This window comes from Erinaceus europaeus, chromosome 1, assembly GCF_950295315.1.
Source record: "Erinaceus europaeus chromosome 1, mEriEur2.1, whole genome shotgun sequence".
NCBI classification, from domain to species: domain Eukaryota; kingdom Metazoa; phylum Chordata; class Mammalia; order Eulipotyphla; family Erinaceidae; genus Erinaceus; species Erinaceus europaeus.
The window spans coordinates 30,066,541-30,279,032 of NC_080162.1; the positions used below are offsets into that span (position 1 = coordinate 30,066,541).

The 212,492-nt window shown below is 42.2% G+C and overlaps 3 protein-coding genes and 1 long non-coding RNA gene across 11 annotated transcripts; 2 read left to right on the forward strand and 2 right to left on the reverse strand.

Annotated features, from left to right (window-relative positions):
• Window positions 1-49,933: 49,933 nt before the first annotated feature.
• SAMD8 (sterile alpha motif domain containing 8) lies at window positions 49,934-112,674 on the reverse strand. 3 transcript variants are annotated; one of them, XM_007520363.3, is made up of 6 exons: window positions 112,464-112,674; window positions 73,762-74,357; window positions 71,973-72,068; window positions 65,829-65,946; window positions 55,925-56,075; window positions 49,934-55,544 (listed from the first exon to the last, which is right to left on the reverse strand). In XM_007520363.3, the coding sequence occupies exons 1-6, from the start codon at window positions 112,644-112,646 to the stop codon at window positions 55,240-55,242; spliced, it is 1,449 nt and encodes a 482-aa protein (XP_007520425.3). In that variant the 5' UTR covers window positions 112,647-112,674; the 3' UTR covers window positions 49,934-55,239. The 3 variants fall into 3 exon arrangements, with proteins under 3 accessions (XP_007520425.3, XP_016042418.1, XP_060027008.1); XM_016186932.2 differs by having other exon boundaries at window positions 112,408-112,655; XM_060171025.1 differs by lacking the exon at window positions 112,464-112,674 and adding an exon at window positions 83,398-83,514.
• Window positions 112,675-115,420: 2,746 nt separating this feature from the next.
• DUSP13A (dual specificity phosphatase 13A) lies at window positions 115,421-119,272 on the forward strand. The gene is made up of 3 exons (XM_007520362.2): window positions 115,421-115,608; window positions 116,353-116,570; window positions 119,073-119,272. The coding sequence occupies exons 1-3, from the start codon at window positions 115,460-115,462 to the stop codon at window positions 119,270-119,272; spliced, it is 567 nt and encodes a 188-aa protein (XP_007520424.1). The 5' UTR covers window positions 115,421-115,459.
• Window positions 117,181-119,152, reverse strand: LOC132532829 (uncharacterized). Its single transcript, XR_009544777.1, has 2 exons — window positions 119,013-119,152; window positions 117,181-117,590 (listed from the first exon to the last, which is right to left on the reverse strand). It is a non-coding gene; the product is annotated as an uncharacterized LOC132532829 (long non-coding RNA).
• DUSP29 (dual specificity phosphatase 29) lies at window positions 119,142-212,104 on the forward strand. Of its 6 annotated transcripts, XM_060171322.1 has the most exons (6): window positions 119,142-119,280; window positions 132,813-132,902; window positions 133,651-133,824; window positions 176,638-176,874; window positions 200,539-200,759; window positions 211,742-212,104. In XM_060171322.1, coding segments are annotated over exons 1-6 (969 nt in total). In that variant the 5' UTR covers window positions 119,142-119,278; the 3' UTR covers window positions 211,987-212,104. The 6 variants fall into 6 exon arrangements, with proteins under 6 accessions (XP_060027305.1, XP_060027409.1, XP_060027469.1 ...); XM_060171426.1 differs by lacking the exon at window positions 132,813-132,902 and having other exon boundaries at window positions 119,143-119,280; XM_060171486.1 differs by lacking the exons at window positions 119,142-119,280; window positions 132,813-132,902 and adding an exon at window positions 128,011-128,167.
• Window positions 212,105-212,492: the final 388 nt, after the last annotated feature.

Consider the following 212,492-nt stretch of genomic DNA (forward strand, 5'->3'; position numbering starts at 1 on the left):
CCTCTCTGTCTTCCCCTACTCTCTCCATTTCTCTATCCTATCCAACAACAACGACATCAATAATGATAATAACCACAACAATGGTAAAATAACCAGGGTAACAAAAAAAAGGGAGAAAAAGTGAAAGAAATCACAGCACTAAAAATTCCTGCAATGTATTATGCACATGGCAAAGCAGTGCACTAACCGAATGAGCTATTTCACCAGTTCCTATCTGAATTCTTGATGGCCATAAATGAATGCTATTTTGAGATATTTACCACTCAGTAAAGGAATATAAAATGACAGACAGGGTGGGAGTAGATGGCATATGGTTATGCAAAGAGACTTTCATGCCTGAAACTCCAAAGTCCCAGGTTCAATCCCCCAATGCCTCTCATCACCATAAAAACCAGAGTTGAGTGGTCCAGGAGGTGGCACAATGGATAAAGCATTGGACTCTCAAGCATGAGGTCCTGAGTTCAATCCCCAGCAGCACATGTACCAGAGTGATATCTGGTTCTTTCTCTCTCCTCCTATCTTTCTCATAAATAAATAAATAAATAAATAAGGACAGAGAGAGAGAGAGAGCTGAGCAGTGCTCTAGTTAAAAATAATAAATAAATAAAATAATATTAAATATTATTTAATAATAATAAAATAATATTAAATATTATTTAATATTAAAAATAAATAAAATAATATTAAAATAACTGACAGCTAATAGTGATAAGTCAAATTACCAATACTATGTGGCCTACTACCTACATTTCTATTAGGTCATGTTATTTCAAATGTTAGTAAAATTATCTTTACTCCTCACCCCAGTTTGCTATACCACCCAAACTCTCTCATAGACCCCTTGGGCATCTGTAGACCCTTTAGTTTAATGGGATGATAAATGCTGGGGCTGGCAGGCACATCAGCCATTAAGGTGCATACATTATGGTGCTCAAGAACTTAGCTTCAAGTCCAGAGAATGCCTGCAGGACAGAATAAAGAATAGTGGAGCAAAGCTGTGGTCTCTCTCTCTCTCTCTCTCTCCCCCTTCCTCCCCTTCTTACCCTTTACCAAAAAAAGGGGGGGATGACTACTAAAAGTGCTAGCGGAGACACAGAGCTCTGGTGGCAACAAACAAACAGTAAACCTTATCAGAAAGCTGTGAGTCAGAATTTAGGGAATGAATTTAAGGAGGTGGTCTAGGATGAGGCACGGTAAATAAGCTCTGGACTTTCAGGCATGAGTTCTTGGATTCAATCCTGGACATCAAATGTGTCAGAGTGATATTCTGGGGTGGGGGGGGAGGGAGAGGGAGAGGGAGAGGGAGGGAGAGAGAGAGAGAGAGAGAACACCAGGACATCACCCTGGCACATGCAATATCAGAGCTCAGACTTGGGAACTTGGGACCCCATGTTTGTGAATCCAATGCTGTAGTTGTATTCACAAGGTCACTACTTCCTGGAATGCAAAAAAACAAACTAGCAAAAACCACCAAACTTATATTGGGGGTGATCCTGGTCCAGCTGGGGCAACTGACATCTGAAGGGTGATTGACCCCTCTAACAAATCTGCTTCCAAAATGATTTCCTCATGCAGCTATTTATTTCTTTTCCTGTCATCAGAATTATCTACTGGGGCTCAGTGCCTGCATACCTATCACTTCCAGTAGTCCTTTATTTTTCTTTCTTTTTTAAAATTAAAAAATATATATTTATTATTGGATAGAGACAAAGAGAAATTGACAGGAGGGGGGGAGAGAGAGGGAGAGAGACAGAAAGATATGTGCATCTCTGATCCACCAAGTGGATCTCTCCCTCTACAGGTGGGGACCAGGGGCTTGAACCCACATCCTTGCGCACTGTAATGTGTGCACTTAATCAGGTGCACCACCACCTGGCACCAGTCATTTATTTTCTTTAGCTCCAAGTAGAGGGGGGTGGGGGGGACAGAGAAGGGGAGACACCTCAGTACTGCTCCATCATTTGTAAAGCATCCCCACTGCAGGTGCTCCTGTTTGGTGTCCCAGTGCTCAAGCTCAAGTCCTCGACATGGTAACATGTATGTTCTACCTGATGAGCCATGACGTACCAGTTCCCCTCACATGGCTCTTGAGGAGAGAACTCACTCAGCTCCTCACTATGTGGATCTGTTCATAGGGCTACTTAAGTGTCCTTATGACATGTCAGCTGGCTTCTCCCAGAGCAGACTACAATATCTTGTATGATCCAGCCTCAGAAATCACTGTGATGTTTGCCTTACTCTTTTTGCTGAAAATGAATTGTTAAAACTAGTCTACAGCCAGTGAAATATAGCTCACGTGGATAGTGTACTGCTTTGCAATGTGTGTGACCTGGGTTGCAGTCTGATCCCCACACACTGAAGGGAGCTACAATGCTGTGGTATCTTTCTACCTCTCTAGCTCTATGTCTCACTTTTTATATCTGGAAAGTCAGTCCAGAGTGGTGAATCCCAAAAGATTTAACAAACAAACAAAACAATATAGACTCAAAGGAAAAGTAATTAGGCCCCATCTTTGAGTTTCAAAGTATATATATAATCCTTGTGCCTACAGCCATTTATTTAACTCTGGGTTTGTATGATTTACATTTTTAATATTTATTTATTTATTCCCTTTTGTTGCCCTTGTTGTTTTATTGTTGTAGTTATTATTGATGTCGTTGTTGTTGGATAGGACAGAGAGAAATGGAGAGAGGCGGAGAAAACAGAGGGGGAGAGAAAGACACCTGCAGACCTGCTTCACCACTTGTTAAGTGATTCCCCTGCAGGTGGGGAGCTGGAGGCTTGAACCAGGATCCTTATGCCAGTCCTTACTTTGTACCACCTGCACTTAACCCACTGTGCTACAACCCAACTCCCTGATTTACATTTTAATGAATGATGGAAGTGTGGAGCAATTAGCCTGCAGATTCCTGAAAACAAGCAGTGCTCAGCCCACACCAGCTCAGCATTTGAAGAGGGAAAGTGTTGGTCAGCTTCAAATTCTGCTTCTAAGACCCCTTCTGTTACATTGCTTGAGGCTGTGGTCTATTTACATAATCATTTTTTTCATTGGCTTAATCCCCACTGGTTCCATGCGCTATTTTCCTTCTCCCCACCTCGTATCCTACTTCCTCTTCCTGACACTTTCGCCTCAGGAGACATAAAAGACAGGGCTTTCGAATGAAGAAAGATTAGAAGAGATTAGATTGTTGAACTGCATCCCTGCTCGTCAATAAAGATTGAACTGCATTCCCAGCTCAGCCATGAGTCCCTGGTCGTCTGTCTCCCGCCCGCGAAGCTAGACCCGTAAATGGTGCCCTGAATAGGGACTGGCAGGGAGGGTCTACCCCCACTAGAGAGATGGGGCACCTTGGAGCAAGAAGCCAAAGGGAGCTGGTGGCCTGAACCCCTGTCTGGCAGGAGTTGGGGGTGGGGGAAGTCAGTGTTCTGTGGACAGAGCCCACTGAGGGCTTTACCTGAGAACAGTGGGAACCTTTGGGATATAACTAAAATATGCCTTACTAGCTATCTACAAAATGGAGTACCCCCCAACTCTTCATCTGCACTATTCCAGCCTTTAGGTTCATGATTGTTCAAAAATTTGGCTTTGTATGTTAACTCTCTTTTCAGCCACCCTGTTCCAGATGCTAGCATATTGCTGACCAGACTTCCCTGGACAGACAACCCAACCAATGTGTCCTGGACCTCTGCTTCCCCAGAGCCCCACCCCACTAGGGAAAGAGAGAGACAGGCTGGGAGTATGGATCAACCTGTCAATGCCCATGTTCAGCAAGGAAGCAATTACAGAAGCCAGACCTTCCACCTTCTGCATCCCACAAGGACTTTGAGTCCATACTCCCAAAGGGTTAAAAGAGTAGGAAAGCTATCAGGGGAGGGGATGGGATTCAGAGATATGGTGGTGGGAATTATGTGGAGTTGTACCCCTCTTATCCTATGGTTTTGTCAATGTTTCCTTTTTATAAATTAAAAAAAAGAGGGGCAGGGGTAGACAGCATAATGGTTATGCAAAGAGACTCTCAAGTCCCAGGTTCAATCCCCTGCACCACCATAAGCCAGAGCTGAGTAGTGCTCTGGTAAAAAAAAAAAAAATATATATATATATATATATATATATATATAAATCATTTATTTTTTTTAAAAAGGAGATAGCATAATGTTATGCAAAAAGACTGTCATGCTTGAGGGTGTGAGGTCCAGGTTCAGTCTCCCTCACCACCAGAAACTGCCCTGAGCTCTGTTGAGAGAGAGAAGAAGAAGAAAAAGAGGAGGAGAAGAAGAAGGAGGAGGAGGAGGAGGAGGTCAGAGGGAAAGAAAGAAAAGAAATAGAGCATCACTGCTGCACACGTGATGCTGGGGACTGAGCTCAATGACCTAACAATTGAGAGCTCAGTGCTTAAGGACTGGGTGGTGGTGCACCCAGCTGACCACAGTTTACCATGTGTGAGGACCTGGGCTTGAGCCCCAGTTCCCAACCTGAAGCTTCACGAGTAGTAAAGCAGCTCTGCAGGTGTATATCTTTCTCTCTCTCCTCTTTCCTCCCTCTCATTTTTTCTCAATTGTCCTATCAAATAAAATAAAATAAATAAAGCTGCTGGGTGTGGTGGATTAATTGTGGAGGCACCAAGCCCTGGCAACAGTTCTGGTGGCAATCAAAAAAATTTAGGGGTGGGGGCAGATGGTGGAGCACCTAGTTGAGTGCACATGTTACAATGCACAAGGCCCCAGGTTATTTAAAATTTTTTTACTTACCATCTCTGGCTGATGGTGGTGTGGGGGATTGAACCTGGGACTTTAGAGCCTCAGGCAAGGGAGTCTCTTTGCATAACCTTTATTTTTAAAGATTTTTTTATTTATTAATGAGAAAGATAGAAGAAAGAACCAGACATCATTTTGGTACATATGCTGCCGGGGATTGAACTCAGGACCTCATGCTTGAGAGTCTAGTGTCTTGGCCACTGCGCCACCTCCCAGACCACTGCATAACCTTTGTATACCTATATACCCACTACCTGTTTTTATTTTTCAAATAAATTTATGTTTTTTAATATTTTATTTCTTCCCTTTTGTTGCCCTTGTTGTTTTATTGTTGTAATTGATGTCGTCGTTGTTGAATAGGACAGAGAGAAATGGAGAGAGGAGGGGAAGACAGAGAGGGGGAGAGAAAGATAGACACCTGCAGACCTGCTTCACCGCTTGTGAAGTAACTCCCCTGCAGGTAGGGAGCCGGCATCGAATGGAGATCCTTACTCCAGTCCTTGTGCTTTGCACCACGTGCACTTAGCCCGCTGCGCTACCGCCTGACTCCCTATAAATTTATTTATTTTAACAGAGTACTGCTCAGCTCTGGTATATTGGTGGTGTGGGGGTTTGAACCTGGAACTTTGAAGCCTCAGGCACAAGAGTCTCTTTGCATAACCATTATACTATCTACTCCCGCCCAAGTTAAGCTTTTCAGTAGAAAAAGTTGTGAACTTTTCCAAGTTTAAACACAATTCTTAGGGACTGGGTGGTGGTGCACATGTTACAATGTGTAAGGACCCGGGTTCAAGCCCCCAGTCCCTATCTGCAGGGGAAAAGTTTTGCGAGTGGTGAAGCAGGGCTGCAAGTGTCTCTCTGGCCCTTTACCTCTGTATGTCCCCTTACTTATGGATTTCTGGCTGTCTCTATCCAGTAAATAAACATAATAAAAAATTAAACACACACACACACTGCCTCACTAGTTTTCTAACTGGAATTCTGACCAAGACCACAGATTGTACTGAACAAGTAGTAGAGTCCAATTTAATATCAATTTTAACATCAGTTCAAAATCATTGCTCTAGAATATCAGTTAAAAGGAAATATGTGAATTTGAAAAACTTTCTTTTGAGGGGTGTTTATTATTAACAAGAATGAAAGAGGGAGAGAGAAAGCACCAGAAGATCTCCCTGGTACGGTCAATGCCAGGAAGCAAACTCAGGATGCCCTGCTCGACAGTCCAGTGCTTTACCTGTTCTGGGACTTTGGAGCCTTAGGCATGAGAGTCTCTTTGCAAAACCGTTATGATAGCTACCCTGCCCTCATTTATAGGTGTTTGTTTGTTTGTTTTGTTTTTAAATACAATTTCCTTCCTATTTCTCTGAAACAAAATTATGCAGGAAGGGCTTGAGAGGGCACTGGAGACTCAGCACAATGGTGAAGGAAAACATGTTTGGGTGGGAGTAGTGTTTAGACACCTACTATGGGGAGACAAATTGCATTCAGCAACCAGGAAGGTGCCGCAGTGGATAGAGCGTTAGCGTCTGTCTGTCTGTCTCTCTCTCTCTCTCTCTCTCTCCATCTCTTTTCTTTTCTTAGCTATTTATTGGATAGAGACAGCCAGAAGTTGAGAGGGAAAGGGGTGAGAGAGAGGAGAGAGACAGAAACACCTGCAATTCTGCTTCACTACTCACAAAGCTTTCCCCCTGCAGGTGGGATGGGGGGAGGGCTTGAAACCAGGTGTGTACGCTCAACCAGGTGCACCACCAGGTGGTCCCGTTAGAGCATTAGACTCTCAGACATAGTTCAATCCCCAGCATCACATAGACTAGAGTGATGCTCTAATTCTCGATCCTTCTATTTCTTTTTCTTTTTTTTTGTTTTTAAATATCTTTATTTATTTATTATTGCATAGAGACAGAGAGAAATTGAGAAGGGAGAGGTTTGATAGAGAGGGAGAGGATACAGACACTTGCAGCCCTGCTTCACCACTCGTGAAGCTTTCCCCCTGCAGGTGGGGACCAGGGACTTGAACCCAGGTCCTTGTGCATTGTGGTTTTTTGTTTTTGTTTTTTTATCCATTGCACCACTTCCCAGACCATGGCAGGAGAGTGTTGTCTTTTTTTTTTTTTAATTTTTTTTATTTAAGAGAGGATTAATTAACAAATCCATAGGGTAGGAGGGGTACAACTCCACACAATTCCCACCGCCCAATCTCCATATCCCACCCCCTACCCAGTAGCTTTCCCATTCTCTATCCCTCTGGGAGCATGGACCAGGGTCATTGAGGGTTACAGAAGGTGGAAGGTCTGGCTTCTGTAATGGCTTCCCCACTGAACATGGGCGTTGACTGGTCGGTCCATACTCCCAGTCTGCCTCTCTCTTTCCCTAGTAGGGTGGGTCTCTGGGGAAGCTGAGCTCCAGGACACATTGGTGGGGTCTTCAGTCCAGGGAAGCCTGGCTAGCATCCTGATGGCATCTGGAACCTGGTGACTGAAAAGAGAGTTAACATACAAAGCCAAACAAATTGTTGAGTAATCATGGACCCAAAGCTTGGAATAGTGGAGAGGAAGTGTTAGGGAGGATACTCACTGCAAACTCTAGTATACTTCTGCTTTCTTACTTTGGTGACATACTCCAAACTCAGTCAATTTCTGCTTTGCGTTTCTACTTCTTTTTTTTTTTTTTTTACATGCATAACATTCCCCAGATTCCCATTTAACAATACAACCCCCACTATTTCATTCATCATTTTTCATGGACCTGTATTCTCCCCACCCACCCACCCACCCCAGAGTCTTTTACTTTGGTGTAATACTCCAATTCCATTTCAGGTTCGACTTGTGTTTTCTTTTCTGATCTTGTTTTTCAACTTCGGCCTGAGAGTGAGATCATCCCATATTCATCCTTCTGTTTCTGACTTATTTCACTCAACATGATTTTTTCAAGGTCCATCCAAGATTGGCTGAAAACGGTGAAGTCACCATTTTTTACAGCTGAGTAGTATTCCATTGTGTATATATACCACAACTTGCTCAGCCACTCATCTGTTGTTGGATACCTGGGTTGCTTCCAGGTTTTGGCTATTACAAATTGTGCTGCCAAGAACATATGTGTACACAGATCTTTTTGGATGGATGTGTTGGGTTCCTTAGGATATATCCCCAGGAGGGGAATTGCAGGGTCATAGGGTAGGTCCATTTCTAGCCTTCTGAGAGTTCCCCAGACTGTTCTCCACAGAGGTTGGATCAATTGACATTCCCACCAACAGTGCAGGAGGGTTCCTTTGACCCCACACCCTTTCCAGCATTTGCTGCTGTTACCTTTTCTGATGTGTGACATTCTCACAGGAGTGAAGTGGTATCTCATTGTTGTCTTGATTTGCATCTCTGACAATCAGAGACTTGGAGCATTTTTTCATGTGTTTCTCGGCCTTTTGGATCTCTTCTGTGGTGAATATTCTGTCCAAGTCCTCCCCCCATTTTTGGATGGGGTTATTTGTTGTCTTGTTGTTGAGTCTGGTAAGCTCTTTATATATGTTGGTTATTAAACTCTTATCTGATGTATGGCATGTAAAGATCTTCTCCCATTCTGTGAGGGGTCTCTTGGTTTGAGTAGTGGTTTCTTTTGCTGTGAAGAAGCTTTTTAATTTGATGTAGTCCCATAGGTTTATGCTTGCCTTAGTCTTCCTTGTAATTGGATTCGTTTCATTGAAAATGTCTTTAAAATTTATGCAGAAAAAAGTTCTGCCAATATTTTCCTCTAAGTATCTGATAGTTTGTGATCTAACATCCAAGTCCTTAATCCACTTGGAATTTACTTTTGTATTTGGTGAAATACAGTGATTCAGTTTCATTCTTCTGCATGTTTCAACCCATTGTTTCCAACACCATTTGTTGAAGAGACTCTGCTTTCCCCATGTAATAGTCTGGGCCCCTTTGTCAAAGATTAGATGTCCATAGGTGTGGGGCCTCATTTCTGGGCTCTCAATTCCATTCCACTGGTCAGTGTGTCTGTTCATGTTCCAGTACCAAGCAATTTTGATGACAATGGCTCTATAATACAGTTTGAGATCTGGGAGTCTGATGCCTCCGGTTCTGTTCTTTTTTCTCCAGATTGTTTTGGCAATTCTAGGTCTTTTCTGGTTCCAGATAAACATTTGTAGCATTTTTTCTATTCTCCTAAAAAATGTGCTTGGGATCTTGATGGGGATAGCATTAAATTTGTAGATGGCTCTGGGTAATATATTCACTTTGATGATGTTAATTCTTCCAACCCAAGAACATGGAATATCTTTCCACTTCTTTGTGACTTTTTCAATTTCTTTGAGTAGTGAGTCATAATTTTCAGTATACAAGTCTTTCACTTCTTTGGTGAGGTTTACTCCTATTTTATTGCTTTTGTTGCTATAGAAAAAGGAACTGATTTCTGGATTACAATTTCTTCTAACTTAGTGTTTGCATAGAGGAATGCCACTGACTTTTGAATGTTAATTTTATAGCCTGACACATTACTGTATTGCCTGATGATTTCCAAAAGCTTCTTGCTGGATTCCTTAGGTTTTTCCATGTATACTATCATGTCATCTGCAAATAAGGAGAGTTTGACTTCTTCTCTTCCAATCTGTATGCCTTTAATTCCTTGCTCCTGCCTGATTGCTATGGCAAGAACTTCCAACACTATGTTGAATAGTAATGGTGATAGTGGGCAGCCCTGTCTAGTACCTGATCTGAGTGGAAATGCTTCCAGTTTTTCACCATTGAGTATGATGTTGGCTGTAGGTTTGCTATATAGACTCCACTATCTTCAGGAATTTTCCATCTATTCCCATTTTTTGTAGTGTTTTGATCATAAAGGGATGTTGTATTTTGTCAAAGGCTTTCTCTGCATCTATTGATATGACCATGTGGTTTTTGGTCTTGCTTTTGTTGATGTGGTGGATCACATTGATTGATTTACATATATTAAACCAACCTTGCATGCCTGGGATAAACCCCACTTGGTCATGATGAACAATCTTTTTAATATACTGCTGTATCCGGTTGGCTAGAATTTTGTTCAATATTTTCGCATCTATGTTCATCAGAGATATTGGTCTGTAGTTTTCTTTTTTGGTTGTGTCCCTGTCTGCTTTTGGTATCAGGGTGATGTTGGCTTCATAGAAGCTGGCAGGGAGTATTCCAGTGTCTTCAATCTTCTGGAAGACTTTTAAAAGTAGAGGTATTAGTTCTTCTTTGAAAGTTTTGTAGAATTCATTTGTAAAACCATCTGGTCCAGGACTTTTATTTTTGGGAAGATTTTTGATAACTGTTTCAATTTCATTGGCTGTAATGGGCCTGTTGATGTTATCCACTTCCTCTTTACTTAGTTTTGGAAGTTGGTAGGTATCTAGGAAATCATTCATTTCTTCCAGGTTCTCTAGCTTGGTGGCATATAGTTGTTCATAGAAGCCTTGCATGATGTGTTGAATTTCTGCAGTGTCTGTTGTGATATCTCCTCTTTCATTTACTATCCGATTTATTTGGGTCTTCTCCCTTTTTTGTTTTGTGAGTCTGGCTAAAGGTTTGTCGATTTTGTTTACTCTTTCGAAGAACCAACATTTACTTTCATTGATCTTTTGTATGGTTTTCCTATTCTCAATGTTATTTATTTCTGCCCTAACTTTAGTAATTTCTGTCCTTCTGGTTGCTTTAGGATTCCTTTGTTTTTCTTCTTCTAGGTCTTTGAGATGTGCAATCGGGCTGTTTATTTGTGCCTTTTCTTGTTTCCTAATGTGTGCTTGTATAGCTATGAACTTCCCTCTTAGGACTGCTTTAGCTGTGTCCCAAATGTTTTGATAGCTTGTGTCTTCATTTTCATTGAACTCTCGAAACATTTTGATTTCTTCCTTGATTTCCTCTTTGACCCAGAAGTTGTTAAGAAGTGTACTGTTGAGCTTCCACATTTTGGCACTGTTACTAATCTTTTGATGATTGTTAAGTGTTAGTTTAATTCCACTGTGGTCTGAGAAGATGCTTGGGATGATTTCAATGCTCTTGAATTGGCTGATGCTGTCTTTGTGGCCTAACATATGGTCTATCCTTGAGAATGACCCATGTGGATTTGAGTAAAATGTGTATTCCAGTTTCTTGGGATGAATGACTCTGAAAATGTCCAATAGTTCTAGTTTATCTATCTCTTCATTTAGCTCCCTTATGTCTTTACTGATTTTCTTCCTGGATGATCTGTCAAGTTGAGATAGTGGGGTGTTGAAGTCCCCTACTATGATTGTGTTACTGTTAATATATTGCTGTAGCTCTTTCAGTAGAAGTTTGATGTATTTAGATGGCTTCTCATTGGGTGCATAGATATTAATAATTGTTAAGTCCTCTTGATTGACTGATCCTCTGAGCATTAAGTAGTGTCCATTCCTATCTTTTTTAATCTTATCTATTTTAAAGTCTATCATGTCAGATATGAGAATAGCTGTTCCTGCCCTTTTTTGTGGGCCATTGGCTTGAATGATAGTTTTCCATCCTTTTACTTTAAGTCTGTGTTTGTCTTGTTGTGTTAGGTGAGTTTCCTGTAGACAACATATTGTTGGGTTGTGTTTTCTGATCCATCTTCCTACTCTGTGTCTTTTAATAGGTGAATTCAGGCCATTGACATTTATTGATATCAAAGATTGAAGATATTTTAACGCTATTCTTGTAGAGTTTTAGAGTGTTTTGATATATGTCCTATTTGTGGTGGTCTGGTTGTTTATAGGAGACCTTTCAGAACTTCTTTCAGGGCAGGCTTGGTGATGGTTGCTTCCTTCAACTGTTGCTTGTCTGAGAAGGTTTTGATACTTCCATCTAGTCTGAATGACAATCTAGCAGGATATAGTATTCTTGGCTCAAAGCCTTTCTCATTGAGCACTCGATAGATATATTGCCATTCTCTTCTGGCCTGTAGTGTTTGTATGGAGAAGTCTGCTGCTCATCTTATGGGTTTTCCTTTGTAGGTGACTCTTTGTTTTTCTCTTGCAGCCTTGAGGATCCTTTCTTTATCCTTATTCCTTTCCATTCTAAGTATGACATGTTTTGGTGTCTTTAGGTCTGGGTTAATTCTGTTTGGGACCCTCTGGGCTTCTTGAATCTTTATGTCTTTGGTGTTGTCTAGACTAGAGAAATTTTCAGCTATTATGGCCTGGAGAATGCTTTCTTCCTCTCCTTCTCTTTCTTCCTCTGGTAAGCCAATAATGCACATATTGTTTCTTTTGAAGTCATCCCATAGGACTCTGTTGTTGTTTTCAGCATCTCTTAATCTCTTTTTGAGATCTCTTACTTCTTTTTTAGTTGTCTCTAATTCATCCTCAATCTTGCTAATTCTGTCTTCAGCCTCATAGATTCTATTCTCTCTGCCCTCTACTGCTTTCTGGAGTTCATCTATTTTGTTGCCCTGCTCTGATACTGTTTTAGCTTGTTCAGCTAGTTGCCTTCTTAGCTCAGCGATTTCAGCTTTCAGCTCTCTAATAACCATGAGATAATTAGAATTTTCTTCCATATTCTCATTTGTTGTTCCTGCAGTTCTGATTACAATTTTTTCAAATTCTTTACTCACTCCTGTTATTATTTCCTTAGCTAATGTTTGGATGTTGAACTCGTTATTTTGTGCTTCACCCTCTGGAGGACTTTTAGCTGGACTCTTGTCCTGGTTCGAGTCTCCAATATTTTTTTTTGTTGTTTTAACCATTTTATATATTATGTTATGAGTTCCCTTTATTAGTACTTTTCAAATTATTGATCACTATTGCCTGGATTGACTTGTGTCTAAGTAATTTAATTAAAGGGTTTACCGTGGTGGAAGTTAACAGTTTTTTTTCAATCTCTGAGTTGGAGCTCAGTGGTATAAAAGCCTCTTTTTTTTTCTTCCCTGTAGGCTATGGGAGCCTGATGGCTTTTAAACTATCAATAGGCTTCTTAGCTTAATCACTGACTGCTGACCAAGAGATAAAGCAGGGTGTGGCAGAGATAATCCAGTGGTTATGCAAAGAGACTTTCACAGCCCCTCAGCTATGCCACCGAGGTATAGGTCTTCTCCTGAGTTTCCCGGTTAGATCTCTGTTCCCTTGTGTCCCTCCCTGTTGCTGCTCCAGATTCTGAGGGTAGTAGCAATGGAGACTCAGAGTTGCACTTGGTGAGTCTCTGGGGAGTCCTTTCCTCCCTTCAGCTGTCCCCTTGTTGTGGAGCAGACTGGAGGTGGTGTCTCCACTGATAAACTGCTGAATGTTAGCAGTCACTTAATCTCTCCTTAGGCCCCTCTCTCCTCTCTGTCACCAGCCACGCGTGTTTGTACTCACGGGTGATTTACTGGGTTCCTGTGGTCATTCTAGTCCTGTCTTGTTTCGGTCCGGGTGGTCTCCTTTGGTATTCCTAGTTGATCTGGGAGAGGAGAGGAGAGGAGAGAAAGCGATCTGCTGCTTGTAGCTCCGCCTCCGGAAGTCGAATTGGTCCTTGTGCATTGTAATGTGTGTACTTAACTAGGTGCGCCACTGCCTGGCCCCTGTATTTCTCATAAATAAATCTTTTTTTTTTTTCTTTCCTCCAGTGTTACTGCTGGGACTTGGTGCCTATGAATCCACTATTCCTGTGGTCATTTTTTCAATTGTTTTAGATAGGACAGAGAGAAACTGAGCGGGGAGGGGTAAATAGAGAGGAAAAGAGAAAGACAGACACCTGCAGACCTGCTTCACCGCTTATGAAGCAACCCCCCTGCAGGTGGGGAGTCGGGGACTCAAACCGGGATCCTTGCTTCATACTATGTGCACTTAGCCTGGTGCACCACCACCCGGGCCCCCTAAATAAATAAACTTTTGGGGGCCAGGCGGTAGCACAGCATGTTAAGCACACATGGCTCGAAGTGCAAGGATTCTGGTTCCAGCCCCTGGCTCCCCACCTGTGGGTGTGTATGTATGGGGGGCTTGCTTCATGGGCGGTAAAGCAGGTCTGCAGATGTCTATCTTTCTCTCCCCACTTTGTCTTCCCCTTCTCTTTCAATTTCTGTCTGTCCTATACAACAACAACAAAAGCAACAATATGGGCAACAAAATGGGAAAAATGGCCTCCAGGAGCAGTGGATTCATAGTGCAGGCACCAAGCTCCAGCAGTAACCGTGGAGGCAAATAAATAAATAAGCTTCTTTTAAAAAAAGAAGTTGTATTAAAAAATAGAAATTGTACTCATGACAATTGTCTTATGAATCACCCTTCCCTTAACAGTTGTCTTATAAATCACTTTTCCCCTAATAAAATTGCTTTTAAAATCCTAGGGCCAGGGAAATAGCATAATGATGATGCAAAAAAGACTTTCATGCCTGAGGGTCTAAAGTTCCAGGTTCACTCCTGGGTACTACATAAGCCTGAGTTGAGCAATGCTCTAGTTAAAATCTATCATGCCTTACCTTTTTTTTTTTTTTTTATTTTTTATTTTTTATTTAAGAAAGGATTAATTAACAAAACCATAGAGTAGGAGGGGTACAACTCCACACAATTCCCACCGCCCAATCTCCATATCCCACCCCCTTCCCCGATAGCTTTCCCATTCTCTATCCCTCTGGGAGCATGGACCCAGGGTCATTGAGGGTTGCAGAAGGTAGAAGGTCTGGCTTCTGTAATTGCTTCCTCGCTGAACATGGGCGTTGACTGGTCGGTCCATACTCCCAGTCTGCCTCTCTCTTTCCCTAGTAAGGATGGGTCTCTGGGGAAGCTGAGCTCCAGGACACATTGGTGGTGTCTTCAATCCAGGGAAGTCTGGCTGGCATCCTGATGATACCTGGAACCTGGTGACTGAAAAGAGAGTTAACATACAAAGCCAAACAAATTGGTGTGCAATCATGGACCCAAAGCTTGGAAAAGTGGAGAGGTAGTATTAGGGAGGTACTCACTGCAAACTCTAGTATACTTCTGCTTTCTTACTTTGGTGCCATACTCCAAACTCAGTCAATTTCTGCTTTGCGTTTCTACTTCTTCTTTTTTTTTTTTTTTTTACATGCATAACATTCCCCAGATTCCCATTTAGCAATACAACCCCCACTATTTAATTCATCATTTTTCATGGACCTGTATTCTCCCCACCCACCCACCCACCCCAGAGTCTTTTGCTTTGGTGTAATACTCCAATTCCATTTCAGGTTCGACTTGTGTTTTTTTTTTTCTAATCTTGTTTTTCAACTTCGGCCTGAGAGTGAGATCATCCCATATTCATCCTTCTGTTTCTGACTTATTTCACTCAACATGATTTTTTCAAGGTCCATCCAAGATCGGCTGAAAACGGTGAAGTCACCATTTTTTTACAGCTGAGTAGTATTCCATTGTGTATATATACCACAACTTGGTCAGCCACTCATCTGTTGTTGGACACCTGGGTTGCTTCCAGGTTTTGGCTATTACAAATTGTGCTGCCAAGAACATATGTGTACACAGATCTTTTTGGATGGATGTGTTGGGTTCCTTAGGATATATCCCCAGGAGGGGAATTGCAGGGTCATAGGGTAGGTCCATTTCTAGCCTTCTGAGAGTTCTCCAGACTGTTCTCCACAGAGGTTGGACCAAATGACATTCCCACCAGCAGTGTAGGAGGGTTCCTTTCACCCCACATCCTCTCCAGCATTTGCTGCTGTTACCTTTTCTGATGTGTGACATTCTCACAGGAGTGAAGTGATATCTCATTGTTGTCTCGATTTGCATTTCTCTGACAATCAGAGACTTGGAGCATTTTTTCATGTGTTTCTCGGCCTTTTGGATCTCTTCTGTGGTGAATATTCTGTCCAATTCCTCCCCCCATTTTTGGATGGGGTTATTTGTTGTCTTGTTGTTGAGTCTGGTAAGCTCCTTATATATGTTGGTTATTAAACTCTTATCTGATGTATGGCATGTAAAGATCTTCTCCCATTCTGTGAGGGGTCTCTTGATTTGGGTAGTGGTTTCTTTTGCTGTGAAGAAGCTTTTTAATTTGATGTAGTCCCATAGGTTTATACTTGCCTTAGTCTTCCTTGTAATTGGATTCGTTTCATTGAAAATGTCTTTAAAATTTATGCGGAAAAAAGTTCTTCCAATATTTTCCTCTAAGTATCTGATAGTTTCTGGTCTAACATCCAAGTCCTTGATCCACTTGGAATTTACTTTTGTATTTGGTGAAATACAGTGATTCAGCTTCATTCTTCTGCATGTTTCAACCCATTGTTTCCAACACCATTTGTTGAAGAGACTCTGCTTTCCCCATGTAATAGTCTGGGCCCCTTTGTCAAAGATTAGATGTCCATAGGTGTGGGGCCTCATTTCTGGGCTCTCAATTCTATTCCACTGGTCAGTGTGTCTGTTCATGTTCCAGTACCAAGCAGTTTTGATGACAATGGCCCTATAATACAGTTTGAGATCTGGCAGTGTGATGCCTCCGGTTCTGTTCTTTTTTCTCAAGATTGTTTTGGCAATTCTAGGTCTTTTCTGGTTCCAGATAAACATTTGTAGCATTTGTTCTATTCTCCTAAAAAATGTGCTTGGGATCTTGATGGGGATAGCATTAAATTTGTAGATGGCTCTGGGTAATATATTCATTTTGATGATGTTAATTCTTCCAACCCATGAGCATGGAATATCTTTCCACTTCTTTGTGTCTTTTTCAATTTCTTTGAGTAGTGACTCATAATTTTCAGTATACAAGTCTTTCACTTCTTTGGTTAGGTTTATTCCTAGATATTTTATTGTTTTTGTTGCTATAGAAAAAGGAACTGATTTCTGGATTTCAATTTCTTCTAACTTAGTGTTTGCATAGAGGAATGCCACTGACTTTTGAATGTTAATTTTATAGCCTGACACATTACTGTATTGCCTGATGATTTCCAAAAGCTTCTTGCTAGATTCCTTCGGTTTTTCCATGTATACTATCATGTCATCTGCAAATAAGGAGAGTTTGACTTCTTCTCTTCCAATCTGTATTCCTTTAATTCCTTGCTCCTGCCTGATTGCTATGGCAAGAACTTCCAACACTATGTTGAATAGTAATGGTGATAGTGGGCAGCCCTGTCTAGTACCTGATCTGAGGGGAAATGCTTCCAGTTTTTCACCATTGAGTATGATGTTGGCTGTAGGTTTGCTATATATAGACTCCACTATCTTCAGGAATTTTCCATCTATTCCTATTTTTTGTAGTGTTTTGATCATAAAGGGATGTTGTATTTTGTCAAAGGCTTTCTCTGCATCTATTGATATGACCATGTGGTTTTTGGTCTTGCTTTTGTTGATGTGGTGGATCACATTGATTGATTTACGTATATTAAACCAACCTTGCATGCCTGGGATAAACCTCACTTGATCATGATGAACAATCTTTTTGATATACTGCTGTATCCGGTTGGCTAGAATTTTGTTCAATATTTTCGCATCTATGTTCATCAGAGATATTGGTCTGTAGTTTTCTTTTTTGGTTGTGTCCCTGTCTGCTTTTGGTATCAGGGTGATGTTGGCTTCATAGAAGCTGGCAGGGAGTATTCCAGTGTCTTCAATCTTCTGGAAGACTTTTAAAAGTAGAGGTATTAGCTCTTCTTTGAAAGTTTTGTAGAATTCATTTGTAAAACCATCTGGTCCAGGACTTTTATTTTTGGGAAGATTTTTGATAACTGTTTCAATTTCATTAGCTGTGATGGGCCTGTTCATGTTGTCCACTTCCTCTTTACTTAGTTTTGGAAGTTGGTAGGTATCTAGGAAATCATTCATTTCTTCCAGGTTCTCTAACTTGGTGGCATATAGTTGTTCATAGAAGCCTCGCATGATATGTTGAATTTCTGCAGTGTCTGTTGTGATATCTCCTCTTTCATTTACTATCCGATTTATTTGGGTCTTCTCCCCTTTTTGTTTTGTGAGTCTGGCTAAAGGTTTGTCGATTTTGTTTACTCTTTCGAAGAACCAACATTTACTTTCATTGATCTTTTGTATGGTTTTCCTATTCTCAATGTTATTTATTTCTGCCCTAACTTTAGTAATTTCTGTCCTTCTGGTTGCTTTAGGGTTCCTTTGTTGTTCTTCTTCTAGGTCTTTGAGATGTGCAATCAGGCTGTTTATTTGTGCCTTTTCTTGTTTCCTAATGTGTGCTTGTATAGCTATGAACTTTCCTCTTAGGACTGCTTTAGCTGTGTCCCAAATATTTTGATAGCTTGTGTCTTCATTTTCATTGAACTCTCGAAACATTTTGATTTCTTCCTTGATTTCCTCTTTGACCCAGAAGTTGTTAAGAAGTGTACTGTTTAGCTTCCACATTTTGGCACTGTTACTAATCTTTTGTTGATTGTTAAGTGTTAGTTTAATTCCACTGTGGTCTGAGAAGATGCTTGGGATGATTTCAGTGCTCTTGAATAGGCTGATGCTGTCTTTGTGGCCTAACATATGGTCTATCCTTGAGAATGACCCATGTGGATTTGAGTAAAATGTGTATTCCAGTTTCTTGGGATGAATGACTCTGAAAATGTCCAATAGTTCTAGTTTATCTATCTCTTCATTTAGCTCCCTTATGTCTTTACTGATTTTCTTCCTGGATGATCTGTCAAGTTGAGATAGTGGGGTGTTGAAGTCCCCTACTATGATTGTGTTACTGTTAATATATTGCTGTAGCTCTTTCAGTAGAAGTTTGATGTATTTAGATGGCTTCTCATTGGGTGCATAGATATTAATAATTGTTAAGTCCTCTTGATTGACTGATCCTCTGAGCATTAAGTAGTGTCCATTCCTATCTTTTTTAATCTTATGTATTTTAAAGTCTATCATGTCAGATATGAGAATAGCTGTTCCTGCCCTTTTTTGTGGGCTATTGGCTTGTATGATAGTTTTCCATCCTTTCACTTTAAGTCTGTGTTTGTCTTGTTGCGTTAGGTGAGTTTCCTGTAGACAACATATTGTTGGGTTGTGTTTTCTGATCCATCTTCCTACTCTGTGTCTTTTAATAGGTGAATTCAGGCCATTGACATTTATTGATATCAAAGATTGAAGATATTTTAACGCCATTCTTGTAGAGTTTTAGAGTGTTTTGATATATGTTCTATTTGTGGTGGTCTGGTTGTTTATAGGAAACCTTTCAGAACTTCTTTCAAGGCAGGCTTGGTGATGGTTGCTTCCTTCAACTGTTGCTTGTCTGAGAAGGTTTTGATGCTTCCATCTAGTCTGAATGACAATCTAGCAGGATATAGTATTCTTGGCTGAAAGCCTTTCTCATTGAGCACTCGATAGATATCTTGCCATTCTCTTCTGGCCTGTAGTGTTTGTATGGAGAAGTCTGCTGCTAATCTTATGGGTTTTCCTTTGTAGGTGACTCTTTGTTTTTCTCTTGCAGCCTTGAGGATCCTTTCTTTATCCTTATTCCTTTCCAATCTAAGTATGACATGTCTTGGTGTCTTTAGGTCTGGGTTAATTCTGTTTGGGACCCTCTGGGCTTCTTGAATCTTTATGTCTTTGGTGTTGTCTAGACTAGAGAAATTTTCAGCTATTATGGCCTGGAGAACGCTTTCTTCCTCCCCTTCTCTTTCTTCCTCTGGTAAGCCAATAATGCACATATTGTTTCTTTTGAAGTCATCCCATAGGACTCTGTTGTTGTTTTCAGCATCTCTTAATCTCTTTTTGAGATCTCTTACTTCTTCTTTAGTTGTCTCTAATTCATCCTCAATCTTGCTAATTCTGTCTTCAGCCTCATTGATTCTATTCTCTCTGCCCTCTACTGCTTTCTGGAGTTCATCTATTTTGTTGCCCTGCTCTGATACTGTTTTAGCTTGTTCAGCTAGTTGCCTTCTTAGCTCAGCAATTTCAGCTTTCAGCTCTCTAATAACCATGAGATAATTAGAATTTTCTTCCATATTCTCATTTGTTGTTCCTGCAGTTCTGATTACAATTTTTTCAAATTCTTTACTCACTCCTGTTATTATTTCCTTAGCTAATGTTTGGATGTTGAACTCGTTGTTTTGTGCTTCGCCCTCTGGAGGACTTTTAGCTGTACTCTTGTCCTGGTTCGAGTCTCCATTATTTTTTCTTGTTGTTTTAACCATTTTATATAAGTTAACAGTTTTTTCAATCCCTGAGTTGGAGTTCAGTGGTGTAAAAGCCTTTTTTTTTTTTCCCCTGTAGGCTATGGTAGCCTGAGGGCTTTTAAACTATCAATAGGCTTCTTGGCTTAATCAATGACTCCTGACCAAGAGATAAAGTAGGGTGTGGCAGAGATAATCCAGTGGTTATGCAAAGAGACTTTCACAGCCCTTCAGCTATGCCACCGAGGTATAGGTCTTCTCCTGAGTTTCCCGGTTAGATCTCTGTGCCCTGGTGTCCCTCCCTGTTGCTGCTCCAGATTCTGAGGGTAGTAGCAATGGAGACTCAGAGTTGTACTTGGTGAGTCTCTGGGGAGTCCTTTCCTCCCTTCAGCTGTCCCCTTGTTGGTGGAGCAGACTGGAGGTGGTGTCTCCACTGACAGACTGTCGAACTGTTAGCAGTCACTTAATCTCTCCTTAGGCCCCTCTCTCCTCTCTGTCACCAGCCACGCGTGTTTGTACTCACGGGTGATTTACTGGGTTTCTGTGGTCATTCTAGTCCTATCTTGTTTCGGTCCGGGTGGTCTCCTTTGGTATTCCTAGTTGATCCGGGAGAGGAGAGGAGAGGAGAGAAAGCGATCTGCTGCTCGTAGCTCCACCTCCGGAAGTCGAATCTATCATGCCTTACCTATCAAACTATCCCTGCACCCACCTAGCCAATATCTGAGAAGGATGACACTAATAAACACAGTGCATATAACCATAGCTTACACATCTCAGGTACTCCTATTGTGCCAAACACTACTCCAAAACATACTGGACTTATAAGCATGAGGTCTTGAGTTTGATCACCAGCACTGTATGTGCCTGAGTGATACTCTGGTTCTCTACAATAAATAAATAAATACATCAATAAAATCCTGTAACAGCCATATGAAACAGGTGTTACGAGTTTAGATAGCTGATCCAGAATGCATAATTACTTGTGTAAATTGGTAGAGACAAAACTTAAACCAAACTGAGTCTGGAACACATGCTTTTTAAAAAAATTTTAAATATTTATTTATTCCCTTTTGTTGCTCTTGTTTTATTGTTGTAGCTATTGTTGTTGTTATTGATATCGTTGTTGTTGGATAGGACCAAGAAATGGAGAAAGGAGGGGAAGACAGAGAGGGGGAGAAAAGATAGACACCTGCAGACCTGCTTCACTGCTTGTGAAGCGACTCCCCAGCGAGTGGGGAGCCGGGGGCATGAACCGGGATCCTTACTCCGGTCCTTGCACTTTGCTCCACATGCGCTTAACTCGTTGCTACCGCCCAACTCCTGGAACACGTGCTTTTAATCCCCATTCATTTTACCTTCTCTCTCTCTCTCTCTCTTTTTTAAACATTTTGTTTATTAATGAGAAAGATAGGAGGAGAGAAAGAACCAGACATCTTTCTGGTACATGTGCTGCCAGGGATTGAGCTCAGGACCTCAAGCTTGAGAGTTCAATGCTTTATCCACTGTGCCACCTCCCAGACTACAGTTTTTACCTTCTCATTGTCAAAATCTTACAACCACTGAGGCTAACTTGTGTTATTTATGCAGCATTCAAAGCATTCAATGATTTGAGCTGTCCCTATCATAGGCCACATTCATTAACAGAGTTTTTCCTTCAAAAACTTACCCTACTAAGTCTGTGGTGAGGGCAAGGATCTTCATAATGAATGTAAACAGGGAAGAGGGAATATCACTTTTTTTCTTTTTTTTACCAGAGCACTGCTCAACTCTGGCTTATAGTGGTATGAGGGATTGAACCCGGGACTTGGGAGCCTCAGGAATGAAAGTCTCTTTGCATAACCATTATACTATACCTCCACCCTGGAAGCTGACTTATTCAAAGTCTGGTCACAGGGTCACCACTACCACTGTCTGGTGACTCACCTCCCACAGCTGGCTGCATCTATTATGTGGCTGTGTTGAATCTCTGTAGTTGGTGCGGGCAGCAATGTAGGGTGATGAGGGAGACTTCCAAGATCTGGAAAAGTTGCAGGGACAGATCAGCTAGCTGCCAGGACACTCAGCTAGGCAGTCAGAGGGACAATGGAACATTATTTCTGGCTATAGGAGGTTAGTCAGTTTGATATCAGGCTACCCACCATTCTTTCCATTAGTTTGAGTTCTAGATCTCTGGTTGGAAGGCTGGATTTCAAATAGCTCACAAGTTAAATATGGAGATTCGTGGCAATCCAAGGGTTGGTTTGGGTTGTAAGGACTGATTAGTGATAAGCTTTAAGAGTATTTTTTTTTCCTCCAGGGTTATCACTTGGACATGGTGCCTGCAATACGAATCCACTGCTCCTGGAGGCTATTTTCTCCCTTTTGTTGCCCTTGTTGTTTATCATTGTTACTGTTATTATTGTTATTGCTATCAGATAGGACAGAGAGAAATCAAGAGGGGAAGACCCCTTGCAGGTGGGGAGCTGGGGGCTCAAACCAGGATCCTTACATCAGTTATTGCGCTTAACCCACTACACTATCACCTGCCCCCTTTCTTTTTTTGTATTTATTTTCCCTTTTGTTGCCCTTATTGTTTTATTGTTGTTGTTGTTGATGTTGTCATTGTTGGATAGGACAGAGAGAAATGGAGAGAGGAGAGAAAGATAGACACCTCCAGACTTGCTTCACCACCTGTGAAGAGACTCCCCTGCAGGTGGGGAGCCGAGGGCTCGAACCGGGATCCTTACACCTTGCACCACATGAGCTTAACCCGTTGTGCTACTGCCCGACTCTCCCCTTCTTCTTCTCCTTCTCCTCCTCTTTTTTTTTTTTTTTTTAACCAGAGCACTGATCAGCTCTGGCTGGGGACTGAGAACCTAGGACTTTGGAGTCACAGGCATGATGGTCTCTTTGCATGACCAGTATACTATCCACCCCGGTCCTAAGGGTCTTCTCTTGCTCTACATACCATGCCAGCACAATTTTTTAAGATCTTCAAATTTTTAAATCATCTTTATTTATAATAGAGACAGCTAGAAATCAAGAGGGAAAGGAGTGGTAGAGAGAGAGAGAGAGAGAGAGAGAGAGACGGAGAACACCTGCAGCCCTGCTTCACCACTCATGAAACTTCCCCTATAGGTGGGGGCCAGGGGTTCGAACCCGAGAGCTAGTGCATAGCAACATGTGCATTCTACCATGTGCACCATAGCTCAGCCCCCTGAACACTTTTAAAAGTATTTTATTTATTTATTTTTATTTTTATTTTTGAGAGAGATGCAGAGAGAGAAAGACACAGTGAGAAACACCAGATCACTGCTCAGCTCTGGCTTATGGTGGTGCAGGGGATTGAACCTGGGACTTCGCAGCCTCATGCTTAAGAGTTTCTTTTTATAACCAGTATGCTATCTAACCTACCCACAATTTTTTTTTAATTAAAGGAAATGTAATCAAAGACTTGCATGCACATATATATATATATATATATATATACATATATATATATATATTGAAACATTGAAAAATATTTACCTCTTTTTTTAAATTTCTTTATTGGGGAATTAATGTTTTACATTCAACAGTAAATACAGTAGTTTGTACATGCATAACATTACCAAGTTTCCCATATAACAATACAACCCCCACTAGGTCCTCTGTCATCCTTCTTGGACCTGTATTCTCCCCCACCCACCCACCCCCACCCCAGAGTCTTTTACTTTGGTGCAATACACCAATTCCAGTTCAGGTTCTACTTGTGGTTTTTTTTTTTTTTCTGATCTTTTCAACTTCTGCCTAAGAGTGAGGTCATCCCATATTCATCCTTCTGTTTCTGACTTATTTCACTTAACATGAAATTTTCAAGGTCCATCCAAGATCGGCTAAAAACGGTGAAGTCACCATTTTTCACAGCTGAGTAGTATTCCATTGTGTATATATACCACAACTTGCTCAGCCACTCATCCGCTGTGGGACACCTGGGTTGCTTCCAGGTTTTGGCTATTACATATTGTGCTACTAAGAACATATGTGTACACAGATCTTTTTGGATGGATGTGTTGGGTTCCTTAGGATATATCCCCAGGAGGGGAATTGCAGGGTCATAGGGTAGGTCCATTTCTAGCCTTCTGAGAGTTCTCCAGACTGTTCTCCACAGAGGCTGGACCAATTGACATTCCCACCAGCAGTGCAGGAGGGTTCCTTTGACCCCACACCCTTTCCAGCATTTGCTGCTGTTACCTTTTCTGATGTATGACATTCTCACAGGAGTGAAGTGATATCTCATTGTTGTCTTGATTTGCATTTCTCTGACAATCAGAGACTTGGAGCATTTTTTCATGTGTTTCTCGGCCTTTTGGATCTCTTCTGTGGTGAATATTCTGTCCAAGTCCTCCCCCCATTTTTGGATGGGGTTATTTGTTGTCCTGTTGTTGAGTTTGGTGAACTCTTTATATATGTTTGTTATTAAACTCTTGTCTAATGTATGGCATGTAAAGATCTTCTCCCATTCTGTGAAGGGTCTCTTGGTTTGGGTAGTGGTTTCTTTTGCTGTGCAGAAGCTTTTTAATTTGATGTAGTCCCATAGGTTTATACTTGCCTAACTCTTCTTTGTAATTGGATTCGTTTCACTGAAGATGTCTTTAAAATTTATGCGGAAAAGAGTTCTGCCAATATTTTCCTCTAAGTATCTGATAGTTTGTGGTCTAACATCCAAGCCCTTGATCCACTTGGAATTTACTTGTGTTTGGTGAAATATAGTGGTTCAGTTTCATTCTTCTGCATGTTTCAACCCATTTTTTTCCAACACCATTTGTTGAAGAGACTCTGCTTTCCCCATGTAATAGTCTGGGCCTCTTTGTCAAAGATTAGATGTCCATAGGTGTAACACACATCTTTTTTTAATGTTTAAATTGGTTTGGAATCACAAAACAACTGAAACATGAGAATTGCTTTTTCACTAAAAGGATCATATGCACTCTTATGTTCTTAGTTGCAGTATTCACAGTAGCCAAGGGGCAGAAGCAGATTGGTGTGGAGGAAATGAGGCCAAATATAAATGTCCCCTGTAACATCTTGTTCATCATGCTAACTCCCCTCTTCAGAAGTCCCCTGGGGCTTGGTGGTAGCACACCTGGATGAGCACACATGTTAGAGTACACAAGGATCCAGGTTCGAGCCCCTGGTCCCCACATGCAGGGGGAGAGTTTCACAGGTGGTGAAGCAGGGCTGCAAGTGTCTCTAGGTCTCTCTACCTCTATCTCTTTTTTTAAAAATATTTATTTACTGGGGGCCAGGTGGTGGCACACCTGGTTGAGTGTGCATGTTACAATGCATATGGATCCGGGTTTGAGCCCCCAGTCTCCACCTGCAGGGGGAAAGCTTTGCAAGTGGTGAAGCAGGGGTGCAGGTGTCTCTCTTGTCTCTCTCCCCTCTATCTCTCCCTTCCCTCTCAATTTTTCACTGTCTCTATCCAATAAATAAATAAAAATAATTTTTAAAATTTATTTATTATTGGATAGAGACAGAGAAATTAAGAGGGAAGGGGAAAATCAAGCAGAGAGATACCTGCAGCACTGCTTCACCACTTGTGAAGCTTTCCTCTTGCAGGTGGGAACCAGAGACTTGAACCTGGATCCTTGTGCACTGTAATATGAGCAGTTAACCAGGTGTGCCACCAAACCTGGCCCCTCTCTACCTCTTTATATCTTTCCCTCCTCTCTCAATCTCTCTCTGTCTCTATCCAATAAATAAATAAAGATAATTTAAAAAGTTAAAAAAAATAACACTCCTATAAAGTGACCCATGCACCCGGTTAAATCCAGGGGAGTCTCCTAAAATAGGTCCCAAGCTTAACTCTGTAAACTAGCACAGGATTTTGTTTAGCACCAGTTACACAGGACATCATTTTATTTATAGGTAAGTATCTGTGACCAAATAGGTTTGGGAAATCTTGGGTTAGACCAAAGTTTTCCTCCCCCCCTTTTTTTTCAGTTATTGCTATTTTTTTCTTTATTGGGGGAATTAATTGTTGACAGTCAATAGTAAAATATAGTAGTTGGTACATGTGTAACATTTCTCAGTTTTCCATGTGACACTCTAACTCCTATCTAAGTCCTCTTCTACCATCATGTTCCAGGACTTGAACACTACTCTCCCCTAACCCCAGAGTCCTTTACTTTGGTGCAATACACCAGTTAACCACCCCCCCTTTTTTTCCCCCTTTTGTTGCCCTTGTTGTTTATTGTTGCTTTTTTTTTTCTTTTGTCTCCAAGTTTATCACTGGGGCTCGGTGCCTGTACCACAAATCCACTGCTCCAGAGGTTATTTTTTCCCCTTTTTGTTGCCCTTGTAGTTTATCGTTGTTGCTTTATTATTGTTGTCGTTGTTGGATAGGACAGAGAGAAATGGAGAGAGGAGGGGAAGACAGAGAGGGGAAGAGAAAGACGCCTGCAGACCTGCTTCACAACTTGTGAACCCCGCTGCAGGTGGGGGTGGGGGGGTGGGGCTCAAACAGGGATCTTTAACCTGGCCCTTGCGTTTGCGCCATGTGCCCTCAACCCGCTGCTACCGCCAGACCTTATTATCCATTTTTTTTTTAATTATTTTATTTAATTTGGATAGAGACAGAAAAAAGTTGAGAAGGGAGGGAGAGATAAGAGTCCTGTAGCACTATTTCACCACCTGGGAAGCCTCCCATTCTGTAAGTGGGAAACCTATTTCTTCAAACTATTATTCACAAATAAGTGATATTATGCATGATATGTCTCTGAAAGGAAAATAAAGTTCTATTTTTTTTTGTCTTCTTTTACAGACCACTGTGCAGCTCTGGCTTATGATGGTATAAGAGGTTAAACCGGGGGCTTGAGAGCCTCAAACATGAAAATCTTTTGTGTAACTGCTCTGCAGTTTCTTTCTTTTTTTTTTTTAATGATAGTTTTTTAAAATTTTGTTTTAATTATCTTTATTTATTGGATAGAGACAGCCCAAAATAGAGAGGGGAAAGGCTGATAGAGGAAGAGAGAGACAGAAACGCCTGCAACACTGCTTCATCACTTGCAAAGCTTTCCCCTGCAGGATGGGGGGGGGGTGACGACACACACTGGGGGTTCAAACCCAGGTCCTTGCACCTTGCATCAGGTGTGCTCAACCACATGTGCCACCACCCGGCCCCTGCAGATTCATTTTTTTTAAATTATTTATTAATGAGCGATACCACAGAGAGAATTAGAGAATTATCCAGCACGTGCAGCACCAGGTACTCAGGATCTCATGCTTTCAAGTCCTGCACTCTAATAAGGCAGCATCCCTGGTCGCTGTGATCTCAGTTTATTCAAGAAGGATCTGAAAGCCTCATGTTCCAAAGTGTTTTACAACAAATGCCATTCCCAACCAAATACCCCTGCGATCTAACCGATTCTTCCAGGCTTATCATGACTACCCTGCAGATGCACTGTTTAGATCTGGGGCTGTGAGGAGCACAGGACTCACTGTTTCAGCTGCTAAGCCCTTGGACAAGTGATCCATGCCTGCAACATGTGGGAATCCTCAGTCGGCAAAGACAAGCACACCCCTGTGACTTGACTGAAACTTTTTTTGAAAATGTGTTGCTGAGACTTCTTTCTATCCAATCTTCCTTCTTTTCTATGTTGAAATTTCAAACTTTTTCTGATCTCCTCTTCCTTTCCTTCAAAGACAGATTCCTCAATAAGTCTCTGGCATGGATCCACTAATTCTTTTTTTTTTTTAATTTATTTCTTTACTGGGGAATTAATGTTTTACATTCAACAGTAAATACAATAGTTTGTACATGCATAACATCCCCCAGTTTCCCATTTAACAATACAACCCCCACTATGTCATTCATCATCTTTCATGGACCTGTATTCTTACCACCCACCCACCCACCCCAGAGTCTTTTACTTTGGTGTAATACTCCAATTCCATTTCAGGTTCGACTTGTGTTTTCTTTTCTAATCTTGTTTTTCAACTTCGGCCTGAGAGTGAGATCATCCCATATTCATCCTTCTGTTTCTGACTTATTTCACTCAACATGATTTTTTCAAGGTCCATCCAAGATTGGCTGAAAACGGTGAAGTCACCATTTTTTACAGCTGAGTAGTATTCCATTGTGTATATATACCACAACTTACTCAGCCACTCATCCGTTGTGGGACACCTGGGTTGCTTCCAGGTTTTGGCTATTACAAATTGTGCTGCCAAGAACATATGTGTACACAGATCTTTTTGGATGGATGTGTTGGGTTCCTTAGGATATATCCCCAGGAGGGGAATTGCAGGGTCATAGGGTAGGTCCATTTCTAGCCTTCTGAGAGTTCTCCAGACTGTTCTCCACAGAGGCTGGACCAATTGACATTCCCACCAGCAGTGCAGGAGGGTTCCTTTGACCCCACACCCTTTCCAGCATTTGCTGCTGTTACCTTTTCTGATGTATGACATTCTCACAGGAGTGAAGTGATATCTCATTGTTGTCTTGATTTGCATTTCTCTGACAATTAGAGACCTGGAGCATTTTTTCATGTGTTTCTCGGCCTTTTGGATCTCTTCTGTGGTGAATATTCTGTCCAAGTCCTCCCCCCATTTTGGATGGGGTTATTTGTTGTCTTGTTGTTGAGTCTGGCAAGCTCTTTATATATGTTGGTTATTAAACTCTTATCTGATGTATGGCATGTAAAGATCTTCTCCCATTCTGTGAGGGGTCTCTTGATTTGGGTAGTGGTTTCTTTTGCTGTGAAGAAGCTTTTTAATTTGATGTAGTCCCATAGGTTTATACTTGCCTTAGTCTTCCTTATAATTGCATTTGTTTCATTGAAAATGTCTTTAAAATTTATGCAGAAAAAAGTTCTGCCAATATTTTCCTCTAAGTATCTGATAGTTTGTGATCTAACATCCAAGTCCTTAATCCACTTGGAATTTACTTTTGTATTTGGTGAAATACAGTGATTCAGTTTCATTCTTCTGCATGTTTCAACTTATTGTTTCCAACACCATTTGTTGAAGAGACTCTGCTTTCCCCATGTAATAGTCTGGGCCCCTTTGTCAAAGATTAGATGTCCATAGGTGTGGGGCCTCATTTCTGGGCTCTCAGTTCTATTCCACTTGTCAGTGTGTCTGTTCATGTTCCAGTACCAAGCAGTTTTGATGACAATGGCCCTATAATACAGTTTTAGATCTGGGAGTGTGATGCCTCCAGTTCTGTTCTTTTTTCTTAAGATTGTTTTGGCAATTCTAGATCTTTTCTGGTTCCAGATAAACATTTGTAGCATTTTTTCTATTCTCCTAAAAAATGTGCTTGGGATCTTGATGGGGATAGCATTAAATTTGTAGATGGCTCTGGGTAATATATTCATTTTGATGATGTTAATTCTTCCAATCCATGAACATGGAATATCTTTCCACTTCTTTGTGTCTTTTTCAATTTCTTTGAGTAGTGACTCATAATTTTCAGTATACAAGTCTTTCACTTCTTTGGTTAGGTTTACTCCTAGATATTTTATTGTTTTTGTTGCTATAGAAAAAGGAACTGATTTCTGGATTTCAATTTCTTCTAACTTAGTGTTTGCATAGAGGAATGCCACTGACTTTTGAATGTTAATTTTATAGCCTGATACATTACTGTATTGCCTGATGATTTCCAAAAGCTTCTTGCTGGATTCCTTAGGTTTTTCCATGTATACTATCATGTCATCTGCAAATAAGGAGAGTTTGACTTCTTCTCTTCCAATCTGTATCCCTTTAATTCCTTGCTCCTGCCTGATTGCTATGGCAAGAACTTCCAACACTATGTTGAATAGTAATGGTGATAGTGGGCAGCCCTGTCTAGTACCTGATCTGAGTGGAAATGCTTCCAGTTTTTCACCATTGAGTATGATGTTGGCTGTAGGTTTGCTATATAGACTCCACTATCTTCAGGAATTTTCCATCTATTCCCATTTTTTGTAGTGTTTTGATCATAAAGGGATGTTGTATTTTGTCAAAGGTTTTCTCTGCATCTATTGATATGACCATGTGGTTTTTGGTCTTGCTTTTGTTGATGTGGTGGATCACATTGATTGATTTACGTATATTAAACCAACCTTGCACGCCTGGGATAAACCCCACTTGGTCATGATGAACAATCTTTTTAATATACTGCTGTATCCGGTTGGCTAGAATTTTGTTCAATATTTTCGCATCTATGTTCATCAGAGATATTGGTCTGTAGTTTTCTTTTTTGGTTGTGTCCCTGTCTGCTTTTTGTATCAGGGTGATGTTGGCTTCATAGAAGCTGGCAGGGAGTATTCCAGTGTCTTCAATCTTCTGGAAGACTTTTAAAGTAGAGGTATTAGTTCTTCTTTGAAAGTTTTGTAGAATTCATTTGTAAAACCATCTGGTCCAGGACTTTTATTTTTGGGACGATTTTTGATAACTGTTTCAATTTCATTAGCTGTGATGGGCCTGTTCATGTTATACACTTCCTCTTTACTTAGTTTTGGAAGTTGGTAGGTATCTAGGAAATCATTCATTTCTTCCAGGTTCTCTAGCTTGGTGGCATATAGTTGTTCATAGAAGCCTCGCATGATGTGTTGAATTTCTGCAGTGTCTGTTGTGATATCTCCTCTTTCATTTACTATCCGATTTATTTGGGTCTTCTCCCTTTTTTGTTTTGTGAGTCTGGCTAAAGGTTTGTCGATTTTGTTTACTCTTTCGAAGAACCAACATTTACTTTCATTGATCTTTTGTATGGTTTTCCTATTCTCAATGTTATTTATTTCTGCCCTAACTTTAGTAATTTCTGTCCTTCTGGTTGCTTTAGGATTCCTTTGTTTTTCTTCTTCTAGGTCTTTGAGATGTGCAATCGGGCTGTTTATTTGTGCCTTTTCTTGTTTCCTAATGTGTGCTTGTATAGCTATGAACTTCCCTCTTAGGACTGCTTTAGCTGTGTCCCAAATATTTTGATAGCTTGTGTCTTCATTTTCATTGAACTCTCGAAACATTTTGATTTCTTCCTTGATTTCCTCTTTGACCCAGAAGTTGTTAAGAAGTGTACTGTTGAGCTTCCACATTTTGGGACTGTTACTAATCTTTTGTTGATTGTTAAGTGTTAGTTTAATTCCACTGTGGTCTGAGAAGATGCTTGGGATGATTTCAGTGCTCTTGAATAGGCTGATGCTGTCTTTGTGGCCTAACTTATGGTCTATCCTTGAGAATGACCCATGTGGATTTGAGTAAAATGTGTATTCCAGTTTCTTGGGATGAATGACTCTGAAAATGTCCAATAGTTCTAGTTTATCTATCTCTTCATTTAGCTCCCTTATGTCTTTACTGATTTTCTTCCTGGATGATCTGTCAAGTTGAGATAGTGAGGTGTTGAAGTCCCCTAGTATGATTGTTACTGTTAATATATTGCTGTAGCTCTTTCAGTAGAAGTTTGATGTATTTAGATGGCTTCTCATTGGGTGCATAGATATTAATAATTGTTAAGTCCTCTTGATTGACTGATCCTCTGAGCATTAAGTAGTGTCCATTCCTATCTTTTTTAATCTTATCTATTTTAAAGTCTATCATGTCAGATATGAGAATAGCTGTTCCTGCCCTTTTTTGTGGGCCATTGGCTTGAATGATAGTTTTCCATCCTTTTACTTTAAGTCTGTGTTTGTCTTGTTGTGTTAGGTGAGTTTCCTGTAGACAACATATTGTTGGGTTGTGTTTTCTGATCCATCTTCCTACTCTGTGTCTTTTAATAGGTGAATTCAGGCCATTGACATTTATTGATATCAAAGATTGAAGATATTTTAACGCTATTCTTGTAGAGTTTTAGAGTGTTTTGATATATGTCCTATTTGTGGTGGTCTGGTTGTTTATAGGAGACCTTTCAGAACTTCTTTCAGGGCAGGCTTGGTGATGGTTGCTTCCTTCAACTGTTGCTTGTCTGAGAAGGTTTTGATACTTCCATCTAGTCTGAATGACAATCTAGCAGGATATAGTATTCTTGGCTCAAAGCCTTTCTCATTGAGCACTCGATAGATATATTGCCATTCTCTTCTGGCCTGTAGTGTTTGTATGGAGAAGTCTGCTGCTCATCTTATGGGTTTTCCTTTGTAGGTGACTCTTTGTTTTTCTCTTGCAGCCTTGAGGATCCTTTCTTTATCCTTATTCCTTTCCATTCTAAGTATGACATGTTTTGGTGTCTTTAGGTCTGGGTTAATTCTGTTTGGGACCCTCTGGGCTTCTTGAATCTTTATGTCTTTGGTGTTGTCTAGACTAGAGAAATTTTCAGCTATTATGGCCTGGAGAATGCTTTCTTCCTCTCCTTCTCTTTCTTCCTCTGGTAAGCCAATAATGCACATATTGTTTCTTTTGAAGTCATCCCATAGGACTCTGTTGTTGTTTTCAGCATCTCTTAATCTCTTTTTGAGATCTCTTACTTCTTTTTTAGTTGTCTCTAATTCATCCTCAATCTTGCTAATTCTGTCTTCAGCCTCATAGATTCTATTCTCTCTGCCCTCTACTGCTTTCTGGAGTTCATCTATTTTGTTGCCCTGCTCTGATACTGTTTTAGCTTGTTCAGCTAGTTGCCTTCTTAGCTCAGCGATTTCAGCTTTCAGCTCTCTAATAACCATGAGATAATTAGAATTTTCTTCCATATTCTCATTTGTTGTTCCTGCAGTTCTGATTACAATTTTTTCAAATTCTTTACTCACTCCTGTTATTATTTCCTTAGCTAATGTTTGGATGTTGAACTCGTTGTTTTGTGCTTCACCCTCTGGAGGACTTTTAGCTGGACTCTTGTCCTGGTTCGAGTCCCCAATATTTTTTCTTGTTGTTTTAACCTTTTTATATATTATGTTATGAGTTCCCTTTATCAGTACTTTTCAAATTATTGATCACTATTGCCTGGATTGACTTGTGTCTAAGTAATTTAATTAAAGGGTTTACCGTGGTGGAAGTTAACAGTTTTTTTTTCAATCTCTGAGTTGGAGCTCAGTGGTATAAAAGCCTCTTTTTTTTCTTCCCTAGGCTATGGGAGCCTGAGGGCTTTTAAACTATCAATAGGCTTCTTAGCTTAATCACTGACTGCTGACCAAGAGATAAAGCAGGGTGTGGCAGAGATAATCCAGTGGTTATGCAAAGAGACTTTCACAGCCCCTCAGCTATGCCACCGAGGTATACGTCTTCTCCTGAGTTTCCCGGTTAGATCTCTGTTCCCTTGTGTCCCTCCCTGTTGCTGCTCCAGATTCTGAGGGTAGTAGCAATGGAGACTCAGAGTTGCACTTGGTGAGTCTCTGGGGAGTCCTTTCCTCCCTTCAGCTGTCCCCTTGTTGTGGAGCAGACTGGAGGTGGTGTCTCCACTGATAAACTGCTGAATGTTAGCAGTCACTTAATCTCTCCTTAGGCCCCTCTCTCCTCTCTGTCACCAGCCACACGTGTTTGTACTCACGGGTGATTTACTGGGTTCCTGTGGTCATTCTAGTCCTGTCTTGTTTCGGTCCGGGTGGTCTCCTTCGGTATTCCTAGTTGATCCAGGAGAGGAGAGGAGATGAGAGGAGAGGAGAGGAGAGGAGAGGAGAGGAGAGGAGAGGAGAGGAGAGGAGAGGAAGCGATCTGCTGCTCATAGCTCCGCCTCCAGAAGTCGAATCCTCATGGATCCACTAATTCTCTCTTGACATCTGCTGCTCCTTAGCAGTCTGTTGAGCCAGGGGGATAGCATAGGGGTTATGCAAAAGACTTTCATGCTAGGGACTCTGAGATCCCAGGTTTAATCCCTGGCATCACCATAAACCAAAGTGAGCAGTGCTCTTATAAATAAAGGTTTCTTTTTTTTTTTTTTTTTTTTACCAGAGCACTGCTCAGCTCTGGCTTATGGTGGTGCAGGGGACTGAACCTGGGACTTTGGAAAAAGGTCTCTTTTTTATTATTATCTTTATTTTATTTTTAAAAATATTTATTTATTCCCTTTTGTTGTTTTTATTGTTGTAGTCATTGATGTTGTCATTGTTGGATAAGATAGAGAGAAATGGAGAGAGGAGGGGAAGACAGAGAGGAGGAAACCTCCTTTAACACTGCTTTAACACTTGTGAAGCGACTCCCCTGCAGGTGGGGAGCTGGGGCTTGAACCATGATCCTTATGCCAGTTCTTGAGCTTTGCACCACGTGCGCTACCACCCGACTCCCTATTATTATCTTTATTTATTTTTGGATAAAGACAGTAAGAAATTGAGAGTGGAGGGGGAGATAGAGAGGGAGAGAGACATAGATACACCTGCAACCCTGCTTCACCACTCGTGAAGCTTTCCTTCCTGCATGTCGGGCTGTGCTGTGTTGGGGAGAGAGGAGATTGGAGCGGAGAGGGAACACAAATCTTTATTTACACAGGCACCTCAGAGTTGGGTGGGCACCTCAGAGTTGGGTGAGAGCACAGCGGTTCGGGCCACGTGGAGCTAGCAAAATGGCAGCCTTCCACTGTGCACAACAACCCTTCCCTGCTTCAGGTCACCGAGGTGAAAATCGGGCAGAGAGAGGCGGAAGCAGGAGGGCTTTATAGGGCAAAAAACCGGAAGGGGCAAGTCGGACGGAATTGGCCGGGGAAAGGGGGTGGAGAGGCAAAAGGCATGCTGGGAAGGTAGTCACTAGGAGGCTTCCACCTTCCCAGCGTCCTAGCAACTGTTGCAATGGTTTTAACTAAGCTAGCAATGGCCTGAGGGGATAACATGGTGGATATCTGTAAACAAAATGGTTTGTGGGCCCTGCCAATGTTCAACCACATCTGCACAATTTCCCAACACCTACAGGTGGGGGACCTGTTTGAACATGGGTCCTTGCACACTGTAATATGTGCACTTAACCAGGTGTGCCACTGCCTGGCCCCTTTAAAAGATTTCTAGCCTTCCCAGATCCTTTTTAGAGCCTCACATTAATTGTATGGCATCTGCCTTTTATGAGCTGCACTGAGAGGCCTCAGCTGTAGTAGGGTAGATCACTGGCTCTAGAAACCATTGACCCAGATGCAAATCTCATTCCTCCAGGTATTGGCCGTATAGTCTTAGGGAAGTTCCTCATCAAGCTGTAAAATAGGAAGTGAAATTACTACCTAGCAAAACCTTCAAGGATTAAACAAAAGGTTACATTTTTTTATTTGTTATTCCTTCCAGGATTTTCACTGGGGCTTCATTCCTGCATAATTCCACTGCTCCTGGCAGACTCCCTCCATATCCACCCCCACCCACCACAGCAGAAAGAGGGAGAGAGATACAAAGAGAGGAGGAGATACACTGCAACATTGTCCCACAGCTTGGGAAGCTTCTTCCTTACATGGTACTCCCATGTGGTGACTAGAGTTCAAACGCAGGTCCTCAAGCATGGCAATGTATATCAGCTACTGGGTGAGCTATCCCATGACTCCTTGAAAGATTAAATTTAAAGTTCTAAGTACACCACAGGTGCTCATAAACAGAGTTGATTATGATCCTTTATAGTCACTTTATAATCTTTATTTATTCTTTATTTATTTCCTTTTGTTGCCCTTGTTGTTTTATTGTTGTAGTTATTGTTGTTGTTGTTATTATTGATGTCGTCATTGTTGGATAAGGAAGAGAGAAATGGAGAGAGGAGGGCAAGACAGAGGGGGAGAGAGACAGACACCTGCAGACCTGCTTCACCACCTGTGAAGCGACTCCCCTGCAGATACAGGGGCTTGAATTGGGGTCCTTACATGGGTCCTTGTGCTTTGCGCCATCTGTGCTTAACCTGCTATGCTACCACCCTACTCCTTATTTATTTATTTTTTACCAGAGCACTGCTCAGCTTGGGCTTTTGGTGGTGTAGGGGATTGAACCTGCAACTTTGTGGAGCTTCAGGCATGAGAGTCTTTTTGCATAATCATTATGCTATCTACCCCTGCCCACTTTATAATCTTTTCTACATTTTATAGTCTTTTCTGCTTCCTACTATCAGATGGAGAGTAAACAGTGTAATCTTCATATTTAATTCCCCTTGCAGATCCTGTGGAATATGTCATATGCAGTGTGAATCAACAAATTGCTGTTGAGTACAAAAAAAACCAAAAGGTCTATATGCTGAAGGAAAAGGGAATTTCAGAGAAGAGGAACAAAAGAGTGATTTAAGAGATTCAGGCAGTGGTGGCACAGAAAACATATTTAAGATATATGCAAATAATATTTTCATAGTGTTTATATTTTTATTATTTTTACACACACACATATATATATATATGTGGGGGTGAAGAGGGAGAAAAACTAAGTGGGAAAGGAGAGATAGGGAAGGAGAAAGACAGTACCTGTCGTACTGCTTCACTGCTTGTGAAGATTTCTACCTTGTGGTCCAGGAGGTGGTATAGTGGATAAAGCATTGGACTCTCAAGCATGAGGTCCTAAGTTCAATTCCTGGCAGCACATGTACCAGAGTAATGTCTGGTTCTTTCTCTCTCTCCTCCTATCTTTCTCATTAATAAATAAATAAATTATTAAAAAAAAAAAAAGAAAAGATTTCTCCCTGCAGGTGGGGGCATTAGGCTTAAACCTGGGACTTTGTGCTTGGTAATAAGTGTGCTCTAATGGGAGTGCCACTACCCAGCCCCAATGTTTAATTTTAAAGACTGCTTTATTGTGGCCTGGGAGATGACATAATGGATAAAAAAGTGGACTCTCAAGCATGATCCTGAATTCAATCCCATGTCGGGTTTCCTCGAGGGACAGAGAAGAGACCAGGAACTTGTGGCAGAGCAGGAACGCAAATCTTTATTCACGTGGACACCCCAGAGTCAGGTATGAGCACAGTGGGTTTAGGCCACGTGGAGCTAGCAAATGGCTGCCTCCCACTATGCACACCAGCCCTTGTCCAGGTCGGGACGTGGAAGAGAAAAGAGAAAGAGAGAGCAGAAACAGGAGTGACTTTTATAGGAGAATTCCGGAAGTGGCAAGTTGGAAGGAATTGGCTCGGAAAGGGGGTGGAGAAAACAGGGCATTCTGGGAAGGTAGAAAGCTTCCATAGCAATGGCTGCTATAGTTTTTTAGCTCGAGGGAATGGGCGATACCCTGAGGGGGTAATGTGGTGACGGAGGAGTCATTTTTAAAACAAGGCAGAAGATTGATATGTAAATAATAATACTCAGATGGGAATATGGTGGTTTGTGGGTCCTGCCTAACTCAACCACATCTGTACAATATCCCAACAATCCCAATCATTGCATATGCTAGAGTGATGCTCTGGTTCTTTCTCCATCTCCCTTTCTCTTGTGTAAATAAAATAAATAAATATTTTTTCTCACCAGGATACCGCTCAGTTCTGACTTATTATGGTGACAGGGATTGAATATGGGAGCTCAGAAGCTCAGGCATGAAAATTTTTTGTTTAACCATTATGCTGTTTTTCCAGCCCAATAAAGAAATAATTAGATTGTAAAACATTAATTCCCCAATAAAGAAATTAAAAAAGAGAGATAATTAAGATTATCTATTAGTGAGAGAGAAAGAGAGATGTATATGCATATGTGTGAATCAGAGCATTACACTGGTATATGTAGTACGGGATTGACCTAGTAAACATCTATTTACAAATTTTGTACTATACTGCTGTGCTATCCCTCACCCTGGTTTTTATATAATATTAAAATATGGGAGTCGGGCGGTAGCGCAGTGGGTTAAGTGCACGTGGTGCCAAGCGCAAGAACCCACGTAAGGATCCCGGTTCAAGCCCCCGGCTCCCCACCTGCAGGATAGTTGCTTCACAGGCAGTGAAGCAGGTCTGTAGGTGTCTATCTTTCTCTCCCCCTCTCTGTCTTCCCCTCCTCTCTTCATTTCTCTCTGTCCTATCTAAGAACGACGACATCAATAACTACAACAATAAAACAAGGGCAACTAAAGGGAATGATATATATACATATATATACTATTTTCATTTACTTAGAAGTAACTGTTCTATGGTCTGGGAGGTAGCACAGTGGATAAAGTGTTGAACCCTCAAGCATGAGGTCTTGAGTTGTTTGATCCAAAGTAAATTATATGCCAGTGATGCTCTTGTCCTCTTTTTCTCTCTGTTTCCCATATATAAATCATTTAAGGAAAAGAAAATAATTGCCCCAAAGAGGGACAGGAAGGCCAGATGCATGCTCCAGTCCCCTGTGAAAATAACGTGAAAGAACAAATTTAATTTTTGGTTTTACATCTTGTCTATGAGAGAAACTAGTCCATCATGCCTACATATTTGATGACAGGCATCAAACCTGGAGCCTTACACAAACTAGACATGCACTCTCCCCACAGGGCCACTGCGCCAATCCTGGAAGGGCACTTTTAGCTGTGAAGACTTGTATCAATTTGAGTGCAAAGGGGGGAAAATGTGGAGCAAAAAATTGCAAGAATTAAAGCAAAGCACTATGGTAGTCAAAGGACACATCCAGTGAGACACCACCCAGTTCCCAAGATCTATTTAATTTGACACAGAGCATTTCACATGAGTGAACTTCCACCCTGGTACACACAGTACTGGAGACCAAACCTCTAGCATCCAAGTCCTGTACTCTAACGGCTAGGTCATTTCCAGCTAATTATTTGTATTTTAAATGGTTCTAAGGACAGGAAAAGTCACAAGGAGTGAGAGGTAAAGCCAAGAGTGTAAGAAAAATGTCAATTTTGAATCTAGTGTAAAGGACGCTACCCTAAGTCTAGGGAGATAAAAAAAAAAAAGCCTTTTAGACATGCGGGTGTTTTCCTTGAGAAGACAATGGCTACCTTTAAGTTTAGAAGCAGAGAAAAGATGAAGATATGAAAAAGGGAGTTCCATGGGGGTCGGGCGGAAGCGCAGCAGGTTAAGCGCACGCAGCGCAAAGCGCAAGGACCAGCGGAAGGATCCTGGTTGGAGCCCTCCGCTCCCCACCTGCAGGGGAGTCGCTTCACAGGTGGTGAAGCAGGTCTACTTATCTATCTTTCCCCCTCTCTGTCTTCCCCTCCTCTCTCCATTTCTCTCTGTCCTATCCAACAATGACGACATCAATAACAACAACAATAATAACTAAGACAATAAAACAAGGGTAACAAAAGTGAAAATAAATAATAATAAAAAAATTGTTTTAAAAAAGAAAGAAAAAGGGAGATCCTTAGTGGACTGAGCCCAGAAGCTAGTCCCTAGGGAGAGGGGGTTGGCAAAGGGAGTGCCACAGGTGGTCAAGATCTCAGTATCAATGTGTGAAGGCACCAGGCAGGAGAGGACACAAATGCACTGCATTATCTCCAGATGTTATTTATTCCTAATTGACTAGTGCCCAGGAAGGGAAAAACTTTCCTTCTTTTTTTTAAAAAAAAAATTTTATCATCTATTTATTTACTGGATAGAGACAGTCAGAAACAGAGAGGAAAGGGGGTGATAGGGTGACAGAGAGACACAACACTGCTTCACCACTCATAAAGCCCTCCTCATGCAGGTGGGAACTGGGAGCTCGAACCCAAGTCCTTGAATATTATAACATGTGGGGCAAACTTTGTCTCCCTTGTTCAAAAGACTAGAAACCCAACCTGTTTTCCCACCACCACCACCACCACAACACATACACTTTACGGCATCTGAGACCTATTATCAAGACCTCTCAAAGGGTAGAGCTACCTCCACTTTGCCAAGCTCTAGTCCAACCCAGTGCTTAATCCAAGAATTCCACTGGGTAGTACAAGTCAGGTACTTGACCCACTCATCAAGCACAGGCACAGAGTAACAGAATAGTGCTAAAGGCTAGACTTTCTCCATTCCTGGCTTGAAAAGAACCTCGATTCAATAGTTCTGACCAATGAGAACAAAAAGTGACCTCTGAGGTCACTTAGGATTCAGAATATCATCAACTGCTTTGTGAATTGTTTTATTTTATTTTATTGTCCCTGGATATCATGACAGAATGGGGTCAGCCTGACTGCCAGAGAAACAAGAGTTCAAGATGCAATGGAGAAAGAATGTAACTGAAAAGACTATCCACAACCGTGTAAAAGAAGTCCCAAGGAATCTATAAGAGAAGTTCTAGAAACAAGAAATAACTCTGGCAGTGTGACAGGTTAAGTGGTTAATGTCCAGGAGGTGTTGTACCCAGTTTAGCACACAAGTTATGTTGTTCAAGGACCTGGATTCAAGCTCCCAGTCCCCATCTTCAGGTGGAAGGCTTTACAAGCAGTGAAGCAGTGCTGCAGGTTCCTCTCTCTCTCCCTCTTGATTTCTCTGTCTCTATCCAATAAACAATAAATATTTTTAAAGTTGATATCCAAAAATAAAGTGCTTTTTTTTTTTTTTTTTGTTGAGGGCAAGGTCCTATGGGGGCCTACAAAGGGGTCTATTTTGTTGTTCCTGATAGAAATGACTGGTAACAATGGAGAGTGGGATTTATTTGAGTTCTAGGCCATTTTTTCTTTTCTTTCTTTTTTTTTTAATAGGACAGAAGGAATTGAGAAGGGAGGATTAGATAGACAGGAAGAGAGAAAGATAGACACCTGCACACCTGCTTCACCACTTGTGAAGCAGCCTACAGGTGGGGAGCCGGGGGCTCAAACTGGAATCCTTACACAGGTCCTTGAGCTTTGGACTATGTGCGCTTAACCCAGTGTGCCACTGCCCAGCCCCTTTGTCTCCCCAATAAAGTGCATTTCTACACACTGGTGATATATAATTGGAAACCAAAATTAAAAGATGGAAGAAGGAATAAAAAAGTTCAGTGAGATGCTTACACTAGTCGTTTTTATAAAGCTTCACAATTTACATAACACTTTCACTACTACCTAAGGGGAGAGGAAGGAACTAGGAAGCAATTGGGAACATGTACATTATTTCATCCCATTCTGAAATGCCAGTGGGGAGAGTGCCTCGGATCTGGATACTAAATGGCTCTAGAGGTAAATCTGATGACCTCTATAGAGAACAGATTTGACTGGAAATGTCATCATCACTTGGGAAGAAATGAAATTTCAGAGCTTGGTGGTGGCACACGTAGTTAAGTGCACACATAACCATGCACAAGGTCCTGGGTTCCAGCCCCTGGGGTCCCACCTACAAAGGTGGGGAAGATTCAGGAGCCATAAAGCAGTGTTTCAAGTGTCTCTCTTTTTCTCTCCTTGTCTTCCATTCTCTCTCAATTTCTTTCTGTTCTATCAAAGAAAAAGAAAGAAGGCTGGGAAGATAGCATGATGATTATGCAAAAGAACATTGATCCTCGAGACACCAAAGGTTCCAGGTTCAATCCCTAGCACCACCATAAGCTGAGCAGTGCTCTAGTAGAAAAAAACAAACGGGGCCAGGAGGTGGCACACACACATTACAGTGTGCAAGGATCTGAGTTCAAGTCCCTGGTCCCTACCTGCAGGGGGAAAGCTTCACAAGTGGTGAAGCAGGTCTGCAGGTCTCTCTCTCTTTCCCACTCTATTTTCCCCTTCCCTCACAATTTCTCTCTGTTTCTATTCATAATAAAGATAAAAATTTTTAAAAAGGAAGAAAATAACAAAGAAACAAGAGAATTCCTTTCTTCTAAATAGGATTCAGGAGGTAGGGTCTAGCAATGTGTTAGCAAGTCTGGTGAGTCTGGCATAGACATGTTTTCAAGACAGAAACCTCCATAGTTAACTATGTGCCTGGATGGCAAAGGCAGACATGCGAGTAGAGGTTTGTAGCACCCTCTGCTGGTATTAATTTATAGAGGCTGACATCTAAACCAAAAATGCTCTTAACTGCAATTTGCCAGTCTGTAGATACTGACTTATTGATTTACTTATTGGCACTGGGAGCTCATCTATATGTGATTCCACTGCTTCTTTGACTAATTTTTTTTTATTCAGCAAGAAAGACAAAGAGAGGTGGGAGGGACAATACTAGAGTTTCCCCTGGTGACATGGCAGGGAGCATGCCCTGCCTTGTGAGCTGTCTTTCTGGCCCATTCTGTAAATAAATAAATAAATAAATAAATAAATAAATAAATAAATAAATAAATATCACCATGCACAGGGACCCGGTTTCAAGCTCCCCACCTGCAGGGGGAACACTTCATGAGCAGTGATACAGGTCTGCAGGAGTCTATCTTTCTCTCCCTCTCAATTTCTCTATCCTGTCACCTAAAAATAGAAAGAAAAATGGCCACTAGGAGCAGTGGATTTGTTGTGCAGGTACTGAGTCCCAGCAATAACCCTGGTTGCAAAAGGTGGGGGGCAGGTGGTTAAATACACGTACACGCACGCACACGTGCACGCGCGCGCGCGCACACACACACACACACACACACACACACACACACACACACACTACAATGCACAAGGACCCCGGTTCAAGCCCCTGGTTCCCACCTGCAGGGGCAAAGCTTTATGAGTGGTGAAGCAGAGCTGCAGGTGTCTTTCCCCCTCCCTATCTCCCACTCCCCTCTCAATTTCTCGGTCTCTATCTGATAATAAATAAAAATAAATATGAAGACATGAGTAAATATTTAAAAATGAGAGAGGAAGAGAGAGAGAGAGAGAGAAACACAGCATCACTCCAGCATGAGTAGGACCAGGGACCAAACTTGGGACCTCATATATGTAAATGCTATGCTCTACCACTGAGCCATCTCCCTGGCCACCAGCCTGTTCTGTTCTCTCTTATCCACTGCTGCCTCTTCCGCCACAGTATTTCTGAGTTTAGAAATGAGCTCTTCAGTTCTGCTGCATTTTCATTTCTTGTGCACTCTTCACATTTCCAAGTTCCTAACAAAGGATTCAGAAAAACTTAATAAATCCCCCAACTGCCCCTCCTGGGGATGTATCCTAAGGAACCCAACACATCCATCCAAAAAGATCTGTGTACACATATGTTCTTGGCAGCACAATTTGTAATAGCCAAAACCTGGAAGCAACCCAGGTGTCCAGCAACAGATGAGTGGCTGAGCAAGTTGTGGTCTATATACACAATGGAATACTACTCAGCTGTAAAAAATGGTGACTTCACCGTTTTCAGCCGATCTTGGATGGACCTTGAAAAAATCATGTTGAGTGAAATAAGTCAGAATCAGAAGGATGAATACGGGATGATCTCACTCTCAGGCCGAAGTTGAAAAACAAGATTAGACAAGAAAACACAAGTCGAACCTGAAATGGAATTGGAGTATTACACCAAAGTAAAAGACTCTGGGGTGGGTAGGTGGGTGGGGAGAATACAGGTCCATGAAAAATGATGAATGAAATAGTGGGGGTTGTATTGTTAAATGGGAAACTGGGGAATGTTAGGCATGTAAAAAAAAAAAAAAAGAAGTAGAAACGCAAAGCAGAAATTGACTGAGTTTGGAGTATGGCACCAAAGTAAGAAAGCAGAAGTATACTAGAGTTTGCAGTGAGTACCTCCCTAACACTTCCTCTCCACTTTTGCAAACTTTGGGTCCATGATTGCTCAACAATTTGTTTGGCTTTGTATGTTAACTCTCTTTTCAGTCACCAGGTTCCAGGTGTCATCAGGATGCCGGCCAGACTTCCCTGGACTGAAGACCCCACCAATGTGTCCTGGAGCTCAGCTTCCCCAGAGACCCACCCTACTAGGGAAAGAGAGAGGCAGACTGGGAGTATGGACCGACCAGTCAACGCCCATGTTCAGCGGGGAAGCAATTACAGAAGCCAGACCTTCTACCTTCTGCAACCCTCAACGACCCTGGGTCCATGCTCCCAGAGGGCTAGAGAATGGGAAAGCTACTGGGGAGGGGGTTGGATATGGAGATTGGGCGGTGGGAATTGTGTGGAGTTGTACCCCTCCTACCCTATGGTTTTGTTAATTAATCCTTTCTTTAAAAAAATAATAAAATAAAAAATAAAAATAAAATAAATCTTTAAAAAAAAATCCCCCAATTGCTTCCCATGATACATAAAGAGAAATTGTTTGATTTTTAAAGACTTTATTTATTAATGAGAAAGATAGAAAGAACCAGATATCACTCTGGTACATGTGCTGCCAGGGAGTGAACACAGGATCTCATGCTTAAGAGTCTAATACTTTATCCACTGCACCACCTCTCAGACTACAAGGAAAACGGGTTTACTTTAAAGCTTGCATGATTGGAGCCCTAGCTACTTTTCTTAAATTCACTTGCAATCACTTTTTTTTTTTTTTTAAACCTGCGTATTGCTCAGCTTTGGCTGATGGTGGTGCAGGGGATTGATCCCAGGACTTTGTGGAGCCTCAGGCATGACAGTCTCTTTGCATAACCATTATGCAATCTATCCTATGCCTCACTTTTTTTTAAAGAAAGATTTTATTATCTGTAAGAGTGAGATAGTTTCATAAATTAAGAGAGCACTGCCATGAATTGAATTGGGAATCTTGGGCATGAAAGTCTAATGCTGGGGCCAGTTGGTATGTACATAGTTAAGTGACTACATTACAGTATGCAAGGACTTAGGTTCAATTCCAGGGTTCCCATCTGCAGGGGGGAACCTCATGATCAGTGAAGCAGTGCTGCTGATACCTCTTTCCACCTTCCCTCTCGATTTCTCAGTCTCTGTTCAAGAGTAATAAATAAGGTCTAATACAAGTTGAGCTATTACCCAGGCCCATTTCCAATCACCTTTCTCTAGCTCATTATTTTCAATTTATATATATTTGCCTCTAGGGTCTTTGCTGAGGTTCAGTGCCTGTACTACCATTGCTCCTAGAAGCCATTTTTCCATTGTTGTTGTTGGATAGGGCAGAGAGAAATCAAGAGAGGAGGGGAAGACAGAGAGAGGGAGAGAAAGAGAGACAGTGGTAGACCTGCTTTACCGCTTACGAAGTGACCCTCCTACAGGTGGGGAGCCAGGGGCTGGAACCGTGTTCTTGTACTTTGTACTATAGGCGCTTAAACCTTTGTGCTACCGCACGGCCCCGTTTTGCTCTATACTCTTAAAGGGAGAGACACCAAAGCACAGCTTCACTAGCCACAGAGGTAGTTTACTTGGTGCTATTCATGGGAGTCCCACCTGGTGGCATGGATCACACCCAGGGTCTCACACATGGTAAGTTATGTGCTTTACCTGCTGAGTTATATCCCAACCCCCACACCCATGCTTTTTCTTAATTTCCACGGTGCTGCACACACACATGTATTCACTAATGACTGTTTTCTTTCTTTCTCTTTTAAAAGGTTTTATTTATTAATGAGAAAGATAGAAGGAGAAAGAAAGAACCAGATATCACCCTGGTACATGTGCTGCTGGGACTTGAACTCAGGACCTCATGCTTGAGAGTTCAGTGCTTTATCCACTGAGCCTTCTCCCAGACTACTACTGTTTTCTTTTCAATTCATGCTGTTAATATTCCCATGTGGTACATTGGGGTTCAAATTCTATCACTATTCTTTTTTTTTAAAGTACAGTCACCTCCCCAGTGTTTTTATTTTATTTTATTTATTCCCTTTTGTTGCCCTTGTTGTTTTATTGTTGTAGTTATCATTGCTGTCGTTGTTGTTGGATAGGACAGAGAGAAATGGAGAGATGAGGGGAAGACAGAGAGGGGGAGAGAAAGATAGACACCTGCAAACCTGCTTCACCACTTGTGAAGCGACTTCCCTGCAGGTGGGGAGCGGGGCTCGAACTGGGATCCTTATGCCGGTGCTTGTGTCTATCACTATTCTTTTGCCTGTTTTCTTTCTTTCAGATGATTTTATTTATTTATTTATTTATTTATTTATTTATTAATGAGAAAGATAGGAGGAGAGAAAGAACCAGACATCACTCCAGTACATGTGCTCCCGGGAATTGAACTCAGGACCTCATGTTTGACAGTTCAATGCTTTATCCCTGTACCATCTCCCAGACCATACTTTACCTATTTAATTTAAAGACATTTATTTTTTAAAGACTTTTAAAAATTTATGTCTTTTTAAAAAATTTATTTATTTATTTTTGGACAGAGACAGAAAGAAATTGAGAGGAGGGGGGAGATAGAGAAGAAGAGAAACAGAGAGACACCTGCAGCCCTACTTCACCACTCGTGAAGCTTTCCCCCTGAAGGTGGGGGGCAGGGGATTGAACCCGGGTCCCTGTGCACTGTAATGTGTGCACTTAAGCAGGTACGCCACCACCTGCCCCTCCAAATTTATGTCTTTATTATTGGATAGAGACAGAAAGAAATTGAGAGGGGAAGAGGAGACAGAGAGACACAGCTCTGCTTCATACCATCTGTGAAGCTTTCCCCCTGCAGGTGAGGACCAGGGGCTTGAACCTGGACCCTTGCACACTGTAATGTGAGCACTTAACCAGGTGCTCCACTGCCTGGCCCCTAAATATTTATTTATTTATGAGAGAGAAACAGAGCATGACTTTAGCATTGAACTTGTACTTGAGAGTACAAAACTTTATCCATTGTGCTACCTCCTGGGCCCTTCTTTCATGTTTTCTTTGCGTGTTATGTTATAGCACTTTTGGCTGCTTAAAGAGCCAGTACATGTTAGTCAAAGTTAGTTTTTAAGATTTAACTTCTGACCTGGGGAGGGCAGCATAGTGATGATGCAAAAAAACTTTCATGCCTAAAGTTTGTTTTTTTTTAATTAGAGACAGAGAGAAATTGAGAGGGAAGATAGCGAGAGAGACAGAGAGATACGTTCAGCCCTGCTTCACTACCCATGAAGCTTTCCCCCTGCAGGTGGGGACCAGGGGCTCGAACCCAGGTCCTTGCACACTGTGATGTGAGTGCTTAACCAGGTGAGTCACCTTCTGGCCCCTGTGCTTTTTAAATATTATCTTTTGCTTTTGTGTATTTTATTATTCTCATAATTGAAGATACAGAAATAAATTGTGAGGGAAGGGAGAGAGAGGCCAAGAGACACCTGAGGCCTTGCCCCACAACTGGTGAAGCTTTACCCCTGCAGGGAGGGACAGGGGCTTGAACCCGAGTCCTTGGGTATGATTACCAGGTGTTTAGCCAGGTAGCCACTGCTTGGTCCCTCATGTATGAAACTTTTAAGTCTGAGCTTATAGGCAATGTGGTTAAAAATAATAAAATAATAATAATAATAACAACAATAAACTTCTAGGGGCAAGCCAGAATAAACACAATGGAGAAAAGTGGAGAAGCTCAGTAAAATGGTGTTGGGAAGAATTTAAACAGGACTTGGGCTTGTTTTGGGTGATTTTATGAAAAGTTCAAGAAAATAAGGGTGTTATTCTGAATTGGTGTTCTCAGAAAGTTGGAGACAATTCAATGTCTTATTTTTAAAAAATATTTTATTCATTCCCTTTTGTTACCCTTGTTGTTTTATTGTTTGTAGTTATTGATGGTGTCATTGCTGGATAGGACAGAGAGAAATGGAGAGAAGAGGGGAAGACAGAAAGGGGGAGAGAAAGACACCTGCAGACCTGTTTCACTGCTTGTGAAGCGACTCCTCTGCAGGTGGGGAGCCGGGGCTCGAACCAGGATCCTTATGCCGGTCCTTGCGCTTGGCGCCACATGCGCTTAACCTGCTGCGCTACCACCTGACTCCCTACAATGTCTTAATTTTTATAAAGTAGGCAAAGCAGTGGTTACTTGTACTAATCAGGACAAAGTTATATGATTATTATTATTTTTACCAAAGTAGTGCTCAGCTCTGGCTTATGGTGGTATAGGGGATTGAACCTGGGACTTTGGAGCTTTGGGCATGAGAGTCTCTGCATAACCATTATGGTATCTATTTGTTTCATGGTATTTGTAGGGTTGACTATGAGTGAGGATGGTCCATAACTATCAAGCACAATCTTCCTCTAATGCTGATTGGTCTGTATTGCACTATTCTTTCTACAGTTCATGAGAGGACAGCTAGGGACAGCTACATAAGAGTGGCTACAGCAATCATAAAGACAACTCAGTTATGGAACAAGTTCATATAGTCCAGAACCCATAGTAACAGTGTCCCAAATTCCCCATGGTTGTGGACTACTCATAACAATCATCTTCCCCTGATCTCACAGGATGAGGACATCCTCCTAGACCATCTGCAATAAACAAAAAATTTAAAGTATGTCCAGAAATTAGTAGCTATTTGCTTCCTTCCTCTCCTTCTCAACTTCATCTACAACCATTCAAATGCCCTCAGGAAGATCACTTATCTTTCTAGATTACAGAAAAGAAAGGAGGAAAAGCAACTCCAACTCTAAAGGAAGCAATCTGTGGTAGAACTTGGAACTCAAACAACACAACAAAATGAGCAAACATATAGGAAAAGGGTGGGGAGAAAGGATAGAGTGATATGACCGATGTTTGTGAAACAAAACCAATTTCTTTTTTTTGGAGTATTTTCTATATTTATTTATTACTTATTCCCTTTTGTTGCCCTTGTTGTTTTATTGTTGTAGTTATGATTGATGTCGTTTGTTGTTGAATAGGACAGAGAGAAATGGAGAGAGGAGGGGAAGAAGACAGAGGGGGGAGAGAAAGACAGACACCTGCAGACCTGCTTCACTGCTTGTGAAGCGACTCCCTTGCAGGTAGGGAGCCGGGGGCTCGAACCAGGATCTTTCCACTGGTCCTTGCACTTTGCGCCACGTGTGCTTAACCCTCTGCGCTACCACCGGACTCCCCCAAAGCCAATTTCTAAGACCTAGACAACAGAACAGAAACTCCAAGATATCAATATTTACTTTACCTTTGCTGGGACCTGAAGGAAACGTGTTGGGTGGGATGAGCCAGGAAGAGAGGGATGAATACTGAATGACTTCACATGCAGGTGGAACTTGGAAGACAAATTCAGAAAAGCAGAACCCAGGGTAAAATTATAACTAGGGTGGTATACTGCACCAAAGCAAGGGACTCTGGGGAGGGAATGGGATTGGGGAATTGTGGAAGAGGGGGCTTGGGGAGAGGTCCTTGACTGAAGTGGTGGCAAGAGTGTTTAGCAGATATTTGTTATGCAAGACTGGGAAACCATGTACATGTATAGATAAATGTGCTGTAAAATTCATTAGCCCCCCCCTAATAAAAAATAAAAAAAAAAGTGGGGCCAGGTGGTGGTGCAACTGGTTGAGCACACGTTACAATGAGCAAAGACCCAGGTTTGAGTCCCCGGTCCCCACCTGCAGGGGGAAAGCTTCACGAGTGGTGCAGGTGTTTCTCTGCCTCTCTATCCCCCACCCCCTTAATTTCTGGCTGTCTCTATCCAAAAAATAAATAAATATAATTTAAAAAACTTAAAAAAAACAAGGGGTCAGGTGGTAGCACAGCAGGTTAAGCACACATGGCACAAAGCGCAAGGACATGGGGGTCAATAGCATAATGTTTATGCAAAGAGACTTTCACGCTAGAGGTTCTAAAATCCCAGGTTCAATCCCCTGCATCACATTAAGCTAGAGTTGAGCAAAGCTCTGGTAGAGAAAAAAAAAAAATGCTGAGTATATTTCATGTTCATCTACCACAACTTTTTGTGGTCCACGAGGTGGCGCCTTGGTAAAGCTTTGGATTCTCAAGCATGAGGTGTCAAGTTTGATCCCTGGCAGCACATGTGCCAGAGTGATCTGGTTCTTTCTCTCTCCTCCTATCTTTCTCATAAATAAATAAAATCTTAAAGAAAAAAAAAAAGCACAATGACTGGCACAAGGATCCTGGTTTGAACCCTCGACTCCCCACCTGCAGAAGAGTTGCTTCACAAGCAGTGAAGCAGGTCTGCAGGTGTCTATCTTTCTCTTCCCCCTCTGTCTTTCCCTACTCTCTTGATTTCTCTCTGTCCTATTCAACAATGACAACAATAATAACTACAACAATAAAACAAGGGCAACAAAAAGGAATAAATAAATATTAAAAAATATATATATAATGGCCTCAGGCCTCACCCCTGAACTACATTACTAATGCAAAGATATTTAAATAAGAGTGGTCTGCGAGATGGCACAACAGAAAAGCACTGGACTCTCATGCATGAGGTCCTGAGTTCAATCGCTGGCAGCACACGTACTAGAGTAATGTCTGGTTCTTTCTCTTCTCCTGTCTTTCTCATTAACATATAAATAAAATCTTAAAAAAAAAAAAAAGACATTTAAGTGCAAGGACCGGTGTATCCCGGTTCAAGCCCCTGTCTCCCCTGTAGGGAGTCACTTCACAAGAGGTGAAGCAGGTCTACAGGTGTCTTTCTCTCCCCATCTGTCTTCCCTTCCTCTCTCCATTCTCTCTGTCCTATTCAACAACAATAACAGCAACAATAATAACTACAACAATAAAACAAGGGCAACAAAAAGGGAATAAAGAAAAGACATTTACAGAAGCGTACAATTCAACTTCGAATGTTTTATTTTTAGTGTTTTATAACATTTTAATACAACAAACATATAAAGTAATATATATTAGTTAAATCTGGATTTAATTTAGAATTAAGATATTTACTTATATACAATACTGTGCTTCAAGGTATGGCTACCACAAGAACTTTCACATCTTCGAGTAATACTAGATTCTTTGAGGATAGGGTGGCATTTAGGTAGACTTCTTAAAACAAAGCATGCCCATTTTTGTCCAAGCTAATTTGACTTTGACTTTCCCTACTAAGTACGTGCTTCTACTTCCTTCGTTTCATGTCAGAAAACCCATATATTCTCTGCATAGAAACTATTATTGAAAAGAAATGTTTTAAAGTTGACACCACTAACTGGTATCATTGCTTGACTATGATTAGACAACCCAGTAGTTCAGACTGAAATAACAATGAAATAACAATGAAATGAACAGCATTTCTTTCCCTCCCACATGAGGCAGAAAGTTTTATTTGGAATATACTGGATAAAAGGTCATTTGGTCAACTTAGATCACAGTCTAAAAACCAACTTTAGTGGTAGCTGAAATGTGGCTTATAGATGTCATGATAGTTACTGAACTTGCTGTAAAGTATCATATTTTAGTCACTTGAAGTTGAGGATCATTCATTGGGAGTGAGGGGTAGGTAAGGCGGAGAATTCCACTGTAAACTTAGTCATTTATAGTCACTCATGACAGAGAGGGGGAAATACACTTCAACCTCTCTCCTTTCTTCACTAACAATTCTTTTTTTTTAAATTATCTTTCTTTATTTGGATAGAGATGGGGTGACAGAGAGGGAGAGGGGGGGGGAGAGAGAGAGAGAGACACCTGCAACACTGCTTTACCACTTGTGAAGCTTTCCCCCTGCAGGTGGGGGCCGGGGGCTCAAAACCAGATCCTTGCACACTGTAACATGTGCACTCAACCAGGTGCGCCACCATCCGGCCCCTTCTTCACTAACAATTCTATTGACAGGTATATACAGATTATTTGTACCAGTTTTTTTTTTTTTTTACAAATACAAACTGCCTCAATTGCTAAACAGACTTGGCATTAAAACTGACATACTTCATTGCCTTTAAACTTATCTAAATGAAACCAATACTGTTTAAGAAAGCAAATGGACAATTCTAATGAAAGCTTTCTTAGCTCAAATGCCTGAACACCTTAAATAACTGACAACTGAGTATTACCATGGTATTTTTAACTAGAAATAACCGAAATCTACAAAAAGACTAGTAAATATTTATTAATCAAAGGGTCTAAAATAAGAATATGATTATCAAGCATTTTAAACTAGAATTCTTAAAAAAGTTTATATGAAATTAATGATTAAATTGCCTTTCACTAAATATAGTCAAGGAAGGTTAGTGTTATGAGTATGAGTCTGAATATATGAATAACACTTTCCAAACCAATGCCCTTAATACAGACGGTCTTATCTAAACTATAGAAGAATTTGGATCTCTGTTCTCCATTTACAAATCATAAAATCATTAGACTCACACGTAATTAAGACTCAGGCAGGTACAGAAGAGAAAAGGAAAGTACTTATAGTAGCAAAGGTACATTTATCAGCAGGCTCTTTTTTCTCTTGTGAACAGTCCACATTTACAATGGAAGTTGTATTTTTACCCTATCAATTCTCTTCAAAGCAAACTATGGAGAGGACTGCTCTGTTGAGAATTCTATTAACACAGCCAAAAGTTTTTCCCTAATTATTTGATGATAACAGCACATTTATCTTCTTTAAAATCTCTTATTCCTTACAAACTTTACCCTTCAGTAACACTACCCTGAATGAACTTAGAAAAGAAAGCAATATTGCTCTAGGAACATAGAAAATGGTTTTCAATTATGGGCTTTTAATATAATCATCAATTTTCATTCATAACCAAAAGCTCTCTTGGTTCCCTGTATATAATTAAAATTTAGCGTTTAATGAAAGAAGTTTCTCACATGTCTAAAACTGTAGAAACCTGTACAAGGTTAAAAGGACATGTGTATTAAAGGCATGCTGCTTCTATACCTGGGTACATCCCAAGTGTAAGTACTACTTTCACTATGGTTTAGTTTTTAAGCAGAAATACTAAAACAATTTCTGAAAATTTCTGGACAGTACAAAAAGTGACTAAAATATAGGTTTCATCTTTAAAAAAGAAAGACTTTTGTTGCAAAGTTTACAAGAAAAAGACTTGGAGATGACTGATTTATGTCAACACTGTTTTGTTATAGTTATAACAATAAATTATAAATAGAACTTGCCTTTTTCTCAAAACAGATTAAGAGGCTGAAAAGTTTTCTTCTTTTTGTTTACAATCCTCATTGCAGTATGCTATTATATACTCTCAATGTCAATAGCTCTGCATAGTTAGTTGCATTTTTGTTTTCTATTTTTTAATTGGAGAATAGAATCCTTATGAACAAAGAAAAGTAAGTAGCTCTTTACCCCTCCCCCCCCAACACTGCTCAGTTCTGGTTTATGGTGGTGCTGAGGTTGGAGATTGAATCTGGGAACTCAGAGCCTCAGGGAAGAAAAGTGTTTTCCATGCAGTTTCTCCAGCCCTATTTAACATCCTGAACTAATGTTGCCACAGATTTTTTCCAAAAGATCAGTATTAGCTAACTAGTAAATCTGGTTCTTTTAATTCATTTGAAAACAGTGGCAGTAAATATGTTTTAACCTCAAGGATCAAACTACTCTAACTGGCATAGGAAGCACACCTTCCCCCACCCCCTTCATGATTATGAAATTTCCTTAAGTGAGATGCTGGCATTTTTGTCCACAGTATGCAATAGAATCAACAACCTAAGATACTATAAGATTCTTTTTAAAAAAATATTTATTTATTCCCTTTTGTTGCCCTTGTTGTTTTATTGTTGTAGTTATTATTATTGTTGTTGCTATTGGATAGGACAGAGAGAAATGGAGAGAGGAGGGGAAGACAGAGAAGAAGAGAGAAAGACAGACACCTGCAGACCTGCTTCACCGCCTGTGAAGCGACTCCCCTGCAGGTGGGGAGCCGGGGGCTCAAACCAGGATCCTTACGCCAGTCCTTGAGCTTTGTGCCACGTGCGCTTAACCCGCTGTGCTACCGCCCAGCTCCCAATACTATAAGACTCTATGGCATAATAAAACTTGAACTGCCCTGTGCCACTTCTCAAATATAAAAGAAGCTCCAAATTGGGGCTACCCAAAACATGTTTTGCACAATAATACTTTTCTGCAACTCCATTAAGATTTCTCTATAGCTTACATTGGAGCTGGTAATATGAGTAAAAGTGCAAAAAATATATTATTTCACTTATATATGAAGCAAGCTTCTTCGAAGAGGCCTAATTTTATCTTAATTTTCTAGCACTTGTTCTAACTCCTTATCTTATAATAGAATGGAAAGAACCACACAATTATTATTCCAAGTGACTAATGTCATTGTTAGAGTTCAAATTCCAATTTTATAACCATTCTATTGTCATAACTATACAAAATCATTAAAATAAAGTGACAAATATCACAGAGATCAAAGTATTTAAAACATTTAGTGTTGTAAACAGCAATTAAATTATAACATTTCCTGGCTACCAAATTAAGACTAAAAATAAAATGTATATACACACCTGTATTTAAAAGTTAAAAAAAGGGGGGGGCAGAGGGTATATAGCATAATGGTATGCAAACGGACTCTCATGCCTGAGGCTCCAACGTCCCAGGTTCAATCCCCTGTACCACCATAAGCCAGAGCTGAACAGTGGTCTGGTAACAAAAAACAAAACAAAACAACTTTTTGTATACAAATATGGTTGTAACTACTTACTTCCAATGACTAAGAATGAGGAATTTAAAAACCCAAAAGTCATATTATGCCTGCAACCTGCTATAAATTTCATTTCCTCAGAAAGAGGAAAAATATGACCTGCCTGCACACCTGCCTGTTTAAAAACATAAGAACTTTAGCATCTGGTAACACTCCACTATTTTGCTCAAGATCAGTATCATTAAGAAAGCCTAACACGTGGTCCGGGAGATGGTGCAGTAGATAAAGCATTGTGCACTCAAGCATGAGGTCCTGAGTTTGATCCCCGGCAGCACATGTACCAGAGTGATGCTTGGTTCTTTCTCTCTTTCCTCCTATCTTTCTCATGAATAAATAAACAAAATCTTTAAAAAAAAAAAGAATTAAAAAAAAAGCCTAACACTGGGTATCATCAGTCTAACAACCATACCACAAAATTATTCCAAATACCTATTATCACTAAAATTAAGTCAATTTTACTTTATGGGTGCAGTCATTTTTCTATCATGAATACTTACTGGTTGTCATACTGAACACACAGAGCAAAATAGGAACTGCATCTTTTGTTAAAGTTTTGGTGAAAAATGCCAGCACTATATTTGCATTAATAAGGAGGCTGGTGGCTTTCCTCATGAGGACTTTGTCATCTTATTTGTAACCCTATTCATTCCCTTTCTTGTTCCAGGTGTCTTGATATGTTCGGTATACTTTTCTTTCTTTTTTTAATATTTACTCCCTTTTGTTGCCTTTGTTGTTTTATTGTTGTAGTTATTATTGTTGTTATTGATGTTGTTATTGGATAGGACAGAGAGAAATGGAGAGAGGAGGGGAAGACAGAGAGGGGGAGAGAAAGACAGACACCTGCAGACCTGCTTCACCAACTGTGAAGCAACTCCCCTGCAGGTGGGAAGCTGGGGGCTCGAACCAGTATACTTTTCTTAAAGATGGTTAGAAGGCAAAAATGACTTATTAGTAAAACAGATCACTTCTTACCACCCCCAAATATCATTGCATATATATGTATGACAGAGTTTAGTTCAAAGAACAAGTACGGCTCACTTGGTAGGGTTTTTTCCTGTTAAGATATTAAGTTTCAAAATTCATCATCATCATTATTTTTTAATAGAGTCCTCCTAGAAAAAGAAAAAAAAATCCTTCAACCAAGAAATTGCTTAAGTTGATCTGCTTCAGATCAGGAAGCAAATACTTAATAGGTAAGGGTAACTGCCTGACTTCAATCACAGCATTAAGTATACCTAAAGAGAGTGGGCAGAAAACACCGACTTAAGGATCTGTTCAAAGAGATAAATAAGACTCTAGTGTTTTCTTTCTTGCTTTCTATAATCACTACCTTGCTCAGAACAGGACACTCAGCGTGTAACCCCCAAAAGCAAGGTCTCCAGGAACATCGTAGGGGAGAAAGCAAAGTTATTCATTCTCGACAACTACTGTATATTTAATCACAAACTCATTACAAAGACAGTTTTTATCCAATCAGCCTTTTCATTATCGCTGGTTTTGAAAATGGCCAACAATATTCATTAGGTACTGTACCATTAACATTACATTCAAAGAAAGAAAACATGGGAAACCAAATCCTTGCTCTCCTGCTTTGTTGATATGCTCTGGTATTGGCGAGAGTGTGGTAGTACAAAAAGAGTCTTGTTGTGATATAAAAGGCAATAAACACATCAATGGAATAATGTTCATGGGCAGCCAAAATGAAGAAGATTCCAAAGAGGTTGAGAACCCAGGATAAAGTGTGCAAGAAATTCCAGCTTCTTGGTGTATCTGGGGAAAGGACAGAAAAATAATTTCATTCTCTCCAACACTTTTGAATCACAAGTTTCTTTGTGTTTGTGTGTGTGTGTGTGGGGGGGGGTTCGAGGGGTGGGGAGCTAGAGGGGTGGGGAGTTATGAGAGAGACAGAGAGAGAGAGAGAGACCCCCGAGACCAGGGCAAACCCAAGGCCTCATGTATGCAAAGTGTGCTTCCTCTCTACTGAACCACCTCCCCAGCCATATAACCATGCTGCTTAGGTCTGTTTCTCCCAGGCTTTATGGAATTTGACACCTTGGGGAGGAGGAGCATAATGGAGTTTGACACCATCCCCACAGACTCCCCTAGAATTAGTTATCTAATAGACATAGAAACACTAAAGAGATACTTACATTCAGTGACAAAGAAATTCAACATAGTTAGGACGACGGTGTGGCCACTGAACATGTAATCTCCACAAGTGTGAACTCCAGTTAGGGTCATACCAAAGCCACTCCAGATGGCAAAGGCCCGGTGCAGTTTTTCCCATACACTGCCATATATCTATGAAGAAAGTTATGAATTAGTGCTTCAAATGCTTAGGGAGGCGGTGTCTCTGGACATCCAGTCCCAATGATACTCAAATGCTGTGGCCTGGAATGTGGGTGCAGTGGGAGAACATAGGGCTTACAGACATGAGGTCTTGTGCTTAATTCCTGGCACTGCAGGTGCCAAAGTCCTGACTTTCTTCTTCTCTGTCATGAATAGATTTTTACGGGGCTCCAACTCTGACATGGGTAGACATGCATGGTTGTGTTCAAAAAGTTATTAGATGAAATATATGTAACACAAACTTCCAATTCTTTAATAATACAGTTGATTGCTTGACTATTTTTTAAAAATATTTATTTATTAGAGGGATAGAAGGAGAAAGACAAAGAACCAGATGTCACTCTGGCATATGGGCTGCCGGGGATCGAACTCAAGACCTCATCCTTGAGAGTTTTACACTTCATCCACTGTGTCACCCCCGGACCACACTTTTTTTCCCTCCTCCCACCCCAGAGTGGAGCCTCACTCCCCCAGTTCTTGCAGTGCTCACCCTCCCAGACCTTTTTTTCTTTTTTTTTTAACCAGAGCACTGTTCAGCTCTGACTTATGGTGGTACAGGGGGTGGGGATTGAACCTGGGACTTCGGAGCCTCAGGTATGAGAGTCTGTTTGCATAACCATTATGCTGTCTACCCCCTTGCTTGGCTATTTGTATTAGATTGAAGTAGGCTATTTATCTTTTTCTACCAGGGTCACATGTGGGGCTCAGTGCAAGCACAACTCTATGGTTCCCAGTGGCTACTCCTCCCCTCACTTTTGGACAGCGGGAGAGGGACAGACTGAGAGAGCTAAAGCAGAGTCTACAGCAGCCTTGTGAAGATAACCCATGGCAAATGCTCACATGTGGTAGCCCTAGGCTTCAGTTTGGGTCCCAGGGCCTTTATCAAGTGAGCCACCCACCTTCTGGCCCCCAGGCTTTGCTTTTATTTTATTATTATTTTTTAAATTTTATTTATTTATTATTAGACAGAGACAGAAAGAAACTGAGAGGGGAGCACACAGAGAAGGGGAGAGACAAAGAGACTCCTGCAGCCCTGCTTCACCACTCATGAAGCTTTGCCCCTGCAGGTGGGGGCCAGGGGTTTGAACCCAGGTACTTGTGCACCATAATGTGTGCACTAAACCAGGTGTGCCACCACCTGGTCCCATTTTTATTTTTTTAATATGTTCTTATTTATTTAGGGAGAAGACAGAAATTGAGAGGGATGGGGAAACAGGAGGAGTGAGACAGAGACACCCGCAGCACTGCTATCACCACTTATAAAGCTTCCCCCCTGCAGGTGCAGAGCAGGGGCTTGAACCTGGGTCCTGTGCACTGCAACATGTGCACCAGCACTGGCCCCACTGTAATATATATACATTCACCAGAGCACTGCTGAGCTCTGGGATATGGTGGCATGGGGGGTTGAACCTGGACTATGAAGCCTTAGGCATGAGAAGTGACTTGTGAAGTGACCCCTCTATAGGTGGGGAGTCGGGGGCTCGAACCAGAATCCTTGCACTGGTCCCTGCATTTCACACTATGGGCTTAACCTGGTGTGCTACTGCCCCATCCCATTTGTTTTATTTATTTTTAAAAAATCTTTACTATAAATCATAAAAAACGTATGTATCAGGCAGGGGTAGATAGCATAATGGTTACGCAAAGAGACTCTCATTCTTGAGGCTCCTAAGTCTCAGGTTAAACCCCCACACCACCATAAACCAGAGCTGAACAGTGTTCTGGTTATAAATCAACAACAACAACAAAACACATGTACCAACTGTAATCAGTGTAAACCACTAATCCCCTCAATTAAAAAAAAGAATGATAGAAACCAATGAGAACCATTTAATACTCATTCTCTCCTTTACACCATTAATATTTATCCAATCTCAAATGTATTTGTTTTTTAAAATATTTATTTTACACTTATAAGAGAGGAAGTGGGGAGGGATGGAGATGAAGGTGGGGAGGGAAGAGGAAAAGAGGGGGGAGGGGGAATGGAAGGGAGGGGGAGATAAAGTACTGTTACTCAGCTTTCACATTAGGGTAGTTCTAGGAGTTGAACCTAAGACTTTAGGCATGCAAGTCCTATGCTCTCTCCCCCACATTCTAAATCGTTTTATTAGGGGTGGGGAATAGTTTATAGTACAGTTGTTGATAAATGGGTACAATTTTTCATTTCTCTGTGATAGGTACACTTCATCTTAGGTCCTTCTCTTATCACGGTGCACTAGGTCTCCAATTCCTCTCTTGCCTGAACCCTTTGCTTTGGTGCTATAAGTCCTGTGTTCTTGATTTTATTTTATTTTATTTATTCCCTTCTGTTGCTCTTTTTTTGGTTGTTGTTATAGTGTTGTTGATGTCGTCGTTGTTGGGATAGGACAGAGAGAACTTGAGATAGGAGGGGAAGACAGAGAGGGGGAGAGAAAGATAGACACCTGCAGATCTGCTTCACTGCCTGTGAAGCGACTCCCCTGCAGGTGGGGAGCCAGGGGATTGAACCGGGATCCTTACGCCAGTCCTTTAGCTTTGCGCCAAGTGCGCTTAACCCGCTGTGCTACTGCCTGACTCCTGTGTTCTTGATTTTATCTCTTCAGCTCCCAATTTTTTATCTGAAGTGGCAATAAACTCAGCCCAAACCTTGCATTTCCCAGCATCCCTTGAAGCTAAGTGTGGCTACTAAGTTCTGTATAATAAGATATAAGTAAAAGTGGAAACAATTTCTTGGCAGATTACTTAGCTTGGAGGAGGTCTTTTCTACTCATTCTAGTCTAAAACTCAGGCATGTTAGTTGTCATCCTAGCAGCCTTCTTAGACCACAAAGTGCCCTTGAAGACATAAAACAAGTGTCAAATGCTATGGAAAGCAGAAAGACATGAGAATTACAGGTTTTTGATAACTCTCATAAAATTACAACACCTGACCTGAAATACCTATTTTTAGACTTCTCTTCTGAGAGAAAACAGTCATTGTCTGATTCTTAAACCACAGCTATAAAGGATTTCCTGTTATTAGTGCAAATCCCAATTCCAGTTCCCATAAAAATGTTATAAAAAGCAATCCATTTTAGATGGGGGAGACAGCCTATCTATCAACCTATTTCTCTGAGAAGAGACTCTCATGCCTGACACTCCAAAATCCCAGGTTCAGTGCCTAGCACCACCATAAGCCAGACCTGAGCAGTGCTCTGGTTTAAAATAATAATAATAATAATAATAAACTTAAAAAAACAGTTTGAGGCCTTAAGAGGTGGTTCAGTAAGAGAAATTGCTTTGCATGTGTGAGATCCTACCTGACCACCCAACTTCCTATGTTTAAATATTTATTTAATTTATGAGAGAGAGAAAAACAAGGGTATTACTCTGTTTATATATGGCATAAGACTCCAGAACCTCATGCGTATAAGGAATTTGTTCTACCTGGTGAGCCACTTTAGTGGCCCCAACTTTCTATTTTTAATGACTGTTGCAAATAATATAGGTCAGTAAGTGGGTTACATTACAGTTCAAAGCAATTAATACTATTTAGGGCAGATCTGAATAGATATGCCCATATATAACTAACTGATAATGAAAAACAGCCATTAAAGACAGACATAATAATTCAAAAGAATAAGATTTAATTAATTTTTTTAGCACGTTGTAACCTTGTGCATATATATTCTCCTCCTTAGTGACTAACCCACAGTTCCCTCAAATACAGAAAATTGTCTTTTCAGGGTAATAAGCATATATAAATACATATGATTTATTTATTTATTTATTTATTTCCTCTAGGGTCACTGCTGGGCTTGGTGCCTGCACTACGAATCCACTGGCCTTGTGGCCATTTTTTTGATTTTTGGGTAGGACAGAGAGAAATTAAGAGGGAAGAGAAAAATAGAGAGGGAAGGAGAGAGAAAGACACCTGAAGACTGACTTCAACACTTGTGAAGCGACCCCCTTGCAGGTGGGGAGATGGGGGCTTGAACCAGGATCTTTGTGCAGGTCCTTCCTTGCACTTCATATTATGTGGTGTACCTCCTGGCCCTCAGATTTTACTTATTAATGAGAAAGACAGGAGGAGAGAGAGAGAACCAGATTTCACTTTGGTACATGTGCTGCCAGGAATTGAATTCGGGACCTCAGGCTTGAGAGTCTAATGCCTTACCCACTGCACCACCTTCCAGACCACTTAGATTTCTCTTTATTTAATAATTAATGTAATCAGGGCATGGCAGTGGTACACCTGGTTAAGCACACACATTATAGTGCACAAGGACTTGGGTTCGAGCCCCTAGTCCCCACCTGTAGGGGGAAACCTTCACAAGTGGTAAAGCAGGGCTACAGTGTCTCTCTGCCTCTTTTCCTCTCTCTGTCTCCCCTTTCCGTCTCAATTTCTCTGTCTCTATCCAGTGACCAAAATAACTAAATAAATAAATACATAATCTTTGGAGGAGAGTGTTCTATCCTTACTTCATACCATGCACAAAAATAAATGGAATAAAGACATAATTTTTCATTAATCAGAATGACAGTGAATCAAAAGATTAATAGTAAATAGAGCTGGCAGTGGGGGAGAGGAAAATAATAATAATAATTATTATTATTACCTCCAGGGTTATCGCTTGGACTTGGTGCCATCACTACAAATCTAATGTTCCTGGAGGCCATTTTTACTTTTCCTTCCTTCCTTCCCTCCATCCTTCCCTATTTTCTTTCTTTCTTTCGTTTCTCTCCCCCCTCCTATTTTATTCAACAAGACAGAGAGAAATTGAGAGGGGAGGGGGCGGGGGGGTAGATGGCATAATGGTTATGCAAAGAGACTCTCATGCCTGAGGCTCCAAAGTTCCAAGTTCAATCCCCCCCACCACCATAAGCCAGAGCTGAGCAGTGCTCTGGTTTAAATAAAAAGATAAAAAAATAAAGAGGGGAGAGGGAGATAGGAAGAGAGAGAGACAGATACCTGCAGGCCTGCTTCACTGCTTATGAGCTTCCCTGCTGCAGGTGGGGGAGGAGGCTCAAACCTGGTTCCTTAAGCATTATAATATGTGCTTAACTGATGTACCACCACCCAGCATGCATATATATATATATGAAAAACTAGTCTTTTGTAATGGACATCTTAGTAATATGTATCACAATTAAAAGTAATTGTGATACAGAGAACCATTATTCTGGTACATGCAGAGTGCAAGCTGGTCCTTGCAAGCTAAGGACCTAATACAAGTCCAGCATCCTAACCACTGTACCACATCTTGGGCTGCTATGTTTCAAAATTTTTAATATGAATATTCTGATTCTTTATTTTTCACTTCCAGGAATTTATCTGTGTGTAAATGTATCAGGGTTTTTCTGTAGCTCTGTACATACAGGATTCTACTACTTCTGGGCATTTTGTTTTTTATTCTTTTTATTATTTTAGATAGAAATAGAGAGAAAAAGGTTACCAAAGCACTAGTCTGTGGAGCTCCCAATGGCTGCTGTAGTTTGAACTCAAGGATTTGTGTGAGCCTTATCATCTCCCAACACCCAGAAATTTTCTTTCTTTTCTTTCCCACCAGAGTTATCACTAAGGCTCAGTGCCTGCAGAATTCATCATTCCTGGCAGCCATTTTCTTTCCTCCCTTCCTTCCTTCCTTCCTTCCTTCCTTCCTTCCTTCCTTCCTTCCTTCCTTCCTCCCTCCCTCCCTCCCTCCCTCCCTTCCTTCCTTCCTTCCAGCTGCTAGTTGCCGGGCTAGCGTGAGGGCGTTTCTTCCCGGGCACGTGCTCTCTGGGTTGGAGAGAACTCGACTGGAGCAACACAGGAGAGAAACCAGGAACTTGGAGAAGTGGGAACGCAATGCGTCTTTATTGATCAGAGACCACGCTTATATACACGCTTTTATATATTTAGAACTGGAAGTGGCAAGTCGGAAAAGGAAATGGCTGGGAAAGGGGATGGAGAAAAGAAAGAGCGGGAAGGTAGAAAGCTTCCGTACAATGGTTGCTAGGGTTTTAACTGGCGAGATTGATGTACCCTACAGGCAGGGCAGGTCTCAAGGTAGAAAGAAGATAGATCAAAGGTGGGGATCTTTCAGGCAAAACAATGATAATGTAAATAGACCATAGTGTCAGCAATGGAGGACGGAGCAGGGGGGCTGCCCGACAGCTAGTGACGCTTCTCCCTTATTGGTAGGAAATGGGGGCTTGAACCGGGTTCTCCTCTATGGTAACGTGCTCTACCAGGTTAGCCTGACCTCTCCGATGATTTCTTTTGAGATAACTAAAGAAGCGAAAAAGTATAATTGTACAAGAGAGTTTATGATAGTTTTTTTATATAATATTTATTTACTCCCTTTTGTTTTATTGTTATAGTTACTGTTGTTACTGATGCTGTCATTGTTGAATAGGACAGAGAGAAATGGAGAGGAGGGGAAGACAGAGAGAGAGAAAGACAGACACCTGCAGATCTTCTTCACCACCTGTGAAGCAACTCTCCTGAAGGTGGGGAGCTGGGGGCAGGAACCATGATCCTTACACCGGCTTTGCGCCACATGTGCTTAACCCGCTGCGTTACCGCCTGACTCCCTATATAAAGAACTTTTATATCATAGTCTGGGAGGTGGCACAGTGGATAAGGCATTACATTAGACTCTCAAGCATGAGGTCCTGAGTTCTTTTTCTGGCAGCACATGTACGAGTTCTCCCCCCCATCTTTCTCATTAATTAATAAATAAAATCTTAAAGGAAGGAAAAGGAAAGAAGCACCTTGTTTAAAAACAAAAAACTTTTATGCCTGAGACTCTGAGGTTCCAGGCTCAGCCCCCGGCACTATGAGAAGCCAGAGCTGAGCAGAGTTCCGATAAAAATCAATCCATGGGGGCCAGGTAGTAGCACATCCTGGTTGAGCGCACATGTTACAGTGCACAAGGGCCTGGGTTCAAGCCCCTAGTCCCCACCTGCAGGGGGAAGCTTTGCGAGTGGTGAAGCAGGGCTGCAGGTGCCTGTCTCTTCTTCTCTTTCACCACCCCTCCCCTCTAGATTTCTGCCTGTCTCTATCCAATAAATAAAATGAAGATAATAAAAATTTAAAAAAATTCATCCATCCCTCAATCAATAATATAAAATGAACCTTTATAGAAACTATGTAAATTGAAAGTAAAAGCTCACATGATTTCCTTCCACCCCATCTATGAAAGACATTGTTCCATGACATCATCTCCCCAGACAGTAACTTGGATCCACCTGCATATCAGATTTCAGGCTTAGGCAAAAACAAACAAAAACAACAACACTAGTATAGCTACAGGCCCTTTGAAATATAATTAAAGTATGCCTGCTAGCTATCGACAAAATGGAGGCCCCCCCAACACTTCATCTGCACTGTTCCAGCCTTTAGGTCCATGATTGTTCAACAATTTGTTTGGCTTTGTATGTTAACCCTCTTTTCAGCCACCAGGTTCCGGATGCTGGCAGGATGCGACCAGACTTCCCTGGATAGACAGCCCCACCGATGTACTTTGGAGCTCCGCTTCCCCAGAGCCCTTCCCCACTAGGGAGGGAGAGAGACAGGTTGGGAGTATAGATCGACCTGTCAACACCCATGTTCAGCAGGGAAGCAATTGCAGAAGCTGGACCTTCAACCTTCTGCACCCCACAATGATCTTGGGTTCATACTCCCAGAGGGGTAAAGAATGGAAAAGCTATAAGGGGACAGGATGGGATGCGGACATCTGGTGGTAGGAATTGTGCTAAGCTGTACTCCTCTTATCCTATGGTTCTGTCAATGTTTCCTTTTTATAAATAAAAAATTTAAATTAAAAAAATAGTTTAAAAAAGAAGCTGTGTCATAACAACCATTAGAAATCACACTTTACATATAAGTATATATAGGCATTTTTAATTTTTCTTTTTTATTGAAGAAATGAATTATTCTCAAATTTCTACAAAACACTCTAACCTCCAGCCTAAGCACCCCCCACCCCCATTCTTTACTTTGGTGCAATTGTTTATTTTTTAATTGCCACCAGAGTTGTCACCAGGCTCAATGCCTGTACAGTGAACAAATCCACTTCTTCCAGGGGTTGTTCCCCACCCCTCATTTTCTATCTGCTTATTTATTTGATAGGACAAATAGAAACTGAGAGGGGAGAGGGATATAGACAGAGAATGAGACACCTGGATACCTGTTTCATCACTCATGAAGGCCCCCCCACCCCCCACAGTTGGGAAGCAGGAGCTCAAACCCGAGTCCTCATGCATGGTAATGGGTGTGCTTAACTGGGTGCCAGCACCTAGTTCATTTCTTTTATTTTTAATTACCACCACGGTTATCACTGAGGCTTGGTGCCAGCACTATGACTCTATTGCCTCTGGCAACTATCTTTTACTTTTTTCCCCCTTCATTTTCTCAATTTCTCTCTGTCCTATCAAATAAACAAAATATTAAAAAAAGTTAAAACAAATAAAAATCTAGGACTGAAGAGAGAACACAGTGTTTAAGTAAAGGACTTATATGCTTGAGACTCTGAAGTACAGGTTCACTCCTCAGCACCACCATAAACCAGAGCTGAGCAGTACAATAAGCAAGCAAGCACAAAAGCTTTTAAAAAACAGCATAATATTTTATCTAAAGTTATAAGTCAAAACAATTAATTCTGCAGAGTAAATATAAAGAAGGAGGGTGAGGAAATAGATTCTGACTTAAGATTTTTAACAAATTATTTCTAGATTAAGATATTGAAAATACCAAAAAGTAGGAGTCAGGAGGTAGTGCAGATGGTTAAGCGCACTTGGCGCAAAGCACAAGGACCGGTGTAAGGATCTTGGTCCAAGCCTCCAGCTCCCCACCTGCAGGGGAGTCGCTTTACAAGCAGTAAAGCAGGTCTGCAGGTATCTATCATTCTCTCCCCCTCTCTGTCTTCCCCTCCTCTCTCCATTTCTCTCTGTCCTATCCTACAACAATGACAACAATAATAACTACAGCAATAAAACAACATGGGTAACAAAAGGGAATAAATAAATCTTAAAAAAAAAGAAAGAAAATACAAAAAAAAGTACATTATAATATTAAAAGCAAGGTCAGTCCTATTTGTTTATCAACCAACCAAGAACAAGAGGAAGGAATGATAAAGAAGCAGCTGGGGAGGTGGCTTAGCAGGCAGAGTACAGGTTTTGTGTGTATGAAGCCCCCTGAATTGGTTCCCAGCACCATATGCCAGGGAGGTGCTCTAGTCTCTGCCTTATAATAAGTAAGTAGATAAATGTAAAGAATAATAACTGTAGGGAGTCGGGCTGTAGCGCAGCAGGTTAAGCGCAGGTGGCGCAAAGCATGAGGACCGGCATAAGGATCCCGGTTCGAACCCCGGCTCCCCACCTGCAGGGGAGTCGCTTCACAGGCGGTGAAGCAGGTCTGCAGGTGTCTGTCTTTCTCTCCCCCTCTCTGTCTTCCCCTCCTCTCTCCGTTTCTCTCTGTCCTATCCAACAACGATGACAACAACAATAATGACTACAACAATAAAACAACAAGGGCAACAAAAGGGAATAAATAAATAAAATAAAATATTTAAAAAAATCTTTAAAAAAAAAGAATAATAACTGTAGCACACGATCTTTAAAAAATAAACATTCTTTTCTTTTTTCACTAGGATACTGCTCAGCTCTGGCTTACAGTGATGCTGGGGATTGAACCTAGGACCGGAGCCTCAGGTATGGAAGTCTTTTTGCATAAAAATTATCCTATTTCCCATGTCCAGGCTACCTTTCCAGTACACTGCAGATGCTGTCCTGGCACGGAGAGGGAGGTCACAAACATGGTGAAGCAGCGAAGCAAGAATACAGTGCCCATCAGACTACAGAGCCTTCGCAGAAGGATTGACCTGTGAAAAGAGCAATGAAAAGAGAAGAAAGATCAGAAGAAAACAAAGCCAAACTCCCCAGGTTATCAAATGTTTTCTTTTTTAAGTCTTTTAAAAATATTTACTTATTTATTCCCTTTCATTGCCCTTGTTGTTTTATTGTTGTAGTTATTGTTGTTGGACAGGACAGAGAGAAATGGAGAGGAGGGGAAGACAGAGAGAGGGAGAGAAAGATAGACGCCTGCAGACCTGCTTTACCGCTTATGGAGTGACTCCCCTGCAGGTGGGGAGCCGGGGGCTCAAATCAGGATGCTTACGCTGGTCTTGTGCTTCACACCACATGCACTTAACCTGCTGCGCTACCACCTGACTCCCATAAAATGTTTTCTCAAAAGGAACATAGGCAGGTTTCAGACTTTTTTTTTTTTTTAAGATTTTATTTATTTATGAAAAGATAGGAGGAAGAACCAGACATAACTCTGGCACATGTGCTGCTGGGGATCGAACTCAGGACCTCATGCTTGAGAGTCCAAAGATTTATCACTGCGCCAGCTCCCAGACCACAGACTTTCTATGAAATATCAGAGACTACTGTCTTATGCAATTTTCACCAATGAGGGAAACATTCTATATATGCATTATCCAACAGGGCAACTATGTGCATGTCAAACATTATCACTTGAAATGTGAGTAATACAAGAATTTTAATTTGTTTCTTCTTCGTTAATTAAAATTACACAGCCAAGGTCCAGGCAGTGGTACACCTAGCTGAGCACACACGTTACTATGTGCAAGGACCTTGGTTCAAATCTGTCCCAGGTCCCACCTGCAAGGAAGAAGCTTCATGAGTGGTGAAGCAGTGTTGCAGGTATCTTTCTCCCTCTCTATCTCCTCCTCTCCTTTCAATTTCTCTGTCTTATAAAATAAAAACAGAAAACAAAAATAAATAGCCATGCCCAGGTTCAAGCCTGGCTCCTACTATACTGGGTAGTAGGTGATATAATATCTTTTCTTCTCTCTCTCTCTCTGTAAAGTCTCATAACAATGAAGAACCAGTAGTAACCACTTGTCTCCCCCACCAAAAGAAAGAAACAAACAAAGAAAGATGATAAACAAAGATAATAAATCACATAGCTATGTGTGGTTAGTATCTATCATGTTGGGCAGTGCAGATCTAAAAGCATTATTTGACTAATAAGAAAATGTGTCAAGGACTGGGTCGTGGTGCACCTGGTTGAGTGCACGTGTTATAGTGCTCAAGGACCTGGGTTTGAGCCCCCAGCCCCTACTCGCAGAGGGAAAGCTTTGCAGTGGTGAAGCAGGGCTGCAGGTGTCTCTCTTTTCTTTCTTTCTTTTTTAATATTTATTTTATTTATTTATTCCCTTTTGTTGCCCTTGTTGTTTTATTGTTGTAGTTATTGTTGTTGTCATTGTTGGATAGGACAGAGAGAAACGGAGAGAGGAGGGGAAGACAGAGAGGGGGAGAGAAAGATAGACACCTGCAGACCTGCTTCACCGCCTGTGAAGCGACTCCCCTGCAGGTGGGGAGCCGGGGTTCAAACCGGGATCCTTATGCCGGTCCTTGTGCTTTGCGCCACCTGCGCTTAACCTGCTGCGCTACAGCCTGACTCCCGTGTCTCTCTTTTCTTTCCCTATCTCCCCTACCCTCTCAATTTCTGGCTGTCTCTATCCAATAAATAAAGATAATTAAAAATAAAAATAAAAGAAAGAAAATATGTCAAGAGGGCTAGGAGATAGTCACCCAGTGTGGCACATGCTTTGCCATGCACAAAGACCAAGGTTCAGCCCCTGGTGGCCACACAGGAGCAGCTACATGGGGAAGTTCACAGTGGTGAAGTATGGTAACACTCTGTCCCCTTTTCTCCTATTCTCTGTCATATCCTCTTAAAAAATTAAAATAAGGAACAAAAAGAAAAGGAGAGAGAAGAAAAGAGTCTGTGGGGAGCAGAACTGTATTGTTGGTAGAGTCCAACAATAATCCCGGAGGAGAAATGTAAAGAAAATACAGCCAAAATAAAGGAATTGTACAAGGAAAACTAGTACCTTGTCTGATTCTTTGCTTAGTTTCAGACCTCTCAGTCATATGTTGCTCATAAAGCATTTATTCTTTTCTTTTTTTAAGATTTATTTATTTTTGTGGTTTTTAATTTTTAAAATTATTTTTATTTATTTGATAGAGATGGCCAGAAATTGAGAGGGAAGGGGGTGATAGGGAGGGAGAGAGAGAAACACCTGCAGCCCTGCTTCACCGCTAGTGAAGCTTTCCCTCTGCAGTTGGGGACCACGGGCTTAAACCTGTGTCCTTGTGCACTATAACATGTGCACTCAACCAGGTGTGCCACAACCTGGGTTATAAGATTTATAACCAAGATTTATTTATTTTTCACCAGAGCACTGCCTAGCTCTGGCTTATGGTTGTACAGGGGATTGAACCTGGGACTTTGGAGCCTCAGGCAGGAGTCTTTTGCATAACCATTATGCTATCTACCCCTGCCCACAAATTATTTATTTAATGAGAAATTAAGCATGTGATAGTAAGGATTTTTTGCTCATTAATTACATTGTAATTTGGTTATAATAGTAGCTAAGTTCTCCTAACTTAAATTTAAGATACAAAATATTATGTTAATAGTGTCACATTATATTAAATATGTCTCAAACAAAAATGTTGAGTAAGTCATCTGAGTATCCATGAACTTTGTTGTATTCAGTGAACTATGGTATTAATGTTTTAAATATCACAACTAAAACAGACCACAGAGAATATGCGTTATACATGTTCAGAAAGCCACCCCCCCAAAAAAAAGTAAGTATAAGATTAGGTTTGTTGATAACCTTTAGTGTGCACTAAGGTTAAATCCAGGAATTTGCATTTTAAACATTAGTATAAAGAACCAACTTTGAGAAACACTTTCTTTTTTTTAAAGCCTTTTAAATAAATTTTTAAATCTTTATTAATTGGATAGAGACAGCCAGAAATCAAGAGGGAAGGGGGTGGTAGAGAGGGAGAGAGACAGAGAGACACCTGCAGCACTGCTTCACCACTCGCAAAGCTTTCCCCTACAGGCGGGGACCAGGGAAAAACACTTTATTTGAATAATTTAAAAGCAAAATTTGCATTTTTACTAACCACTTTCATACTCTATTACACTTAAGATTTTCTTTCTTGATTTAAAAACTTATCAAATTTACATCTATGGCATGCTATGAATCAAAATTAAACCAGAAAGTAGTAGTGATAGCTGTATTTTTAAAACTATCTTTAACTTTAATTAATCCATAATTTAATATACTGCTGTAAAACTGGAGAGAATGAAGACCAATTTATATTACATCAAAAGTGTAATGAGCAATATAGTCATCGGCTTGCTGTTATGACCTATGTCTATCACTGTGGTTTACTTCAAGGTCTTCTGGGCAAGGAGAAAGAATACAAAAATTCAATCAAGTGACCTTTTTCCTCTTCACTGTCCAAAAATAATACAAAGCTGCTCCACAAACTTTATAACTTTTTTTTTCTACTTCACTACATCTATTTTTAAAAATTTAAATCAGGCTATTTCCCCCTCATTAAAGTGGAGGAGGAGCTTCTCATCCTTTTAGTTTAGTTATTGGGGGGGTATCTCCAAGTTTTCACCTCTCTGGGATGATTGTTGTTGTTGAACTTGGTCCAGAATGCTGGCTGGCCATTAATTTTTTTCTTTTTTAAATTGCCACCCGGGTTATTGCTGGGACTTAGTGCTAGCACTATGAATTCATGGTTCCTGGCAGTCTTTTTTTAAAAAGTTTTTTTATTATCTTTATTTATTTGTTGGATAGAGACTGCCAAAAATCAAGAGGGCCAGGGAGACAGAGACAGAGAGAAACCTGCAGCACTGCTTCACTGCTTGTGAAGTTTTTCCCCATGCAGGGGGGGGGGCCAGGGGCTCGAACCTGGGTCCTTGTGCACTATAACGGGCACTTAACCCGGTGCGCCAACACCCAGCCCCGTCTTTTTTTTTCTTTCAATTTTGTTGGATAGGACAGAGAAAAGGTGAGAGGAAAGATAGAGAGGGAGAGAAAAAGACACCTGCAGACCTTCTTCACCACTTGAAACTGGCCCCCCTTCAGGTGAGAGTGGGGTTTGAACCCAGGTCCTTCTGCATGGTAGTGTGTGTACTTATCTAGGTGCACCACCACCCAACCCCTCTCTGGGGTGATTTTCTCAGAGATAGAAGAAAATAACCCTAATACGAAAGCTTTCTTCACTGTGGTGGTGACCGAGCTTGAACCTTGGCTGCACACATGACAAAGCTACACATTATCTAAATGAATTAATTTTCTGGTTCCTTTTCTCTCAATGAAAATACAAAAAAAGTGGTTCAGGAGGTGGCACAGTGGGAAAGGCACTAGACCCTCAAGCATGAGGTCCCGAGTTCCATCCCTGGCAGCATGTGTACCAGAATGACGGCTGGCTCTTTCTCTCCTCCTATCTTTCTCATGAATAAATAAAGTCTTTTTTAAAAAATTCAAAAACAAACATTCTTGGTTGAAAAAGTATTTAGTTAGCAAATTTCTTTTTTATTTTAAATGTTTATTTATTTGTTTTTCCCTTTTGTTGCCCTTGTTTTTACTGTTTTAGTTATTTAGCAAATTTCTTTTTTTTTCTTTTTTCACTTTTTTTTTATTGGGGAATTAATGTTTTATATTCAACAGTAAGTACAATAGTTTGTACATGCATAACATTCCCCAGTTTATTTATTTGTTTTTCCCTTTTGTTGCTCTTGTTTTTATTGTTGTAGTTATTTAGCAAATTTCTTCTTTTTAAATTATTTTTATTTTATTTATTTTCCCTTTTGTTGCCCTTATTGTCTTTTTATTGTTGTTGTTATTGATGTCATCATTGTTGGATAGAACAGAGAGAAATGGAGAGAGGAGGGGAAGACAGAGAGAGGAAGAGAAAGATAAGACACCTGCAGACCTGCTTCACTACCTGTGAAGCGACTCCCCTTTAAGTGGGGAGCCTGGGGCTAGAACCAGGACCTTTATGCTGGTCCTTGTGCTTTGCGCCACGTGCGCCTAACCTGCTGCACTACCACTGGACCCCCTTTAGCAAATTTCTATACTATCTGAGCATGCTTTACAAAATTACCTTTTTTAAAAAAAATTTATTTAAATGGGCCTCTCCCTATTTATTCTCCCAGGGAACATTTTTTTCTAAACAAATGTTTAGAAAAAGACTGCCCTTGGGGAAGTTTCGATTCTTCTATAAAAAGTTTTATTTTTAATTTGTTTCCAAAGAAAGATAAATCTAGGGAGTCGGGCGGTAGCGCACCAGGTTAAGCGCACATGGCGCAAAGTGCAAGGACCAGCATAAGGATCCGAGTTCGAGCCCCCAGCTCCCCACCTGCAGGGGGGGGGGGGTCGCTTCACAGGCGGTGAAGCAGGTCTGCAGGTCTTTCTCTCCCCCTCTCTGTCTTCCCCTCCTCTCTCCATTTCTCTCTGTCCTATCCAACAACGAATGACATCAACAACAACAACCACAACAAGGCTACAAAACAAGGGCAACAAAGGGGGCAAAAAATGGCCTCCAGGAGCAGTGGATTCATGGTGCAGGCACTGAGCCCCAGCAATAACCCTGGAGGCGGAAGAATGAGAGAAAGAGAGAAAGAGAGAAAGAGAGAAAGAGAGAAAGAGAGAAAGAGAGAGAGAAAGAAAGAAAGAAAGAAAGAAAGAAAGAAAGGAAGGAAGAAAGGAAGAAAGAAAGAAAGATCTAGACTGTCAATGGTTAGCTCATGACTGATCATCCTTATCACTGCTCTTTCCCGGCAAAATATATTCTGAATGCTGCTATAAATGTAAGTATTGCCTTAGGTTGATTACTTTGTTGATCAAACCTAAAGCATTTTCCTATGTCAATGACTAAAACGTCACAAAGATTAGAGAAGGAAGTTAACAAGGGAACTACAAGTTAGAGAAAAGGCTTGATGACCTTTATACAAGGTTATCAAAATACTTTCAATCTTTCAATAGAATAAATGAGGTACCTGTGCTTGTGAAGAAGAAGAACCAGGAGCCAAATATAGCATAGAATCATTCCACATACTTCTGTCATAGCAAAGGCCCATGGGATTCGTGGAACACTGAAAAGAGAGAGAGAGAGATTTATTTATTGGGGGAGGGGGAACCAGAGCATGACTCTGGCACATGTGAAGTCACTGAGAGCCTCATGATAGAAAGAAAAGAGAGAAAGAGACAAAGAGACAAAGAGACAAAGCAGGCAGGCAGGCAGGCAAGCATACCGGTAGTCTTCATTAGGAAGGAAAGAAGGATGGAAGAAAGGTAAAGAGGGTGGGGACAGACAGCATAATGTTATACAAGGAGACTCATATCTAAGGCTCCAAAGTCCCAGGTTCAATACCCCATATCACCATAAGCCAGAGATGAACAGTACTCTGGTTAAAAAAGAGAAAAAGAGGGAGGGAGGGAGGGAGGGAGGGGGAGGGGAGAGATAGGAAGGAAAGGAAGAACAGAACATACCAGCAGTCTTTGTTAACGATTCTAAAAACTCCTTAAATCAACTTCTAATTCTCTTATATTATCTCAGAGATGCCTGGTGTTTCCCATTTTAAGAGTTTTTCCAGGGGCTGGGTGGTGGTGCAACTGGTTGAGCGCACATGTTATAATGCACAAGGACCCAGGTTCGAGTCCCCAGTCCCCACCTGCAGGGGGAAAGCTTCACAAGTGGTGAAGCAGTGCTGCAGGTGTCTGTCTCTCACCCTCTCTACCCCTCCCTTCCCTCTTGATTTCTGACTGTCTCTATCCAACAAATAAATAAATAAAGATATATATTTTTTTTTTAAAAAAAGAGTTTTTCTAGTACTCTATAGAAAAATAAACTCATCTCTTAGGCACTGTTAGTCTAGACTCCCAGTCTCACACCAGGTAAAAATTTTCATTATCATCACTCTTTTGTCTTCATTACATAGCTCCTCTTTTTTTTACTGTCCTCTTTGTGAAGTGCTCTGAGGTTAACTATCAAATGTACATTCAATATTTCACTTATTTTGATGCAAAATGCAAAATTTTCAAAGGTGCAATATACATATATATACATATATATGTATTTTTTTTCTGGATAGAATACGCTTAATGTTTATTAGACTGAACTTCTGTAATAGCCTCAGGGGCTACCAAAAAATGAAGGGCAGTTAAGGCCCAGATTGGTGTGACATTGTCATTATTTACATTTGCTTTGTATATGCTTCATTTCCTGCCTTGCTAATATGGCTACCGGCCATCTCTTCACATGGTTGTAAGTAGACCTGCCTCTAGAAGCAGCCCTATCTCCTTATAATTTTCTAAAAGTTCTTAGAAGTGTGCCAAACAAATTTTAGAGGCAGACACTGAAAATAATTAAGAGTCTTCCCATGTGAAAGTTATAGGGTAGTGGGGAAATGAGATCAGGAAGATAAGGAAGGAAGGCTAGACTGAGACACCAAAGTCCTGTGAGGAACAAAGCACGGAGCTTTGTGACCCAAGAAGTTGCAGTAGGTAAAGTGCTGGGCCCTCAAGCAAGAAGTTTAGGATTCAATCCCCAGCATCAGGTATGCCAGAGTGATGCTCTGTTTCTCTCTTTCATAAATAAATTTGTAGTGGATGGTACTGTAAAGAGCGAAACAAAAAGCATATGATTATGCAAAAGGCTCTCATGCCTGAGGCTCCAAGGTTACAGGTTCAATCCTCAACATCACCAGAGCTGAGCAGTGCTCTGGTCTCTCTTTTTGTATCTCTCTCTAAAATAAAATAATTTTTAATACAAAAACCAAAACTTACCTGTCTAAAAATATATCTGGGAGTGGTGGATAGGTCTGCATGTCAGGCACTCGCTCATGAACTATAACCATAATGAAAGATGTAAACCCAAATACTATAAAAACATATATACAGCTCAAGATGGTCTTCCAGTACTCTGGGTCCAATCTCCGAACAGAATGCTTGTTTTTACCGTTCATATACTGGTACTGATCAGAATTCAGATCAGTGATGACAGGTCCATCACAGTCATGCGAAAGCTCCCCATTACAGAGCCACTCTGCACTCTGAAGAGCACTGATGAAAGGGGTCATGGGACTCAATGGACTGTCGCTATTGTAACCCATTTCTTCTAAAACATCAATATGTATTTTCTGCAGTTTTCGGACTGATAGCATTAACCTTTTGATGTCCCCCAAGACTTTGATTTCCAGAGGAGGAGATCGGAGATCATATTCAGTCAATGTTAGCAAGGTGATCCCATCAAGTCGGTGTTTATTGCATAAAACGTCCACATATTCAAAAAAGCCTTCATCCTTCAACCAAACAGCTACATGCTTCGTAGTCCAACGGCGAATACAGAGTTGATTAGGACTGGCCATTTCCTCCTCCACTTTCTGTCCAGGGAAAATGAAACAAAACTTCAGTTTTTTTTTTTTTTTTTTTTTTTTACCAGAGCACTGCTCAGCTCTGGCTTATGGCGGTGTGGGGGATTGAACCCGAGACTTGAGAGCCTCAGGCATGAAAGGCATGAAAGTCTCTTTGCAAAACCATTATGCTATACCCCCACCCAAAACTTCAGTGTTTCTAACAACTCTTTTGAAGAGCAAATAAACGTAAGGATAGTCAATGACCAAATATATATAATTTATTCACTTATTATTGGATAGAGACAGAAAGAAATTGAGAGGAGATGGGGAGATAGGGAAAGAGACACCTGCAGCCCTGCTTCACCACTCATGAAGCTTTGTGGGGACCAGATGCTTGGACCTGGGTCCTTGCACACTGTAATGTGAGTGCTTAGCCAGGTGTACCACCACCTGGCTTCAAGACAACTAATTTCAAAAAACTCAGTCAATTATTCATTCAATATTTAAAAAAATGTTTTCTTTTTAATATTTATTTATTTTCCCTTTTGTTACCCTTATTGTTTTTCATTGTTGTTGTTATTGATGTCATCGCTGTTAGGATAGAGAGAAATGGAGAGAGATGGGGAAGACAGGATAGGGGGAGAGAAAGACAGACACCAGCAGACCTGCTTTACTGCCTGTGAAGCGACCCCCTTGCAGGTGGGGAGCTGGGGGCTCAAATTGGGATCCTTACTCTGGTCCTTGAGCTTCGCGCCAGGTGCACTTAACCCACTGTGCTACCGCCCGATTCCCCAATAATTCATTATTGGGAGAAAGAACTACAGTATCATTCTAGCATATGTGATGTTGGGAATTAAATTCAGGTCCTCATGAATGCAAACCCACCACTCTAGCCACTAAACCACCTCCTGGGCTGCAATCAAGCATATTTCTGCCAACTATATACAAAGTTTTCTCCGACAGATATAAAGCCTCTAATTTATTTCAAATATTTTTTAATTATTGAGAGGGACAGGAAGAGAGAGAGAAAGAACCAGACATCACTCTGGTATATGTGCTGCCAGAGATTGCAGGAGACTGAACTCAGGACCACATGCTTGCGAGTCCAATGCTTTATCCACTGTGCTACCTCCCGGACCACCAAAGCCTCTAATTTAGATAAAAATTTGAGTTTTTATCAGTTTTCATATATATTTTTAAGTGTTTTTTTTTTTACATATACTTATTTATTTTGGATAGAGAGAGAAATTAGGAGTGGGACTAGAGAAACACCTGCACCCCACTTTATGGTTTGTGGAGCTTCCCCCTGCAGGTGAGGAACAGAGGCTTGAACCTTGGTCCTTGTCTATGGGAGCATGTGCACTCAACTAGGTGCACTACCCCCTAGGTCTACACTTTCACTCTGGCATATGGCAGACCCAGGAACTGAACTTGGGATTAATTAGGGAGTCACTTCACAGGCGGTGAAGCAAGTCTGCAGGTGTCTTCCCCTCCTCTCTCCATTTCTCTCTGTCCTATCCAACAACAACGACATCAATAATAACAATAATAACTACAACAATAAAACAGCAAGGTTAACAAAAGAGAATAAATATTTTTTTAAAAAAGGAGTATTAATTACTCTTACCACTTATCAATATTCTTTTTTCATTTTAAAACTTTCAGTTATTTGGGCCACAATAGGAGGTTTATAAACCTTTTAAGATACAGGAGAAGGGAGTCAGGCTGTAGCACAGCAGGTTAAGTGCAGGTGGCCCAAAGCGCAAGGACTGGCGTTAAGGATCCTGGTTTGAGCCCTGGCTCCCCACCTGCAGGGGAGTCGTTTCACAGGCGGTGAAGCAGGTCTGCAGGTGTCTTTCTCTCCAACTCTCTCTCTTCCCCTCCTCTCTCCATTTCTCTCTGTCCTATCCAACAATGATGACAATAATAATAACTACAACAATAAAACAAGGACAACAAAAAGGGAATAAATAAGTAAGTATTTTTAAAAAGATACAGGAGAAATACAGATCTACATGGGGGAAGAAAAATAAAATCTACTTGTTTATAGACTTCATCAGCTATTAAAGCCCATGAGTTTCCTGACATTTTCCAGAACTTTATAGACTGTTAGGTCTTAAAGCCAGCCCCCCCTGCTCTGCTTACACAGTCATTGTTTTGCCTGAAAGATCCCCACCACATTATCCCCTCAGGGTATTGCCAATTCAGTTTAAACCATCACAACAGTTGTTAAGGACGGTTTCGCCTTCCCAGCATGCCTTCTGCCTCTCTCCACCCCTTTTCCTAGCCAATCCCCTCCTGACTTGCCACTGCCAGAATTCTCCTATAAAAGTTGCTCCTGTTTGCACTCTCTTTCTCTCTTTCCCTCTCTTTGTCTTCCGCATCCCCACCTGACCCGGAGAAGGGCTGGTGTGTATAGCAGGAGGTGGCCATTTTGCTAGCTTCACGTGGTGCAAACCGCTGTGCTCATACCCAACTCTTGGGCATCCCATGAATAAAGAATTGCGTTCTGCTTGCTCAGCCACGAGTTCCTGGTCTCTTCTCTCTCCCCTGCGACACAACCTGACAATAGACCGTAATTCCCTGAGATCATTTTTTAGAAAATTGCAGGCAAACTTTAAAGCATGAAGAAAGAAGAGGAAGAAGGAGGACGAGAAGTGATAAAGGAGAAGAAAAAGGGCCTTCAGGAACAGTGGATTCTTAGTGCAGAGGAGGAGGAAAGATGAAACAGTTCAATACAAATGTATTGTTTCGGGTTGTGGAGCATAATGGTTATGCAAGACTCTTATGCTTGAGGCTCTGAGGTCCTAGTTTCAATACCTAGTACCACCATAAGCCGGAGATGAGCAGTGATATGGTAAAGGAAAAGAAAGAAAGAAAGAGGAAAGAATGAAAGGAAGGAAGGAAGGAAGGAAGGAAGGAAGGAAGGAAGAAAGAAATATACTTATGGGGGCCAGATGGTGCACCCAGTTAAGTGCACATAATACCATTCACAAGGACCTGGTTTCAAGCCTCTGCTCTCCACCTGCAGGGTGAAGCAGGTCTGCAGATGTCTATCTTTCTCTCTCCTTACCTCCCCATCCCCCTCTCAATTTCTCTCTGTCCTGTCCAATAAAATAGGAAGAAAGGAAAAAATGCCTGCTGTGAAAGGTGGATTTGGCAGCGCTGACACTGAGCACCAACGATAACACTGGTGGCAGAGAGAGAGAGAGAAAGAGAGAGAGAGAGATTCTTTAAGTATTTAATAACTAAAAAGTAATCCTAGTTTTTGGAACAAAATCACATATTTCTAAATAGAACTGGTCAGTATTATCAATCCACAATAGCTTTCACAAATCGAGGGAGTTGGGTGGTGGCACACATAGCATGAAGTGCAAGGATCCCAGTTCCAGCCCCAGGCTCCCCACCTGCAGGAAGGCTGCTTCAGGAGTGGTGAAGCAGGTTTTCAGATGTCTTTCTCTCTCCCTCTCTCAATTTCTCTCTGTCCTAACCAATGAAGGAGAAGGAGAAGAAGAAGGAGAAAGAGGGGAGAGAGAGAGAAAGAAAAGGAAAGAGAGGAAAAGAAGAGGGGAGTCAGGTGGTAGCGCAGCGAGTTAAGCACACGTGGGCCAAAGCACAAGGACTGGCATAAGGATCCCAGTTAAATGCCCAGCTGGGACTCCACCTGCAGGGGAGTCGCTTCACAGGCGGTGAAGCAGGTCTGCAGGTGTCTGTCTTTCTCTCCCCTTCTCTGTCTTCTCCATCTCTCTCCATTTCTCTCTGTCCTATCAAACAACAACAATAACTACAACAACAATGAAAAACAACAAGGGTAACAAAAGGGAAAATAAATTAAAAAATAAAGAAAAGAGAAAAGAAGAAAAGAAAAGAAAAGAAAAGAAAAGAGAAAAATAGCCTGCAGGAGCAGTGGATTCTTAGTGCTGGCATGAAACCCCAGCAATAATCCTGAAGGCCAAAGAAAGAAAAAAGAAAACCAACACATTAACTAAAGTATGCTTAAAAATATTGTCTAATTCTTACATATTGTAGAAGACCTCACTCTTTTAAGTATATCATCACCATCCCAAAAGAACCAAGGAGTTAACATTCATATTACACATGGCATTTATACATATTGGCTTACATCATGCCCTATATAATACAGAAAATTCTACTGAAAATATGAGCTTGCTATGTTTTAGTTCACATATAAAGCCAGATGGCTTCATCCTACACATTACACACATATGTTTCGAAGGCACAAATCAAATGAATTACTTAGACCTTGAATATACAGTAAGAACATAATTTGCCTCCACACAAACACTACAGGCCAGAAGAGAATGGCAAGATATCTATCGAGTGCTCAATGAGAAAGGCTTTGAGCCAAGAATACTATATCCTGCTAGACTGTCATTCAGACTAGATGGAGGCATCAAAACCTTCTCAGACAAGCAACAGTTGAAGGAATCAATGATCACCAAGCCTGCCCTGAAAGAAGTTCTGAAAGGTCTTCTATAAACAGTCAGACCATCATAAATAGGACATATATCAGAACAGTCTAAAACTCTACAAGAATGGCATTAAAATATCTTCAATCTTTGATATCAATAAATGTCAATGGCCTGAATTTACCGATTAAAAGACACAGAGTAGGAAGATAGATCAGAAAATACAACCCAACAATATGTTGTCTACAGGAAACCCACCTAACTCAACAAGACAAACACAGACTTAAAGTGAAAAGATGGAAAACTATCATACAAGCCCATGTTCCACAAAAAAGGGCAGGAACAGCTATTCTCATATCTGACACGATAGACTTTAAAATAGATAAGATTAAAAAAGATAGGAATGGACACTACTTAATGCTCAGAGGATCAGTCAATCAAGAGGACTTAACAATTAACATCTATGCACCCAATGAGAAGCCATCAAAATACATCAAATGTCTGCTGAAAGAGCTACAGCAATATATTAACAGCAACACAGTCATAGTAGGGGACTTCAACACCCCACTCTCTCAACTTGACAGATCATCCAGGCAGAAAATCAATAAAGACATAAGGGAGCTAAATGAAGAGATAGATAAACTAGAACTATTGGACATTTTCAGAGTCATTCATCCCAAGAAACTAGAATACACATTTTACTCAAACCCACATGGGTCATTCTCAAGGATAGACCATATGTTAGGCCACAAAGACAGCATCAGCCAATTCAAGAGCACTGAAATCATCCCAAGCATCTTCTCAGACCACAGTGGAATTAAACTAACACTTAACAATCAACAAAAGATTAGTAATAGTGCCAAAATGTGGAAGCTCAACAGTACACTTTTTATTAATTTTTTTAAAATTTTATTTATTTGTTTATTCCCCTTTTGTTGCCCTTGTTGTTTTATTGTTGTAGTTATTATCGATGTCATTGTTGTTGGAAACAGTACACTTCTTAACAACCTCTGGGTCAAAGAGGAAATCAAGGAAGAAATCAAAGTGTTTCGAGAGTTCAATGAAAATGAAGACACAAGCTATCAAAATATTTGGGACACAGCTAAGGCAGTACTGAGAGGGAAGTTCATAGCTATACAAGCACACATTAGGAAACAAGAAAAAGCACAAATAAACAGCCTGATTGCACATCTTAAAGACCTAGAAGAACAACAACAAAGGAACCCTAAAGCAACCAGAAGGACACACTAAAGTTAGGGCAGAAATAAATAACATTGAGAATAAGAAAACCATACAAAAGATCAATGAAAGTAAATGTTGGTTCTTCAAAAGAGTAAACAAAATTGACAAACCTTTAGCCAGACTCACAAAACAAAAAAGGGAGAAGACCCAAATAAATCGGATAGTAAATGAAAGAGGAGATATCACAACAGACACCACAGAAATTCAAAATATCATGCGAGGCTTCTATGAACAACTATATGCCACCAAGCTAGAAAACCTGGAAGAAATGGATGATTTCCTAGATACCTACCAACTTCCAAAACTAAGTAAAGAGGAAGTGGATAACATAAACAGGCCCATCACAGCCAATGAAATTGAAACAGTTATCAAAAACCTCCCCAAAAATAAAAGTCCTAGACCAGATGGTTTTACAAATGAATTCTACAAAACCTTCAAAGAAGAACTAATACCTCTACTTTTAAAAGTTTTCCAGAAGATTGAAGACACTGGAATACTCCCTGCCAGCTTCGATGAAGCTAACATCACTGTGATACCAAAAGCAGACAGGGACACAACCAAAAAAGAAAACTACAGACCAATATCTCTGATGAACATAGATGCGAAAATACTGAACAAAATTCTAGCCAACCGGATACAGCAGTATAATAAAAAGATTGTTCATCATGACCAAGTGGGGTTTATCCCAGGCATGCAAGGTTGGTTTAATATACGTAAATCAATCAATGTGATCCACCACATCAACAAAAGCAAAACCACCTGATCATATCAATAGATGCAGAGAAAGCCTTTGACAAAATACAACATCCCTTTATGATCAAAACACTATAAAAAATGGGAATAGATGGAAAATTCCTGAAGATAGTGGAGTCTTTATATAGCAAAACTACAGCCAACATCATACTCAATGGTGAAAAACTGGAAGCATTTCCACTCAGATCAGGTACTAGACAGGGCTGCCCACTATCACCATTACTTTTCAACATAGTGTTGGAAGTTCTTGCCATAGCAATCAGGCAGGAGCAAGGAATTAAAGGCATACAGATTGGAAGAGAAGAAGTCAAACTCTCCCTATTTGCAGATGACACGATAGTATACACAGAAAAACCTAAGGAATCCAGCAAGAAGCTTTTGGAAATCATCAGGAAATACAGTAAGGTGTCAGGCTACAAAATTAACATTCAAAAGTCAGTGGCATTCCTCTATGCAAACACTAAGTTAGAAGAAATTGAAATCCAGAAATCAATTCCTTTTACTATAGCAACAAAAACAATAAAATATCTAGGAGTAAACCTAACCAAAGAAGTGAAAGACTTGTATACTGAAAATTATGAGTCACTACTCAAGGAAATTGAAAAAGACACAAAGAAGTGGAAAGATATTCCATGTTCATGGGTTGGAAGAATTAACATCATCAAAATGAATATATTACCCAGAGCCATCTACAAATTTAATGCTATCCCCATCAAGATCCCAAGCACATTTTATAGGAGAATAGAAAAAATGCTACAAATGTTTATCTGGAACCAGAAAAGACCTAGAATTGCCAAAACAATCTTGAGAAAAAAGAACAGAACCGGAGGCATCACACTTCCAGATCTCAAATTGTATTATAGGGCCGTTGTTATCAAAACTGCTTGGTACTGGAACATAACTAGACACACTGACCTGTGGAATAGAATTGAGAGCCCAGAAATGAGGCCCCACACGTATGGACATCTAATCTTTGACAAAGGGGCCCAGACTATTACATGGGGAAAGCAGAGTCTCTTCAACAAATGGTGTTGGAAACAATGGGTTGAAACTTGCAGAAGAATGAAACTGAATCACTGTATTTCACCAAATACAAAAGTAAATTCCAAGTGGATCAAGGACTTGGATGTTAGACCACAAACTATCAAATACTTAGAGGAAAATATTGGCAGAACTCTTTTCTGCATAAATTTTAAAGACATTTTCAATGAAACGAATCCAATTACAAAGAAGACTAAGGCAAGTATAATCCTATGGGACTACATCAAATTAAAAAGGTTCTTCACAGCAAAAGAAACCACTACCCAAACCAAGAGATCCCTCACAGAATGGGAGAAGATCTTTACATGCCATACATCAGATAAGAGTTTAATAACAAACATATATAAAGAGCTCACCAAACTCAACAATAAAACAACAAATAACCCCATCCAAAAATGGGGGGAGGACATGGACAGAATATTCACCACAGAAGAGATCCAAAAGGCCGACAAATACATGAAAAAATACTCCAAGTCTCTGACTGTCAGAGAAATGCAAATAAAGACAACAATGAGATACCACTTCACTCCTGTGAGAATGTCATACATCAGAAAAGGTAACAGCAGCAAATGCTGGAGAGGGTGTGGGGTCAAAGGAACCCTCTTACACTGCTGGTGGGAATGTAAATTGGTCCAACCTCTGTGGAGAACAGTCTGGAGAACTCTCAGAAGGCTAGAAATGGACCTACCCCATTACCCTGCAATTCCTCTCCTGGGGATATATCCTAAGGAACCCAACACATCCATCCAAAAAGATCTGTGTACACATATGTTTTTGGCAGCACAATTTGTAATAGCCAAAACCTGGAAGCAACCCAGGTGTCCAACAACAGATGAGTGGCTGAGCAAGTTGTGGTATATATACACAATGGAATACTACTCAGCTGTAAAAAATGGTGACTTCACCGTTTTTACCCGATCTTGGATGGACCTTGAAAAAATCATGTTGAGTGAAATAAGTCAGAAACAGAAGGATGAATATGGGATTCTCTCACTCTCAGGCAGAAGTTGAAAAACAAGATCAGAAAGAAAACACAAGTAGAACCTTAAATGGAATTGGCGTATCGCACTCAAGTAAAAGACTCTGGGGTGGGTGGGTGGGGACAATACAGGTCCAAGAAGGATTCAGAGTACCTAGTGGGGGTTGTATTGTTATATGGGAAACTAGGGAATGCTATACATGTACAAACTATTGTACTTACTGTTGAATGTAAAACATTAATTCCCCAATAAAAAAAAATCAGGAAAAAAATGAAATAAAATAAATAAGTAGGTAATGCGTCACCTGGTTAAATACACTGTGAAGAAAACAAATATAGTGCAGAGTGAGGTTAGGTAAGTAGCTCAACTGATAGAGCATCAGATCTGAACACTTGGGGTTCCTGGTTCCAGCCTCAGTATTGCATGTATAAGGAGTGCTTCAGCTGTTCTCTCTCTCTCCTCTCTATGTTTTAAATAAATTTTTTTATAAATATTTTTTAAAAAGAACATAATTTGCAATGACAATATAGCAGATTTGAGAAGTTCACTTAATACAGAACAAGGCTGGATTTGTCATTTTATTTCTATCCTGCTATCTCTTCCTTTTGTGTAACAGCTTACCGTCAATGGATTCCAAGTCACTCCCATTTTTGTAGCATTATTCTTTAGTAAAATTCGTCACTTACAATGTTCAAAATGATCCTGTCTTGCATGATCTTACACAACACACACACACACCTTTAGATCACTAGTGCATGACACCCTTAGTCAGATTAACAAGCAGGCTTTGATGCTGGCATCTTAGCTGCTAGAAATAGGATCATACAAGAAATCTTCCTGGAAGTCTTTGAGCCTACTGTGCCAATGCCCTGAAATCATGACATGTTTCACACTTGTGTTTCATCATGTCGTGGCATGCCTTTTAATTATATACTACAACACATAGTTAGAGGCCCATAAATAGCTAATACTGTGAGAATCTACATTAAGAGGTATATTAAAAGATGGCAAAGAGTTTAAGGGCCAATATCATATGTATGCTGTGCTACACACACATTGGAACTATTTTTTTTTTAAAGAAAAATTTAACAGAAACAGGTTTCACACAAATCCATAAAGTTAAAAGATTTGATTAGTAACTATTTAAGAACACTTTCAGTTTAAACTAATAATTAACATGAATATTAGCTAAAGGGATTTCTGTTTTTATATAAGATACACTGTGAGACCAGACTTGTCCTCATACATGAAACAAACCAAATATATGTACTGAAAAATTATGGGGGAGGGGTAGAGGAGGATACACCTGGTTAAGTGCACACATAATCATGCACAAGGACCTGGGTTCACGCCCCTACTTCCCACCTGCAGGGAGGAAGCTTCAAGAGCAGTGAGGCAGGTCTGCAGGTATCTATCTTTCTCTCTCCTTCTCTTTCTCCTCTCTCCTCTATATTTCTCTTTGTCCTATCCAATAAAGTAGAGGGGAGAAGAGAAAACTTACAAGGGAAGACAGTAGGCATCATACAACAAAGGAGATCCCTGAGAGGAAACCAGTCACAGCTTACTGCCTTTGAGAGCTTCCAGGCCATCAGAAGTCCAGGACAGAAATTTGGTGAGGCCTGGCAGACTCACTGAATTGAGAAGATGGAGCTGAGAATCTGGGGAAGTCAAAGCGATTCTGTTTATGCAGCAGAAAACTAGAGAGGACAGAGAATACTATGAACTAAATAATTTTAATGTCTATTCCCAGTTCAGATTTGAAATTCTAAATCCAATGTGATGGAATTAGAAAGTGATTAGATCATTAGGGCTCAGAAAGAATAAGATTAGTGTCTGTCTATTATAAAATAGATACCAAAGAGAGTTCTTTCAACCCTGTTATGTAAAGACAAAGCTTTGAATATCATCTATAAATCAAGAAGCAAGCCCTAGTCAGATTCCAATTCTATTAATGTTTTAATCTTGGACCCAACCTCCAGAACTGAGAGAGAAATGTGTGTTAAGTCACCCAGTCCGCAGCAGCTATGTTATAGCAGCCAAACAAACAAACAAACAAACAGAAAGATGTAACTTCAAAGCTCTGTAGAGCATGCCTCTAGAATATTCAGCTGAATGCTAATCAGTCTGTATCTGTATCCGTATCTATATCGATAGAAACCAAGTAAGACTAATGAAGAAAGAACCAGAAAACTTAGAGGGAACAGAGTCCAGTGCTCAAACAAGACCAGTGTAAGTACTAGCCATAATCGGCAGACTGAAAACAACAACAACCCCAACCCCTATATCTCATGATTCTTTGGTCACTGAATAAAGCACACAAAAAGGTCTTATAAAGTAGCATGGCAAAATTGATCCTAACAAAGTAATTCTTAGTGGGGCAATTTGGTCCTTCTAAAAACTTCACAACCTCTGGAGACAATTTTTGACTGTCACAACTGGGGAGAGGGGTCATCTTGAACAGGTGTTCAGAATAGTATTAAACATTGAATAGTGCAAAGCACCGTCCTTCATTACAGACTTATATGAATTAAAATGTGGTTTTATGAGAAGATCTGCCTTAGACTAAACATGTCTCTGGTTCAGCCAAACAACCTTAAAAAAAAATTCAAAAAGATCAGATCGGGAGTCAGGTAGTAGCACAGTGGGTTAAGCGCAGGTGGTGCAAAGTGCAAGGACCAGCGTAGGGATCCCAGTTCCATCCCTCTGCTCCCCACCTGCAGGGGAGTCGCTTCATAGGCGGTGAAGCAGGTCTGCAGGTGTCTTTCTCTCCCCCTCTCTGACTTCCCCATTTCTCTCCATTTCTCTCTGTCCTATCCAACAACAACAATAATAAACAACAAGGACAACAAAGGGGGAAAAAAATAGCCTCCAGGAAGGAGCAGTGGATTCACAGTGCAGGCACCAAGCCCCCCCCCCCCAAAAAAGATCAGATCATTAACTGTATCTCTCTCTCTCATACACACACAGGCTTGAGAATATTAAGAATAATAAAAGTATTTCACATTCAGCTGCTAAATATCACAATGTATGTATGACATCCAATGAAAGATTACCAAGCATATGATGTGGGAAAATACATATTGAATAGAACATTTAAAAAATGACATAGGTGATTAGCAGATAAAAAATTAATAGTTGTGAAAACTGTATTACATATATTTAAAAAGTTATAAAAATACCCAGTTAGACTTTTAGAGATGAAATTAACAACCACTACAAAAGGGGTGGGGCACTAAATGGGATTAAGAGACCAGAAATACAGAAAAGTAATAAAACCAAAGATATAAAAATAGGAGTGGGGGGAGATAGCATAACAGTTATGCAAAGAGACTCACATACCTGAGGCTTTAAAGTCCCAGGTTAAATCCCCTGCACCACCATAAGCCAGAGCTGAGCAGTGTTCTGGTTAAAAAAAAAAAAAAAAAAAAGGGTAATTGGTAATTCTGAGTTTCCCTTCCATGTTTCCTCTTTCCCTTTCTCCTCCCCTCCCCTCCTCACTTCTCTTTTCTCTTTCTTTCACATTGCTCATCTCTGGTAGTGTCAGTTACCACCAGGTATGAAAGTCTTTTGCATAACCATTATGTTATCGAAATAACTTTAATTTTTTTCCCTTAAAGACAGAGAAAGAGTGAAAGAAACCACAGCATGAACGTGGGTCACACATATAGCAAAGATCTAAGTGAGCTATTCCACAACCCCAAAGTAACTTTGAAAAAGGACAAACTGGGTCAGGCAGTGGCATATACTGCTGAGTGCACATTTTACCATGCTCATACTCAAGGACACAGGGTCAAATCCCCAGCTTCCAACCTGTTTGGGGGGGGGAGGCTTCACAAGCTGTGAAGCAGGTCTGCTTCTCTATCTCCCTTTCCCTCTCAATTTCTCTCTGTCATATCAAATTTTTAAAAAAGTTTTATTTAATTAAAAAAGGAAAAGGGGCTGCCCAGAATGGTGGATTCACTGTCCAGGCACCAAGCCCCAGTGTCCTGGGGAAAGAAAGGAAGGAAGGGAGGGAGAGAGAGAAAGGGAATAAAACTAGATAGCTATTTTTTAAGACATTTCAGAGTATTTCCCACTGTTGTTTAACAGACTACCATGAATTTAGTGACCAATTGTATTTCTTTTTTTATAAGATTTTACTTCCTAAGTAATCCAGACATTACTCATTAAGTTTAATTTTTTTGTTGCCACTACAGTTTTCACTGGGACTTAGTGCCTGTGCTATAAATCCAACATTCTCAGCAGTCTTTTTTCCTCTTTTCTATTTTTATTTGATAGGACACAGACTGAGAGGGAAGATAGAGAGGCAGAGAGAAGTGCTCCCCTTACAATTGGGAAGTGGGGCTTGAACTCGAGTCCCTGTACATGGTAACTCATGCATTCAACTGGGTGCACCACCACCCAGCACACACACACACACACACACACACACACACACACACACACCAATTATATTTCTTACCAAGTGTTCTCCTATTCTGAAAACCAACAGTTTCTCCTCTGTTGAATCCTCCTTATGCTGTACTCTGTAAGGATTTGTCTGATTAGGTCACATCCACTGAGGACAATCTCCTTTCCTTAGTCAACTGTGCCATATTATATAACCTAATCATGGAACTGATAGTCCATCTGATTTACAGGTCCCTCCTATTACACAAAGGTCAAAGAACCTCATTTTAGAACTTTTGTCTACCACTCTGACTCAGTAAAGATTAAGTGGGAATGACATAAAAATAAACAAATTAATGAAAAATAGTTTAGAAACAGAACTCTATATAGAAAGTTATGTAATAAAATCATATATATATGGTATGTGTGTGTTTATATGTAAATGTAACTCAGTAAAGACAGTTTGGCAGTGGAACTAATTGATCTCCATATGCAAAACACATACATGAATATCAAGGAGGAGGATCACAGACCTAACAAAATTTAAAACAATAAAACCCTGGAGAAAATCCTTCTAAGGTTAGGAACAGATATATTAAATATGACACCAAAATCAAAAGCTGCAAAAGACTAAATTAATAAATTTGGCTTCATCTGTGTAGGTAGAAAACTAGAAGGATGTTCATGGTGTAGGGGGTTGAACCGGGGACCCCAGAGCCTCAGGTATGAATTGTTTTTGCATAACCAATATATGCTAGCTTCCTTGCCCAAATTATTTGGTTTTTATAAAAATATATTTCTCTTCTTCCTTCTTTTCCTCTCTTTCTTTGCTCCCACTGGGATTTCACTGCTGTGGACTGACTAGATAGGAAGACATAAACAGAGGTACCACACAGCAAAGTTGCACCACGCTGCAGCACCCCCATGTGTATCAGAAGAGGCTCAAACTCAGATCACTAGCATGGCAGTGCAGCCACCTTACCAGATGAGATATTCCACTGCTCCCTTAGAAATACTTTTTAATTTATTCCCTTTAGTTGCCCTTATTGTTTTATTGTTGTAGTTATTATTATAGGTGTCATTGTTGTTGGACAGGAAAAAGAGAAATGGAGAGAGGAGGGGAAGAAAGAGAGGGGGAGAGAAAGACAGACAGCCGCAGACCTGCTTCACTGCTTGTGAAGCAACCTCTCTGCAGGTGGGGTGCCGGGGGCTTGAACCAGGATCCTCACGCTGGCCCTTGCGCTTTGCCATCTGCACTTAACCCGCTGCGCTACTGCCTGACTCCCAGAAATAAATTTTTATAATAAAAAGGCAAAATGAATAGAAGCAATAAGAATACCCTGAAGAACACTTTTAATATTTATTCATTCATTCATTCACTCCCTTTTGCTGCCCTTGTTTTTTATTATAGTTACTGTTGTTGTTGTTGGATAGACAGAGAGAAATGGAGAGAGGAGGGGAAGACAGAGGGGGGGAGAGAAAGACAGACACCTGCAGACCTGCTCCACCGCGGGCTCCAACTGAGATCCCTACGCTGGTCCTTGCGTTTTGCACCACGTACGCTTGCTTAACCTGCGGTGCTACTGCCCAACCCCGAATACAAAGTCTTCTTTTTTTTAATTTTCTTATCTTTATTTATTGGATCGAGACCATTGGAAATCAAGAGGGAAGGAGGTGGGAAAGAGGGAGAGAGGCAGAGAGACACCTGCAGACCTGCTTCACCACTCACAAAGCTTTCCTCCTGCAGGTGGGGATCAGGGGCTTGAACCTAGGTTCCTGAGCATTATAACATGTTAGGTGTGCCACCACCCAGCCCCCAAAGTCTTAAGCCACTTAAGCCACTTCCCCTCTCCTCTCCTCTCCTCTCCTCTCCTCTCCTCTCCTCTCCTCTCCTCTCCTCTCCTCTTTCTTTCTTTTAGCACTGTTCAGTTCTGACTTGTGGTGGTAATGGGGAACTGAACCTGGGATTTAGGAGCCTCAGACCCAAGTCTCTTTGCAAAATCATTACACTATCTCTCCACCCTTAATTCTTATTTACTAATAAATGCTTTTTCTCTCTGCAAATTTAGTTTGCAGTAATTAGAAATTTCAACTAAAAGCAAAGAGCTGAGTATATATGCTATAGAGTTCTTCATAGTTAATAAAATGTATCATAAGCTGATCATAAACATAAGTCTGATTAACATTAGCGTGACTACCCTTTAATGAGTCATTAATGTGTCCTGTTAGAGTGGATCAACTCTATTTACAATAACACAGTGACTCAGATGTTTTCTACATTAAACCTGCAAATATTGTATGTTAGATTTAATGAATTAATCATAATCAGCCCAAAACTGCAAAAGGAGATAATGACTTCCAAGAAATTCTGCACTGTTGAAACTATGTCTTGCCCCACCCTATTACTGTGACTGACCAGCTGCTGGACAATCTGGCCACCTTTAGAAATGATGATCTGATAAAAGGAATACTACCACCTGTAAGAGTCACCACTGACTTGGTGTTCATGACAAATGGTGTACTGACACTCTGATTCCCTTCCAATCTCCCTCTAGTTATTTCCCTTCCCTTGGGTATGTACCCAGCAGTGTAATTGCTGGATTATATTGATATATGATTACTTTTTTTTTCAGAGCTAGCCATGTCATTTTTTTTTCAAAGCACCAGCAATATTTTACATATCCAACAGCAATGCAAGTTCCCATTTTCCTACAGTCTAGTAAATACTTGCTATTTTCTGTTTGGTGCTTAATAATAGCCATCCTAATATTATATGTGGAATAAGGTATCTCATTATGGTTGATTTGATTTCTCTAATGACCAACCATGTTGAAGATTTTTTTTCCCCTTTTTTGTTACCCTTGTTGTTGTAGCCTTGCTGCGGTTATTACTGTCGCTGTTGATGTCATTCGTTGTTGGATAGGACAGGGAGAAATGGAGAGAGGAGAGGAAGGCACAGAGAGAGGGGGAGAGAAAGATAGACACCTGCAGACCTGCTTCACAGCCTGTGAAGCGACTCCCCTGCAAGTGGGGAGCCGGGGGCTCCAACCGGAATCCTTATGCTGGTCCTTGTGCTTTGCGCCACGGCGTGCGCCTGCCTAACTCACTGCGTTACTGCCCGACCCCCTGTTGAAGATTTTTTATGTGCTTACTGAGCACTTATGTATCTTCTTTAGGACCTAAGAGATGACTCAGCAGTAGAGCTTATTTATGTCTTGCATGCAGGAGGCCCTCCTTTTGATTTCTGACACAATATAACAACAAAGACAAAATTGAATATCATAAATGATAGAAACGTGTTTTGATCTCTGTCTCACTCCCACACGTTATTATTTTTTTTTCCCACACGTTATTAAAAGTAAATAAGCTGGGAGGCCAGCATATATTTTGCCCAGTATACTTTACACTTTATCATGTGCAGGAACCTGACTTCTAGCCCTGGAGTTACCACATGAGAGTACCAAGCAAAGGGGAATTTTTTTTTTTTAATATTTACTTATTTATTTTCCCTTTTGTTGCCCTTGTTGTTTAACATTGTTGTGGTTGTTGACGTCGTTGTTGTTGGACAGGACAGAGAGAAATGGAGAGAGGAGGGGAAGAAAGAGAGGGGGAGAGAAAGACAGATACCTGCAGACCTACTTCATCTCTTGTGAAGCGACTCCCCTGCAGGTGGGGAGCTAGGGGCTCGAACCGGGATCCTTAAGCCGGTCCTTGCGCTTTGCGCCACGCCATGCGTGCTTAATCCGCTGAGCCACCGCCCTACTCCTGCAAAGGGGAAATTTCATGATTGGTAGTTTCTTTTTCCCTCCCCTTCCCATCTCTCACTTTCTATCTAGGAAAAATAGGAAGGGGAAAAAAAATGTCTATTCAAGCCCACTAATTTATGAATCAGGCTTTGTTGTTGCGATGGTATGTTTTTAGAGTTCCATGCTTCCTTTTATTTTATTTTTTTACCAGAGCACTGCCTAGCCCTGGCTTTATGGTGGCACAGGGGATTGAACCTGGACCTTGCTTCCTAACCCAACTTTCTGACTAAAATAAAGGTAGCATTCCTCTGGCACCCTAGTTCAAATTTGTTTTAGAAATTATCGGAAGTCAGGCCGTAGCGCAGTGGGTTAAGCGCAGGTGGCGCAAAGCGCAAGGACCGGTGTAAAGCTCCCGGTTCGAGCCTCCCGCACCCCACCTGCACGGGGTTCCCTTCACAGGCGGTGAAGCGGGTCTGCAGGTGTCTTTCTCTCCCCCCTCTGTCTTCCCCTCCTCTCTCCATTTCTCTCTGTCCTATCCAACAACAACGACATCAATAATAACTATAATAATAAAACAACAAGGACAACAAAAGGGAATAAATAAATATTTAAAAAAAAAAAGAAATTATCCTGGGCAGCCAGCCTACTGCATAGTTTCTGTATCTTACAACTGAACCTTCACTGAATATATCAATACTTCATTCCTTCGGGTTGTGTGTAAGCCTCTGTCCCTTCTCTCCCTTCCCAGTGCCACTAGGGTTATTACTGGGGCTTGGCGTCTACAAAATAGTCCTCAGTAAAAATGACTAAATGAAAGTATAAAAAGAAAGTAGTAATCAAAATAATAACTCAGTTCCCTAATGTCTTCCCAAATTAGGATAATCAAAAATAATTTTAGAATGTCTATAATATCTAGAAAGAGATAATCTAGAAGGAATGCTCTAGCACCTTTTAGCCACATCCTTTCATAATTCTGAAATATCTATGACGATGACTTAATAACCAGATGTCACATGCAAAGTAAGTAATCAGAGCAAAGGAAAGTAGAAAATCTTTTTGTCTGGAGGCAAGGGGAGGGGCAGTGGGTGTCACCATGGGAGTTTCACTACTCCAGGAGAGGGCTAGGCTTGAATCTGGGTCATACATGGCATATTGTACTAGCCAACTGAGGTTTTGTTTGTTTGTTTGTTTGTTTGTTTGTTTTTAAACCAGGGCACAGTTCAGCTCTGGCTTCTGGTTGAGCTGGGGACTGAACCGGAGCCCTCATAGCCTCAGGCATAAAAGCTGTTGGCATACTCATTACACTATCTTCCCCAGCCCCCCAAAGCAGAGATTTAATCTTGACTCACAGAACATAATGTAACTGTGCCACACATGGAGTATCAGAAACAGGGAGTGTCTAGTAAAGGTCGTTCTCATGGCCTAGTTTCTTTCTCTCCCTCCCTCCCTCCTTCTCCCTTTTCTTCACTAGAAAATATAGAATATAAAAGCCAATTCTCAGGCAATTCCTTTATTTATGATCAAAGGAGGCTTTGTATACATAATGTTTCCCAATAATGCTTAAAGAAAATCTAAAATTTAAAAACATTTCCTGAGGGCTGGGGAGGTGACTCATCTGGAGAAACTGATGGAAGTGAGTGAAGCTGAATTTGATCCCTTTAGCTCCACATGGGAGCAGCAAGGAGAGCTCCAGGGGAGGTGGAACAGTACCTTGATCTTGCTCTCTCCTTATTTGTCTCTATCTCTTCACTGTCTCATTCTTTAAAAGACCAAAAAAAAAAAAAGTTGGATTGGGAGATGGTTCAGTGGTATGACACCCTGGATACAACCTGCTTAAGAAGTAAATAAATTGATAAATAAAATCTAGTTTCTACCACTGTTAATGCCCCATTTCAAAGCAACTAAATTAGCATCAATGTGGGATAGGAGCTATTTACATGTGTTTTTGTTAAAGTTTCCCCCAAGTGATTTTGAAACACAGTGAGGGTTTCAGAGCAATATGTTAGACCACCCTACCCAATTCTGCTTGTTCTTCTACTTTTGGCTTGAATACAATTTGTTCTTTGAGTATCTTCATCTTTTTATTATGTCTAATTTATAGTGAATAGTTGTCTCTCCTAGAATTTATAACACAATAGAATAAAATACATATGTATGGAAAACATATGTATGGAACTGCCTAAAAAAAAGGAATACCATATTCTGGGTCTGCCTGCAGATACATACTATTAAGGAAAATGGCATTAAAAAATAGAAATTTGGGGCCAGTGAATGTTCACCAGGTAGTACTTGTGCCTGGCCATGTGTCTGGCTCAAGTTTGAGACCTGGCACCAGCTGGTAATACCATAGCATTAGAGGAAGCCCTGCTACTATGGTACCTTTATGTTTATCTGAGTGAAAAAGCAGTCCCCATGTAGTGACTCTGAGCATGCATGAGGCCTAGACTCCACAAAAATTTAAAAATTAGAGTGAGAGCTCTGCTAAGGCTTAAGTGTTGAATTAGAGCTATCTCATGTATACAAGTTTTGTACTTGACTGGGAAAATTGTTTATTTTATTTTAAGATTTACTTATTTACTAACTAGGAGGAGGAAGAAACAGAGACTCACTCTGGCTTATATGATGGCAGGGATCAAACTGGACCACATGCTTATGTGTCAGGCGCTATACCCGCTGTGTCACCGCCAAGGCTATTATTTATTTCATATTAAAAATAACTGTTCTGTGACCACAGAATGCAAGCTCAGACCTAAAGGGATGCAGTGGTTACATAGGCTCCTGTGCTGAATATGGGCCCCAGATCAAATCGATGGTGCTTACAGTTAACAATAATTACATACCTTCCTCATATTTGGGAGCTACTCTCTTCCCTGATCCAGCTTTCTAGTCCTTTTTCCAACTATGACACCACCTCCCCAGATAATACCTTGGGTTCATCTGCATATCAGATGTCAAGCTCAGGCAAAACCTAGTAAAGTCATGGATCCCTTGGGATATACCTAAAATAGTCCTACTACCTTTCTCCAAAACAGAAACCCCAAAGCTTCATCTTCAATATTCTAGCCTTTAGGTTCATGATTAGTCAACAATTTGTTCTGCTTTACATCTTAATGCTTTTTTCAGCCACCAGGTTCCAGATGCTACCATGATGCCAGTCAGACTTCCTTGGGCAGAGGACCACACCATGTGTCCTGGAGCCCCACCTTCCCAGACCTCTGCCCCACTAGGGAAAGAGAAAGACTGACTGGGAGTATGGATTAACCTGCCAACACCCATGTTCAGCAGGGAAGCAATTACAGAAGCCAGACCTTCCACCTTCTGTATCCCATAATGATCCTGGGTCCATGCTCCCAGAGGGATAAAAATAGGAAAACTTTCAAGGGAGGGGATGAGATATGGAGCTCTGGTGGTGGGAACTGTATGGAATTGTACCCCTCTTATCCTATGGTCTTGTCAATATTTCCATCTTATTTTTATTATTTTTTAAAGATTTTATTTATTTATTAATGACACAGATAGGAGGAGAAAGAACCAGACATCACTCTGGCACACGCACTGCCGGGGATCAAACTCGGGACCTCATGCTTGAGAGTCCAAAGCTTTATCACTGTGCCACCTCCTGGACCACTCCATTTTATAAATTAAAAAAACAAAACAAAAACTATGACAAATGGTTTTTATACTGAAAAAAATTAATGAGATATGGTTATATACACACACACAGAAACTATTTAGTGCTCCAGGAAGTGACCCAGTGGATAAAGTAGTGGACTCTGGAGCACAGGGTCCTGAGTTCAATCCCCACCACTGTGTATATAAGAGCAATGCTTTGGTTCTCTTTCTCATCTCTCATTAATATATATATATGTTTTTTTAAATAATTGTTGTGGTCTGGGAGGTGGCATAGTGATAAAAGTTTATATATAATACATAAATTTAATACCCAGGAGACAGAGAATTTGCAATATTATTATGAGTAAGTTGTCAAGTTTATCTACAACTTACGTATTCATGATAAATTTAAGAATGAGGGAATCACAGCCAGAAAAGTAGCTCAGTGGAGTGGCTAGAGCACCAGACTCAGAGACATGGTATATGCCAGAGTGAATCTCTGGTTCTGTCTCTCTCAATCTACCTATCAGTCGTAAATCTTTAAAAAAAAAAAAAGGGGGGTGGGGGGGCAGGCGGCAGCGCAGTGGGTTAAATGCACATGGCACAAAGTGCAAGGACTGGCTTAAGGATCCCAGTTGGAGCCCCCAGCTCCCCACCTGTAGGGGGAGGGTCACTTCACAGGCAGTGAAGCAGGTCTGCAGGTGTCTTGTCTTCCCCTCCTCTCTCCATTTCTCTCTGTCCTATCCAATAACAATAACAGCTATAACAACAATAACAATAACAACAAAAAGGGCAACAAAATGGGGGAAAAAATGGCCTCCAGGAGCAGTGGATTTGTAGTGCAGGCACCAAGCCCCAGCAATAACCCTGGAGGCAAAAAAAAAAAAAAAAAAAGGAATGAGGAAATACATGAAATGGAATATACATTTCAATTATAAGTATTAAATCCTGCCATCTGCAACAACATGGATGGATCCAAAGGGTATAATGTTAAACAAAATAAACTGTGGTTAATAGAAAAAAATTCACAGATGAAAACAATAAATAAAGAAAACAATAATAAACTTTTGGACTAAAGTTTCATTAATGGAAGAGTAAGGCTGGGCACTGGAGGGGAGCATAACCAGGACAAAAGAGAAACAGATTCAGATTTTCAATGATGAACACCTGAAAGTTATATACTATTAGACTGTAACAAAAGCTTCAGCAAAAATATTTTAAATAAGTTATAGTTCACAGTGATAATTAGCAATCGGTTACATCAAATGCTTCCCCAAATACTTACACTGACATGTGGTCATATAAATAGCTGCATAAACTATTTTTTATAAAGCTCAATGTCAACACAGGATTTAAAAAAAATCCTGGGGGCTGGGCAGTAGCGCAGTGGGTTAAGTACACATGGCGTGAAGTGCAAGGACCAGCGTAAGGATCCGGGTTCGAGCCCATTTTCCCCACCTGCAGGGGGGTGGGCACTTGCTTCACAAGCAGTGAAGCAGGTCTGCAGGTGTCTATCTTTCTCTCCCCTCTCTGCCTTCCCCTCCTCTCTTGATATCTTTCTGTCCTATGCAACAATGACAACAACAAGGGTAACAAAATGGGAAAAATGGCCTCCAGGAGTAGTGGATTCATAGTGCAGGCATCGAGCCCTAGCGATAACCCTGGAGGCAAAACAAATCCTTAACAGGGGCAAGAAGATATCTTACTGCTTAATGCAAATGCTGTGCTATCCTAGAGGCTGGCACCATATGGGTGTACCATAAATGGTACTGGGGTAGCTCCCTGTCAAATAAAAATAAAGTAGAAAGAAAAAAATTTTAAAAAGGCTGTCAGGAGCTATTGTTTCATAATGCTGGTACTGAGCTCCAGTGATAACCCTGGTGGCAATACCTTAAAAAAGGGGGAGAGGGGTCATTTAAATAGTCACTCCTATTGTGGAACTTCACACTATCTGACAAGCATTTAGTATTTGATAACCACAGGGGAAAAATTCTTATAAGAGAGTGGAAAAATGTTATTTCTCACTAAGACACATTACAAATAGATATGAATATAATATTAATACATTTGATAATTATTAACCTATGTATGTGAAAGATAAGAAACAGCAGTGAGGCAATTAGCAAGACCAAGAAGTCTAGAGGAAGGCCTGATTACAAATCCAGTTCCATCACCCATTAACAGAGTGACTTTGGAAAATGACTTAACCTTTATACTTTAAGAGATCGAGATGATGAACAGAAACCAATCAGAAATACTAAACACACCTTACTCTGTAAAACTAGAATGGCAGAATTCTGATAAGAGAATTAGAAGTGACCTAAAACTTTGATCTAGCAAATATCTCAATTTGTAACCGAAGAAAGTAAAGTTAGAGAGTTGAATAAATTTTAAACAACTGTTCTGCAACAGAATCTGACAAAGTTCAGGAAGCATAGTAGCTAAGAGAACTGGCAGGTCAGCAGGATCACTCACCTGGATATCGAACCTACTTTGTCATATGCATAAACTCACATTCAAGTCTGGCTTCAACTGCACTGGAAGAAGCTTCACTGCTGTTATGCCTTTCCTTCTCTTCTCTGCCTTTATCTAAAAAAGCTGGCTCAGAGTGATGAAACCCTGGCAATAACAAACAAAACTAATTGGGGGAAAAAAACTCACCCTGGAATCAATTGCTTAGGTTTAAAAAGCAAGTTTATCATTCACTGCTATCTGACCTTGCAGAAGCTACTTAACTTCCTTGGACCACAGTGTTTTTTAATCTATAAAACAAGGGCAATCACAGTGTCTATTCTACAAGCTTGAAATACACGGAAAAGTGCATACAATGCATGTGTAACAATGTTTGCCACCATAAACAAACAAACAAACAAAACCCACTACAGTAAATGTAAGCTAACACTGCCATCACCAGTAATTCCTTTTGCTTCAAGGGCTGGATAAGGCTTGAAATTAATTAATTATTTATCATTGCATTGCTCAACTCTGGCTCACGATGGTGCAGGGAATTGAATTTAGGAACTTGGTAGTCCTAGGCATGAAAGTCTTTTTGTATAACCATTATATTATTTCCCCAGCCTGAAATTAAATCAAGACAATCATCAACTACTAGTTAAAGTGGAGCCCCCAAATCTTCATCTGCAATATTCTAGCCTTTAGGTTCATTAGTCAACAATTTGTTCTGCTTTACATCTTAATGCTTTTTTAGCCACCAGGTTCCAGATGCTACCATAATGCCAACCTGATTTCCTTAGGCAGAGGACCCCACCATGTGTCTTGGAGTCCCACCATCCCATAGCCCTGCCCCACTAGGGAAAGAGAGAGAGACAGGTTGGAGTATGGATCAACCTGCCAATGCCCATGTTCAGTGGAGAAACAATTATAGAAGCCAGACCTTCCACTTTCTGCACTCCACAATGATCCTGGGTCTATGCTCCCAGAGAGATAAAGAATAGGGAAGATATCAAGGGAGGGGGTAGGATATGGAGCTCTGGGGGTGGGTACTGTATGGAAATGTACCCCTCTTATCCTATGGTCTTGTCAATATTTCCATTTCATAAATAAAAAATAAATTTTAAAAACTAGTCTTAATAGTGAAACAGAGAGAGAGAGAACCAGAGAATCATTCTGATAATTGTGATACTGAGGATCAAACCTGGTAGTTTACACTTGAGTCCAACATCTTAACTCATTACATCAAGCTTCACAGCTCCAGAGTGACAAAAATATCTGACCTTTTAAAATACATACTTACTTATTATGAGAGAATATGGTGGGGGGTGGAACAGGGCACCACTCAGCTCTGGCAAAGAGATCCAGCATCATTCTGCATATGCAGTTGTCAGGAATTTTTTAAATTTATTTTTTATTTTTTAATCTTTATTTATTGGATAGATACTGACAGCCAGAAATCGAGAGAGAAGGGGGAAGATAGAGATGGAGACAGAAACAACTGCAGCACTGCTTCACCACTTGCAAAACTTTCCCCCTGTAGGTGGGGATTGGAGGCTCGAACCTGGGTCCTTGCACATTGTAACATATGCGCTCAACCAGGTGTGCCACCACCCAGCCCCCACTATCAGGAATTGAATTCAGAACATCATGTTATTGAGTCTTCCACTCTAGCTACTGTTCCACTGATTAACAAAATTAATCATCATCATCATCATCATCATTATTATTATTATTATTATTTGCTTTCAGGGTTATCACTGAGGCTCAGTGCCTGCACTATGAATCCACTGCTCTTGGAGGCTATTTTTCCCATTTTATTGCATTTTTGTTGTAGTTGTTATTGTTGTCATAGCTGTTGTTGTTGGATAGGGCAGAGAGAAATGGAGAGAGGAGAGGAAGACAGAGAGGAGAGAAAGACAGACACCTGCAGACCTGCTTCACTGCTTGCAAAGTGACCCCTGCAGGTGGGGAGCTGGGGGCTCGAACTGGGATCCTAAGCCGGCCCTTAACTTTGCGCCATATGCACTTAACCACTGTGCTACCGCCCAGTTCCCACAAAATTTCTTATTATTGATAAGTAAAATTACTTCTATGTTTTAGCAATTTGGGCAGGAAATTTGAAAACTTTCCGAAAGGAAAAGTTTATTTACTAATAGGCATCAATTAATAAAAAGACAGAAATCATCCCATTGGTCTTAATTACACAAACACACCAGAAACCAAATGACTTCTAGTTTCTCATTAGGCTATCTTTAGAATACAGGGGAACCATCAACAAAATTATATATATATGATTTTATTTATTTATGAATGAGAAAGATAAGAGAGAGAGAAAGAAGCAGACATCACTCTGGTAGATGTGCTGCCAGGGACCTCATGCTTGAGAATCCAGTGCTGTATCCACTATACCACCTCCCAGACCACAAATCTCTATATTCTTCTTTTTTTAAATATTTATTTATTTATTCTCTTTTGTTGCCCATTTTACTGTTTTAATTATTATTGTTGTTGTTATTGATGTCATCATTGTTGGATAGGACAGAGAGAAATGGAGAGAGGAGAGGAAGACAGAGAGAGAGAGAAAGATAGATACCTACAGAGCTGCTTCACTGCCTGTGAAGCGACTCCCCTGTTGGTGGGGAGCCGGGTGCTCGAACTGGGATCCTCACGCTGGTCCTTGCGTTTTGCAGCCACATGTGCTTAACCCACTGTGCTACTGCCCAACTCCCCTAATTCTACATTATATCCAGACTGCTTCAGCTCAATGAATAAGAACTGAAAACACTGCTCGGTTTATACTCACAATTATAATAAAAATAATTTTTTTACACAGTGATCAAAATTTAGTAAATCTGGTTCTTGACCTGGCTACATGACAGAACAAACATAAAGAAGCCACATATATAAAACTGACATCTTCAGCATAAGGATCCTGGTTCGAGCTCCCGGCTCCCCACCTGCAGGGGAGTCGCTTCACAGGCAGTAAAGCAGGTCTGCAGGTGTCTATCTTTCTCTGCCCCTCTCTGTCGTCCCCTCCTCTCTCCATTTCTCTCTGTCCCATCCAACAAAAGCAACAACAACAACAACAATAATAACCACAACAATGATAAAACAACAAGGGCAACAAAAGGGGAAAAAATGGTCTCCAGGAGCAGTGGATTCGTGGTGCAGGCGAGCCCCGGCAATAACCCTGGAGGCAAAATTAATTAATTAATTAATTAATTAAATAAAACTGACATCTTTTATTCTAAAAATGTACTTGTTTTTGAGATTGAGACAGACCAAGTAAGTAGAAAAACATAAAGACACCATAAAGTGTGTAATCAAATATTTACTACTTAGACCTAGACACCCCCTATCCTTAACCTCTACTTCACTTCCCTCAGTCACTTTATCTACAGAAAAATTAACTATATAAAAGAAAGTAAGGGATATCCTCTAATCTCTCCAGACAGCAATAGTATTAATGTCACCCCCTTGATAATCTTTAGAAGAAATATTGTATACAAAAGAAAGGGCAGGGGTAGATAGCATAATGGTTATGCAAAGAGCCTGGTTTAATCCCAAAGTCCCAGGTTTAATCCCCTGTACCACCACCAGCCAGAGCTGAGCAGTGCTCTGGTTAAAATAAATAAATAAATAAATAAAAATTAAAAATATTAAAAAATAAAAATTAAAAAAAGAAATACTGTATACAACTGGTGAAGATATATACTGGCAAAAGTATACATATCAACTAAAGAACAATTACTGTCCCTATGGCAACCTCTATTATTATCATCAAACAAGGAAAATGCAGTAAAACTTAAGGCTAACTTAGATCCCACTTAAACTCTAGGTCTATTCCCTCCCCAACTTGAGGCCAGATCCCATAAACCCAAAATCAGTTTGGATACACCAAATGACTCTCAAATGATTTAACAACTGGGAGAAAGTCTAATCTCATCAAGTAAAGAAAGGACTACAAATCTGGATAAGGGCAAGAGACTGACTCACTTTAATGGTGGCCTTTTGGGTCAATACTAGGCCACCCCATCATGTGGATTCCCTATTTGGGAATGATGATAGGCCTAGACCTCTAGTAAATCCCTTTCTCACATAGATTATGATGGGCCTAGACCTCTAGTAGATCCCTTTCTCACATAGATTATGATAGGCCTAGACCTCTAGTAGATCCCTTTCTCCACCATCACTGGTCACTTCCATCAGGAACAACATCATAAGCCCTCTGTGGGCCTCTACAGGACCTTGTCCTCAATGCAGAACAATGGTAGAAACTGCCCCACTCTCCAAAGGGCAGCTCTGTCAACATATTCTGCCACTCAAGGAAGACTGGTCCTGAAATGAGTGCAGCCTAGAATGTTCCTACACATGACCATGGAATGTAAGGTCAGCCCGACAGGGATGCAGAGGTTACACAGGCTCCTGTGCTAAATATGAATAGACATGGGCCCTAGGTCAGATCAATGGGGTAAAGGGTTAATGGTATCTATATACTTTCCTCGTGTTAGCCCACATCCAGCTTTCTAGCCCTATTCTCAACTCTGACATCATCTTCCCAGACCATATTTTTAGTCCACCTGCATGTTAGCTGTTGGGCTCAGGCAAAAATTAGTAAAATCATGGGCCCCTTGGAATATACCTAAAATAGACTTCCTAGCTTCTTTCCACATGAAGACTCTTAGTTCCACCTGCTCTATTCCTACCTTTGGGTTCCTGTTTGTTAAACATTTTGTCCTGCTTTATATCTTTTTTAAAAAATATTTATTCATTTATTTATTCTCTTTTGTTGCCCTTGTTGTTTTGCCTTGTTGTTGGCTAGGACAGAAAGAAATGGAGAGAGGAGGGGGAGAGAAAGATAGACACCTGCAGACCAGCTTCATCGCTTGTGAAGAGACTCCTCTGTGGGTGGGGAGCTGGGGGCTGGAACCGGGATCCTTACGCCAGTCACTGCTCTTGCGCCACCTGCACTTAACCTGCTGCGCTACCTCCTGACTCCCCACCAGCTTTATATCAGCCTTATATCAGCCACCAAGTTGCAGATGCAACTATGATTCCACCCAGACCTCCCTGGGCAGACAACCTCACCAATGTGTTTCAAAGTCACCTCTCTAGAGAGAGGAAGGAAGGAAGGAAGGAAGGAAGGAAGGAAGGAAGGAAGGAAGGAAGGAAGGAAGGAAAGGAGGGAGGATGGGAGGGAGAGAGGATGGAAGTAAGGAAGAAAGAGATAGAGGAAGGAAGGAAGGAAGGAAGGAAGGAAGGAAGGAAGGAAGGCAGGCAGGCAGGCAGGCAGGCAGGCAGGCAGGCAGGCTGGGGGCCGGGTGGTAGCACAACAGGTCAAGTGCACGTGGCACAAAGTGCAACGGTCAGCGTAAGGATCCTGGTCAAGCTCCTGGCTCCCCACCTGCAGGGGGGTCGTTTCACAAGAGGTTAAGCAGCTCTTTCAGCAGTGTCTTTCTCTCCCCCTCTCTTGATTTCTCTCTGCCTTATCCAACAACAACTATAGCAATAACAATAACAAGGGCAACAAAATGTGAAAAATGGCCTCCAGGAGCACTGGATTCATAGGGTAGGCACCGATCCCCAGTGACAATGCTGGAGGCAAAAGAAAAAGGAAAACAGTTTGAGGGTATGGATGGACCTGCCAACAGCCATGGTCAGCAAAGACGAAATTACAAAAGCCAGACTTTCCATCTTTTGTACCCCATAAAGAATTATGGTCCAGTGGTCCAGGAGGAGACGCAGTGGATAAAGCATTGGACTCTCAACCATGAGGTCCCAAGTTCAGTTCCTGGCAGCACATGTACCAGGGTGATATCTGGTTCTCTCTCTCTCTCTCTCTCCTATCTTTCTCTTGAATAAATAAATAAATTCTTAAAAAAAAAAAAAAAAGAGTCCTGGAACCTTAGGATAGGGCCCACTTTCCTGCATGCTGCTCTCAATTCAAATCAAATAATATTGCATCTGCCGATCACAACCTAATCAACGCAACGAGTGCCACCCCAGCATGCTTCACTTCAGACTGTGACCAGAGACTTCAGGTGTGGAATGACAACCCTTCAGCTTCATCACTCGGGTGAGACCTTTCCTTTCATAGTATTCTCTAATTCCATTCCAGGTGGTCCACTCCCCAATAAAGTCCCCAAACCTAGATATAGTCTAGGTCCCCTGAGATAGAGCATAGGCTCACATGTGCCCATACTAGGGAAAAATATATACCTGAAAGCTGAAGTACACAAGAGCATGCAGGGAATACCCCCCAACACTTCATCTTCACTATTCCAGTCTTTAGGTCCATGATTGTTCAACAATTTGTTTGGCTTTTTTTGTTAACTCTCTTTTCAGCCACCAGATTCCGGATGCGAGCAAGATGCTAACCAGACTTCCCTGGAGAGACGACCCCATCAATGTGTCCTGGAGCTCTGCTTCCCCAGAGCCCCACCCTACTAGGGAAAGAGAGAGGCAGACTGGGATTATGGATTGACCAGTCAATGCCCATGTTCAGCAGGGAAGCAATTACAGAAGCCAGACCTTCCACACTCTGCAACCCATAATGACCCTGGATCCATACTCCCAGAGAGAAAGAGAATGGGAAAGCTATCAGGGAGGGGATGGGATATGGAGATCGGGTTGTGGGAATTGTGCAGAACTGTACCCCTCTTATTCTATGGTTTTGTTAATGACTCCTTTCTTAAATAAAAATAAATAAATAAAAAAATAAAAGAATTATGGTCCATACTTCCAGAGGGATAAAGAATAGGGAAGTCTTCAATGGAGGGGATAAGACACAGAACTCTAGTGGTGGGAACTGTATGGAATTGTACCCCTGTTATCTTACAATCTTGTTAATCATTATTAAATCACTAATAAAAACTTAAAAGAGAAAGAGAGTGAGAGAGATACCGACCAAGACCAAAGCACTGCTCTGGCATTTGCAGTACAAGGAGACTAAACGTGGGATAAAAATCCTATGCTCCGGGAATCCAGCAGTAGCGCAGCGGGTTAAGTGCAGGGACCAGTGTAAGGATCCCAGTTCGAGTCCCGGGCTCCCCCCCTGCAGGGGCATCACTCCACAAGCAGTGAAGCAGGTCTGCAGGTGTCTGTCTTTCTCTCCCCCTCTCTGTCTTCCCCTCCTCTCTCCATTTCTCTCTGTCCAACAACAACATTAATAACAACAATAGTAACTACAACAATAAAACAAGGGCAACAAAAGAGAATAAATAAATACTTAAAAAAATCTTATGCTCCACCTTAATCTTACTGTATTTATTTAAACCAGAGTACTGCTCAGCTTTGATGTATTGTGATTCTGGGGATTGAACCTGGGACCCCTGGTGCCCAGGGATGACAGTCTATGGAGTAAACATGCTGTTTCCCCGGCCCCTATTATTGTAACATCATTTGTTTATTTTTGGTAGAATCAGAGCCTCACATATGACTTCACTGCTCTGGGTCACCTCTTGCATCCAGAACGGTCTACAGATATGTAGAGAGGCAGACTTCACCTAGAGGGAGAAGCCTCACAAGCGGCAAAGCAGTACGGCAGCCATCTTTCTCCCTACCCTTCCCCCTCCACTCTCAATTTCTCTCTGTTCTACCAAAACAAAAGACAAAAGGAAGAAACAGACACCAGGCACAGTGGGTTCATATGCAGACACAGGGCACAGGCAACAACTCGTGGGGGAGGAGAGAAGGACAGACGGGGTGGGGTGGCATAAAAATAGCACCAAAGCGGTCAGGGAGGGGGCGCAGTGGATAAAGCACTGGATTCTCTATCATGAGATTCCAACTTCAATCCCAGCAGCACACATATCTGGTGCTATCTGGTTCTTCCTCTCTCTCTCTCTTCCTCTCTGCATCATGAATAAATAAGTTCTAACCCTCTCTCTTTCCCTTTCCCACTTACTCTCCCTCCTTCTCTTAAAAGAAAAAAATTCTCTGGGAACAGTGGAGTCGTGCAGGCACACAGTCCTAGTATTTTTGAAAATAAAATTAAATACATTAAAAAAAAAAGGCACCAAAGCTTTCTCCACTGTCTAAACACCTCCCAGGTGGTGCCTACGCTCAAGTTTGGGTCATACTCTGATAGGTGAACTATCTCTCCTGCCCTCTATCTTATTCTTATCCCCTAAAGTTAGAATAAGTTCCATTTTTTTCTTAATTTTTTTGTTTTATTTACTTATTTATTATTGGATAGAGACAGAGAGAACTTGAGAGGGGAGGGAGAGGTAGAGAAAGACAGAGAAAGACACCTGCAGCCCTGCTTCACCACTCGTGAAGCTTTTCCCCTGCAGGTGGGGACCAGAGCTTAAACCTGGATTCTTGCACACTGTCATCTGGGTGCTTAACCAGTTGTGCCACCGCCTGGCCCAGAGTAAGTTCCAACTTTTATTCTAATCTAATCACTAAGCTAAACTAATACTGGCCAGGCTAACAGTATCACAAATTTTTACTTTTAACTACAGCCCCAAATCAAATCAACATAATGGAAAATGACTCAAGGCTTTAAATTACATTACATTCTTGTAAAAATATACTGGATTTGGACCCAAAATTTAGTGTATGGTTTTGGAAATCTGACTTTCATACTAATATGATATTGATGAAACTGACATTGAATTAATTTAAAGTCTTAAAGCAAAGTCAATTTGGAGGCATTTCCAATAGCTCAGCAATAGTTTGAATTTAAAAAAAAAAAGCCCTATATTTGCAGAATTCATGGTTCAATTTCTTCTCAAAAATTTTAAGAAACTAAATACATATATTTCTACCCTTTTTGTAACAATTTAAAATATTAACTAAATCCAAAATAAAAACTTCAATATATGGTCATTCCCACAACTAAACCAAGTTTTCCTAGTTCCTACATCCTAAGTTAACAGGCAAGATAAATTCAGTTATCACGTGGTCCAGGAGGTGGCACAGTGAAGCACTGGATTCTCAACCATGAGGTCCCAAGTTCAATACCCGGCACCACATGTACCAGAATGACGTTTGGTTCTTTCTCTCCTCCTCTCCTCCTACCTTTCTCACGAAAAAATAAATAAATTTAAAAAATTCAGATGTTACATTCTGTATTAAAGTGATATTACTTTGGGAGATCTGTATACCGAAAATTCATTTCAATAAAGTGGGGAACCGGGTGGTGGTGCACCTGGTTGAGTGTGCATGTTACAATGCACAAGGACCCCAGGTTCAAGTCCCTGGTCCCCCACCCTGTGGGTGGGGTGGGGGTAAGCTTCATGAGTAGTGAAGCAGTGCTGTAGGTGTCTCTGTCTCTCTCTCAGTATCTTCCCCTTTCCTCTCAATTTCTGAGTGTCTCTATCCAATAAATAAATAAAGATAATAGGGGGAGTCGGGCGGTGGCGCAGTGGGTTAAGCGCACGTGGCACAAAGCGCAGGGAACGGCGTAAAGATCCCGGTTCGAGTCCCCGGCTCCCCACCTGCAGGGGAGTCGCTTCACAGGCGGTGAAGCAGGTCTGCAGGTGTCTATCTTTCTCTCCCCTCTCTCTCTGTCTTCCCCTCCTCTCTCCATTTCTCTCTGTCCTATCCAACAACAAAAGCAACGTCAACAATGGCAATAATAACCGCAACGAGGCTGCAACAAATAGGGCAACAAAAAGGGGGAAAAATGGCCTCCAGGAGCAGTGGACTCATGGTGCAGGCACCGAGCCCAGCAATAAACCTGGAGGAAAAATAATAATAATAATAATAGGGAAAAAAAAGAGAGAGAGAGAGAAATGCTAACAATAGAAAAAGAAGAGGAAGCAGCAGCATAAAGTATAGACTCTGTAAAGTTAGGTTCAAGATCCAGTGTGGGAGGAGGGTGTCAAGAAGTGGCACTTCTGGTTGTATGCACATGTTACAGTGAGTAAGTACCCAGGTTCAAACCCTTGGTCCCCACCTGCAGGATGGAAGCTTCACAAGTGATGAAGCAGTAGTGCAGGTGTCTTTTTCTCTCCCTTTCCCCTCTCGATTTCTGTCTTGTCTCTCTATCCAGTAACTAATAAATAAACAAAACAAAAGATCCAGCTATAATAGTACTTGCATACCTGGGAGGTGGTATGCAGGGCCATTTAAATCATCAATCTGAGGCAATTTCGTATTTACATATTCAGAGAACAAATTACCAGGCAGTGACAGAGGCTGCACATAAACACTGAATTGTTCTCCAAGAGTGCCTGATCTGTACTCTCTTATTTTTAGTTAACTTTTTGATTTCTCAAAGCCAAGAGAACCAACCACAAGACCTCAAGAATCACTGTCCTGATACTGTGAGTCAAGCAGTTCTTTCTGCTCTTGCCTATTATCTCTCAATGTGTTACATCATATTCTTACAAGAAAAAAACAACCCAGCTTCTAAAGTTCCCAAAACTACATACAAGCAAAAAATTAAAAGTAAAGGTAAAGAATTCTGTAAATAAGTAACAATTTATGCAAATAAACACAAACATATGAGAAAGAAAAAAGTAGGTTCCCCCAATCTCTGCAAAGAGTGAAACATTTAATCCGGACAGGAGATAATGGTTTCTCTGCAACCTAAATTCACTAAAAGAATTACACTTAGCTCATACTGTCTTTTCCCACTGTTATCACAGTCTTTCTAAAGAGATTTTTCAGGGAATTTTGCAGAATATAGAATTATGCTTTTGTCTCACACAATGATCTGACGTCTAAAAAGACTCACAGCTACAGAAATTTTAAATTAAAAAGTAAATTCAACTGGCATGATCAATACTACCCTACAAAGAAAAGACTTCCATAAGCCCATCCTAGGCACACTATTAACTCCACATAAGGGCAGGTTGGAAGGGCATCCCGTTGAATGCACACATGACCTGGAGTGAGGACTTGAGATCAAGTCTCCAATCCCCACCTACAAGGGGGAAGCTTCATGAACAGTGGAGCAGTGCTATAAGTATCTGTTCCTTCTCTCTCTCTCCCTTCCCATCTCTGTTTCTCAACTACTTCCTATAAAAAATAGAATAAATTCTACATAATACATGAGGCTTGAATATAAAAATATTGAAAAATATCTAGTTAATAGTCTCCCTGGCCCCCAAAGCTAGGGTGTTGGGCTTCCCCACTCCCTATTTCTCTGTCTCTATCAGGATAGGAGAAGAAATGGCCACCAGAAGTAGTGAAGTCATTTTTGTAGGCACCAGGCCCTAGTGATAACCCTAGTGGGGGAAAAAAAAAGGTGGAGGAAGAAAAGGAATTTTGCTGACATCAAGACTGGGTTGGAGGAGGCAGTGTAATGGTTATGCAAATAGATTCTCATGCCTGAGACTCTAAGGCCCCAGGTTCAATCCCCCACACTATCATAAGCTAGAACTGAGCAGCACTCTGGTAAAGAAAAATAAATGAAATCAACACTGACTTATCAAAACACTCCTTCATGTTCTGCTACTGAAGTAATGTTTTTTCTTTTCCTTTCTGGAGTAACAGAGATTTCTGTCTTAGAGAAATTGCTGCTCAATAAAAACTGATTTTCTTTACAACTAAGTGACTGTGAGAATTGACACAGTGAAACAATGATAAAAAAATAGACATGTTGATACATTGATTTTGCAACAGCATCTAGTTCTGCAGTAACCTTAGAGAGTTCTACTACTTTGGTTTAACAAATATTTATTTATTTTATTTGATAGAACAGAGAGACATTTAGAGGGAAGGGGGGCAGAGAGGGAGAGAGATACAGAGAGACACTTACAACCCTGCTTTACAGCTAGTGAAGTTTTCCCCCAGCAGGTGAGGACCAGGGGTTTTAACCCAGGTCCTTGTGCACTGTAATGTGTGCACTTAACAAGGTGCGCCACCGCCTGGCCCCAACTTTAACAAATATTTACAAGGCTTCTTTTTCATTATAAAGACCAAGGAAGGATAAATAAAAACAAGTCATAATAATAATGTAATGCTGTGTAAACTTTAACAAAACATTATTTGCCTTATGTTAAATAAAGAAAAGGGGGCTAATCTTTTGATATTAGCTATAAGCAAAGCTAAGAATTGTTACAGAGCATTTTAAGATGTATCATAAAATCTATTAAGAGTTGGGAGTTGGTGCAATTCCCCTCCTGGGGATATATCCTAAGGAACCCAACACATCGATCCAAAAAGATCTGTGTACACATATGTTCTTGGCAGCACAATTTGTAATAGCCAAAACCTGGAAGCAACCCAGGTGTCCAACAACAGATGAGTGGCTGAGCAAGTTGTGGTATATATACACAATGGAATACTACTCAGCTGTAAAAAATGGTGACTTCACCGTTTTCAGCCGATCTTGGATGGACCTTGAAAAAATCATGTTGAGTGAAATAAGTCAGAAACAGAAGGATGAATATGGGATGATCTCACTCTCAGGCCGAAGTTGAAAAACAAGATTAGAAAACACAAGTCGAACCTGAAATGGAATTGGAGTATAGGTGGGTGGGTGGGTGGGGAGAATACAGGTCCATGAAAAATGATGAATGAAATAGTGGGGGTTGTATTGCTAAATGGGAATCTGGGGAATGTTATGCATGTAAAAAAAAAAAAGAAGTAGAAACGAAAAGCAGAAATTGACTGAGTTTGGAGTATGGCACCAAAGTAAGAAAGCAGAAGTATACTAGAGTTTGCATCACCAGGTTCCAGGTGTCATCAGGATGCCAGCCAGACTTCCCTGGATTGAAGACACCACCAATGTGTCCTGGAGCTCAGCTTCCCCAGAGACCCATCCTACTAGGGAAAGAGAGAGGCAGACTGGGAGTATGGACCGACCAGTCAACGCCCATGTTCAGCGAGGAAGCAATTACAGAAGCCAGACCTTCTACCTTCTGCAACCCTCAATGACCCTGGGTCCATGCTCCCAGAGGGATAGAGAATGGGAAAGCTATCAGGGGAGGGGGTGGGATATGGAGATTGGGCGGTGGGAATTGTGTGGAGTTGTACTCCTCCTACCCTATGGTTTTGTTAATCCTTTCTTTAATAAAAAAAAAAAAAAATAGTGCATGGTACATGCATACTATGTTTTTTTTTTCTTCCCTTCCACTTGATTCTCTGCTATCTGAAATCACATTCTGTCTCCACTCCTAAAGCTCAGTTCAACAAATTCTTCTGTTCAACATGCCAATAGAAGTATTTAACAAGTTAGTGGAGTATCATTCAATTGCACCGATATAATTCTAATTCAAGCAAAAAGGATATTAAGTGGCATTTGTATAGTGGGAATCATCTGTGTCAAAGAACTAAACATTTCAAAAGAATACTAATTCATTTCTGTTTGTTTCTCTCTGTCTAGGTTTGTGAGTACTAATGTCAGCCTCATTTCCCTACATATTATCTCCTTTTTATTTTTTTTTCAAGAACAGGTAGAAATAATATGTGGAATACCTACTGCCTATAAAAAAAAAAAAAAAAAGAGTTGGGAGTTGGACGGTAGCGCAGCGGGTTGAGCGCACGTGGTGCAAAGCGCTAAGGATCTGGGTTCAAGCCCCCGGCTCCCCACCTGCAGGGGAGTCGCTTCACAGGCGGTGAAGCAGGTCTGCAGGTGTCTTTCTCTCCCCCTCTCTGTCTTCCCCTCCTCTCTCCATTTCTCTGTCCTATCCAACAATGGCACCAATAACAACAACAATAACTACAACAATAAAAAACAAGGGCAACAAAAGGGAATAAATAAAATAAAATATTTTAAAAAATCTATTAAGAGTTGCTGCAGGGAGTAGGGTGGTAGCACAGAGGGTTAAGCGCAGATGGCACGAAGCACAAGGACCTGTGTAAGGATGCCGGTTTGAGCCCCCGGCTCCCCACCTGAAGGGCGTCGCTACTCCCCTCTCTGTGTTCCCCTCCTCTCTCCATTTCTCTCTGCCCTATCTAACAACAACAACTACAACTACAACAAAGGCAACAAAAGGGAAAATAAATAAATATTTTTGAAAAAGAGCTGCTGCAATCAGTAAATTATCTCCTGAAGATTAAAAGGCAGAAAATCATTTAGAGTAAAGATACTTGATTCTATTTTGATTTGAAACAAAAAGCTGTTTCAGAAGGTGATGCTGTGGCTGGAGTGTTGGACCTAAACGCATGTAAGGTAAACAACTCAGCCAAATACTAAATTGCAAAAGTAAAACAATAAGTGAGGAGAGGATACAGTAAAGGGTATCGTGAAATCATGGTGTAATTCGGCACTTACAAAAGTAAATTGGCATTTCTTTTTATAAATATTTTTCATGTTATTTTTAAATTTTATTTGACAGGACAGAGAAATAAAGGGGGGGAGATAAAGAGAGAGAGAGGGACAGACACATGCAGCACTGCTTCACTACTCATCTTCCCCCCGTGTAGGTGCAGACCAGGGGCTTGAAGATGGATCCTTGTGCATGGCAACATGTGCATTCAGCTAGGTAAACTGACATTTCTACTAAAAGAAACATATCACTGGTTTCCTGGCACAACAATGATGGCTTTGGTAATATGCCTTCTATAAAAAGCATCTGTGCACCCACTGGTCCCAGTTCTATTAACTGTCAACTACAACCATCCTCTATTCTTATTTTCTCTAGATCCGTCTTCTGAAAATAGTATTCCTGCAGCATCTACAAAATCGCTTTAATATTGGTCCTACAAATCTGTCAACGGTATTTTTCCAGTTTTCAAGGAACGTCTCGGATCCTGTCATTATAAGCGACAGGCGGACCCTTTTCGCCCAGGCACTGGCTATTACCGAGTGGTAAACGCATCGGTCCACTCGGATGGTCCAAGCGGAGCCAGTCCACACCACTTCCTTCCTTTTCACTGCTCCCTCGCCTGCTTTGAACAAATCGGTGTGAGCACTGGCCCTCCCACTCCCGATTCTGAAGAGGACCCACCGTCCACATGCACGCACACGGCTCACCCTAGTGACATCCAAATGCTCCGCAGCAGCGGTGAAAATGCAAAAGCCCTCAAGCAGGTCCGCAGGGGGCTCCTTTCCTTTCTAGACCCTAGTCCTGGCCCTCGGGCTAGGCGGTTTCCCTTTCCCATCCTGCAGCCCCTCCCGTTTCCAATCCAACCTAAACCCTAAATTTACACACACACACCCCCCACACACACACACACCGACCCCGTCAGTCCCCCGGCTCGTCCCTCGCTCCGTGTAGGTCCCGCTCTCCGGGTCCCTCGCCCCGCACCCGGGCCCCGAGGCCTCTCCTCCTCCAGCCCCGCAAGCCCGCGGAGTCCCTCCGGCGTCCTCCCTCACGCCCTCGCCGCTTGCAGGCCACATCGCCCCTCGCTCCTCCCGAGGGCCGCGGCCCCCCGCTCCGGCCCTCGGCTCAGCCACCTCCCTCCAGGTCGCTCAGATTCCATGCGAGAGCCGCCCGCCCAGGCTCCCTCAACCGTCTCCCGAGGTGCCTCCGGACCCCCGGCGTCCAGCGCCCCGGCCCCCGCCCTCCCCGGCTCCCCACTCACTCACCCTGGGCTGCAGGCGCCCCCCAGACTCCCCTCTCGGCAGCCTCAGCTCCCGCTCACCTCCGCAGTCCGAGCTGGGCTCCCCGGACCCACCTCCGGGTCGGGGTCCGAGCCTCCGACGTCGGAGTCCGGAGCCCTCCGGGCCTCCCCGGAGTGAAGCGCCTCTAGCGGCGGAGGCGGGGGCGGAGCCCGGGGCGGGGAGCCGGAGTGGAGCCGGGGGCGGTGGCGGCTGCGCGCTGGCATCGCAGCGACCGGCGTCTCAGCCGCGCCCCCAGCAGCTCGAAGCTGAACCGGAACTGCTCTGGGAGGCGGGGACCTACGGGGGGAGGCGGAACCTACGCCGGAAAGGACACGAGGCCGAGGCCGGTGAGAGACCAGAGGCGGGAAAGTCCGAGAGCGCATGCGTCAGGTGAAAGCGAAGGCTAGGTGCCGCTGGACCAATGGGATTAATAAGTGAGGCTTTTAAAGGCTAGAAGTGGATCTCCTGATTTGGAGGGACCCGACTCCTCTCCAAGAGCCAACCCTCAATGATCATTGCCACCACTTATTGTCCTTTAACTCTGACAGTCAATGCCAAATGCTACATAAATAAAATTTAATTCTGGGCGGAGGGTGGATAGCAGAATGGCTATGCAAACAGACTCATGCCTGAGGCTCCAAAGCCCCAGGTTCAATCCCCACACCACCGTAAGTCAGAGATGAACAGTGCTCTGGTTAAATATATATATTTAATTTAATTCTTTTTTTAAATTTATTTCTTGTGTTAACTCCAAGGGCATTACAATACAAAGGCCAAGAAACTTGTCCAAGGTACCACAGAAGGCTGTATTACTGCTGAAATCTATCCAAAGTTGTGCTTTTTGATGCCACTATAATACTCCATCTTGAGACAAGTTCTCGGACTAACAATGCTTTAAACCAGAGGCCTGGGTTCTTTAAAGGGCAATATTTCCCCCGGGAAAGTAGGGCAAAATTTAGCTGCTTTGACGAGGGTGGGGAGAAGCTCTGGGATGAAAGTGAGTATAGACTGCTTTTGTGTGATGCCCTGCTGTGGCTCAAAGCCAGGGGCAGCTGAGTCTTCTCAGTGTCATCAGGGCTGAACAAAAACATCACACTTCTTCAAGTGATAACTAGTTTTGGCAGACAGCTTTTCTTAGTTTCTATTCTGGGAGCAAAAGTTCTAAAGGTAGAGAAATCTCTTTTATTGAAAAAAAAAAAGTTTCTGACGGCAGACCCTTTGACTTTTCTAAAAGTCTAGGGCAATATTTAGATCCTTTTTCCCCCTATGGCATATATATAATCCATTCCATTCTAGTCCTGTTGCTTGAGAAATTAGTCTTATTTATCATAAAATCATTGTTTAAGCCTTCCACAACTCCTATGGACACCCTTTACATGAGTTTCTCCCATTCATCTCCACATTTCTCTGACTCTGAAACTGAGAAAAAAAATTCCAGAGAGGTGGAGAGATAGCATAGTGGCTATGAAAAAAGGCTCTCATGGGCAGGGGTAGGTAGCATAATGGTTCTGCAAGGAGCCTCTCATGCTCCCAGGTTCAAGAGTCCCAGGTTCAATTCCCCACTCCACCATAAACCAGAGCTGAGCAGTGCTCTGGTAAACAAACAAACAAACAAACAAACTTTCATGCCTAGGGTCCCAGATTCCTGGTTCAATTACTGATACCATCATAGGCTAAAGCTGAGCAATGTTGAAAAAGAAAAAACAAAATACACAAGAAAACCCCTTGAGACCCAAAATCTAGAGATTTACCCAATAGCCGTCAGGTTCCTATACAGCTTGTGGCCACACTCAGATCTTCAGGTTTTCTTTATTGTTCACATGGGAGTTACCCCCCTCCTCTCTGCCCTTGAGCTCTACTTTAACTCAATCTTCAGAACCAAATAGCCTTGTTTAGGTCCCTAAACTAAAATTCAGCAACTGTTTCTTGGGTCAAGGGGGTGATCCAATAGTGGTGCACCTACCTGGAATATGTGAGACACTGATTTCAATTCCCAGCACGACACGTGAGCAACAAGGATAAATGGAGTAGAATTTCCTGGATGGTGCTCAGGAGGTGGCACAGTGGACAAAGTGTCAGACCCTGAAGGATGAAGTCCCGAGTTGAATTCCTATCATCACATGTGTCACAGTGATGCTCTGGTTCTCCCTCCCTCTTTTCCTTTCTCTTTCAATAATCAATAATAGTAATTGTCATCTCCACCATGTACAGCAACAATTTGTGCTCTCTCCCTCTAACTTTCTCATAAAAAATTGGATAAAGCTTTTTCTTTTTTTCTATAATTGTTATTATTTTAGATAAAAGCAGAGAAAGAGAGAGAGTGAGTGAAAGAAGCCATTGCACTGAATCTTCCTTCAGTATGGTGAGGGTTGGGCTTAAACCTGAGTCATAAACATAACAAAGCAGGACAGTATCCAAGTGAACTATTTTGCTGACCCTGAATAGTCTTTCTTAAAAAAGAAAAGTGGGGGGTTGTGCAGTAGCGCAGTGGGTTAAGCATAAATCACAAGGACTGGAGTAAGGAACCTGGTTCGAGCCCCGGCTCCCCACCTGCAGGGGAGGTCCCTTCACAAGCGGTCAAGTAGGTCTACAGGTGTCTCTCTTTCTCTCTCCCTCTCTGTCTTCCCCTCCTCTCTCCATTTCTCTCTGTTCTATCCAGCAATGACGACAACAACAATAATAACTACAACAAAAGGGAAAATAAATAATAAATCTTTTAAAGTTTCTTAAACATCCATTGTTTCATTTCATATTCACAGATTTTTTTGAGGTGGATATAATTTCTTTTACTTTACCACTGAAGAAATTGAGGCTGAGAAAGGTAAAGTGACTTGGCAAAGGTAGATTTGATTTTTATGTTGCCATGTAGTTTGGAGGTGGGGGTGATGACTTGTGGTTAAAAAAAGGTCGTGTCCTTCCTGGAGGCCTCTGTAACTTGCTGAGTCACTTGCTACTGTCCCACCTGTCCCTGCCAATCTCCAGGAAGGAGAAGCAGAGAGGAGTGATCTCAAAGACAGAGGAGTGGGTGGGCTGGCCTATGGCAGAGGCCTCACTCCCAGAGCTGAGGGGAGAGGCAGAGACCTCACCTTGCCCCAGTATCCTGGAATTGGAGGAGCTCTTGAGGGAGGGGAAAGTCTCTACCAGCCGTGTGGACGAAGTTTGGCCCAATCTTTACATTGGAGATGCGTAAGTGGTAGTTTTCCCAGGGGCTGCAGGGGTGGGGACAAGGAGAAAAAAAATTCTGGGGCTCTTTAACGAGATAGGAGTGGGTGGGAGCAAGAAGAAACAGTTTTGTTGGCAGTATCCCAGGGGAAGTTCTTTCTCCAGGGTGGTTTTATTACTAGGTGTAGTGCCGTTCCCAGGTGTAGCCACCAGGGGGAGCAGGGACTTTTCTTTGCCTGCCAGAAAGACCTTCTAAGTTTCCCTCCAGAGTTTGCTGGCACACTTCGGACAGTAAAGGAGGCAGAGGCTTGGGAAGTCATGGTTTACAGGGCATGAGGCAGCCTAGACAGAAAGCACCCCTTTCTGTTTCCAAGTCTTCCTCTTCTGAGGAAACCTGACCGAAGGTGAATCAGAGAAGGTGTCACCTCGAAACACATGCAGATTAGCAGGGTTCATGGATGTGTGTGGGAGGGCGTGGAGTAGGAAGGGAGGGGCAACAGGTCCCTTGGGCTGAAGCAATCCTTTTTTTCTTGTCCTGGCCAAGGCAGGGGTAGATCACCTCTGGAAGCAAATAGGGTCTAAAAATAACTCCCTGTGCCACCAAGTCATCCATAGGGAAGCTCTAGTGGTGGGATTGTAAACTGTGGACCCCAGTTCAGACTCACTTAGTTTCTCCTGGCTCTTGGCCCTCTGAAGCAAGATGCCAGGCAGACACCTTCCCAGATGCCACAGCTCAGTCAACATCAGCTCCATTCTTCCCCTCTCCAGGGTCACAGCAAATAACCGTTTTGAACTATGGAAGTTGGGCATCACCCATGTACTGAACGCTGCCCACGGAGGCCTCTACTGTCAGGGTGGTGCTGACTACTACGGTAGCAGTGTGAGCTACCTGGGGGTGCCAGCCCATGACCTCCCAGATTTTGACATCAGTGCTTACTTCTCCTCTGCAGCTGACTTCATCCACCAAGCCCTCAGCACACCTGGGGGTAGGTCTTGGAGTTTTCACTCATTCCCTACTCCATCGTGGGGGGAGGGGCGGTGAGGAGGGGATGAATGTCCAATTTCCTTCAAAAATTAGCCATTGGGGGTGGGTTGGTAGCACCTCTAAACATTACCATGTGTGAGGACCCAGGTTCATGGCCCTGCTCCCCACCTGCAGAAAAGAAGCTTCACAAGTGATAAAGTAGGTCTGCAGGTTTCTCTCTCTTTCCCTTTCTGTCTCCTTTTCAATCTCTCTGTCCTAAAATAGAAAAGAAAGAAAAAAAAGATAAATGGCTGCTGAAGGATCCAGGTGGTGGTGCACCCGGTTGAGCGCGTATGTTACAATGCCCAAGGATCTGAGTTTGAGCCCCTGGCCCCCACCTGCGGGGCGGGGGGGCTTCACAAGTGATGAAGCAGTGTTACAGGTGTCTCTCTGTCTCCCTCTCTATCATCCCCTTCCCTCTCAATTTCTGGCTGTCTCTATCCAATAAATAAATAAAGATAAAAATAAATTAAAATGGCTACTGATAGTAGTGGATTTGTTGTACAGGCATTGTCCAACCAGTAACCCTGGTGGAAATAATAACAATAATAATAATAAACCAGCCAATCACATCAAATTTTTAAAAATTTATTGACAAGACCACAGGATAAGAGGGGTATAGTTCCGCACAATCCCCACCACCAAAACTCCATATCCCATCCCCTCCTTTGAAAGTTTTCCTATTCTTTATCCCTCTGGGATTATGGACCCAGGATCATTATGGGGTGCAGAAGGTGGAACGTTTGCCTTCTGTAATTGCTTCTCCATTGAACATGTGTTTTGGCAAGTCAATCCATACTCCCAGCCTGTTTCTATCTTTCCCTAGTGGAGCAGGGCTCTGGAGAGGTGGGGTTCCAGCACACATTCGTGAGGTCCTCTGCCCAGGGAAATCAGGTTGGTGTCATAGTAGCATCTGCAACTTGGTGGCAGAGTAATGAAGCTGGAGGGTGGACATTCCACGCCTGGCATCTCTGGACACAATCTGAAGTGAAACATGAAACAAGGTGGTACTGCTTGCATTCACATCAAATTTTAAAAAGCCCTCTTTATTTGTATCACTCAGCTGTGGCACATCACCATTTGGTAGGTCCATGTCTGGTTTCTGTCCCAGAGTACTTTCAGATGGGGGCCAAGCAAACAAAGCTAACACACAGTGTATAACAAAAGAAATAAGAACTACTTTGCGTTCATCCTTGGTGACAGCTGCGCCCTTGCTCCCAGACCCCAGGGAAAATCAGTATCCCTCTCTGAACTTCAGTTTCTCATCTTTGTAATGGAAAAGACAAGAGTACATTCATTGAACTTAATAAAAAAAAATCTATGTATTCATTAATCAGACAGAAGGAGAGAGAACCAAAGCATCATTATGGCACATAGTAATACTAGGTATAAAACTTAGGATCTCACACTTTAGAATCCAATATTTTATTCACTGCATCAGCTCCTGAGCCACAACAGAATTTTTTTGTTTCCTTTCCTTCTTTCTTTCAATCTTTATTTGTTGTATAGAGACAACCAGAAATCAAGAGGGTAGGGGAGATAGAGAGAGAGACACCTGCAGCCCTGCTTCACCACTTGCAAAGCTTCCCCCCTGCAAGTGGGGCTTGAACCCAGGTCCTCGTCATTGTAACATGTGTGCTCAACCAGGTGCACCACTGCCCAGCACCTTTCTTTATTCTTAACATTCAATGCACTCTGACATCCATCTGTTCTACTTCAACCATTCACCAGCCGTTTATTTATTTTTTTTTCTGAGCAAGACACAGGGATATAATAGATACTGGAACTCTGTGCCAGGACAAAACTAGGCCTCTCATCTCATGAAATTTGCCATTATATGTATGGTGGAAATGCAGTCAAATCATGAAGTACTGTGACTGCTACTCATAGTGAGGAAAAATGAAGAACTACAAGAGAACAATGGATGCAGGAAGCTTCCTTCTACAACAGTATTAGCTGGGTCATAAGCAAAAAAGCTGAGCTCTTCTGGGATTCAATGATACCATGAGTGATCATGAAATCTTGTGAGAGGAAACCCTGTCTCAGCTGAAACCTGACAGACGAGAAGCAGATCAGACTAAGAGCAGGGAAAAGTTTTACAGAAGTTGGATGAGTATATGCTAAAGCTGGAAGTCAGGGGATTGGACAACTATGAGGAAATCAAATTTACCCAATACCCCCTGGAACTAAGTGTTAGAGGGGTCTTTCCTGATATAAGGCAGAAGAATTGGCAGGGCCCAGCTCACAGACAGTACTGTAAGACGTGTTAACGAATTTAGATGCCATTTCAAGAGGAGGCAAATAGATGTTGATCTACTCATTTGACAGATCAGAAGATTGAGGCTGAATGTCACAGGATTTACTCAAAAACAAGGCAAAGCAGGAAAAGGAACTTTGGTCTTACCCCAGCCCCTAGATTGGGATGGTTGGTGGGAAGGGTCTTTCATCAAGTTGTCTTCCTCAGCTAAGGTCCTGGTGCACTGTGTGGTTGGTGTGAGCCGCTCAGCCACACTGGTCCTGGCCTACCTCATGCTGCACCAGCAGCTGTCTCTGCGCCAGGCAGTGGTCACCGTGAGGCAGCACCGGTGGGTCTTCCCCAACAGAGGCTTCCTCTGCCAGCTCCGTCAACTGGACCAGCAGCTGCGAGGTGCAGCCCAGAGCTGAGTGGACATGTGAGTGCCTAACAGGGTGTTTATGTGTGGGGGGAAGGTTGGGTGCCATTAGAACTGAGAGGTCAAGGGCTGGGGGTGGGCAGAGAGCAAAGGTTCAGGGTTGGCCAGGGACCGGGCTGGGTTGTTGATGAGAAACAGGTGATAGTTGGATTAAGAGCAGGGAAAAGTTTTATAGGTAGTTGGACTCTATGTGCTAAGGCTGGAAGTTCGATAGTTTAGAGGTTTGTTGTCAGGACTGTGTGTGGCCAATAGTAAGGGTTGAAAAAGATTGAACCCACTCCTCAAGCATCTGGGCTTCCCTCACTGACACAAGGTCTCACAAGGGCCTGGTAGACATAGCCTTTTAACAGGAACTTCTCTTTATCCCAAACTCACATCTACCCAAGGGCAGATTCTTCAGGCCCCAGAGAGGATAGAAAATCTAGACAGAGGGGAGTCGGGCTGTAGCGCAGCGGGTTAAGCGCAGGTGGCGCAAAGCACAAGGACCGGCATAAGGATCCCGGTTCAAACCCCGGCTCCCCACCTGCAGGGGAGTCGCTTCACAGGCGGTGAAGCAGGTCTGCAGGTGTCTATCTTTCTCTCCTCCTCTCTGTCTTCCCCTCCTCTCTCCATTTCTCTCTGTCCTATCCAACAACGATGACAACAACAATAATAACTACAACAATAAAACAACAAGGGCAACAAAAGGGAATAAATAAATAAAAATAAAACATTAAAAAAAAAAAAAAGAAGAAAATCTAGACAGAAAAAGGGTGATAAGCATAGAAGGGAAGGGATGATGTTTTTCCTCTATGGTCCTAGTACAGACCTGTTCTGTTTCCTCAGCTGAAAGCCTGGTGAACCCCGCCAAGGCAGCAGCACAGCCAATATTAGCCCCCGAGGGTTGTCTGGACCTTCCTGAATCTCTTCATATCTTTCCCTCAGTGAGCTCTCTGGAGGGAAAGTGTGGCTGTAGCTATGAAACCAGGCTTAGCTGAATGGACCAGGAGCTCCTGCTACCTATTGGCCATGATCTCACACAAGCCCTGCTTGATATAATGTTCTCTCTTTGTTATACCATTTGCCTCTCTGTTTTGGACCCCAAAATTCACTCTCTACCTGCCCTCACCCCTGCCCCCCTGCGCCTGAACTCCCCACATTTTTTTTTGCTTTCAGAGACCTATGGAAAGACATTTTCTTTCTTTTTCTTTTTTAATTTTAAAAATGCAATATTTTAATATAACAAAAATTGATGACAGGTGACTGGCTAAAACAACATGGTGGTATTAATACACATTAGTATAAGATATTGAATTCTTTGTGTGTGTGAGCTTGGTTTATAGTGGAAAACTCATTACATTAGTATAAGATATTGAATTCTTTGTGTGTGTGAGCTTAGTTTATAGTGGAGAACTCATCCCTGTCGGGCTAGCTTCGCAGGTGGGAGAGAGAGACGACCAGGAACTCACGGCTGAGTGGTACGCAATTCAGTGTTTATTCATGTGGAACGCAGCGCAATCTAAGCTATCTCTAATCACAATCTTGCCCTTATATATCCTGAGGTGGAAGAGTCTGGTCCGAAGAGGATATAGGTAGGATAGGGGGTGGGGAGAAGGAAAAAGCGTGCAAAACAGTGAGGATTAAACCAATCCCCTGGAGGCAGGGTGGTGCTTAGTGAACAGTGGTTATGTAAATAGAATACAGTGTTAAGCAGGGGGGATTAAACCAACGAAACAGAAGGGGTCTTAGAAGCAGAATTTAGAAGCATACCAGCACATCCCTCTCCCTCCTTCCCCAGAGTCTTTTAATTTGATACAATATACTTTGTCCAATCCATGTTTCACTTGGTTCTTTCTCTCCCTTTAAGTCCTGCTTATAAGTGAGATCATTTGGTATTTGTCCTTCTCCTTTTGGCTTATATTGCTTAATATGATATTTTCAAGTTTCATCCAAGATGACACAAAGGAAATGACTTCATCATTTTGACAGCTGAGTAGTATCCCATAAATGTCTCTCAATTTTTTAGCCATTCATCTGATGTTCAACATCTGGATTGCTTCCAGGTTCTGGCTATTATAAATTGTGCTGCTATGAACATTAGTATACATAGATTTCTTCTGATAAATGTTTTTGTTTCCTTTAGGTATATCCCTAGAAAAGAAATAGCCGGGCTGTAGGGTAGGTTGATTGCTAGTGTGCTGAGAAATCTCCAGACTGCTTTCCACAGTGGTTGGACCATTTCATACTCCCACCAGCAGTGCAAAAGTGTCCCTTTTCCCCCACATCCTCTTCAACATCTGTTGTTTCTGTCCTTTCGGATATGACATTCTCATAGGTGTAAAGTGATATTTCACTGTTATTTTTATTTGCATTTCTCTGCTGATCAGTGACTTTGAGCACTTTCTCATAAAACTATTGCCTCTCTGGATCTCTGTTTCAATGAAATATCTTTCTATGTCCTTTGCCCAGTTTTCTGTGGGGTTGCTTTTTTTTTTTTGAGGGGGGTGGGCTGAGCTTGCTAAGCTCTTTATGTACTATGGTTATTAGTCATCTGTGTGAGGTGTTGTGTGTAACCCCATTAGGACAAAACCTCTTTCTTAGGTCTCTCCAGACGCCTTCCTATTTCCACTGACTCACTGCCTTCCTGACTGATGTCAGTGCATTTGGAGCAAGAACATAGTCCTGAAGTCCCACATAGGGAATGGATCACCAATGCCTTAGTCATGAGAGTCCCTTTGCATAACCATTAGGCTATCTACCCTCTGCCCAGCTCATGAAGTTTTATCTGTGCAAGTGCTCCCATGTGGTAGCTGGGAGTTCAAACTAAGGTCCTTGCATATGGTAAAGTGTGTGGGTTACCAGAGGAACCATATCTGGCCCACTCTAGAACAATTTTATCTCTGAATAAAATAGGGAAGTACTCTAGCCACTCTTCCCACATGCTGTCTGGTGAATGAGCATCTTGGGGGGGGTGAGGATTAGGTCAGGACAGAGGGCTAGATTTAGAGTTTGGGGGTAAATGTGATGGAGAAATTAGGGATGGAAGGGGAGTTAGAATTGAGTCTGGGGAGACAGGAGCCAGGCAGTAGCACAGCAGGTTAAAGGCACATGGTGCAAAGGGCAAGAACCAGTGTAAGGATCCCAGTTTGAGCCTCAGGCTCCTCACCTGCAGGGGGGTAGTTTCACAAATGGTGAAGCATGTCTGCAGGTGTCTATTTTTCCTCTCCTCCTCTCTGTCTTCCCCTCTTCTCTTGATTTCTCTCTGTCCTATCCAACAATGACAACAATAATAACTACAACAATAAAAACAACAAGGGCAACAAAAGGGGAAAAAATTGGCCTCCAGGAGCAGTGGATTTATAGTGCAGGCAGTGAACCTCAGGGATAACCCTGGAGGCAAAAAAAAATCAAGTCTGGGGGTAAGTTGGAAGGAGAACAATTAAGGGGAGCCCTATGGGTATGAGGAACAGGAGGGAGACAAGAAGGGTGTCTTCACATCCTGATCTCTTTCCTCCACAAAGGTTTCAGGAACCCGGCAGCAGAATTCTGATCATGTTCAACCACCCCACTTCCTCAGCCTTGGCCCTTAGACACCCTGACCTCCAACCTCAGCATCATTGTCAGCATATAGCTGACTGGAAGTCAGTTGGGCTATGTATTGCACAATTCTGTGGGGTGTCATCCACCACAGGCAATTTAGCCTATGTGTCTGAAACCCCCAGGAGTTGAATGGTACATAGTCTGTGCTGCTATACACAAAAGCCCCAAGGTTGGCAACTCAGACAACTTCCAGTGGCATCCTCTCCACCACCTTTCCTCATTTCTTTAATTAGATATGATAAAAATTGAGAGGATGTGTGTGGGGGGTGATAGAGATAGACACCTGTAAAACTGCTTTAGTGCTTGTGAAGTTTCTCGCTGTAGGTGATGACCAAGCGCATGAACCCAGGTCCTTGCACACTATAATATGTGTGCCACCAACCAGACAGACCCAGGCTCAGTTTCTCTCTTTTGACCTACACTGAAAGTTCAAACAGAAACAGACTTAAGTAGTACCTTTTTCCCCCTGCCCTGATGAGTTTTAGCCAGTTTGGGTCTTCTTTTATTTATTTATATATATATATATTTAAAATATTTATTTATTTATTCCATTTTGTTGCCCTTGTCTTATTGTTGTAAATATTATTGTTGTTGTTATTGATGTCGTTGTTGAATAGGACAGAGAGAAATGGAGAGAGGAGGGAAAGACAGAGAGGGGGAGAGAAAGATAGACACCAGCAGACCTGCTTCACTGCCTGTGAAGTGACTCCCCTGCAGGTGGGGAGCTGGAGGCTTGAACCGGGATCCTTATGCCGGTCCTTGTTTGTTTTATTTTTATAAGAGAGGTACAGAGGGAGTGCAGAACACTGCTCAGCTCTCGCATGTGGTAGTGCAGAGGACAGAACCTGAGACTTTGGAGCCTCAAGCATGAATGTCTTTTTGTATAACCATTATGCTGTCCCCACTCACCACCTCAATCTGATCTGCTTGCTTGTAACACAGAACTCATCTCTCTTTCAGAGCTGGTCCATACTCTCTGACACAGGACCCTACCACTTAGCCATGCTGGTGTTGGCCTTGCTGGTGCTGCTGGAGTCTCTGGCCCAGGTAGATCCCCAGATGGTAAGAGACAGTATGGGGACTTCCCTAGCACCTGCTACATCATCTGCTTCCCCCTGCTGCCCACACTCTTTTAGACACTGTCTTTAGTCTTCACTGATAGGAGTGGGCTTCCCACAGAGTCAAGCCCTGAGGCTCCTGGCCAGGGACCCCCAGTACCACAGGGGTGGGGCAGAGAATGAGAGGGGGGGTAGGAGGGACTTTGGAGTCTTCATGATAGTCCTTGGCCACAGCTGCCCCCAGCAGCTCTCACTAGGGCTCAGGGATCCCCAGCAGGCTCTGAGTCCTAGCTCCCTGGAGCACAGAGCCTAGGTTCTCCTTCAGAGACCCAGTGTGGGTGCGGCTAAAGTGCCAATATCTAAGAGCTATCAGTTATCTGGACGGGGTTGGAGAAAGCTTTGGGAGTGTGGGTGAATGAATAGGGCTTCTAGAGAGCAGGATGGATTTTTTTCTTTATTCTTTTTTTGCCTCCAAGGTTATCGCTGGGGCTTGGTGCCTGCGCTACAAATCCACTGCTCCCGGCAGCTATTTTCCATTGTTTTGGATAGGACAGAGAGAAATTGAGGCAGGGAGAAGTAGAGAGGGAGAGAGAAAGATAGACATCTGCAGACCTGCTTCACCACTTGTGAGTGGAGTACCTACAGGTGGGGAGCTGGGGGCTAAGCGGAGACCCTTCCGTTTCACACTATGTGCACTTAACCGAGTGAGCCACCGCCCAGCCGGCTTGGATTCTTCTTCTTCTTTTTTTTAATGATGACACTTTAGTCACTATCAGGCCATTCCACCAGCTGGTGCCCTAATCGGGGAGTCCTGAGATTCCCAAACAGACTTGATGGGCCTAGAACTTGAATAAACCCCTCTCTCCACTGTTACCGGTCATCTCTATCAGGAACAACAAAATAGACCCCTTTGTGGGCCCCCATAGGACCTTGCCCTCAACTTGGATCAACAATGGAAGAGAATGTTCCTTCCTCCGAAGGGAGGATGGACAACATACTCTATGCTATACCTGAGGAAGATGGGTCGATACTGGGGCGGCATGGAATGTTCCTACTCATGACCACAGAATGTGAGCTCAGATCTAGAGGGATGCAGAGGTCACACAGGCTCCTAAGCTAATTATGGGCCCCAGATGACATCAAATCAGTGGGGTTTACAGTCAACAATATTTATACCCCTTCCTCATATTAGGGAGCTACTCTCTTCCCTGATCCAGCTTCCTGGTCCTTTTCCCAGCCATGACATCATCTCCCCAGACAATAATTAGGATCCACCTGCATATCAGATTTCAGGCTCAGGCAAAAAACCAACCAAACAAACAAACAAACAAAAAAACCCACTAGTATAGCTACAGGCACTTTGAAATATAACTAAAATATGCCTACTAGATATCTACAAAATGGGGGACCCCCCCTACCCTTCATCTGCACTATTCCAGCCTTTAGGTCCATGATTGTTCAACAATTTGGCTTTGTGTGTTAACTCTCTTTCAGCCACCAGGTTCCAGATGCGAGCAGGATGCAACCAGACTTCCCTAGACAGACAGCCCCACCAATGTGCCTTGGAGCTCCGCCTCCCAGAGCCCTTCCCCACTAGGGAAAGAGAGAGACAGGCTGGAAGTATGGATCTACCTGTCAACGCCCATGTTCAGCGGGGAATCAATTGCAGAAGCCAGACCTTCAACCTTCTGCATCCCACAATGATCTTGAGTCCATACTCACAGAGGGTTAAAGAATAGTAAAGCTATCAGTGAAGGGGTTGGCATACGAAGTCTGGTGGTGGGAATTGTCCTATGGTTTTGACAATGTTTCCTTTCTATAAATAAAAATAATAAATTTATTTATTTATTTATTTACTAGTGAGAAAGATAGGAGAGAAAGAACCAGACATCACTCTGGTACATGTGCTGCCCTGGATTGAACTCATGACATGGAGCTTGAGAGTCTAGTGTTTTATCCACAGGCACCACCTCCCAGACCACGCCCCTTGGATTTTTTTTTTTAAGTTAAAATTTTTTTGCAGGGCCAGGTGGTGTCGCACTTGGTTGAGCGCACATGTTACAATGCTCAAGGACTCAGGTTCGAGCCCCCAGTCCCCACCTACAGGGGGAAAGCTTCTCAGGTGGTGAAGCAGGCGTCTCTTTATCTCTCACCCTCTCTATCTCTCCTTTCCCTCTTGATTTCTAACTGTCTCTATCCAATAAATAAATAAAGATAAAAAAATTAAGAAAAAATTTTTTGCACGTTTGTAATCCACTGTTCTTGTGCTGACTTTTTTTTTTTTTAATTTCAAAGAGAGAGACATCACAGCACTGCTCTACCATCTTTTCAGGTTCTCCAAAACACCTCCTTGTTATGGCGCTCCGCTGATACTAGGGTTTACACCTGTGGCTTCCCGCCTGGTAAGGCAGATGCTCTACTGAGTGAGCTATACTCCTGGCCCTAGGAACATTTTAAAAATTACATATGGGGGGTCAGGCAGTAGCACAGCGGGTTGAGCACACATGGTGTGAAGCACAAGGACCAACTCAAGGATCCCGGTTGGAGGCCCCAGCTTCCCACCTTCAGGGGGGTCGCTTCACAGGCGGTGAAGCAGGTCCTATCCAACAACAATGACAGCAATGACAATAATAACAATGTTAAACAAAAGGGGGGAATAGCTTCTAGGAGCAGTGGATTCATAGTGCAGGCACTGAGCCCCAGCAATAACCCTGGAGGCAAAAAAAAATAATAAATATAAATAAATTACATATGAAACACACACAGTTTCACATGAGATGGGTGTGTGTGTGTGGAGAGAGAGAGAGAGAGAGAGAGAGGAAAAACCAGAGCACTGCTCCAGTACATGCAAGTCCAGTGCTCTTTCAGTTAAATCATCTTCCTAGTCACTCAGAGAGGACTTTTTTCTTCTAGCTTTCCTTTGATGGGTAATTTTTTTATGATTTTTAAATTTTTTAAGTATTTATTTATTCCCTTTTGTTGCTCTTGCTGTTTTATTGTTGTAGTTATTATTGTTGTTATTGATGTCATTGTTGTTAGATAGGACAGAGAGAAATGGAGAGAAGAGGGGAAGACAGAGAGGGAGAGAGAAAGACAGACACCTGCAGACCTGCTTCACTGCTTGTGAAGCGACACCCCTTCAGGTGGGGAGCCGGGGGCTCGAACACGGATCCTTAAGCCAGTCCTTGCTCTTTGTGCCACCTGCACTTAACCCGCTGTGCTACCGCCTGACTCCCCTGATTTTTAAATTTTAATGTATTTTTTTTACTGATTTAATAATGATTTATAAGACTGTAAGATTATAGGGGTATAGTTCCATACCACACCTACCATCAAAATTCCGTGCCCCTCCCATAGTTTTTGGTCTTAGAGAAAGTTTGCTTTCCTTGTTTCCTTCTTTCTTTTACCCTTTCTTTCCTTGAATTTTCACATATGAGCAGATTCTTTATATTCCACATTTGAGCAAATTCCACATAGGAGCAGAACTATCGGGTAGTTGTCTTTTACCTTTTCACTTACTCACCTAAGCACAATCACAGAGAGGTTTAACTGGGCCAAATCCAAGGCATTAAATGGCCATAGTTAACCTTGGGAAAGACCTGAAAGATCACCTCTCTAATCTCAGGGGACAGTGGCAAGACCAGGAATGTTCCTTGGGAAAAGAAAGAGCTTGGCGGCGAGTAAAAAGACTCTTGGACTTCAGGTCAGGGTTGGTCTGGACACCTGCTCTGAACCCCATTTATACCTTTATCTACCCTCCTGCCCCTCAGCCTGAGTATTTTATAACCTAATTGTGGGATATAATCCTCATTTCACGTGAGGACCCCTGGAACAGGGTTCTGATGTTGACATCACAGCCAGTTTGTGTATGATTTTGTGTAGCCTTTTCTTTGTCTTTCTCCATGGGAGAACTTTCAAGTTTAACTTTTCTGCTATGCTTCACACCACATTCGAAGGCCAACAGAACTTATAAAATGGCCTATTTCATCTTCCTTCTCCTTGTCCCACCATTAACATAGCATGCCTCTACGCCCTGACTGGGCTTGGCACCCATCATGCCTTGGAAGTAGTGGGTGATCTTGGGAGTGGCAAAGGGAGGCCATCAGAGGGAAGCAGCACATCATGCTTTATAATTAAACTCAAATCAAAAAATAGAAACAGCACCAAGTGTGCGGAGACAGACTGTTGGAAGCCAACAGCACAAAGTGCTCGTCAGAGAAGATCACAGCTTGGACCAAATACTCCCATAGGTGAGTGCCCCTATTTCAGGGGTGTGGGGGGTTTCACAGAGCATGCTGAGTAAAGGCCAGGGCATCTGCGTCCGTGTGTGTTGCTGGGGGTTTGGGACAAGACAAACATAGGAGAATCAGAAAGACCTGGACTTGAATCTTAGTTCCCATACTTATCTATCTTAACATTTAACTCTCTGAGCCTCAGGGCCTACATATATAAGGCATGGGGTGATAATACTCTCTGACTCATAAAAGCTCTATGAGAAGTCAATGAGAACATGGAAGCACTTAGCTCTGTCTGGTACATAAAAGTACATCCTTAGTAAGTGCTGAATATAATAATGATTGCTGGACTGAGAAACATCAAACACAGAGGTAGAGACCAAAAACTTCACTGTTCTGGGGGGAAGTTCACCTTTACCCAGGATATGACTGAGACTTGTAAGGCTAAGAGTAGTAGCAGTGATAATTACAGGAAGATGCACCATTTCTTGGGAAGCTATGGTGAGGTCAACTAAGGTAGATACCTTACATTCACGTATTTATTTTTTAAATTTTTAAAGATTCTGTCTCTCTTGGGGCCAGGTGGTGATGCACCTGGTTGAGCACAAGTTACAACATGCAAGGACCTGGGTTCAAGCCCCCAGTACACACCTGCAAGGGGCAAGCTTTGTGAGTGGTGAAACAGTGCTACAGGTGTCTCTCTGTTTCTCTCCTTCTCTACCTCCCCCTCCTTAATTTCTGACTGTCTCTATCCAACAAATAAATAAATATAACAACACACAAAATAATTTTTTTAATTCTCTCTTTCTCATTTTGCCACCAGAATTATGAATGGGGCTTGCTGCCTACATGACAAATCCACCACTTCTGGTGGCAGTTCTCTCTCTCACTAATCTTTCCTTCCTTCCTCCCTCCGTCCCTTCCTTCCTTCCTTTCTTATTGATGGATAGGAAGGGAAGAGGGGACAGAGAGTGACACCTGAAGCACTGGTCCACCACTTGTGAAGCTTCCTTCTGTAGGAGGGGACCTGAGACTTGACCCTGGGTATGCCACCACCCAACCCCTAGAGTTTTTTATTTTTACTTTTTTATTCATCAATGATAGAGGGGAAAGAGAACCACATCATCACTAGAGCATATTTGATGTCAGGAACTGAACTCAGGGGTAGATAGCATAATGTTTATGCAAATTAACTCATGCCTGAGGCTCCAAAATTCTAGGATCAATTCCCCACACTACCACAAGCCAGAGCTGAGTCATGCTTTGGTTAAAACAAAAAAAAGGAATTGAATTTAAGACTTCATACTTCTAAGTATAGTGCTTTATTTTAGTCACTGCACCACCTCTTGGGTCAAGGTGCCTTACATTTATTACTTCATGGAATTCTCACTTTCTTCAGAGGAAACTGGCTCAGAGAAGATCACACAGGCATATATAAGTGCCAGACCTGAGAACTCCTCCCAGGTCTGATCGCTGAATGTAGACCTGCTGGTACAACTGGCCTGCTTGTCACCTTCCCTGAGACTCCTCATCTGTCCTGCCCTGACATTTCTGGCTCCACCTGTCCTGTGACCACAGTCCCAGCTGGTCTCCCAGAGGAGAAGCATAGGAAGGAAAGTGGGGAGGAGGGAAGATGGGTTGTGGATGTGTGTGTAGGGGGACTATCGCTTGGAACTGCAGCTGAGGATGTCCTGATAGATGGTTAATACTGCCCAATATCACGAGCCACCAAGGAGGGTGTTGTGCTGGGAGGCTGTGGAAGAGGAAAACCTGTATGAGGGCAGTAGACTGAGGCAACTGGGGAGAGCAATATAGCCAGGAAGAGAGATACTAAGATAGAAAACACGCAAACGAGATGGTCAGCAGTAACAACACAAGAGCAGGCAATCCACAGCCCACAGGAACAACGGTTTGTCTTTGGTGGGAGAAAAGAGGAGGTAGGATGAGGGCTAGAGTAAATGGAGGAAGAGCCAAGCTAGTCTCTCTCCCTCCTGGAGGGTTGGGCATATGCTTCTCCCTGAAGTGTGGCTGAGGCAATGCGGAAGGAAGTGTAAGCATCCTTAGTACCCCAGGTAGAAAAAGTCCAAGGACCTGCTGCAACCCAGAAAGTGACACAAGGGATAGGGCCCTGGACTTGAACTTGTAAGCATGAGATCCTAGCATCACATATGTCAGGGTGAAGTTCTGGTGTCCTCTCTCTCTCTCTCTCTCTCTCTCTCACACACACACACACACACACACACACACACACAGACTTGTTTTTTTTCAGAAAAAGATATTTAAAAATATACATAGCAGAGATCAGGGAGTGGTGTACCCAATTAAGCGAACGTAGTACCAAGCACAAGGACCTGGGTTCAAACTTCGATCCCCACCTGCAGGGGGTCCAATTCATGAGGGGTAAAGCTCTATCTCCCTGTCTTCTCTCAATTTATCTCTATCCTACCTAATAAAAATTAGAAAGAAAAAAAAAAGGAAAAAATGGCCACCAGAAAATGTGGATTCATAGTGCTTGCACTGAGCTCTAGCAACAACCCTGGCAGCAATAAAAATAAAATATAAAAATAATAAATCTGGGGAGCTGCTGCAGGCCCCTACTCTTCTCTTTTAAGTTCATCTGGAGCTTGAAGGTTGAATAACTGAGCAGAGGACAGGGCCTGATTCTAGATGGCAAGGTGAACAGATTCCACCAACCCTCCCCCAAGAAAAAATGGGAAAGAACAGGTAGGTGGGGAGTTATGTTTATGAACAGTGATGGGACTGAAACCCTAGGTGGGACCTGACAGGAAGTTTTCCGAAGTGCAAGGAATCTATTCTCCAGATATGCTTGTAGTCCCCACGAAGCTAATGTATGGCCTAGTAGCACCCAGTACAACCCTTCTTGCTCCCCCAACCCCACAGCCTCCAGGAGGAGCAAGGTCCAGCTCTTATTTCAGACAACCTGTCAGCTGTGCTGTAATGCATTTGTTGGCCACCAGGAGGCAACCTTACCCCATGCTAAGCTCGGAGGTCTGGCTTCTCATCTGCCAAGCTTCCCAAAGTTTTGTCTGGCCCTGCCTGGGGTTCACACAGCTCCAGCTGGTGGCTCCAGACAAGGTTTGGGAAGGTCTCCCATGCTGACACACTAAATTGTTCTCTATCCTGTAGTTACTGCATACCCAGACACAACTCTCAGTCTCTGCTCAGATCCCCAGATTTCCAGAGAATCCTGAGTCAGGCAAAGCCAGAATCTTTAACATGAAGAAAAACTGTGACCTAGACTGAAGCTCTAAATAAATAAATAAATAAATAAATAACAGAATGAGTCCTTCCCCCCCCCCCCCACTTCTACACTTTAGGTAGCCTCACATCTTGGGGAGGGAGAGCGGAGGCTCTCTGTTTATTTTGCTTGTTTATTTTGGTAGAACCAGAACTCCCAACATTTTTAATTTCTCCACTCCAGGTCACTTTTCCATTCAGATAGAGAGACAGAGAGAAGGTGGAAGAGATAGCATAATGCTTATGCAAATTCTCATGCCTGAGTCTCCAGTGTCCCAGATTCAACCCCCACACCACCATAAACCAGAGCGGAGCAGAGCTCTATTAAGAGAGAGATTTGGGTGGTAGCGTAGCGGATTGATTGCACGTGGTGCAAAGCGCAGAGACCCGCATAGAGAGCCCGGTTCGAGCCCCCGACTCCCCACCTACAGAGGAGTCGCTTTGCAAACAGTGAAGCAGGTCTGCAGATGTCTTTCTCTCCCCCTCTGTGCCTTCTCCTCCTCTCCCCATTTCTCTCTGTCCTATCCAACAACAACGACAGCAATAAAACAATAATAATAACTACAACGATAAAACAACCAGGGCAACAAAATGGGGAAAAAAATAGCCCAAGAGCAGTGGATTCGTAGTGCAGGCACCGAGCCCCAGCAATAACACTGGAGGCAAAAAAGAAAAAAAGAGAGAGAGACAGAGACAGCACGTGCAAGGGACACCCCTGAACTGAAGCTGCCTCCACTGTCCTAGCACCTCCCAGTGTAATGTTGGGGTTCAAACCTTGGTTGTGCACATGGCAATGCAGGCACTGTACCTAGTGAAATCTCTCTCCAGCCTTCTTTCTTTTTCTTTCTCTATTCAAAGGTGCCAAGCTAAGAAGGGACCTGGGGGTTCGGGAGCACTGCCCTCCTGCCCACAGTGGCCTAAGTCTGCTCTTGGAGCTCCTTCCCCACATAGGCTCCAAGGGGTGGACTTGGAATTCTAGCCGCTTCACAGCATTTGTGTTCTCAGTGGAACCTACCACAGCACTATTCCGCTCACGTGCTGAGCTCTGTCTCTGCACCCATTCCCCTTCTCCCAGCCCTAGACCATGTCCTAGGTAGATGGCAGGCTTCACAGCCTGCCCTGAGAGGTCACAGCAGAGGATGAGGGGAAAAGCCGGATCTTCACTTCCACCCTGCCCACGAGCTACCCGCTGGGTGAACTTGGTCAAGCCAGTGGCCTCATTGGTACCCATTTCTCTTTCTGGTCCTGGCACTTCCTATCAAAGAAAAAAGACTTTCTTTCCAGTTTGTACCTTCCCCAGTTACTGGGTGAAGGGGCCAGAGACTCTTAGCCAAGAGAGACACAACTTACCAGCACAGCACCAGACCCAGGTTCTGGTGCCACTGTCATCCCAACTCTGCAGGGTCACTGACTCCCTCAGACAACTGACTACGAACTCAACCCAGCCTACCTGCTTGAGGCCTGACCCAAAGCACTGGTCTGAGTCATGGGGGTAAGAGGGGTAGTCCCAGGGCCTGTAGGCAGATGCATAACAGCAACACCAGGTTCCCTGTGGATGGGTTGGTGACCCCCCTGGAGTCCCCAGAGATAACTATTAATAGAAGGCTTGGGATGGGAGTGAAAACTCAAAGACTATACTAAAATTCCATACTGGCTTTTATCAGCCTATGACTTTGTGTGTCACTTAAAAAAAAAATAATAATCTAAGCTTTAGCTCTCTTCTGTGTAAATCAGAGATCCCAAGTGAGAAATTCCAATTTCTAAGAGGCTTTAGCTCATTCATATGGGAATGCTAGCCAATATCTAATCCCCCTACTCCATAGATGAACTGCCCAGAAACTAGAAAGAAGTGGGATGGAGGAGTTGAAAACCAGTCCTGGAAATGGCAGAGGAGGGAGATTGAGACGAACTGCCCAGAGTGTGGGGTCCTGCCAAGGAGCTCTCTGGGAGTCACAGTAATCTGTGGTCTCCATCCTTACAAAGTTCCAAGTGACCGGTGACTTAGGGCTGAGCTCTGGACTGACTAATTGATATAAGTAGGGATCTACAAGGGCCTCTTTAGCCAAACTTTCAGCGCTGGGGCAGGAGAGGGGTTCCCAGTGCCACCATGATGACAACAAGTTGAGTGCCTTGATTCCTAGGGGAAGTATCTAGACCCAGTGGCACCTGGGTACTATACCACTCCCAGGTCTCTCTGCCAGCAGGGCCCACCAGCTGAGGGCTTGCCTGCTCTATTCTAGGATGGAGTCATTGCAGAAACAAGACCTCAGGAGGCCCAAGATCCATGGGGCAGTCCGAGTGTCCCATTACCAGCCACCTACGCTGTCCTCACTGCAGCGCTTGCTGTGTGTCCGTAGAGCCCCCATACCAAGTCACATCAATGAAGTCTGGCCCAACCTCTTCCTGGGAGATGCGTAAGTGTGATAAGCAGTGGGTGTGCGTGAGTGTGTGTGTGTGGGCAGAGGATGGGGTGGTGTGGATGGGAAGGTAAGGGAGTAGGAGAGTAGTGTAGAGGGAACAGCGGGGAGCCTCCCCAGAGTCCTCTGGGGGCAGAGACAGCCTTGTCTCTGCTTTCCATATTCTTCTTCCCTTTATCATATAAGTATGGAAATAGAAGTTTCACCTTGTAAGTCTATAAACAGGATATTTCTCGTGTTCCCCCCCAACCAAGCCCTCCTCTGTCTCTGAATTCTTTTCATCATAATGTTTTCCCTGGTTATGAAATAATTAGGGTTAAGGGTGAGGGCCATGAAATAATTATTTTGGTAACCATTTGGTAATGAAATAATTATTTTTTGATTGCCTTTATAATTTTCCCACCCATGTACCTAAGGATGTAATTTTGACTGTATCACAAAGTCTTATTAATGGAATCATATTGTGTCTGTGTGTGTGTGTGTGTGTTTTGTGTCTGGTGTCATTTGTTCACCATTATAAAAGTCACTTGTGTTATTCTATTGTAGCTGCACTGTCCTATGAATAGACCACTCATTCATTGTATAGGAACAGAAAGGTTATATGAGTTATTTTCACTTTTTGAAAACAAAAGTGATGCAGACCTTGTTAGTATGTATATTCCAGGAACACATACATAGCCTCTAGAAAGTATTCGGGGGCCAGGCGGTGGTGCACCTGGTTGAGTGTATATGTTACACTGCACAAGGACCTGGGTTCAAGCCCCTGGCCCCCACCTGCAGGGGGGAAAGCTTTACAAGTGGTGAAGCAGTGCTGCAGATGTCTTATCTCTCTCCTCCTCAGTTCTCTCCCTTTCTCTCAATTTCTGGCTGTCTCTATAAAATAAAGATAATGAAAATATTTTATAAAAATATACATGTAGAAAGATTAGAATTGTAAAACTTTATCTTTTTTTTAAGATATAGGGAGAGAGGGAAAGAGGGAGAGATGGTGGGGAGGGAGAGAAAGTGAGGGAAAGAGAGTGAAAGAGAGAGAGAGAGATCAGCACTAAAGCTTCTTTCAACGCTATTAGGGGCCAGACTTGAACTTGGGTTGTGCACATGGCAAAGCAGCACACTATTCAAGTGAGCTATTTCACCAGCTCTGTATATGGCTTTACAGAAAGACTTTTAAAATAATCACATAGTTTTTAAAATTTTTGCCTCCAAGCTTAGTGCTGGACCTCCATGTCTGTGTGGTTTCACTAGTCCTGTTGGGCTTTTACTTTACTCTGCTTTACTTTTTTCTTCTCTTTTTTTTTCTTTTCAGATAGAGGGTAGGAGATAGGGAGAGAGAGATTGTGAGGGAGAGACAGACTGCAAAATCACTCTATGGCTTGTGAAGTTTCCTATGTGCAGGTACTTCCATGAGATGGGGGACTTGAACCCAGGTTCTTGCACATGATAAAGTGTATGCTGTATTAGGTGAGCTGTCAACATATTTTTATAACATTTTTATAACATATAAAAAAGGAGCCAGTGAGCTAGCTCACCTGGGAAAGTGTCTGCTTCACCAGGCACACAAACCAGGTTCAAGTCCCTGGTTCACCAAGTGGGAATACTACATCACTAGGGGAAGTCTCTGGTGTTTCTCCCTCTTTCTGTCTTAAAATTCAACACATGGGGCCAGGCTGTGGTACACCTGGTTAAGTGCACACACTACAGTGTGCAAGGACCTAGGTTCAAGCCCCTGGTCCCCACCTGCAGAGGGAAAAGCTTCACGAGTGGTAAAGCAGTGCTGCAGGTGTCTCTCTGACTCCATTTCTATCTCCCCTCCCCTCTCAATTTCTGTCTCTATCCAATAAGAAAGAAAGAAAGAAAGAAAGAAAGAAAGAAAGAGAGAGAGAGAGAGAAAGAAAGAAAGAAAGAAAGAAAGAAAAAATATTTTTTTAAATTCAACTCACTTTTTGGAGGGACATGATTACTTAAAGACAGTTACTGTCCCATGTGTTCAGCTTCATATCTCTCTCTGATAACTGTCAGCACACCACACCCTCCACCAGTTTGTCATTTTCATTTTTGAAAAAAAAAAACAAAAAACAATGCTCAATTTTCTCATGTTTTAAACTTTTTTTTTATTGCCTCCAGGGTTATTGCCGGGGCTCGGTGCCTGCACCACAAGCTCCTGAAGACCATTTTTTTCCCTTTTGTTGCCCTTGTTGCTTTTATCATTGTTGTGGTTGTTATTATTATTGTTGTTGTTGTTACTGTCATTGGATAGGGCAGAGAGAAATCGAAAGAGGAGGGGAGACAGAAAGGGGGAGAGAAAGACAGACACCTGCAGACCTGCTTTACCACTAACTGGGATCCTTACTCCGGTCCTTGTGCTTTGCGCCACGTGTGCTTAACCCGCTAGACTACCGCCGGACTCCCTTAAACTTTATTTTATTTGATAGGACAGAGAAATTGAGAGGGAAGGGGGAGATGGAGAAAGATATGGAGACACCTATAGCACTGCTCCATCACTTGTGAACGTTTCCCCATGCAGATGGGGACCAGGGGCTTGAAACCAGGTCCTTGCACATGGTAACACATGCACTTAAACAGGTGGGTTTACCACTACCGAGCGACAACCTTGACATTTTCCTCCACCATAGGATAGGATGATGCTGGGTGCTTAACTCCCTTTCAACTCCTATTTGTTTATCAACATGAAGACAAAAAAAAAAAAAAAAGCCACATGAAGGAAAAAAATAAAAACTTTCTTTTTAAATATTTATTTATTTATCCCCTTTTGTTGCCCTTGTTTTATTATTGTAGTTATTATTGTTGTTGTTATTGATGTCATCATTGTTGGATAGGACAAAAGGAAATGGAGAGAAGAGGGGAAGACAGAGAGGGGAAGAGAAAGATAGACATCTGCAGACCCGCTTCACTGCTTGTGAAGTGACTCCCCTGCAGGTGGGGAGCCAGGGGCTCGAACCCGGATCCTTACTTGGGTCCTTGTGCTTTGCACTACCTGCGTTTAACCTGCTGCGCTACTGCCCGACTCCTAACTTTCAGGTTTTTATCTTGTATCTTCCACAGACTCTCAGCACAGCACAAATAGCTTTCTTTCTTTCTTTCTTTCTTTCTTTCTTTCTTTCTTTCTTTCTTTCTTTCTTCATTCCTTTCTTTCTTTTTAAATTAATTAATTAATTTATTTATTTTCCCTTTTGTTGCCCTTGTTTTTCATTGTTGTGGTTATTATTGTTGTTATTGATGTCGTCGTTGTTGGATAGGACAGAGAGAAATGGAGAGAGGAGGGGAAGACAGAGAGGGGGAGAAACAGACATGCATCTGCAGACCTGCTTCACCATCTGTGAAGCGACTCCCCTATAGGTGGGGAGCCGGGAGCTCGAACCGGGATCCTTCCTCTGGTCCTTGCACTTGGCGCCACCTGCGCTTAACCCGCTGTGCTACTGCCCAACTCCCACAAATAGTGTTCTTTATTTACCTACTCCACCCACATTTTAGTAGTTACATCATATTTCATTAGCTATGTTGTACTTAATTTCATATAATAGAAAGTCCAGTGAATTACCCCCCCCTTTTTTTTTACTTTCTTAAATATCATTGCATTTGGCTTACATATGTCTGTGGGCTTATTTTGGAGAAAAGTTCCTAGGAGGGGGCTGACTGGAGCACAAAAATTCTCTCCTTTTTTTCCTTTTCTTCTCTCTCAACTATAATGACAGAGGTCAGACTAGTGGTTACTTCTGGGAAAGGGGTCAGGACTTTTGTTTTGTTTTTGCCACCTAGGTTATTGCTGGGGTTTGGTACCTTCATGACCCCCCTGCTCCAAGCTGCCATTCTTTTCTCTTCTTTCAGATAGGGGGTGAGACACAGAAATGAGGTAGAGAGGGAGAGAGAAAAAGAGATATTCTATAGCATTGCTCTACCAACCACTCATGAAGATTCCCCCAAGTAGGCATTATCATGTGGTGGCCCAGGGTTCAAATTCAGGTCCCATGATAATGTGTATGTAGTACTAAGTGAATTGCCTGCAAGTCCCAAGAATGTGTACAGTTTTACAATTTATTTTTTAAATATTTCTATTTATTTATTATTGGAAAGAGACAGAGAAATTGAGAGGGGGATGGAAAGAGAGGGAAGCAGAGAGACACCTTCAGTCCTCCTTCAACACTCGTGAGGCTTTCCTTACAGGTGGGGACCAGGGGCTTGAACCTGGGTCCTTGTGCACTGTAAAGTGTGCACTTACCAGGCATGCTACTGCCTGGCTCCTGAATGTGTACATTTTTAAGGCTGTTGCTACAAGTAGTCATGGTGTCCCTCCAGAAAAGTTGGCCTGAGTGAATGGGAATCTTAAACTTCATTAGAAAAGGCTTGTATTCTGGGGGCCAGGTCACTGCTTCTAGTCTCTGCTCTTGGAGAGGGATGGCAGAGGAGGGAAGGGAAGAAGTTCCAGTCCAGTCAGAGCTGCCTCACCCCCAGTAGCCCTGTGCCCTCCCTCCAGGTATGCAGCTCGGGACAAGACGAAGCTGATCCAGCTGGGCATCACCCACATTGTGAATGTTGCTGCGGGCAAGTTTCAGGTGGATACAGGTGTCAAGTTCTACCGTGGGATGTCCTTAGAGTACTATGGCATCGAGGCTGATGACAACCCCTTCTTTGACCTCAGTTTTTATTTTCTGCCTGTTGCTCGTTACATCCGAAGTGCCCTCAGTGACCCCCAAGGTGAGCAACTGAAGAAGAGACAAGTAGAGGCGAGTGCAGGAGGTGGGAGTGAGTGTAGGATCTGGAGTTACCCATTTTTTTCAGTAGCACTGACATGATCTAGAACCACATACCCATCTACAGCCTCCCCTCCTCTGAGGACAAGTAGTTCCCTTCTGTGAATGTGCCCTTCAGGAGCACCCTGGAAAGCAACAGTTGCAGACACTGCTAAGGCCCAATGTGATTGTCAGTGAGAGACCAGAAGTTAGACAGAAGGTACAGGACCTAGCAAATGCTTTTGCCAGGTTCTTCTAAAATGAGACCTTGGCATTGTGCTACAGGAGAAAGGGGAGAACTGGGGAAGAGGAACTGGGGGAGGCACTGGATGTCTCCTGAAATCTGTCACAAACTCAGGGGACTTTCAGAAGTACTGTCAGAAGCATTTGGTATTGAGGGGTTGAACCCAAGACCTCATACATGCAAAGCATGCATCTTACCACTGGGTGACATATCCAGCCCTGAAGCATTTCAGATTCCTCTAGTGGGCAGTTACAGGACAGGGACCTGATACTGAGTTGGATCTTCTGTAGGCCGCGTGCTGGTACACTGTGCTATGGGGGTGAGCCGCTCCGCAACAGTTGTCCTGGCCTTCCTCATGATCTGCGAGAACATGACGCTGGTGGAAGCTATCCAGACGGTGCAGGCCCACCGTGATATCTGCCCCAACGTGGGCTTCCTCCGGCAGCTCCAGGTTCTGGACAACCGACTAGGGCGGGAGATGAGGAGGCTCTGACCTGGTGGCAGCCGAGAGCCCTGACCATCAGTTCAGCCTGGCCCAACCCACCCAGCCTGACTCAGGAAAGAGTATCCTCTGTGACTTCCAGTGACCCTGAGATATAAACAGCAAGTGGGGGCTTAGCTGAGGTAGAGGCAGAGAGAGCTGGGTGGTAACCTTTAGCAGGTGGATTTCCCTGACCCAATTCAGAGATTCTTTATGCAAAAGAGAATTCAGTCTGTCTCTATAATAATAAAAAAAAAGTTCATCATAATAAAGACTGGAGATCTGGTGGTTTGTGGGGCAGCAACTTATTCCTAAGGTAACCACAAGGTTGGAGAAGGTTTACTGTCTCTGACTGAGAACTATGGGAGACTAACTACAGAAGGAATGTGAATTCATGCTAAGACTTCACAAAGGGGGCTAGATGGTGGCAAACCCAGTAAAATGCATGATACCACGTGCAAGGACCCTGGTTCAAGCCTCCTGCCCCCCACCTGCAAAGGGAGAAGCTTCACAAACAATACTGTAGGTATTTCTCTCTCTCGCTATCTCTCTCTCTCTCTCCATCTCTGTCTCTCTCTCTCTCCATCTCTGTCTATAAAACATGGCTACTGGGAATGATGCTGTGCAGGCACTGAGTCCCAGAAATAACCCTGGTGCAAAGACTTAGCAAAGGAAGAGGCCAGTTAGTGACATCTGCCTTGGGTTCAGAAGGTAGGAGTGGGGTTCAAGTGCTGGGGATTAGCTGACCTTTTTCCTCATGTCACTCCCTCTACCACCATCACTCAAGAGCTAGGGTAATCTGAATAAGGACCAGAGTTGTGCCTGGGTAGATACCATAATGGTTATGCAAAGTGACTCTCAGGCCTGAGGCTCCAAAGTCCCAGGTTTAATCTCTGGCACCACCATAAGCCAGAGCTGATCAGTGCTCTGGTTAAAAAACAAAACAAAACAAAACAAACAAACAGAGTTGATACTCTCTTCTCCTCTCTTCTCCAAATACCCACCCTAAGAAAAACTATCAAGTTTTTCCGTGCATTCTATGCACGATCGGCACCTCCTGAATCCTTTTTTTTTTCCCACTTATACTGCTTTCATAAGGACTAACTCTCCTAAGATCAAAACCGCTGTATCCCAATGGCCACTTCTATTTGCACATGAACTTTGAATTTAGCTGAACTTTTCATCACCCCTACCCAGGTCTCCTCCTCATCTGGTTCTCCATTTTAGTGAAGGGTTCTGACTATCACTATTCCACGTCAGCAATGGGTGTCACCCTGAATTCCTGCCTCTCTTCCAAGTTAGTTTCTGGATTCTACCTCTTAATAAATACAGCCCATATCTGCTCACCTAGCTGCATCTTTGCCTTGACTACCCTCAGTCTCACCTAGATTCTTGTAACAGTAACAGTTTGTCTGCCTCACCCCTTCTATCTCCACACAGTATGCAGACATCTTGCTAAACTGAAATTTTAGTCACATCACTTCATTGCTTACAACCCCTGAAGTATAAACATGCTGACAAAGTATAAAGACACTTTAATTAGCTTAGTTTTCTTTTTTCATTTCTCTGTAGTATCTCTGGTAATTCTCTTTGCACATATACTGTGTAATTAAGAAATGGCAGATCTCTTGTAGTTTCCAGAATGCTCTATACCCCCTGACCTGGCTTGCTCATGTTTCAGGTTATACCACTTGAATGTACTCTTCATCACTTTTCACCGGGGGCTCCTTGAGATCTCAGTTTCGATGTCACTTCTGGGAGGCCCTCCTGACGGCTCCTTAGGTTACTAAAACACAATAAACCCTCTCTCTGTGACACCACCTACTACTGAATTATTTTTCAGAGTATTAATTACAAATGAAAGGGAGAGAGAGAGAGAGAGAGAGAGAGGGAGAGAGAGAGAATGAGTACACCATGAGCATTACTCTGGTACATGATGCTGGGAATTGAATTAGGGACCTTATGCTGGGGGACTCCCACTGCATTACCTGCTGGGCCATATCACTTTGAATTATAATTGTCCGCTGCTTTGTCACGCTGTCCCAGATTGTTGTCTCTAATGTGGCTTTTTCTGGGCCCATGGTCCCCATGCCTCTCTGGCTATGACCCTTCACTCAGTATTCTGTTCTGTGGACTAGCAGTTAATGATTGGTACTACTACCACTTGGTCTTTCACATAGGGCCAGGGAGGATCATTTGATTTTCATAGAGTCATGTACATTTTTCAGTTAAAGAACCTGAGACTTAAATAAAACCTGGGGAGAGTAGATCCTAACTGGCCCCTCCTTTCCTCTCAGATAGCTCCACTTGTACTCAGCACCTCACCATTTTATGACACTAGTACCCCCTTCCCAGCACATCTTGAGTTCATGGGCCACCTCTGACTCCATCCTTACTCCCTACCAAGGATCTCTAGGACTAGCTCTGCCCTCCCCTGGGAGCCTTTTTCTGCCAACTGATCTATTTCCAAAGGGCAAGTACTTTTACTTGCATTGCCAGCAAGACCAAAATTAGTGGCTCCAGAATCCAACTCTAAGTCAACATGCAAATCCATGAGCTTGCTGGCTGAGGTGGGGTATCCAGAGGATAGGACAGAGATACACCCTGATCCTGGTTCTTGAGTTTCAGTGGATTAGCTTCTTAGGGCTCTGAAGGCTGGGATCAGAACCTAGGGTTACAGGAAGAACAGGGAGGGAAGCCAAATATACCCAAGATCACCTGAGGAAATAGGCTGAATACTACACTGAAACTTCAGCCAGGAAGCCTTCCTGCCTGCCACCCTTGCCATGGGAAGTATGTTCTCCCTTTTCTGTAAAACAGTCTCATGAAGATAGTGTAGCATTGTTAAAAGTATGACTTTGGAGTCAGATTATCTAGGCTCAAATCCCACCTATACCCTGACCAGGGTATATAAACTCAGTTAATCTCTGGTGAAACTTGAAAGATATCTGTGGCTTAGTTAATAGTGTCATACTGGTTTTAATTTCTTTAATAAATGTACTACGGTTATATAAAAAATTAACAGTGGAGGATATTGGGTCAAGGGTAAATAAGAAAAGTCTCCTATTTTTCTCTTATTTTGATTTGGGTCCTTGGACAGTAAAGTCTGCACTCTCCAGAGCGAGCTATCTCCAGGGTCTCTTCTCCCCTTTCATACTGGTAAAGAATATCAACGGATATTTGGGTAGAAATATACTCAGCACTCAACCTCCCTTGCAGTTAAGTGTGATCAAGTGACTATACACTGACAAAATGAGACGCAAGTGGAATTACTTTGAATAAGTCTCTTTACAGGTAAGATGTGTGTCCTTTCTGTCCCTGCCACCCACACTCTGTGCTACCTGAGTGTGAGTGGTACTGAGTTCTCTGAATGCTTCTGCCTCTACACTTCCTTTCATGAGGAATAAAGCCATGTCTGTCTATTTTTTTATTATTATCTTTATTTATTGGATAGAGAGACAGCCAGAAATGAAGAGAGTGATAGGGAGAGAGAGAGAGAGAGAGAGAGAGAGAGAGAGAGGGAGAGAGTGACCTGAAGCACTGCTTCACCACTTGCAAAGCTTTTCCCCTGCAGTTGGGGGCTGGGGGCTCAAACCCGGATCCTTGCACATTGTAATATGTGCGATCAACCAGGTGTGCTACCACCTGGCCCCAGTCTATCTTGTTTAAGATATTGTTTTTTTTTTCCTTTTGCCTCCAGGGTTATTGCCAGGGTTTGGTGCCTGCATTATGAATCCACTGCTCCTGAAGACCATTTTTTCCTTTTGTTGCCCTTGTTGTTTTATCATTGTTGTGGCTATTATTACTGTTGTTGTTGTTGCTGTCATTGGATAGAACAGGAAAAAATCAAGAGAGGAGGGGAGACAGAAAGGGGGAGAGAAAGACATCTGCAGACCTGCTTCACCGCCTGTGAAGTGACTCCCCTGCAGGTGGGGAGCCAGGGGCTTGGATATTGTTTTCATAAAGCTGTTCCCTGGAGCCTGATCTGATCTTTACTGTTCAAGTTCCTGAATTGCAGGTAGTCAGAGGCCTATGAGGTGTCTGAAAGATGCTCTTTCCTGGACAAGATGATTGACCCAGTGAAGTCCTCTGGCATGGAGGGTTTGACTGGGAGACAGACTTAGAGGCAGTAGGATGAAGAAAAGTCAGAACACAGGGGTCAGAGGCAACAGAAGTAGAGAAACAGAGGTACTCAGCTGGTATTGACAGGAGTATCAGACACCAGGTGGAGAGGAGCTGAGTCATTACAGAGCTAGAGTTTCAGTTAAGGAGCAGCCTACACTGATGAAACCTCATGTTACTCTAGCCACAGATATACTGTGGTATATTCTGGGAGATGTTCCCAGTTTTTCGATGGCTTGTTTTTTCAAGAATGCTCTTATAATGAATCTCCAAGCTTACTTGATCATGAGCATATCTCTTGAAACCTCGAAAGAAGTTCAATTATTCACTTTGTGAATTTCAGTTGGACTGGAGAATTTACCTGGCCGGAATGAGTCCCTTGGCAGGAGTCTGAATCAGTGCATTCAGGCCCTATTCCAAAGATGGTTACCACACAGAAATGACCTGACTGGCTCACATTCCATTCAGCTTTTGTCTAATACATCTTTAGTTAAGGAGATCATAATATATATTACCACCATCACTAAGACAATGATGTATTGTTTTGGTGTGTGTGTGTGTGTGGTGTGTGTGTGTGTGTGTGTGTGTGTGGTGTGTGTGTGTGTGTGTGTGTGTGTGTGTGGTGTGTGTGTGTGTGTGTGTGTGTGTGTGTGTGTGTGTGTGTGTGTGTGTGTGTGATGAAGCAGCAGGAAGACCAGGAGCCTTGGACATGTGGATTCAGTTTTCATTCAGTGTCCATCTCTCAATAAACTATGTGAACTGGAGGAGACAGTTATTTTCTGTGAACCTTAAATTTCTCCAGTGTAAAAATGGGAAGAGTAATAGAGTTTCACAGATATAAGTAAGGAAACCAAGAAGCACTCCAATGCCTCACATACAGGAGGTACTCAACATAAGCTTGTGTTTCTTCCCTTCCTACTGAGACAACCAGGGGTTTAGGAAGGAAGATCTATATCTCTGTCTTCCAGGATGAGGGTGGGAGGATTGTTCACAGAGGTCCTCAGAGACACCAAGTCTTTTCCTGCAGCTTCACAGGGTAGCAATGGGGGCATAACAGGCTGCCTATTTCTAGCAGACCATTATCTGGATTTGCTTTCAGATTCTATTTATTTATTTTTGCTGTCAGGGTTATTGCTGGGGCTCTGCACCTGCACAATTCTATGGCTCCCAATTGACTCCTTTATTCACTTTCTTTTTTACATAGTGAGAAACAGAAAGGAAGAGAGAGTGAGGAGGAAAGGCATCACAACACTGCAGCAGTGCTGTGGAGCTTCCCATGTGGATGTTTTCATGGACTGATTGGGGAGTGAATCTGGGTTTTTGCATATGATAATGTGTCCTCATGGGTAGGAATGCATACACTCTACCAGGTGACTGATCTCCCAGCTCCTGATTTCAATTTTTTTAAATAGATATTGCCATTTGTGAACTTTTGCCAAGCAGTTTTATATACATAAGACTATGCTTTTTGTGACAGGTTTCTAAATAGGATTATAAACTTAGACTCAGATACTAAATTGTAATGGTAAGTGCAGCCGTCTGCCATAAAACTTGATTCTCCAAACACTGGAGTATCTGCTTAATGAAAGGAATTTTACAAACCCTCCAGACATCCATTTCATCTTTATTCTAGTCCTTAATTTAGTTTAGCAAAGTTAAATGTCTTTTATATACACAAAACCTCTTTCTTTCCCCCCAACAAAAACCCTGAGATGGCCTGGCTAAGTCTGTATTGGTGCAGCACACAAGTGCATGAACACATAAGCTGCACACCTGAAGCAAACTTATGGAGAAAAAAATCAGGTGGTTTTTTTTTTTCTTTTCAATTGCAGTTTAATAAAAACATCTTCATAAACATTCCAGGTAAGCATTGCTTTGCCAGCATGATGGGACTACTCACATCCCAGGGAGGCCTGTCTGGTGTGATTAGGGCAGGAAGTCAAAGTGAGTTCCTTTAGCATCCCTACCCCTATACACATGCATAGTCACATACCACATGTGAGTGGTTCCTTTAAGAAACCGAAGAGGAAGGTGTTAGTTACTAGGGAGAAAAACTAAGGTGGTCTCCTTTCTGAAGTCCTCTGAGCCTATTCATCCAATCGGCCATCCAGGACTAATGAGTCTTAATTCAGACATAGTATTTTGAAAATACTAAATGTGTATTTTAATCCCTTTTTGTCCAGAAGCAGGATTGCCATGAAGGCCACCAGTTCAGTTTGAATTTTGTCTCCTTCTTCTTCTTCTTCTTCTTCTTCTTCTTCTTCTTCTTCTTCTTCTTCTTCTTCCTCTTCCTCTTCCTCTTCCTCTTCCTCTTCCCCTTCTCCTTCTTCTTCTTTTTTTTGCCTCCAGAGTTATCACTGGGGCTCGGTTCCTGCACTATGAATCCACTACTCCTGGAGGCCATTTTTCCCACTTTGTTGCCGTTGTTGTTACCATTGCTGAAAAAGAACAGCCATGACCACTCTATTGAATACTTATCCCAAACCAAGATCTTTAAAATGCATTCTCTTATTTAATCTGCAACAATAACCCTATAAGCAGATCCTATAATTATTCCCAATGTATATATGAGGAAACAGACTCAGAGAAGTTAAAGGATTTGTACTATCTTAGAGTTAAGTGTCAGGAGATGGCTTTGAACCCAAGTCCTTATGTTTTTAAAGCACGTGTCCCTTATTTCTCTGTTCTCCTGCCTTCTACACAGAATAATCACAGTGTCAAGCCTCATCATTGTCACTTTGATGTAGTAACAGGCCATGAAGAGGAAACAGCCATCTATCTGTAAAATAAACATGTCCTGGCATGAAGACAGAGGTGCTAATAGAGACACAATTTACCCATCTGCCGAGATCACTGACAGACTTGAACAGGGCTCAAATGGCATTCAGTCTCCTGGGAAAGGGGGGACTTTTGGGAGGATACTTGCCTACAACACATGCCCTGGGTCTAAGGGTTCCAAATCCTCTCAGCAAGTAGTCTGACAGCAAGCACTCCTACTGTTTTGACAGCCAGGGAGATAAACAGTGGTGTCAATTTCAGAGAAACATCATCTGCCCTTAGGTCTTCTCTCCAAACATGTGTCCTCACATAATTTGGCCATCAGAGTCAAGAGTGACAGTTCCATTATGGATGTGGCCAGCTGGCTGCCAGCAAACTCCCAGTGATCCACAGAAAGCTGTAAGGCACCTACCCAAAGAGTTTCAGGAAGTGGGGACAACCCAGGCTGGGGAGGAGGGAAGTTTGTGATCATTTGGAGGGAGCAAAGTGGCCAGTAGTGCATCGGCTTAAGTGCACATGGTGCAAAGTACAAGGACTGGTATAAGGATCTCAGTTTAAGCCCCCATCTTAAACCCCCAGGGTTTAACCCCCCTGCAGGGGGAGTCGCTTCACAGGCAGTGAAGCAGGTCTGCAGGTGTCTGTCTTTCTCTCCCCTTCTCTGTCTCCTCCTCTCTCCATTTCTCTCTGTCCTATCCAACAATGACATCAATAACTACAACAACAATAAAAAAACAAGGGCAACAAATGGAGGGAGCAAAGTAGGATGATTCAGGGCAGGAGGACACATGGAAGCCTCCATTCCATTTCCTGTCACCATACTGAGTTGTCTTACTCTGAAAAAGCTAGATCTGGATTCTCCAGTACAGGGTCATGAGTACCTGACACATGACAGGTCCAAGTTAAGACCAAAAGACTTAATGGGGAAAAAGGAATGTCAACTATCTCAATAACTTCTCATAATGAGATGATAACATTTGTGATTTATTTAGTTTAAAATATATTAGTAAAATTAATTTAACTAGTTTTACTCTAGTATGCCTACTAGAAAAATTTGAATTACATGTGTGGCTTGATTCATGAATCTTTTCTTTCCTCTGCTTCTTTTTTTTAAATCAGAATACTGGCTCAACTCTGGCTTATGGTGGTATGAGGGATTGAACTTGGGACTTTGGAGACTCAGTCATGAAAGTCTCTTTGAATAACCATTATGCTGTCCATGCTCACCTAGCATCACATTTCTATTGAACAGTGCCAATCTGAAGGTTGCCAAACTGTAATATGTGTGTTTAACCAGGTGCACCACCACCTGGCACCAGGAGTTCTTTTTCTTTCTTCTTCTTTTTTTTTTTTTTTAGAATTTATTTATTTATTCATGAGAAAGATAGGCAGAGAGAGAAAGAACCAGACATCACTCTGCTACGTGTGCTGCCGGGGATTGAACTCAAAGCCTCATGGTTGAGAGTCCAGTGCTTTATCCATTGCGCCTCCTTCCGGACCACTAGAGTTCTTTTTCTAAATTAGATTCAATCAAAATAAAAGGGGATACATAACTATTGAATATTAAAATTTAAATACAAATAACTAAAGGAACCTGTTTTTGAAGGTTTTAATATTATAAACAATTATTATTATTTTAAGATGTTATTTATTTAATAAATGGTATGTTGATTGGGCAGGGAGGAGAGATCAGAGCATCACTCAGGCAATATGTAGTGCCAAGGATCAAACTCATTACCTTACTTGTTAATCCAACACTTTATCCACTGTGTCACCTCCTAGGCTGCTACACTATTTCTTTTTCATGTTTTATGTATTTATTAGTGAGAGAGAACAAGAGAGGCAGAGAGAGAAAGAGAAACAGAGAGAGAACCAGAGCATCACTCCAGTTTACATAGCACCAAGGTTTGAACACAAGTACTCAAGCTGACAAGTCCTGCATTCTAACACGGCTCTGATTCATTAAAAAAATTAGTAAGTATTTTTAAATAATTTTTAAAAATCTTTATTTGTTTACTGGATAGAGACAGCCAGAAATTGAGAGGAAAGGGTGTGATAGAGAGGGAGAGAGACAGAGAGACACCTACAGCCTTTATTCACCACTGGCAAAGCTTTCCCTTTGCAGGTGGGAACCGGGGGCTTGAACCTGGGTCTTTGTGCTTTATAACATGTACCCTCAACCAAGTGCGCCACCATCACCCAGCCCCTTAATTTTTTTTTCCAGGAGCTGGGTGATGGTGTATCTGGTTAAACATACATATTACAGTGCACAAGGACCCAGGTTCAAGGCCCTAGTCCCTACCTGCAGAGGGAAAACTTCAAGAGTGGTAAAGCAGGGCTGCAGGTGTCTGTCTCTTTCCCTACCTCCTCCTCCCCTCTCAATTTCTTTGTCTCTATGCAATAATAAAATAAAAAATGAAATAAATAAACAATTTTTTCCTGCCTGAGAGACTTGAACATTTTGTTTTTATTTCAGAAAGAGAGAGAGAAACAGAGAGGGAGAAATACCACAGTACCACTCCACTATCTGTGGAGCCTTACCAGTGTCTTGGTGCTCCCATATGGTGCTGGGTCTTGGGCCCAAGGGCCTTTGTGTGATAGGATGAGCACTTTACCATGTGAACTATCTCTCAGTCCCCAACTATTGTTTTTATTTAATGGAGCCAGAACACCACTTGGGGTCACTTTTTTATGGAGAGAGAGAAACAGAAATCGAGAGATACCATAGCACTGAAACTGCCTCTGGTACTATGGCACCTACTGTATGGTGCTGGAATCTGATGTCATCAGTGACCCAGGTGGTATTCAGAAGCATATTGTCTAGTCTCCATCTTCGGGGTGTATTTCTCCTTTCCTTTTTGTGGTTGATTTATTGTATTTATTTATTCTCATTTTTTGTTGCCCTAGTTGTTTTTATCATTGTTGTGGTTATTACTGTTGCTGTTGATGATGTCATTGTTGAATAGGACAGAGAGAAATGGAGAGAGGAGGGGAAGACAGAGAGGGGGAGAGAAAGATAGACAACCTGCAGATCTGCTTTACCACTTGTGAAGTGACTGCCATGCAGGTGGGGAGTCGGGGGCTCGAACCAGGATCCTTGAGCTGGTCGAGTTTCGCGCCATGTGAGTTTAACACGCTTCGCTACAGCCTGACCCCCTGTGGTTGATTTCTAACCTCACAGCCTCATGGTCAGAAAAGATACTTTTGTTGTTGTTGTTGATGTCATTGTTGTTGGATAGGACAGAGAGAAATGGAGAGAGGGGAAGACAGAGAGGGGGAGAGAAAGACACTGCAGTCCTGCTTCACCGCCTGTGAAGCAACTCCCCTGCAGGTGAGGAGCCAGGGGCTCGAACCAGGATCCTTACACTGGTCCTTGCACTTTGCGCCACCTGCACTTAACCCACTGCACTACCACCTGACTCCCAGAAAAGATACTTTCTATGACTGCACTATTCACATATTTACTAAGGCTATTTTTGTGTTCTAACTCATGGTCAATCCTTGAGAATATTCCCTGTGTATTTGAAAAGAATGTATATTCTTTCTTTTGGAATGAAAGGTTTTGAATATGTTCTTTTCATCTATGACTGGTTTTTTTTCTTTTTCTTTTTTTTTTAATTGGGGAATTAATGTTTTACATTCAACAGTAAGTATAATAGTTTGTACATGCATAACATTCCCCAGTTTCCCATATAACAATACAACCCCCACTAGGTCCTCTGAATCCTTCTTGGACCTGTATTCTCCCCCCCCCCCACCCCAGAGTCTTTTACTTTGATGGGATACGCCAATTCCATTTCAGGTTCTACTTGTGTTTCTTGTGTTTCTGATCTTGTTTTTCAACTTCTGCCTGAGTGAGATCATCCCATATTCATCCTCCTGTTTCTGACTTATTTCACTCAACATGATTTTTTTCAAGGTCCATCTAAGCTCAGCTGAAAATGGTGAAGTCACCATTTTTTACAGCTGAGTAGTATTCCATTGTGTATATATACCACAACTTGCTCAGCCACTCATCTGTTGTTGGACACCTGGGTTGCTTCCATGTTTTGGCTATTACAAATTGTGCTGCCAAGAACATATATGTACACAGATCTTTTTGGATGGATATGTTGGGTTCCTTAGGATATATTCCCAGGAGAGGAATTGCAGGATCATAGGGTAGGTCCATTTCTAGCTTTCTGAGAGTTCTCCAGACTGTTCTCCACAGAGGTTGGACCAATTGACATTCCCATCAGCAGTGTAGGAGGGTTCCTTTGACCCCACACCCTCTCCAGCATTTGCTGCTGTTACCTTTTCTGATATATGACATCCTCCCAGGAGTGAAGTGGTATCTCATTGTTGTCTTTATTTGCATTTCTCTGACAATCAAAGACTTGGAGCATTTTTTCATGTGTTTCTCGGCCTTTTGGATCTCTTCTGTGGTGAATATTCTGTCCATGTCCTCCCCCCCCATTTTTGGATGGGGTTATTTGTTGTCTTGTTGAGTTTGGCGAGCTCTTTACATATGTTGGTTATTAAACTCTTATCTGATGTATGGCATGTAAAGATCTTCTCCCATTCTGTGAGGGGTCTCTTGGTTTGGGTAGTGGTTTCTTTTGCTGTGAAGAAGCTTTTTAATTTGATATACTCCCATAGGTTTATACTTGCCTTAGTCTTCTTTGTAATTGGATTCATTTCATTGAAGATGTCTTTAAAATTTATGCGGAAAAGAGTTCTGCCAATATTTTCTTCTAAGTATCTGACAGTTTGTGGTCTAACATCCAAGTCCTTGATCTACTTGGAATTTACTTTTGTATTTGGTGAAATAAAGTGGTTCAGTTTCATTCTTCTGCATGTTTCAACCCATTTTTTCCAACACCATTTGTTGAAGAGACTCTGCTTTCCCCATTTAATAGCCTGAGTTCCTTTGTCAAAGATTAGATGTCCATAGGTGTGGGGGCTCACACCTATGACTGTTTTAAGACCTCTATTAACTAGTTGACTTTTCTTGTCCCAATGATCTGTTTCTTGCTGTGAGTGGTTGTGGTTAAGTCTCGTTTTATTATTGTGTTGCTTTTGATGTGTCTCTGTCATATATTTGAGTGCACTCATATTGGGAGTGAATATGTTGACGATGGTTATGTCTTCTTTTTTGTTCAAGTTTTTAAAAAATTTCTTTATTGGGGAATTAGTATTTTCATTTGACAGTAAATACAATAGTTTGTACATGCATAACATTTCCCAGTTTTCCATATAACAATACCACCCCCCCTAGGTCCTCTGTCATTCTTTTTGGACCTGTATTCTCCCCTCCACTCACCCCAGAGTCTTTTACCAAAGAGTCTTTTACTTTGGTGCAATACACCAATTCCAGTTCAGGTTCTACTTTTGTTTCCTGTGTCTCTGATCTTGTTTTTCAACTTCTGCCTGAGAGTGAGATCATCCCATATTCATCCTTCTGTTTCTGACTTACTTCACTCAACTTGATTTTTTTCAAGGTCCATCCAAGATCAGCTAAAAACAGTGAAATTACGATTTTTTATAGCTAAGTAGTATTCCATTGTGCATATATACCACAACTTGCTCAGCCACTCATCTGTTGTTGGACACCTGGGTTGCTTCCATGTTTTGGCTATTACATATTGTGCTGCTAAGAACATATGTGTACACAGATCTTTTTGGATGCGTGTGTTGGGTTCCTTAGGATAAATCCCCAGGAGAGAAATTGTAGGATCATAGGGTAGGTCCATTTCTAGCCTTACAAGAGTTCTCCAGACTGTTCTCCACAGAGGCTGGACCAATTGACATTCCCACCAGCAGTGCAGGAGGGTTCCTTTGATCCCACACCCTCTCCAGCATTTGCTGCTGTTACCTTTTCTGATATATGACATTCTCACAGGAGAGAAGTGGTATCTCATTGTTGTCTTTATTTGCATTTCTCTGACAGTCAAAGACTTGGAGCATTTTTTTATGTGTTTCTCAGCCTTTTGGATCTCTTCTGTGGTCAATATTCTGTCCATGTCCTCCCCCCACTTTTGGGGGGTCATCTGTTTTCTTGTTGTTGAGTTTGGCAAGCTCATATATATTTTGATTATTAGCCTCTTGTCTGATGTATGGCATGTAAAGATCTTCTCCCATTCTGTGAGGGGTCTCTTGGTTTGGGTAGTGGTTTCTTTGGCTGTGCAGAAGCTTTTTAATATGATGTAGTCCCATAGGTTTATGCTTGCCTTAGTCTTCTTTGTAATTGGATTTGTTTCATTGAAGATATCCTTAAAATTTATGTGGAAAAGAGTTCTGCCAATATTTTCCTCTAAGTATCTGATAGTTTCTGGTCTAACATCCAAGTCCTTGATCCACTTGGAATTTACTTTTGTGTTTGGTGAAATATAGTGGTTCAGTTTCATTCTTCTGCATGTTTCAACCCATTTTTTCCAACACCATTTGTTGAAGAGACTCATCTTTCCCTATTTAATAGTCTGGGCACCTTTGTCAAAGATTAGATGTCCATAAGTGTGGAGGCTTACTTCTGGGCTCTCAATTCTATTCCACTAGTCAGTGTGTCTATTTATGTTCCAGTACTAAGCAGTTTTGATGACAACAGCCCTATTCTTTATCCCTCTGGGAATATGGACCCAGGATCATTATGGGGTGCAGACGGTGGAAGGTCTGGCTTCTGAAATTACTTCCCTGCTGAACATGGGCATTGGCAGGTTGATCCATACTCCCAGCCTGTCTCTCTCTTTCCCTAGTGGGGCAGGGGTCTGGGGATGTGGAGCTCTAGGGCACATTGGTGGGGTTGTCTGCCCAGGGAAGTCTGGTTGGCATCATGGTAGCATCTGGAACCTGGTGGCTGAAAAAAATCACAAAGATATAAAGCAGAACAAATTGTTAAATAATCAGGAACCTAAAGGCAAGAATATAGGAGATGAGATTTGGGGTCTCCATTTTGGAGAAAGCCAATAGGTACTATTTTAGGTAAATTCTAGGGGACCCATGACTTTACTAGTTTTTGCCTGAGCCTGACAGCTAACATGCAGGTGGACCAAAGGTCTGGGGAGATGGTGTCAGAGTTGGAAAAAGGACTAAAAAGTTGAATCAGGGCAGAGAGTATCTCCTAAATATGGGAAAACTATATAAATATTGTCAACTGTAAACCCCATCAGTTTTATCTGGGGCCCAAATTCATCGCAGGAGCCTGTGTAACCTCTGCATCTCTTTAGGTCTGAGCTTGTATTCTGTGGTCACGGCTAGGAACATTCTAGGCTGCACTAATTTCATGATCTATCTTCCTTGGGTGGTAGAGTATGTTGCCCAATCTCCCTTCGGAGAATGGAACAGTCCCAACCATTGTTGATCCACATTGAGGGCAACCGGTCCTATAGGGGCCCACAAAGGGGTCCATTATGTTGTTTCTGACAGAGATGACCAGTGACAGTGACTAGAGGGATCTAGGTTAGAGGTCTAGGCCCATCATGTCTGTGTGGGAATCCCAGGACTCCCTGACTAGGGACCCATGTGATGGGGTGGCCTGGTAGTGACCAAAGAGCCACCATTAAGGTATGCTGGTCTCTGCCCTTATCCAGCTTTTGTAGTCCTTATTTTGTCTGACAAGGTTAGCCTTGGAGTGATTTAGGGAAGTGAAATAAGTAGTAGGTGAGGAGGGTATCTAGGTCTAAGTAGAAACTATTTGACTAGGTATTTTATGGTATCTTTTTCAGATCGTTCTATTTGCTTGCTGCACTTATTAGGTCACTGAACACTATCGTGTACTTTTGCTTTAAGGTGCATATTTCCCCCTAACTTATGGGTACATGTGTACATATGCCATATCTCATGGGTCCTGGTCTATATCTAGGTTGTAAGGCTTTGTTAGGAAGTGCACTACATGAAATGAAATTAAGGAATCTTATGAGCTAGGAAAGGTCTCACCAGAGTAATGAAGCTGGAGGGTTAATATTCCATGCCTGATGTCTCCCGACACAGTCCAAAGTGAAAAATGCCAAAATAGTACTGGTTGCATTGAGACTTGCTTCTTTTCTTGTAGAACTTCTTTTTTTTTTTTTAATTGATTATTTATTATTGAATGGAGGCAGAAATTGAGAAGAGAAGGAGAGAGAGAAAGGAAGAGAGACAGACATCTGCAGCCCTGCTTTACCACTTGTGAGGCTTTTCCCCTGCAGGTGGGGACCAGGGGCTTGAACCTGGGTCCTTGTGCACTGCAATGTGAGCATTTAACCAGGTGCACCACCTTATAGGACTTAAAAAAAAAATTTTTAAAAAGGACTTCTTTCAGTAATTCTTCCAAGGCAAGATTAATAGTGGGAGTTATTTTAGTTTTTGTATGTTTGAAAGAGATATTTACTTCTCCCTCATACTTCAAGGATAATTTGGCAGGATAGAGTATTCATGAGTGGCAATTTTGCATATTAATTTTCCATTCCTGAATTTCCCCCATATTAACTTTTCTAAATTCTATCTCTGAAATCTTTCCAATTCTTTGCACATCTGACCTCATTCTGTAGGTTCTGACATGGCTATCTCTTGGGTATTTTTATTTTAAAAAATTTTTTATTATTAATATTGATTTACAAAATTACAAGACAACAAGGATTCAACTTCACACTGTCCCCACCATCAGAATTCTAGATTCCCAATCCCTCCATTATAAATTACAGCAGTTCTCTCAGGGTTGCAGATATGGGTTAACTATTATTTCTACAAATATATATATATATATATATATATATATATATATATATATATATATCCATTTTTAAAAATAAGGTCTCATCTTCCTTTCCAAGTCACACATACAACTATTAATACATCCAAATGTCCCTCCTTTTTTCCTCCTCTTTCTCCAGTTCCTGATGGAGTTGGTGTTCAGAGCCCTCTGGTCATCTTCTCCCTATCATTTTTCCCCCACTGGGAGTACGAATCATGATTATTTTTGGAGTGCAGAAGGTGGGAGTTCTGGATTCTATAATTGCTTCTCCACTGGACTTGGGCATTGTCAAATCAATCCATACCCCCAGCCTGTTTCTATCTTTCCCTAGTGGGGTAGGATTCCGAAGTAGTGAGGTTCCAAGACACACTGATGAGGTCATCTGTCTCTCTTGGGTATTTCTAAGTTTGTACATTTAGCATGATTTCTGTTGTTGTATTATGAGGTGGCACTTTGAGAGGGGGGAGAGATTCTACCATGTGTCACTGGGCCAGTTTAGTGCCTGTACTGTCAATATAAGAATTTGTTGTCATGTTTCCAGCTTCTGAAAAGTAACAGCATCAGAGAACTGCTTTCTCCTGAATGCTCGAAGAACAAGTGAGATTTATTTTCCAAGCTGGCTCATGGAGGCCTGAGCACACCATATGGCTTTAGTTATCATTCAGGGTTTTCCCTTAAACATTGGTGAGTTCCTGTGGGCAATTCAATATCTTGATGCCCCTGAATTCACATGTTAAGGCCCAGAAATTCCCTGCCTTCCTGCTCTGGCTTTCTGGTGCTGGGAATTGAACATGGGACTTCAGGCATGAAAGTCGTTTTGCATAACCATTATGCTATCTCCTCATCCCACTTGATCATATTTGGTGCTAGTGATCAAGCCTAGGGCTTCACATATGAATAAAGTATACTATTCTTCCAAACTACTTTCCTAGCTACCAACAGCTTTAGATACTTGATTCATTTTCTTTCATTCTTTCTTTCTTCCTTTCTTTCTTTTTTAAGTTTATTTATTTATTTATTTTCCCCTTTTTGTTGCCCTTGGTTTTTTTATTGTTGTAGTTATTACTATTGTTGTTAGTGCTGTCATTGTTGTTGGATAGGACAGAGAGAAATGGAGAGAGGAGGGGAAGACATAGAGGGGGAGAGAAAGATAGACACCTACAGACCTGCTTCACCACCTGTGAAGGGAACCCCCTGCAGGTGGGAATCTGGGGGCTCGAATCAGGATCCTTACACCAGTCCTTGCGCTTTGCACCACGTGTGCTTAACCCACTGCGCTACAGCCTTACTCTTTCTTTCTTTCTTTCTTTCTTCCTTCCTTCCTTCCTTCCTTCCTTTCTTTCTTTCTTTCTTTCTTTCTTTCTTTTCTTTTCCTTCATTCTCTCTTACAAGCTGCTTTTGTGATTATACTGGCTTACAAGATTTTAAGATTACAGAGTATAGTTTCACACTGCACCTAACACCTGTGCCCCCATATTTCCACCAATAGCCACCATAATTATCACAAAGATAATTTATTTCTTGGGTTTTTTTGTTTTGTTTTGTCTTTTCTCAAGTTCATGTGCTTCAGCTATCTAGATTCTATATATGAATGAAGCTATCCAATAGTCATCTTTTATCTCTTTACTTATTTTGCTAAGCACAATTACCTCCATTTCCATCCATTTTGTCCCAAAAGACACAATATCATTTTTTTATTGCAGAATGGTATTCCATGGAGCAAATACCCCATAACTTCTATTAAAAATTATATACAACTATTGGAAGGTCTCAAAAGATTTTCTAGAAAGTGAGAGATCCCTCCACCGCTCTGCACTGGAAAGGAAGTTTACTGTAGTAGGGGTTGGTGAGAAAATCTGGGTACAAAGAAGGCTAGAGGTAATAAAGCAGAAGGAACTGGCAAGAAGAGGGACTTGGGGATAAATGCTGAACTGAGAATATTTTAGCATTCAAATATCGTATAGCATGTTAAAAGTGTTTACCATATACCAGACATCATGTTAAGCACTTTCTGTACTTTATCTCATTTATCCTTCATAACAACATTTGATTATTATTCCTACTGAAGCCCAGATGACTGGGTACTTGCCAGAGGTCTGTTAGGAAGTGACATAATGGGGAGTCGGGCGGTAGCACAGTAGGTTTAGCACACATGGCGCAAAGTGCAAGGACCGGCATAAGGATCCCGGTTCAAGCCCTTGGCTCCCCACCTGCAGGGGGTTCCCTTCACAGGCGGTGAAGCAGGTCTGCAGGTGTCTATCTTTTTCTTTTTTTTTTTTTTTTTTTTTTTTAGTTTTTTTTTTTTTTATTTATTTAAATTTTTAATTTAAGAAAGGATTAGTGAACAAAAGCATAAGGTAGGAGGGGTACAACTCCACACAATTCCCACCACCCAATCCCCATAACCCACCCTCTCCCATGATAGCCTTCCCATTCTCTAGCCCTCTGGGAGCATGGACCCAGGGTCGTTGAGGGTTGCAGAAGGTAGAGGGTCTGGCTTCTGTAATTGCTTCCCCGCTGAACATGGGCGTTGACTGGTCGGTCCATACTCCCAGTCTGCCTCTCTCTTTCCCTAGTAAGGTGTGTCTCTGGGGAAGCTGAGCTCCAGGACACATTGGTGGGGTCTTCAATCCAGGGAAGCCTAGCCAGCATCCTGGTGGCATCTGGAACCTGGTGATTGAAAAGAGAGTTAACATACAAAGCCAAACAATTTGTTGAGCAAACATGGATCCCAAGATTGGAATAGTGGAGAGGAAGTGTTGGGGAGGTACTCACTGCAAACTCTAGTGTAATCCTGCTTTCAGGTATATATTTTGCAGTAGTTTATGGATACGTGTGCGCATACGCTCTCTCTCACAGAAACTGGTGTATGTCTAGGTTATGGGACTTTGTTAGAAAGTGAACTACCTGAGATGAAATTAGAGTGTACTATAAAAGGAAAGGTCTCACCCGAGTAATGAAGCTGAAGGGTTGTCATTCCACACGTGAAGTCTCTGGATACACTCTGAGGTGAAGCATGTTGAGATGGCAATCGTTGCTTTGGTTAGGTTGTGATCGGCGGATGCAATATTATTTGGTATGGATTGGGAGAAGCATACGGGAAAGTGAGCCCTATCCATGGGTGCCAGGACTGGGGGAAGTAGGGGCTCTATAGTGAAGATGTGAGGTTCCTGCTGTCTTAGGGTTCAAAAAGACAATCAATAGTTAATATTATCATCACATTATTTGTTAATTGGGTTAACTTTGAAAAGTCCCTTTGTTATGGTTTGCTGTACAGTACCCAGTATCTTGTATATAGCTGTGCTAGGTGTCTATCTTTTTCTCCCCATCTCTGTCTTCCCCTCCTCTCTCCATTTCTCTCTGTCTATCTAACAATGATGACATCAATAACAACAACAATAATAACTACAAATTAAAAAAAAAACAAGGGCAACAAAAGGGAAAATAAGTAAATAAATATTTTTTTAAAAAAGGAAGTGATGCAATGCAGGTCAACCTAAGATTATGGTTTCTCTCTAGGCATTTCACTGATTACCCCCATGTGATGTGGCACCTGTTCCATCCATACCCCCAGATATGGCACTATACACTCCCAGAAAATACTGTAATGGTGATTTTGGCCACCCCTGACCCTCCCACAGGCTCCATACCAGAAGGCAAACCTCTGTTCCAGTTGTTTGGGAACAGAACCCAGGCAGGCCCCCTCAAACATTTGGCTTCATCCATCCCATGAAAACAAAACTGGGAAATTCCTTGCCTGTCCCTGTTCAGCAGCCACATGTCTTGACTCTGTGTTTGGGTTGGGGAAAAGTGTGTGGGTTCCAGGTACAGGATTCCTAAAGTCAAAATTTTCAGGTCACACTGGCAAATCATTTTGCAAGCTGATGCCGCAGGTATCTTCTAAGATTGGCTAGCGTGTAAGGTCAGCGTCAGCAGATTTGACCCTAAAAATAGGCTCTGGGATGCCAGTCGGGGTGGCCGGATGTGAAACTGCCACACACCCCAATGACCAGCACCTCCTAACCAGGCTAGGTCCTGACACAAACAGGTAAGGTCATTTGGTTGGGCAGCTGGCATCTTTTGGGTCCAATTGCATGCTCTTTTGGGACTTGGGTGTGGAGATCAGAAGCCCTCTTGCCATTCTATTTCTGAAGCCACAGAGAACAGCTGACATTCTTTTAGTGTAAAAGACTTCTGGTTACCCATGTTTCTTAAAGACAACGTAGGAATTTTCTCACTTCACTCCCTAGCTTCTAATCCAGTCATAATTTCTAAAGGATAATCAGATGGGTTAAAGTTCATTCGACCTTTCTGAGGCACTTGGGAGCACAGTATCAGATATCATATTCCAGCAAGGCTCCATATGTGTCCATTTAGCCAGTAGAGGGGAAAATATCTCAGTGAGAGGGGAAACAGACACTGTAATGACTCCTATCACATGTAGATGAGCACAAATTATAGATAATTATTCAAAAGCTTTCTGGAATAATGGAAATGCTCTTTATCTTGATTGTGGTGGTTACATAGGTGATTTTTTAAAAAGGAGGGGGGACTCAAAACTCTATAAGAGTAATTGTTTCTGTGCCCTGGGCAATGGTAAGCATCATTTGAACAGTGATGTAAGGTGTGTGTGGTGTGTAGTGGGGGGCGGTGAGGGGGTAGACAGGACCTTATATTTGCATGAATTTACCACTCTGGGCCACTTTTTCATTCAGCTAGAGAGTGAGAGGAAGAGAAAGACCATAGCTTTTTCCATTGCCATAAGAGCTTTTTCCATTGCCATAAGACTTCCTATCAGGGTTTGCACATGGGAACATCAGGGCAATGCAGGCATCCTATCTGGTGATCTCTTTCTTTAGTCCTAGAGTCACTATTTTGAAGCTTCTTTTTCCACTCTCAGTGGGATAATAGACTTGAGAATGACTAACCTGGTAGAGATGGGAAGTCATCAATGAGCAGAAAAACTTCACCAAGACAGCAGTGTGTAGATAGGAAGAAGGGAAAGCATCTCAGGTTTAGGTTCTCCAACCAGACCTTAGTACCTTTGTCCTGTGTCCTCAATGGCTAATCTTGGTCTGGGAACCCAAGAACTGTGGAGCTGTTGGGAATGGTGGTGGCTGGGGTAGGGGGTGACTGCTCAATAAAGTTGAGAGCATTTGGGGTGGTGGCTGGGGTAGGGGGTGACTGCTCAATAACGTTGAGAGCATTTGGGGTGGTGATGGGTAAGATAAAATAAGGGAAACGGTACATAAAGCATGTATAAGAAGTGGTCCTCAACTAAGCCCCAGAACCCCAGGGTCCCTGGTACTTAGTGAAAATTTCTACTGCCCTTGTTCTTTTTGCCAGAAAAGCATTCTGGTTCCATCAAATGACATTTACAAGTGATACTTGAAGGGCTTACACTTTGAGTTGTGTAAAAGAAAGAGCCTTGGGCATGGTGGAGGGGGATGCTATGTGGGAAAGGCTCTGAGGAGCTAGGAGGTCAGTTAGTACTAAAGGCTCTTTGGAGCTAAAGTAGATCTGAGCTGGGGGTTGGGGGGTTGGAGGGGGGAAGGGAGGCAATGGCCTCCTACCATTTAAGAAGCTTGAATTGAGGATGTTTCAGAAGTGGACCACCACAGTCAGAGGGGATTCAGTCCTTTTTGAGGGAGGAATTCCTGTGGCTAAAGTTAACCCTACTGGGATAAAGAGCAAAGGAGAGGCAGGAAGGCTGGAGGCTTAGCTGTTTGCATTCCTGCAACTTTGCTGACCCAGCTGAGCCCCCCTGGAGAGGGGTCAACCTAGGCAGGGAAGCAAGCATTGGTCTTCCCTAGACACTGAACAACATTACATCAGTAATGTTTCCTGTTGTTGTTGATGTGCCAGGCACTGTTTCAAGAGCTTGTCTCTTTTTACTTTACTTATTTCACATGAAACAGAAAAAGAGGAAAAAAGAAACCAGAGCACTGTGACATAGAAGGGAGTATAGTAGCTAGATCTTGGGCTTGGAAACGTAAGTCTTGAGTTGATCACTTGTGCATTACATGTGCCTAAGTGATCTTTTGGTTCTCTCTCTCTTCTTCTTTTTTTTAACATTTTAAAAATTATCTTTATTTATTGAATAAAAACAGCCAGAAATTGAGAGGGAAAGAGAGATAGAGAGACACTGGCAGCCCTGCTTCACCACTCGCAAAGCTTCCCCCCTGCAGGTGGGGGCCAGGGGCTCAAACCCAGGTCCTTTCACACTGTAACATGTCACTCAATCAGGTGCACCACCACCTGGCACCTGGTTCTCTTTCTCTCTAGTTATTTATTTATTCAATAAATGAATAAATCAGAAGGAGAAAGAAAGGTGGTAGGAAGGAAGGAAGGGAGGGAGAGAGGGAGTTAAAGAGGGAGACAGGGAGGAAGGAAGGGGAGAACTGGTACAGGTAGCACTAGGGATTAAACTAGGAGTCTCAAACATGGTAAATCCTATGCTTTACTAGTTGAGCTATTTCCCCAGCCACCCAAGAGCTTTCCTTATAAGTATTACTTTGTTTACTCCTCACAACCACATTAGCCCTATGGAAAAGATTCCTCATGGTCTCTTTCTTTAGATGGGGAAACTGAGACACAAAAAAGTAAAGTGATTTGTCGATATCGCACAGCCCAGACAATGATACAGGCTAGAACCTAATGTACCTCAGAGTCTGATGGTGTAGCCTTTGTGTTCTGCTTTCCATTAGAGGGGTGGGGACAGGGGTAACAGCTCACTCACTGACACTAAGGTCAGAATTTATCTTCTCCAGGAAGACCTGGGCCTGGGAATAGCTGTTCCAAGTCCCAGAGCCAGAGGTCATAGCTGTTTGTCCTACAGTGGCATTTGAATTTTCATTTCCAGTAATCTTTGATGGCTCTGGACCCCACCATTCCCATAGTAAATATGGGGAAAGTCTCATAGCAGCCTGACACTGTCATCTGATATTAACTAGTTAGCTAGAGAGTCTTTCTTCTTCCTATAAGCCCTGCTTGCATGTCATACAGGAACAATTGAGCCCCTTGACTCAGACTTAAGCCCTCCTACCAGCCACAACTACCTTGCAGAGATTTTTGGTCATGGCCAAACTACTCTGTCTACTTTTTCCTACTCTTGGCTTGCAATTTTGCTTCTTAAACTGTTGGGAGCTCTCTACTACCACCACCAAAGCCATTCATCCCCCTGGCATGCAACATTTTCTGAGTCTGTGTCAACTGCCAAAGACTTATAAAGCTGCACTTAATACAACCACCACAAACAAGGAAGCTGAAGCTTCATACCTGAGACACCAAGGTCAATGACAGCTCTTTCCACACTTCACACCAATGTACTTCATATCAGAGAAGGAAGAAGACAAATTCGAAAAGGCCTGGAACTGTCATCGGGAGTATATACTTTGTCAACAAAAATGTAGTAAACTATAGGACCCAGGAGATGGCTAAACAGGTAGATAGCATACTTTGCCATGTGTGAGGACCGAGGTTCAAGCCCTAGCCTCACCTAGCCTTACCTGGTAGCACCAAGAGAAAATGAAGCTTTGCAAGTGGTGGGCTGGTATCATAATATTTTAACTTCTTTATCTGTCTTTTCCCTTCTGTCTCTCACCTTCTATCTGAAAAAAGAAGAAAAGAATTCTTCAGAGTAGTATAACTGAATAGGTACTAAGCTCTAGCAAAGCCCTGGCAGGGGAAAAAAAAAAAAATATATATATATATATATATATATACACACACACATGTCGTTAATGTTTGGGGGCTCCAGCTGGCCAGGCTAGCTTCGCGGTGGTAGACAGAGACAGACTCGAGGACACACGGCTGGGCTAAGAAGCTGTATATCTTTATTCACGAACGGGCAAATCACCACACCATGTGTTTCCCCCATCATTCTTCCCCCGCTGCTGCTGCTGGGACTCTGGATGTCCTTAGCATGCGGGGCGGGGAGAAAGAGGGGCGCGAAACTAGAAAGGACCAAACCATTTCTCTCAGAGGTAGGGGGAAGGGGGTCAAACCTACACAAAGAATACCAACACACACACACACACACACACACACACACACATATTGACATGAGCTGGAATATGGACATGGCTGCTTGGGTTGAGTGCCTGTTGTACCATTTACTAGCCTGTTGCTCTGTCACTAACTTTTAACCCTCACTTTTCTCATCTGCAAAGTGAAGGTGGGGGTGAGGGGTAGATAGCATAATGACTATGCAAAGAGACTCTCTTGCCTGAGGCTCCAAAGTCCCAGGTTCAATCCCCCATGCCACCTTAAGCCAGAGCTGAGGAGTGCTCTTCTTCTTCTAGCGTTTGCCCTTCTTCCGTAGCCAGTCAACAGCGTCAGGTTGAGCCTGATGTAAAGTTTCGAGACCTCCTTTGAATCTGGAGAGGTGGCAGTCATTGACTATGTGGGTCATAGTCTGTCTGTAGCCGCAGGGGCAGTTCGGGTCGTCTCTGGCTCCCCAGCGATAGAACATAGCGGCGCACCGGCCATGGCCTGTTCAATAGCGATTGAGGAGGGCCCAATCATAACGTGCTAGGTCAAAGCCGGGTTGACGCTTGCAGGGGTCTGTGATGAGGTGTTTGTTCTTTACCTCAGCTGACTGCCAACTCTGTTTCCAAGAGTCTGGAACAGAGAAGTTCAGTGTAGGCGTAGGGGACCAGATTGGGTGATGAGACGTCAAGCGTTGGACAGGGTGGGCGAAGATATCCGCGTATATTGGCAGGTCCGGTCGAACGTAGACGTGGGAAATGAACTTAGATGATGCCGCATCCCGACGAATATCTGGCGGGGCAATGTTGCTAAGAACTGGCAGCCATGGAACCGGGGTGGAATGGATGGTTCCAGAAATTATCCTCATGGAGGAATATAATTTGGAATCGACCAAGTGGACATGGGAGCTACGGAACCATACTGGGGCACAGTATTCTGCAGTGGAATAGCATAATGCCAGAGATGATGATCGTAGTGTGGAAGCGCTCGTGCCCCATGAGGAGCTGGCCAGTCTTGCAATGATGTTATTCCTCGCGCCCACCTTTGCTGCAGTTTTTATGAGATGTTCGTGAAATGACAGAGTGCGATTGAGAGTAACGCCAAGATAGACTGGCTGGGCTTCATGCCGGATTCTCGTATTGCCAAGCTGCACATTAAGCTCACGCGAGGCCGAAGCATGGTGTAGATGGAAAACAGATGATACCGTTTTTGCAGTGCTAGGGATTAGTCGCCATTTTTTACAGTATCAGATATCAGAGACATGTCTTTCATGAGTGTTTCCTCGAGGATGTCGAACTTGGATGCCTGAGTTGCACAGCAGATGTCATCGGCGTAGATGAACTTCCTTGAAGAAGTTTCTGGGAGGTCATTGATGTAAATATTAAATAGCGTAGGAGCCAGAACAGAGCCCTGGGGGAGGCCACTTGAGACAAGTCTCCATCTGCTAGACTTGTCACCCAGATGCACCCGGAATCTTCTGTTTTGGAGAAGAAACGATAGAGTGTTGGCCACCCATGGAGGCAGGCATCTTGAGATCTTGACTAGGAGACCACGGTGCCAAACCGTGTCATAGGCTGCTGTGAGATCAACAAAGACAGCACCCGTCTTTATAGCAGTCGATGAAGCTGCTTGATTCACCATCAGTGGATTCGATTTAATATGCTATAATCTCCATCCTAAACACGGCCGAGCCATCTATGCCAAATCGTGTCTTGCGGACATTTACCATACGGCCTCTTCGACCTTCTACAACTCCATTACTATTGGAACTATTCAGCTCGTCAACGTATATAAGCCTCCCAGTGCCTCATGGGATAATGAGGTCCTGCCTAGCCCGAATCACCCAGCTGTTTACATTGGAGACTTTAATAGTCATCACCAAGACTGGGGATATTCCTCCACTCGTGCTGACGGCTCTATCTTAGCCGACTCGACTGGGCTTCAGCGAATGACCTCTCCCTATTATACGATCCCAAACAGCCAGGCTCTTTTCCGCCAAGCCATCTTCAAAGCAGCTTCCCAAGTCATTCCTCGTGGGAGACGTGCTAACTATACGCCTTGTCTTGATGCTGAATGCGAGCAACTACTAAAGCAGTACGATGAGTCGGGCGACCCAGATGTGGCTGACCATCTCATTGCCTCCCTGGATGCAGCATGCCAAGCCCGCTGGCAACAACTCACGGAAAGTCTGAACTTCACCCACTCAAGTAGGAAGGCCTGGAAGCTTCTTCACAGACTGGGTGCCGGTAGCCAACCCCCTCCCGTCTCCCATCCTCCCATATCCCCAAACTCAGTGGCCAGTCACCTAACTCAAGTTGGACGTAATAAGATCGACCCAGTCTGGAAAAGAGAAATTTCCATGAGTGGTCATCCCACTTCCAGTTATCTTGTCCATCTCCAAAACTCTCTCCCTTTACACTGTCTGAACTGGAAGACGCTTTGAAGAGGGTTAAACCGGGAACAGCTGCTGGCTATGATAACATCACCCCAGAACTCATTCTTAGCCTGGGTCCCGCGGCAAAAAAAAGTGGCTCGCTTCATTCCTGTCCCACATCTTGGAATCTGAGTCTATGCCCAAAGTTTGGCGTCGTGCAAAGATTATAGCGGTTTTGAAACCAAAGAAAGACCCAACACTGGCCGCCAGCTATAGACCAATTTCTCTCCTCTCCGTGTGTTACAAACTCCTTGAGAGGCTGCTTCTGTCACGTATTTCTCATCTTACAGAGACAAACAAACAAAAAAGTGAAGGTAGCTACCCCCTATCTAGGAGGTTTTAAGAGTAGATAATCACCAACACATAATTAAAGTAACGAATATATGATTATTTCTCTGGATCCTACCTTGATTTCCTAGGGAGCATTTGTGGTAAGTTTCAGAGATAAAAGCTTGGCCCCAGTCTTCCCAAGGAGGAATGGAAATTCCTATGTGCACTGCTGAATGACAGACAGTGATTAACAGTGAACTAGAGAAGGAAAAGAGGGATGGCAGGTCCACATTGAGGGCTGCACCCCATAATTCACCATCAATCACCTGTTCCCACTCCCACAAAGAAGCCTTATATTCTGAGGTTATATGCTGTGGGTAATGGATTTCTTGAAAAGACATGAACTGAAAGGACATCTATTCCTGAATTCACACATCTCAGAGGAAGCAAAAGCCCCCCTGCTCAGGAGTCAGGAGACACAGCTAACCTGACCATGACTTCTAGCATCCTGTGCTAGACCTTCTCCCCTACAAGGAGCTGGACCGAGCTTTGGAAAGTTTCTTTGCCTGAGAATGGAGCCACATGTAGGCCTCTGGTCTCTTCATGGTTTCTGGGAGGTGGAATTCTGCCAAGCCAGGGTTGGGAAAACTAATTAGGAGTTCATAAGTTACCACCCTGAAGTCCTTTGAAACCATTTGAAGAGTTAATCAAACAAGTTAATGGCATCAATACCATAGTAGAAGAAATATTAAATTATGTCTTTATTTAATGAGAGTAAGAACCACAGCATCACTCTGGCTATACAGAGAATCGAACTACAGACCTCACACACATAAACCCTGTGCTGTACAACTGGGTTTACCTCCCTGACCACATATGTTAGCTCTTTAAATTAAGGCTTTTCTACTTCTTTAATAAATATATTTTTATATTAATTCACATAATTGCCTCCTACTAACATGCTTGCAGAATCTAAAAGAAAAAATATGTTAAACTTGGATTGTGCCAGATACATTGAGAATTAGATTATAGGTAACAACAACAACAAAAAATCCCTGGGATTTTGTTAAGTATTTTGCTTCTGACCATACCGATTACAAACTGAGACAAATTGAAGCTGACACAAGAAATAGAGGAAGTTGAAGTATTTATTCACACAAACACATATAATAGCCATTATTACAAACTTACACATGTACAGACACAGAACAGACATAGAACACTGGGACCTCAGCAAACCTGAGGGGTGTCCCCCACCCCCCAAAGCTGCAGTGCCAGCAGTGGCCCCATTGTTTGGGAGAGAGACCCAGATGCTGGGAGCTCATCTCCTTCTAAAGGGAAGGGAAGTAAGGGGCTTCAAGGGGGTCACATGAGGAATGTTTTTCCAAAACTACCATGTGGTGCCAGGAAGCAAGTGGGCAGGTTAATGATAACCATCATGGCACAAAGTTTACAAGACAGACAGGTTTCTGTAACATTCTTAGTGAGTCAGAAATTCTCTGCTGTCCTTGGGTAGGGAAAGGGGGAAATTTCTTCATTATCTAGTCCTCTAAAGGTTTGCTCTTAATCGCTAAAATCACCTAGCTTTCTATATGTGGGATTTCTAATTGAATCAACTTGGAGGACTTATTCCTTCACAGTTTTCACATGTAGGCTTTAACTTTTTAAAAATTTACAATCTTTATTTTCTCATTGGGATTATTTTTGCAGGCTTATTATACATAAAGGCAAGGAGTGACTTCTTCTAAATTAAATATATGTATACTACAGCCGAATTCTGACCTTTCCAAATACCTAAGAAGTAGGCATTATTGGGAGTTGGGCGGTAGTGCAGTGGGTTAAGCACACATGGCGCAAAGCGCAAGGACTGGAGGTAGGATCGCGGTTCGAGCCCCTGGCTCCCCACCTGCAGGGGAGTTGCTTCACAAGCGGTGAAGCAAGTCTGCAGGTGTCTATCTTTCTTTCCCCCTCTCTGTCTTCCCCTCCTCTCTCCATTTCTCTCTGTCCTATCAACAACAACATCAATAACAATAACAATAATAACTACAACAATAAAACAACAAGGGCAACAAAAGGGAATAAATAAAAAAAATAAAATCTTTTTTTAAAAAGTAGGTATTATTATCTTAAGAGAGTAATTTACCCAGTCACAATAACATTTTTCCTCTTTCCCTTCTTTCAGAGTACATTCCAAGTGCAACTTGGGCGGTATGAGTCCACTGCTCCTGGAGGCTATTTGTTTCCTTTTGTTGCCCTTGTTGTTTATCATTGTTGCTGTTGTTGTTGTTGGATAGGACAGAGAGAAATTGAGAGAGGAGGGGAAGAAAGAGACGGGGAGAGAAAGATAGACACCTGCAGACCTGCACCTTGCAAAGGGGAAGCTTCTTGAGAGGTAGAGCACTGTTATGGAATCTCCTTCTCTCTCTCTCTCCCTCTAGTAATAACAACAACATGGTTATTATAAAATATATTTTGAAAATCCTAAAGTAGAAAACAGTAAAAAAAAAAAAAATCTTCAAATTGCAACTAGCCCACAGCATTGACATCATCTTGGTGTTTTTTGTGTTTGTTTACTCTCTTATTCAAAAAGGCATTCTTTATTTTTTTCCAGGATTATTGCTGGGGCTCAGTGCCAGCACTACAAAATCCACTGCTTCTGGTGACCATCCCCCCCCCATTTTATTGGATAGGACAGAGAGAAATTGAAAAGGGAGGGAGAGATAGAGGGGGAAAGAGATACACACCGATAGACCTGCTACACTGCTTATCTGCTACACTGCTTGTGAAGCATTCCCTCTGAAGGTGGAGAGCTAGGGGCTCAAACACAGGTCCTTGCTCGGGTCCTTGCACTTAGTACTATGTGCACTTAATTGGGTGCACCACTGCCTGGTTCCCAAGAGGCATTCTTTAACAAAGTCAAATCATTGTGTCAAAATTTGAGGCTTGAATTCAGATCAAACCTCCTCCTCACTGAGCAAGGGAAACCTTTAACCACATGCATGCAAGCTGTTCCACTAAATATTCTAAAGTAGAGTCAGAATGTAGGACTGTGCTGATTATACTTGGAAAAACCTTCAAAGGCCAGGTCCCCACTTTACAGAGGGTAAAACAAGGGCTAGAGAGACAGAATAATAGTTATGCAAAGACTTTCATGCCGGAGGCTCTGAGGTCCCAGGTTCAATCCCCAGCACCACCATAAGCCAGAGCTCAGCAGTGTTCTTGTGTCTGTCTGTCTCTGTCTCTCTCTCTGTGTGTCTCTCTCTCATTGAAAAATAGTAAATAAAATATTTTTTGAAAAAACTCTGAAGGCCAGGCTCAAACTTGTGTTGCACACAGGGCAAAGCAGCACACTATCCAAGTGAGCTATTTTGAAGTGTTTTTAAATGAGTACAGTATTTAAATGTTACTTGCCTGGCCCCTTCATGAAGGAGCTTGAGTTGACCATCCTTTGAGGAGGAGGCTGATGCTGCATATAGGACAACAGCCTTCAATTTGGCATCTGGTCTCCTAGGACTAAACCTTTAAATATGAAGATGTAACAAGAACCTGAAGGCCAATTCTGACAACCTGTCCAGCTCTCAATAGGACATTTAGCCTGTGATTGATATTGTTTGTATGTGTCATCGAGACCTTGGCAGTTACTCTCTGGGTCGAATCTATGGAAACTAAACAGAACAGATTTGTCTTCCCCTTCCATTTTGGCTGTGATCTGGAAAACAGATGCTCCCAACCCAAGATTCAGAGATTTGGGAGCCATGCAGAGGTGATACATACAAGCCACCTTCAGGATTTGGAGAGATTACAGGTCTGTGGTTTCTGCACAGCTCCACATTTTGTTCTCTCCTTCCATCAGATCTGTGTGCTGGAGGATAATAGATCCCAGAGCTCCTTCTGCATGCCAGGCCACTCTGGGTAGACCGCACCACTTCCTCTTCTGTCTGGAAATCCAGCTGAGGCTTTCAGCACAGAGATGGGCTGGGGCTGGGTACTTCCACAGTGTGATGAAGAAGGAATGGCTTCAATGAGGGGGAGCTCAAAGAAGGCAGGCAGAGGTTTCAGAACACAATTTATCCCAGTACCTCCCTAAAATCACCTCTTCTGAAGCCTCTCTTAGTGGTAGGCACGGCTTGCAATGGGATATTTAGGTGTGTAGCACCCAGCTGTCACTGATTTCAAAACAAGAAGAGTTGGTGCCTTGAAGGGGCTGAGCTTCAGACCTCTCAAAATTAAGATGCCTACAGGTCTAAAACAAGCAGTGCTATCACTACACTTGTTTTTTTTTTTCAAAATTATTTATTTAAATAGTTACTCTGTGTATTTCTTCTTTTAAAAAAAAATTGGGGAGTTAATGGTATATGGTACAGTTGTTGACACATGGGTCAATTTTCTCATTTCACCATGACAGGTGTTTGCAAAACACCCTCACCCAAGTCTAGGTGCGTTTCCAACATCATGCAGCCCACAGCATCTATGCCTGCCTGCCCCAACCTCCTCCCTCCCCAGTGTCCTTTGCTTTGGTGCAATACACCAACCCCAGGCTATGGTTTACTTTATGTTTTCTCTTTTTGTTCTTGTTTCTTAAGTTCTGCCTATGAGTGAGATCAACCCATTTTCATCCTTCTCTCTTCTGGCTTACCTCACCATCTAAGATGACGTGAAAGTTACTTCACCATTATTAACAGCTGAATAATTCCACTGTGTGTATATATCACAACTTTCTTAGCCACTCATCGGTTGTTGGATACATAAGTTGCTTCCAAGTTGGGCAACTACAAATTGTGCTGCGATGAACATAGTTGAGGTGTTTTTTGTTGGTTCCCACTAGGGAACATTTTTGGTCATCCATTGAAACAACTCTTCCCTCTGAGATTGGAAAGGCTAACTGGCAGGCCCCAGAGTGGAGCCTCTGTAATTCTGTATTTCACTCATCTTCACCCCTCTCCCGTATTAGCCCAGTGGCTCAGTCCTGCCTAAGCAGCTCTGGCTTAGTCCTTAACATGAAAATTACATTTCTTTACTCACTCATTCATTAAGCTGTTTTTTATCATCGAGTATTTCCTGAGCAACTCCTACTAGTCAAACACTGAGACTACAGAAATGCATGCATGACATGGGAGCCACCTTTAAGAAATCCTCAAGTGAGACTATCGAGTTCCCCACTCCTTCCCATGCTGCAGCCTTATTCTGTACCAAGAGCCCAACTTCCACTTCAATGAGATGGAAAACATACTGAATACACATACTACCCTCTTATTAAATGAACAGCTCTCCAGCCCTCTAGCTACATTTAAGCACAGTTATTATAAAAGCAGTGAGCTTCAGATGCAGTTGTTGAAGATGGCTAAAATATAGGTTCCTGGGGCTGGGCAGTTGTTGGTATGCTTCTAATTCTGCTTCTAAAAACCCCTTCTGTTTCATTTGGTTTAATCCCCCCTGCTTAACACTGTATTCTATTTACATAACCACTGTTAAGGAAGCACTGCCCTGCCTGCAGGGCATTGGTTTAATGTCTTTTTGCTCCACCCCCTCCCGTAGTACACACTGATTTGCACCAGTCACTTTTCACTCCACCCTCTCTATGTCACATCCTGTTTCCACCCTACTTGGCCAGTATATATAAGGACAGAATAGTGCTTAAATATAGTTTTAGTTTAGTTTAGCTTAGCTTGGCTTAGATTGTGCTGCGTTCTGCATGAATAAAGAGGTACTGCATACAGCTCAGCCATGAGTCCCTGGTCCTCTGTCTCCTGTCAGTGAAGCTCAGCCCGACAGGCAGTTGCCCACCTGGTAGAGCTACAATGTGTAAGGACCTGAGTTCAAATCCCTGGTACCCACCTGTGGGGTAGGAAGGGAGGGAGTATCACAAGTGGTGAAGCAGTATTGCAGGTATCTTTCTCCCCACCCCCCTTTTTAAAATTTCTTTATTGGGGGATTAATGTTTTATATTCCACAGTAAATACAATAGTTTGTACATGTGCAACATTTCTCAGCTTTCCTCATAACAATACCCCCACTAGGTCCTCTGTCATCCTTTTTGGACCCGTATTCTCCTGTCCACCCACCCCAGAGTCTTTTACTTTGGTGCAATACACCAACTCCATTTCAGGTTCTACTTGTGTTTCTTGTGTTTCTGATCTTGTTTTTCAACTTCTGTGTAAGAGTGAGATCATCCTATATTCATCCTTCTGTTTCTGACTTATTTCACTTAACATGAATTTTTCAAGGTCCATCCAAGATCAGCTAAAAACAGTGAAATTACCATTTTTTTTATAGCTGAGTAGTATTCCATTGTATAGATATACCACAACTTGTTCAGCCACTCATCTGTTGTTGAACACCTGGGTTGCTTCCAGGTTTTGGCTATTATAAATTGTGCTGCTAAAAACATGTATACACAGATTTTTTTTTGGAATTTACTTTTGTGTTTGGTGAAATATAGTGGTTCAGTTTCATTCTTCTGCATGTTTCAACCCATTTTTTCCAGCACCATTTGTTGAAGAGACTCTACTTACCCCATTTAATAGTCTGGGCACCTTTGTCAAAGATTAGATGTCCATAGGTGTGGAGGCTTACTTCTGGGCTCTCAATTCTATTCCACTGGTCAGTGTGTCTATTCATGTTATAGTACCAAGCAGTTTTTATGCCAACAGGCCTATAATACAATTTAAGATCTGGGAGTGTGATGCCTTCAGTTCTGTTCTTTCTTCTCAAGATTGTTTAGGCTATTTTAGGTCTTTTCTGGTTCCAGATAAATATTTGTAGCATTTGTTCTAGTCTCCTAAAAAATGTGTTTGAAATCTTGATGGGGATCGCATTAAATTTGTATATGGCTCTGGGTAGTATATTCATTTTTGATGATGTTAATTCTTCCAACCCATGAACATGGAATATCTTTCTACTTCGTGTCCTTTTCAATTTCCTTGAGTAGTGACTCATAATTTTCAGTATACAAGTCTTTCACTTCTTTGGTTAAGTTTATTCCTAGATATTTCATTGTTTTTGTTGCTATAGTAAAGGAACTGATTTCTGGATTTCATCTTCTTCTAACTTAGTGTTTTCATAGAGGAATGACACTGACTTTTGAATGTTAATTTTGTAGCCTGACACCTTACTGTCTTGCCTGGTGATTTCCAAAAGCTTCTTGCTGGATTCCTTAGGTTTGTCTATGTATATTATCATGTCATCTGCAAATAGGGAGAGTTTGACTTCTTCTCTTCCAATCTGTATGCCTTTAATTCCTTGCTCCTGCCTGATTGCTATGGCAAGAACTTCCAATACTATGTTGAATAGTAATGGTGATAGTGGGCAGCCCTGTCTAGTACCTGATCTGAGGGGAAATGCTTCCAGTTTTTCACCATTGAGTATGATGTTGGCTGTAGGTTTGCTATATATAGACTCCACTAACTTGAGTAATTTTCCATTTATTCCCTTTTTTTATCATAAAGGGATTTTGGATTTTGTCAAAGGCTTTCTCTGCATCTATTGATATAATCATGTGGTTTTTGGTCTTACTTTTATTGATGTGGTGGATCACGTTGATTGATTTACATATATTAAACCAACCTTGCATCCCTGGGATAAACCCCACTTGGTCATGATGAACAATCTTTTTTTTAATATATTGCTGTATCTGGTTGGCTATAATTTTGTTCAATATTTTAACATCTATGTTCATCAGAGATATTGGTCTGTAGTTTTCTTTTTTGGTTGCGTACCTGTCTGCTTTTAGTATCAAAGTGATGTTGGCTTCATAGAAGCTGGAAGGGAGTATTCCAGGGTCTTCAATCTTCTGGAAAACTTTTAAAAGTAGAGGTATTAGTTCTTCTTTGAAGGTTTTATAGAATTCATTTGTAAAACCATCTGGTCTAGGACTTTTATTCTTGGGAAAGGTTTTGATAACTGTTTCAATTTTGTTAGCTGTGATGAGCCTGTTCATATTATCTAGTTCCTCTTTATTTAATTTTGGAAATTCATAGGTTATCTAGGAAATCCTCCATTTCTTCCCGGTCCTTGAGCTTAATCCGCTGCATCACTCCTGACCCCTGCAATTTAAGTGTTTTATGTGTTTCAACCCATTACATTTACTTTTATTATTTAAGTTCAAATCATCACCTCATTTTTGGCTGGGGAGTTGGTTCAGTCTGTCTCTCTCTTTTTACTGTCAGTCAGGTTATCATTGGGATCCATTGCCTGCACAACAAACATAACGAATCTACCACTCCTATCAGCCATTTCCCCCTTTATTTTATTTGATAGGATAGAGCGAAATGGAAAAGGGAGAGGGAGATAAAGAGAGGGAAAGAGACACCTGAAGTTTCCCCCTGTAGGTGGGGGCCAGTGACTTGTACATGCTTATGTGTATGCCCAACCAGGTGTGCGATTGCCTGCCCTTGGTGTATGTCTTGCATGCTTCTGGGTTAAATTCCCATCATTACATAAACATAAGAAATACAGAGGCTGGGTAGGGCTGGGTAGTACCACACCTGGTTGAGTACATACATTACAGTGTGAGATGACTGACGTTTAAGCCTCTGCTCCCTGCCTATAGGGGAGAAGCTTCATGAGTGGTGAAGTAGTGTCTCTTTTTCTCCTCTATCTCCCCCTTGCCTCTAGATTTCTCTGTCTCTATCCAATAAATAAATAAATAATAATTTAAAAGGAAGAAATACAGGGGCCAGGTGATGGTATACCCAGTAGAGTGCAAGTACTATCATGCACAAGAACCTAGTTCAAGCCCCTGGTACCCACTGAAAGGGGAGAAACTTCACAAGCTATGGCACAGTGAAGCAGGTGTCTCTTCTTCTACATCCCTCTCTTTCTGACCCTCTACCAAAAAAAAAAGGAAAAAAAAGTCACTGGGAGTGCTAGAGTCATCTGGCAGGCACCAAACTCCAGCAATAATCCTTCTGACAAAAAGAAAAAGTACAAAACTAGAGTGGTGGCAAGGTACTTTGGCCTTTCTAATAAAAATGTCACATGTCCAGTGAGCAACTCTTTCCGAGGTATATTCTAATCCTTTTGATGTGATCCTACTAGACTCTGAAACGACCAATGCTTTTTTCCATTTTCAAGTATTTTCCTGCCCCCCCTTACACTGTACCCACCCCCATTCCTCAGTTTCTAAAATTTTTTTCAGAAGACAAAGGCCATGTACTATAAACACTATCAATTTACTATTTTTCTCATCTACAAAAATAGGAATAATAGTAGCATCTACCTCACCTTCAAAGCTCTATTTATTTGCTTGAGAGAGAAGCCAGAGTACTGCTTGTGAATTCAGGGTTTCCACATGTGCAAATCCTGCACACTCTCTGCTGAGCCATCTTTCTGGCCACAGCCTTGTTAAGAATATTCAGTGATAGTGGGGGTTGTACTGTTATGTGGAAAACTGGGAAATGTTATGCATGTACAAACTATTGTATTTACTGTAAAACATTAATCCCCTAATAAAGAAATAAGAAAGAATATTCAATGAACTAATAATTGTAAACAAGTTGAAGCCAAGCTTATCACAAAATGAGTGCTAGGTGCTTATTTTTATATTATTATTATTATTATTATTATTATTATTATTATTATTATCTGTTGCCACTAGGGTTATCACTGGGGCTCAGTGCCTGCATGATGAATCCACCATTCCCAGAGGCAACTTCTCCCCTTTTTCCCTTTCTTTCATTCCTCCTTTCTCCTTTATTTTGTGTTTGTTTTATTGCTAGGACAGATAGAAATTGAGAGGGGTGGGGACAGACACACAAAGAAAGAGAGATACCTGAAGGCAGCTTCACCACTTGAGAAGCTTACCCCCTGCAAGTAGAGGGGCTAATACCTTGAAGCCAGGTCCTTCCTTGCACATGGTAATGTGTGCGCTCAAGCAGGTGCCCCACTGCCTAGCCCTGTGCTGTTTGTTAAGTAAATAACTTTCCCTCCCTCCCTTTCCTTCCATGCTTCTTCTTCTCCTTCTCCTTCTTCTTCTTCTCCAAAGATCCTTTGATCTTATTTATTATCAGAGCACTCAGCTCTGGCTTATGATGGTTCAGGCCTGGGACTTTGGAGCCTCAGGTATGAGAGTCTTTTTTGCATAACCATTATACTATTTAACCCTGCCTTTCTTCCATGCTTCTCAATCACTCTATTCTTTTCTTTTTCCCTCTATCCTCCAAGAACAGGGACAGTAACTTTCTCAGGCTGAGTGTAGATGTTTATATAGCAGTCACTTAGTCCAGGGGAGAAATACTGACCAATATCATAGTTAATTAATTTCCTTGCAGACAATAGAAACTCTTCCCCCATATTCCATTTCCAGAGCCCAGCAAGTTCTCCAAATGCACCTTTTAATCTGTACCTTTTAATCTTTCTAGCTTGGAATATCTCTTCTGATCCCCTGGAAAATTAATACAACTGCTAGCCTTTTAGTTTTTTAGAGTGGAGAACAGAGACTTCAACTATCCTAACAAGCTGACAAACCTTCATGCAACCAAGTTTCCTCCCACTACAAAGCTTCTGGAGCCCCAAGAATGTGTGGTTGCCCAAAGCAGACAAGCTCTAGATTTACAGGTCTCCCCTTTCACTGGCCAAAGCTCTCTGTGTATGCTGAGTTCCACAGGCCTAGAATGTCAAGAGACTTCAGGGTCTTCCTATTCAGATTCAAAATGTCCTAAACCAGCAGATTCCAGTCAGATAAAAGAAAAAGTAGGCATCAATGAAGAGAAGGCAGGGGATTAGCTATGAATTTCTTAGGCCTGAAGACAATCTTTGGTCTTCTGCAAATTCTACTTAGCCCAACTCAACCCACATCAGGGGGACCCTTCCCTTTATCACTCTTAAATCTGGAGCTGGATAGAATGTTGAAGATGTGTTGTTTAACTGCCAACATGCCTTTCCTTGTTTACCTCTATGGTCTGGATAAAGGAAGCAGGAGCACAACAGACCATGAAATGCCTGCCATGTTTTAAAATCAGCATATCCTTGCCTCTTTTTATAAAGTCCATTCTCTGTCTCTGCCCCCTGCTAACCCCCATCCTGACCCTCTCTCCTGACCAGCTACAGAAAGGAAAGAAAATCCCGTGGCTCCAAAATGGCATCCCAAGAACCAAAGACAAGCCTCAAGAATGCCTATCTGTCTGCCAAGAGGCTGCTGCTGAAGGCAGAGAAGGAGGAGGAGGAGGCAGAGGACTACTGTACCCCTGGAGCCTTCGAGCTGGAGCGGCTCTTCTGGAAAGGGAGTCCCCGGTACACCCATGTCAATGAAGTATGGCCTAAGCTGTATATTGGCGATGAGTAAGTGCCCAGGCTGAGTCTCACTTTCTGCCTTGCCCAAGAAAAGCTGTCAATCCATCCCCCAAAATACCCCTTCACCTCCTCACCATGAGCCTTTGCTGTTTAAGTTAGTCTATGACACTGAAGGCTTACTCCCACTCTATAGACAATTCAAAAAAGAGGTCCAAGCAAGATAAAGGTTACGCCATCCTTTAAATACAGAGGAAGGAAGTTGGGGTTGTCATGGAGACTTAAGGATCATCAAGGACTCAAGCTTCAGCTCCACCATTTTATAGGTGTGATTTTCTTCTTCAAGGCTAAAGGTCTGAGATTGCTGGTAGGATCCAGCCATTATTTTTAATATCCATTCATTAAGAAAGTAGATTGAGAATGTTATGCATGTACAAACTATTGTACTTACTGTTGAATGTAAAACATTAATTCTCCAATTAAAAAAAAAAAGAAGAAAAAAAAGAAAGAAAGTAGATTGGGTGGGGGAGACAGCATAGTAATTATGCAAACAGACTTACATGCCTGAAGCTCTGAAGTCCCAGGTTCAATTCCCCAGAACCAAAGAGCTGAGCAGTGCTCTGGTAAAAAAAAGTAAGGAAAGAAAGAAAGAAAGAGAGAAAGAAAGAAAGAGGAAGAGAAGAGAGAGAAAGAAAGCGAAAGGAAGAAAAGAAAAAGAAAGAAGGAGGGGTAAAAAAAGAGTCAAGGGGACTCTTTCCAAAGAGAAGTCCCATCTAAAATGTCTCCAAGAAAGGCTGGAAATCATGGAGTTTTATTTTAGCTGGCCATAAAAACATGAAGAGTAAAGTCCATTCTCAGAATGGTGGCACAGGAGCACATCAACCTGTGTTTTGGGAAATATGGTAAGCCCAGAAAGGGTCTGGCCAACATCCCCTACTCTAGGTTTTTACTTTTTCATCTCTGAGTTTTTATGGCTCTACACTGACTTTTTCAGGTGCACTGTTCAGGTGAGCTATCTTGCCTATGCCCCTACTCTAAACTTTTATGGCCATCTTCCCCAATTGGGAAGTGTTCACTGTGAATAATAATAATAATGGGGCCAAGAGACAGCTCACCCAGTAGATTATAAATATTACTATTCTAATGACCTGGGTTCAAGTCCCTGGTTGCCATATGGGAGCACCAGGCAAAAGGAAGGCTTCACAAATGGTGATGTACAGTAGTGTCTCTCCTATTTCTCTGTTTCTCTCTGTCTCTCATACTCTAAGGGGAAAAGTCCACTGGGAATAATGCAATCATGAAAGTGTGAAACTCCAGCAACAATTCTGGAAGCAATAGTGATGGTGATAATAACAAAATAATGATGATGATGATGCCTATATATTTATGTCTTTGTGTCAAGTACTATGCTAAGGCCATCAGTTACTCCCATTTAAGGGGAAAGAAGCTAAGGCAGAAAGCAGTTAATAGTCCATAGCTCACAGGTAGCAAAGAGCTGGATTCAAATGAAATTTTGCTCAACCTAGAACTTTCATTTTTCTTTGCCTCCAGGGTTTTTTTCTGGGGCTCGGTGCCTGCACTACAAATCCACTGCTCCTCGAGGCCATTTTCCCCTTTTTTGTTGTTGTTGTTATTTTTATTGCTGCCATTGCTATTGTTGTTGCTGGATAGGACAGAGAGAAATTGAGAGAGGAGAGGAAAACAGGGGGGAAGAGAAAGACAGACACCTGCAGACATGCGTCACCACTTGTGAAGCGGCCCCCCTGCAGGTGAGGAGCCAGGGGCTTGAACTGGGATCCTGGCACCGGTCCTTGTGCTTTGCGCCATGTGCGTTTGCCCCGCTGCGCTACCACCTGTCCCCCAGAACTTTCATCTTAACTAGTACAACTTCTCACTCCATCTCCTAGGTTTCCAATTGACATTCCATCTCTCCACTGAGCAGATGGTGCAGGACCACAGCATGTGTGATTTAAATAAACATCTTATTGCTTAAAACCAGAGATAACTTGTTTAGTCATGGAAAATCCAGGAGGCATCAGTACCCCTTATCTTTTTCTTTTCTTGATATTTTAAAGGGGAAATATCATAAAAATGCATCTTTTTATAATAGATTAAACTAAATCAAGCATGATAAAAAGCAAACTGCAGGGTCCAGAAGATAACTTACCCAGTAAAACACAGACTTTACCATGAGGGCCAAGCTTGAGTTCCTAGCCACCACATGAAAAGGGGAAGCTTCTTGAGCAGTGAGTGATGCTATGGCATATGTCCTTTTCTTTTAGTCTTCCTGTTTGTTTCTCACCTTCTATGTGGGGGTGTGGGTGTGGGGTGTCCACTGAAAGGGGTGGAATTGCACAGACCTGAAACCCTGGTGAAGCTCAAGTGGCAAAAAAAAAAAAAAGCTAATTTTCCTTTGTCCACTTTTGATTCTTCCACCAAGCAGCCAGTATTTAAGTTCATTTACATCCTTCAACTACTTTAATGTATATGCTACTGTAAATATAAGGAAGTATATACACACATACAAGGGTTTTTCTTTTTTTGCCCACTGTAGGGCTTCACATCTGTTCAATTCCACCATTGTCCAGGGACACTTTTTTTTCCCTTTCAGTATCAGAAAGAAACAAAGAGGAGTAGTAGTCATGGCCAAGTGGTTAAGGTAATGGACTAGAAACAAAGAGAAGTAAATGTAGAGAGGGAGAGAGATATACAGAGAAAGGAGAGACACCACAGCACCACTCTACTGCTTGTGAAGCTCCTCTGTCTGTTCCCATGTTGTGTTAGGGACCCAAACATAGGCTCTCATACATAGTACAGTGTGTGTGCTACTGTGTGAACTATCTCCTGGGCCTTCAATAATGTTTCGGCTAAATAAAAAAAAAAATGTGTTGGTGGGTGGGGATAACAATACTATCTTGCCATTTATTATTCTATAGTATGGCTATACCACAAGTTCTCAGTCACTTACCAATTCTGGTTATTAGGGGAACCTAAGTGAAAGGTATATAGTGACTTTCTATACTCTTTTTTAAGTAATTGTTTTTGCTAAGATGTGACACAGACCATAAAATTCACCTTCTTAGTGTACAATTCAGTAGTTTCATTATATTCAGAGTTGTATAACCACTATTTAATTTCAAAGCATTCTCATCACCTCAAAAGGAAACCCCAAACACATTAATCACTACCCATTTTCTACTTTCCCTCTACCTCAGGCAACTACCAGCTTGCTTTCCATTTCTGTGGGTTTACCTGTTCCAGACATCTCATGTTGGTATGCATGAGACCCCTTCTGTTTCATTTGGTTTAAATCCCCCCTGCTTAACACTATTTTATTTACATAACCACTGTTAACAAGTTCCACCCTCCCTCCAGGGCATTGTGGTTCAGTGATAGGATTCTCGCCTGCTCTGCCCCTTCCTTGTCACACTTTGATTTTCACCAGTCACTTTTCTCTCCACCCTCTCTATGTCACATCCTGTTTCCACCCTACTTGGGAAGTATATATAAAGACAGCATTGTGAGTTTTAGAGTACTTTACCTTGAGTTTAGCTTAGCTCGTCTTAGATTGTGCTGCGTCCTGCATGAATAAAGAGATACTGCCTACAGCTCAACTATGAGTCCCTGGTCGTCTGTTACCAGCCCGTGAAGCCAGCCCTGCGAAAACAACCTAACCCGTCGAAAACAACATATGGCGCCCGAACAGGGACTGAAATAAGCCCTGAAACATGGACCGGCATCAACGTGGGACCCTACCCACCCATCGTCCAGATAAGTAAACTTGGCTACCCATCCACCATGGGTTGCCTTTCTACTTATGAAGAGGTTTGCCAAAGCCTCTACTGTTTCATCATGAGACAGTTAGTCTGTCTCTGGAACATTTTACTCTGGGCCACACTTCGGTTCCCTGACTGGGAACTTTGGTTTCTTATGACCGGGATCATAGAGCTTGGGAGATGCACGGAGATTTCTCCTTGGACTTTCTGGATTCCCTCTCCCATGTTTTCTGAGGAAAAGGACTACATTTTGCTCCGGGCCACAATTTGGTTCTTTATGACCGTAATCATAGACCTTGGGATATACATGGGGATTTCCACTGGGACTTTCTGGACTTCTTCTCGAATGTTTCCCATGGAGAAGGACTACTCTAATTTGAAGAACATTCTCGAGTACCCTGGCAGTTCCCAAGTATGGAGACACGTAGTTAGTTCTACTCTCCTGATCGGATTCTTTCTTCAACGGGAAGACGCTTTTAAAAATGGGTGCCTGAAGCAATCCAGCAGGAACAGTCAGAAGCACCCTAAATGGAATTTCGAGGATATTTTTGGACTAGGACGCCCTCCAGGGATTCTTAATCCTACATGGTGAGATCTTGATAATCTGGTTCAAGTTGCGTTTCATAAGAGAATGATTTGAATGACTGAATTTTTGTTTGACATTGACTTAAAAAAAAAATGCTGGACGCAGCCATGATTTCTAGAGACATCCAGAAACAATCCAAAAAATTGTTTTTTCCTCCTTTGATTTCTCTTTTACGTCTTGACATGAATCTGAAACGTTTAATCCTGAAAACTGTATGAGTTATGGGTGGGGCAGATAGTGCAATGATTATGTTAATTATTCTCATGCCTGAGGCTTTTAACCGTGGCTCTTCTGTTTACCTTTCCACATTTTATTGAGTTTAAACTGTTTAAACAACCTTAAAATCATACTAGAAAGGACTTCCAATTATAATGGAGTTATCAGTTATAGTAAACTTCTAATCTGCTACAAGTTTTGTTTGACAAGTAAGTGAATTTCAGCTGTCAAAGTCTTCACATGAAAAAGCATCTACTCAAATGGAATTCCTGGAAATCCATTTGGATCCTGTTCTCTGACATTGCCCCCGGAAACCAATGATGAGACCTGGCACGTCCTGAAGAAACAGATTCACAGACTCCAAAGCTCACTCTCTACAGAAAAGCAGAATTCAGGTGGCCGACATTCCCCATCGAGACAGACATACAGCGTTTCATCCCTTGGCATTTTTCTTCTGTGGTCAGCTACTTTGGACTGACACCTCCATCGGACTTACTGGTACACACTGCTGTGTTTCTCAAAGACTAACTTCAGCCAGTTGCATTGAAACTTTATAGACCATGTCCCCTCGCCTGCAGGCTCTGTCCCAGAGGCAGAAAGCCCCCCCTCCTTATTAGGTTATGCCCACAGAGGCATGAAGCGCACCAAGAGGCAAGAGATGCCCACAGAGGCAGGAAACGCCCTTTGAGGCAAGAGATGCCCCCAGAGGCATGAAGCATTCCCAGAGGCAAGAAACGCCCTTTGAGGCAAGAGATGCCCCCAGAGGCATGAAGCGCTCCCAGAGGCAGAAATGCCCTTTCGCCTGCTAGGCCTTTCCCTTTGAGGCAAGAAAAGCTCCCCTTGACATCACACTGGCTATTGCTGCTCACATATTTTGTTTTCCATGTCTTATGCCAGTTCTTTTGAAAACGCCTGTACGATATACGTTTCTGTTCACCCCGCAATGGCCATTAGTTAAAAAGAAAGGGGGAATTGTTGGTATGCATGAGACCCCTTCTGTTTCATTTGGTTTAAATCCTCCCTGCTTAACACTATTTTATTTACATAACCGCTGTTAACAAGCACCTCCCTCCAGGGCATTGGTTCAATCCCCAGTTTCATGATATGTTTTTGCTCCACCCCCCCTCCTTGTCACACCCTGATCCCTTCTTTATCACACCCTGATTTTCACCAGTCACTTTTCTCTCCATCCTCTCTATGTCACATCCTGTTTCCACCTTACTTGGCAAGTATATATAAAGACAGCATTGTGAGTTTTACTGTACTGTACTTTGAGTTTAACTTAGCTCGTCTTAGATTGTGCTGCATCCTGCATCAATAAAGAGATACTGCGTACAACCCAGCCATGAGTTCCTGGTCGTCTGTTACCCACCCGTGAAGCTAGCCCGGCGAAAACAACATAACCCTTCGAAAACAACAATCTCACATAACAAAATGGTAACATATGACCATTGATGACTGGCTTCCTTCAATTAGCACAATGTTTCCAAGGTTTGTCCAAATCATAACACTGCTCAGTTCTGGCTTATGGCGGTATGAACCTGGGACTTGAGAACCTCAGGCATGAAAGTCTCTTTGCATAACCATTATGCTATACCCCCACCCGATAAATAAATATTGTTAAGGCTAATAAAGGTTAGCTATAATAATAAAATAGTGGTTCATGTAGGGAAGAAAACTTCTAAATTTCTCAAAATAATCATCAAAGCCCACTACTCCAAAGCTACTCTTATTAATACTTTAGTGTATGTCTTAAACCTTTAATTTGTTCTTATATATTTTAAACCATACTGACTTTTTAATTTTTTTCACATAGCACCATTCATAATCCTTTCCTTTAATGGTAGGATTTTAACAGAATTCCAAGCAGAGGAAATAGCATAAGAACAGGCATAGAGATGATAACAAACAGGACAACTTATCTGGAGTGTAAAAAATAAATGTAGTAATAAGTGCACTTTCAGAAGGTCTGGGATAAAGCTATATTCCACCATGTGAACAACTCAGATTTAACCTTGTGGTGATAACAGGTAAATCCAAAAATCACAATAGTCTACCACAGCAATAGTTTATTTCTCATTCACATGGCATGGCCATAGTGGGTCAGTTCTAACTGTGTTCCATGTCCACTTTACTCCAGGAATCAAGACTCAGGTTGCTAGAGAAGCCCCTACCTGGGATTTTTCCAGTCTCCTCGAAGAGATAATAGAGAGCAAGGCAACTCATATGCTCAGGAAAATGATGTATACCTGCTATGCTCACATTTTATTGGTTAAAGTAAGCCCATGACAAAGTCTCAAACCAATGGGGAAGGAAAGTAATCCTGCTCCCACTGCAAGGGGAGAGGCAGCAAGTAGTACAAATGATAACTCACAATCCATTACAGCCACCACCTACTCCAGGTATGGAGGCCTTGGGCAGATCATTTTGCCCTTGAGAGTCTGTGCCCTCATATCTAAAAAAGATTACTTACCTACTGTTAATCACAAATTTAAAAAATATTACTGAGAAGAGTTAAAGAAATATTGAGGGAGTGAAAGATAGCTCACTAGGCAGACAGCACACTTTGCCACGCACAAGGACACATATTCAAGCTCCCATCGCACGGAAGTACTGTGTGCAGCAAGTGCTGTGGTGCCTTTTTTTTAAATATTTATTTATTTATTCCCCTTTGTTGCCCTTATTGTTTCTTTTTTTTCTTTTTTTTTTTAAATAATTTATTTCTTTATTGGGGAATTAATGTTTTACATTCAACAGTAAGTACAATAGTTTGTACATGCATAACATTCCCCAGATTCCCATTTAACAATACAACCCCCACTATGTCATTCATCATCTTTCATGGACCTGTATTCTCCCCACCCATCCACCCACCCCAGAGTCTTTTACTTTGGTGTAATAGTCCAATTCCATTTCAGGTTCAACTTGTGTTTTCTTTTCTAATCTTGTTTTTCAACTTCGGCCTGAGAGTGAGATCATCCCATATTCATCCTTCTGTTTCTGACTTATTTCACTCAACATGATTTTTTCAAGGTCCATCCAAGATCGGCTGAAAACGGTGAAGTCACCATTTTTTACAGCTGAGTAGTATTCCATTGTGTATATATACCACAACTTGCTCAGCCACTCATCTGTTGTTGGACACCTGGGTTGCTTCCAGGTTTTGGCTATTACAAATTGTGCTGCCAAGAACATATGTGTACACAGATCTTTTTGGATCGATGTGTTGGGTTCCTTAGGATATATCCCCAGGAGGGGAATTGCAGGGTCATAGGGTAGTTCCATTTCTAGCCTTCTGAGAGTTCTCCAGACTGTTCTCCACAGAGGTTGGACCAATTGACATTCCCACCAGCAGTGCAGGAGGGTTCCTTTGACCCCACACCCTCTCCAGCATTTGCTGCTGTTACCTTTTCTGATGTATGACATTCTCACAGGAGTGAAGTGATATCTCATTGTTGTCTTTATTTGCATTTCTCTGATAATCAGAGACTTGGAGTATTTTTTCATGTGTTTATCGGCCTTTTGGATCTCTTCTGTGGTGAATATTCTGTCCAAGTCCTCCCCCCATTTTTGGATGGGGTTATTTGTTGTCTTGTTGTTGAGTCTGGCAAGCTCTTTATATATGTTGGTTATTAAACTCTTATCTGATGTATGGCATGTAAAGACCTTCTCCCATTCTGTGAGGGGTCTCTTGATTTGGGTAGTGGTTTCTTTTGCTGTGAAGAACCTTTTTAATTTGATGTAGTCCCATAGGTTTATACTTGCCTTAGTCTTCCTTGTAATTGGATTCGTTTCATTGAAAATGTCTTTAAAATTTATGCAGAAAAAAGTTCTGCCAATATTTTCCTCTAAGTATCTGATAGTTTCTGGTCTAACATCCAAGTCCTTAATCCACTTGGAATTTACTTTTGTATTTGGTGAAATACAGTGATTCAGTTTCATTCTTCTGCATGTTTCAACCCACTGTTTGCAACACCATTTGTTGAAGAGACTCTGCTTTCCCCATGTAATAGTCTGGGCCCCTTTGTCAAAGATTAGATGTCCATAGGTGTGGGGCCTCATTTCTGGGCTCTGAATTCTATTCCACTGGTCAGTGTGTCTGTTCATGTTCCAGTACCAAGCAGTTTTGATGACAATGGCCCTACAATACAGTTTGAGATCTGGGAGTGTGATGCCTCCAGTTCTGTTCTTTTTTCTCCAGATTGTTTTGGCAATTCTAGGTCTTTTCTGGTTCCAGATAAACATTTGTAGCATTTTTTCTATTCTCCTAAAAAATGTGCTTGGGATCTTGATGGGGATAGCATTAAATTTGTAGATGGCTCTGGGTAATATATTCATTTTGATGATGTTAATTCTTCCAACCCAAGAACATGGAATATCTTTCCACTTCTTTGTGTCTTTTTCAATTTCTTTGAGTAGTGAGTCATAATTTTCAGTATACAAGTCTTTCACTTCTTTGGTTAGGTTTACTCCTAGATATTTTATTGTTTTTGTTGCTATAGAAAAAGGAACTGATTTCTGGATTTCAATTTCTTCTAGCTTAGTGTTTGCATAGAGGAATGCCATTGCCTTTTGAATGTTAATTTTATAGCCTGACACCTTACTGTATTGCCTGATGATTTCCAAAAGCTTCTTGCTGGATTCCTTAGGTTTTTCCATGTATACTATCATGGCATCTGCAAATAAGGAGAGTTTGACTTCTTCTCTTCCAATCTGTATGCCTTTAATTCCTTGCTCCTGCCTGGTTGCTATGGCAAGAACTTCCAACACTATGTTGAATAGTAATGGTGATAGTGGGCAGCCCTGTCTAGTACCTGATCTGAGGGGAAATGCTTCCAGTTTTTCACCATTGAGTATGATGTTGGCTGTAGGTTTGCTATATATAGACTCCACTATCTTCAGGAATTTTCCATCTATTCCCATTTTTTGTAGTGTTTTGATCATAAAGGGATGTTGTATTTTGTCAAAGGCTTTCTCTGCATCTATTGATATGACCATGTGGTTTTTGGTCTTGCTTTTGTTGATGTGGTGGATCACATTGATTGATTTACGTATCTTAAACCAAACTTGCACGCCTGGGATAAACCCCACTTGGTCATGATGAACAATCTTTTTAATATACTGCTGTATCCGGTTGGCTAGAATTTTGTTCAATATTTTCGCATCTATGTTCATCAGAGATATTGGTCTGTAGTTTTCTTTTTTGGTTGTGTCCCTGTCTGCTTTTGGTATCAGAGTGATGTTAGCTTCATAGAAGCTGGCAGGGAGTATTCCAGTGTCTTCAATCTTCTGGAAAACTTTTAAAAGTAGAGGTATTAGTTCTTCTTTGAAGGTTTTATAGAATTCATTTGTAAAACCATCTGGTCCAGGACTTTTATTTTGCAGAAGATTTTTGATAACTGTTTCAATTTCATTAGCTGTGATGGGCCTGTTCATGTTATCCACTTCCTCTTTACTTAGTTTTGGAAGTTGGTAGGTATCTAGGAAATCATTCATTTCTTCCAGGTTCTCTAGCTTGGTGGCATACAGTTATTCATAGAAGCCTCGCATGATATGTTGAATTTCTGCAGTGTCTGTTGTGATATCTCCTCTTTCGTTTACTATCCGATTTATTTGGGTCTTCTCCCTTTTTTGTTTTGTGAGTCTGGCTAAAGGTTTGTCGATTTTGTTTACTCTTTCGAAGAACCAACATTTACTTTCATTGATCTTTTGTATGGTTTTCCTATTCTCAATGTTATTTATTTCTGCCCTAACTTTAGTGATTTCTGTCCTTCTGGTTGCTTTAGGATTCCTTTGTTGTTCTTCTTCTAGGTCTTTAAGATGTGCAATCAGGCTGTTTATTTGTGCCTTTTCTTGTTTCCTAATGTGTGCTTGTATAGCTATGAACTTCCCTCTTAGGACTGCTTTAGCTGTGTCCCAAATATTTTGATAGCTTGTGTCCTCATTTTCATTGAACTCTCGAAACATTTTGATTTCTTCCTTGATTTCCTCTTTGACCCAGAAGTTGTTAAGAAGTGTACTGTTGAGCTTCCACATTTTGGGACTGTTACTAATCTTTTGTTGATTGTTAAGTGTTAGTTTAATTCCACTGTGGTCTGAGAAGATGCTTGGGATGATTTCAGTGCTCTTGAATTGGCTGATGCTGTCTTTGTGGCCTAACATATGGTCTATCCTTGAGAATGATCCATGTGGATTTGAGTAAAATGTGTATTCCAGTTTCTTGGGATGAATGACTCTGAAAATGTCCAATAGTTCTAGTTTATCTATCTCTTCATTTAGTTCCCTTATGTCTTTACTGATTTTCTTCCTGGATGATCTATCAAGTTGAGATAGTGGGGTGTTGAAGTACCCTACTATGATTGTGTTACTGTTAATATATTGCTGTAGTGGGGGTGGCGCAGTGGGTTAAGCGCATGTGGCGCAAAGTGCAGGAACCGGTGTAAGGATCCCGGTTCGAGCCCCCGGCTCCCCACCTGCAGGGGAGTCGCTTCACAGGTGGTGAAGCAGGTCTGCAGGTGTCTATCTTTCTCTCCCCTTATCTGTCTTCCCCTCCTCTCTCCATTTCTCTCTGTCCTATCCAACAACGAATTGCATCAACAAGGGCAATAATAATAACCACAACGAAACTACAAGGGCAACAAAAGGGGGGAAAAAAACGACCTCCAGGAGTGGTGGATTCACGGTGCAGGCACCGAGCCCAGCAATAACCCTGGAGGGGAAAAATATATATATATATTGCTGTAGCTCTTTCAGTAGAAGTTTGATGTATTTAGATGGCTTCTCATTGGATGCATAGATATTAATAATTGTTAAGTCCTCTTGATTGACTGATCCTCTGAGCATTAAGTAGTGTCCATTCCTATCTTTTTTAATCTTATCTATTTTAAAGTCTATCATGTCAATATGAGAATAGCTGTTCCTGCCCTTTTTTGTGGGCCATTGGCTTGTATGATAGTTTTCCATCCTTTCACTTTAAGTCTGTGTTTGTCTTGTTGAGTTAGGTGAGTTTCCTGTAGAAAACATATTGTTGGGTTGTGTTTTCTGATCCATCTTCCTACTCTGTGTCTTTTAATAGGTGAATTCAGGCCATTGACATTTGTTGATATCAAAGATTGAAGATATTTTAATGCCATTCTTGTGGAGTTTTAGAGTGTTTTGATATATGTCCTATTTGTGGTGGTCTGGTTGTTTATAGGAGACCTTTCAGAACTTCTTTCAGGGCAGGCTTGGTGATGGTTGCTTCCTTCAACTGTTGCTTGTCTGAGAAGGTTTTGATGCTTCCATCTAGTCTGAATGACAGTCTAGCAGGATATAGTATTCTTGGCTCAAAGCCTTTCTCATTGAGCACTCGATAGATATCTTGCCATTCTCTTCTGGCCTGTAGTGTTTGTATGGAGAAGTCTGCTGCTAATCTTATGAGTTTTCCTTTGTAGGTGACTCTTTGTTTTTCTCTTGCAGCCTTGAGGATCCTTTCTTTATCCTTATTCCTTTCCATTCTAAGTATGACATGTCTTGGTGTCTTTAGGTCTGGGTTAATTCTGTTTGGGACCCTCTGGGCTTCTTGAATCTTTATGTCTTTGGTGTTGTCTAGACTAGAGAAATTTTCAGCTATTATGGCCTGGAGAATGCTTTCTTCCTCTCCTTCTCTTTCTTCCTCTGGTAAGCCAATAATGCGTATATTGTTTCTTTTGAAGTCATCCCATAGGACTCTGTTGTTGTTTTCAGCATCTTTTAATCTCTTTTTGAGATCTCTTACTTCTTTTTTAGTTGTCTCTAATTCATCCTCAATCTTGCTAATTCTGTTTTCAGCCTCATAGATTCTATTCTCTCTGCCCTCTACTGCTTTCTGGAGTTCATCTATTTTGTTGCCCTGCTCTGATACTGTTTTAGCTTGTTCAGCTAGTTGCCTTCTTAGCTCAGCGATTTCAGCTTTCAGCTCTCTAATAACCATGAGATAATTAGAATTTTCTTCCATATTCTCATTTGTTGTTCCTGCATTTCTGATTACAATTTTTTCAAATTCTTTACTCACTCCTGTTATTATTTCCTTAGCTAATGTTTGGATGTTGAACTTGTTGTTTTGTGCTTCACCCTCTGGAGGACTTTTAGCTGGACTCTTGTCCTGGTTCGAGTCTCCAATATTTTTTCTTGTTGTTTTTACCATTTTATATATTATGTTATGAGTTCCCTTTATCATTACTTTTCAAATTATTGATTACTATTGCCTGGATTGACTTGTGTCTAAGTAATTTAATTAAAGGGTTTACCATGGTGGAAGTTAACAGTTTTTTCAATCCCTGAGTTGGAGCTCAGTGGTGTAAAAGCCTCTTTTTTTCCTTCCCTGTAGGCTATGGGAGCCTGAGGGCTTTTAAACTGTCAATAGACTTCTTAGCTTAATCACTGACTCCTGACCAAGAGATAAAGCAGGGTGTGGCAGAGATAATCCAGTGGTTATGCAAAGAGACTTTCATAGCCCCTCAGCTATGCCACCGAGGTATAGGTCTTCTCCTGAGTTTCCCAGTTAGATCTCTGTCCCCTGGTGTCCCTCTCTGTTGCTGCTCCAGATTCTGAGGGTAGTAGCAATGGAGACTCAGAGTTTCACTTGGTGAGTCTCTGGGGAGTCCTTTCCTCCCTTCAGCTGTCCCCTTGTTGTGGAGCAGACTGGAGGTGGTGTCTCCACTGATAAACTGTTGAACTGTTAGCAGTCACTTAATCTCTCCTTAGGCCTCTCTCTCCTCTCTGTCACCAGCCACGCATGTTTGTACTCACGGGTGATTTACTGGGTTCCTGTGGTCATTCTAGTCCTGTCTTGTTTCGGTCTGGGTGGTCTCCTTTGGTATTCCTAGTTGATCCGGGAGAGGAGAGGAGAGGAGAGGAGAGGAGAGGAGAGGAGAGGAGAGGAGAGGAGAGGAGAGGAGAGGAGAGGAGAGGAGAGGAGAGGAGTGGAGAAAAAACGATCTGCTGCTTGTAGCTCCCTCTCCGGAAGTCGAATCTTATTGTTTCTTTTTATTGTTGTAGTTACTATTGTTGTCGTCATTGTTAGAACAGAGAGAAATGGAGAGAGGGGAAGACAGAGGGGGAGAAAAAGATAGACACCTGCAGACCCACTTCACTGCCTGTGAAGTGACTCCCCTGCAGGTGGGGAGCCAGGGGCTCAAACCGGGATCCTTCCACTGGTCCTTGCGCTTTGCACCACCTGCACTTAACCGGCTGCACTAACCATCCAACTCCTGCTGTGGTGCCTCTTATCTCCCTCTCTGTATTTTATTTATTTTTTTGTTTGTTTGTTTGTGTTTGTTTGCCTCCAGGGTTACTGCTGGGGCTTGGTGCCTGCACTATGAACCCATTGCTCCTGGAGGCTATTCCCCCCCCTTTTGTTGCCCCTGTCATTTATCGATGTTGTTATTGTTGTTGTTATTGCTGTTGTTGTTGGATAGGACAGAGAGAAATTGAGGAGGGGAAGACAGAGAGAGGGAAAGAAAGATAGACACTTGTAGACCTGCTTCACTGCTTGTGAAGCAACCTCCCCTCCTGCAGGTGGGGAGTTGGGGGCTCAAACTGGGACCCTTAACCCGGTCCTTGGCTTTGCGCCATGTGCACTTAACCTGCACATGGCACAAAGGGGAAAAATAGTCTGCTGGGGGTGATGCAATTGTGTAGGCATGAAGCTCCTTGGTGGCACCATTAAAAAATATGAAAGTATTTTGTAAATTCTAAATTGATAGATGTATGTAAATGTCATTACTGTTACTTAGAAGGAAATCTGGGTAGGTAGGTAAGGGCCAGCTTGTGGAAGGATGAATGTCAGCTGAAGGACTTTATTTAGGAAACCACTGAGAAAAACTGAGCAGAAGAGACATATTCTAGTTAATAGAGTTTGATGCAAAAAGATAAGCTTGCTTTGAGATATTTGACTACAGCCTTGCTTCCTTTAGCCAAGAAAATGTCATTACCCTTTCAATTCAGTCTATTTTTTCCTAATCAAGCTGCAAGATGAACAATCACATGCACAGGCTAGGCAAGCTCCTCAGTCAGTGTGTGTGACTCACAAGAACAATGGGCTGAGGGCTTAAGTCAGGGTGGTGTTTGTCCCATCTGCTCAGTGCCCCTCCTAGACATCCACTAAATAAGGTTAATGAGCCGCAGAGATGCTAACTGAGGGGACATTTAATCCTTCTTCCAATGCAACCACACGAAGATTATGACCTGGACATAAGTGGGTAAGACTGCCTATGCTTCTTGGTCTCTGTAGGTGCTGTTCAAAGAATGATAAGTTCAGAGTTGGCTCCTCTTGCACAGAGCCTCAGTTTTAGTTTGATATTAGCATTTAAAATTAAACTTTTTATTCCCTAAAAGTACCTATGATTTTTGAAAGCATCAAGGTTCTGGAAATTAGAGTGACCAGCACATAGGACTGAGGATGGACATCCCAGGGAAGTCAGACAAGCTGGGTGCTGTTAGACTCTATACCAGTGAGAACCGGCTTATCCCCAGTCCCAAGAAATATTTCATTCTTCCCCCTCTTTCCTCAAGGGTTTCTTTACACAGAAAAGCAGAATATCTGCCTCTCTGGAGTCACAATTACCTATAAGATATTGATTCAAAAGCTAATTGATATGACATTCAATGTAGTGCCAGGCACATCCAAATATAGCTGACAGAATGAATGGAAGATAAAGAACAAGTGATTAGGCCATCCTTGAGACAGGAAAATTTTCCCCCAAGAACAGCTATCATGAATATAAGACCAGGATGGAAAGAAGGCCCTTCCTAATGGGTCTTTTCTAGCTCATGAGCCAACTCCATTCACAGACACTCCTCTAATCTTCCAGGGACAAGAACAGTCTAAGGAGCAATGCCACATCAAAGCATTATGGGCCAGTGGGTTATATATTTTCTAAATCCCAGATTATCCCAAGGGGATTTACTAAGTAGTATGCCTGGTGACTGCAAGTCCCCATTGCTTACCATCCCAGGGGTGGGAAGAGGTAGTCTCATACCACAGCCGGATGAGATGAGCCATGCACAGGAGAGGGATGTGGCTGACGCATAGCCAAAGGAAAAGTAGGGTCTTTTCGAAGGTCTCACAGGGAAATCTTTATGCTAGGTGCAGCCACCTTGTTCCCATTCACTTCACACCACATGACAGAGACTCTGAATCTGCCTGAAAGTATGGGGCAAAAGTATACAAGAAGGATCCAGGGCACAGTTTAAGTCCCCATTTAATTGTTATGAGACTTAGTTTCTGTATTTGTAAAATAAAGGGATGATTTCAAAAGTTCCTTCTAGTTCTACAGTAAAATTCCTTAAGAAATGTTCTGTTAAATAAATTAGGCTGTATTGGGTTCAAGCACACATTTTATCACTTTTAAGTCATTCAAATTAGATTCAAATTAGGTTAACCAAGTGTTGCCCTCCAGAGAGCCAGGGACTGGCATCAATGATGAGAAAAGAATAATTCATTGCCTCTTATCAATCAGCATTCCCTAAATAGGTGCTTCAGAAGTGCTTGAGCATGCTTGAAAGCACTAGGTTTCTGTAATCTATTCTCACTTTAATCTCATTCCCATCTTTCATTTACTTAGCAAAACCTTTCTCTGTTTATGTGTTTCTTTTCTTTTCTTTTCCTTTCTTTTTCTTGGAGTCAGCAGGAGGGAAAATAGAGAGGCTACTGTCATAGTAATTGTAATTTTCAGGCAGAACAGCTTCTGATAGTAAGGCTTGGTTGAAACAAGATAACTGAAAAATCTGTTTCCCCTCATACCATATGGGTATCCACAGCACCAAAATGAGGGCACTGTTAAGTTGCTCTGCCACTTGAATGGAGGAGTCTATACACAAATCCCCAGTTTTTTAAATATTTATTTATTCCCTTTTGTTGCCTTTGTTGTTTTATTGTTGTAGTTATTATTGTTGTTGATGTTATCGTTGTTGGATAGGACAGAGAGAAATGGAAAGAGGAGGGAAAGACAGAGAGGAGGAGAGAAAGATAGAAACCTGCAGACCTGCTTCACCGCCTGTGAAGTGACTCCCCTGCAGGTGGGGAGCCAGGGCCTCAAACCGGGATCCTTACTCCGGTCCTTGCACTTGGTGCCACCTGTGCTTATCCCGCTGTGCGAGTGTACCTGACTCCCAAGATCTCCATTTTTTTTATTGAAACTACAGTTCCCTTGAAAATGTAGCTTTAGGAGTCAACAACCATTAGCTGCCTCTCCTTAAAAAGGTGAATTCCTCTCAGATGCTTGTGGCCATCCAATCTACACTCTCATTCCAGAGTCTCTCAATCTTGTCTTTTCCACATTTCTGTCCCCAACCAGAGATTAAAGGCCTCAAATGTGAGAGACATCTCCACAGCTTGTCTGTAGTGTCAGAGGCTGGAAAGTGAGGTAAAGCCCTCAGCTAGAGAAAGGGCCTCTTGTTAAGGCTACTACATCCTCCAAACTAGAAGGAACTAACTCAGCTTTAAGGAACCAAGCAGAGCTAAAACTTGATCTGCTTCTTAAAGTACCCCATGGCTACTTTGGGATACATCAGAAAAACTCAACCACAGTGGCTAACTTAATTTGCTGATTGTTTTTTAAAAGAACTAGAAAGCCTGCATACTGAACTTCCAAAGTACAACTGAGCACCAGTCATGGGCAATGTAACCAGAAATAGTGACCAGAGGCCTAGACCTGGCTGGGTTTTCTCTTACTGAGTGGCAGCTTTTAAGCAGTATTAGTCATTTCCTTTTCAGTTAGTCAAATACTTAGTCAATCATTAACACAGTAAGGAAAGAACATCAGTAAAAATATGCTGTATTTACATATTCAGTGAATATGTGATATATTCATTACAGAAAATTTATAAACTACAAATAGGCAAACTTAAAATTCCCATTATCTGTAATCTCATTAGCGAGAAATAAGCTCTGAATGTTTTAGCCTACTTTTTTTTACTGCTTCCTCCCCCATTCTCCCCAATATTTTTTTTAACCTTTCAATGAAACTTGAATGATTAGATCATTCAACTTTACAAGAATCTTGTAGAGCTAGTATTGCCAGTGTAATTGGTTCTATTTAACAAATGCTGAAATCTGAGAGTCCCAGAGGTTCAGCTGGTTTAGTTCATGTAGCAAGGTAGGCCTATAAACTACACTTGCCAGAAGAGGGGACCTAAGAAATAAACAGCTTCATTTTCAGCAAATAACAAGAATACCCAGAAAGGGGCTGGGTGATGGTGTACCTGGTTGAGTATACATGTTACAGTGTGCAAAGACCTGGGTTTGAGCCCATGGTCCTCACCTGCAGGGGGAAAGCTTTATGAGTGGTAAAGCAGGTCTGCAGATGTCTCTCTCTCTCTCCCTCTCTATCTTCCCCTACCCTCTCAATTTCTGACTGTCTCTATTCAATAAATAAAGATATATATTTTTATTATTAAAAAATGCCCAGAAAATTAGAAAGGCAGTGAATTTCATTTTCATATCAAGGAAATCAAAACCTAGAAACATGACTACTGTTTAAAAACCTACCTGCAAGGAGTCGGTACTATCAAGATTCCAGAGGAAGTTACCATTAGAGTTACGTTCATGTGTGAGACCACAGCAGTGTAATGTAATCTATATTAGAATAAATAGGTGTCTGTGAATAATTTCAGGAAAACCAAGTCCTCACAAATGTGGTCTTCTCACTAGTAAACTTTCCATTCCTCAAGAGTAGGTATTAAAGCAAACTTCCAAGAGAATCTCCAGACAGGATGGAAGATAGCTGGGTTAGGCCAGATTAAGAGGGCTGCTGACTGAGGAAACTAGCCATGTAAAAAAGAAATCACTTCTTTAACTCTCTAACATAGGGTCAGAATCCAGAGCTAGGTTACAGATTCACAAGAAGAGAGGAGCTGACAGTCAAACTCAAGACTTTAGTGCTGAGGCTCTGATGTCCCAGGAGCAACCCCCAGCAACACCATAAGCCAGAGCTGAGCTGAGTTCTGGTTAAAAATAAATAAATAAAAAGTAAATAGTTTGATTCTAACAAATACACGAGAAGATGTACAACCCCATTCTGTATATAACTCAGTAAGAACAAGACACTCTGTTTACCTGTAGATCCTCATTTTGCTATGGATAATCTCTGAGCCCTCAAATAACACTGAGTAAACAAAGCTAGGGAGAAATCCCCTTAGTGGTGTATGAAGACACTACCTCTCCTTCTCCATCCAGATAGCCACAGCATCCAGAAAACCTACAATGAATTTCAGATATCCAATCCTCTCTGTGAACTCTTTCCCTTCCTTCGGTGCTGCTGTTTGTTTGTTGTTTTGGGGGGTTATGTTTGTTTTGTTTTTTTGCCAGAATATTGCGAGTTTATGGTGATACTAAAACCTCAGAGCCTCAGGCATGGAAGTCTCGTCTAACCATTATGCTATCTACCCAGTCCCTTATACCTCCTTTCATACAGTTTAAAACAGTTCTGGAGGCCTTACCATGTGCAAGGACCTGGGTTTGAGCCCTTGGCCACCACATGGGAGCACCATGCAAAGGGGAAGCTTCACAACTGGTTGAGCTTAGTGTGGTATCTCTCTTCTCCCTCTCTCTGGGGAAAACAGGATTCCAGAAGCAGTGAAATCAAGCAGGTGTGAAGCCCTGACAAAGCCCTGGTAGAAAACAAAAACAAAGAAACAAACAAAAAAAAAACAGCTCTGTTGGGGCAATGTGGAAGTGTCAGGCTCTGAGTCTTATTGCATTTTCCCCCTAATCCTTGACTCCAAAAGCAGCAAAGTGCAAATTGTTATTTATTCAAACTGCCATTTGATTATGTTGAAACCCAGAGAGAACAGTCTTTATGGTGGGTAGGAACTTCCTGTCAAGGACAGTTAATTTTAATTTTTCCACTGAGCTCAACCTCAAAGTGAGGCTGATTGCTACTCAGCAAGATAGACTGCATTAGTGGAAGTTTTAATTGAGCACAGATTTCCATCCCAAAAGCATAATGTTAGTTGTATACATACTTTGTAACAAGAAGAAAAATGAAAAGCAGACCTTTCTGAGGAAAAATTGAAAGCAGAATATGTTCTACAGTTAGGATGGCAGTACCAAAAACCAGAGCAGAACTCCCTGCTTCCCCATCTCAGCTTCACTGGACTGTTTGCAAATGTTTCTACAAGTTACAGGTCTGTGTTCAGGTGTCTCTTGCCTAAACACAACCACAACTAATGATTTCACTTGCTGAATGGTACCTAAAATAAACAGAAAACCTATGTGCTGAACCTCCAAGTTTACATACAACTTAGCACCAGTCACTGGCAAACTAATCAGGGAGAGGGGTGGCCAAAGACTCAGGCCTCTGGGTAGCTCACCCACTCTGTGCTCCAACCCTTCCGCTTCCACAGGTGGTCAAGAAATGAGTAAAATCAGGGCTTGGAGTAAGAAAGCCCTTCATTTCAATGACTAATCTTTATTTACTGAACGTGGTGGAAGAAACCATGGGCAGCCCCCAAATTTTCTCCAGATCCTGGTTAAGGGCCTCTTTCTTAAACTGTGCCACTGTGATTCTTTTCATGGCATGCAAACAGTTGTGAGAAGCAAGGAATAGATGAGGGGTCTTTGGCCAGAGGAGCACAGCATGTATTTCTAGTGTAGGACTCCTCTCCACACAAGGTATTGATTCATATTGGCAATCAGTATGATCACTCTTATTCACTCTTTTTTACACAGTGGCCTTAAGATGAGTACTCAGCTGAAGCAAAATGCCACTTCTAGTATCTTACTGTTAGGGTTCCAAACCCATATAACTGCTTTCCTGAACTATAGACTGACCCTTGTGCTTATGAAGAAGATGTCTTAAAAACACACATGGTGTAAGCCTTCCTCAAACACTATCGAAAAGTCTCGTTGACCCCTCCCCGCAATCCAGATCGTTGCATCAAATATGGGATCAAATCCCATATTCCTCCTCTGAACTTTTCTATTTTCTCCCCACATTCTATGTTCTGGACAAACCAGTCCCTTCCTCTCTGCCCCAATCCCAATCAGCAAGTCTTGTTGTGATATCACTATAGTCTAAGCCACCTTCTTGTCTTTCCTATACATCTGCAAGGAGTTGTGAGAAGTTTCTGCTTCTATTTTTGTATGCCTCTTCAATTCATCTCCACACACCCACCAATCTTTAAAAAAAATTCCAAAACCAAATCAATCTTTAAAAAAAAGCAAACTATGTGGGGGGCGGGACATAGGGCAGTGGGTTGGGCATACATAGCATGAAGGGCAAGGATCCTGGTTTGAGCCCCTGACTCCCCTCTTGCAGGGAAGTTGCTTCACAAGCAGTGAAGCAAGTCTACAGGTGTCTATCTTTCTCTCCCCCTGTCTGTCTTCCCCCTCTCTTGATTTCTATGTTCTATCCAACAACAACAAAAGCAGCAATAACAACAATAAAAAAAAATAACAAGGGCAACAGAAATGGAAAAAAATGGCCTCCAGGAGCAGTGGATTCGTAGTGCAGGCACCAAGCCCCATCAATAACACTGGAGGCAAAAAGGAAGGAAGAAAGAAGGAAAGAAAGAAAAAAAGAAAGAAAGAAAGAAAGAAAGAAAGGAAGGAAGGAAAGTAAACTATGATGATCTCTTCCTTTAATTTCTCTGTGGCATGTGGGCTTCCACCATAAGAACAAAATCCAAAATCCAAAATCTTTCCTGTAGCCTACAAGGCTCACTACAACCCAATCAATCTCCACCTACAATTTCCTCTTGTACCATTATTCCCCTTGCTACCACAAGGGTAGTTTCCTTCCCATTCTTAGCATTTTCTTTTCTTTTCTTTTCTTTAAAGATTTTATTTATTAATGAGAAAGTAGGAGGGGAGAGACAAAGAACCAGACATCATTTTGGTACATGTGCTGCCGTGGATTAAACTCAGGACCTCATGCTTAAGAGTCCCAATGCTTTATCCACTCTGCCACCTCCCGGAGAATGCCATTCTTAGCATTTACTATTCCCTCTGCCTGAATGAAACACTTTTTTTTTCTAGTTCTCCTCCTGCTTACCAACTTCTCATTCCTCAGTCTTTACTTAAATGCCACCTCCCCCTCAGAGGACTTTCCTGAGTACCTTACCATTATAATGCAGACATCCTACACTGCACTGTTTGTTGTGTATTTGCCCCCCATAAGAATCTAAGCTTCCAGAGAGTTTTTGACTATTCTGTTCATTATTATTGTAAATCATCAGCACCCAAGACAGTGCCTGCCACACAACAGGTTCTAAATTATTATTTGAGGATAAATGACTTATTATAGGAAATAATCCTTTCCTGAAAAACCTTCATTACCTCCAGCTTATATCCCATCAGTTGTGCTACTTCTCTGACTTAGTGTGTTCTTACCCCCCTTTCTCATCACCAAGGAAAGATGCCTGTACCAAACAGGCCCAAAGATCTCCTTGCCATAAAGTGTGTACGTGCATGTATACATACACACACACCCTAATCCTATTTCTTTTTTTATTTTCCCTTTTGTTGTCCTTGTTTTCTTATTGTTGTTGTAGTTATTGTTGTTATTGATGTCATTGTTAGATAGGACAGAGAGAAATGGAGAGAGGAGGGAAGACAGAGAGGGGCAGACCTGCTTCACCGCCTGTGAAGAGACTCCCCTATAGGTGCGGAGCCAGGGGCTCCAACCGGGATTCTTACAGCAGTCCTTGGGCTTTGCCGCCATGTGCTCTTAACCAGCTAGTTACCGCGCGACTCCCCCTAATCCTATTTCTTCTCACAACCTATCTCTGCCTCAAACTCTAAGAGAAACTAATTCAACATAACTTTACACTTTGATCCTGGAAATTCTAGTCTAGAAATATGTCTATAAACCAGTAAATAAGTTCACTGCTGGAGGCTGGACGGTAGTGTAGAGGGTGAGGTGCACATGGCGAATCACAAGGACCAGCGAAAGAATCGTGGTTGGAGCCCCCACCCCCCACCTGCAGGGGAATCACTTCACAGGCGGTGAAGCAGGTCTGCAGGTGTCTTTCTCTCCCCCTCTCTGTCTTCCCCTCCTCTCTCCATTTCTCTCTGTCCTACTCAACAACAACCACAACAACCATAAACAACATGGGCAACAAAAGGGAAAAAATAGCCTCCAGGAGCAGTGGATTTGTAGTGCAGGTACTGAGTCCCAGCAATAACCCTGGAGGCAAAAAAAAAAATTCACTGCTGCTTCAGGAACCTCCTTGAAATCAAGTCAAACAATAGACTATTCCAAGAGTTCTCCTCAGAACAATGCTCTGTCCAACTAGGCTTCACAAAGGGAAAGCTTTGCAAGGTGTTTGTTCACCAATCCCATGGATATCAACAGTTTGCTCAACCCCAGTCAAATACTCTGCTCTGAAAGACTAGTCTTAAACCAGTCATTAAATCCTCAGCCTCCACATCCAATAAACATCTAGAGAGAGGTGGTCTTCTCTCTCTACTCCATTTTTTTATTATGGTTAATAGTGGGATATATATATATATATATCCTCCAGGTTTATCTCTGGGGCTCAGTGCCTTCACCATGAATCCACTGCTCCTGGAAGCTATTTTTTCCCTTCCGTTGCCCTTGTTGTTTATTATATTGTTGTGATTATTATTGTTGTCATTGTCATTGATGTCATCGTTGTTGGAGAGGACCGAGAGAAATCAAGAGAGGAGGAGGGGAAGACAGAGAGGGGAGAAAGACACCTGCAGACCTGCTTCACCGCTTGTGAGACGACCCCCTGCAGGCGGGGAGCCGGGGGTGTCAATATTTTAAGATTACAATGTATAGTTCCGCACCACACGCACCAAGGTGGTCCTGTCTTTTACACTGTACTTTGCTTGATGAACAGGCAATTCCGGTGACCTCTGAGGTAATGTGGCAGGAGACCACGATATTGTCCATCTCCAAGTGTTCCTCTATTTGAATGATAAAAGAATGAATGGACCACAGAATGACTACTAGCTCACCTACCCCACGCTCCCGACCCTCCCTCAACTTCCTCAGGGTCAGTAAAAACAGGGCTTTAGCCTAGAGGAAGTGGCGAGTCTTTATCAGATTAGGTGGGAGAAACCGTGAGAGGCCTCCCAAATCTCCCCAGCCCCAAGCTGTGGTGCAGCCCACTTGCTGCCTCGCACCAGCTTCTCCCCCTTGTGCACAGGGCGACGGCGCTGGACCGCTACAGCCTGCAGAAGGCGGGCTTCACGCACGTGCTGAACGCCGCCCACGGTCGCTGGAACGTGGACACCGGGCCTGACTATTACCGCGACATGGCCATCGAGTACCACGGTGTCGAGGCTGACGATCTGCCTACCTTCGACCTCAGCGTTTTCTTCTATTCAGCCGCGGCTTTTATTGACACTGCGCTCACCTCAGAAAACAGTTAAGTGTCCTGAGGCCAGCCCGCGCCCCGCCCACAGCACGAGCCCCGCCCACCACCCACAGTATGCGCCCCGCCCACCACCCGAGCCCCGCCCACCACCCACAGTATGCGCCCCGCCCACAACCCGCGCCCCGCCCACCACCCACAGTATGCGCCCCGCCCACCACCCACAGTATGCGCCCCGCCCACAACCCGAGCCCCGCCCACAACCTACAGTATGCGCCCTGCCCACAGCTCGTGCTGTGCCCCAGCCCGCGCCCCACCCACCGCCCCCCAGCAAGCGCCGCGCCCCGCCCTCAAACTCGCAACCAATTGGTCCTTGGTTGCTGAGCGCCCTCAGCTCCTCAAACCTTTCCCGACTGGGTTGGGGGTTGCGTTGCCTATGGTAGATTTGAAAGTATTTGAGTCCCGAGATGCCAGGAGCCGTTGCTTGCTGATTGGGTTCAGGCCTTGACTGAGTACAGAGGAGAAGTTTTTAGTGTGCATCTCTCTTCTGTAAAGAATAAGCCATCCTCAGAACCGCTGGGACTGCAGCTGAGCACTGCAGCGGGGGTTCACACTCTACAAGGGTTTCAAAGTCAGAAGACTCTGGAGAGCTGACTTGAGTAGCAACGTACAGAGTCTTCAAATTCCCTGTCAACCAACCAAGCCATGCTTTCCCTTTTCCCTTCACTGTCACCCGTAGTGGGGACAACGTAGTCTTTCCAAATGGAAGGCGAAAATTGAGTCTGAGTTTTGCACCTCTAATGTCCAAATTTCCTAAGACGAATTCTTTTAAATCTCACTAGTTCTTGAACAGAGAAAGACTTCAAGGCTATTTTGAAAGAGAAGGGTACAGGTTAGGCATGCATCAGGGTAAGACAATATGTAGTTCTTGCTGTAGGGTGTATTTCAGTGGCATTCTCCAGAGGCCAAAAGGACTTCAAGTCCCTAATCTGTACTCTGACTTCAGCCCCTTAATCTGTGCTCTGACTTCAGCCCCATGTGTCACACCTCTTCATGGGACCATCACATAATTAAGTGTATCCAGTTACTAAAAGCCTTTCTTGTCACAAGAGATTGGGATCACAAGACTCACTGACTGAGCGACTGGCCTGCTTGAGGATCTTGCACGTTACAGCTATGCCTCAGCAGCGGTGTCTGCTGGCTATTTCCAGGCCTTCAGTCCCAAGGTGCCCCTGGCCTCACAATCATTCATAGGCACCAACAGTTCGTCATTATTTGGGTTCTGAAAGTAATATTACAGTGATTAAAAAAAAAATCACAGTGCTGGAGTGTGTCTACATTAGGGAATGCCTGTCCTTTTATGAATCTATTTCTGGATCATCTTTTTGTTATGCATATTCTGGGTTTCAAAACAGGATCAAAAAGCAACTGGATTCTGACTCATCACCATGAGGTAAAATTTGCCTGAGAACATTTGAAGTTAATTGAAAACATATTTGACATAGGGGCGGGGGGCTACAACAACCCAGTCCTTCAGTTTCTGTTTAATGTGCTCATTTGCTATCACTATATCTTCCATCTTCTCCTTAATGGAAGGGGCTTGGCAGGCTTTGGAACAGACAGGACTGGGTTCAAATTCATACCACACAACTTAATAATGATATGATTTCGCTGAGCCATGGTTTCCCCATCTGGCAATGAAAATATTTACCTTGAAAGGTTATAATGAGGATCAGCAGTAACGCACATCAAGCACTTAGCCTAGAACTTGGTGCACAGCAGGCTCTCAGATGTGTTTGATAAAGAGAGGTCGTGCGCCATGAAGCACATAACCACACCAGCATGTGCACATCATCAAAATAAAGTTTCCAATCCCAAAAGGAAAAAATAAAAGGAAAAAAGACATTCCAACTTTGAACTAGTAAGATATACTCACACAACAGCTTGTTTTCAGTTCCTGGCTTGTCATTTTAGAGTCTGCCCCTACTGCCAGATTAGGAAAGAATGGGGCTCTCAAGTCATAAACTGAGGCATGGACAGATCACAGAGCTTCCATGTGGAGGAGATATTAGGTTGGTGAGGCTTGTGACTGCCAGGCCAGGTAGTTGAAAGCACCTAACAAAGACAGGATCAAGAAGGAAGAGTATACATATGAAGATCAGAGAAGCTGCAAGGTATAGAATGGGTAGATGGAGGTGTGGGACTAGACCAATTGGCTGAAGATGGGGAATAGGACATAAACAGATTTCCAGGTGGGAGATGGGTGCTCTTTGTAGTGCCCTTTGCACTTGTATATCTGAAGACATACTCAAGTCTAAAGTTCAAATCAACTAAAACTTTATAGAATGAAACAGAGACCTTGAACAAATGACGCTGCCATGTGTACGGTAGTGGGGTATAGGTGTGGGGGACGGCACTTGTGGCTAAGTAGAGAGCCCCATATCCCCTCCAAGAGGGCAGCTGTTAGTCCCAACCACTGTTTCTCTTGTAAGAGTCAATGCCAATGTAGTAGTCCTAACTTTTCAGGAAAAGTCTTCAATCTGGATTTTACTATAAAATTAGTCAGTGTGTAAGTTTTGGCAACAAACTGAAAATTTCTTAAAATGTTGCAAAAGGCCAAACAAAATAAACCCAATGGCTGTCGGTTTGTGACCTGTTATAGCAGAGTAAGGAAATAAAATGCTTTTTAGCTCAGCAATGGCATGGTCACAGACTTTATATCATGAAGACAACATGTGCTCAGCTTTCATACCACATGCAGTGGGTGGCCTGGCTGTGACTAGTCATACATTAGAAAACCAGGGACATACTACTATGGCATTTCAAAGTCAGTCCCACTCATGTGTTTCTTATTATACCCTTTATGTAAGAGGTGTTGATGGACAGCCTGGACAAAAGGGAAGGCATTTTGCTTTCCTTGCCTGTCTCTTTTTTTTTTTTTTTTTTTTCCCCAGAGCACTGTTCAGCTCTGGTTCATAGTGCTGTGGAAGATTGAACCTGGGACACTGGAGCCTCAGGAATAAAAGTCTCCTTGCATAACCATTATGCAGTCTACCTCCCCTTTTCCTGTCTTTCAAACTGATTTCAGCTCAGTGCAAACTGTTTCCAACCTATGCCCCTCATAGCCAATCTTGCTTACTTTCTTTAAAAAATATTCCTTGTGATGCTCCTGAGCTGTACTTGAGATCTGTAATCAGTCCCAGAGGACCCACACTTAGTACTATTCTACCCTGATTTGATCCTTCCAGAAGGACTCCCCTAGCAATCTCAGTCACCTCTGAAAAATTGTAGAGGTAATTTAGTCCAGAATCCTGTCCTGAGAGAGCTGAGAAAATGACTAGAGAAGACAACTGACATCAAATCACAGAACTAATCGGAGGCCATCTAGAAATCTCTGTCACTCAGACCTCTCTTAAGAATCCTTTGTCCTTATTTTGAGCATCTACTGTCTAAAAGGTCACACAATATCATGGAAGGTTAGGCGATCTAGCTGGCCACAGAATCAGAAACAACAGAACTTCTCATTCTTCATCAGAAGAGAATTGCTGACAAAATGCTATCATGGGAACCACATTCATATTGCCTTAACTGCTCCTGGTGCGGCTTCCACAGAGGTGAATTAGTGCAGCTTTAATGTAATGAAATTGTCTAAGAAATCCCAAAGCAGATATCACATGGCTCTAAAGATCAGATATTAGTACTACTGCTTTCCTTTCTTTCTTTTTTAAATAGATAGCCCACAGCTTTCTTGTTATCTTGAAATCTATTATGTATAAGGTAGGTATAAATAAATAAGTAAAGTCTCTTTTTGAAGAGGAAGTTGATTCTCTAGTGCTTTTATGCTTTAACCCCCCTAGATTTCCAGGGTGTTTTAAGTCTCCTGGTCCACTGCAGCACATACCAACCTGCCTTCCTGACAGTTCAAAACACACTGTACACCTTTTCTGAGACTTTATACATTCCCACAACTGTTTGTTAAGAAGTATGTCTTTATACCCTGCTGAGAATAGCAGGTTTCAAGGTAGTGAGTAAAAAATAATAATAATAATAATAAAGCACTTCCCAAAATCAAGAAAGGAGTTTGCTTACAAAAGTGTGCGCCTGGGCAGCAAAACAGCTCACATGGGGAGTGCGCTGGTTTGCCATGTGCATAAGCCAAGTTTGGAGATGGGGGGTGAGTGAGAGAGGGGAAAGGGGCACAGAAAGAGACATTAAGCTTGGCCTCTGTCTGATTTGAGTGACAGAGGACTACCCTTAGGTCTTCAATGAAAACATACAGTTGAGTAATAGCTTCATAATATTTTGAGAACTCACTTTTTGACAAAGACCAAAGAGAATTTTTTTGAGTAAAATTTAATTAACATAAAAATTACATTTTTTAATTGAGGGGGTTAATGCTTTACAATGCAATCATTGACATATGCATACACTTTCATTATGTAATAGCCTCCCCGGAGTCTTCTTCCTATCCTCCCTCCCTAGAGCCTTTTGTTTTGGTACAATACACTGTTCCTAAATAGCAATTTTTAAAATTGAGATCACTGGAGCCGGGTGGTGGCACACCTGGTTGAGCGCACATGTTACAGTGCTCAAGGGCCCAGGTTCGAGCCCACATTTTCCACCTGCAGGGGGAAAGCTTTGCGAGTGAACAGGCAGGTCTGCAGGTGTCTCTCTTTCTCTCTCCCTCTCTGTCTACCCCTTCCTCTTCGATTTCTGGCTGTCATTATCCAATTAACTAATTAATTAATTAATTTTAAAAATAAAATTGAGATCACCTTTTTTTTTTTCAAACATAGATTGTGCTCTATCAGTAGGCCATAAAGTCACTTTAATGGAAAGCTGAGCAGTGGCACATGTTACAATGTGCAAGAACCTGGGTTCAAGACCTCAGTCCCCAACTGCAAGGAGAGAACCTTAATGAATGTCTTTTTTTTCTCTCCTTCTCTGTCTGCTCCCCAATTTCTCTCTGTTTCTATCCAAAATAAAGTCATTTAAGAAAAATCAATTTAAAGGATGCAGCCAGCATTTATTTTTTTTGTGTTGAGTAGATTAGAAAAAGAATTGAAAATATTAACATGTTTTGCATGTAGCACAAGTATGTATGAACCTGTAAAAGTGTTGTCTCATGCAAATTTGTGATTCCACGTAGCATTTAATTAAGAGCTCCAACTTTGTATCAGGTACCCTGAACTTAAACCATGGTTCTGCCACTTAGTAGTTGTGAGGTTAGGACAAGTCATTTTTCTCCACTTCATTTACTTCCTGTTTGTCTTTCTTTTAAAAAAAATATTTTGGGAGTCAGGCGGTAGTGCAGCGGGTTAAGTGCTCGTGGAACAAAGTGCAAGGGCCGGCTTAAGGATCCTGGTTCAAACCCCTGGCTCCCCACCTGCAGGGGAGTCGCTTCACAGGCGGTGAAGCAGGTCTGCAGGTGTCTGTCTTCCTCTCCCCCTCTCTGTCTTCCCCTCCTCTCTCCATTTCTCTGTGTCCTATCTAACAACGATGACATCAACAATAATAACTACAACAACAATAATAAAAAAACAAGGGCAACAAAAGGGAAAATAAATAAATAAATATAAATAAAAAAAAAATTATTTTGGGGGGCCAGGTGGTAGCGCAGTGGGTTAATCACATGTGGGTCTAAGCGCAAGGACTGGCTCAAGGATTCCTTTGAGCCTCCAGCTCCCCACCTGTAGGGGTGTGCTTTGCAAGTGGTGAAGCAGGTCTGTAGATTTCTGTCTTTCTCTGCCCCTCTCTGTCTTCCCCTCTTCTCTCAATTTCTCTCTGTCCTATCCAACAACGACAACAACAATAACAATGATGATGACGACGACATGATAAGCAACAAGGGCAAAAAACGGGAAAAAATAATCTCCAGGAGCAGTGGATTCATAGTGTAGGCACCAAGTCCCAGCAGTAACCCTGGAGGCAAAAGAATTTATTTTGGATAAAGACAGACAGAAACTGAGAGGGGAGAGGGAAATTAAGAGGAAGAGAGACAGACACCTGCAGCATTATTTCATGGCTCATGAAGTATCCCCCATGCAGGTGTGGACCAGGGTTTGAACCAGGGCCCTTGTGCATAGTAATGTGTGTGCTCAGTCAGGTGCGCCACTACCCACTCCCTCATTTACTTACTCTGTAAAATGTAAGGAGTTGGAAAGATAGCTCATTGGCTAGGTGTGTGCCTTGCCATAGAAGTGGCCCAAGTTTAACTCCCTACACCACAATGGGAAGTCCTTTGACCCTATGGAGGTCCTGGTGCTGTGGTATTTCTCTTTCTCTCTGTCTGTCTGAATGAAGAAAATGACCTGGAGTATGGAAATCATGTAAATTATCTATTACAAAAAACTGAAATACTAATTTTATATACCTCAGTGCATTGTTGAGAATGGACTACACTGAAATGCATAGAAATGCACTTAGAAGACATTGGGCAAGACTATGTACATGCTAACTGTGGATTTTTGTTCTCTTTGTTTCAAAAAAAAAGTTTGAAAGTCACTAATCTAGAAAATGGCAACCTAAGCAATAGATTTAACCTTCACTTAGATTCTGAGCCTGACTGGTGTTGAATTCATCAGGAGTTTCTAGTTTCTCTGAGATGGGCCATGCTGGAAACTGACCCTGTGCAGCCTTCCTTGGTCTCCTTGAGCAGTTTCTCACTACCCTGTGCTGGCCTGGAGGGATGGTGCTTAGCAGGCCTGAATATCAAAGAAAGCAATGACCCAAAGGTCTGAAAACAGGCTCTTTACCCTCAAGAAACCTACCAAGGCCGGCATAAATGCTGTTGTTACAAAAACAAAATTCAGCCCGAGGAGCTCCTGCTGGAGCAGACCATCCCCACTCCCACCACCTCTACCATCACCCCTATCCCCACCCTCACCATCTTTTTCCCTCTCTCTCTACCTCTTCCATCTTCCTTCCCCCATTTATCCTCTTCCCCTCCTCCCACTTAACAGACTTCGGGTTCTCCAAAGACTTAATAAACTACAGCTTTTGTCTGTTTCCAGTATTTAGTCATGACAGAAACAATTACCCTTTTTGCCAGGAGAGGAAGGAACGTTTTAGTTATCAGCAGAGCTGGCAAGGAGCCAGGCAGCCTCTGGAACAGCCTGTGGGGATTAGAATGGCAGAGGCAAACATTCCACTCTAGGAGCCGGACAGTCTTGCTGGGTGCATGCCTGGGGGCAGGCTGCCCCCCTCCCCAAATCCAACACAGTAATCTAGAAGCAGGGTGCTGCTTTCTGATCTTTTAGGCTAAGGTATGCAAGAAAAAGGTGCTGGGCTGTATTCTGGTGATTCAGCTACACGGAGGATGGGATTTGAGGGCTTCATGGTTAAACTTGTGGGAATCCTGAATGTTACCCCTACACTATCTATCTCCCGGACCTTCAAATTAGTTGTTCTTTATGGAGCATGTCTCTGAGCCAGGCACTGTGTGTTTGGAGACGTCATTGTTGAGTGCTTTTTGTTGGTTTTCAGTATCAACCCATTCAAGCAGGCCTCTTGGAGATTTCCATCTGCTGCAGATGCTGACCATAACCATTCTCTTGAGCATGGTCCTTTTAGGAAGATGAAGAAGCAGGGTCGAAAGCCAGGAGAAACTTATCTATTCACAAGTGTTCTTTGCCAAGAAGTTTTCATATCCTACTGGTGTTCCATCAACTCAGTGATGTCCATGAGTGTCTCCTTGGTGATTCTTCTGAGGCTCAGGGACAGGTCACACTGCTTAAGCTGCCCCAACCAGCTCAGTCCCAGCAGAGCAATCCCACAACTACAGGGAAGGGTAGCCACTTGGATACTTGGGTGGTGCTGGTGGCAGTGGTGGTGATGACCAGAGAGGTTGATTTCATTACTTTCTCTGGCCCCAGAGTAGTAACCAGCAGAGAGTAGGAGCTCAATAACATTGTTATTTTGAACTATTTCTAGTGATGGTATCAGCTTTCTGGGTGACCTCAGACAGCTCTCTAGCCTATTCCCCTAGCTGAAAAGCAAGAATGGTATGACATACTCTCTCTCTCTCTCTCTTTTTTTCTCCTCCAGGGTTATTGCTGGGCTCGGTGACTGCACCATGAATCCACCGCTCCTGGAGGCCATTTTTTCCCCCTTTTGTTGCCCTTGTTGTAGCCTCATGGTTATTATTATTACCATTGTTGATGTTGTTGGATAGGACAGAGAGAAATGGAGAGAGGAGGGGAAGACAGAGAGGGGGAGAGAAAGACACCTGCAGACCTGCTTCACCGCCTGTGAAGCGACTCCCCTGCAGGTAGGGAGCCCTTACGCCGGTCCTTGAGCTTTGCACCACATGCGCTTAACCCACTGTGCCACCGCCCGATCCCCCTCTTTTTTTTAATGTGATAGAGACAGAAATTGAGAGGGAAGGGGAGATAGAGAGACACCCACAATACTGCTTCACTACTCATGAAGCTTTCCCCTTGTAGGTGGGGACGGGTGGCTTGAACCTGGTTCCTTGTGCACTGTAATGTGTATACTTAACCAGATGCCACTGGTAAAGACATACTATTAAAGTCTGTATCAAAGATGAAATTAGATAAAATATTTTGCTCAATTATATATACTCAAATGGATTCAGTTGTTATTTTCACATCAGTTTCTGCATTCATTCTGTTGTTATATGTTGTTTTGGTTAGAGGGAACTTTTACAGTTTTTTTTTAAAGGTAATTGTGGTATTCTTTGCTATTACACTAAAACTTGACAAATGATAGGCTTTCAAAGGTTAGTTATGATGAAGAACCTGAAACTATATTGATAAAGATTAGTAATATGTAAAAATATCCTTTTTTTTTTTTCTCTCCAGAGTTATCACTAGGGCTCGGTGCCTGCACTACAAATCCATTGCTCCTGGAGGCCATTTTTTCCCACTTTTTGAAAATATAGGAGAGAGAGAAATTGAGAGCAGAGTGGAAGATAGAGAGAAAGACGCCTCAGGGGGCGGGGAGTTAGCGCAGCGGGTTAAGTGCAAAGAGCAAGGACCGGCATAAGGATCCCAGTTCCAGCCCCGGGCTCCCCACCTGCCGGGGAGTCATTCACGGGCGGTGAAGCAGGTCTGGAGGTGTCTGTCTTTCTCTCCCCCTCTCTGTCTTCCCCTCCTCTCTCCATTTCTCTCTGTCCTATCCAACAGCAATGACAACAATAATAACAACAACAATAAACAACAATGGCAACAAAAAGGAAAATAATGGCCTCCAGGAGCAGTGGATTCGTAGTGCTGGCACCAAACCCCAGCAATAACCCTGGAGCCAAAAAAAAAAAAAAAAAAAATCAATGTGAATCAATGCCCCTGTATGTGGGGAGACAGGGTCTTGAACCGGGATCCTGACGCAGTTCCTTGAGCTTTTGTGCTTCATACTACGTGCACTTAACCTGGTGTACTACCAACATGAGAATATCCTTCATTGGTCATTTGGAAAATAACGATTTACTGTTTACTGAGTTATATAGACTTTAAATGTTGATGCTTTTCATTGTACCCTATAAAAACACATTTGTTAATATCACCACAGATTTTAACAGAAATATCTCAGAATGGGAGTCCGGTGGTAGTGTAGCGGGTTAAGCTCATGTGGCGCAAAGCCCAAGGACCCACGTAAGAATCCGGCTTCGAGCCCCCCAGCTCTCCACCTGCAGGGAGTCGCTTCACAGGTAGTGAAGCAGGTGTGCAGGTGTCTATCTTCCTCTCCTCCTCTCTCCACTTCTCTCTGTCCTATCCAACAACGATGACATCAATAACAATAACAACTATAACAATAAAACAACAAGGGTAACAAAAGGGAATAAATAAACACTAAAAAATATATCTTAAAATATATTGACAAGGTGGCCTGGGAGATGGCACAGTGGTAGTTTTTTTTTTTTTCTTTTTGCCTCCAGGATTATTGCTGTGGCTTGGTCCCTGCACTACGAATTCACGGCTCCTGGAGGCTATTTTTTCCCTTTTGTTGCCCTTGTTGTTTATCGTTGTTATTATTGTTGTTGTTGTCATTGCTGCCGTTGTTGTTGGATAGGACAGAGAGAAATGGAGAGAGGAGGGGAAGACAGAGAGGAGGAGAGAAAAACACACACCTGCAGACCTGCTTCACCACTTATGAAGTGACCCCTCTGCAGGTGGGGAGCTGGGGCTCAAACAGGGATCCTTACTTCAGTCCTTTCGCTTTGCACCATGTGCACTTAACCGACTGCCCTACCGCCTGACCCCCAGTGGTAGAATTTTGAATTTCAAATATGAGATCCTGAGTTTGATCTCTGGCATCACATGTGCTGAAGTGTTGCACTGGCCCTCTCTTCTCTCTCATATACATATGTCATTCTCTCTCTCATATGTGTGTGTTTCTGTATATAAACAAATTTAAAAGTACTGGTAAGCTAGCAATCTTATAGTAATATTCAATATTTATAGCCTCCAAAATTTGAAGTTTTGTTTTAAGGCATGTGTTTTAATACTGGCAACAAATAGAGTCAGTTTTTTTCCTAGACATGACAAGCTCACTAAAAAAAATGGTTTATTTATTGTTATTTTATTATCGTTATTTTTTACCAGAGCACTGTTAACCTCTGGCTTATAATAGTGCCAGAGATGGAACCTGGGACCTCAGAGCCTCAAGTATGAAAGTCTGCATAATTTCTGGTTTTAACTCCCCAGTCTAACAGGTTCACTTTTGAGAAAAAGTCTGCCCAATTTCCAAGTTCAAATTGGTAATCATTTTCCTAACATTTGTTCTTAAGTGAAAACAGTGTTTTATGAAACAGTGGCTAGCTCAGCTTGTGACTCAGTCTCCAGTGTGCTTTCACCTGGAGATAACCTTCATATTTTGGCGTGCCACCAAAGTGCTGTGTGTGTAGACTGCATTCCATTGGACAGAATTTTGAGAAGTGTAACCAAGAGTTGAAATTTGATATAGTTAATTTTTACTGAATCATTAACAGAAGTTGACTTCCCCAGCTACTTCATGGAGGTAAAGAACACAGTTATTGCCAGTATAATTTGGTACCTCCTCTCCCATTCCATTTCAGATAAGATCCTGGTTCACTGCGTCATGGGCCGCAGTCGGTCAGCGACTCTGGTGCTGGCCTACCTGATGATCCACAGGAGCATGACCCTGGTGGAAGCTATCCAACAAGTGGCCAAGAACCGCTGTGTCTTACCCAATCGAGGCTTTCTGAAGCAGCTCCGGGAACTGGACAAACAGCTAGTACAGCAGAGGCGACAGGCCCAGCACAGTGACAGTGGTGTAATGGTGGCGAAGATGGAGGAGTAATCCCCACTCCCCCAGCAGAGATACTTGGGAATCAAGAGAGAAGACTGACATAGTTCTGACCTCTGACATCATATGTCATGGAAGTAGGACAGTAAAACCAAAGTTTCTTTCTTTCTTATTTTCTCTTTTGTTGCCCTTGTTTTATTGTTGTTGTTATTGATGTCATCATTGTTAGGTAGGACAGAAAGAAATGGAGAGAGGAGGGGAAGACAGAGAGAGAGAGAAAGATAGACACCTGCAGACCTGCTTCACATCCTGTGAAGTGACTCCCCTGCCGGTGGGGAGCCGGGGGCTCGAACCGGGATCCTTATACTAGTCCTTGCACTTGGCCCCACATGCTCTTAACCCGCTGCACTACCACTGACTCCTAAAACCAAAGTTTCTTCCTAACAATCTTAAACTTCCTGGCTGAGTGCTAAATGAAAAGCGAGGACTCAAAACCATCTTGCAGATAAGTCCAGTAACTGACATCACAGCAAAACAGGGCAGGCAGAATTAGTTACAGA

Bases quoted from the DNA above. Each gene is read 5' to 3' on its own strand.
- SAMD8 (XM_007520363.3), bottom strand. From the start codon at position 112,646: ATGCCAGCGCGCAGCCGCCACCGCCCCCGGCTCCACTCCGGCTCCCCG. The intron at 56,076-65,828 runs GTAGCCTGGACA...CTTTCTTCATAG, and splicing joins ATCTGCAGTGTACTGGAAAG to ATATATGGCAGTGTATGGGA. The intron at 55,545-55,924 runs GTAAGTATCTCT...TCCTTTCCCCAG, and splicing joins GAATTTCTTTGTCACTGAAT to ATACACCAAGAAGCTGGAAT.
- DUSP13A (XM_007520362.2), top strand. From the start codon at position 115,460: ATGGCAGAGGCCTCACTCCCAGAGCTGAGGGGAGAGGCAGAGACCTCA. The intron at 115,609-116,352 runs GTAAGTGGTAGT...TCCCCTCTCCAG, and splicing joins AATCTTTACATTGGAGATGC to GGTCACAGCAAATAACCGTT. The intron at 116,571-119,072 runs GTAGGTCTTGGA...TGTCTTCCTCAG, and splicing joins AGCCCTCAGCACACCTGGGG to CTAAGGTCCTGGTGCACTGT.
- DUSP29 (XM_060171201.1), top strand. From the start codon at position 132,508: ATGGCAGGCTTCACAGCCTGCCCTGAGAGGTCACAGCAGAGGATGAGG. The intron at 132,903-133,650 runs GTAAGAGGGGTA...GCTCTATTCTAG, and splicing joins CACTGGTCTGAGTCATGGGG to GATGGAGTCATTGCAGAAAC. The intron at 176,875-200,538 runs GTAAGTGCCCAG...CCTTGTGCACAG, and splicing joins AAGCTGTATATTGGCGATGA to GGCGACGGCGCTGGACCGCT.